The 240,112-nt window shown below is 38.5% G+C and overlaps 40 protein-coding genes, 2 long non-coding RNA genes, 1 other non-coding gene and 1 pseudogene across 103 annotated transcripts; 24 read left to right on the plus strand and 20 right to left on the minus strand.

The window, feature by feature from the left end:
- The first annotated feature begins 26,764 nt into the window (after window positions 1-26,764).
- TRNAL-AAG lies at window positions 26,765-26,846 on the plus strand. Its single transcript has one exon. It is a non-coding gene; the product is annotated as a tRNA-Leu (tRNA).
- A 1,088-nt stretch (window positions 26,847-27,934) lies between these two features.
- LOC100123429 (epoxide hydrolase 4) lies at window positions 27,935-31,923 on the plus strand. Its single transcript, XM_001607020.6, has 6 exons — window positions 27,935-29,121; window positions 29,928-30,052; window positions 30,136-30,411; window positions 30,497-30,654; window positions 30,843-31,097; window positions 31,290-31,923. The coding sequence occupies exons 1-6, from the start codon at window positions 28,915-28,917 to the stop codon at window positions 31,463-31,465; spliced, it is 1,197 nt and encodes a 398-aa protein (XP_001607070.2). The 5' UTR covers window positions 27,935-28,914; the 3' UTR covers window positions 31,466-31,923.
- Window positions 31,761-42,306, minus strand: LOC100123416 (WD repeat and HMG-box DNA-binding protein 1). Its single transcript, XM_008218993.4, has 21 exons — window positions 41,884-42,306; window positions 41,690-41,804; window positions 41,465-41,616; window positions 41,274-41,382; window positions 40,957-41,199; window positions 40,657-40,872; window positions 40,299-40,571; window positions 40,011-40,227; window positions 39,678-39,902; window positions 39,341-39,561; window positions 39,022-39,264; window positions 38,407-38,758; window positions 38,062-38,334; window positions 35,003-35,283; window positions 34,800-34,903; window positions 34,565-34,719; window positions 34,313-34,481; window positions 33,194-33,516; window positions 32,645-32,949; window positions 32,380-32,516; window positions 31,761-32,306 (listed from the first exon to the last, which is right to left on the minus strand). The coding sequence occupies exons 1-21, from the start codon at window positions 41,958-41,960 to the stop codon at window positions 32,279-32,281; spliced, it is 4,218 nt and encodes a 1,405-aa protein (XP_008217215.1). The 5' UTR covers window positions 41,961-42,306; the 3' UTR covers window positions 31,761-32,278.
- Window positions 42,307-42,594: 288 nt separating this feature from the next.
- LOC100123410 (cleavage and polyadenylation specificity factor subunit 1) lies at window positions 42,595-49,036 on the plus strand. The gene is made up of 21 exons (XM_016989248.3): window positions 42,595-43,073; window positions 43,184-43,398; window positions 43,477-43,784; window positions 43,872-44,122; window positions 44,271-44,452; window positions 44,543-44,827; window positions 44,918-45,091; window positions 45,165-45,302; window positions 45,384-45,536; window positions 45,628-45,789; window positions 45,897-46,129; window positions 46,214-46,424; window positions 46,506-46,672; window positions 46,760-47,003; window positions 47,074-47,259; window positions 47,339-47,587; window positions 47,667-47,819; window positions 47,911-48,087; window positions 48,168-48,441; window positions 48,523-48,652; window positions 48,732-49,036. Exons 1-21 carry the CDS (start codon window positions 42,905-42,907, stop codon window positions 48,916-48,918), a joined length of 4,248 nt encoding a protein of 1,415 aa, XP_016844737.1. The 5' UTR covers window positions 42,595-42,904; the 3' UTR covers window positions 48,919-49,036.
- A 75-nt stretch (window positions 49,037-49,111) lies between these two features.
- Window positions 49,112-51,048, plus strand: LOC103317999 (dynein regulatory complex protein 8-like). Of its 4 annotated transcripts, none has more exons than XM_008218990.3 (5): window positions 49,112-49,212; window positions 49,422-49,532; window positions 49,626-49,746; window positions 49,806-50,016; window positions 50,466-51,048. In XM_008218990.3, exons 1-5 carry the CDS (start codon window positions 49,194-49,196, stop codon window positions 50,472-50,474), a joined length of 471 nt encoding a protein of 156 aa, XP_008217212.1. In that variant the 5' UTR covers window positions 49,112-49,193; the 3' UTR covers window positions 50,475-51,048. The 4 variants fall into 4 exon arrangements, with proteins under 4 accessions (XP_008217212.1, XP_008217209.1, XP_008217213.1 ...); XM_008218987.3 differs by lacking the exon at window positions 50,466-51,048 and adding an exon at window positions 50,078-50,200; XM_008218991.2 differs by having other exon boundaries at window positions 49,128-49,351.
- LOC100123403 (delta(3,5)-Delta(2,4)-dienoyl-CoA isomerase, mitochondrial) lies at window positions 50,218-53,025 on the minus strand. 9 transcript variants are annotated; one of them, XM_032600273.1, is made up of 8 exons: window positions 52,633-52,754; window positions 52,242-52,337; window positions 51,539-51,695; window positions 51,354-51,442; window positions 51,133-51,260; window positions 50,723-51,003; window positions 50,510-50,636; window positions 50,218-50,426 (listed from the first exon to the last, which is right to left on the minus strand). In XM_032600273.1, exons 3-8 carry the CDS (start codon window positions 51,649-51,651, stop codon window positions 50,328-50,330), a joined length of 837 nt encoding a protein of 278 aa, XP_032456164.1. In that variant the 5' UTR covers window positions 51,652-51,695; window positions 52,242-52,337; window positions 52,633-52,754; the 3' UTR covers window positions 50,218-50,327. The 9 variants fall into 9 exon arrangements, with proteins under 9 accessions (XP_032456164.1, XP_032456165.1, XP_032456168.1 ...); XM_032600274.1 differs by having other exon boundaries at window positions 52,253-52,337; window positions 52,633-52,741; XM_032600277.1 differs by having other exon boundaries at window positions 52,209-52,337; window positions 52,633-52,713.
- LOC100123396 (retinol dehydrogenase 11) lies at window positions 52,695-54,778 on the plus strand. The gene is made up of 4 exons (XM_001606986.6): window positions 52,695-53,321; window positions 53,433-53,674; window positions 53,748-54,045; window positions 54,123-54,778. Exons 1-4 carry the CDS (start codon window positions 53,049-53,051, stop codon window positions 54,291-54,293), a joined length of 984 nt encoding a protein of 327 aa, XP_001607036.2. The 5' UTR covers window positions 52,695-53,048; the 3' UTR covers window positions 54,294-54,778.
- A 47-nt stretch (window positions 54,779-54,825) lies between these two features.
- LOC100123389 (UV radiation resistance-associated gene protein) lies at window positions 54,826-59,725 on the minus strand. 2 transcript variants are annotated; one of them, XM_031931765.2, is made up of 9 exons: window positions 58,672-59,724; window positions 58,268-58,472; window positions 57,613-58,200; window positions 57,357-57,529; window positions 57,061-57,287; window positions 56,821-56,988; window positions 55,845-56,738; window positions 55,595-55,697; window positions 54,826-55,519 (listed from the first exon to the last, which is right to left on the minus strand). In XM_031931765.2, the coding sequence occupies exons 1-9, from the start codon at window positions 58,774-58,776 to the stop codon at window positions 55,340-55,342; spliced, it is 2,643 nt and encodes an 880-aa protein (XP_031787625.1). In that variant the 5' UTR covers window positions 58,777-59,724; the 3' UTR covers window positions 54,826-55,339. The 2 variants fall into 2 exon arrangements, 1 of the variants encoding a protein (XP_031787625.1); XR_004227886.2 differs by having other exon boundaries at window positions 55,059-55,519; window positions 55,595-55,719; window positions 58,672-59,725.
- Window positions 59,726-60,274: 549 nt separating this feature from the next.
- On the plus strand, window positions 60,275-64,484 carry LOC100679365 (zinc finger protein 394). Of its 6 annotated transcripts, none has more exons than XM_008218983.4 (7): window positions 60,275-60,590; window positions 61,302-61,678; window positions 61,769-62,185; window positions 62,267-62,455; window positions 62,534-63,021; window positions 63,108-63,501; window positions 63,582-64,484. In XM_008218983.4, the coding sequence occupies exons 2-7, from the start codon at window positions 61,382-61,384 to the stop codon at window positions 63,846-63,848; spliced, it is 2,052 nt and encodes a 683-aa protein (XP_008217205.1). In that variant the 5' UTR covers window positions 60,275-60,590; window positions 61,302-61,381; the 3' UTR covers window positions 63,849-64,484. The 6 variants fall into 6 exon arrangements, with proteins under 6 accessions (XP_008217205.1, XP_003424524.1, XP_003424525.1 ...); XM_003424476.4 differs by having other exon boundaries at window positions 60,275-60,463; XM_003424477.5 differs by having other exon boundaries at window positions 60,544-60,852.
- LOC100123376 (bifunctional peptidase and (3S)-lysyl hydroxylase Jmjd7) lies at window positions 64,205-65,873 on the minus strand. The gene is made up of 4 exons (XM_008219073.4): window positions 65,520-65,873; window positions 64,941-65,429; window positions 64,595-64,877; window positions 64,205-64,519 (listed from the first exon to the last, which is right to left on the minus strand). The coding sequence occupies exons 1-4, from the start codon at window positions 65,581-65,583 to the stop codon at window positions 64,330-64,332; spliced, it is 1,026 nt and encodes a 341-aa protein (XP_008217295.2). The 5' UTR covers window positions 65,584-65,873; the 3' UTR covers window positions 64,205-64,329.
- LOC100680008 lies at window positions 65,275-67,270 on the plus strand. Of its 5 annotated transcripts, none has more exons than XM_032600279.1 (5): window positions 65,275-65,342; window positions 66,058-66,159; window positions 66,561-66,638; window positions 66,742-66,831; window positions 66,930-67,270. In XM_032600279.1, exons 3-5 carry the CDS (start codon window positions 66,591-66,593, stop codon window positions 67,158-67,160), a joined length of 369 nt encoding a protein of 122 aa, XP_032456170.1. In that variant the 5' UTR covers window positions 65,275-65,342; window positions 66,058-66,159; window positions 66,561-66,590; the 3' UTR covers window positions 67,161-67,270. The 5 variants fall into 5 exon arrangements, with proteins under 5 accessions (XP_032456170.1, XP_032456169.1, XP_016844736.1 ...); XM_032600278.1 differs by having other exon boundaries at window positions 65,283-65,342; window positions 66,245-66,638; XM_016989247.3 differs by lacking the exon at window positions 65,275-65,342 and adding an exon at window positions 65,773-65,864 and having other exon boundaries at window positions 66,245-66,638.
- Window positions 67,271-67,550: 280 nt separating this feature from the next.
- Window positions 67,551-74,658, plus strand: LOC100679335 (DNA topoisomerase 2-binding protein 1-A). The gene is made up of 24 exons (XM_016989237.3): window positions 67,551-68,007; window positions 68,076-68,215; window positions 68,342-68,474; window positions 68,553-68,660; window positions 68,744-68,950; window positions 69,031-69,247; window positions 69,338-69,567; window positions 69,663-69,832; window positions 69,914-70,052; window positions 70,133-70,262; window positions 70,342-70,551; window positions 70,621-70,805; window positions 70,882-71,048; window positions 71,130-71,335; window positions 71,415-71,509; window positions 71,588-71,824; window positions 71,902-71,964; window positions 72,300-72,460; window positions 72,536-72,657; window positions 72,736-72,809; window positions 72,887-73,000; window positions 73,077-73,277; window positions 73,385-73,614; window positions 73,695-74,658. The coding sequence occupies exons 1-24, from the start codon at window positions 67,897-67,899 to the stop codon at window positions 73,915-73,917; spliced, it is 3,873 nt and encodes a 1,290-aa protein (XP_016844726.1). The 5' UTR covers window positions 67,551-67,896; the 3' UTR covers window positions 73,918-74,658.
- Window positions 74,659-74,912: 254 nt separating this feature from the next.
- CYP6BD2 (cytochrome P450 6BD2) lies at window positions 74,913-77,916 on the minus strand. The gene is made up of 5 exons (NM_001172469.1): window positions 77,055-77,916; window positions 76,083-76,313; window positions 75,736-76,013; window positions 75,366-75,555; window positions 74,913-75,290 (listed from the first exon to the last, which is right to left on the minus strand). The coding sequence occupies exons 1-5, from the start codon at window positions 77,704-77,706 to the stop codon at window positions 75,124-75,126; spliced, it is 1,518 nt and encodes a 505-aa protein (NP_001165940.1). The 5' UTR covers window positions 77,707-77,916; the 3' UTR covers window positions 74,913-75,123.
- Window positions 77,917-78,341: 425 nt separating this feature from the next.
- LOC100123356 (mitochondrial amidoxime-reducing component 1) lies at window positions 78,342-84,654 on the minus strand. Of its 3 annotated transcripts, none has more exons than XM_032600271.1 (9): window positions 84,458-84,654; window positions 82,160-82,202; window positions 81,984-82,074; window positions 81,711-81,906; window positions 81,392-81,643; window positions 81,176-81,305; window positions 79,007-79,212; window positions 78,872-78,943; window positions 78,342-78,759 (listed from the first exon to the last, which is right to left on the minus strand). In XM_032600271.1, exons 2-9 carry the CDS (start codon window positions 82,178-82,180, stop codon window positions 78,615-78,617), a joined length of 1,113 nt encoding a protein of 370 aa, XP_032456162.1. In that variant the 5' UTR covers window positions 82,181-82,202; window positions 84,458-84,654; the 3' UTR covers window positions 78,342-78,614. The 3 variants fall into 3 exon arrangements, with proteins under 3 accessions (XP_032456162.1, XP_031787632.1, XP_031787631.1); XM_031931772.2 differs by lacking the exon at window positions 84,458-84,654 and adding an exon at window positions 82,805-83,155; XM_031931771.2 differs by lacking the exon at window positions 84,458-84,654 and adding an exon at window positions 82,393-82,592.
- On the plus strand, window positions 82,526-88,000 carry LOC100123351 (alpha-N-acetylglucosaminidase). 2 transcript variants are annotated; one of them, XM_016989239.3, is made up of 15 exons: window positions 82,526-82,657; window positions 83,480-83,876; window positions 83,963-84,123; window positions 84,200-84,378; window positions 84,494-84,712; window positions 84,950-85,177; window positions 85,263-85,326; window positions 85,408-85,553; window positions 85,629-85,713; window positions 85,790-85,939; window positions 86,006-86,148; window positions 86,235-86,394; window positions 86,477-86,667; window positions 86,861-87,252; window positions 87,349-88,000. In XM_016989239.3, the coding sequence occupies exons 2-15, from the start codon at window positions 83,789-83,791 to the stop codon at window positions 87,402-87,404; spliced, it is 2,262 nt and encodes a 753-aa protein (XP_016844728.1). In that variant the 5' UTR covers window positions 82,526-82,657; window positions 83,480-83,788; the 3' UTR covers window positions 87,405-88,000. The 2 variants fall into 2 exon arrangements, with proteins under 2 accessions (XP_016844728.1, XP_031787626.1); XM_031931766.1 differs by having other exon boundaries at window positions 82,549-82,657; window positions 83,480-83,882.
- Window positions 88,001-88,254: 254 nt separating this feature from the next.
- Window positions 88,255-93,259, plus strand: LOC100123344 (peroxisomal targeting signal 1 receptor). Of its 2 annotated transcripts, none has more exons than XM_008218979.3 (8): window positions 88,255-88,550; window positions 89,563-89,920; window positions 90,171-90,603; window positions 91,041-91,584; window positions 91,837-92,005; window positions 92,218-92,375; window positions 92,456-92,623; window positions 92,778-93,259. In XM_008218979.3, exons 2-8 carry the CDS (start codon window positions 89,573-89,575, stop codon window positions 92,815-92,817), a joined length of 1,860 nt encoding a protein of 619 aa, XP_008217201.2. In that variant the 5' UTR covers window positions 88,255-88,550; window positions 89,563-89,572; the 3' UTR covers window positions 92,818-93,259. The 2 variants fall into 2 exon arrangements, with proteins under 2 accessions (XP_008217201.2, XP_001606971.2); XM_001606921.6 differs by lacking the exon at window positions 88,255-88,550 and adding an exon at window positions 88,954-89,490.
- Ighmbp2 (immunoglobulin mu binding protein 2) lies at window positions 92,647-96,771 on the minus strand. Of its 2 annotated transcripts, none has more exon segments than NM_001161582.1 (8): window positions 92,647-93,471; window positions 93,550-93,816; window positions 93,887-94,517; window positions 94,585-94,766; window positions 94,859-95,279; window positions 95,355-95,669; window positions 95,749-96,058; window positions 96,141-96,766. In NM_001161582.1, coding segments are annotated over 8 exon segments (2,718 nt in total). In that variant the 5' UTR covers window positions 96,563-96,766; the 3' UTR covers window positions 92,647-93,301.
- A 123-nt stretch (window positions 96,772-96,894) lies between these two features.
- On the plus strand, window positions 96,895-101,928 carry LOC100123335 (DNA replication ATP-dependent helicase/nuclease DNA2). The gene is made up of 13 exons (XM_001606911.6): window positions 96,895-97,136; window positions 97,251-97,897; window positions 97,972-98,245; window positions 98,335-98,816; window positions 98,880-99,284; window positions 99,378-99,590; window positions 99,668-99,814; window positions 99,901-100,297; window positions 100,367-100,560; window positions 100,631-100,817; window positions 100,886-101,071; window positions 101,153-101,332; window positions 101,555-101,928. The coding sequence occupies exons 1-13, from the start codon at window positions 97,086-97,088 to the stop codon at window positions 101,765-101,767; spliced, it is 3,576 nt and encodes a 1,191-aa protein (XP_001606961.1). The 5' UTR covers window positions 96,895-97,085; the 3' UTR covers window positions 101,768-101,928.
- Window positions 101,929-101,930: 2 nt separating this feature from the next.
- On the minus strand, window positions 101,931-104,223 carry LOC100115066 (ubiquitin-conjugating enzyme E2 L5). Of its 2 annotated transcripts, XM_008218977.4 has the most exons (5): window positions 103,876-104,223; window positions 103,588-103,812; window positions 103,200-103,295; window positions 102,906-103,092; window positions 101,931-102,698 (listed from the first exon to the last, which is right to left on the minus strand). In XM_008218977.4, the coding sequence occupies exons 2-5, from the start codon at window positions 103,612-103,614 to the stop codon at window positions 102,532-102,534; spliced, it is 477 nt and encodes a 158-aa protein (XP_008217199.1). In that variant the 5' UTR covers window positions 103,615-103,812; window positions 103,876-104,223; the 3' UTR covers window positions 101,931-102,531. The 2 variants fall into 2 exon arrangements, with proteins under 2 accessions (XP_008217199.1, XP_031787639.1); XM_031931779.2 differs by having other exon boundaries at window positions 103,588-104,157.
- A 1,275-nt stretch (window positions 104,224-105,498) lies between these two features.
- On the plus strand, window positions 105,499-118,150 carry LOC100679115. 5 transcript variants are annotated; one of them, XM_003424473.4, is made up of 7 exons: window positions 105,499-105,773; window positions 109,000-109,303; window positions 109,413-109,553; window positions 113,669-113,866; window positions 113,951-114,160; window positions 114,414-114,903; window positions 115,045-118,150. In XM_003424473.4, exons 2-7 carry the CDS (start codon window positions 109,097-109,099, stop codon window positions 115,860-115,862), a joined length of 2,064 nt encoding a protein of 687 aa, XP_003424521.1. In that variant the 5' UTR covers window positions 105,499-105,773; window positions 109,000-109,096; the 3' UTR covers window positions 115,863-118,150. The 5 variants fall into 5 exon arrangements, with proteins under 5 accessions (XP_003424521.1, XP_003424520.1, XP_016844729.1 ...); XM_003424472.4 differs by lacking the exon at window positions 105,499-105,773 and adding an exon at window positions 107,979-108,186; XM_016989240.2 differs by lacking the exon at window positions 105,499-105,773 and adding an exon at window positions 108,193-108,471.
- A 590-nt stretch (window positions 118,151-118,740) lies between these two features.
- LOC100123322 (peptidyl-prolyl cis-trans isomerase sig-7) lies at window positions 118,741-120,981 on the plus strand. The gene is made up of 4 exons (XM_001606897.6): window positions 118,741-118,951; window positions 119,212-119,702; window positions 119,861-120,102; window positions 120,189-120,981. The coding sequence occupies exons 1-4, from the start codon at window positions 118,882-118,884 to the stop codon at window positions 120,889-120,891; spliced, it is 1,506 nt and encodes a 501-aa protein (XP_001606947.1). The 5' UTR covers window positions 118,741-118,881; the 3' UTR covers window positions 120,892-120,981.
- A 305-nt stretch (window positions 120,982-121,286) lies between these two features.
- Window positions 121,287-134,584, minus strand: LOC100679915 (prohormone-2). Of its 3 annotated transcripts, XM_031931768.2 has the most exons (9): window positions 134,391-134,584; window positions 132,071-132,215; window positions 131,774-131,881; window positions 131,035-131,209; window positions 129,645-129,866; window positions 125,229-125,336; window positions 125,038-125,123; window positions 124,579-124,880; window positions 122,767-124,353 (listed from the first exon to the last, which is right to left on the minus strand). In XM_031931768.2, exons 2-9 carry the CDS (start codon window positions 132,213-132,215, stop codon window positions 124,270-124,272), a joined length of 1,230 nt encoding a protein of 409 aa, XP_031787628.1. In that variant the 5' UTR covers window positions 134,391-134,584; the 3' UTR covers window positions 122,767-124,269. The 3 variants fall into 3 exon arrangements, with proteins under 3 accessions (XP_031787629.1, XP_031787628.1, XP_031787630.1); XM_031931769.1 differs by lacking the exon at window positions 131,774-131,881 and having other exon boundaries at window positions 121,287-124,353; XM_031931770.2 differs by lacking the exon at window positions 129,645-129,866 and having other exon boundaries at window positions 122,951-124,353.
- On the plus strand, window positions 132,207-132,529 carry LOC116417638. The gene is made up of 2 exons (XR_004227887.1): window positions 132,207-132,298; window positions 132,369-132,529. It is a non-coding gene; the product is annotated as an uncharacterized LOC116417638 (long non-coding RNA).
- A 13,297-nt stretch (window positions 134,585-147,881) lies between the features above and the next one.
- LOC103318018 (speckle-type POZ protein-like A) lies at window positions 147,882-148,949 on the minus strand. The gene has a single exon (XM_008219067.1). The coding sequence runs from the start codon at window positions 148,947-148,949 to the stop codon at window positions 147,882-147,884; it is 1,068 nt and encodes a 355-aa protein (XP_008217289.1).
- Window positions 148,950-152,663: 3,714 nt separating this feature from the next.
- LOC103318017 (venom acid phosphatase Acph-1) lies at window positions 152,664-155,011 on the minus strand. The gene is made up of 6 exons (XM_031931838.1): window positions 154,645-155,011; window positions 154,471-154,575; window positions 154,140-154,405; window positions 153,912-154,068; window positions 153,516-153,845; window positions 152,664-153,439 (listed from the first exon to the last, which is right to left on the minus strand). The coding sequence occupies exons 1-6, from the start codon at window positions 154,747-154,749 to the stop codon at window positions 153,239-153,241; spliced, it is 1,164 nt and encodes a 387-aa protein (XP_031787698.1). The 5' UTR covers window positions 154,750-155,011; the 3' UTR covers window positions 152,664-153,238.
- A 96-nt stretch (window positions 155,012-155,107) lies between these two features.
- On the minus strand, window positions 155,108-158,178 carry LOC100123287 (venom acid phosphatase Acph-1). Its single transcript, XM_008218970.3, has 6 exons — window positions 158,004-158,178; window positions 157,531-157,635; window positions 156,588-156,856; window positions 156,067-156,223; window positions 155,637-155,966; window positions 155,108-155,554 (listed from the first exon to the last, which is right to left on the minus strand). The coding sequence occupies exons 1-6, from the start codon at window positions 158,094-158,096 to the stop codon at window positions 155,348-155,350; spliced, it is 1,161 nt and encodes a 386-aa protein (XP_008217192.1). The 5' UTR covers window positions 158,097-158,178; the 3' UTR covers window positions 155,108-155,347.
- On the plus strand, window positions 157,629-159,483 carry LOC116417648. Its single transcript, XR_004227894.1, has 2 exons — window positions 157,629-158,308; window positions 158,384-159,483. It is a non-coding gene; the product is annotated as an uncharacterized LOC116417648 (long non-coding RNA).
- Window positions 159,484-163,318: 3,835 nt separating this feature from the next.
- LOC100123281 (arginyl-tRNA--protein transferase 1) lies at window positions 163,319-166,903 on the plus strand. Of its 3 annotated transcripts, XM_016989470.3 has the most exons (9): window positions 163,319-163,857; window positions 164,302-164,428; window positions 164,505-164,638; window positions 164,710-165,128; window positions 165,251-165,412; window positions 165,624-165,779; window positions 165,858-166,030; window positions 166,109-166,370; window positions 166,449-166,899. In XM_016989470.3, the coding sequence occupies exons 1-9, from the start codon at window positions 163,761-163,763 to the stop codon at window positions 166,593-166,595; spliced, it is 1,677 nt and encodes a 558-aa protein (XP_016844959.1). In that variant the 5' UTR covers window positions 163,319-163,760; the 3' UTR covers window positions 166,596-166,899. The 3 variants fall into 3 exon arrangements, with proteins under 3 accessions (XP_016844959.1, XP_008217188.1, XP_008217190.1); XM_008218966.4 differs by lacking the exon at window positions 165,624-165,779 and having other exon boundaries at window positions 166,449-166,903; XM_008218968.4 differs by lacking the exon at window positions 165,251-165,412.
- Window positions 166,710-175,320, minus strand: LOC100123270 (sialin). Of its 3 annotated transcripts, none has more exons than XM_016989469.3 (6): window positions 175,205-175,320; window positions 170,091-170,432; window positions 169,416-169,890; window positions 169,027-169,346; window positions 168,700-168,944; window positions 166,710-167,708 (listed from the first exon to the last, which is right to left on the minus strand). In XM_016989469.3, exons 1-6 carry the CDS (start codon window positions 175,266-175,268, stop codon window positions 167,553-167,555), a joined length of 1,602 nt encoding a protein of 533 aa, XP_016844958.1. In that variant the 5' UTR covers window positions 175,269-175,320; the 3' UTR covers window positions 166,710-167,552. The 3 variants fall into 3 exon arrangements, with proteins under 3 accessions (XP_016844958.1, XP_001606885.1, XP_008217191.1); XM_001606835.6 differs by lacking the exon at window positions 175,205-175,320 and adding an exon at window positions 171,571-171,782 and having other exon boundaries at window positions 166,717-167,708; XM_008218969.4 differs by lacking the exon at window positions 175,205-175,320 and adding an exon at window positions 170,876-171,522 and having other exon boundaries at window positions 166,717-167,708.
- On the plus strand, window positions 173,815-179,399 carry LOC100123260 (2-hydroxyacyl-CoA lyase 1). 2 transcript variants are annotated; one of them, XM_003424469.4, is made up of 12 exons: window positions 173,815-173,967; window positions 175,739-175,880; window positions 175,945-176,029; window positions 176,845-177,026; window positions 177,529-177,705; window positions 177,779-178,020; window positions 178,104-178,289; window positions 178,369-178,444; window positions 178,534-178,771; window positions 178,840-178,947; window positions 179,016-179,139; window positions 179,207-179,399. In XM_003424469.4, exons 2-12 carry the CDS (start codon window positions 175,763-175,765, stop codon window positions 179,300-179,302), a joined length of 1,632 nt encoding a protein of 543 aa, XP_003424517.1. In that variant the 5' UTR covers window positions 173,815-173,967; window positions 175,739-175,762; the 3' UTR covers window positions 179,303-179,399. The 2 variants fall into 2 exon arrangements, with proteins under 2 accessions (XP_003424517.1, XP_001606876.1); XM_001606826.6 differs by lacking the exon at window positions 173,815-173,967 and adding an exon at window positions 174,287-174,633.
- LOC100678866 lies at window positions 179,384-180,076 on the minus strand. The gene is made up of 2 exons (XM_003424468.5): window positions 179,834-180,076; window positions 179,384-179,762 (listed from the first exon to the last, which is right to left on the minus strand). Exons 1-2 carry the CDS (start codon window positions 179,914-179,916, stop codon window positions 179,468-179,470), a joined length of 378 nt encoding a protein of 125 aa, XP_003424516.1. The 5' UTR covers window positions 179,917-180,076; the 3' UTR covers window positions 179,384-179,467.
- Window positions 180,077-180,335: 259 nt separating this feature from the next.
- Window positions 180,336-182,429, minus strand: LOC100115033 (dolichyl-diphosphooligosaccharide--protein glycosyltransferase 48 kDa subunit). Its single transcript, XM_001608066.6, has 3 exons — window positions 182,136-182,429; window positions 181,185-181,811; window positions 180,336-181,100 (listed from the first exon to the last, which is right to left on the minus strand). The coding sequence occupies exons 1-3, from the start codon at window positions 182,269-182,271 to the stop codon at window positions 180,556-180,558; spliced, it is 1,308 nt and encodes a 435-aa protein (XP_001608116.1). The 5' UTR covers window positions 182,272-182,429; the 3' UTR covers window positions 180,336-180,555.
- A 384-nt stretch (window positions 182,430-182,813) lies between these two features.
- Window positions 182,814-185,615, plus strand: LOC100114996 (NECAP-like protein CG9132). The gene is made up of 3 exons (XM_031931983.1): window positions 182,814-183,336; window positions 183,562-183,958; window positions 184,487-185,615. The coding sequence occupies exons 1-3, from the start codon at window positions 183,239-183,241 to the stop codon at window positions 184,760-184,762; spliced, it is 771 nt and encodes a 256-aa protein (XP_031787843.1). The 5' UTR covers window positions 182,814-183,238; the 3' UTR covers window positions 184,763-185,615.
- Window positions 185,616-186,171: 556 nt separating this feature from the next.
- LOC100123246 lies at window positions 186,172-191,121 on the minus strand. The gene is made up of 5 exons (XM_001606806.5): window positions 190,515-191,121; window positions 188,197-188,584; window positions 187,337-187,597; window positions 186,923-187,075; window positions 186,172-186,633 (listed from the first exon to the last, which is right to left on the minus strand). Exons 1-5 carry the CDS (start codon window positions 190,829-190,831, stop codon window positions 186,475-186,477), a joined length of 1,278 nt encoding a protein of 425 aa, XP_001606856.1. The 5' UTR covers window positions 190,832-191,121; the 3' UTR covers window positions 186,172-186,474.
- Window positions 191,122-191,191: 70 nt separating this feature from the next.
- LOC100123238 (tRNA methyltransferase 10 homolog A) lies at window positions 191,192-193,467 on the plus strand. 2 transcript variants are annotated; one of them, XM_032600699.1, is made up of 6 exons: window positions 191,244-191,580; window positions 191,930-192,193; window positions 192,265-192,574; window positions 192,637-192,783; window positions 192,855-192,960; window positions 193,038-193,467. In XM_032600699.1, exons 2-6 carry the CDS (start codon window positions 192,018-192,020, stop codon window positions 193,214-193,216), a joined length of 918 nt encoding a protein of 305 aa, XP_032456590.1. In that variant the 5' UTR covers window positions 191,244-191,580; window positions 191,930-192,017; the 3' UTR covers window positions 193,217-193,467. The 2 variants fall into 2 exon arrangements, with proteins under 2 accessions (XP_031787842.1, XP_032456590.1); XM_031931982.2 differs by having other exon boundaries at window positions 191,192-192,193.
- LOC100123230 lies at window positions 193,261-207,737 on the minus strand. Of its 11 annotated transcripts, none has more exons than XM_008218954.4 (8): window positions 200,516-200,808; window positions 200,106-200,270; window positions 197,436-197,873; window positions 195,530-195,646; window positions 195,179-195,275; window positions 194,933-195,083; window positions 194,680-194,808; window positions 193,261-194,601 (listed from the first exon to the last, which is right to left on the minus strand). In XM_008218954.4, exons 3-8 carry the CDS (start codon window positions 197,690-197,692, stop codon window positions 194,306-194,308), a joined length of 1,047 nt encoding a protein of 348 aa, XP_008217176.1. In that variant the 5' UTR covers window positions 197,693-197,873; window positions 200,106-200,270; window positions 200,516-200,808; the 3' UTR covers window positions 193,261-194,305. The 11 variants fall into 11 exon arrangements, with proteins under 11 accessions (XP_008217176.1, XP_032456583.1, XP_032456584.1 ...); XM_032600692.1 differs by having other exon boundaries at window positions 200,106-200,198; window positions 200,647-200,755; XM_032600693.1 differs by having other exon boundaries at window positions 200,106-200,198; window positions 200,516-200,755.
- LOC100123221 (E3 ubiquitin-protein ligase HECW2) lies at window positions 206,268-214,207 on the plus strand. 5 transcript variants are annotated; one of them, XM_032600689.1, is made up of 12 exons: window positions 206,268-206,371; window positions 206,461-206,631; window positions 208,270-209,254; window positions 209,319-209,606; window positions 209,882-210,101; window positions 210,191-210,271; window positions 210,348-210,838; window positions 210,921-211,258; window positions 211,321-211,521; window positions 211,608-212,101; window positions 212,170-212,635; window positions 212,716-214,207. In XM_032600689.1, the coding sequence occupies exons 3-12, from the start codon at window positions 208,328-208,330 to the stop codon at window positions 212,825-212,827; spliced, it is 3,618 nt and encodes a 1,205-aa protein (XP_032456580.1). In that variant the 5' UTR covers window positions 206,268-206,371; window positions 206,461-206,631; window positions 208,270-208,327; the 3' UTR covers window positions 212,828-214,207. The 5 variants fall into 5 exon arrangements, with proteins under 5 accessions (XP_032456580.1, XP_016844874.1, XP_016844877.1 ...); XM_016989385.3 differs by lacking the exons at window positions 206,268-206,371; window positions 206,461-206,631 and adding an exon at window positions 207,416-207,662; XM_016989388.3 differs by lacking the exons at window positions 206,268-206,371; window positions 206,461-206,631 and adding an exon at window positions 207,462-207,662 and having other exon boundaries at window positions 209,322-209,606.
- A 168-nt stretch (window positions 214,208-214,375) lies between these two features.
- Window positions 214,376-218,245, plus strand: LOC100114960 (actin-related protein 2). Of its 6 annotated transcripts, none has more exons than XM_016989381.3 (10): window positions 214,420-214,687; window positions 214,768-215,006; window positions 215,407-215,517; window positions 215,703-215,720; window positions 216,125-216,142; window positions 216,364-216,443; window positions 216,514-216,649; window positions 216,720-217,079; window positions 217,164-217,442; window positions 217,674-218,245. In XM_016989381.3, the coding sequence occupies exons 2-10, from the start codon at window positions 214,959-214,961 to the stop codon at window positions 217,842-217,844; spliced, it is 1,221 nt and encodes a 406-aa protein (XP_016844870.1). In that variant the 5' UTR covers window positions 214,420-214,687; window positions 214,768-214,958; the 3' UTR covers window positions 217,845-218,245. The 6 variants fall into 6 exon arrangements, with proteins under 6 accessions (XP_001608102.1, XP_003424514.1, XP_016844870.1 ...); XM_016989382.2 differs by having other exon boundaries at window positions 214,430-214,687; window positions 214,774-215,006; XM_003424466.2 differs by lacking the exon at window positions 216,125-216,142 and having other exon boundaries at window positions 214,418-214,687.
- Window positions 218,246-218,543: 298 nt separating this feature from the next.
- Window positions 218,544-221,798, plus strand: LOC100123211 (solute carrier family 25 member 35). Of its 2 annotated transcripts, none has more exons than XM_001606773.6 (5): window positions 218,544-218,876; window positions 219,948-220,329; window positions 220,462-220,680; window positions 220,762-220,876; window positions 220,954-221,798. In XM_001606773.6, the coding sequence occupies exons 1-5, from the start codon at window positions 218,842-218,844 to the stop codon at window positions 221,142-221,144; spliced, it is 942 nt and encodes a 313-aa protein (XP_001606823.1). In that variant the 5' UTR covers window positions 218,544-218,841; the 3' UTR covers window positions 221,145-221,798. The 2 variants fall into 2 exon arrangements, with proteins under 2 accessions (XP_001606823.1, XP_016844873.1); XM_016989384.3 differs by having other exon boundaries at window positions 218,872-219,252.
- A 177-nt stretch (window positions 221,799-221,975) lies between these two features.
- On the plus strand, window positions 221,976-229,009 carry LOC100123195 (brain mitochondrial carrier protein 1-like). Its single transcript, XM_016989219.3, has 14 exons — window positions 221,976-222,072; window positions 222,168-222,549; window positions 222,780-222,983; window positions 223,079-223,193; window positions 223,262-223,462; window positions 224,100-224,154; window positions 224,937-225,318; window positions 225,403-225,621; window positions 225,709-225,823; window positions 225,901-226,898; window positions 227,219-227,619; window positions 227,689-227,907; window positions 227,977-228,091; window positions 228,175-229,009. The coding sequence occupies exons 1-10, from the start codon at window positions 222,038-222,040 to the stop codon at window positions 226,092-226,094; spliced, it is 1,902 nt and encodes a 633-aa protein (XP_016844708.1). The 5' UTR covers window positions 221,976-222,037; the 3' UTR covers window positions 226,095-226,898; window positions 227,219-227,619; window positions 227,689-227,907; window positions 227,977-228,091; window positions 228,175-229,009.
- Window positions 227,220-228,368, plus strand: LOC107982058 (solute carrier family 25 member 35). Its single transcript, XM_016989379.3, has 4 exons — window positions 227,220-227,594; window positions 227,689-227,907; window positions 227,977-228,091; window positions 228,175-228,368. Exons 1-4 carry the CDS (start codon window positions 227,220-227,222, stop codon window positions 228,366-228,368), a joined length of 903 nt encoding a protein of 300 aa, XP_016844868.1.
- On the minus strand, window positions 228,403-233,284 carry LOC100123178 (solute carrier family 2, facilitated glucose transporter member 3). 2 transcript variants are annotated; one of them, XM_008218945.4, is made up of 7 exons: window positions 233,086-233,273; window positions 231,506-231,570; window positions 230,529-230,660; window positions 229,884-230,448; window positions 229,411-229,817; window positions 229,061-229,332; window positions 228,408-228,981 (listed from the first exon to the last, which is right to left on the minus strand). In XM_008218945.4, exons 1-7 carry the CDS (start codon window positions 233,099-233,101, stop codon window positions 228,870-228,872), a joined length of 1,569 nt encoding a protein of 522 aa, XP_008217167.1. In that variant the 5' UTR covers window positions 233,102-233,273; the 3' UTR covers window positions 228,408-228,869. The 2 variants fall into 2 exon arrangements, with proteins under 2 accessions (XP_008217166.1, XP_008217167.1); XM_008218944.4 differs by having other exon boundaries at window positions 228,403-228,981; window positions 231,506-233,284.
- On the minus strand, window positions 233,759-235,797 carry Or174PSE (odorant receptor 174 pseudogene; annotated as a pseudogene).
- Window positions 236,195-237,967, minus strand: Or173 (odorant receptor 173). Its single transcript, NM_001190628.1, has 9 exons — window positions 237,824-237,967; window positions 237,631-237,753; window positions 237,436-237,553; window positions 237,101-237,368; window positions 236,914-237,030; window positions 236,742-236,832; window positions 236,535-236,671; window positions 236,317-236,449; window positions 236,195-236,245 (listed from the first exon to the last, which is right to left on the minus strand). The coding sequence occupies exons 1-9, from the start codon at window positions 237,965-237,967 to the stop codon at window positions 236,195-236,197; spliced, it is 1,182 nt and encodes a 393-aa protein (NP_001177557.1).
- Between the last annotated feature and the right edge of the window lie 2,145 nt (window positions 237,968-240,112).

Here is a 240,112-nt window from a genome sequence, read left to right on the forward strand (position 1 = left end):
AAGGCCGCACAAATCACATACTGGCCCGACGCCGCCATATCGAATCGAAGAGGGCCCACGTATATGCATTGGTAGCATCAGAGGCACAACCACCCTGTGCGACAGCCGTTGCCCGCATGATATCATTTGCGGCTATATAGTGTACTACAGAGGGGGGATGTTTCCATCACCGCGAGTGAGCAGCGTCGTAGCTGTGTCTGTGGCTCGCGTGATGGCTCACGAGTGTATAGACACTTGTGGATTAGAGCATTTAAGCACATAATGCTTTCACAGTTTTACATTCATTGAAGCTGATTTTAATACAGTAATAACAGTACTTCGCTCTTGGTATACGTTTTCCAGATCGAAAAGTACATGGTATCCGCAGAGCCGCCGCGTTGCTCTTATTTCGCCAGTAGGTAATATAAGAGGCCATTACGAGAATTTATTCGAGGGTATCAAAGTGAGAGAGAGAGAGAGAGAGAGAGAGAGAGAGAGAGCGGGAGCCTGATGCATGCTATCAAAAGCCGCAACGATATCAGCCGCGCGATCGCAGGCGCGATACGCGCACATTAATGCAGCGCCAGGAGGCGCCGAAAAATCGTTATCAAACCGCGCATTATATACCCGCGCGTTCATTCAGATTTATGCGCCTCCAAGTGTGAAAGGACGACTCTCTATCCCTCTTCCTCCCATATCACTGCGGATCCTCGACTATAATACTCTCCCTCTCTTATTCTCTCTTTCCACTGCGGGTCTCCGATAGGATCGGCCGCGTCGACGTTATTTACGATCAATAATTAGCGGTATCTACCGCTGCCGGCGCCAAAGTCCGGCCCTCCGCAGTTGTACATCACCGACTGCGACGTGTATGTATGTACATATATATATATATATATATATATATATATATATATGTGTGTGTGTGTGTGTGTGTGTGTATGCGTGGATTCGCGCGTCGCGAGGTCGCGTTTCGCGCCCGCGGCCGGCTTTTATTATAGGTGGCTGCAGAGCCATTAGGCCGGAGAATCGCATCGGTAGGCTGCAGATCGAGAGAAAGAGAGAGAGAGAGAGAGAGAGAGAGAGAGAGAGAGAGAGAGAAAGAGAGAGAGAGAGAGCGAGAGATGGAGATATGTATATGCATGAGGCTGAGCATTTGCATTTATCGTATCGATTACCGCACCGCTCTGTCGTTCAAAAGGATCGAGTGCAGTTTTTTTGTTTTTTTTTTCGATGATGTTTTCTTGGACACTACTGTGTCTTGAGTGCGAGTTGGAGGTAGATATAAACGGGAGTTCGATTTTGCGCATCGCAATGGATGGAGCTGAGTGAATTATTGTCGGGGTATATGTGCGGCTGGCAAATTATTCACCCGCACGCATTGCTCGATATGTTGCACTATACCGTGAGTGAGATTTTCTTGTGTATGTTCGATATCACTACTACGAGGAGTGATTCTTGCTACGGTATCTAACTTTCAAAAAATGCGTAGTTTTTTTTATTATGAGATAATTTCACGAACAATGCGAGTATTATGCCGAAACTCGTCAGGGAAGTATGATTTCCACTCTAATCTCACCATCTGAAACATCTGACAAATGGTCGTACATAATAGTAGAATTTTTAATTTTCAGGGAATGAAAATTAGCATTAAATTGACTCATGTAATACCAGTATTATAATTCGTCTCAGTCACGTCACAATATTGACAAGAAAAGTATAGCGAAGCACAGCAGTCGTCGCGCCATTTCTACATTTACAGAGTCCACCACTCACAGCTTGTCGGCGCAAATACATGCCCACACACATCATCGTCCAGAAACGAAACTACTCCCGCGGCATATACGCGCGCAAAGTCAAGAGAGCCAACGCTCGACGGAAACGGAAGTGCCTGTCATAGCTGGATACACAAACATGCTGCTTGCAGCTATTATATATACATATTCACATACAGTAGCGACGTAAACGCACACTTCTGAAACGTCTGTACATACGCGTATCAAGAGAAATAAAATAATAAGGAGTATACGCTCTGATAAGCAAAGTGCGTCGAAAAATTGTCAGATTCTTGGACTGCTGTGTGTGACAAATCGCGCAGGCGTTAATTCGATTAGCGGTGTGGGCGACGAGCGTGTATATTAGTGTGTAACGCGTCCCGGGAACTATTTTAACGGGACACTTAATGTCGTTCGTGACTTAACGAATTCTCTCTCGAGCTAAACGAACGAGCTGATGGAGATTCTTAGTCAGCACTTATATAATTTCATGATTTTCCAAAGGCGAGTGATGACATTAGTCACTGCATGTTTTGCTTATATCTACGAGGAATAAAAATATAGTGCTTTTTATTTCATAAATTGCTCAGAGAAGACAATTTTACGTTCACGGAACCGGAGAATTCCGAAACTGCGCGCGCGCAAGGCAGTTAAAAAATCAATTAGGCCGCCGCAACCGTTTCGAAGTAGTCGTACACGCGCACTATTTTAAAAGCGTTTTTCGAAGCGAACCTAAATGTCCATGTCAACTATGCATTTTTATTAGCATTACAGTTTTAATAACGTAATTGTTCGTAAATTGCCAGAGAGAGAGCGCGCGAACGAGGAACCTCATATAGTATAAGAATGAGAGAGAGAAAGAGAACCGAAGGCTCGTCTATATGCCATGTGGTCAGCAGGCTACTCGGCGCAAGGATTTTCTCTCAGCGCGATATTTATGCCCCGTAACTGTCCACCTCTCTCCGGGTGAAGGGGTTTCTAAACGCATCAATTTAACACATTGCCGCGAAAAAGGGCGTGAATATTTGAAACGGATATCTATCTTCTCCTCACTGTTATTTGTCCGAACGTACCGCGCGAACGCTTCCGTAGATACGATCGTTTTTTCTTTGCTCTCTATCTTTCGAGCTACATCCTCTATACCGTCCCTGTACAACCACTGCGACTTTTTGGCTTTCAGACTGCTTCGAAGGAATGTGTTTGCAAGTAATGTTTAAAAGTTAAGATTTTCAACCATCGTCCATCCATAAACGAGGAAACCGAAAAGGTTTAGGCTTTTAATATCCGAATTTGCGACGCACGAAAACACCGCATCAGCAAAGACATTTGCCTTCCGAGCAATTGGCCTTTTTTTTATTCACGATCAATTGGTCGACCCCCATCAGCGACTTGTCTATCTCCTCCTGACTGATGTACAGCACAATAAAGACTACTCTCCTGCTCCTGGACGGTATAATGGCGCATGTATTTGGATCACGTTCGACGATATGTCAATATAAAGGAGCGGTCCGCTAGCTCCTCGCGAGAGGGGGGAGGCTCTGCATACCAATGAGCGCAACCGCCTTGCCCATAGCTTGTTATCCTAAATACACGAAAATCCTTCGAGAGAGAGGGTATATGTAAGACTGCCGCCCACCGCGACGACGACTCCGCAGCTCTATTCCTTTCCTTATTCGTCGTTCCGGGATAATGCAGGACAAATTGACGATTCAGTCGGGGGAGTCCTGCCGGAGGATTGCTATATGCGAGAGCGAGAGAGGGAGTTGGGTTCGAAGATGAGCGGGTTTGTACGTACTGCGTAGTTATATCTTGCGAGGAATACATTAGGCTTGACGTGGCTTGAGGTGTAGAGACGGCTAGTTTTGCCTTTCCGCTCTGCGAAGGGTCTCTGCTATGTCAAAGGTGCATATATAATGTATATTATTTGGATATATCGACGCTTCTCTGATATTCCAGCTGAATCCATCCGTGACTATTACATTGACACGTCTTACCACGTCCGACCCGTTCTACTGCACACGCGATTGCGATACGGCAATTGACTCTCATCAAACTGTACATCAATTATTCCACAGCTTTATACAATTCAAGCGCAGAGTACTATCAAATCCGAAATCTCAAGCAGCACACGACTCCGCGCGAGACAAAGAAAAAAGCCCCGCGTCTGCTCGAAAGGTAAACGCTTGCGAGAAGGGCGCGAAAGGGGACACACTCCCTTTTATTCCGCGCGCGAAAGTCGCCGAGGGGAGAGAAAAAGATTGAAGAGAGAGAGAGAGAGAGAGAGAGAGAGAGAGAGAGAGAGAGAAAGACACAGAGGAAAAAGCGCAGGAGAACTGCTCGCTTTATGCTCCCTCCTTTTTACCGTCTTCCTCCTACTCGTCGGCAATTCCGCAGTTGACTATAAAATATTTGCTTTGGTAATGAGGCCATGGTTGAGCGCGGCGGACCCGCGCACTCACTCCCTCAGCTATATATACTCCGCAGAGCTGCATCTGCCTCTCGCGTTCCGGAGCTTTTCTGCAGCCGAGGCGCGAAGAATTCGGTGTGCAAATAAGGAAGGAAGCTGCAAAGGAGGCCGAGCGCGAATTATCGCAACACCTCACTCTCAGCTCTCTGCCGGAGGAAAAGCTGTGTATATACATAGGAGTCGAGAGATGGGATCGCGCAAAAAGCAATCGGCCAGTTCCCGATTGATATACACATATAGCTCTATCCTCTTGCTGCAGCAGAGCTTAAAGAAATTTTCATGTTTGAAGATTCTATCTCTGGCCTTCGTCCCTCGCTCCGATGAAAGCTGCGAATATATCTTCGAGATCCTCGACCGCGTGCGCGCGCGCCTCGAGATTTGAATAACTCCGGCGCGGATGTAGTATTCGCGCTCACGCGGCTGCTTACTCGTACATAAAATTCAGAAGCATATTTATATACAGCGCGCAGTGTTCTCCTCTCGCGATAACGCCGTGCTCGCAATTAAATTGTCACGGCTTATCTGCGCAAACGCGTTTACACAACGACGCGTCGAGGAAGGAAGGAAAAAAAGCTTCAGGAACACGATTCTCTTTCTCTCTCCGCCGACTCTCCTTGAGCCTCCATACAGTTGAATCGGCCGATCTGTAATTAAACGAACGGCGCGGCGATCGTTAAGTACAGCGCGGTCAAGATAAAGCCAATGACTGTCGAGTATATGATCGGCGGCGCTGCAGTGTGACGATTCGGTAAAAATAGCCGCCGAGAACAAGAAAGAAAGCGCATGAGAAAGGTCGCTCGCGGCGCTTGTGTCGGGCGTTTATCGATCCCCATCTTGCGCCCCCGGCATCTTTCTCTCTCTCTCTACTCGCCGATCCACGCGCGAGAAACAATGAGTGTCCTGTACATGTATACACGCTACAAGAGCGAGCCTCGTGTATACAAGTCTGGAAGGAATATCTTCACAAGCCTAATCACGATATCAAATTCTTGGCCTGTCAGCGAGATACTCCAGCTCGAAGATATCCGTCGCGCGCGCTCGCGTCGACCGCAGGGGGTCCGCGCAGCGCGTCGAAACAATCCGGATGAGCGATTATGATGAAGCGCTTGTGTTATACCTATATATATATATCCATATACTCGATTCCCAATGCACACATATACCCCGCGCTTGTGCTCGAATTTTTCTCGCTTTCTCTCCCGCGCGAGAGCCGAGTGCTCATTTTTTCGCTGCACGTGTGCGCGACTTATGCTGCGAACTGCTGCAATAATTGAAACACGCGATACCGTACTTACGACGTCGCTCCTTCCGGACGCCTCGAGCCTCGCCGGAAATTACACGCGCAAGGATAATGCGCACCGTCTCTACTTCGGGTATGTATGCGCGCGATGGTGGATCTGATTCACGCTTATAATATATATATATACTCCGAAACTTTTGTCACGTGTTTCTTTGTCTCCAGCTCGTCGGCGACTTTGTCGCGCGACTCGCCTTAATACGTATCGCAATAAAAACCGGCTCGTGCGCGAGATATAGAGATGGCGGTGTGTGGAGGTTAATCGTAAGAGAGCTTGGTAATTACAGTTTAATTGGGGAAAATGAGCAATGGCTCTGGGATATATAATAACAGGGATGAAATTCAGTCGTGAGTTTATTAACGAGTCGGAAGGGAGGGGCGTGTGTGCTAAATTTTTTTGGACGTAACAGCTGATATGACAATCACTGCGTGTATAAACTTTGAACGATTTCTCGAACCTATTTCTCCAGGAGATCGTTCCATCACATCAGTGTCCCATCAGGAAAGAATAACATCTCTCGTTCCGCTACAACTGCCACTTCACTTGTCATCTTCTCATCATCAGATGCACGATGAGCTGTACATGCCGGAATTGTTTCTGCGTATCGCCATTGATTGGGATTCGATGTTACATTCGTATTTCCGTGTGAATGAAGTGACGAATAGAAAGCATGACTGGTTTACATAGTGTACATACTTCGCAAGTCTGCGTATCAATCCGATATAATGTATAGTCATAGCGGTTATATAAATCACAGAGATTGATATAAGACCGTTAACTTTGCGATTATGAATATTTGCTAAATTTTTAATTTTTTTATTGTCATTCGTGCAGCTGACTTAACGAAAGCCTACACGCAAAATTAAGTCATTACTCACCTCGCATTTGTACCCGATGCGAACACAAATAATTCAATCTACATCGGCGAAAGGTAAGTAGTCAAGCTCCCTTAATTCAATCGTTATCCTCGCACAAAGCCATCAATGAGGGCCGAACAAAGGCGAACCTTATATTAACCACCATCCACACATGCATACAACCTCAGATCGCAGTGAAAAACCTCAGGAGGCAAAAGAAGCCCTACCGAGAACAGATTGAACCACATCAGCACAAAAACGTTCCGGTCCAGCGTCCTGATGTGTGCCTACCTATATATCGCAGCGGGGCATCCGTATAAAATATATATCCATACCCATACAAGAGCGGGAGAGAGAGAGAGAGAGAGAGAGAGAGAGAGAGAGAGAGAGCCACAAAACGGAACCTCGGCGCGCGTCGTGTATACACATGATCGATCTGACACGCGCAAACCTAGTGCGTCATATACACACACATACATAACGCGATACGTCTTCGTTCTTCTCGCTCGTTTTCCTGGCTCACTCGATGTGTATACTTACCTGGAAATCTGTTTCAAGCGTTGCGAACTCGAGCTTAAGTGCGTCATGCGGTATGTACCGCGTACCTTGTGTCTCTTTCTCTCGTTCGTTTTTGCGCTTTCGCGCGATGACGACTCCATTCGCCAAGGATCGTTTCGATGGACGCGAATTGGTCGGCTGCTTTTTTTATATTATGCGAGACGAGAGTGTAATGATAAAGAGCTTTATCGGCACACGTTCCTCTTATTACGCACTTTTTCCGTGAAGCTGATTTCAGTGGGAAGGTAATTTATTGCGTGCCTTGTCGATGCATAATCGATTGCGAATGTTTTTTTTCTTTTCTAGAAAAGACTTCTTCGAGAATAAAATAAATTAGACGTAGGTTTATCGCAGCTTTTATATAATTCAATCTGTCCTATTAGGAAATAATCGAAGCCTCGCGGTACTACTTACGCGTCTGACACTGCGATCACGCTGATAAATCTTCTTCCAATTTAACCAAAGACAGCCAAAGATCAATCAACTAATTTTTTCCTTACTCGCGCGTCAGTTACAGCGATAACCCTAATCAACTTATCATCGCGACCTCAGATCACACGGTCATCACTGCGCTACGTGCCACTACTCGTACACACAGATATAGGCATATGTGAATGCAAAACGTCTCTTGGCGGCTTTTCACGCACGAACCATCGAAAAAGTTCCTCCGCGCAGAATTTACGAGTCGTGTTCGTCTCCCTTCATGTCTCGCGGTCCCGGTGAAACGACATTCTTATTGGACACTTATTACCTCGTTCAGCAAGGAGAATATCGAGCCGTCGAATATATAATACAAGGAATAGATGGAACATTCGTACGCACAAGAGCGCATTACGCCGCTACAGTGGGCCTCACGCAACACGACTCCCCCGAAACTGTCTGCAGCACGTGCCAGAAATTACAGGGTAGCAGCTCGGATGTCTCGCCCTTATTTCCAAGTCCGCGTGACTATTATGTATCGAGGTCATTTGAATTCGGAGTCGAAGATTTTCCTAACTGTACAGCGCGCAGTGTGAGCGGCGGATGTCGTCAAGCCAAATTAGCCGAGATAGTTGCTCTTGAGGAGTGAGTATCTAGAGATGCATGAATTTGCGTGGATGATTACTGCTTTTGGCCCGTGCAATATCTCGTTGCGAGTATCACAATGATTAATCACGTATAATTAACATACTGCATTAGTATACATACACAATCAGCATACTCGCCGAATACTGAAAAATACCAACTCTGCCGCGAGAAGACACGAGATAAATCATCGAAAGTAACGCAGTAAAACGATAATTACTCAATAAAGGCGCGTTCGCATATAAGACACTTCTTGTACATCCAGGAACACAAGCCACTGTCGCCGCCGACGTCGCGTCGCTGGCTAAATTATGCAAATGAGATCCGCAAAGTTCGAGGTCTCCGCTGTCATATAAAGCCGACTGGCCGTGCGCCCGAGAGAACAATGCTCAGGACTGAAGCGGAAGAAGCAAAAGAAGAAGAGAAGAAGAAGAGAAGAAGAAGAGAAGAAGAAGAGAAGAAGAAGAGAAGAAGAAGAGAAGAAGAAGAGAAGAAGAAGAGAAGAAGAAGAAGAGAGGAGTCGGAGGAGGCCGAGAAAAAAATATCAGCCGGCAAATTGGCGACGCGTCGGCAGCCCCGATGTCAAATAAACATGCCAGGACGAGCAATTTAGAATATTAGGAAAGGAGGGGGAGGAGAGTCCGGTCGTCTGTCAGGGTCGCGTGAGCTACGGTGATGACGTCCGACCGCAGCTTTTTAAAAGCGCATGCAGCCTTTTGCAATTGCGACGGTGTCAACCGCAAAAGTCGACTGACGGCCGCAAGATTATTCCCGCGCGGCACCTCGATTATTGTATTGCTTCGGAAGATACTGCTTCGCGCTCGTGAGCGATTATTTTTCCTTTTTGCTATGCGCGTATGCGCTTGTAGAGACTTTGAGCTTTTTTAATGTTAACTTACATCGGCTATGCGGTTGACTGACAATCTTCTGTCGATGGGATTCTGCGTTGGAAAACGAAATGAGTTTCCACATATAATTAGCATATATTAATGAATGATAATACCCTGCGATCCATCAATTTTAATAAAGCAGAGACACGCACGCATATAGACAAATATTAATTGTTCGTGGTAAACTTCCGCGCCTGCAACAGCGGATTGGCTCGTTATTATAATATGTTGGTGTGCATTATTGAAAAGGCTATAATCATCTAATTAAATCTAGCGCTATTATCAGAGGTGAATCGTTCGTATCAAGTCTGAGTCTTTTGTCAAACGATATTGTGCAATACGTATACGAAGGGCATATAGCGGCTGCGTTGCGACTGAGATGAGGAGGCCGAGTAATGTCGCAGGAATCTAGTCTGCAATAAAACCCTCTTAATTAGCCGTTCATTGATACCCGAGTCTGCGAGGCACTAGCGCATACAGCATCAGCAGCATGTCCGATTCATCAAGTGTAATTTAACGCAGCGCGCAATGCCGCCATCAGTGTATACATTGCGCACGCTTATGGCAAATAATTTTAAAAAATGTGAAAATCGAAACATTATAGAGTGCATTTACTCCTGCGATCAAGACATCCTCTCACGATAAGCTTTTTCACCCTCTGCACATCCGCTCGTAAAGCCATCGCAATAATATGGTACACAAAAGCGCTTGCACGTCCCATCGACCTGCAACTCGCTCGCGACACCTATACAAGCATCCAGCACCATGCGCACACCTTACTCCTCCATATAATCGCGCGGAACAGACGTATAATCCCCTCGCGACTCCGCGGCGAAGAAACGCGCCGCGATTAAGTTAAACACAAGGCGCAGCGCACCAGCTATAGATGTACTGGAGACGCGCGTGCAGATCGTCAAAAAGAAGCGACTCGTGATTAATGGCGTGGGCCAACGACACCTACCATAATACGTTTTTAATTCCGATCTCAGCGCAAGAGAGACACTCGCGCTCGTGAGGGAGGTGTGCGTGTGGCAGCAGCGGCGGCGGCCTTAATGTCACTGACGGATCTGCGCGGGGGTATCGTTTAGGCGCATCTCGGTCATTAAGGCTCCGCCGAGGCTTTTTGCGGGATGACCGCGCGATCGCTATCTGCATACAAATGAATGTCATTTGCTACCGGTGCGCAGCATCGAATCGTCGCTTTGGGGGATTAGCGCGAGTGCAGAATGCGTTCGGCGTGGTTCTTTTTATTTCTTTTTTTTTCGCGAGAGAACGCGGTGTTGCGTTAACGACCGGTATCGATGCGCCGCGTTTAACATTAAGCGGCAGAGCAAAAAGAATCGACAGACCCACATTATTTGAAGAATTTTCAATTCGGCAGCGAAAATATTCAATAAACAGCGTCCCAAAATCATGAATTTACGATACATCCGTGTGTTAACACTGCATTTTACATTGTACATTGTATGGATTAAGCGTGAGCATTAACTATATGCATTGCTGCGTGCAGCAGTTTTAGTTGACGTATTCATTCTTTGTTACAAACGTCCATCACATTTCCCGTTAATAAATAAGCATGAGCTTAAAAGTCTGCTTAGTATGCTACGAATGTCTAACAGGCTGTTTTTATTATTCTTTCGCTTCAATTTTTAACCGTAATATGTCGCGCTGCATGAGCGAAACTGCATAAATAATAACAAACTTAAGAGGATTGCTTAAAGTAAATCCGTTACATTTTTAAAGGTCGCGTACTTTTCATTAAATTTTAGATGCGAAAAGTCAATATGCATGAATTGAGATCAATTCGGAGTAAAAGATTTCCGGTTAAACCGTTACGAAAGCTGACAGATCGCAAACTACAAATCTCCCCCATATTCCCAGAAAATAATCGATAAACTCCCTCAAGAAGAATCAATAAACCCGCCGAAGTTCCCGCAACAGTCGCGCCAATACACTCATTGAATTAGTCAATATACAACTGACGACTCTTTCTCTCTCGCATCCCCTTTCCTAACACTTGCTTATCGTCGAATTAGGCTCGTTCGCGTCGAGTAAGGAGAAATCAACTTTGGGAATCAGCCGTATATCTGCCTCCCTGGAAGTGCCGGCGCGCTGTGTGCCTCGGCAATTTGCGCTTATTAATTCGAATTATCGCTGGTGCAGCCAAGTGGACGTTGGCGCATTGCACATCAGCCGTGGATTGTGTAGTAGGATATTAAAACCTCTGACCTTTCTGCCGCGCGCGTGGATGAAATAATACTCTGGCACTGAAATACATATGGTTTGATATAGCCGATTGTTTGATATGGATTTCGGACACGGTGAATGGACCATCAGAAAAATGTTATCAAATTCAAAGTTGTTCTAGATAATGATGGTGGCTTGAAAAAGTAGTTACCTTTCCAAAAATAATTAAAACACTCGGTCGGTTGCATTTGATATCATCGAATATTGGTTTAGCATGCTTAAAAAAATAATGAAAGTAAAAACATGTTATTTTTTTATAATAAGTTCCAGCGTCACCGACGCCCGTCCTTTTGGAAGACAACGCTACCCCGTGATTGGTGGCGCCATCTCACCTCGACTGCCTGAAGTATCTGGCATCGATCATAGTGCAGGGCAGAAAACGTCCGCACCTGCCGTGCCTACGGCGGGCAATTTCAAACCCTCCGCTATTTCCGCCCAACCGGACCGCACAGCTTATCCGAAGCCGGACAGCTCGACACTCGCATTCCGTTTCTCCAATATCCTGTGCTGATTCTCAACCCTTCTTCCTATCCCACTAACGCACTAGGTACACCTGCAACAATGAAGAACAGATAAACGTTTAAACACAATTTAATTTAAAAACTCACTTAACCACGAAGAGAGCAGTAACGCGACGAGCGCCACCGAGAGCCAAGTATATCCTCGCGACCGATCGAATCAAAGTCCCAACGAACGCCAAGTCGATCGAGCGAGAGCAACTATAATATAACACACGTTACCTATACGTAGGTATACCTATACAACACAGAGAACGCGAGCTCGCGGCGGCACGAGGGGCGATAAAGCGAGCTCCGCCTACTTCTCGCGAGGAGAGAGAGCCGTCCACGCCCTCGAGCTTGGGCTATTGGCCGGATAGGGACTCGACGGCGATGGCCGCGAACGCGCCAATCCGAAAGTAGCCGCGAAACAAAGGGCGCCGCGAGCTAAAAAAGAGAGACTCGAGCTGCCTCGGCGGAGAACTGCACTTATAATAACACGCTACTATAGGTGTATACTGCGCGCGAGTGTGTGTAGGTAAGTATACTACTATGCATGCAACCGCGGTGAATAAAGTGTTGCGTGCAGTAGTGTATACTTGCAGATAGCCCGCTGCGCGACGTTGGCTCTGATGCGAACTGAACAGCCAACTGGGAAGATTGTGCGACGTGTCGCGAGGAGAGAGAATGTGGATGTGGATGCTTGCTGAAGTGGGGATTCTATAATATGGCAGGGGTGGTCACGACGGAGAAGGGTGTAAGCGAAGCGAAGGAGGGATGGAGAACACGCGTTTTTCGTATACACGATCCCGGAAGGAACAGAGCTGCGAAGGGGGATTTTCCAAGAGCTTTTGTTGATTTGAAAGGTAGAGAGAGACTTTTTACTCTTGCGCGGCGAGATTGCGTTGTTTCGCAGTGTTTTTCGCTATGGTTGTTTGAAAGTTGCGCGCTTTGCGTTTAACAAGGAAAACTCGAATCATCAGCTTATTATAGAGGGATGTACATGAACAAAGTGAATTGAGCTGTCCTATTAGACAGAAAAAAGAGACTAGAGGATACACAAGGAAAAAGAAATACGAGCTGCATATAAGAATGAGTATACGTCCGTCATATAGTTATATACAGAAAGGAGCAAATTGGACCATACGCGCGTGCAAGAGCAAGAGGAAACCTAGAGAGGATAAGAGCAGCAGCAGTTTTTGATGTATTAAAGTCCTGGTCCTACGTGACACCGAATACCAAGTAGACCTTGAAATACACATACATTTATAACTCAAGGATCATAGAGTTGATTTGCATCTATCCCCCGCTTTTTCTGGATTGTTTCATTATTGTCGAACTTTTGATTTGCATATAGAGCTTCTATATTAATAATCCTTCGACCAACAAGGAAAAATCAACGATTTTGTAAGGTTTCACCTGAAAAAGATTCTGGTACAATTATACGTGATTCCATCGGTCCTCGCACGTACATATGCGAGCGAGCATACCTGTACATACTATATTATACGCGTCGCGTCGGTCCAACTATGAGCGACTCGACAAAGGCCGACTATTATCGGCTGAATCAACGCTCGTGTATTATAATCGCGCGAGATCGGCGCACGTCGCCGACGTGTACGTGATGCGCCGCCCCGATGGACGGCCCCGATAACGCCTTTGCTCTCGCATACGCATATAATGGCTGCGCTCTTATCCTATATGTATAAGCTATCTCTACGCATCGTTCGCATGTACATACAGGAGAAGCTCCTTTTGCAGCCGACGGTATGTGCCTATGTCTATAATACGCGATGCTCTATCTTATACGCCGGAATACGACGGCAGCTGTGCAATAAGTGTAGCACTTCATTCCTTTCATATGCAGGTGATTCGCAAATCAATGTTTCTCATATAATGCACAAACACTTAAATTCCACTGAACCTCATTAAACGATCAAATTCGTAAAACCCCAAAATCATTCCCTGAAATTCCGGCAATCTATTTCTTATTGGAACCTCGCTCGTTCAAAAGCAAAAGCCCTCTCATAACAACAAAAGTAAACCTGCCGCGGCGCAGTTCTCTCTCTTTACTCCTCTCGTATCGCGAAATCCATCTGCTCGTCCGGAAACCCTTGAGCAGTTGGAAAACAGTCGAACTATACGCTGTACGTGTTTCCCCGGCACATGGCTCTATACTATCTCAGCCGCCATCTCTCTGCGCCCAAAAACTCTTATTCGAAATTGCCGTTAAATTACCATGAAGACGTTCTCCTCCTCCTCCTCAATTTCCCTCGTCTAAAGCCTACACTCGGAAAAAACCGTCGTCTGTGTTTGTTTTGCCTGGATAATCGACCGAGCGGACCTGTAATTTCGAAAGTCGATTGGCTGCCCGCCTACACCGGCTAAATTATAATACGACGAGGAAGACCGCAATGACCTGCGCTCTGCGGAGTGAAGTAGCGATCGAGAGAATATATATATATATATATATAGAGAGAGAGAGAGAGAGAGAGAGAGAGAGAGAGAGAGAGAGAGGGAATCGAGTGTGGTTAGAGCCGACGACGAGTCATCGCGCACTTTCGGGGCCTTTGGGCAGAAAAAATTTTTCGTGCAGTCACGTCCTGCGATGCCGATTCATCGTCGGAAACTCCTGGGTATGGCTTCTGGTTATTGGTGCTAGCTTTTATTTTTGGAATGACAGCTTTGTCTTTGTCGATATAGCGTATAGTGTAGGTAATTCAGTTATAGTCGAATAATAGAGGTATGTAAAATTAACGCGCAACTATACTTCGTTATGGCCTTCGAAAACGTCAAAATATATGATGCACCAGAAATCGATATAGAATGCTAGATATCGCGAAGACAACCTTCACTTTGAATTTAAAGCAAATAATCCGAGCTATTTCCAAACATTCTATCTCTCATATGCATTTAATCCGATTAAATATTTACTAATGTGTATACCGGCATCAATGTCGACGACGTCCACCGAAACAAACACATTGGCTTTATTTTCTAAATGACTAAATCCTCTCTATATCTATCCCCGAGTAATCGGATCCTCGCCCAAGAAGTCCAGAATACCATTAACAATGTCTCGAACCAAAATATTCAACTCCAGTTGCAAAAAACTCACTGCCTCTATGGTAAAAAGAACAACGAGATTTTTAGCGCATCGCGCGTACAAAAACATATATCCTGCGTCGAAAAAAAATCCACTGACAAACTCCACAACATTCCATCCAATCCAACCAACCAAAAAAACATACACTCACAGGAATATAGGTATATATACGAGTGGTCGATCGCGATAATCATCGCAGGCTGTATCGAAAGAGAGAGAGAGAGAGAGAGAGAGAGAGAGAGAGAGAGAGAGCCGCTCACGTAGCGTCGATTCGTTGGAAATGGGACACAACCGGTGCAATTAGCGGCTCACGCGCAGTCGAGTTTCGTTGATCACGCGCGCGCGAGCGAGCTGCACACATGTATGTATCTGCGCCTATATAACACACACTCATTTGCACCGGCAGCGAGATTATGGCTGACGGAGAGTGACGTGGAATTAATTCGACCTTAATCGCTCTCTCACTCGCTCGATCGTGTACAGCTTCGTGTTTTTTTTCTATCTGACACGCCGCGAGGAGAGATATATCGCTCGCTCGATTACTTTTTATGAGACTGTGTAGTGCTTCTCGTTATGAGGTGTTTGTGTGAGTGTCGAGGTAATATAAGTGTGTCGCGGATTGTGTATAGGAGAGATGTGGTGAAACGCATGTATCAAAATAATATCGATTGTGAAAGAATATAGGCTCACGGTGTTGCTGAGGTTGTTTTATTAGTCGGTCAGTGCGATGAAAGATTGTAACGTCACGAATTCAGGATGAGAACAAGTATTTGAATAATTAGACTAATGCATTCTGAACGGCCTAATTGACGATTTTATAGGCGAATCGCGTGACGATTACGACTTTCTTATAAAGTGCGTCTTTCGTCATATTATAACCAGAAAGAAAAATATATATAGCAACAGCAATCACGCGGCATAAAGCCCACAATACCCGCCGAAACCGTCGCTGAAAGATCAAGCCAACGTCATTTCTATTTATCGCAGCAGTGCGCAAATGAACGAAAACGGCAAAATCTCCTTTAAACGGTGAGAAAAGGCGTCAAGGATCGTTTCGAAAAATTTTAGAGTGCACGGGGCGAGTTACCCACATGCGACGCAAAAAATTACTTGGACGTAAAAGACTTTTAAATTCTCCGGCTGTCCGAGGACTATATCTCGACTTCAGGTGCAGCGCGGCCTCATCCGCGAACACGTAGACGGGAAAAATTTTTCGGCGTCTGAAAAGATTGAGTGCGCGCGCTATTCTCTCCATATCCGCACTTTTGTACGGGCGAGAATTTCTTTCTGGCTTTTTTCGCCGCGAGCCGAAAGAATTGAAATCGCTCGTTAGTCAACCAGAGCTGTATATAGCACATCTCGCGCCTACATATACATATATATGGTGCGTGCAGCACAGAGAGAGAGAGGGTCGAGTCGCGTATAAGGATACACGTCGAAGCGTCGGGCCGCGTGGAAATCAATTTGATAGAGGAGCGAGCGCGTGCCGAATTACCTCTACGTGACGTCCGCCTGTTTCGCCATTTTCCCATTATTAACGCGCAGCAGAAGCAGCAGCCAACGGTTGAACGCCGTCCCACTTGCACGTACTCATATATACATGTATAGAGAGAGAGAGGAGTACATAGCCCCGACGTAGATGTATTCTATGTGCCATTTGTGCCCTGCAGCAGACCCGCTTGCTCGCACACATGCAAAATGGAGAAACGGCTTCCCAGCATTATCCGGTACGCGCGGCAGCGGCTGCGGGCCGATGATATCGTTGCGATCCTAGGCACGTACCGATCGCAGAGCGAACAATTCGAAGAGGCTATTCGTCGCAATTAAACTCGACGAGACCACCGAGCGTTACTGATGGCTGGATATAGACGTATAGAGGGATGTGTGTATGTATGTGCGCGAGGATGGGCGGTGAGAGGAGGATAGTATGTATATATGTATGTGCGCGGACACGCTCGAGGTTGAAAGCGATTTCGCAACTGCCAGCGGGATTTTTACTTCTGAGACACGCCTACTCTTTCAATTTGTGCGCGAAAATGGGAGAAAATGCGCTAGAGGTTTTTTTTTATGTATTCGGTTATATTCGGAATTTTCAACATTTTATGTAACTGTGAACGGTAATTTTATTATAAATCATACCGAAATCAAAACAAAAAAAAATGAGACACGAAAGGTACATACTTTGAAAAAGTAAATTTAAAAAAAAGCCCAGTGAGAATAACAACATTTTCCACTACCCTTCCAGAACAACGACAGGACATAATATTTCCAGAAAACTTTTGGCGCACTGCGCTGCAGCACATGCATTCAACGCGTATACATCAACGATGCACAATGCGCACACACACGCCCACGCTGTATACACTGCAAACTCCGCAATACGCAGTCGTTATAACGCAGTCGCTTCCGGAGGATATTCCGTCGCTCCAAACGAGCGACTTCATTAAAAGTTTTCCGCTCGCTGCGTCGACTAAAACCCATCACACGCACACTGCACACACTGCAGTCCTCTGCGACAACGAGACAGAGTCAAACACACGCACACGTATACACGCATACATCTACGGCGATTAATCTTTCGCGCTCGATATAATCCTTGACGTAACAAGTCCCTAATCTCGACAGAAATCCTTCTGGCCCGGCGCGGGGATTACAACTCGTAGTACCAAATTAACCTTTATCTCTCCACGGTGTGGGGATACACCTCGCGTGACAAAATCGCGCGCTGGATGCGACACGAAAATTCACTCGGAACTAATGCGAAACTAACTCGCTTGACGTACAATATACAGTCTCTAAGTGACACAACAGGTGTCTCGAACCTATACCGATCTTCGATGGACGGAGGCCTATATATAGTACTATATATGTAGCCTCTGCGGCTTTTAGGATTTCCATCAGCTGCTACACCGTCGCTCATTCAAAGACGCAGATCAACGTGTCGAAGAGATGATACTTATTTTGGTCTTTATAGTCTCGGAGCTTTGTCTGCTATTGAAGATATTAGGCTGATGGCCTTCTCTCGAGGAGATGTATAACGGAACGCGCAGCGTCCGAGTGACACCAGTTTTCAAGCGAACGCAGGATTATAACGTATACGTAGAAAGCGATCGCTGGACATACTTGGAAGAAACAAAGAGCGACGACGCTTTGGAATCGATAAACTGGTTTCCCCTATAAATATGGTATTATCCGAGCGATTCAGAGAAATCGGGTTTGTCTTACCGTGTCGCTTGGTCATTCGATACAGCTGTTGCGCATCAGTTGTAAAAAAAAAGAAATGTTACAACTCCTGTCAAGTAACAAAAAGCAATCATATCACACCCCGTAAGTCGTCAGCCTCGCTGCATGAATAATAATATTTCCGAAAATCTTGATCTTCAACGCGGGGCACGGCACCGCGCGCAGCGCAAAATTTGCATAAAATCGTACGTCGTCACACCATACTATACAATCCATAAAAACTCCCTAACCACGAACCTAACCCGTCGCCATATCCATCTCGCTATATCCCATATAAGGATCTGGAAGAATATCACGCGAGTCTCCGTTCAAAATGGCGCCCCCTACTCCTGCGTTGCGCGCAAGGGGTGTGTGTATGTGCCAGCGTATCTACCCTCGCGCGCAACGTACAACCCCTACCACCAGCGTATACTCGAGGCGTTACGCAATCGCACACGCGTGTTACGCTCGTACAAGCCATATTCCAGGGGGTTCTCTCGCGCTTTGTCGCCCGGCCATGTGTCGCTAATGCGATGATCCCGTGGGGGGTCATTTCTATTCTATTTCTCTTTCGCTCGTCGCTTATGTAGCCTGTACTCGAAAGTAACGGCACCACCCCGTGCGTACAGATCCAAGCGCGAGGTCTCCCCTCCGCTTATCGCACGCGGCTCTCATGGTATAAACGCATCATGGAGACCCTGCAAGGCTCGCTCGCTCCTGCTCCGCGCGCAGATTGACGTAAAATCAATGGACAAAGTCAATGGGCGGCAAGAAAGAGAGCGAGAGAGAGAGAGAGACAACCCCTCTCTTGATGGTGTAGCCCATATACGCGCTGTATAATGTAGTTGCTGGTGCTGCTTTTCACGCAGCTCTCTTTACGCTCCTCTCGAGAGCCCGTTAAGTCCTTGACACGCGCGCGCTCGTTATTAAGTGCTCGCGCGTACGACTCTCGGATGATCCGTTGCTTTATATTTGCTTTACTCGTGCGCGCGATAAGCTCCTTTTTTCCCTTGAGGTATAGAAATCTTGCATAAATTATCATCTGAAATTGAGTTTCTACAATTTCTATATTCTCCATCGTGTAACGAAAAAAGCACGTTAATTTCGTGCTGATGACGAGGACATCCAAACGATCGAATCATAAGCTAATGATGACTGTCGCGTGTCCTTTCTTTTGCTTGTAACGGACACTTTGCTACTGTGGAGCGAGGCTTCAGAGAGAAAAAAACGCGCGAGTCATGCTCGCTAACAAGGTGCATTATTGAAATGCTTTGCAATTATCCATAAGGCCTGCACTTCAGTTCTCCACGACTCTCGGGGGCTCGGCTATATTTGTTTCTCGTCTTCCGGGGAATAGCCGCTGAAGTGCGCGTAGAAATTAAAATTCCATCGGCGTATCAAAATATTTATTCTCTCATCGGAGTAGTGGCGCCACGTCGCTCGCCGAGCGAGTGATTTCACCGATTCAAAAATTCTCCGTATTATAAACGTTTATTTCGAAAAGCGAAAAAGTTTTGCCAAGCTGAAAAGTCAAAACGCGCATGCACGTAAAATAAAGGAAAAGAGCAACCGCAACAGTGCGTCGCAGCGTTACTAAAGAGGAAGCGGAGAGTATTAAAAAGCGCGGAATTGAACGTCGCCGGTATTGTGTGCGCGGTCGAGAACGCGCCGCGCGCCAGAATGTTTCTCTCTTTCTCTCGCTCATTCCAGCGTGAGCCGAGAGAGAGAGAGAGAGAGAGAGAGAAAGAGAGAGAACCCGCGTCACTGTCTGCAAAGTCGAACGTCGATAGCTGCTGCAAGAGCCTCGTGTATCGCCATGGCGACGCCAAACACAGAGACCGAGAGAACAGAGAGCTCGCGAGAACAGAGAGAGAGAGACTCTCATTTGTTTGTCATTTCCTCGGCGATTCGCGGAAATAAAAGAATGGACGAAACAAAAAGCAATCGAGCGGAGGGTAGGAGATGCGCTTTGCTCTGATGGGATGACGGCGTTGTTGCTACTGTCGCCGCTACTTCTGTGTTTTGCACAGCAGCCGGAATAAAGAAAGAACAAAAATAAGGGAAATCCTTGAATTACCTGTTCGGGAGAGAGAGAGAGAGAGAGAGAGAGAGAGAGAGAGAAGGCGCCATTTTCCATGTCGTTTCCGTTCGCGAAACAACACTAGATCCTACGAGAGGGAGAGAATGAAAAAAAGAGTCCACAGGGCTGACAAGCGGAGGATGCAGTCACATGGACTTTGCCGTTGCCGGCGGATCAGACTGCTTAATCCTGCGATGATGGAACGAAGCTTGATGGTATTAGAAAGAGGCAAGGGATCAGGTGGCTTTTGCATTTCGAAGAACAAAAGCGTTATTGCTGCGACGCGTTGAGAAAAGACGTGCGGATAAAAGTGAGCACAAACGATTTTATTCTTATAATTTCACGACCAACTGATAAATGCTATAACTACCCGATACTTTGCTGCACGCAGCCGCTTAACAAAGTTAGTCGCGCGCGCACACGCACACACATCAAGCCGTTAGAGCGTTAGAAAGTGAAAATGGAAGTAGGAGAGCGGATAACGCAACAAGGGAGTCGAGCCCCTAAAGTACTCGCGCCCAATTGACTTCGCCATATTGAGTTTCGTTCTATGGGCTCTCGAATGAATCCATGCAGGGGCGCGCGAGCGAGCGTGTTACGTATGTATGTAAGGTCCGTTCGAGGCTCCTTTGCCGATAACGTCATTACGATGTTTCTACGTGACCGAAATTTACCGAGCAGCTTTCTGGATGCCCAAAGTATTGCACAGGGTATAGAGGGCGGAAGCGCCTACCGTGTACTCCTTATAGCCGCGCGCGTGAGAATTCTTCTATTGCTTCGAGATTCTACTGGCCGATACAGAGCGCGGATAGGTCGCCACTTTGACGCACGAAAAGGACGTCGTGAAAAGATTCCTGTTTTATTGTGATGCAATGATATTTAGACCGAGTTTTGGTCATTTAAAAACACAAAGAATTCACAAAACTATAAGAATTAAAAAAAAAACAATAACATCGATACCAATAGCGACGATTAACTTTTGATGGCGCGCGACACTCGTTATATTATATATATACACCCGCAATGCAAGCGAAACCTCGAACGCAAATTTAGCGTCTCAAGAGCCTCCCAACCGCGCAGCCGCAGAAGCAGCAGGCAGGGCCCACAAAAGCCCGTTCGCGATATGTATCAAATTATCCTCATAATGGAAAATGGCGGCAACGTAACACCTCTACCAGGTGTTAGCTGGCTATAGCACACGTACGCACAGACACCACGTACAGAACTACCAAAGTGGGAGCGAGAGGGAGAGAGTCTCGCGTTGCCAGAATGCGACACAATGGAATCATAATGCGTTCGCACCGCACAATAATGGAAGCACAATAGAGCCGACCTGCGCGAAAGGTGTTACTTTAATAGGAGTCCGCTTACACGCGCTGTGTATACACGACATTCCTCGGATTTTCCCTGATTTTACGCGCACTGAGCTCCAGCATCGCCCCGCAGAGACATGAGTCCTGCCTTTATACGCACACATACATACATTTGCTCAGTACGCGTTAATGTCATTACGTATATGTATATTCGCGTATTGTCCATACATGTGTAAGTGCAAGCATGAACGCTCGTAATGCGGATATTATGTGTACCAAGTATCCAAGCTTTGGATACCACATCGCGAGTTGGTGAGAACCTTATATAGATTTCGACTTGAGAGATCTAATCTTGAAGGTCTCCGTGTGAGCATCCGGCTCGTCTTCTATTACAATGAAATTGTGGCTTCATTCGTACACCAAATCTTTCATATATAGATATAACGCTGCGTGTTAGTGAGTATGTGAAGGGATTTTGTATGGTATATAATGATCATACTTTATTTTTTTTTTTTTTTTAATACTTCTTTGCAACGTATTCATCGGAACATCTAATTCATCTACTAACCGGTTGCTTCGGAAGCATTGAAAATTAAATAAATGTAGACAAGTGTAGGATAAAAATGCTAAATTTTCTTTATGATTTTCTTACTCGTTTATATCCACCTATAAAAGTCAGGCGTACATTTGTACTTTAAGGAAGCGTATTGAAGCGCACAAATCAAAATGCAGTCGTTTCCGTAAGAGCACTCCAAAGACTAAAGGGCTCTTCGTCGTTACACTGAAGGACTTCGTAGTGCTCGACGAATCAGTCACTAATTGCATTCGTGACATAGTCTATGACTAACAAATCCGCACCTTTTATCGGCTGCAAAGACTAACAATCCTGACTTTCTTCTTCTGAGAATTAATTTTATTATTTTAGATCATAAATCATGAAAATTTTAAAAATTACGTCAGAATATAATCACGATTCTTATATTTATTGCTCGATGAAGAAAAAACATGATTCTTAAAAAAAAGACGAAATTATAATAATTTGTATGACACACACTGCTTCGAGAATAATCAACTAACAGCACTTGATAACCAAATTAATTTTCAGTCTTTCTCTCTGTTGGTCGATTGTGCTAATGGAAGATAATAACGAGATTTATCTCGAGGATCTCATTACGGTCCGTCCGATAGTTATTGGCCATTTGGCAGGCGGCTACGTGAAAGATTGACAGCTCGGGAGTACAATAATATTCTCAGAGTCTCTTTTCCCAAGAGCCAAAAATTCATACAATTTTCTGGACGGACATCGCAGGAGTTTAATAGCTGTACTTGGCGACGGTTTTCTGTAAGTACAAAAATTAAATTTTTTCATTTTTAAAACTTTTTTACTTAATAATGATTTGTTCAGCAATAACCGATGTGCTGGAAATTATTCGTCGCAATAAAGTCGAAAAGCCGCTGAAACTACATCCCCAAACTCTCATCGCCGCTGTGGCATCACATCCTCGTTGCCGAGCGTCACGAGTCGACTACTGGCGTCGAGTCTCTCTTTCTCTCTTTCTCTCGCGCGCGCGGGTGCCAGCTAAAATATGACCAAGTTTTAATTAACTCGAAATCTCTCGGCCCTCGCTGGGAAAACGAGAGCCCCGCGACAATGGAGACGGCCTTTCGCACCATGTCTGGCATTACCCGCGCGCACAAAGCCATCCTCGCATATATACATAGACCAGCAGCGCAAGCTCTATACACACCTATATGCCGTCGGCGGCGGCGTCACACAGGGCCGTGTCACTCCTTGTACATTCCCCTTGCGGAAACGCGACGTCTCCATGGTTACAACATTGAAACTCTTCGAGGGGGATGACAAAATGGAGAGGCGTGATGCGCTACCCGCCGCGACTACGCTGTACAGCACACAAAAGAGCTGTTCCACCAGCATATAGAACGAAGAGTGTGTTGTACGTGCGCCTGGGATAAGCGTATACATATAAGCATCGCGTGGGGGTGGAGGCTCACAGCGGACCTTATTACCGAGCCCTGGCCGCGTTCGTACATCCGACACGGCGACGCCTGGACGGCACAGTAATGAATATCCTGCGCTGCTGCTGGGGCTGATGGCGCGCTACTATATATGACTATATAGTGTAGTCTATTTGCTTCCCGGATCGTCCCTGCGATGCAGCGCGCGAGTGAGGATGAGAGCCGTCGACGATATAATGGAGCGCCCGAGTGATTATTCTCTTTTTACGGGAGAGAGAGAGAGAGAGAGAGAGAGAACGGTTGCGCCGAGGACGACTGCTGCTGTTTGCAAATTACTTTTATGCGACGCCGGGAAATGATCCTATTGGGTCGGGTGGGCTGACTAATGAATTTAAGCTTTTCGGAGCTGTCTCTATCGTGTTTTAATGGAACTTTGATAGATTTTCGTATAATGAGTTTTTCAATGCGAAAACTCACTTTGCTATGAATAATTTTTTGATTTTTTAATCTTCTTTTATCGTAATGCCATATACAAAATTTAGACGCTGAAAAAGTGGTTGTTCGACTCTTTCGGTGTAATTAACGAATCGTAAGTAGTACGAGTAAATTAAGTAGTATAAACCAAGGAAAAAAAATTCATCATTCATGAAAGTCAAAAATTTGAAAAAAAGAACACTCCCATCTCCAATCGCTGCAAGCATAATGCTCGCAGCCCCGCAAGTTCCACTTTGCCCGATAGCGTGCGCGCAGCAGCCGCTATAAACAAAGGGCTCGCGCTTTCATAGTAAAATCCACTCTCTCATCCAACAGCAGCAGAAGCAACAGCAGCAAAATGGCGCCAGCTCCTGTCTTTCTGCCTGGGCCTCCCCGGCGCACTCTCCTCTCAGCAATCTAATCTCCCGGATGACGGCGACGCGCCGCGCGACAGAAAGACCGAATCGACCCGCCACTATAGGTATGGGTGGGAGCGAGATGAAAGACTGACTGAGTGAAAGAGCGAGCGAGCGAGTGAGTGAGTGAGTGAGTGAGTGAGAGGAAGAGAGAGATATAGAGAGACGCGCCCTCGAGCAGAGAGACACATCGCTCGGATTACGTCCTAACAAGCTTCACGACGTTCATTTGTCTTATCCGCTGTCGCTAATGCGACAGCCAGCTGCTGAAATGATTAATTCGGAGCGCGAGAGGGAAGGCGCAAGCGTCTGCGGTGTCGACGCTGCATGTGTTATATATACCAGAGTCTACACCAGCTTGCTCGCGTTATTTTGTACATCTGAGTTTTTTTTTGCTTTTTGGTGTCAGATTTTATTGGCCTGAAATATAGAAATGAAGATTACTTTTACTCCGAAGAACAGTAGATATAAATACGAGCTCGAGAGCTTAATCCAACTTCGTCTTATTTTATTCGCGCGAAGATGTCGGCATGTCAGCGGCATTTAAGCTTCTTCGATACGAACACTTTATTGCAATCAAGCCACTCTCCGTATCGAACGAGAGGCGATTAAAGAGGTCGTTTTAGATTCTACCGAGCCTTAACTCGTCGAACTTGGATAATTTGCAGAGTTTCTTGGCCGATACTTCTGTGAAAGAACAGAGGTCGCGGTACTTCGAAATCGAATCGACTGCAGCACGCCGAAACAACACCAAACCAATTCGTGACATCTAAATTGACACCATTATTTATCCTTGGGATTGCTAACAATGCGGTTTACAAAATTAGCTTACTTCGTGCATTTTTTACGAGGCCTCGTCGATATATCTTACAAGTTATTGAGCTTCAAACAAAAACGGTCCAGTTCAAAATTCCTCCTATATATAATTCATTCATAAATACTTCTTCGTTCTCCGCGACGCCTCCTTAACTGCACTTTCAAGAAACACTCAACGAGCCTCATCACTGTATAAATGTATATAAGGCGGGATGCATCTGCCGCCGCATTAGGCGTTACCCGCGTCGCCTTCGTCGTCATTCAGGCTCGCTAGACTCTAACGAACCTAAACCTATCTCATTATACACGGCTCTCCCTTGCGCGCATTCAACGAGGCGCAAACGACGATTCACACATGCACGTGTAATAAAAGCACAGCGACGAGATGAGCACATACATGTGTATAAGCCCACGCGCGTAATATACGATGCAGCCCCTTCATCGTATGGAGTTACAACCGCGCGAGTGAGGGCAACTGTAGGAGAAGGGAGGGAAGAGAAGAGGAAGGTTGGCTTTCTAGGCGGTAGGTACTACCTACCCATACACTCACGCGGATGTGCATGCGCGCATGCATCGCTTGTCGGGGGAACGAAATCAACGGGGAGAACACGTTTATAAGGCTGTCGGACAAAATGGCCGGCGAGTGTATTATTATATGAGAAGGAACTCTCGCGGCTTCAGGAGCGGATGCGTGATATGCTGGATACAGGAGTTGCAATGATAATGATGTATTTTATGGGAAAGTTATTTTTAAAATGTATATGAGTACGCTTACTTGACAGGCGAGCTTTTTCAACTTTTGAAATAATAGATATTTATTTACAAATATGATAAGCAATTTTGTTTAAATTTTGAGTTAAAATCGATACCATGATATTATCTTGACGTATTTCGCTTGTAGTAGTTAATACTCAGCAAAAAAACTTATCAGTGATATCAGTAAATTTTTAAAAAGGATTTTTCCCCATTATTCTAGCATGGTTTTTGCTAAAAGTCGATCTAGAAAATGTTCGTCAATAAATGAAAGCAATAAAGGGATACTTTTTACGATAACGCATGCGCAATTCGCGATCGAAGAGACTCCGCCCGCTCTCTTTGTTTGACTGTACGTGTAGACTGTGTACCGTGCCAGACACAACGCCCACGGCATATGCCTCACAATGCTAGAACAAGTGTTCGGCGTCTTTTGTGGACAGATGGACAATTTGAGGGCGTAAAGAAAATGGAGTGTGATTGTTCTTTAGAATTCTAGAAATTACAGTCGAACTTGTACAACATGATGCAAATGCATTTATTTTTACAAAAACTAATTTCGGAATAAAATAATTTACATATGTATGTGGTTGATGATGATCGTCATGAGTTCTTTATGCAGTATGAGTGAAACCAATTTTAGCAAAAAGATTTTCATTGTGCTACAACATTTGGTTACGTATGCGTATAAATAGGTATAACCCAGCTGTAAATATTTACTTTTTTAAAAAAGAGAACCCTAAAGCTTTACCAAGCTGAAAAAATACTACCTAATTTTTATTATTTATTGATTTTTGACTTAATTTTGTTCTTCTATAGAAGTTTTTTCAATCTTTCAAAAATATTATCTTAATTTTGACAGTAAATAATTAGAATTACTATTTGATTAAGTTTACTTGACAGTCGTATGATCCAAGAAGTCATTCTAGAAATATCTGGTACTCTACGAAATTTTAGGATTTCTCGAGCATGTGGGTAGCGTGGCCGAGCGGTCTAAGGCGCTGGTTTAAGGCACCAGTCTCTTCGGAGGCGTGGGTTCGAATCCCACCGCTGCCAATTCTTTTTGCTACCTTCCAACAAGAAATTGTTTGTAATATAATGGAAATTTTTTTGCAATTGACATTTCCTTCGTAAGTTATACAATAAAATAGTTAGTATCTATAAAATAAATAATAATAAGTATTTTTTAATGTATAAGTCGCTGCAAATATTACAGAAAGCCATATTATCCACATGAGGTAAGGCTTAGTAAGTGCAACCTATCATACCTACAAGTGACAATGACTCCACAGCCGGTAAGTAGAATATCTACCGTATTCGCTCATTCATATTCACTATATTTTAACAAACATAAAATATAAATTTTACTTAAAATTATTACATTGTTTATATATACATTTACAATTATTACTTTATAATTTATGTAAATCCGAAATAAAAATTTATATAGTGATTATTTTGAAAACCAAACTATTCATGTGTATTACTATAATTTAACACCACCTATCGGAATTTTTACACCATTTCACTCGCATTCAATAGATATTGTAATAATGTTTAACTTAAAGATATTACCAATCAGACTGATAAATGATAAAACGACGAGCTTGTTTCCATTTCATTGATCGATTAAGTGTACGACTAGAAAAAAAGATTGAATCCATACTCATATATCAGTACAACTGCATACACATGATCACGCGACTAGAGAGTGTACAATCCCCCTATGCAACGCTAGAAATTCAAAAGGGATCGCTACAAAATGCTACCGCTGTTCCATTGAATGCTTTCACTTAAATCGATATTTGGTCGTACTGAGCTGCACATTGTCCGTTTCTATATACTTGCAAAACTTTTCCATGCTCCAAGATATTTTTATATACCCTATAGCTGATTAAATAAAACTTATACAAATAGCACAAAAAATTACATTATAACTTGGCATTATCTGCTTTGAGTTTAAAATGTATGTACTCAATTACACGATAACAATTATAACAAAGTCCAGCTGCAATAAAACAAAGAAGTCGAAACGTGCGTCAACGTCGTTCAGAAATGAACAGCTGATACTCTCCTGGAGAGCCAAACTCCAGCTGTTCCAGAAAACGTAGGAGTCCCCCAAATGCAGAGACTCCATTCATTCAATCCACACTCGCATGACGTATACACCTCGGAAGAGAGAGAGAGAGAGAGAGAGAGAGAGAGAGAGAGGGAGGGAGAAGTATAGAGCAAGCGGTCGGTGTCTAGTCTGCTGCTCTCAGCCGTGCGTGAATCAAAGTTCATCGAAACCGCGAGGTGCGATTGCGTTATACCGATCATCTCAGCTCTCGTGCTGACTTGGCAAAATTGCCATCATATTACACGTTCTCAGCGTATTCCGAGTCAGACGATTCAACTTCAGTCTTCGTCGGCCTAATAATACTCACCAAATCTGCTCCGATAAGCATCCTGGTGCCTCAAACCACAGACATATCTCTCAGAATAGCTGATCAGTATCGGTTAAACGAGTGGGACCGTTCAAGCTCCTCCTATATATCGGAACGTCCTCGTTCAGTGTAAGTATATCAGCTCCACAGTAGAGAGCCGCCACGCTGCGACTCACAGTCGGGACCAAACCATCAGCCGAATCCCACGAGATAATATACAAAGAGAGAGAGAGAGAGAGAGAGAGAGAGAGAGAGAGAGAGAGACTACGTGAGCGAGTGCGTTTTCCCAAATGGCTGCAGCCAACTCCGATTTTGAATTTCGGCGCGCGACTTCTAAATTGTTTTGAACTTTGAGCTATTGATCGATTGATATGAGATTGTGATCTGCTGATAGTATACACATATTCGTATAATATTGAAGTGTACTGAAATTATTATGTAAGTGCCGCGAGTTTTCTCTCTCGCATCATGCACAGTGCATGCTCGTGAGTGTCGGGGAAAAATATCTCGGCTCCAGTGTCCTCAACAATGAAAGTTAATGCGCGTAGTTCTTGATAGCTATTGCTTCGGGCGCGAGCTATACATTAGATACACTTGCGAAATGTGACACCGGCATGAGCAGAAACTCTGTATAAGAATCGTTCCATTTCTGTGCCATATTCGGATCTGTCGTCGTTGGCATCTCATCGTTTCCAACGATGGAGATGAGGATCGTTCACGTGTCCATCTGCGAACGCGTCAAGCTCTACTTTTTAGCAGTCGTTTACGGCTGGTACATGGTGCTTAGGCGCCTTGTCAAATGGGCCTGGAATCCAAAGACTTTCTTCATGCTGCAACAGAGAGACAAACCGCCACCTTGCCTGGTTGACAATAGCTTTGGCAAACACTCTTACGTCAAGCTCAAGGTAATTTTTTAGAGTAATTCTACTTTTTCCAATGTTTTTGTGTTGGCCATTTGGAAACATTAATGTTTATAAACAGATTGATATACGATGTGTCGAACATAATGCTGACTAAGCAAATTTCCTCGTTGAACTATTTTCAACGCGTTTACAAATTCCAAACTATTGTAACATGCTTATATATGTTCATTTTCGATACTGTGATAAACTACGCGACAATATAATATATATTCCATTATTACTACTAAAGAGAATAACATTTAAAAAATCAATAAATGAAGCAAAAATAAAATCCTCTGACAAAACAGTCAGATAGGTACTTGAATTTGACCTCTGATAAACTCGTATACACAATTTTCGGACCCCTTATCGAGCATCGAACGATGATGACGCTTGCTTACACTTTCAATGCAATCATCTAACGCATTCGAAGGTACAAGCTGTGGTTATCCTTTGAAAAAAAAATTTTTCATTGACATTTGTCATTGCAAGCGATAATCTTTTAATACATTTTTCTATGTTGTCCATTTTAATTAGAGTTTAATTAAAACTGCGGTATGACCGGTGATCAGCAAAACAATTTTCATTATTTTTCATATCTCTACAATCTGTATAGACCGGAAAAGATTCGTTAGTGGGGCTTTAAAACAGGTCCCGTTTGATGCAATGAACTTGGAAAAATAAATATGAAGACAAAGAGGATGAACCGGTTCCTCAGTTTTCCAAACCAATATACCGGATGTACATATTATAACCAAGTTTTAGCCAAAAAATTGAAAACAATTTACAAATGCATGCTTTTGTTACAGGGCATAAAATTTCACTACGTGGAAGCAGGAGATAGAACAAAATCGCTATTACTACTTTTACATGGCTTTCCAGACTGTTGGTTATCGTGGAGAGAACAAATCCCTGTTCTCTCTGCACATTATAGGTACGAAATATTGTGAATTACGTTGAGCATTTACAAAATGCTATAATACTAACAACTACTTTAATTTGGGTATTATTTTACAGAGTCGTAGCATTAGACTTAAAAGGATTTGGCGATAGCGACAAGCCTTTGAATAAGAGCTCGTATAGAATTGAGATTTTAATTGATGAATTAAAACGATTTATTTTCGCACTAGGTGCAAAAAATTGTAGCATAATAGGGCATGATCTTGGTGGTCTTTTAGGTTGGTACATGGCTGCAATACACGATGACATAGTTTGTAAATTTATTGCTATTTCTAGTCCACATCCTAATATTTACTGGGATGGAATGTCTAATGAATCCTTTTTCAGTACCAGGTAAGATTTTGCTTATTTTTTGCATATATCAATATAGATGATACATCCATGTAAGTAATAACTATACAGATGATTACTCTTTCAGGTGGATGCATTTCAGTAGATTACCGTTTTTACCTGAAATCGACGTTTTAAAAGAAGATCTATCAGTTATCAATGACACATTTAAGCATATCCACATGAGTGAAGGGGAAAATAAAAATGATTATGTCGAGGCTTATAAATACACTTTCAGTAGAAAAGGTTCGTAATTTTATCATACTTACTTGAAAAAAACAAAACTTGTTAGAAAATTAAATAATAATCATCAGATACCTTTATCATATTTATATTTCGGCGTCGACCATATAATATAAATATATAATTTTATTTGATTTAAAAAAATCCATCGATACTTTTATCAAATAGTAATTGAGCTTGCACATTTTCAGAGGATTGGACTGGACCAATTAATTACTATAGAACTCTGCCCTATGTACGACTAATCACAGATGGTAATCAGCATATTACGACAAGTACTCTCTTAATAGTTGGAAATTCCGACCCATCTGTGTCATTAGAAAACATTGTACAAAGTACAGAATACTTGGAAAAATTCAATGTCAAAATTGTAACTGGAGCAGGACACTTTCCGCATCAAGAAAAGCCTGAATTCGTAAATGAATCGATTATTAAATTCCTTATTGGTAAGTTTTGATTAATTACGCAAAGAGCGTAAATTTTCTTTATAAACCTATTATTATATGAGATATAATTTTATCGCAATTCTATATGATCAAATTTATTTAAAAAATGTTCTTCTTAAGCGAACACAAAAATATTTGTGTTGATTATATATAAGAATTTGATATTTATTGAATTTTTTATCGCATTTTAAGGTAATCCAGTCGTGGAAAAAACATCAAACAAAAATCTTGTATCTTCATTGATTGGATCTATAAGTACCACTGTGAAGTATGGAAACCAAATGTTCGATGCAGTGCACAAAAGAACTAATGGAGTTGTGAATGGTTTGCCAAGTAAAGTGTTATATTTAGGACAAACGAGTACATAGAGATTTTGTAATTTTCCATGATAAGTTTTTTTTTAAATGCAGAACGATATTTTTTTACTTGTGATAACAATACTTGTGTTAATGTAACAAAAAAACTCAATGACCAATAAGTTTTATGATAAAGCTAAAGGTTTAATGAAAAAATTTTACAAATCACAAAGAATAAATCGAAGAGGAGCCGAATGAACGTTTGAAAAATATACGTTGACAGCGTGCAAGTGAAATCCAGTTTTATACACAAAACTTACGTAATATTATAGTTATGTGTGCAATGTATCTTTCTTTCGTGTTTTTATTTATTTAGAGAGTTAAATGTTGTATCGATAATTATTTGTGATTTTTTAAATTAATACATGTACAAAGACTGTCTGATAAATGCGTGTATTTTATATTCGATTATAATAGAACTTAATATAGTATAGTTGTGTATTCTTGTATATTTTTAAATAAAAATATATCAGAAGCGCATTATGGTATAAATAAGAAATTTTATATACTTATTTAAAGTAACTTCGCAAATTTAATTCTAAATACTATAAAAATATAAGATCATATTAAAAGTACAGAATGCAGTAATGCAAGCAATCCGCATTCCATATTTTTTTTTAGAAAATGTACAAAGTCACATGAATGTGTTTTTTTTTACAAAAAGCTCACTTAGATCAGTGTTGAGCATTAAAATCATTGTCAGTCTCCCCAATTAGATGCAATGAATGATATTTTTTGATGAGTATATAAAAAAGTCGACGACATTAAATTGTTCTGCGATAAAATATAGCTTGATATAAAAAAATTATCTGATAATGTAAGTCTTCAAACAGTGTTCTCCCTTGGTCTTTTCCTGCAAAATAAAATTTTACTTTGTAGTATTTCAAGAGTAACCAATTGTTGTACTGAAATTTAATTTCACTCACTTTCCAAAGTTTTCTCCGTCCTCTATCGTTTCTGGCAATTCGCAATTCATGGTTTCTGGCAAGAAAAAACAGAGAGCAACTCCAAAAAGTAGTCCTGAGCCGAACAAAAGCGGTGGTAACCACGGCCACGTCCCTCCCTGCGATAGAAAATTTATTTTTAATTTAACAAATATGCATAAATGAATGAAAAGTCTAGTATAAACGCTTATCTGACCGCTCAACAATTATATCTCTTATCTAAATCGATATATAAAAAAAATCATACCATCCTAACGACAAATGGCGCTATCATACTGCCGATTCTAGCGCAGGTGCTACCGGCACCGATGCCGACATTCCTGACCACTGTGGGGAAGACTTCACTGCTGTAGAGGTAGACAGTCGGAAAGGATAAGGACATACCCCCAATACCTATCGTCGCCAGAGTCACTCGGATCGTCGGGTTCTCAAAGAAGATTAACAGTAAGAGCATGACCCCTGAAACGGCACTGCCGCCTATGAGAATACGTAGCCTTGATACCCTCGATATCAAGTACAAAACTATGATAGTTCCTGGCAACTCCACAGCGGCTGTAAAATTCATTTGAAATATTTATGACGATGAAACGTGACATTATGTAACTTAAGCTAAAAGTTGTGCGAGATTCCAGAAGCAAATAAGTACATAAAATTTTTATTTTCGCTGTCTCTGAAAAATATTGATAGATGAACCGGCAAAGCATCGATACCGATAAACATTGTCCAAGTGAACAACAGCTAATCCATCAACTGAATCGCGAGAAGAAATACAATGTTTAGAATAATAATTTCTTACCCGAAAGGGCGGTGTTGACAAAAATATTTCCAGCTAATTTTCCCATGAACTGAACCAGCCCGAAGAAGCACAGTCCGCAAACGAACCAATTGACGCATATGCAAAGGGTCTTGATCCGAAGATTCGGTGTTCGGAAGAGATGCGTTATATTGTACTTGACCTCTTGCTTTTTTTGCGCTTTCGCCTGGACGTTATGAGCCTCGATGACGGCAGTAACTTTGCTCAAAGGGATTCTGTTCTTTTCCGCTGCCTTTGTCAGAATCGCTTCGGCTTCGCTCGTTCTGCCTACCGCCAGCAACCATCTCGGCGACTCCGGCACAATCCTGTACATACAAATACATCATTTAAATATGGTTCTGTAATACAATATATCGGTAAAAAGTTCGAAAGCGTATAAATGTAAGAAAACCACTCTAAATCGTCAAGTCGTAAATGCAGCAGATGTTGCACATTACGAAATAGAAGAGAGATACGAGAAGGAGAAGCATAGTAGCCTTGCTTGAATATTTGCGCGTACCCAATTGCGCAATCCGTTAATGACACAAATATACGCGTCTAGCGAGTGAATGGAGCCCCGTCGTGATGTGTTTGTAAAAGCAATGAGCCATCAACAGAGCTCTCGCACATCGAGGGAATGAATGCGAATCCCCGTATACAGAGCAAAAGCGAATGCTAAGCGTGAGTACAAGTTATAGCGGTAATTGCGCTCGACACAATTCGCGCGGCGCGGCGCACATGTGTGTCTCATGCCGATGAAAAAGTGCCGCGAGAACAAGAGTCAATGACTCGAGACGATGATCGTTGTCGAGAGCCGCGGTGTCTTTAATCCAATAATCGTTTCCTTCTAACTTAAATTTTTTTCATTCATCTGCGATGAGCAATTGCTTTTATACCCCCTATGTATGCGTCTAAGGAGCTCTATGTGTGTTACGCCTACTTCCTCTTGGACCAAGCTTCTAAGATGAACTGTAACGATTTTTTTTTTGTTCGCTGCACGATTCTGCCTTCTTAACAAGTGCGAAAATTCAAATGCCACTTTTTACGATTGTCGTTAAGAGCTTTTATTGCACATGAATCTTTCAATCATGGTAATTATATAAATAGCGCGTTTAGACTTACCAATAATACGATAACAGGAATATCGGCGGTATGGACACGGCCATTTGAAAGCCGGTCCACGTTCTCGTCAGATAAGCTATCAAGGGATTCATGAGAAAACCTAGCAGGAAAGGTAAATGGAACAAAACCGACAATGTCGAGCGCCATTTTGGTCCCACGATTTCCATGACTAAAAACAAGGATAAAATTGGTAAGTTGGAATTTAAAAGATTTAACGATATAATAGCTACGATATAAGAAACCAAAACTTACGCAAAACAAAACTAATAAGCATAGTTCCACCTGTAGCTACGGCAGAAATAAATTTGAATACTAAGAAAAATTCATACCAGGGCGAGTACGCGGTTACGAATCCAGTCACGGATTGTATAAATATCGCAATCATCAGAGGGATTTTACGTCCGATCCTAAAAATGCAATTTTTATAGTAGAAAACATTTTTTGCTTAAAGTTTACTATTAACCGCAGGATCAGTTTGAAAATTTACCTGTCGGACATTATGCCGAATATCATGTTACCGACCAAAATTCCAAACATCGTTAAAGACTGAACTAAATCAGCCAAATACTTTCTGTCGCACACCAAATCCCACTGAAATAAAGAAAAAAAAACTTCAAGTCAACCGTACTATATAACAAGCAGCAGAAATTAGCTGCGACTTATTTAAGTCCCGCATAAAATTGAGCCTACCTCCGTTATGATGGTCTCCCGAAAAATGCTCCTATCGTAGTGAAACTTGGTGCACTTCTCCACGGTGTCATTGCCGACATTAACACTACAATGCTTGTCCAAGGCCATCGAGCTGTTGAAAGGTTTCGGCGAAGCGCATGTAAAGTCGACGTCCGGGGCAAGGAAGACTATGGACAACTGATGCCAAGCCACAGGAAACTTGACGAGAGACACGGCCACGGCGATGACTATGTGCCAGGGCCCCAAGGTGCCCATGGCCTCCTGTACCAGATCCACTGGACCTTTGCCTTTGACAATTTTCAAAACATAATAGAGATACATATTGCTGGCGGACTGAGTTTTTATTTTATTAAAAAATATTTGGTTTATATAGCTATGCACTTAAATAGGGCATATTTCAAGTTGGAATGCAATCGTTGATTTTCAAGCAAATGCCTTTTCATTTTATATGCAGCATAAGTATTCGAAAGCTGAGAATATTGTTTTAAAATTCTTCTTCGAGTTAATACAACGATGTTTTATGCTCGATAAGACTTTGGTTGAAAATGAAAACTTGCTGAGAACGCGCGACTTTCTCCCGCGTAAAATGATCAGATTCACTCGCACAGTCGTAAATTATATAGGTAAAAACTTCCTGACTCGCATACATACACAAGCATCGGACGTAAATCTGTATACATCGACTGGAGTAGAGAGTATATACCCCATTTTTCAATATCGAGATACACGATTCCACAGCTTCCGCCAGACATGTAAAATCACTTAGCCGCGATGCGTCCGAAATCATTTTACACGCGAATTTATGTAGCTCAAAAGCGGAAGGTATTCTATCCACGCGTCTATGAATAATCGATCAAGAGCGGCAATGCATTTATCTGGATACAATTAGCGCAAGAGTGTATTATATATCTATATATGTATTAATAATACGTCGTCGGTGGCCGATTTTCCACGGTTCGCAAGCGGTCAAATGTCACTCGCATTGTACAAGTTCAGCAAGTTCATATCAGTAAACTTGATTTTCACTTTCGAAACAATTTTTGTGGAGCTCGGAAAAAAATTGTATTCTTAAGTGGAAGCAATCGGATTCTCTGTATTATCTGATGCGCGCGTGTTGTAAATGTTCACGCCAGTGCAACGATGATGAGTTCATATTCGAGTGGAAAAGATTCTTGTTTGAAATTCGACGATTGGAATGCGATATGCGATTGTTTTCTTAGTTAAACACAAATATTTATACGAACATGGATAATACCTGAAAACCAGAGCATATTAAAACTTTATATTTAAATTCATTGTGCGTTGAGCCCTTAGCTTGTAGCAGATATACAACAATGAGGCATTCGAAGCTGCAGGTTTTCATTCAACTGTTTAATTCTTTGACAAACGACTCTCCACTTCGTGGTACTGAATTTTTTACTTTGTCCTTTACCATAAATCTTTAGTGGATAGGTATTAGCGTTTTTTATTTCATATTTTATACTCTAACTTACGATTATTCCATCTTTTCAAAAACAACCACTAAATTTCAAAACTGATTTCAATGATATAAACGAAGAGAAACCTAGCAATTTTCGATTATTGCATTTCCATCGCTGCTAAGTGCTAACTCAATTTCCAATTATCGCGCTCAACAGACCAATGGAGTGAACCCTCGTCGTATAGAAACGTTCAACAACAACGCTCAATCATTCAAGTCAATAAACAAGAACAGCCAAGATCCAAAATACAAATTCAATCCCGCGAGTAGCAGCCGACGACGAATGATGCAATACGAGGCATGCAGTCGGCGTAAAATTAGACCTCCGCCAGATCTCTCTCTTTAGTGGCGCACGAGCCTCTCCTCGCTACCTTAAAAAGTACCTAAAATACCCGCAGTCGACTAAAAAGTCTTTTAAATCCAGCAGAAAATTCCAACCTTTGCTAGTAGGCTTGGCCTGCATCCTCGCCTCCTCGGGATGCTCCTCCTTGAACTCCTGCATGTCTTCGTCTTCGTCGTCGTTCTGTACGTGAAGAGATGTTGCCCGTCGAAGGTGTTGAAGTCGACTGAGCGCGCGCGAGTCAGCCTCTGCGCTCTATACGACAGTACAGCAAAACTGAGAAAAAGGAAGAGCGCCGCGCGATCCGTGGAGAAAGCACACGTGTATCTAAGGAGAGATTGTTGCCGCAGCCGCTGCTCTCTTCTCGTGCTTGTTTCTCGTTTTTTTGTTCTCTCGAGACAAAGCTTCTTTTTGGTAAACTCGACATAGTATATGAAAGCGCTACTCCGGCTTGATTTGTTTCAATGAATTTTCGGGTAATATACTTTGTGTCGGAACAAATATTAAATTCGGATTGCGCCCTTGTAATGCGCCTGATGACTGGATCGAACGAGTATAATTGAGCAACATTTATCAAAACATAAATATTTACGTTGTGGACTTATGTAGAGTGTTCGATTTCATTGATTTACGCGGAAAACTTTTTTGAAAATGATTTTCGCATTAATTCATTTAGCTCTATTACTTGACTTTTTCTACTATGCAATGGTTTACTGCAACCATATATTTGTCGTAATCGCGATACTGCTGTTATTTTTTACAGATTATGATTTTCAAGCGATGGCGGTATAAACAGATATTAAATAGTAATTATTTTCAGATTAGTTTCTTATATTATCTCGTGTACTAAACTCTAATGTGATGAAACATCATTCAAGAGGTAGCTTTTACGATGCAAGATGAGATTTTAAAATTACTATTTTATATTAATCAGTATTATGCTATTGAAAATTGTATTGGAGGACAAATTAAGTTAAGAAACTATTTAAGATAAATTGTTTATTCCGAAAATGCTTACTATAAATACGTATTTACACGAATAACATCTAGGTTATACCAGATAATTAAAAAATTGTCTAATACTAAATTAAATTAAATTAAAGTAGAAAATTTCGTTCAACTGCATAAAAATTATTACAAAAATAGATCATCAATATCTCTAGTTATCACGTGCGAATTCCGCTAGTTTACTGACTGCCGATCGCTTTGGCTGATTGTTTTCATTATTTTGTTCATCACTTAATTTTCTTTTTTTACTGGTTTCATCATCTGATACTTCGTTAGTGTTTGTTCTTGACTTAGTTTCTTCCTCGAATCGCGAGTAAGCGATTTTCATGCGTTGGTTAGGCTCCAGGTCCGCATATTCTTCTTCCACTTTTTTTTTATTTTTTGTTAACCAATTCACAAATGAATGAGTTGGAGGCTCCTTAGGCTTCTTGGATTTAGGCGCACTAATTGGTGCGGTAGATACTGGTTTTGGTTTTTCCGGAAGTTTATCCAATCCCATAAGACCTAAAAACAAAAGTTTTCAAAATAGTGAATTTTAATCAGTTTTAACACTGCATTATAATTTTAATGCTATACCTTTAGATATAGGCGTATTTCCTTTTTTTTTAAAAGGATTATTTCGTCGTGAGAATGTTTGACTAGGAGTAAGTGGTTTTATTTCCACATCTGGCGTTTTAACAGATGGTGTTACAAGAAGTTCATCTTCATCGGGAGTTTCAATGCGATCGTTAAAAATATCTTCTTGTGTTCCAACTTCTCTAATAATTTCATCAGGTTCTTTGGTATCTGCAATGGATTCCAATTTGTTGGCTAAAGCAATTTTATTAAGACGTCCTGCGTATTTGATTGCCAATTCTATAACTTTTTGAGAGGCAATTTGTTGACATAGCTCGACAGCGCGGAACTGAACATTATTGCGGCAAGCATTCTGACAAAAAACAAATCCATTTAATAAGTTTGCAGACAGTAGTAGGTTTCGAATGAAGTTAATGAACACTAATCTCAAGTTTTTTAAATTAAATGACGAAATATTAAAGAACCTTACATCATTCCGTTTGAAGGAATGTTCGGGTTGACGAAAGTAGTTATTAAATTCTAAGTATTTTCAAATATCGAATTAATCATTATTATATATCAATGTCGAAATATCGATCGATTATAGATCATTAAAATATAGATTAAATTACTTACAGCTACTAGAGCCAATACAGCTTCTCTTTCGTCAACCGGATTACTACCAAGTTGCCAAACTTTAGCTTCTTTTTCAGATTTTTCACTCTCGGGATCACAAAGTGGAATAATAAGTGGTATTTCTGTGACGATTGGACGGGGAGTTGTCGGAGGGTAATGACTTCCTTTACACAAGATGCATCGAGCGCTTCTCTCTGACTCACTTATGCCAATGATAAAATAGCTATCAAACTTGCCTTTATTCTAAAATCGTTGTTTATGTATATGTTCAAATATTAAAAATTTCATTGTATATCAACTATTTTTATCTATTAATTACCTGTCTATTTGTATTACTAGCAACTCTCCACAAGAATGCTTTCTTATCATAAATATTTATTATTCCCTCAGCATCCATGACTACAGGTGAACCAAGATCGGAAAAACCTAGCCACATTAAATTGGACGCCGGTGAAAGTGGCACTGGCAAAGTGTGACTTTTCAAATTCGGACCGCAGATGCGTACCCACAGTAAACTTAAAATTTGATCACCAAAGGCCCCTGCAAATTTTTATTTGGTCTCAATATGATTTTTTTCATTTCGTCGTTTAATTTATTTTAATTTTTAATTTATGAAAAACTATTTTTTTGTTTTACTTATTCTTTTAAAAAAGTACCTATACTAGAATGATAAGCTACTGCTAGATTATTTCCATAACCATTCATAGCAACTATTGATCCAGGCAAAGCTAAAACTTCTCTTTGAGATCCACCAGGCATAAATATCCTTAAAGTCCTAGCACTGGTTGCAACTGCTACAAAATTATTTCCCGCTGCAATCGCAAGTGCCTCTTCACCATCAGGAAGATCCATACTCCATTCTTTATTTCCAGAACCCCAGCCTGTTTACCGAAGTAAAAATAATTCGCAATATTTTTAATCAATCATCTAACCTGATTAGTTTAAAAGTAACTTGCTTCATCGTAAGTTCTAATACGCAATTTTTTTACCTTGTAGGGCTACTACAACAATTTTGCTTGGAGAACCATCATATGCTGGAGCTGCAAGCGCTAGAGCTTCATTAGATAATGCTGCCATTGTATGGCGAAGGTAATTATTAATATGCATAGAATGATGCACTGTAACATCATGAAAATTGACTTCTATATTGCTGTCTTCATCATCCTCGGATTTAAAACACATTACAATTCCTACGTCATTCCACATCTACATTAAAAAAGTGTAATAACTAGTTGGTCAAATAAATGAAATAGTAAAAATTCAGCATTTTTAATTACCATATAGCGTGATAATAAATGAACGGGAGACGATCCAGGTTGAAACGGCTCTTGTAAATTTATTTCAGGTAAAGTGCGTTTTTCTTCAATTTTTTCTGTGACAACACTGGACACACTTTTTTGATCTTCATCAATAACAGAAGCTTTAATTTTGCTTAATGATATTACATTATCATCTTCATCGTCGTTATCATTAAACATAAAGTCATCATCAGCTATATTTCCGTCCGTTATAGATTCTGCTTTTAAGTCATCAAAAGACTTTGATATGTTCTGCAACAATGAATATACAAAAGATATAATCCTACATTAATTTAAATATCTCTTGTTTATCAGTATTTCAAAAATAAATACTTACAACTTCAATACAACCAAGTTGTCCCAGGGCATCACAAAATGCAATTTCATCAGATTTATGTGGATTCCAGACAAGTGAAGTAATTTTTGCATTTTGCTGATGTTCTACATACCCAACAACTTCTTTACTATCAACATTCCAAACAACTATTTCTCCATAAGTAGAACTGGCTGCCAATAGAGTTCCACATTCAGAGAATTTACAGATACTTAACTCCTACAATTTATTTTGAAAATCATTGTTAAAATTTAATTTATGATTACAAAGCTAAAGTGTTGTTTATTTAAAAGTGAGTCATACATTTTTTATATCAGTTGATCTTAATCTGAATGTTTCCTTCCATGAAGATCTTTCTACAACTATTATCTCTTTTCCTTGAGGATATGCCAGATATTCTCCATTTTTACTTTGAAAAGAGGGAGTAGCATAAACTTTTGCTGTAAAAAAACCGTTACACTTTGGAACAACATTGTTCCATGTATGAACTGACTTTTTGTCTTTAATACTCCATATTCTAATTGTACCATCACCACTCGACGATGCCTTAAATTTGAAATATTGTTATATAGAAGTAGAAATTGAAATACTGTTAATTTTAAATCACTAAATGTATCTACCAAAAATTCTTCCTTTGGATCTAGTGATAATCCTAATATTGGAGCTTCGTGACCATTTAGTTCAAAACTGTCTGATGTACTTATATTTATAACTTGGATTCGCATATCACTAAAAATATATTTTACAGAAATAAAACAAAATCAACCATATACACAATTCTGTTGTAAATACATATATAAAACATTATTACCATGCACCAGATGCAATTAAGTCGCTATCCTTTGTGGTTGAAAGAGTAGATACAGCAGCAGAAAATCTTGCCAATATTCCTGCTTTTTCAAGATCTGGATGACTTAGAATCTGCACTGTATTATTGTCGTTTCCAACAAACAATTTTTCTTTCTAAAAAATACGTTAATATTTAATATTGAAAAGTACTTGTATAAGCCATATCTATTCGAAAATAAAAAAGTACTTTTGAAACCACAGCTATAGCTTGTTCAGAAATACAACTAGCTGATGGATCATCATCCATTAAATCTATCCAGGTTCGAACATCTCCATCAGTACCACATGTAACAAGTCCACCTCTGGAATTTCGTAATATATGGTAGTAAAAATATTTTAAAAAGTATAAAAAATCAGAATACAGAAAACTCCAGTAATTACTTTTCACCCATAAAATAACAAACGTCAGTATGACCTTCTGGATGCGCATAGCGCATTGGCTTTCTCACGAGTGGCATAATTTACTAGTATTATTTTTTGACAAACACACTAAACTAACAATTTCCCCTCGTGATTGAGTCGAGAGCATAAAACACAGTTTTGGCGCGAACTCGGCACAGTACGCATAACCAACAATGATCAACAATCGCACATGTCACTCAATTTTTTGTTCTCCAACTTGTTACAATCATCAATGATCGCGTAAATCAACGCATGAAAAGTACGATATTTTCTAAATTTGTATTGATAAGCTACACATTAAAAACAAATGAATAAATAGTACACAATAAAAAGAAAACTGTGGAGATTCACAATATTATTTCCCTTTTCCCGCGGTTTCGCACACGGTGTAAGGCATATAGAATTATAGAAAGGTGCGGTTCGTGTGCGGTTCGATCCGTTTCCCACCCGAGTGCGCTTACGAAATATCCACAGGGGACGCTAGTGCGGACCAAGTATGTTGTTATTTTTATGTCGAATATAATATTTGCCAAAAAGCACTTTAGTACTTTTCATTAAGAGAATTTCATTTATCAAAAGTTTAATCTTACCTGGGCTCAATAAAATAAAAATATTCCATTTAATATTTTGTTCCATTATAAGTAGTGCCCAGTCCGTGGCAGCGCCACCAGCGGCGGTTCTAGTCTAGGAGTAAATATTGTTCACCTCTCATCTTGCACTAACTTTAAACTTGTGATCTTCTGAATGTACCTATTTTCCCGTATCTCAGCATCTGTACGGCATATCGTATGATTTATGAAGCCTCCCAGCTCCCACTCCATGCCACTACAATGTTCCGATTGGACATGAGGGATATACAACATCGCCAATAAGTGCACAGCGCTTCGCTGGATGGCCAGAAGGTGAGGACGTGAGGCGAGTGTGTGCCGCTTTTTCTTTCGAGTGAGCACTAGGTTAGGACGTCGCACGACACCGACTCGTTGTTTACAACGAGGCAGAAATGTATTCGATTAGCAAAACTACCCACCCTGCAACTGGAGTGGAACACGCGATAACATGCAACTTCTTCAATCGAGCCGAAAAATGTCTTGTTGTTGCCGGAGCAAACATCATTCGTGTCTTTCGTTTAATCCCCGACGTCGATCCAGGGAAGAAAGAAAAGTTTACAGGTACTTTTTTTTCTTGAAATAGATTTGTCTATTTTCTGAATTTTCCACCATTTTATAAACAATCAATTTGTGTTTTCCATTTTCATGTATTTTCATTTTCTACTTTTTAGAGTCACGGCCTCCAAAAATGAGACTAGAGTGTCTTGCACAATACACTTTACATGGAAATGTCATGTCGATGCAAGCAGTACAACTAATTGGTTCACCCAGAGATTCGCTACTTCTGAGCTTCAGAGAAGCCAAATTATCAGTTGTAGAATATGATCCTGAAATTCATAGCCTTAGAACAGTTTCGTTACATTATTTTGAAGAAGAAGAAATCAAAGTTAGTCAAGTATTTCATATATTATTAAACCTATGGCGATTTATTTGAAAATGACTAATGTTTTAATGATTAAAACAGGATGGTTGGACAAATCATCACCATGTACCTATAGTCAGAGTAGATCCAGAAGGAAGGTGTGCTGTAATGTTAATTTATGGTAGAAAACTGGTTGTTTTACCATTTCGTAAGGATCCAATCTTGGATGAAGGAGATTTAATAGAAAATCCAAAATCATCCTCACATAAAACCCCTATTTTATCATCATACATGATTGTATTAAAATCGTTAGAAGAGAAAATGGACAATATTATTGACTTGCAATTCTTGCATGGATATTATGAACCAACTTTATTAATTCTTTATGAACCAGTAAGAACGTTTGCAGGGTAAGTGAAAATGGTTGAAAATAATAGTAAAAGCAATCGCATATTTCAATAAACTAATAATATAAACTGCTTATTAAAATATTACAGACGAATAGCTGTACGACAAGATACTTGTGCAATGGTAGCAATATCATTGAATATCCAACAAAAAGTGCATCCAATCATTTGGTCTGTATCAAATTTACCATTTGATTGTTATCAAGCGGTGGCAGTAAAGAAACCTCTTGGAGGCACACTAATAATGGCTGTGAATTCATTGATTTATTTAAATCAAAGTATTCCACCTTATGGTGTATCTTTAAACAGTTTAACTGATAACTGTACAAATTTTCCTCTAAGTACGTATACAAAATCCTTTTTTAATTAATGATTTCAATTATTTGATGCATAATACAATTTTTCTATAATATAATTTCAAAATTAATTGTGCTCGTATAGACCGATAGAGTCATTCTAACATCTTTTATACAATTTTTCTGTTTGTAGAACCTCAAGAAGGTGTAAAAATAAGCCTAGAAAGTTCTCAAGTTGCATTTATTTCACCTGATCGATTAGTAATATCTTTAAAAACTGGTGAATTGTATGTACTATCTCTATTTGCGGATAGCATGAGGTCTGTGAGAGGCTTTCACTTTGATAAGGCAGCTGCTAGTGTGTTAACGTCTTGTGTAAGTTTTCTCTTTTTAGATATGCATATAACTTGTAAATATTAATACATAATTTTGAAATGCTTTTAATTAATAATTAACTAACTTTAGGTTTGCTTGTGTGATGATAATTATTTATTTCTTGGATCACGACTTGGTAACTCCTTATTATTAAGATTTACTGAAAAAGAATCGGAAAAAATAAATGACATTTCAATGTTAGAAATGTCTTTGAATAGCTCTAATAGTCAAGAACAACCAACAAAAAAAATCAAGCTGGATTATTTGGAAGATTGGATGGCATCTGATGTATTAGATATTAAGGACCCTGAAGAATTAGAAGTGTATGGTAGCGAAACACAAACCTCTATCCAAATCACATCTTACATTTTTGAGGTATGAAATAGTTACCTTTTTTCCTTGCCGAAAACTATTTAAAAATATTTTATAATTTACTACAACCTAAACAAAATATTTTACAATCAGGTATGCGACAGTTTGTTAAATATCGGACCTTGTGGTAACATTTCCATGGGTGAGCCAGCATTTTTGTCAGAAGAATTTTCGAATAACTCAGAACCTGATGTAGAATTAGTTACAACTTCTGGCTATGGAAAAAATGGCGCTCTTTGTGTTCTTCAACGGTCCATTCGACCGCAGGTAAAATAATCAAAATATAAATAAAGTTAATTAACTCTTTCATCAAAAAAATTCATAAAATATTCTTCCGCAGGTTATAACGACATTTGATTTACCAGGATACGAAAATATTTGGACAGTCATTGATTCAACAGTTAGTGATAATCGAGCAAAAACGGAAACTGAAGGAACTCATGGATTTTTAATTTTAACACAAGATGACTCTACAATGGTAAGTAACTTATGAAGCTGGCTAATATCGATCTATTGGTTTTTATACAGTTGGATAATGAATAATTAATCATTGAAAAAGGTTCTTCAAACTGGACAAGAAATCAACGAAGTCGTTGATCAGAGTGGATTTAGTACGCAAGGTACAACAATATTTGCTGGAAATTTGGGTTCAAATAGATACATTATTCAAGTTACACAAATGGGTGTTCGATTGTTGCAGGGTTTAGAACAAGTGAGTACATGTCATATATTTAAAATTTTTTAATGCTTTTTTTTTGGCACAGCAATTTTATTTAACGTTTACTGTTTTAACGAAATTCAAGATTCAACACATGCCAATGGATTTGGGTTGTCCTATCGTACATGCTAGTTGTGCTGATCCATATGTTAGTTTACTTTCGGAAGATGGACAAGTTGTACTTTTAACGTTAAGAGAAGGAAGGGGTACGGCACGGCTACATGCTCAAGCTGTAAATTTAATGTTTGTAAGTATTCAAAATACTAAAAAAAAATGGAAATTAATAGTGGTAATAAAGCATATTTTAGTGTTATTAGTTAAGACCTTACTAATATTACATTCTGTTCCATTTAGCGTCCACAAATAGAAGCGGTATGCGCTTACAGAGATGTTAGTGGTTTATTCACAACTATTTTACCCGAGGACGTTGATGAAGAAGCATTTGACAATGACAGTTCAGATGAACCACAGATAATTGAAAATCCAGATAATGAAGACGACTTACTTTACGGTGATACACAGACATTTCAAATGCCAGCAATACCAGTGGTTAAACCTCAGGAAACCCCTACAAAAAAGCCTCCTTGGTAATTTTTTAATTATAATAATATTTGAAATGCGTTTTAGATCTAAAATCTCTTTATTTATTACATCTTTTGTTTAATAAATAGGTGGCAACAGTATTTACAAGAAATAAAACCAACTTATTGGTTGTTTGTATATAGAGATAATGGAACATTAGAAGTATATTCATTACCAGAACTACGTCTGTCATACCTAATAAAAAATTTTGGTTTTGGTCAGAATATATTACATGATAGCATGGAATTCACAACAATTCAAGGGTCACAACAAAACGAACCTGTAAATCCCGAAGTTCAGGTACAATCATGTGATTAATTGGAATAAAAAAAGCAGAATTTATTAATTGCAAAATACTAACAACTATTTAATTGCTTTAAGGTTCGTGAGATCGCCGTAGTAGCTTTAGGACATCACGGAAACAGACCAATGCTTTTAGTTAGGCTAGATAGTGAATTACAAATCTATCAAGTGTATAGATATCCTAAAGGTCACTTAAAATTACGTTTCAAAAAAATAGATCATAACTTTATTGTAGGATTTTCAAGGTAATGTAAATATTATTCAATTAAAACTAACGTATTATTGAATACAAAATATAACAAAGCCGCGAAAAATGTTGTAATTGTTTATAGAATAGGACCAAAGGAAGAAGATATGCCCTCGATGAACGATACGCGACTATGTATGATGCGTTACTTTAGCAACATCGCTGGTTACAATGGAGTATTTATTGGTGGAGATTATCCTCATTGGATATTTTTAACTGGAAGAGGAGAGTTGCGGGCACATCCAATGAATATCGATGGACCTGTGAAGTCATTCGCGCCATTTAACAACGTTAACTGTCCTCAAGGCTTTTTGTACTTCAATAGAAAGGTATAGTGCCGCGAATAAGATTATCAGATAAAAATATTAACAATAGTTTTTAAAAAAAATGTTTTTTTAGGACGAATTAAGAATCTGCGTTTTACCTACTCATTTGTCTTATGATGCACCTTGGCCAGTTCGAAAAGTACCACTACGCTGTACACCTCATTTTGTAACATACCATCTTGAAAGCAAAACTTATTGCGTAGTAACAAGTACAGCAGAACCATTAAAGAGTTATTATAGGTTTAATGGAGAAGATAAGGTAAATAATATTAATTAAACATGAAAATTTTTATAGAAATTGATAAACCAAACGTCGCTAAATATTTAATAATTCATAGGAGTTTACTGAAGAAGAAAGAAACGAAAGATTTTTATACCCAACTCAGGAACAATTCAGCATAGTATTATTTTCTCCCGTTTCATGGGATACCATTCCAAATACAAAAATTGATTTAGATCAATGGGAACACGTCACATGTTTGAAAAATGTTTCGTTAGCTTATGAAGGTACAAGATCCGGCCTGAAGGGCTACATTGTAATTGGGACAAACTATAATTATGGAGAAGATATCACTAGTAGGGGTCGGGTAAGATACTTTTTATTCTTCTTGAAGATTAATATTATTTATATTATTTCGACATTTAATAATTTTATTATGTACGTAGATATTTATATTCGACATTATTGAAGTCGTACCTGAACCTGGCCAACCACTTACCAAAAATAGATTTAAACAAATTTATGCAAAGGAACAAAAAGGACCTGTAACTGCCATAACTCAAGTTTCTGGCTTTTTAGTTTCCGCAATCGGACAAAAGGTTTTTATATTTTTATACTTATATATTTTGTTATACTTATATATTTTTAAATGATGTATTTATATATTTTATATTAACTCTTTCTTTGCAGATTTATATTTGGCAATTAAAAGATAATGATTTAGTAGGTGTTGCATTTATTGATACTCAAATTTACGTATGTCAAATGCTTAGTATTAAAAGTTTGATTCTGGTCGCCGATGTTTATAAGTCTGTAAGTTTGTTAAGGTTCCAACCAGAATACAAAACTCTTTCTCTTGTTAGTCGAGTAAGTTTTAAATATCTCTTTACAATAATTGCACCATATTGTTGAAAACTAATTGTAAATAATACTAATATACTTTTTAGGATTTTCGAACAACAGAAATTTATGCAATTGAATATTTTATACAAAATAATGAATTAGGATTCATTGTAGCTGATGGTGAAAGTAACATTTCAATATTTTCATACCAACCCGAATCCTCTCAAAGTCTTGGAGGGCAAAAATTAATTAGGAAAGCAGATATACATTTAGGTCAAAAAATAAATACATTTTTCCGAATAAAATGCAAAACAACTGATTCAGCTAATCCAACTAAACAATTTTCGGGTGCTGATAAAAGACACGTAACAATGTATGGTAAGTAATGTATACATAAGTTAAAAAATATTACAAATCTTATTATTAAATTCTGACTAACAGCAAACATTTTAAATATAGCAACATTGGATGGAAGTCTTGGTTATATACTTCCGGTACCTGAGAAAACGTACCGACGATTACTTATGTTACAAAACGTTTTAGTCAGTCATATTTATCATATAGCAGGATTGAATCCTAAAGCCTTTAGGTAAATAAATATTTCTACGTTATGCATGATATATAAAGTATATTCAATTTTACTAATTTAATTGATTGCTTGATTACAGAACATACAAAAGTTGTGTTAGAATGCAAGGTAATCCTGCAAGAGGAATCATTGATGGAGACCTAGTGAGAAAATATCTTGATTTGCCAGTAAATGAGAAAATTGAAATTGCCAAAAAAATTGGAACCGGTGCCCAAGAAATCATGGATGACATGCATGAAATTTATAAACAAACGTCGCATTTTTAACAACAATTTAGAAAAATAATTACGTTTAATTTTGTAAATATAATTTTGGATGTACATTGATGCATAAGTATAAGCATATCATGCGATTTTTAAATAAAAACAACATTTTTTATTCGTACAAAATTATCCAAAAACTTAATTACCTAAGCACCCAGAAGTGTATAAAAAATCATTCTTTTGTTTTATAATTTAATCTAAATGGTTATTCATTTAATTATTTTTTAAGTGTATGAAACTAAAAAACTATATAAAACAAAAACAAATATAAATATCTGATGTCATCAGCAGTGGAAGGTATGAAAATATCGCGAGTTGCCTTGCATAAAGAAATTACATTGTCATAGTGATATTGATTAAACAAGGAATGGCTTGAGAAATCTTATATTGTAATTCATACAATCGTATTTGCCTTCATTTTTAAAACACAGAATAAGTAATGTACAAAATAAAATTTATATCAAATTATTTTTTCACAATAATACATTTTTTTTATTTTTCACAAGTGGAACAATCTCAATTGCAAAAACGACTCATTGAGGCATTTGATGTATTTGATAATGCGAAAAGCCACCAAGTGGATGTTAGAGAATTAGGAACAATAATTAGATCTGTCGGTAAGAATTTGATTTTATAATAATTATTATTGAATACTCTATGATATATATATTCCAATTATTCAAGTTTTATTTTATTAAATTTACTCAAAGGATGTGTCATTACTGAAGCAGAGTTACAAGAAATACAAGTGGAAGTAGAAGATGTTGAAAATAATTGTGTGCCACAAGCTCGTTTTGTAGAATATATGTGCAAAGCAATTAGTGAACAAAAGTATGCATAAACTTTTTTATATTTTTCGTAAGATCATTAATTGCAAACTAATGTACAAGGTATAAACCGGCGGATCCTGAAGATCTGTTAAAAGCATTTCAAGTTTTGGATCCAGATAATCGTGGTTACATTTTGAAAGACGATTTGGAAAAAGCAGTAATGGAAATTGGAGAACCATTTACTAGCCAAGAAGTAAATGAAATGATGTCTGTTGCATGTGATCCACAAACAAATAAAATTAACTATGAACATTATATTAATTTATTGATTGTAAGTATTTTAATATTGTAGTAATAATTCGAAATTAAGCATAACATTTCACAAAATATAGATTCGAGGAGCTAGTAACGTCTATACAATTAATTCAGAAAACGAAGTAGAAGAAAACAAAGAAACAGATATTTCCAAAAATTCACGCTTACAAAAAACTAAAAAATAAAAATGATAAGTAGTTGAATCAAAAAAAGCTTATTGAAAATAACATATATTTTTTATTAACAAATTACAAAGTATTTTATAAAAAAATAACTTCTTTTACATAAAATATTTAGTATATAAAAAATGATATCCCATACTCCATGTTACAATTTTGAAAAAACTGGTGGGTCACTCTTAGTCACTGCTCCAGTTACTGCATTAATAAAGTCTTCACTTTGTAGCATCATTTGATTTCTCATCCCCTGAAAATAATATAATATTAACCCATTATATTTTTTTAGGTTGAATGATCTTTAGATAATGTGACATAAAAACAGATAAATACAATGTGGTTTAAACTTTCTTCAACAGTGTGATCTCTTGAATAATTTAAGTTAAGTTTTGAAGTTTGTACAGCTACTGGACTTTTGGTAGCAATTTGTTTTGCAACATCCAAAGCTTTATCCATCAAACTAAAAACAAATGATTTAATGCAATGGAATTATTATTTAATTAAACATAAATATTTTATTATTTAAACAATAAAATAACAATAAACCTTTTATGATCAGGTAAAACTTCGCTCACAAAGCCACATGTGAGTGCTTCTGGTGCAAACATTTTCCTAGCTGTATAAGCAAGATCTTTAACTAAACTTTGTGATCCAATAATTTTTGGCAGTCTTTGTAATGTACCAACATCAGCAGCTAATCCTAAATCTACTTCTTTAATTTGAAACCAAGCATCTGATGAACAATAGCGAATATCAGTAGAACATAACATATCCACTGCACCACCAACACATGCTCCATGAGCAGCAGCAATCACTGGTTTAACACACTAAAATTTGTTAATTTATAAAAGTATACGAATTCAACAATGCTATATTATTGTTTTAATTAATAATAATTATAATATTATTTAAATAAAATTTGTGAATTTCAAGAAAATTGTATATAATGAACATACTTTGTCTATAGCAGTTAATGAATCTTGATATTGCTTGATTGTTTTTGCTAATATTTTAGCTTTTCGTGCAACATCCATTGATTCATCGAATTCTTGAAATAATTTCATAGCATCCACATAATCTATGCCTTTAATTCCAGGAATGACATTTAAAGTACTTTATATTAATTTATGTTGTTATGCAAAAATTGAATTTTGTAATTCAAAAATATTAACTTTACCAGCACTAAATATCTTCCCAGCTGCTGACAAAATCACAACTCTGCATTCTGCTTTTTCAGATAATTCGTCAAAACATTCTTTAATTTCTCTAAGGAATAAATAACCATAGTAAAATATAAAAATAATAAATACAAAAATCATGACTATATAAACGTTGTATAAATGATATTAAAAAGGCACATACAACCACATGTCATGATTAATGGCATTTAATTTTTCTGGTCTATTGAGTTGCACTTGAAATACATATTCTGAAGGCTCAGAGACAGCCAAAGTATTGTAATTTTTAAGTCCCATTGATGACACACTCTTGCTAATAATATTCCTCGTATTTCTAAAACCTAAAATTGTTAAATTTCAGATAAGAATATATAGTATTCTGCAAATAATGTTTGTAGATTCGTTTTTATATCAAGTACTTATATATAACTTCACTAATTTAAATAAAAATAATTTTATCCCCGCGTGAAAATATTATATGAGATCTTATATGAGATCTCATGTAGATCTCTCATATGACTGAAATTCGTACTGAGATCCATATGAGATTTATATGAGATGTATATGAGATCTCATATGCGATCTCATATAGATCTCATATAGATCTCAGTACGAATTTCAGTACGAATTTCAGTCATATGAGATCTCATATAATATTTTTACGCGGGTCTGTACAATGCAGAAAATTTATTTAGAAATAGTTATGAGATTTGACTTACTGCCTTTATTCAAAACTAATAATTTTGAAAAAACGTTATTCATATTAACAAAAATGAAATTATTCAAATTGTACGGACAATTCTGATTTTAAAATAAGATGAATTTGCACTTTTAAGGAGTATACGTATGCGTACTTTATATGTGATATGCAACCTACTTGTACATACTTAAGTACTACCTTATGTGCCAGTGAGTACAGCTGAGCATCTGCCATTTATAAGTTTGTTTCATTATCGTGTCAAGACGTCATCAGACGGTTCGCACTTACGCAGTTAAAAATAAAAAATAAATACTCATGATGAATTTGCATTATTAAATTAAGCACTTATGAGTACATAAAATAATAAAATTCATTTATAATTGTTTGTATATGTATATGCAATATGTACAAATATGTACAATGCAATAGAAAAATACTATAAAACTTTTAATGTCTTTTATCTCAAGATTCTATTTCGTCGAAAATATAAAAAAAATGTAATTTTGTAATAATTTAATTTACATCATGTTCTATGAATTATCGAATTTATAGCCGATGAATATGCGTAAAAATTGCACCTTGCGGACCCTGGTCTCTGACAAAAAATCCACCGGTCACCGCCATTTTTCCTCTCCATTCGCTGCGCCTTATCAGTGAGCTGGCGCTGCGACGATGCGGTTGCATACTGATGTGCACAAGCAAAACAAAGCGTTTTTTTTAGTTTGGCTTTCAGAAACTTTCGTTTAGTCCGCTTTAAGCCTTTAACTAAAATAAGAAGATTCGAAGTTGTTTATATGGATGTGTGACGGCACAGTTTTATTCAGCTAAAGGAACAAATGCAAGTGCACAACTTGGACTCTAATTCTCTATGTAATAGATGTAAAAACACTGAATTTTCTAATGCACATATTGTTAACATAAATTTGACAGTGATATCACGTCACTCAGCAAATTTCTTTATCGGTGAACTCAAAGAACTTGCATAGAAGAAAGGATGGTTTCAACCCTGTGTTATATTATTTTGCCAGTAGTTATCATTGCTGGACTCTTGAGAAAATGTAGAGAATATTCGTGGGGAAGATGTAGAAGTAAAAGCAACCTGGAGGGTCGCGTTTTCATTGTGACTGGTGCTAATTCTGGAATTGGCAAGGAAGTTGTTAAAGAACTCGCCAAAAGAAATGCTACTGTTATTTTAGCTTGCAGAAACTTACAGGCAGCTAAAAGTACTGTTCAAGAGATTAAGGGCTATTCACCTAGAGCTGAATTGGTAAATAACTTTATTATTATCGGTTTATATACAAATAATATTACATGAGAAGCAAAATTCATAAACCATCATACTTAAAATAATTTTGATTCTTATATTAATATTATTTAGATTCCTATGGAGCTAGATCTTGCTTCATTAACATCAATAAAGCATTTTGCTATGGAAGTACTGAAAAATTTCTCGGAAATACATGTAATAATTAACAATGCAGGTGTTTATGTACCTTTACAAGATAAGGGCAAAGATGTTACTAAAGAAGGATTTGAAATACACTTTGGAGTCAATCACTTGGGTCACTTTTTATTGACTAATTTATTATTAGATAGATTGAAGCAATGTGCTCCAAGCAGGTAAATAATACCTGTTCTCGGATCAATAGATATGAATAATAAGTGATTATAAGTACTTTTTGATCTATTTTAGAGTTGTTGTTGTAACATCAAAATTACTGGAATCTGGTGTTATTGATTTCACGAATTTGAATGGTGAGAAAGGGCTGCCGGTAGAAGGTCGTATGAATCCTGGCTACTGCAACTCCAAATTAGCTAATGCTTATTTTGCAAATGAACTTGCAAGGAGGACTGAAAACAGTGGTGTTTGTATTTATATGGTTTGCCCTGGGTTTGCTTACACTGGACTTTTTAGACATGTAAAGAGAAGTTGGTTTCATTATATTCTTTTTTCTCCAGTGGCATTATTATTTTTGCGCACAGCCAATCAGGTAAAAATATCAAAGTATTTTCTACAAAGAAAAAAAAATTCAATTTTTGTACACACTCAAACATTATTAATTTTTAGGGTGCACAAAGCATATTACATTGTGCCACAGAACCTTCATTAACTAATGAAAGTGGTAATATGTATCGTGATTGTAAAATCTATAAATCAAAAAAGAAATTAGAGCCAGAAATAGCTCACCGCCTTTGGGAAGTAAGCGCTAAATTCACAGGTCTTGAAGAGTCTACATAAATCATCTTTCATCAAAACTTCCAGTCATTCTAGTAATGATTGAATGAAACAAAAAGCAATTGAACATAGGAGTCTATCAAAATGCATGATTAAACGGGATTTATTACAAATTGAAATCAAAAAATAATTTAGAAATAATAAGTAGCTCATCATGGTAGATTTGTAATAGTTGTATGGAAACTAATTCACAGAAAATCTATTTACACACACACACACACACACATGCACGCACACGCACACGCACACACACACACATATATATATATATATATATATATATATTGCAGGACTACAAACGGTACATGTTTTTTGTTTCAATTCGATATAAATAAAAAATGCGAATATTTTCATTTAAACCAGCATACTTTTCAAAAATCGCATATGCCAAAAAATTGTATTTCGTACGTGATGAAATTTGTTTGAATGTAAATGCCAAAAACAGTTGTTGAAAAGTCAGATGCTCAATATACATGTCCAAGAAAGAGTGCCATTGATTTTTTATTTTAAAAAATAACTTATATTAAACATAACATTTTTTTACTTATTTTTGAAGTTGAAAATTAATGTTATGGACTTCATCATAGTCTTTCATCTTTTTATGACTACGTATTTTGTAATTTTCATATAATATAGCCTTAGATTAAATTAAAAATTCAATTAAAAATTATGCACAAAAATAATAGATTAACTGATGTAAAAAGATGATAAAGTTGTTGCAAATTCAAATTAACAAAGACTTATATTATATAGTTATAGTAAAATAAATTAACATGTATTATTAACTTTTATTATAATTATTTTATACAAATACAACAGCAATTTTCCATTCATGTATAAGATATTATAATTTAATTAAAGGAGACTCAAGTATTACAAATATTTTTGTTTTTACACGATATGTACATTTGAATTGATTTTTAATAAATAATAAAAATTTGTAATTAAATTATTGATTGATGCGTAAATATAACTTAACTCCTGCTTCTTTTACAATGATAATTTTACAATTGGAATTATTATTTTGCTATATTTTATTGGATACATCTTTACAGGCGTGGCTTCATCACTTTAAAGCTGGTAGTCTTATTTGCTAAGGCTTCAGTTCGTGCATAAACGCTCTTTGAACTTCGTCTTATGGAATCCATGTATTCTGTTGATGATGTGAACTCATCAGATTTCATCTTATTTTGTACTTCACATACGTTTGTGGCTAATTCAGTTTTCAACTGAAAATTGAAAAAAAAATTTAATTGGGTTTGAAGATATTTCTGTTTAATCTTTATAGTATAAAAAATTATAACCATTGAATCACAGACTGGTTCCTCCAAACTGTCTTTGGCAATATTTGCAGATCTACTTGCATTCTGATTTTCAAGAATTTTTTGAGTTTGCATTTGATCTCGCCTGAAAAGATTCTGCTGTCAGACTGGAATAATGAGAAATAAAAAATAAAAGTTACAACAAAAAAGAATGATAAAAATGAAGGATGAAATTGAGTATAGTGAATTATGAAAAATAAATGCAAAATCATAAAAAAAGCACGAAAAATACCTTGTTTCTTCATCACTTTTAGTTAAATCTTCTTTGGGTAACACTAAACACTCTTCTAAATGTACCTTTAAATCTGTCTTTTGACTATCACAATCTGTTATTTTTTCCAAGGAATGACTTGAATCTGCCAAATTTTCAAAAAATGGCTCTTGAACACAAATTTCTGTCGCACCTTCTGACTTCGACTTTTCTGTATAACATATATTTTCAAAAGATTGATTAACAGGAGAATCCCTTGTAATAGTACAACTCTTAAGATTTTCTTGACTAATAAAAACCCCATCACAATGATCGTCATTTTTCAGTGAAGAATTTCCATTTGAGCTTTCTTCACCATCTACTAAACTACTGCTTAGAGCCATTTCACAACTACTGACTGAATTAGAACTCCTTTGTCTAGTGGCAGGATTCCCAATTTTGTCAGAATGAACCTTTGGCTTTGATACTGACATTGGCACCATTATTTCAATATCGCTTTCTACTAATGTAACATTATTTGTTGGATCATTATTATAATTGCTTTGAACTCTGTTCATTACATCTCTTGTCTTATCAAAAATAGCATCATTTAAAGTTTCATCGCTGCTTATGCTACAAACATTCCTAGGCAAGGAAAAGGCTGTATTATCAATCGCGCTTTCTTCAGACTTACATATCCTTTTTGACTGACTGTTCAAAAATCGCGTCTGCATCACAGGTTGATTCAGTCCTTGATCAAGTGATGAACCAAGTAATACTTTACTATCTTTAAAGTGACTCATAGATCTTGTGGTCCTATGACATTTTTCAAATAGAACTTTATGTGTTGGTGGAGTAAGGGGTATATTGCTTTTATTATTCCCTGAGTCTACATCCAATGATGAACCAGAAAACGTTCGTTTTGACCTGTCCAAACTGTAGTCAAATTTAAATGTATTGACACGAATATATCAGACTTTTAGATAAAAAAGAAATTAACATCTATGTAAGTACATACCTATGGTTTGGTTTTATATTTACTAATCCTGACAAGTTAGGTAATGTAGCACGCAGATCAGTTGTTCCAAGGCCATAATACCATCGCAATTGTGCTATATTTTTATTTAGTAGATAAACCGCATAGTGAAATTGTAATTTATCTTTGCTACGAGCAAATAAAGGAAATCTAAAAGATTAATTTCGTTAGTTAACGTTTTAATAATAATTTTAAAGAAATGATAAATTCATTGGTTCATACTGTCGATCTGAATCTGGAAGATTTTCACTTATATGGTCAACAATTTTACTACGAGATCCATAATGTATAATTGGATATCTTGTAGGTACATTTAAAAAATTAGCAATCATTTGTGTTGTGTGTGCTACAAATCCAAGGGCAACTGCAACTTGAGTATCATTTGTAGTATCAAGCTTCTCACTATCTGGTAAATGCACATAATTAATTACAAACTTGTCCTCTTGTTCCTATTTAAATAAAGAAAAAAAATACAGATTCTTCATATATCAAAAGCTTTTGTGATTTGGAATATTTACTTGAATAATTGGATAAATGAAATTCAGTTCAGAAATAATTTGCCTTCGACGGTGAGCTAGTTGAGCAGTTCTTTGAATATAAGTTTCTCTCAAGTCTATGTGAATTTGTCGCCATTCATGTAACCCTTCTATATCCTTATTTAATTCCCTGTATCTATCCATTAAATTAGAACCTATAACAAAGCTTAGTGAAAATTCAAGCACAAATATATTAAATAAATACATAATTCAAAATTTTTTTCAAAGTATACTATACCATGATCCTGATTTTTCTCCATTAAGTCAATGTGGCACTGATTTAGCGTTCGTATTTCTCCCATTTTTCTTACTCTTTCTTGTTCTAACAATTTTGTTCTAAATTTAGCCACTTCCAAATCTTTTCGTATCCTAAGAATTTCGGCTTTTTTCTCTCTATTCACTTTTCTAGGTTGTAACAATCTATTTAAAGATGATTGTGGATACTTTGGAACTGATAAACTTTCTCCTGATGCTATTTTCTCTCTTAAATTTTGTACAGAGTCTGTTTGCTGCTTTAAAGCTTGCATTTTACTTCTTAAACTACTGAGTTTACTAACTGTATAACTATCTCTTACTTCAGAGGCATTAACACCCATCACAAGAAACCTTTTAGAATCTGTATCAGTTATAAGACAGAAAGGTGGAGTAAAAAAACCACCATGAAGATGAAAAATTAATGAATTATCATGAAGTATTGTTTCTAAGTTGTTTGGTAGTTTTGGTCCAATATAAGCTAGTCCAGTAAATGATATTCCCCATGTAAAGATGGTCACATCTGACGATGGATCTGCTTTTACAGTTCTTTTCCATAGCCTTAGAATAATTTCTGAAAAATATTGGATTTTACAAACATATTTATTAATTAACAGAACACTATTTATTTGCAAACTTACCACTAGCATTTGAATGACCAGTGCTATGTAAGGTAGGCACTTCAAGACTTGCCCATCTTGGACTAGTATTGTCTATTGGTTCGCTTGTATACAAAGGAGATGACATACTTGTTCTATGAAGTGTATAATAAAACCAACAGTTCTCTTGTTTTTCATTGATTTTTAATCTATGTCCAATTATTTGAATCAAACTTCTAAGTCGAAGCTAAAAAAAGTAGAATGTAAATTTTAGTAAAAAGTTTTCTCCTAACATAGTAATTTTAGAAATTTCAATTATATTGAAATTCACACAAATGCAAGTAAATAAAAACTATGTACAATAGTGAAAATGCTCACTTCTTGACTGTACAGTGGAACTTTTGAGTTCTGTATCAGTGATTAAAGAAAACAAAAAGACCTCATACCTGTTGTGTAGCAAGAGGTAGCCAAGTCTTATACCTCGGCGCAATGCGAGGCTGCAACGTAAGGTCTAGCTCTTTAACGCAGCATCGCATCTCCGGCTGCTCCATGATTCTTGCATATTATTTTCCTCCGAAATACTTAGCACGAATTAGCCAGTTCTGTCAGTTATCACTCCATCAGCCATCTGTGCGAATAGGTTATGATCGCGCACCACACTCATACGCGGGGGGCGAGTGCCGCAGTACTTTAAACAGCGGAATTTTTTCAAGGTCTCTCCTTACGACAGTTTTTTCACATCGTAAGCGATCATTCGTATATCTATAGTTGTGCACTCAATTTTCCAGTGCAAAAAAGTAAAGTCAGCTGGTTCAATTTCACATCGCAGCAGCAGCAACGATGATTACGATGACGATACGATAAATAACGACTGCTATTTACAAGCTAGCCTGATGTGTATAGAAATCGTATAGGCAAGTTCAACCGAATTAATGCGTGACTCGACGAGTCCGATCATGAGACCCTTTAATTTATATGACTTATTATTATAAGGAGGCACAATGCGAAAAAGCACACGACGATCAAACTGTTGTAGCACTAGCTGAGTTGACAGGTTGACAATTTAATACTGCTGTAGAAGACACAATTTTTCTATAGCAGTTCTATTACAATAAAACTAGAAAGAAGAGGAGAGAGAGAAAATGTTTGTGATATCTGATATAATATAGTTATATGATGGCAGCCGGCGTCACAGTCCTTGCGTACAACTTGCTTGGTAGTGGTTATAAGTGTACGCACTTTATTATACTGGAGTAAGCAGAACAGGCCGATGTATTATAAGTATTGCTTCTCTGCTTCGAAACGCAAAAGTGGGTGGATACTGCAAAATCGCTCGGGACTGACGGCTGATAAGATTTAAATTTAGGATGTTACAAAATACTGATTAATCGACGCTAATCGAAACAAGGGCCTGGACTTGGATAATGCGCGATGATATATGCGATTATGCGAATCATCATCGAGAACAGAAACGAAGAGAGAAAGAGGGACGGAACATTACTGCCTGTATATATATATAGGTATCGCGAATCGCGAGATTTTAATCATATATATACAAGCAAAACAAACTATGTGATTGGCTCAGAGAGAATGAGTCTCGAATACAAAATGCGTTTCACGTTTTATACTCCAGAATGAAAATATGTAAAAATGTGTCGAAAATGACAGCAGGCTTATCATTTTTATAAAGTCAAACTCATTCACTTTTTTTGAGACAGATCATCTTCAATCTATTTTCTATTTTATTTAAATTATTATTATTATTATTATTTGCATTGTCTTGCCGTTGGATTACAAACATTGTTGATTATAAACAACTACTTTATTGTACTTGCAACAATGATTTCGAAAATCTATAAAAAAGCTAACAATACTTGTGGAGAAAGCCTCAATTGTTGATGAACATAAATATATAATAGATATTAGAATTTAGAAAATCCCGCGAGGTAGAATTTAACGTAAGATACTCGAGAGCTGTCCAACCAATGGGCGTCGCCTCAAAACGCACTGGATGACGTCAGTAGACTCTGGCGTCGCTTGGTCGGTGCAAGTAGTCCAGTAGAGTCCTAATAGTGACACGGAGAGAAAACTAGCTCTCCGACTCGACGCTGTATCGACCGAGTAGAAAATAAATAAAGTCTCGCCGTCATTGAATTTCCCAGCTCGGCGACTCCGCTATCATCATCACCAGGATATCCTCGCAGCCTTTGTGATCGTTTCACATCCAAGCCACGAAAGGTAAATCAAGCAGCTAGTGTATAGGAGCGAATCGGGAGATTTTCTCACCGGCATCAATCGTGTACTTACTTGTCCGACAGCGTCTCGGCTCGGCGGGCGAGCGTTCGACGACGACGTTGACGCCTGCGTGAGTATACCAGTCCTTCGCTTGCTTCCGCTGCCGCGCGCGCGCTCATCCCGACGTCGTGGCCATTTTGCTGTCCGTTGATAAGTCCGCGCGAGCGAGGTATTAGCATACCGACTGGTTTTCCCAAGCTGCGTTATTCGAAAAGTGCGAAAATTAAAAAAGAGTATTTACGAAATTGCAATTGTCGCTCGAGCGGTTACTTCGCGCGGATGTGCTCGCGGGGACAAGGAAGGAGACGAAACGCCTGGTGACCGTACCTGAGGTATGTGCATACACGCGATTAGAGGTTAACGTCGCAGCCTCCCGTTTTTTACGAGCCGCTCGTTCGTCCACGCCTATATAGAGAAGTCCTGCGATACGTTTTTCACGAGTTGGCTGGGATGCTACACGCGAATTTGTCTTTTGACTTATGGATTTATTTACCTTCGAGCTGCTGAGACTAATGAATTGATCCGATTGTGTGATGCACAGTATTTTCGCCAATTTCGAATGCTAATATATAGGGTACTATATGTATATGCAGCAAATTGTCAAAAAAATTTCGCACCAAATTAGTGTCTTACACATACTCTATTTGTAAGCCCTTAACTTGGTCATGGTAAAATATCAAGTTTGCATTGTTGTAATAGAAAAAAATTCATAAGCTCCATTCTTTCGCTACAATTCTGCATCTTTTCTTTTACCTGACTATTTAAATATTGTTTGTTACAGGACTCTCAATTACAAAGCATAACAGTGAACTGAGTTTAGGAATGAAACATAAAGTGTAAAATATATGAGTATAGGCAAAGATGGAAGTTGATACAAATGTATGCCAGATTTTGGAGCAGGCTGATGAAGGTGAAGAAATCATCTTAGAGCCTGAAGGAGGGTGCGAAGAGGGAGAAGAAATTGAAGAGATTGTAGAAATTATTGAAGAAATTGAGGAGGTTGAAGAAAATGAGGAGGTAGGGGATGTTGAAGAACTTGAAGAAGTTGAACAAATTGAGCAACTTGAAGAAGAGGAAGAAATTCAAGAAGCTCCTATTGTAAAGACTACTAATGGTACATATGTTCATAAAGAAAATTATATGAACAACAATCAAAAGGTAATTTTTATTGCTTTTTTCAATTATCATTACTTGCACAATTTTCAACTTGTAACATAAAATAATATTGTGAACCAAACGATTTTTCAGAACAAAGTAAATACTATTTTCCAACAGCCCAGTAGCAGCCAAGAAAAATCTAATATTCAAGTACACTATGATGCATCTGCTGATTGGGAAGATGACGAGTATGAACAAGAAGAACAAGACAATTCTGAAGAGCATATCGTACAAGAGTCAGCATCAAACAGCCAAGATTTTAATACATATGCAACCTATAGCAATGGTGGAGATGGTGAAATCGTGCACACTGATGAGGGGACACAAAACTCTCAAACACAAGATAGTTATGAACATAGTCTGAACCAAGAGAATAGCGTAGATAGTCAACAGCACAAAATTGTTCAAAATCCAGAAAATAATCTTATTTACACTGTGCTAGAACCTAAGAAACAAGCTAAACAAGCTTCACAAGACACTAGGTCGTCGGATCTTGAATTTGTAGAGGTATACAATAACTTGTACCCAATAATAATAAATATTATAACGTTATGTTAAGTCATCTTATTTGCAAATAAAATATTTTAGGTGCAAAGGTACAAAGATGAAAATTTACCAGAAGATGGAACCATTTATTATGCTGTGAATGACGATGGTACTTATGTTCAGGCTGTTGAAGGTAATCAGCAGTACCAGTTCGTCAACCAAGAACAAATGGAAACTGAGAACCAGGAATGGGAGGCAGCCAATCAAAATGCAGAGGAACAACCAGAACAGGTAAAATTTACTCCTCCTATATAGAAACTGTTACAATGAGATTAGTTAAAACAATTAAGCATTTAAATTGATATTTAGGCAGAACAAGATCAAATCTTTTTACATGAAGATGAAGATGGTCAACTTTATTTTAAAAATGAGCACGGGCAATTACAGCCTGTTTACCTCACGCCTGATGGAAGTTACGCTATAGTAGAAAATAGCAGTGACGAACAAGATAGTCAGGAAGGTCCAACTCGCATGGAAGAAGAGCCAGTAGACACAGATAATTACGTTCTTCCTGATTTAGATTTAAAACCATATACCAGTTCCAAAAAGCAACGTTTAAATGATCCATCACAAGACGATGACGATAGCACAGTAACAATATCATTGATAATTTCGGAAGATGAGAATGGACAAAAAAGAACTCAAGTGATAATACCAACAGCTGCTGACTCTAAATGTAATATATGCAACAAGACGTTTAAGACATCATTACAGTTACTCAAACATAATAGACTTAAACATGCAAGAGAAGAAGATATCACAACACGGAACTTTCCTTGTGATTTATGTCCTAAAAGGTGCGCGAGACGTATTAGCACATAAAATCATTTTAAATTATAGGATTGTTTTTAATTACAATAACGAACGACTTTTTTTCTTCTAGATTTACTGATCAAAATTCTTTGGCTCGTCATAGAAAAACGCATACAGAAGCTCGACCATTCCAATGCCTCGAATGTCATAAATCTTTCCCAACAGCCAATACTCTAAGAAAACATTTGGCAATGCATAATCCAGATTCACAGCCATTGCCATGTATTTATTGCGGACGTAGATTTTCAGATAAGATAAGTCTTCAAAAACATGAGCAATCGCATTTAGCCGGTGAAAAAAGGACGCACGTTTGTGATATTTGTCAAAAGTGCTTCTCAAATATTAATGACTTGAATATTCACAAGAAAAATCACGACCCGGACAGAAAATTCGACTGTGAAGTCTGCGGCCGAGAGTTTAATCGATTAAATAATTTGCAACGGCACATGATGGTTCATCAACAAGTAATTTTATTGATTTATATTGAAACCACCTATTAAAACTTTTTTTTAACTTTTTACATGTCAATTATTGTGCATTTCAGCAAGGAGCAAATGAAGAAATTTTATCATGTAACGTTTGCGGTATTACGTATAAATTTTCAAGTTCGTTGACTCGGCACATGGTGACAACCCATATGAATCCTGAAAAACTTCGACAGCAAGCCGAGGAGCAGAGAAGGAAACGCGAAAGCAATTATCGTCGTTACCTGGAAAATAGGAAAACCTATGAAACCCAGCAACCAAAGCGCCCTTATCGCCGTTCTACTGGTAGATTGATGGATGATCAAGATGACGATGAAGCAGATTGATTGATATGTTTGATATAGTGGCTGGTTATACTAGTCGAACATTAGTCCGAAAAGACAAAAACTAAATTCGATTCATAAATAATTTTTAATTGACTTCTTTTTTTCCGTTAAAGATGAACCAACTTTTTAAAAGATAGAAAATATATAAAAATTTAACTAACATGTAAGTTATGATGTGAAAAAGAAATACTACCCCACAGATTATAGAGATCTATCTATAAATAATTCAACAGAATACATTTGTGGAATATTTTAAACAATAGATATATGTTCTAAAATTACAAGTGTGTATATAAAAACTATCACACCGAATAAAATTTCGTTTTGTTTTGAAATTTGTAAAAAAAATTTGTGGATTAGTTTATTTTTTTTTATTTAAGTTATTACATAACTTTTGAAAATATACATGTTTTCCAATTGTATGAGTGCAAAAGTATGTACAAAAATATTCATTTTTAAGGCGAAGACTGTCTTATTTGTATTATTTACATAATGTTTCCAGAGTCTTATAATAAGCATATTTTATGTCGTACTCCATGTCATACCAATAATTTACAGCAATGCAAGCATGCGATTGTTTTACATGATGAAACCACAGTGAAGGTAAATAAAGAATGTCACCTTTACTCACTTTAACACTTATTCTATTGGCTTTTTTATACCTTGGGTACCTAAAAGAAGTTTTAATAAGAAACCTTTATTTAATGCGATTTGAGTAGTTAGCTATAAAAAACGTAAATATTTACTTTTTATAATCAGGACTTAATGGATCAACAGCAATCCAAGACAGTGTATCTGTATCATTTTCTGTTCTAGCATCACTTTGCGATTTTCCCGATTCATTCGTTTGTGTAAAAATGACTGAGGAATTAATTGGCTTAGTAATCCATTTTCCTGGTTCAACTTCTTTATAAATGGCGCAAGGATAATTTTTGTAAGGAATCCATGGTAGATCGGTCGGTGGATGTAAAATGAATTCTTTTTCTCCAGAAATCACGCAGTATATATTTTCATATGGGTCTTTGTGCACTAATAAAAAAATATATATTTTAAAAATATTTTAAATTTAGAAAAAATAAAAAAAAATCTAACTTGATGTGATAGCTCTTTCATCTCCCATCCAAAAATTGATAGCGTCTGGTTTTGTATTAAAAGCTTCCGTAGCCCATTTTATATTGCTGTCAACGTCTTTCCAAAGTTCAAAGAAATCTTCGAAATTCGAATTTTGTTTTTGTATATAAAATATGCTGTCATTGCGTGGATTTTCTAATTTTTCTAGAAAATCGTTCATGGTCATTTGCCTTTCCTCTGGCATAACAAAAACTTCTTTATCATTTGTACCATGCAGTGTTTTTTCTTTAGCAATAGCGTCGGCATAACCATTTGGTGTTACTGCCACAGTTACTAATTTATTTGCTAGTTTTTCCTTGAAATACGGTATGGACCATTTGTCTAAAGCTTTCCAATGTTTTATTCCGCCCCTGATGACTACGGGTATGTTTTTTGATACGTAATTTCTATAAAAATCTAATGGTGATATTGCCTCCTCGATTTCGATAATTTCGGTTGGTATATAAAGTTCTGTAAAATAAATGTATTATTTGTGTAAATTACGTTAGAAAAATAATGACGAATTACTTGGGCATATTAAAAATCATTAAGCTATCATACCTTTAGATTCCTGGGAAAGAGTCTGAAATGCATTTAAAATTTTGCTCTGCTCGAGTTCGCACATTTTTGTTTAAATATATTATAGTAACTGTATAAGTATAAACTGTGAATAAACCCCGTGGAACGGATCTACAGTACAAGAGCTGCAGCCAATTTTAAAAATCATTTAACGTGTGAATGAGTATATTATTTGAATTCAATTTCGTTTTTATATACAGCGAGTGAATTATAATGATAGTTTAATATCAAAATGCCGTCAATTTAACTTCGTTACTGCTAAACTTGGAAACGCGAATCTCTCATCAGCTGATTGTAAAAACATTACTAACATTGCCGCTTCTATAGGTATCAGAAACTATAGGGATTTTTAAATATATTCTAGAGTATATTGGTATCTCGTAATGCGAGCTGAGCGCAAAATCTGAAATGCGAGAAGTCAAAGAATTAACACAGCCAGTGCGCTGCTCATCAAAATAAATAATTTAATAGATATATATGCTTAATTTGCTAATAACCAGCGTCCCTATCATATTTTCAGTTCCTCGTACATCAGATGAGGCATAACTTTCGCACAGAAGTATATCCAGAAAATGAGTGGCACGTAACTATACACGTCGTTTCGTGAAGTGGGAAACTATAGGTAATTTTCGTGTATTCTATGAGTAATAAAATTCCAATAAGGAAATTATTTTTATACCTTTGACAATACTATAAAAATTATATAGTTGCGGAAAGATGCAGTATCTGTATTATGTGACACAAAATATAGAAGAATGTCGTGCAGTATTAAACTATTTGCCTGTTTGATCGAATAAGAGATAAATCACGCTTTTGTTATGGATGAATTCTTTTCAACAATAGCCCTTTTAGGAATTGTCTTTAGTATACGCTCTAATTATATATATGGGGCGATTTTTCCGACAAAAGAGGGGATTTATGCGTTCATCTTTTTCCTTATACTTATGAATTTATTGGCACATCGTAGAGTAAAGCTCTTTAAATACCGATTTTCTTCCCGGCTCATCAATTTCAATCAAGAAGTTGATTAGTTGAAGCATTTACACAAATGTAATGAAGGTCTACGCTCTCGCTGTCCTCTTAGTTTGCTGCATAGCTCAGGTATATATAATATATATATACACCAATACTATAACTACATTCTCATAAATTCAACTACTAAATTTCAATTCACTCCAAAATATCGATTTCCATGTATTTATAGAACGCATCAGCTGACTGGAGAAACGATGTCAAAATCAACCACTGGCAACACATCAACTCCATCGTCAACGATAATTTAGCTCGCATCAGGGTAAAACATCATATACCTTTTACTCAGCATATTCCGCATAAAAAATATCCCGATACTCATATATGCTTATTAAAACCTGATGAATGTATAATTCACAGAAAGATGTAAATGCCAAGGGTAACACCGCAGCGGCTCAGCAGTGCTATGAAAACGCTCGCCAGGAGCTAAGCACCGCTACATCAACCGGCTACAGCAATGTTAGCGCTTGTGTCAGACAAGCGAACACCGTCGGCGAAGCCAACGTCTGCTCCCAGAAGGTCGACTCCTGGGTATTTAACGTCTCTCTTGATGTTTCCAGTACCGCTAGAACTTGTCTCGCAAATATCTAGTACATTATTCTATAGCTGGATGATATAATATCAATAGAATTTTTTATGTTTGTGTAAATATTATGAATGTTATGATTTTAATTATATATCCTAAAAAATTTTAAAATTATAAAAAGTGTTTCATTTTGTATACACATCCTGTATATACCAGATTCAATTTGGCTATAATTATTTTTTAATGAATCAAAATGATTAGCTTTATTGGCTTCTAGGACATTTTTCTCCAATAAAAAATATCCGTCAAACTATCGGTAATCGCTGATACTTCAATATGATAGTATAATTGTGTGTGTACGCATGTGATGCATATATAGTGTACAGTATGTGCGCGTATATACAATATAGATATAGGTATCTATAAGATTTACCGTTCAAACACGTTTCTGACACTGGCCGGCGACTCATGCGCGGTTTGACTTCATGTAAAACGCGGGAAAAGAAACATATTATTTCGAGTCGCACGTAACCTGCGTCCTGCGACGGATTTGTATACTTTAACAACTATTTTATACTTATAAAAACATTTGATTTGATAACTGCACATTTATACTTATTCTCTTACGTCGTTGTGTTTCGAATCCGTGTATGCATAATGTGTTACTCCTTCAATGAGCGTGTTCGTACAATGTCGAGTATAGGTTAGACCTGTACTTATTTGTATGATACGCAAAGAGTTTTGTTACGACGTTTTGAAGTGATATTCTGAGTTGTTGTTTGAATCTTTGATTCTTGAACAATGGAAGGTGATACTAATCAGACAGCTTTCGACGTTAATGTCTACTTCGTTGTGCCCAGTCAATATGAGAGTGAAAAAGAGTGTAATGAGGATATGTGGGATGCATATAATGTAAGTTAAATAATTTTCAATTTAAAGTACATATATAAGCTACTGGTTTAATGCTGAACAATTTGCAGAAATGCCCAGACTGGGACATTAGTCCTGAGTGGATTAGTGAAAAGAGATGCCTTAAGATGAAGCCTGAAAAGAAAGATGTCTTTGTCATGGAAACATTTTCAGGAGAAACGTTTGAAAAGCTGCAAGAATTTAAGTGCACGTAAGTTGATGTGTGATCGGATTAATATTTATCCTATTTACTCGACACAAGTACTTTAGATGGATTCTATGAATAATCTTTCATTATTGATTTTGTAAACTCAAGTATTTTTATTTTAATATGCAGGATTATTGGTCCACGTTGCTTATTATCTTGCTTTTTAACTGGTGAACCAATTCCAGAAGGTTTAACTCCCATTTTTAATACTGCTATGAGGGGCATTGTTGTTAGTCCATCTGGATTCAATGCAGCCATAAAGGTCAGTGTTTAAAGATATTTATTACTTCATGCATTCTCATAAATTGCTAAAAAGTATTATTTTGACTATATTTTTTAGAGTAAAATACAAAAAAGAGTTGAGTACATGGGTGGTATATTTACACGTCAGTTGAGAGGAAGTGTAACTCATTTAGTTACAGACACTGTCATATCTGCAAAATATGAGGTAAATTGCTTTTGTATACTATATGATATGGTTAGTAATTTATTATATGCATGGATAATAATATAAATATTATCTTTTTAAAGCGTGCTGTTGAAATAGGCATAAAAATTGTTACAATTGATTGGGTTGAATCTGTATGGATTACAAATTTAAAAGACAATATACCTGCATCTGATAAAGTATATGATAAATATAAGTGCCCAGTATTTTTGAACCTTATTGTAACATCTACAAATCTTCCAAAACACAAAAAAGAAGAGGTTAAAAGATTAGTAAACAGTCATGGTGGAGTAAGTACAGGTCCTTTATAGATTTCAATTAAGATTTTTTTTAATAAACAAAATCTTTGAAATTTGTGCTTTTTTAATAGGAATTTATGGGTGTATTAGATGGCTCAAAAATAAAAATTGTAATTACACTAGAAACAAGTAAATTAAGTGATAAATTGAAATATGCCATGCAAAACAACATTCCTTGTTTAAAAGTAGAATGGATATATGAAAGTATAGAAGCTGGTTACTCATTACCCATCACTAATTATCAAATAAAATCTACTCAAGCATGCTCTACTCCAGAGAAATCTACCGGTAAAGTGCTTTTGTAATATGTATAATTTGCTAATAAAAATCATAGTATTATTTTGCAGTTTTTATTTACATTTTCAAATTGTGTTTTAGTCAATGAGCCATTGAACTTTTCTACAATAAGTTTAATACCTGGTGACAACCCCAACTTTGTGGATGAGACATTAGCTTCTGCTACAACAATGAGTTCTACCATTATGAGCTCAACATTATCAAGAGAAAGTGTACAGACTGCAGTGCCTAAAACCACTTACATTACAGTTCTAGATAGATTAGATATTGCAGAAGCAAAAAAAGCAGGACCTTTTTTAGATGGATGCAATGTAATTGATACTTTTATTAATGAATATGACTATTAAATATTTGATTAAAATGATTCATTATCATAACGTGCTATAATCCTCTGGAAATTTTGCAGATTTATTTAACTGGCTTCTCATCAAATTATAGAGATAAATTGAATAGAATATTAAATGTCGGGAGTGCGACGCGCCTTGACGAAATATCAGACGCTTTAACTCATGTGATTGTTGGCGACGCAATGAAAGCCACCCAAGATTTACGAGTTATCAAGTCCAAAGGATTATAGTAAGCTTTTTTAACAATATTATTAATTTCTCTAAGTTTATAGAATTCTAGATTATTGCTCAATATTTTCAATTATTACAGTCCTTATATTCTGAAAGTCGAATGGTTGGAAGAATGCATGAAAATTCAAGCCCCAGCACCCGAAGAAAATTTTCTTTTCAATAGTAAAGATACTACTCAACAAGCTGCTACCGAACCACCATCTCCATTGAGTAAAAAAGTATTTTATTTTACATCTTTTTTGTTGATGAATGCTAGTAGATTATATATTTTAAGATTTCATTTCATTTTATTGTATAGAATTTACAGTTATTACAAAGGCCAAAAATACCAGCTGCTCCACTATTCGACGATAGCAAATTTACGAGAAAACCCGAAAACGATGAAGCTTCGGAAATAGTTCAGCAGTATCTTCAAAATTCTAAGTCTGGTAAATAGAGTAAATCTTACATCGTTTAATCGCGGAGTGAACTAAAAAAGATTACTAAGTAATGAATTGTTTTATTCAGAACCAGATAACAGCCTACGGGAAATCTTAAAACTACCGAGTACTGAAAATTTTGATAATGATTATAATGCAACAAAAAATCAGTCGATCTCCGAGCGCTGGAATGACACAACCAAAAAAGACATTCGAATGACTATGAATGCTGAGTCTCGAGACGACAGTGCAATACCGATTAGTCAGGAATCGATTATTAGTCAAAAATTATTTCGAGGTATTTAGGGAACGAAATTTATTGATTTAACTCTTTAAAGAAATAATACGTTAACTTTCTTGCGTTTAGGGTTGGTATTTATTATTACTGGATTTGATGACGAAGAATTGATACAAATTGTGGGTCAAATTCAAGAATTGGGTGGCAGAATTGTTGATCGTAAATATTCTGGTATTCCTGATTACGGCATTGTACCCATACTTGGAGCCGAATTAAAACATACTGTTGGAGAAATCGTAACGAATTTATTTATTGTGAGTAAACTAGCATGGTACACTCAAAATGTGTTGAATTTATTATTACGATTCATTTGGAAATTTATGTTTGTAGGAAGATTGTATAGATAACGAGAAGTTGGTAAATATTGAGTACTATCATACACCTATAACGATTGCACAAAATGTAAAACCATTGGCCAATTGTGTAATAGGCATGAGCACGTATGCTGGAGTTGAAAGACGATATTTATCCGAACTATCAGAAGCTCTTGGAGCCAGGTAAAAACGTGACCACTCAAAAATAGACACGTTTTTATGTAAAACGATAAGTTATGCATAGTATAAATAATGTTTTTTCAGATATCAAGATACTTTTGCTCGCAAAACAAATCTTGTAAAAGATACTTACAGTAGTACACACTTAATATGCCCAATGCCTCAAGGGGAAAAGTACAACGCAGCAGTAAAATGGAAACTACCAGCGGTAACAGCCGAGTGGCTTCTTCAATGCGCTGCTAAAATGAAACTTGTGAACGAATCCGAGTACCTTGTAGGCGAAACTATGGGTAATTTTTGTAGATAAATTCATAACGCTGTATTGCAATTTTTAAACACCAGTAAACATATATTTTTTCTGGAAAACAGCGCCGGAAAGACCAGATGTTACCATTACAAATGACAATGCTACAAAGCTGATGGGACCACCAAATGGACCTACTCCAAAACGACATACTCTCTCAGTCAGTTATTGAAATAATATTTAATAATATTTACAAATTATAAGAATGCATTTTCAATTCTTTTTTTATAAATATTAGAAATCTGATACTGGTGAAGACGGAATGAAAACACCTGTAATCAACAAAAGGCTAAATAATCTTATAAGTGACAAAACTCCACAATCACCATTTCACATTTCCACACCAGAAACTCCTTATGGCCAATTATTTAAAGAAAATCCTTCGCCACGAACTCGAAAAGGCTGGGTTAAATGGATAGATCATTTTCCAGATATACCGATAGAAGAACCTCCGCCAAAAAGAAAACGTAGTACGGTAAGTTTAAACAATACTTTTGCTATATATTAATAAGTCAAACAATTACTTAAATTTTATGATTTGAATTTATTTAGCCTATGTCAGAAGTTTTCCGCGAGGCATGGGATTACGTTGCGGGGCGGTTTGATTCAGAAGAGGTACAGTAACAAAAAGAATATATATATATATATATATATATATATATATTATATATATATATATATATATATATATATATATATATATATATATAATATATATATATATATATATATATATATATATATATATATATATAATATATATATATATATATATATATATATATATATATATTATATATATATATATATATATATATATATATATATATATATATATATATATATATTATATATATATATATATTATATATATATATATATATATATATATATATATATGAAAATTAATTCTTATCTATTAAATACATTTTATTATTATTATGATGCAGGGTAATGAAGTTAAAAGTGCTTCTGAGAACGAAAACAATGCTGTCCAAAAAGCAAATGGGGCAGATGACCCTCAATCTAGTCACATGGTTACAAATCGAAAGTTATCATTTTCGGATGAAAACAGTCCGAATAAAACTCCGAATAATCAAGCTGTAAAATTGTATGCTTATTAATTGTACTTGTTAAAATAACTCATCTACTTTATTTCTACTGATTCTTTTAATTGTTTTTACAGGCAATTAGAACAATTAGATAATTTACTTAAAGAAGCATCTAATACGCCAGAAACTAGACAATCACTAAGTTCCGAACGCGCAAAACCATATCAGTTAGAATCAAATCATCAGGCAGTAAGATGTAAGAAGTTTAATATGTTACAATTTTGTTTTATACATTGATAAATCTCTTTTTTGTAATATTTAATTTAAATGGCAGGTTTGGCAAAAGAATCTCAACCAGACTCAGTAGGTTGGGAAGATCCTGTTAAAAGAGTTCCACCACAGAGGCGGGTAATAAGATTTAGCTTTAAAATATAATTTTATCGCTATGCCATAAAAAAGAAATTTAAAAAATGTTTGCTTTTCAGTCAACTTTAAATGAAGAATCAATTGATTTAGAAAATGAGGATGATCTAGAAGACGTACCATTAGCATCTAAACAGGAGAGTTCAAAGCCTAAATTTATGTTTTCTGGAATTAAAGTTTGTTATCAAAAAAATATTTTATTGCTAAAAGATAAGTTAGTATTTTATGTAAATGACGTATACGTTTTTGCAGGAAAAGGCGATAGCTGAAAAGCTAATAAAAGAACTGGGTGGAGAAGTTTCAACTGAATCATCGTTTGACATAACTGCTACTCATTTGCTGTGCCTAAAACCAGCTAGAAACGAAAAAGTACTCGGTAGCATAGCTTCCGGAAAATGGGTTCTGCATTACCTCTACATAGAAGCATGTCGCGATGAAAAAAAATTTGTAGATGTCAGTACTTACTATATCGATAGATTTTTAGCAATAGAAATATTTTGTATGCAATGATGATAAAAAATATCATTGATTTATTTGAAATAATATTACAAATTTTATAGGAAGAAGAATTCGAATTAGGGAATCCGAAAAGTGTAGGAAAGATACCTGATCCAAGTAGTGAAAATGAGAAGATGATTATGTCTGCTGCCCACAGGTGGCGAATGCGGTTACTTAAAAATCCTGGTGGAGCTTTTCGCGGTATGGTTGCTTTATTAATCGTTCAACAAGAAAAAAGAGAGCAATTTGAAAGACTAATTCATGCCGGCGGTGGAATTGTCGTTGAAGCAAAGTAAGTACTTTTAATAAATAACTGCAACCTGAAATCTTAAAATATTCATGTAGCATAACTTGTTTTTATTTAAATTACAGACCACCTTATGATAACAGTCCAAAAAGCAAAAAAATAACCCATTGCTTTGTGCAACTAAAACAGGTTGATCAAAAACTGGAATGGGCAACAATGGCAAACAAAGGTATTATGTGTTTTCCACCTCAGTATCTGAACGACGCTTTAATGTCGGAAAAACCGCTAAATCCTCGTGAATGCGTACTTCCGGATTTTCAAAAGTATCTAGCTCTATTACCAAAATAAAAGGAGGATAAGAGAATTTTATTGTGCCTAACGATGCGAATGGTAAATTTTTATTCTGTACAGTTGAATACTTGTTGAAATTTGTCTGACTGCGAAATTAAGTTATCATTGTGTTGTAAGTATATGACAGTAATTTAAAAAGTTCTTTTTTCCTGATAAAGGATAAGAAACAATAATTTTTAATCATGCGATTGGAGCTCTTTTTATGTACAAACGTATGCCGCTGGCGGAAGCCAAAAATATAGCTCGATTGCTTATCTCGTTTTTGTAAATTTTAGGGTTAATTTGACTTTTACTGGTTAATCAACATAATTAGGTCCACCATAACTTGTAACATGCCGATGTGCATACCTGGCTAACAGAACTACAGTTTAATTTCACTATTATGCATCAATATCTCGAATAATCATTACTAATACAAACACGTTGCCCACTGCCAAAAGGCCATGTCGCCAAAAACTTTTATATCCTCCTTTAGCTCTTGCTAAGCCTGTCTGGATCGTAGGTCATAGGGTCCGCATAGTAATCAGGACCATTGTACAATCTATTAAGAGCAACATAGATCACAGTTTCCCTTTCATCAGTGATATCGATTCCCGGAATCTGTGTATATATAGACAATAAATATAAAGTACTTTAAGTCTTTCCGATTTTTATATGCTGTTACTGCGCACGCGTCGAACTTTTTTTAACTATTATCCCTATATTTTTACAAATATTTTAATAAAAAAATAAAGTGCTTGTTAACAATAATCTGACTGATCGAGTATTGTTCATCTTAATTTCCACCTTTTAATCATCGCTGACTTCGCGGTCGATAAACCGCAGATGGAGACTCAGCACTATTACAAGATAACTTATTGAGGTATAAATTAATAGGTGAATGATTCTTTGCTCAGTTTCTACCAGATCTTCTCACGTATTTATCCTGTAGGCTGCGCTGATTTCTGGTTGTTTCGTTGATTGCATTAGAATAAATTTTATTACAACTGCACTTATCTTCATGAACCTTTATTGCCATCAGAGTACAAAGGATCAAATAAATTTGTATAAGCATAGAGTTGTAGAGAGTATATAAAAATTTAATTTTCCAAACATTAATTACTCGTTCAACACTAATAAAGAAACAAATTTATTAGTATATTATGCGAAATCGTATAATAGTAATTTATACAATATTATCAAAAGAGAAACAAATGGTTTCAATCACATGATTGGAGATCTTTTTATATATAAATGTATTCCGTTGGCAGGCGCTAAAAATATCGCTCTTTTGCTTATCTCGTTTTTGTACATTGGGTTCAGCTTAACTTCATATTGGCTTAGTAACGTGATCAGGCCCACCATAGTTTGTAACATGCCGGTTCGCATACCTGCATGGAAAAGCAACAGGTTAATTTCACTATATACACTAAGGCTAAGCATTCGAAAAATTTTGAATGACTTACCTATGCAAATGCGTGGACCATCGCCGAAAGGCATGTAGGTGCAGGGTTTCATATCTTTTTTTCGCATTTCACTAAACCTGTCTGGGTCATAGGTCAAGGGATCCGAGTGGTAATCAGGGTCTCGATGCACTCCATTAAGAGCAACATATACCACGCTTCCCTTCTCTAGAACAATATCGGTTCCAGGAATCTGTCGAAATGTTCAAAGGAATCATTCTAATTTTTATATACATACCATACTCATCATGAGTCGCGCGTCAAATTTTTCAATTATTATCTTATCTTTATTATTTATAGCTTTATTATTAATAATAATAGTGCTATTTATAAATCATAAGTTCAAACAAATGTTTCTCGACTCGATTTTTACCTTGTAATCATCAATAGCGACGCGATCGAGCAGTGGTGCCGGTGGGTAGAGGCGCAGGGTTTCCGAGACGACTTGATGTAGATAATTCATTTCGGAGATTCGCTCATAGGTGAGTGGCTTCCCGTTTAACTTATCGCGAATCTCCTCGCGTACCTTGCGTTGAATTTCTGGCTGTTTAGCTATCTCCAGTAAAGTAAAACTCATTGTTGTAGCGCTCGTCTCTAGTCCAGCAGCAAACAGAATCACTGACTGAGCCACCAGGCGGTCTCCCTCGAATCCTATTTAAAAAAAAGTAAACCTATAGCGATGAGCTTAATCTAATACATATATGGATAATAATAACTCACTGAATTCTTTGCTTTGTTTCAAATTTTTCAATTCCAACAATAAATCCATAGCATCGCCCCTGCTCACACCCGATTTTTCCCTCTGGTTCATCGACTCCCAAAATATTTTTCGGAAATAATCCTCTTCGGCTCCGAGAAAAGAGCTGCCAACGATGTCATTCAGTTTGGGGAAGAAGAAATTGTAGAACAACTTCAATGTATTGATGATGCTCTGTTCAAATAGTTTACGACCTAATTAAAAAATAAAAAGAATGGCTTAATAATTTCATAAAGAATTTGCGATAAGCAAACTTTAGGTCATCAGCTAGCACTGTTTATTTTCCGCGCTATCACAAGGATTTGACAATTATTTATTATTGTATTTCATCAAGCGTGATACGGGTAGCTTATGTAGCCTACGTAGATAAATATATCCAGTACTTTATTTTTGAAGCCGATCAATTATTTAAACGCTAACGTGTTCAATGTGTGTATATATTTACTTAGTAAATTAATAACTGCTGAACTTAATAATTCATAACCGAAAAAGAAAAAGTACTAGAGGTAGTTAGACATGATAAGATTATTAAAGTGGATGAGAAATCAGAAATGTAGTTGCATGATCTTATTTCCGTGACTTGCAAAGTATATGATCGTGATACTTCGTACAATAGCTAGTTATTAATATTAATATATACTAATATATACTATTATTTTTTCAACTATATTAATACGATTAATTTTTAATGCCTTTTGTAACAAATAATAACTAACTAATTTAAATCGATTCTTTTTCGGTTACATTAGGCATGTACCATCATTTATTAAAATTGATAATAATAGTATAATATTTTACGAAGCACATTTTGATAAAGACAACTCCAAGTATCTCTCAAAAACCGGTCCTACGATTCTTTGTTCATCTTGTGTAATATTAAATGCTATATAAAAATCAAAAGTCATGTTACGATCAGAATGCCAATCTAAACTTACTTCGCAGGTAGAACTCTGCTTCCGGCTCAGTAAACGAGTCGGTCTTGATTCCAAACGCCAGCGACGAAATGACATCAGTTGTGTACTTGCTAGACACCCTTCTCATCTCCATGTCTATTTCCGTTCCGTCCTTAGGCAGATTCGCCTCGAGATATTTACTCATGTTTTGCGAGCTTTCCAGCATAAGTTCGAAGAGTCTCTTTTGCTTGCCAGTAGTGAACGCCGGCGATAGTTTGACTCTCAAATACTTCCACATAGGATTGTCAACGCTGAACAAATTCTGACTGCCGATCACATCGCTCTTGCGTTTGGATGCGAAGTACCGATTAGGAAAGTACTGAGAATCCTTGACCAGTAGTTGTTTGATGAGTTCGGCATTGCGCAACAGCAGAAAAGGCTTTTGCATTATGTAAACTCCGAGGATCGGTTCGTCTGATGGGCAGGACTTGTGCAGCTCTCCCAGAAGTGTCGGAGGTGCTGATCGCATGAAGATCGCATCACGGAAGTGACCAAACAACCAGTGACTATTAGGCGCTGTAGGGATGCCTCGACGACTCCAGTAGCTTTGCTTGTAGCGGGCCCACAGGTAGAAAGTGGTCAGAAGCATTGCCAACACTGTGACCAGGTTCACCAAGAAGCTCGGGTCCAACATCTTGTCGCGTCTACTGCAGAAACTTTTAACAAAAATACAAACTCGAAAATTGATGATTATTGATTTCACGCTGTAGCCACAGATGTCTAGGAAGAGAGATCATTCAATAGCAGGATATATAAGGTGTTGTCACGTTGCGATCGTCCGAATGACTGTCGTAGAAAACGGTGGTCCGCTATCTGTTTATAAGTGAAGCTTTGCTCCGGAATCGTCGCAACCACGATGATCACATATTTATATGCCGCCACTTCTATATACTTACCAAATAGGTAATATTCGTATCCTTATATCTAGTATAGATTGAAGATACGTAACAAACTGCGCCAAAAGCGTTAGTTGCTTACATAAATAGATGTGTAAGAATTTATTCAATGAAAAAAGAAAAAAAAACAATTTTTTTGGATTTCGTGAACAGAGTGACTTTGCTGAATTTCGAACGTTCTATTGAGAGGAAAATATGCAAATTTATTTGAGATTAATACGCAAATCCTGATTGGATATGTTCAAAACATTGATGCTACAAGTACAAAAGCATTTATACTTACTGACTTGCAACTCACTGCTTGTTTATGATTATTTCAATAGGGAGTTATTGATTTTCAGTTATCCATTATAGATAAAGATGGATTATATTATACATTGTCATTATTTGTATCCATTTATTATTTCTATTGATAAAAAATACATACAACTTGATTATCCATTATAGATAAAGATAGATTATTTTATGCATTGTCATCATTTTTATTACTTTCATTCTTATTTTTATTACTCATTTATTATTATAACTTTTATATATTCAAAATATATCCATGTATAAAAAAAAAATAATATTCAGCTTATAAAAAAATGACCAATTGTACCTTAGGTATCAATGACTTCTCTTACTGTATCTTTTCTCATTAATATCATAAGTTTTGTTTGTCAGGTCGATAAACGCTGATTTCGTCACCAATCTTGACGACTCCAGATGCATACAGGCCGCAGTAGATACCGATCGCGGGAGCATGATTCTCCAACGCATCTAACTCTGGATTTTTAAGTTTGCGATAACTGTAACATTGTAGAACACAATATCATTTATTTTTATTCTATTGCATTTCATTATAACGATTAGAGTGCAGCGATTATTTTCCTCATTTGAAAGATAATATTGTAAACTTACGTTCTGAGAGTTTTCAATGGTTCCGAAGGATCAGGAATACCAGTGTCGGGATCGACTCTCACCATTGAGCATCTGCGAATCACAAAAATATTTTACATAGAAATTCATATTGTAGATTCCACGTTGAACATTTACCTGGTGCAAAGTTTGACATTCCGAATGATCGCATCCTTTCCGACCTTGATCCACTCCCACTCGTCCTCGGCATAGGGAGCACTACCTTCTACTACAATATTAGGTCTCAATTGAAGTGGTGAGATTGGATTTTTCAGACGCTCGTTGAGGTCCTTCACCGACGACTCGGATAGTACCATATAACTCGAAAGATCAGAGTACAGACCCTGTGATAAAGAAGTTAATGAAATTTCGAATATGTAAAAATATTTCTACTTTATCCTCTCTTTAAAAAATGATGGACTTGGTTGTGAAGCCTTTAATACGTGATTCTGATTGGTTGCTATGGTCGGTTGCCTAGGTAACAGATGAGAACCCGCACGCTTTAAATTCATAACCCTCATAACAGTCATAACCCTGGTAGAAATTTTTCAGGTGTTTAAAATAAAATGAAATTCCTCTCTTAAAAAAATGATGGACTTGGTTGTGAAGCCTTTAATACGTGATTCTGATTGGTTGCTATGGTCGGTTGCCTAGGTAACAGATGAGAACCCGCACGCTTTAAATTCATAACCCTCATAACAGTCATAACCCTGGTAGAAATTTTTCAGGTGTTTAAAATAAAATGAAATGAGGTTAAATAGTATGAAATCTGAATAGCGGATTCAGAAAAAAATATATGCAATATTACCAACAAGAAATCTTGATAAATTAATCATTACCAAAAGTGTAGTATTGAAACATGTGCATTGAAAAGTGTCACCCTAACCCTATTTGAAGTAGGTAATAATGTGTGTGTGTGTGTGTGTGTGTGTATTATTTAGTTTTTTTTTAAATATAAGTGAGAAGTGCAATTAAAAGAATAAAAAGTATAAAGATATATTGTGCCTCCGTGCCCAAAGTCGCCCATGGTGAGGTTTAAGAAGTGAATTTAAAGAAAAGTTCAGTATCCGAGTCAGTGAATTTGAGTTTATCACTACAATGCCCTTTAAATTTAAAAATATGTAATCTAGATAATTGAACTGTTTTCATTCATATTTTCACACCAACGGCAATGTGAATTTTTTAATTTAGCGGCTCACATTTTGCTTATAGACAGTCACGCAGTAACTACTATCTCTAGCACATTGTATTTCCGGTTTCCAGTGTATTTTTACCTGGAGAAAATGATAAATATTTTGGCTTTTTTGTTAAGGCATTAATGAGAATATTTACTTTTAATAGTTGTGAGAGATTTTGAGATTTTTCCATTGCATTGCATTTGCTCTCATTTAAAAACTAATTTCTAGAGAGCTCATTTTTTGCATATATATTTCTGTTTTGGTTGTGAAAATATTTAAAGTTGAATTGACCTTAACTGAAATACTTTTGATTTCGACTTCAACACCCATGATAATTATTTAGTCGTATAAGTTATTCACATCAGTGTCGGAATCGAAATAAAAAGTATTTCAGTTAAGGTTAATTGAACTTTGTATATTGTTTCATTGACACAAAATAAATCTATATGTAAAATATGTGCTCTCTAGACCCGTTAGTTTTCGAATGAGAGCAAATGCAAAAATAGAGAAATAGGCATCGATCTCAAAATCTCTCACGACTGTTAAGAGTTAAAATTCTTATTAATGTCTTGACAAGAAAGGCAAAATATTTATCACTTTCTTCATGTAAAAATACACTGAAAACCAAAAATACAATGTGCTAGAGATAGTATTTACTGCGTAATTGCCTATAAGCAAAATGTGACCCGCCAAATTAAAAAATTCACATGTGCCTCAATGTGAAAATATGAATGAAAACAGTTAAATTAAAATCATCTGGATTACATGTTTTTATAGGTAGCATATCAAGTATCTGTGTAAAATTTCAATTGCCTAGCTTTTTTACAATGCAAATGAATAGGGTTGTAATAATAGGCTTATACTCACTGAGTCTTCTACTGAACTTTTCTTCAAATTCACTTCTCAGACCTTAACGACAACGACTTTGGGCGTTGTTAATATATTTATATTAAAAGTATTACAGAATATGGTAACATATGGTAGGTAATATGGTAAAAATATTAGCAGAAATTAGTGTACCCAAAACTTATGTTGTTTTTTCTACCAGGGTTATTAGACATAGATAGAATAAGGAGCGCGCGAAGCGCGCCTTCATTCCTAGTAAGTACAGAAAATGAAGAAAACTGACCATGTCCTCGTCTCTGATGGTCTTGTACATTTTGGCATATGGCTCCCAGGAGGCGCCCTTGCTGATGAATCTCTCACATTTTGGAAACCAAGCTCCTAATTGCAAATCTGATCCCGATCCTTTCAAATATCTATAATAATTGTTTGCACGCGTGTATCGGTGACAATATAATGAAATAAATTTTAAATTTTCAACTTAGATTAGATTAATTCTCACTTAGATATCCATGCACTTGCCTCTGGACCACAGTCCAGACACTTGACAGGTTCACCGAACCATAAAGTACATTTGATGACTTTTGCATTTGGATCGGAGAGCATCGGAATGTTCAAGATCAGCGGTGGCATGTCGGCAGCTTCAAGCTTAACCCGACCCTCGCCTGCAGCCGATATGCTGACCAGCAGCAGTTTCGAATGTTGACGACCAGTTATGAATTTTCCTGTCTTCCCCTCGTAGACAAGAAACATTCTGCGAATAATAGATACTTTTATTCTTTAATCATTATTGGTAATCAGTAATCAGGTCCAATTATTACCTGTCCCTCATAGGAATAAATTCTTCGTTCGACACGCTAATCCCAACATTTTCAAAATTGCACTCTTTCACGGGTTTGCCTTTGCCCGATTTCAAGGGATAGTAATAAATTTCCTTGACGCTTCCCACCTTTTTCCATGATGAATCAGGACTGGCCAGAATCTCATCGCGAAGTTTCCGTTCTGCGACTAGTCTTGCTACAATTTTTATTATGCATATTATATGAAATCATATGAAATATTAAAATACGACGTGCAAAAAAAGAAGATTTTACCTGCCCTTTTTCTCTTTTTTTCACCCCAAACAAGGCCAAAGCTTAGCAGTGTCACTGCTCCAGCGCTTATCAAAAAAGTGGAAAGTCCGTTCTGAAAACATCAAATGTTCTGATTTGTATATAGGTAAAGCTGAAAATTATTGTAAAACTTATATAGAATCGTTTTGTATATTTACCGGCAATACGATTGTCGACATTGCTGTATATCGTTATCTATTTCTAAAATATTTGAAAAATAAAACCAAATTAATAAAATGAAAATATTATCATAAGAATTAGTTTACTATATTGACACAATATTTTTAACAACTGTCGTTTTGAGCTACAACGTGATAAGTTACACATAAAGTACGTATTTGAATACATAAAGTACGTTATTGAATTAAAACTAAAAAATAAAAATAATCACTTCAAGAATAACATATTTCACAGTGTAAACTTTTTTCCAATATAAATCAGCTGATTTTTCTGCACGTCTTAATTTTGTAAGTACTGCGAGCAAGACAAGTCTCGCATCTACACTGACTTAATGTTTTTCTTTCATTGTAAGCTGGAATCGCGAGCAGTCAGTTTGCCAACTACATACGCTTCGTCATTTAGGACGTAGCTAAACCACGATTAATCTTTCCATAAATAGCAATACTTTCAGACAATCTAAATTGGGAAGTGATAAGGTATGGCTGTAGTATGAATAAAACGTAAAAATACAATGACTGGAATCTTTTATTTCGTGTAATTCGACATTGCTATATATTATATAACTGTAACAACGAATATTTTACTCACAAATATAACGTATGAATTTATTTAAAATAGCATACCCAATATATGAAAAAATAGAATCGTTCACTTGATCGGTCGCTAGCTTGTACGCACTGATATAATATACAGCAATATATCCAAGCAAGCTTGGAAGCGGTCTATTTTTTGTCAGAGAAATACTGATATAAGTATAGTCGATGATAATTTCAGCTTGCTGATAGTATAGAAGGTGTAACTTTTGTTAGTATTTATACAAGAAATTCTTCCGCGTGTATACAAAGTATATCTGTACGGAGATGCGATCAAGTCTGACAATGTGTATGATGTGCCTGTACATAAATGCGCAGTGCATGAACATATCTATATAATAATAATAATATACCCATACAAGTATGCAAATATTAAAATATATATCACCATATGTGTTGAGAAAAATTTACGTTTATTTATCGCGAAAAATAATACTAAATCTTATGCAATCCAAGTTATATAATGCGATCATTATTCATAGAAGATTATTTATAAAAACAATTTAATCCACTCATCAGCGACGATCCGACGTTTTGATTAGAAAAAATTAATGCCATGCATTATGTCATGCAATCAGTGATCTCTTGCATGATTCTAGTTTTTACAGAATATCTCATAATATAATTTTAAATAAATAGTCACTTTATAAAATAATTTTTTACTATATGTTACACTATAATATAATTTTTTTCCTCTTTGCGTAGCGTCTCCCGCTTGTACGGCATATAAGCGACAATAAAATCATCGAGTACCTTCATTATACGTTTGTTGAATGGAGTACTCGTTATGCATGTATAGTATATACGTACATATGCTATAATGCTCGTTGAAAGAGAGGCTTGTCGCGGGAGACTTTATATTAGATATTCAAGATTGGAGTCGCAAAGAAAGCCTCCGAGACACTCGTCATCGCGTCGTATGTGATATATACATATTAAAAGTAGAGGTGGACACACCGCGCTCAGATAAGGGCCAGTGAGTCTCTGGCGGCTCTGCAGTGCAGTATAGACTTGATGTTGCCGCTAAACTCAAGGATGTGGACGTTAGGCGTTTGCATCGTTTTCACGACTGGCCTTTTACATATCGTTACTGGAAATGACGGCAAGAGTGCTGATAATTATTTATGTAGTACATTTTTTTTAAACTCCCAATATATTGAATAAATTGTTTTCGTACTTAAACAATAGGTTTCCAGAATACATTGGGTCACTTGCACCCCGAAAATTCAGCAGAAGTTCAGACCTCAGCTGTCGAGAATCTAGTAGTGAGGGTCTTGGGAAAAGATGCAGATTTGTTTAAAGTCACCCTTGATCCAGACCTTGGGCCCAAAGGCAAGGACACTTTTAACGTATGTATCGATTTATTTATTTATAATTTATGTTGCAATAAGACTTCGAAATAAAATTTTTTTTTAAACTCCCCAGTTAAAAAAATTGAAAGATAACAAGGTCATAATAACCGGTACCTCCGGTGTCGCTGTAGCCTGGGGTCTGCACTACTACCTGACGACCTACTGCAATTGTCACGTATCCTGGGAGGGTTCGCAGCTGAACCTTCCCAAAATTCTACCTGACGTCAACGAAACTGTTTCTTCCAATGACCGGTATTCGATCCATTACATTTATATATTTTTTTTTCTATGTGTACATACAATAGAAATTACATCGACTTCAGGTACACACCTAAACCTTATTCTTCTTTCGTTCAAAACGATGCAGATTTAGGTATTATCAGAATGTCTGTACAGCGGGGTACAGCTCGGCCTGGTGGAAGTGGCCTCAATGGGAGAAGAACATCGACTGGATGGCCCTAAACAGCATCAATCTGGCCCTCGCGTTTCACGGCCAAGAGGCCATCTGGCAGAAGGTCTATCTCAAGATGCAGCTGAAAAAGGAGGAGATCGATCAACACTTTTCTGGGCCTGCTTTCTTACCTTGGTAAGCTTGCACACCTATCATAATATATAATGCGCATATTATATATGTATTTTATAATACACATCACCATGCAGATCGCGATTGCGTCATAGTATCTATATATCAGAGATTAAGTCAATCGATTTTGAAGATAAAATTTTATCTTTTAAATGCGTTGCATGCAAATAAATAAGATAAATAATCGACCCCTTGAAATTAAAGAATTTCAAAAAGAAAATGTGAATCCTTTGAATCAAGGTCAAGAATGGGCAATTTCCGTGGCTGGGGTGGTCCGCTCTCGCAGGCCTGGCATAACCACACGATTCAACTACAGCATTCGATTGTTCGTCGAATGCGCGAGCTTGGAATTACTCCGGTTTTACCCGCGTTTGCAGGACACGTGCCTAGAGATTTCATCAGGGTCTTCCCCGAGGCGAACGTCACGAAAGTCGTGTCGTGGAACGGTTTCGAGGATCAGTACTGTTGGTGGGTATATTATTTTGTCGTTTGACCCTTATCGCATTTTTGCATTTTATAGAAAACTATAAATACATTATTATCTGCTCTTTAGTCCGTATTCTCTGGACCCAACTGATCCTCTCTTTAAAACTGTCGGACGCGAATTCCTGAAAGCGGTGAGTACTATGTGCGCATTATGTGTATACATAAATTATAATTGTTATTCAAGGATACTTAAGAAATTGGAATAATTTTAGTACACTGACGAATTCGGAACGAACCACATCTACAACTGTGACTCTTTCAACGAGAACGACCCTCACACAGGTGATCTCGACTACCTGAGTAACACCGGGAAGGCAATTTACTCAGGGATGACGGGCGCGGATCCAGATGCAATTTGGTACGTAAAACTTCAACAAAATTTGACTCATCGCTATCTTGCAACAAAATAATTAGAAAAAAAGAATAATTTCAGGCTGATGCAAGGCTGGCTTTTCGTTCATAGCGAATACTTCTGGACCTTTCCGCGCGTCAAGGCGTTTGTCACTTCAGTTCCGATTGTAAGCTGTCATTCATCTGCGTAGACATTGAAATAAAATGATCACGGTGTTTATTTTTAAATTTTCCACCCCATAGGGCAAGATGATTATTCTCGATCTACAGTCAGAGCAATTTCCTCAGTACAAACGCTTCCATTCCTACTTCGGTCAGCCATTCATCTGGTGTATGCTGCACAACTTCGGTGGTACTCTTGGAATGTTCGGATCCGCTGGAGTCATCAATAAAGTAAATATAAAATTTCAATCTAGTCAAAACGCATTATTTTTAACGTATATACTACTTCGATTTTAGGGAGTCTTTGAAGCCAGAACGACGAATGGCAGTACGATGATTGGTACGGGTCTGACTCCTGAAGGAATCAATCAGAACTACGTTATATACGAGTTCATGAACGAGATGTCTTACAGAAAGAAGCCTGTTGTTCTCGATAACTGGTAATGCTTAGAAAATTAACTTTCCTATTTATAGGAATACACATAGATGACAATTCGTGTCTGATTCGGTAAATTTTTTTATTTAGGTTTGAAAATTATGCGGTGAGGAGGTATGGCCAGGCCGACGAATCTATTAGAACCTCATGGCAGGAGTTGGGAAGAGAGCTTTACAATTACGATGGCAAGACCAAAATCAGGGGACATTACGTTATCACTAAACGACCAAGTCTTAATATTGAGCCATGGGTACACAATAATTTAATATTTTGATCGTGCGTTGAATATTTGTAAAATTAATGCAATACATTATGATATTAACTCGTTTCAGTACTGGTATGACTTGAAGACGTTTCTTGCAGTTTGGAATAGTTTCGTGCATGCTGGAAATGGAACAATGAAAAACGAGTTGTTTAAGCACGACCTGGTCGACATAACGAGACAAGCATTACAGATCACTGCCGACTTCATTTATGCCGACATCAAAGCAGCGTACACGCAGAAAAATCTTACGCAATTGCAGTGAGTATTACAGCTAAAAAGTAAGAAAATTCCTACGTAATCGAATTTTTTAACTTTCTCGTACAAATATTCTCATCGCTTGAAGGCTTCGATAATCAAACGTGAAACAAACATCTTAATGATAACAATCAGATGCAAACGAAGTAACGATTCCGATTTCTTATCCCGATTAATAATAACGAAATTTTTCTAGAATTGCATCATCACACCTTCTGGATCTGTTCGACGATTTAGAGAAGAATTTGGCATCGTCCAAGGATTTCCTTCTAGGCTCCTGGCTGGAAGATGCCAAGGCCATAGCCCCGGAAGGCGCGACACGCGACCGTGAGAACTACGAGTTCAACGCGCGCAACCAGATCACCCTATGGGGTCCGCGAGGCGAAATCGTTGATTACGCGAACAAGCAGTGGTCCGGTGTCGTCGCCGACTATTTCAAGCCCAGGTGGGAGATTTATCTCAAAGAGCTTCAGGAGAGTATCAGAAAGCAGACGGCTGTTCCTACGGCGAAGCTTAAAAGAATGATTTTTAACCAGGTCGAGCTGCCGTTCAGCTACTCCAAAAAGCTGTATCCGACGCAACCGAAAGGTGTGGCTTTTGTTTTTAATATTCAACAGTATTTAATTTAGTTTACTGATGAAATCGCAAAGATCTATATTAACCGTGATTATAATTTTTTTGCAGGTGATAGCATCTTGATTGCGAAAGAGCTTTACGCCAAGTGGCAGAGATTTTGGTAATCAATAGATTTTCGGCTATAACACATTTTGATATAACAATCAAAACACAAAAGAACTTTGTTTTTTAATAAATGTGTCGCCTCATTGAATAATCATCAGAAGCTTGGTTCCGGTAAAATCTGGACTGTACAGCAATGGAAACCAATGTGTAACATAGACTATTACGTATGACTATACAGTAACAATTATGCTATAAGAGCGTGATAGGTACCTATAGTATTGATAAACACTACTGAGAACAACAACAACAACAACAACAACAACAACAACAACAACAATAATAATAACCATCTCCATTATACAGAAATGATGAACCGAAATTATTTACGAAATTTCGTACGTATAAACGACACCGTTAATATTCAAACGAGACACGTGTAATACGTCTAGACATGCACCCAGACTGCAGCCGCACAATATGATATACAATAATAGCCAGCTTACGCGAGCGAACATTTAAATGCCCGTGACTCCACTCCAGCCTATAGCCACCCGACTATTGTAGGCCATAGGAGCTACACAGTAGTGACGTTTATGTAGGACTCAGAAAGGAAGAAAAGCAAAATACCCACTCACATACAGATTTATAATTACAACTATTATACGAATGATTTGACCCCCCCCCCCCTGCGCTACAGTATGTAGGCGAGTATAACCGCAATGTACAACTCTCGATTTTTAAAATCTACGCGGCTACGAGAGCAGCAGCCGCCTATGCTTACACCGATCGGTAAGATCGGGGCGTCGCATACCGACCTTGCCGCTGCATTCCGATCCCGGCCTGTCGTCGCGGCGCGTCGTCTCTCTCTCTCTCTCTCTCTCTCTCTCTCTCCTGTCTACTGCTTATATGTACATACCTATAGTATAGTGCACGCGTCGCCCGTCCCCCTCCTGTCCCCTCCCTCCCTTGAGTGCATGCGTGTCGGGCGCCGCAAGCAAGACAGAGACGTACAGTGTCCCGAGCTGCAAGCAGTACACGGCGTGCAGCAGCGGAGAGAAAACGCCGTCGCCGCCGACACTCGCCCCCCAGAGATCAGCTCACCGTCGAGGCCAGAGCTGTTCTGTGTGTAGTGCTGAGAGCTTCGTAGGACCGCCGCTTCCTACATTTTGTTGCTCTTTGTCTTCTTCGGCAACCTTCTTCACGGGGTACGTAAATTAGTTTAGCTCTATATCGTTGTGTTCTACTCTCTAAGAGTCTAGAGAGAGGGTATAGACTACACTGTAACACATGTGTGTGCAAGTGTGTGGGGGAGCTCACGTTCGTATACGTGTTTATAGATATAGAATATAGATAGTTGATGGCTGTGCCTCTACTCGAGCGCTCTCTCATGTATGTATATATGCACAACATCCGCACCGCTCTGGATATATTTCACAATACTCTCTCAGCCCAGCAGCTTAGATATATAGGCATCGGGCAGCAGCAGCGTCTAGAAAGACGCATCTATTGAAGCATACTCATGCACGAGAGAGAGAAAGAGAGAGAGAGAGAGAGAGGGAAAGAGGCGCAGCGTATATTTTGCATGTCTCCTCCTCGTGTGCGCGACACAGCGCAGCCATCGCTTCTTGTCGCTCTCGCTCTCTCTCTCTCTCTCTCTCTCTCTCTCTCTCTCTCTCTCTCTCTCTCTCTCTCTCTCTCTCTCTTCTCTGCGCCTGTCTACGCCTCTACAGTATAGCGTTTGTTCAATTCCTTACTCCCTCTCTTTCGCTCGCTCGCTTGCTCTGAAACTGAGAAAAGGAAAGAGAGTATCTTGACCCTGGGCAGCGCGAGCTTCCCCAGCCCTGTACTGTTGTCTTCCTTCCTCTCTCTCTCTCTCTCTCTCTCTCTCTCTGCGTATTCCTACACCTATATTCAATCCGGACGTGCTGTATACAAGCATTATATATACGCGCTGCTATAGTTTCGTACGCTCTCTCTATCCCTCTCTTGAACTTTGACAATGGTCAGCAGCAGCCGAGCCGCTTGTCAACATTCGCCGTGGCGACATGGAATTTCCCCAGCGCCGCACGTTTGCTGAGCTCTCCTGACACAAACTAGAAAACTTATTCTCTTTAAATATTTTTTAGACGTTTTGCCCAAGATTGTGTAAGAACGCGTGTGGCTCCTCCTTCTATTAAAGCATTCAGTACTAATCGACTATCTTTGTTTATGTTACAGTTGAGCCAAAATGGCTCTGCGAGACTTAGTGGAAGGCGATTGTGGAGGCCCCAGCCCCCTAATACGTCTGACTTCTCATTTTGTAAAGGACCATGGCCTCAAAGAAGAGGGTGTACGAGACCTATTTGGTAACGTGGGTCCCTTCGAGGCTGGTAATCCAGATCAACTGGTCAAACAGTTCCTCGAAGAAAGCTCTGGCCATCCACAGACCTTCAAAATGGAAAATCTTCTGCAGGAGATGAGAGATATTGACCAGAGTATATATCCACCTGTCACAGCACCTGGGGTTGTAGAAGAGTTGACCAACCAGGATACTGCTTGGGCTAATCAGTATCTCCAGTCTGGTGGACACTTTCAAGTAAAATTCTTTATATTTTATCATTCGGTGATCAATATAAGCGGGCATGATATATAAAACTGTTGTCTTGCTGTCCACCTACTTCTTTTTTCAAATAGTCAAGATTATTTAACTTTTTATTATTTTTAGAACAATATTTGTTAAGCATTGAGTTTTATTTGTTTGTTTTAACATTCTATGACATTTACTTATAATATAGATTGTGTCATGTATAGTTCTGTTATGTAACCAACTTTTACCATTCATACAGGAAACTCACACAGACGATATATGGAATAATCAACCTATAGTTTCCAATGCCAAAGTTGCCTTCCTAGGGGAAACTCACGAACTGGGACTTGGACCCAAGTGGGCTGAAGAATACCTAGAACATAGCATCGACCACCCGGATGCAGCTGCTGCTAACTCTGAAAACCCAGACTTTGCGTACTCAAAATTTATGAAGTTCATGCGACAAGAAGGGGATCTTCCAATAGAAACGACAGCGCCCGTTTCGAATATCGAAAAATTAGATAGTAAATGGACGTCAGAATTCACTGAAACGGAAAGCACAAAGCCATTGGAGACGGTTAGTGGTGAATCCAAGGAAGATGATGCGAAGATTTTAAGCGCTATTGACGAACAATCTGCCGTTGCCGGAAGTTGGATCAATGAATTTACGAAAAATAACCCCACAAACCAAGGTAAGATGCATAAACATTAGCATTAAAACATTTTCAATTGTTATATTTACAGAACGATTTTTAAAATACCATATCTTTTTCAAATAGAATTAACATCACGTTGCAACTATTCAAGCGGTTGCCAAAAAGATATGAATTAGATAATAAAAAGAAAAGTCGCAAAAAAACCTTAGTATTAAGAAAAATCATACAAGCAGATACCAAAAAGATACGCAAATTAGAGCATCAAAAGAAAAAAAAATTCACAAAAATCGTTCAATTTTTTCTAAACAAGTGTGTACCAAGTGGTTATCGGAAAAAACGATAAGCCTTGCTATGATCACAAAAAAAAACGGAAAAAGATTCAAAAAGCCAAAAAAAAGACAAACACTACCATTTAGTTTGGTTAGTTCGCTCAACCCACGGTGCGCTCAATGATTTCTCTGTATACACCCCAGATGCTGAAAATTTCGAATCATCGTTCTGGGAGCGCCTGCAGGGTGAGTGGGATAAGCTGTCATCGGCAGACAACGTGTCCTCGAGTCACCCCTGGATCAGCGAATACGAGAGTTTTTACGACCCGTACAAGGAGTACACGTTCAATGAGGAGAATCCTATGACAAATTTATCGAATCCGCTTGAGGAAGGTAAGCGACGACTAGAAAGCGGCGATCTACCTGGTGCTGTGCTCTGCTTCGAGGCGGCAGTAAAACAGGATGATCAGAACTCAGAGGCCTGGCTACATCTTGGCAAGACACAAGCCGAGAACGAGCAGGATCCACTGGCCATTTCTGCGCTCAAGCAGTGTCTTACTCTTGACCCGACGAACTTGACCGCCCTCATGGCACTCGCTGTCTCCTACACGAATGAGTCTTATCAGAGTCAGGCATGTCTTACGCTTAAGGACTGGTTGTTGAAGAACGAGAAATACAAACACCTGAAGTCTTCGAAACCGATTGTTGAACCGCCACCGCAGATAGGCGTCTCGACCATTTTATTCAAGTAAGTGCCAAAAACTATTCGTTATTATAAACACTGTCAGAAATATTAATCAAGTTGGATTTTTATTTTAGAAATTTAAAAAAAAAAAGAAAAAAAATTATAATACGATTATTGTATTATGAATTCAACAAGTTATGATAAATATTTAATATTTAATTTTAAAATGCTAATCTATATGCTTTAATGTATAAATATATGTTATATTAGTTATGTAATTTGAACAGTGATTAATCAGCACATTTTCTCGCGTAGCAATGTCCACGAAGAAGTTAAGGATTTATTTATCCAAGCTGCTCGAATGCAGCCACATGACACAATTGACGCTGACGTTCAATGCGGACTCGGCGTTTTATTCAATCTGTCCTGTGAATATGATAAAGCTGCAGATTGCTTTAGAGCCGCGTTACAAGTCAGGCCTAAGGTAAACGATAATTTAAAGAATATTCATATTTCTACCGATACTAATTTGTTTTTTTTTATCACTCCATAGTATTATTTACAAATATCTTGTTATAATTAGAATTCTATAAATGTTTTTCGTACTAATTAGTTTAGAAAAACATCATTTTCATATTCTTTTTTTATATCCACAAACTAGATTTTCAGATGTTTTATTTTATTTTTATTTTATAGGATCCAATGTTATGGAATAGATTAGGAGCAATTTTGGCAAACGGCCAGCGTTCAGAAGAGGCAATAGATGCCTATCATCAAGCGCTACAACTCTCGCCAGGTTTTATTCGCGCTAGGTACAACCTTGGCATCTCGTGCATCAATTTAAATGCCTACAAGTAAGTCACATTTTCGAGTGCCGTTGCTTTCAATTTATGTTTATGCGCTAGATCAAACTAATACTAATCTATTGTTACAGGGAAGCGGGAGAGCATCTATTGACTGCGTTAAACCAACAAGCTGCTGGAAGAGGTGCATCTGGAGAGAGAGCTCCGGTGAGAGTAATGTCAGATACGATTTGGTCGACGCTACGATTAGTTTTATCATTGATGCATAAATATCACTTAAACGAAGCTATCGAAAACAGGTAAATAATATTACATAACATTTGATATTTTGAACTCGTTTTATAGTAGTTAAGATATTTACAATTTTAAACATTATTTACAAATCATTATTAGTCGTACTATAAAATATTATTATACTTAAAACAAATTTTTTAATTTCTTTTTCCTTTTCAGGGATCTAGCGAGGTTGAACAAAGAATTCGATATGGATTAGGGCAAAAAAGCAATAAAAAAAATCACGACAGATACATTTTTAATTAATATGAATTTACGTAAATCGCATGACATGCACTGGTTTCGGGAAGTTCACTGTTTATCGTAAACCAATGCAGAACATGCTTTTTTATAACAAAATCTGAGTTATGTTTATTTTTTATTTTTTGTTATTACAAAAAACACATTCAACCACGCGTACACTTCGGGTAACATACCAGATTAGCTAAATTTGTTAATAAATCATCTTCCAAATATATTTTTTTCATTAAAAACGGAAATTAGCCATATTATTTTTAAATAAATTCGTTTTGGAAGGATTTACTACGTATAATTTAGGGAGATATGGTATCGAATCGTAATCGACATTGAACTTTGTAAATAAATATTTTTAATAAAAAAAAAAGCAAAAAAAATTGTCGTATACCGGCAAAACAAAAAAACCGAAACCACATGTTACTGTTTTCTTCAATTCTTTAAGCCTCTTATTTTTTTGTAACTTTTTTCTTAGGTTTCCTTGCCTCTTCTAATTCCTTTAGTTTACGAGCGAATCTATCCTTTTCACGCTTTGTGCTTGTTTCAGGTTTTCTATGCCTAAATGCATGTTGTTCTTTTCGACGTATAGCGTTTCCACAACCGTGAATTTCTTGCAAACCTTGAAACAATAATATCTTTTATTTGTATTTATTTTTAATACATAACATTGCTCAGAAAAAAAATTTACCATTCTTACCATGCTCTAGACAATACCACTTTTTACAAAATTCACAAATAAGTTTTATAAGTTTAGTAGATTTCTTACATCCATCAAATGAACACAGCGAATTCGATTTGTTGAATTCTTGAACTATTTTATCAAAATTGTCATTTTCTTTAGCAGCATTTTCATTTGACTTGTCTTCTCTCTCTTCTTTGTTTCTCATAAGTTGTTCTTTTTTACGTGAATGTGCAGAAATATCTATATCAGAATGTTCTAAATTTTGTTCCATCTTTGGCGTTTCTGTAAAACAAATAAATTCAATTCAGAGATGCAATCATGTTGTTTGCAAGCAATACCTTCAATATCTCACCTTTATTATCTACATTTTCTTCTTCCTTTTGTTCACTTGTTACTTCATCTTTATCTTCATTATCTGACAATGTGCCTGCGATGGTTTCATACACGTTATACTGCTTTAAATTAGCACAAGCACTTAACGCAGTTCCTTTAGATTTACGTTTAATTACAGATTTACTTGGTATAATTTGATTTGGTTTTAGTTGATCTTTAGATATCGGAACCTCGGGTTCATCGCCTTTTTCACGTTTTGAAGATTTCGTTTTTGTCTTAGGCTTCTTTTTAGATTTAAAATTAGTTTGCGGCGTTATCTCGATTCGTTCTATTTCTTTTTCTATCGTTTCAGACAAGTATTCCTCTGCTGTCTGTAACAAGCCATTATCTTCTATGTGTTTTAATAAGCTGACGATCAAATCGTCTTTTTCCATAGTTTCACTATCAGCTATCACTATTAAAGACCTTCTAGCTCTTGTAACAGCAACATTCAGTCTTCTAAAATCAGTGACGAATCCTAATTCTTTATCTTCATTACTTCTCACCAAAGATAGTATAATGACTTCCTTTTCTCTCCCTTGAAATCCGTCAACTGTGCTAACTTCTACATTCAATGATTTTGCTGCAAATGATCGACGAATAAAATCGACCTAATAAGGCAAAGAAGTATTTATCAAAATAAATACTGAAATGCATTATGCTACTAAAAATACTTACTTGCAAAGCATACGGAGTGATAACGCCAATATCTTTATGATATAATCCAACTTTAACTAAATTTGTAACTACTTTGTCTACAATGACTGCTTCTCCTAAATTTCCTTTTGATGCATTTTCAACTCCAGTATTAAATTCTTCACATTCACAACCACATGTATCAATATATACAACAGCCTCACCTGAAAATTTTATATTTATTTAATTTTATCAAAAGTATAATCTATAAAAAATATTGTATTTTAATATTCATGCAATATCATTAAAGATATACTTGTTAAATCATCTTCTTGCTTAACAGAAGGTAAATGTTTCAGTAAATGATTTTTAACTAAATCATCTGCTTCAAGAGTATCATCATAAAACTTTTTACTGGACCAAGTCATTATCTTTTCATTCATGCGGTATTGTCTCATTAACCTGACATAACAATCAGTATTCAATTTTTTAATTGCTCTTTCCATAAGACTTATGTTTAAACCACCTTTTGTTGCTTCTTGGCACATAACAACTGGTGGTAGTTGATTGATATCACCTGCAAGAATCAACTTTGGAGCATTTGGAATGGCAATCCATGTTGATGCTTCCATTGCTTGTGATGCTTCATCTACAATAAGAACATCAAAATGATCCCTTGGAATGTATTGAAGTTGACCATCGTTTGCTGATGCTGAGTTTAATGTACATAATATCACCTGGAATCAAGGGATAAAATATTTAGCAAAATATATATTGTATTCAAAAGACATGACATTTAAAATTGATCTCACCGAACATTTTTTCAAAGTATCGCAAGTGAGTCGGATTAACCTTTTTCTATATTCTTTTTTTAACTCTCTAACTTCTTTGTATGCATACTTAGTTCCACTATTTCCAATATTTGTTTCAAGATCTTTAATTGACTTCTTTATATCTTTTAAAATTATGAAACCATCATCCCTTTCTAAGTAACTATCTAATGAATATTTAAGAGCTTCCTTGGCAATTCTTGTTGGATGACCCAGTCTTAAAGGTTTTGCTTCTGTTTGACCAAGTCGAATGACTAAATTGTCTACTGCAACATTGGTCGGTGCACAGATCAAAACCTATGAATTATAATAAAGTGAGCTACATTTTAATAAAGAAATAATATTAAATGCACATTTTTTATGTATTTTCTTATACTTTTTTTCCAAATTTTTGTAACTGTACTATTATTTCTATTAATGTTGTTGTCTTTCCAGTTCCTGGTGGTCCTTGAATGATTGCAAAATACCTTCTTTTCAGGGCAAATTCCACAGCTGATTTTTGATCTTTAGCAAGATTAGGGTTATAAAAATTAATACTGCCTTGGTCATCCAAGGTATTCTTTGGAATTGGATCTTCAGATGTCAAAAGATTTTGAACAATCTCTTTATCTGTATCAAACAGAATTCTTACAATCTCTAGACAACTAGATGAATGCAGTTCTTTTTTTTCCAAAAAGCTTAAAGCTCTGGAAAAATAATAGAAATTTAATTAAAATAAAATTTATGTAGACATAAAAATAGCAATATTCTGCAAAGATTTTTAATCACCTAGTTTGACTTTTGTAAGTAAAATCTGAATCAGTTTTAACCACAGTAAAAATTTCTTCTTCTCGAATATTTTCGTAATCGTCATTTGTACTAATGCTTAATGTAGATTCTCCTATTTCATTCACAATGGCTCTAATAGTTTGTCCTTTTTCTTTGGACCTGATGCAAATAACTAAATCTCCGTTGCACAATCCATGTTCTAAAGGCAATCCATCTGCACGTTCTAAGTCAATCTGAAAACGTCCTGGGCCTTTGCTGGCTAAATTAGTTATGGACAGTTTTGTCAGAGCCTGGCCAGTACGCTCCAAACGATGAAGACTTGCAGGAGAAAGATCTTTAAAGAAATTTTGAAGATTTTCTTCTCGTTCCAGTAAAAGCAATTCTAAGTGCTTACGCACAAACTTTGAGATTTTTCCATCCATTCTGTGACTTTTTACATTTACTTTTAATTTTTAGTTTTAATGCTTGGCCATCTTCAAAACAGTTCTTTTATGTTAATATTAATTCTGCCATACATTAAAAATACTCATTTGAAACACTAGAACTATCGCATATTTATATGACATTGAAATACTGCACCTGCTACAAGTATGTATGTACAGCAGTGCGATGCAAAGGTTATGGATGAACTAAAATCATATGTTTTATATTTCATGAGCTATATATGTATACCTATACGCATATATTTTTCTTCCTTATATATGTATATCTATATTTATAGGTATACTTTATTGCACATAAACTCGTGCTGCCATTTGGCATCAGCACGCGAGCGACAGTATACTTGAAAATAACATGATGGCGCATTCAATTTTGGCGCGAATTGATGCAGCAATGATCTGACGCCTCATATGTAACATGGGTTTCCAAGTTAATTATCCAGTTTGAATACAAGTCAGCCTAATTTCAAAAACCAAAAAAAACTAAAAATCAGAATTGCACAAAATGAATTCGGAGGACAGGCAAAGCAAGCTCGAGGAGTCTCCCACAAAGCAGGTAATTATATTTCTTTGCGTTTTATACACGTGTGTCAAACATTAGTTCATTGTTTTGATGATACTAAGTATACTATAGACAATTCATTGCGATAATGCGTTTCATTTTTTTTAGCGAACACCACGACAATTACCATGTCAGAAAAAAGTTGGTATTTACTTTGCTCAGTCAAAAAACGCAATGGATACTTCATCAATTATAACTGGTTCATCGGAAAGTGATGAAGAGGATTTAGAAGATGATTTACCTGAAAAAGGCAAGAAACGTACTGCAGATCCTCTAGCAAAAAAATTAACAAAAATCAGAAAAACTTTTGATAATAATATCACAATTGCAAACGAAGAGAGTGAAGAAATTGATACAGAAACAAGTGGTTACTCTTCAGAAAAGCCATCCCCTAAAAAGATACTTCAAATTAGCTCATCATCCAATGTAGAGCTAACTACTAAAACAAAATCTACATCAAGTAATGATATTATTGTAGACAATAAAGAAAACGTTTCTGAAACACAAGGAACTCTTGATGGACTAGATGACCTCTTTGAAGAAGAATGGACATATACTAAGAAAGAGAAAGAATCAGTTGAAATGCTTGATGACTTTTTTGAAGACGACTGGAGTTATGAAAAGGAGAATACTATTGATTTCAGTAAAGCTAAAAGGTGCATAATTATTGATATCGTTTGGGAAAGAACTGAGATAACTTTAACGGTCAAAGATGTTCATGAAGTGGCTGCAACTGTCAAATGTTCTGGAACCTGGTATACTATTAATTCATTTGTTAGATTATATATTAAACAAATCTTAAAAACTGTTACTTAATTTTTATTTGCAGGCGTTATACAAAGATACAACCTGGAGAGGCTATAATCATAAAGGCCATTAAAGAAACACCAGAAGCAAAGCACTGGACTGTTAACAATAATTCAGGTTTTATTATAAGCCAACCAGATACACTTGTTTCTGGTACTTCAGTGGTTGGTGCACTGTTTTGTAATAGGCGTAGTACTTTACAAGAAAAGTTCAGGTTGATTGAGTCCCTACCTCATAATAATGTTGGAAATAACTACATGCTTACAGGAAGTCTAACTCACGAACTTTTTCAAACGGTAATCATTTATAGAAATTTTCATAACTATGTACTAAGGTATCAAAATTAAGAATTGAGAAAGTTTATTGATTTTTACTTCATATATAGGTTTTAGATGAAAAGATTACTGATGCTAAAAAAATCTCTGCATTGCTCGATGACATTTTAAAATCAAGAAATGCCATTCAAATGATGTACAGTGCAGGAATTTCAAGACAAGATTGTAGAAATTTGATGCTACCTGCTGTAGGTCAAATTCATAAGTTTATACAACGTTACATTGTAGGTATTGAGCCAGAAACTCCAGATCAGAATTACAATGGTAAAATAGAGAAAATCTGTGATATTGAAGAAAATGTCTGGCTACCAAGCCTTGGCTTAAAAGGAAAAATTGATTTAACTATCGAAATCAGTCAGAATAAATCAAAAAATAAAATGTTTCCTAATGTAGAACGCAAGGTAGTTCCCCTTGAATTGAAAACTGGTAGGTCATCGTTTTCAAGCGAACATCAAGGACAATTAATTCTATACACAATGATGATGAATGAAACTGGTCGCAAGGCAGATTCTGGATTACTGTTATACTTAAGGTAAGACTGCATCTCAACTTAGTTATGATTATTTGACTAAAAAAGCTTTTCTTTTCTAAACAGAGAAAATATTATGAGAGAAATTATAGGCAGTAATAATGCTCAACGAGATCTAATAACTTTAAGAAATACTGTAGCTTATTATTCGACACGTCAACCTACTATAGTGAAAACTAAAGAGGAAGAGTCTGTTTTACCAATGGAATTTCCAAAGCCTATTAATCACAGAGCATGTGCTCAATGTCCGTATAATACTTTGTGTACCACATATCTCACTGAAGAAGAAAAAAAAGAACTAAGTGTCAGTCATCCACTTAAAGCAATTGACGAAAAAGTTGCAGATTATTTAACTCAGGAACATATAGACTATGTAACGAAGTGGGTTTCACTTTTGCAAATTGAAGAAGATGCAGAAAATCAAGACCTTGTTTCGTGGAAAGATGTTTGGACTTTAGAGCCTTTAAAACGGTAATTCTATAATTAAAATTTTTTTAATTAAAATTATTTAAATTCTATTTTATATTTCCAATCCAAAATTAATTTTTATTATATCAAATGCAGAGAAAAAAGAGGATCATGTATCAGTAATTTAAATTTAGTTTCTGTCTCTGAAATAAATGGTAGATATTTACATAAATTTCAACGGCTTGATATAAATGCTACTGATTTCTGTGAAAATGAATATGTAATTATAAGCACAATGACTCGAATAAATGTATGTTCTGGCTTTATTGACAGTGTCAGTTCTGAGACTGTTACAGTACATTGTGATAAGTATGCTCAAATTTTTTAATTTTACTTTGAAAAACTTATGAACGATTGCCTAACATCCTTAACTTCGTGATTTTCAGAAATATAACTAAGGTTTATAAAGATACAGTATATCATATTGATAAGTCTTCATTTAATTCTTTCTTAGTACAAAATATGTCACATGTTGGAGGTCTCTTAGATGATCATGAAACATGTTCACAACTGCGTAAAATTATTATTGAGAGGTAATTATTTTCAAACTACCTAATTCTTTTAATCGCGCATCTCATTTGTAAGGACGCAAACAATAAAATTATTTAATTAATTTTAGGAAACCTGCAACTTTTCAGACCAAACTACCACCTTCTATTATGGAAGTTGGTGAAGATATTTTCAAAAAAATCAATGAACATCAAAAGCAAGCAATATTGCAGGCGCTCAGAGCAGATAATTATTTATTGATCAAAGGATTTCCTGGTACGGGAAAAACTCAAACTTTAGTAGCATTGATTGAGTTATTGTTAAAGTTGGATAAATCTGTGCTAATCACTGCACACACAAACACTGCTGTAGATAATATTTTACTAAAACTAATAGAGCGAAAAATTGATTTTATACGTTTTGGAAACAGTACAAAAACACATCCTAATATTGCTCCCATGCTGGAAGCCAACGTGACGGAGCACTGCGATTCCCCAGAATCGTTGCATACTGTTTATTGCAGCAAAGTAATATTTTGTTGGTATACCTAAAATAGTTGTTAAAAACAAATATATGAAAATTGTTAATAATTTTAGAAAGTTGTTGGTGTAACGTGTTATGGCGCAACACATGCACATCTCTCGAGGCGTAAATTTGATATTTGTATCGTTGATGAAAGTACACAAGTTTTGCAGCCCACACTTTTGCGGCCCCTTTATAGTGCTTCTAAGTTTATACTTGTGGGAGATCCCGAGCAACTACCTCCTATTGCCAAAAATAATACAGCAAGGTTTTTATGAATAATTATAATTTATTAAAATACGTAATCGATAATTAAAACTATAATTTATTGATTTTAGAAAACTTGGAATGAACGAATCTTTGTTTTCGCGATTAGATTCTAAAAACAACGCAGTAGTTTTAAAACTACAGTATAGAATGAATAGCTGCATTATGGATATAGCTAATAAATTGACATATCATGACCAATTACAAATAGGATGCGAAAAAGTTGGAAAAGCAACTATGCCAGTCACAAATATAGCTGTAAGAATTTTTCACTGATTTAGTGGGACATATAAGTTTCAGTGAGATTTTTATTATACTTTTTTTAGGAATTCGAATCATGTGAGAAATGGATCCGAAAAACGCTTTCACTCAGGCTAAAAAATTCAGCAATATTTTTAAATACATCTGCTACTTATCACCTCACTCTGGATGAAACACTTGAGGAACGAAAGGGATCGTCCAATTATTGGGAAGCAGCCATGATTTTAAGATTGATTGAAGTTCTTAAAAAGGTAATAATTTATGTTATTATGCATACTTATATTATACTTATATTAACTTTAAATAACTTATGTATCACTATCATTTCACAGCTTGGTATTGAAACTCAAACTATTGGAGTGATTGCACCATACAGAGTACAAGTGCATTTATTGCGCAAAGTAGTTCCAAATGACATTGAAGTTAATACTGTTGATCAATATCAAGGTCGTGATAAGAGTGTCATTATTTATAGCTGCTCAAAAAGTATATCAAAAGACACTAAAATACAGGTAACATTTTGTACTTTTGAATGTTCTCAACGTTGATTAAATAAAGCGGCGGCTTTAATAAATATAAGATTTTTATTGAAAACTCATGAGTCAAAGAGTGCAAATAAGTTTATATAATAAATATTAAATAGGATCTAGCAGATAATTAAAATAATTTATACAAAAATATCAACTTTTTTACCTATTAAAACAAAAATTAACATAATAAATTAATTTTTTTAGGAATTTGATATCCTAGAAGATCAACAACGTCTAACTGTGGCTGTGACTCGTGCTAAGCACAAATTAATAATTATAGGCGATGTAAATACTTTACAGCGATTTACTCCGTTTAATAAATTAATAACAGCGTTTCGAAGCCACGAACGAATTTACGATTTAAAAGATGGCGAAGATGACTTTTCTTTTACTGATCTTTTAAGATTATTGCTTTAAATCACTATACAGTTTAGTTAGATCTTTACTACTTGTACACATTATACATGAACCAAATATTTATTTATTGACAGAATTTTTCTAAAAGTGCTTCTATCAAATATCTTTTTATTTTGATTCAATGTTTGTTTTTGCTAAATAAAAATATTTTCAACACAAAATGTAATTTTTTCTGCAAAAACTTTATTTTAACGATTTTTAAAAGTACAATAATGTTATATATTTTCATGCTTAGATCAAATTCATTTAATGCTTCTTAACATTAAAAAAAAGTCTTCCAGCATTCGTTCCACAAAAAAAGTTTCAAGCTGGGTTTCTATGTTAATTTAATGCCAAGAAAATGCAGAAATTATTTTTCTCTAATTTTACGAACAAAAATTTCATCTATTAAACGTGAATAAACCTTTTTTCTGTTGGGCTACCTACCCGTAATTTTGAGAGCATAAATATTTAATGTAAATTATTTAAATAAATTGATAGTAATAAGAGTACACTTCTACAAAAGAAAGCATACTTTACTAATGGTGCCAGCGTCATACACCAGCTTATGATACACAATGATTTATTACAACATATGTTAATCCCTAAAAGATAGCTTTCTTCGTATAAATAGTACAATTTGCATGTATTCTTCTTCGGCATAAAAGTCAAATGATACTGTACAAAGTGTCCTCAGCCTGATTCCACTTCTGACAAAGAGGTTTATCGTTTACAAATCTGGAGAAAGGTGGCAGGCATCTTGGTGTAAATAAGACTAAGCACGGTTAATCCGCCGAAGACGTTTCTCGCCGCTTTTCGGCATGTTTCTTTGTGTATTCCTCTGCATTTTTTAGGAACTTCCTTCTGTCTCTTTGGAATTCCTCTGCCAGGTCAGCTCTTAATGGATGTTCTGGTTCTGGGTCATTGACTAATGCAATTAGAGATTGTATCACTGCAAAATTAGATATTATATTAGTAATAGTAAATCAAATTCTGCTAACTTTGTTTAACTTTTCATCATCCGTCAAAAAAATGTATAAATATTTATATGTATGAAGTTACTTGAAATCTTCGTTTAGATATATATTAATATTGTAAATCATGAATGCACGGCTTGGAATAATTCTTTGAATAAAAATACGTATAAAGTGATTACAACCTTGATCTGTTTTGGTGGCAGGCTTCCAATTTTCAGCAGTGATAATAGGTAAACACACTTGTCCCTTTTCATCCACATTGGGATGATATATCTTAGTCTTGAAGTTTATCCTAGGTGGCTTGAATGGATACTCAGCAGGAAAGTTGATTTCAATTCGAAAAGCACCTTTGTTGTAAGGTGGATTGTCCTAAAAAAATCATCAGATTCGATGAATCACGTGTACGTAAATAAGCACCAACGCAGAAACTCGATGAATCAGCATCTCGTCGTTGCTCCAGAAGACGAAGCACTTACCGGCAATATGAGACCTTGCCAGGTGAGGATGTTCGACTCGTCGACCTGTATGTTTGTGAAGTTCTTCATGGCTGAGGCCCTCAAGTCGCCGAGCTCCTAAAGCAGATAAGTAAAAACGCGAATGAGAGATCTCCTCTCGAGACTTTTTCTCACGGACGAGCCTCCAGATGAGCCAAAAAAGGATGCGAATTCCTCTCTCGAGGGCATCGCACCATCTCTCGCAGATAGTTTCCGACTCGTTTCAACTTGATCCCCTCGCTCTCCCCGTCCGTGCTGCGGGCTGAGAATAAAGAACAGCAGCCAGCCGGAGCGACGAGAGCAAGAGAATATTCGCGCGCTATATCATGTGGAGCTTCTCCAGCCGAGCTGGGAAATAATTCGCAATTACCTTCTGCAACCTCCTCGTAGCTGCCATTTTGAAATTACACTAAATTTTGCCGTACACACCACTGCAGCCCTGCGCGTATCGGCGTATAACTGCTCTTTCTTTCCTTGATGTAACTACTGTATCCTCGCAGAACTTGCGCCGAAAGCGCGACACGAGTCACGAAAGTGCACACGCAGCAGAGGGCTTATTCCGCGTATTCTCTGTATATGCGATATCTTCTAGAAGCTGGATGGATAGCGAATATGTATATGTATATGTTTATATATATATATATATATATATATGTACACGTAGGAAAACCGCACGCCGCCGGCGGTAGGTATTGTCGGGTGCGCGAAGTGAGAATGGGACACCCCGAGGAGCTGCTGTCGAGCTGAGCTGACTGCTCACTGTTCGCTATTTCGCTGCGTGTGGTGTGCTATACTCGCTCGTTCATTGCACGGCATGGGTTAGGAGGTGAACGTAGACCGCGGTCGCACAGTCACATATATAAAGTACACTATCTGCAGTTTATCGCGAAAAGCCGCGCAAGCGCACGCGGCTCACATCGCGAACGCGGAGTTTGCGTTTTACTTACTCGCGCTTTCAAAACGGTTATGCTCCTGTCCGGGGCTTTTTTGTTTATCCGATGTGTCCGTGGCAAGCATACAAGCTTTTATGCCTAAGTAACCGTGGATGTATCCCCGTATATATTAATTTACAATATGAAAAATAGTTTAGACTTTCATTATTTATTATACAGTGTGTGTTCTTGTATTTTTATTTGCATGTCTATGGTATTTATGCACTAGTAACGACATTGAGGTAAGTGATTTTTACTTAAAAACGGTAAGTTTCATAGTTAAATGCATTAGGCTATTTTTATACAAAAGCTCAAATCAACTGTTTTTGTTTACCATACATATCGAGACGTGAAATTTTTATTTTTAATTGACTTTGACTCCTTAGAAATGTATTCATGGCAAATGAGTTTGAAATTTCGGTATACCCTTTCCTTGGTATTTTCAAGTTTTCAAAAAAAAACTCAGTTTTTTATTGCAAAGTTTAATTTAAAAGTTATACGTAATAGAAAAACTATGTTTTAGCAACCATATCCCCTTAAGGGGTCTTCTCGAAGCAAACTTTACCTATAGGTTACCCCACCTTGAACTGTAATTCTCATTATTCATTTGCAATTCACATTATGCCATTAAAATATTAATAACATATAAAGATTTGTCATATGTGAGGAATCTTGAAGAATTGAATTTTTATTCATTTGGTAATTAATTTGGTAAGTATAATTTTATGTTATGATATATTGTTAAAGAACATGAGCAGCATAAATAATGGTCAAGTCACCATCTCTTCGTTTATCAATCGGCTCGTATGGTAGTTATAATTGTTTTTTTTGTCTGAATTTTACATTATTATACATATTTGAGCATTCGTGAACGTATAGATTTACATTTATATATTACGTATTTTGGAACGCCACACTTTCACAAAGAAAGAGGATACGGATATGTCTTTTGATGGATCAAAACGAGTTATACATTTTTGAGGTTAGGAGATTCTAACCAATTCCTGGGGTTTCAACAGCACCTAAATATTTTTATTTTATTCTTCTTTTTACAAAATAACACTCGGTTTTATTTTTAATAGACAATTTTTTTCTGAGATTTGATTTTCATATTCGATTACGTTATTGTTGCCTCAATCTTTGCTTAAGTTAAGTAATAACAGTTGAAATGTGATGTGTGCGCTGTATTTATGCGCTGAGAACAATGCAGAAAACAGTCAACAGTCGCACTCGTCGTCCAGCAACTCGCGCTTGACTCGCCTTCATCGCAATAAACTTACTTCAAACCCAGGCGCCCCCACACGGGTTTGTAAAATATCAGACATCACTACCAAACTAATACTATAAGTACTTTCCACTTCTACCGATTCGATGACGATTTTATCGTCGGACTTGTTTCATTGCAAGCATTTGAGGTAAAAGATTGCTTTATCCTCAAGTAGAAAGCGCGAGAACATTAGTTTTGCGTGGAATATACACCAGTAGGTTGGATCTACCGTATGGTAAGCCTTGTTACCAAGTGAGAGGTTAGTTTCATCAGCTCTATTCGTGCGCCATTTTGTCGTCGGATTTCTGTTTACTACCCACGCTTCTGCTTGTGCCCTGTCAAAAAGACTGAAAAAAGGTAATACCATGATATTTTTTAAATGTTTTGTTACTCATTTTGGATCTATTTTGTGAAATATGATAAATCGGGTGCATTGATCAGTGGTTTACGGTTAGTTTTGTTAAGTATTCGTTGTTTGAAAGCAGAAAAACGCTTTCTTTACTTGGAGTGAACTTTTTCACCTGCTTTCTTCGTAATATTTTAAGAATCGTACTTGTATTGTTTTCACATTAAGGCACGCAAACGTTCGTATATTCGTATTTTATGAAAAAGATTTTTTTGTTTATATACTCGAAGAACCTTAGTGTTTTATATTATGTATCTATACGGTTGAAAAACAAAAATTTTGTTTTATCGTCAGTATTAGCTCTTGAGCGCCCTCTACGTTTAAGCAGCGTCACCGCCCTAAGACCCCCTAAAATCAATAATATATTCACGCAATCATGCAAATCAATACAATTTTGCATGGATCACAATTATCTGTACTTGATGTATACGTTGATGTTGTTATTTTACTTTCATAGTTGCGTATTTTCTAGCACTGACTTTAAGGTTATAAATAGTAATAAGATCCCAATTTATGGTTAATGGTATATGAATCTTATAAGGGTTCCGAGTAGTAAGACCCCACAATCTAATATCGACTGGGTTTGTAGTAAGTGGGAGTGCGCAGTAGAGCGATATAGGTACGGACGCTTCGTTTTCACAAAGCGAAGTTTCTGCAAAAGCCGTGTACAGTCGAAGCGTCGAGAATAAACGCAGTATAGAGTATCGCATTAAAAATATATTCGGGGACAATGTACAGGAAATAATGTCGTAATTAAATTGTACATTTTTTACAATTATGTTTTTTTTTAAACAAACCATCAAAAATTTTGTACAAATAACCACAGATCATATTCATACTCTTTATTAACTAGCCATACGTATCCGAACATAAGTCCCATTCTAACCTCTATGTGTGTGAAATCTATTAAGTTATGAATGGTTTCTTAATACTTATTGTCCCGCAATCAATAAAAATTCTGAACCATAATTAAATTTATTGTTTCAGTATAAATGTTTCTCTTTAGCTGATTGACTTTATAACCATAATTATTAACCGGATCCCATCATTAAAAAAAAATATTTTTCTGCACTCTTATTTAAAATAACATAAGTCACCATTTTCTGATTAATAGTTATAACTACTTTTTCTTCCCTAAAAATTCTTTAGAAACTTTTTCCTGAACCTTGCTATCGATTGTTCGTCCATCTTAATCGCTGAAACTGGTATAACCGTCTACAAATAAACGAAAGACCATCAGCATGGAAATAGTAGTCTTTCGGCCATTTTGCTTACGTATGTACCTATGTACATACGTACTTGGCACGGCTGCTATCTCAAACAGAATATAGGTAGTTTGTAAATCGATACACCAACCAAACATTTGCGGATTAACTAATTAAACTATGTACTTGTCATTCTCAATATGGTTTAATCGAAGTATATAGAAAAATGTATGTATCTTTCAAGACTTAATCTGTTTAGATATCACCATTTTATAGATGATCAATTAACGCATATTTAACTAGAAAAAAATGCTCAAACTTAGGTTAGGATGGTTAGGTTATACCTAATCCTCGCTATTAATGTTTTTTTAAAGTTGACTTTGTAAGTTTGTATGAACAAGAAGAATCGTTAAATTTAACAATAGGTATGATAATATTCTTGTATAGACCAGTCTTAGTTTTATAATCTCTAACAACCTAAACCTAACCTATTGCAGATCAATTTAACCCTTCCAGATTATTAAAAACCTAATGATAATAAAGGTTGCGAAGCATTTTAAGCTTAATACATTTTTCGAAAGTTCTTAGATTGGCCGTCTAACGAGTAATCCGTTATAAAATATGTTGAAGCCTATGCAAGCAACAACTATTTGTTGGTGTTCTATGGAAATCTTAAAAAGATTCGAGATTGCTAACTAATAAACAAGTGAACAAACCAAGCCGTCAGGCCTATTCGACCCTGAACAAAAAAGGTTAAGGTTATGTGCATTGGGTCTAACAAAGACCTCCATCTTTGATGTGAAATCGGCCCACGCGCGCATATACACAAAAGCGGCGCGCGCACGCAGACAACGTAGCGTGTGGTAGACAGCGTATTATACGCTGCGTATAGGTCGCAAGCGGTGAGCTGAGCTCCCTCTGCGCGCGTAGTTACGAACGAGCGAGACTCCTGACTCACGCGCGCGAGTCAGTCGGCCAGAAGCCCTCTCTCGGACTTCTTGGAGCGCAGTTTTCTCTTCAGCTGGCAGTCAGCTTGGCCGTCAGAGCACATCAGCAGGCGTTGGGGAAAGGAGAATAGTATTTTATTTTTCTCTCTCCTGTCGCTGGCTTGCCAAGCCGGGCCTCGACGCAGTCGGGTACGCTGTCAGCCAGGCTACCTGTAAGTGTCGCTCGAGCCAGACCTTTATTTCAAAAATCCAACGAAATTTCGGAAAAAAGTACAGAAGTTCACTATTCGCGCTTTCTCTCCCTCCCTTTAAGTATCTCTCTTTATCTGCATGCGGAGTGCGTGTGTATAAGTGCATTGCGGTGCGCTCGCGTCGTCGATGTCGCCGCCGTCTACCAACCAACAAACGGCCTAAGAAAAATCATCGTAAGTTTCCCCCGAGTGTGCACAGTGATCGAGAGAGTAGCTCGTGTTTTACACATGCAGCACACGGTATAGGTATACTTTTAATTTCGTTCCCTCGCCGATCCTCCGCCATTTTAAGCTACGTAGTACGTGAACTGAGTCCCGAGTGAAAGAGAAGGAGAGTGTCTCACTGTGTCTCTCTGTGTTACTAAAAGAAGAGGGAACTGTCAATTTATCGTTCTTGAATTTTTTGAGCTTCTGTAGTGCGACGACGTGCAAACCGTCAGTCTGCACTGTTTTTTCATCTTTAATGTTACTGTTTTTCAAGTCAAATTTTTTAAATATTTTAAAATTTGCAAATTTTTTTTATCAGTTTAATTGCCAGAAATTTGTATTCCATTCTCGTGGTGAAAGTCAAATTTTAAATTGAAAAATGATCTCACAGTTCCCACTCGCAATGCTATGCTTAGCTTGTTTGAAAAAATTCAGAGACAGTCATTGTGCCCAACAAGTTTGTTTAGCTCATCAGAAAAATCATGTATTTATTTGAGATATAGTTATAATCAATAATCAGTATGGGCATTGATTTAATGGATTTATTATGATTTTTGTTTGTAACAGTGCACTATGGAGAGTAAATATTTATAAGATGCAAGAGTCATGCTAAGAGTGTGGAAGAAGGTGTCACAAAGTTCGAGATGCGGCAGTTGCTGAAAAAATGAGGTTCTCAGCTGTACAAGAGGACGGATATCGGGTAGGCTTGGGGCAGGAAACACCCCCCACCGATGTGGATGAAAGCATGATGGCTGCCACTGGGGATTTAGAACCAGGTGGCGGCAGTGCCGTAGAAGAAGGTTCTATGATATCTAACCTACCTCTGCTATTTGCTAGTGGATATCCCACATCATTAGAAAAAATTACACTGGTATGTGTCATGTTACTTAGTGAAATTGGACATACGCTTGCTGGACAATCTACCAAGCAAAAGCTTAAAAGAATGATGAATATTATGAAACCACTACTTTACATCACAGCCGGAGTTGGAGCGGTTCATTACATTCATGGTTCAGTGTTCTCTGGGACATGACACAGCGGAGGTGATCAGTGAACCACAATGGTGGCCCAAGGAAGTCAAGTTTTCTATTCCACTTGTAAGGCCCAAAAGGATCAATGATGTGAGTATATTTCAACACTGTTTATTCCTTTAATTACAAACTATAAAAGTAAAAAATAGCAACTAAGTGGCATGTGTAAGTACAAAGCAACTTTGACTATGTAGTAGTATAGCCAATTTTTAATCTTGTGCACATTGATCAACTTGTGGACTTACATCATCATTTTACAAAAAATCAAGAAACAAAAATTTTAACATAGATTTATGATCTAGATAATGCTAAACTGTGCAGTAGATATTGATTTTGTGTTATAGATCGATTATTATTCATATGAACTAATATTAAATCTACTAAATCATAAATTTAATATAAATTTCACAAAATAACAAAGAGAATCAGTGATAGATTGCTGAAAGTTTTCTTTCAGTAAAACATGGCAACGTCGCAAATTCCTTCTCCCACTCTTTAAACGCATGCGCCACCTACAACATTATTTTCAGATAGCTCAAAGCTTGCTACTATTATTTCTCAAAAGAATCAACTTATTTGCTGAAAAAATGTTGTTTCTAGCATTGATTCAAGATCTGTGCTTCTGGTCATAGTAGGCTTTTTGCAAAGGTGATTGATGTTCTTTCGTTTAGGGGTCTGTATTCCCCCATTTTGTCCAGCAACGCTTCCGTCGCTCGTAGATATAACCTTAACTCGCTACCCGAGGCGTTTGTGAGAACAGTATTGTCTGTAAGTGGGTACAAGTATACTATGTCAGAATAAGACACCAAATATCCCAAATTGTTGCATTTCGAAATCCCGTAAGCAAAAGTTGCCGTAACTGTGTACCCAAGTTTAGTTGTACCCAGGTGGCCGCTAGTCCTATCAGAGCAAACTCTACCAATGCATGTTCAAGCGTGATAGAGTGGGGAGGGGAAAGGACGCGGTAATCTGGTTAGAAAAGGACTAGTTTCAATCTTCTGCGCATCTAGTCCGCGTCTACCGCGCATGTTTTCTTCTACTCGAGTCGTCGATGAGTATAATTCGGTTCACGTGGTATTAAATATGGTTCAAAACGGATGTGTAAGGAACCCGTAACTCAATGGTCGCTTTGAGAACCCCACAACCCACGCCCATTTCGAAAACCTTGCAACCTTCCCCATAAATAAGCTAGACCAGACGCAATTATTTCTGAAAAAAGGCTCAATTTTTCGGCGTTTTTGAAAGTCTTGCCAGATTCGGGATTTTTATTTTTTCAAAAATTAAAAACTGCAAGTGTGATTAAATTACTTAATAATTCATCTGTAGGTGTTCAAATATTAGAAAATATCTTATTTAAATGTTTTAATAAAATGTTCAAGAGTACGCAATGCTCATTCTGTAATGTAACACTTAATATGAAAATTGAAGTTTGTTCGGTTCTCTCTCTCTCTCTCTCTCTCTCTCTCGCTTGCTCGCCCTTTTCCTCCCTCTGCTCCTTCCTGCTGATATATAGGATGAGTACCTCTGCTGAAGCTGAAAAGGACCAATCCGGTCTACGAGGCTAAAGCAGACGGTCTGCTCTTCTGGCTCGACACGTCCCCCCCCCCCCATGCTACAAATGCCAACGTGCAGCATAGCAGCGGAGCTCTGGTAGTACGGTAGATGGCGTTCGACCAATCCTAAGAGAAGAAAGAAAGCGAACGCGGTATATACTTAGGTAGGGAAGTTTCATACAGAAATGTTTTTAGAGGATATTCCTTTGCTTGTCTTGGCGAGCAAAATACTAATAAAGCGATTTGATTGGTAGAGAAACAAATATCTAATCTGAATATAGTTATGGTTTTAAACTTCTAACCTCAAGCGTTTTAATTAGGCGCGCGAAATCGCTAACGATGGTGAAACATTATATTATCAATACAGAAACAGTAGATTTATAAATAATACTTAAATTTATGAAATTAGATTTGGAGGTTACGACTTAAACGCGGTGCGCATGCGCCGTGCCAGTTTCCAACGCCATCTCGCGTATAAGATTCTACCAGTGTGATGTTCTCGGACAACGTTAGTCAGTTATTTATGGACTAGACGTTTAGTTGGTTTATATTTTACTATATAGTCCGCTTGCCCAACAATCTTTTAATCAGATGTCGGGGAATTGCATGATGTTTTTTATTTATTATACCATATAGAAACTTCGGGCGAGCTACGTTCTTATTATAAAGATGACATAGACTAAAGTCAAGTGAATGAAAATTTTAAGTACCTAATTAAATTACTGTTGTATTTTTTGAGATCGGGATATTAAATATAGCTCGCATTTAAAGTGAACATAAAAAGAAATATTTTTCAACTAAAAATCTGTGTCAATAAGAAGAGCTATAAGCAAAAGTTTAAATATTCACTGGCATTATTTATTTATTTATTTATTTATTCACTAGAAAATTTACAAGGTATGTAGATCATACCTGAAATCTTCCAGAGGTAAACGAAGTTATCGTTTAGCAGGACTGTAACTTTATCATTATAAATAATAATGTTATTTAAGAAATTAAGAAACAAGTAGACAGCTATTTATTTCAAAATATTGAAGATCGAAACAATATCTTTTGTCTGTTGTTCAAAGAAGTGATTCGTCATTGATTTCACGTGGAAATGCAGTTTAGCAATTTAATCTAACTGTTATAACGACCATAAGCAAGTCCATATTTCTGTCAGAATCATTGGTACTCTAAATATGTAACTAGTTGTATTGTCGGCGATGAAATGAAAGCCTATTCATTCCTTAGGTGTATCATCAAAGTATTATTTTTTCCATTTCACTTAACTCAGTTGCTAATCAATTTTGAAGTACGATAACATCGCTTTCGATATTATCATAATTGAGGTCTCCACAATTCACAAACATGCAACAAAATCATCCCAAGCCTCGCCCAGAATGCTAGTTACTCGTCTCAGTAAGAATACGCCCAACTTAAATTGACCTTTCTACCAATTGCATGCCATCGTTCAAATTAGCTAGAAAATTATCGATCGGCAAAAAATCTAAGCACTCGTTTCTCCCATATTCTTGAGGGTCCGATAATACTGCTCATGACATCGTGGCAGCCGCGCTTAACAAAATGGTCGCTGCACGAGCCACGTCGACAAAGCTTGAGCCATACACAACTCGCACACCTATACACACTAGCGCTCGCTTCCATATAGATTCGTTGGCCTGTCACTGGCGTACTGCTCCCCTCGCTACGCTCCGCAAAGAATAAACTCGTTCGCAAAGTTACTGTACACTCACTGTCAGTTCGCTGTTTCTCTGTAGCCTACGTTAGCAGGGACTGCAATTATATATGCAATCAACCAGATGTTCTTTTTACATTATTTTTTATACAATTAACAGGGATTTTGAAAAAGAATTTAATTCGTTATATGAGATGATAAAATGTTCAGGATATCAAATTCACTTCAAGTTAAGACGAATTGTTATTTTAAATTTTCTTGTTTAAGTTGTCATAATCTAAACTCCATAAATTTTCTAGTCATATCTATTAAAACAATAAATTAAAAAATTGAATATTTTAAACAAATAACTAGTTTCCTTTCATGATAAAATGCTTTTATTTGAATAAGAAATAAAATTTAAAAAATTTCGATTTTCTACAAGGATCAGTTATAAGATATTCTTATACGTATACTAACCGAAATGCTTTTGTTTAATGAACAATTAAAAGAAAGTATTGACTTCTTGTTCTATTGACGTCCCGTACAAATAGAAAACGAATTTGACAAATAATACATCAATTCAACTCAATTCGAAAACTTTTTTAACTGCGTAACTTATTTTTTAGGGAAAAAATTATGCATTGTAAAAGAATTTCGAATTGCTGATATAGATCGATTTAAATTTTATTTGCATCAAAATCAATATTTACGTGGATTTATTATGTACAAACATATTTTGGAGAAAAGCCCCGAAAGCTTTATTTTATTTTTTTTTCAAAAACATTAGATAGAATATAATAATTGCTCCTAGAATAATATCGAATTTTGGAAGAACGGTGATGAGTAGCGGGATACTTTGTGTATAAATAGCAGTAGTTTTAGAATTTTCAGAAATTATATGTCCCAATATTCAAATAATAATAATAATAACGTGATATGTTGTATATTTATTAAAAAACAAAATGCCAATAAATATTTTAATTGCGTTTCAGCTTTATAAGGATAATTTGAAAAAACTGGTTTTCCGATGCTACACATACCACAGAAGCGAATACCTACTTCGCTTCTGCTCCTACTTAGCACAGTATCCACACGACAAATTGGAATACGTTAACAACTGGGACTCCACCACGAGTCTCTATCTCAAAACCAATGGCAAACTATTGGTCACCTTCCGCAATGAGAACATGGTGAGTTAGTTGAGAAAAATCGATAGCCATCTCTTTTTCGAAGAAACGAGTCGAACTAATATTTATTATTAATCCTGTTTACAGAACTACGATCGGAAGATCGAGGGTCCTAGGCGAAAGCTTTTGCCATTGAACAGAACGAAATCGAATTACCCAAATGGCACAACAAAATCTTTACGCCGACGTTCAGCGCAAAAGCAAGCTCCGTCTCCGGCGATGGTCGAACCACCCACCGACGATATCTATCTCTGTGACAACTGCGATGCGGAGCTTGTTGGTTCACAGAAAATGAAGGTATACCAAATGCACAAAATTAATTCATTTCTAGATAGAATGCTTTCTAAATTTCGAGACTCGCTCAGATTTGTGAGCAGAATGTACACGATAACGCATAGAAACTTGGCGTATGTACATTGATGGATTGATGTAAGCTGCAAGACGTGTAATTCGAGAATTGTTAAAAGTAAAATGATGAATAAAAATTAAATGCATCTACGTCAATTGGTAGATTAACCATTTAAAACAAATGCTTTATAACCGTATTTAGGAGCATGAAAAGCTATGTTACCGAGTTGAACCTAGACCGCTAACTCCAGAAGTCGAGATAGCCCCGGTGAAGCAAGATCAGTTCATGGACTATTTTAAGCTCCAACCAACCAACCCAGTGATTCCAAACACCGAGGTTGACAGTACTCTGCCCTGCAACAAGGATAATAACGCACAGAACCGCAGCTCCTCGCGTATTCGGAATACGGTCAACTTGACCCGCTGTCCGACCATTCCGTTCTCCTCGCCAGCTGGTCTCTTGCTTGGCAAAAAGTCCAAAATGATGACCGAGGCTATACAACAAGAGCGACTCGATCGAATAGAGCGACACTTGACTGCGCCACCGCTCTCCATATCCTTCAAGCCCAAATGGTTCACTAAGACCTATGAGTTTGATCGATGGTCGGTCACCTTTAAGCCTAATCGGGACAAGACACCGAAAAGCGACGAGTACGTTCACAAGTACAACTTTGGTTACACTGGTAAACCTGGTGAGCATAGATTTTATTACGTTATATATAACAGAATTTCTTGTTCATGCTTTCACTGATAAGTTCTCAAATCTATTTCTTTTTATAATCATCTTGAATGTAAGCACCTTATAATAAATGGAATTCATTTTAATTTTCCAGTTTTGGATCTACGGTCTCAGTTGCTGTACGTAAGCTGCAAGCCCATCTATGTGGCGATGGAGCGTTTGTCGGAAGGAGAACTTGAGGCGTTGAAACGCGACCCTTCGAGGTATAAGAGTCCTGAACGCAAAGTACCACGCTACCGGCCGAGATCTCCCTCTGTAGAGACAGTTTTCGACCCTCTACCTGGTGACGAGTTCAATCCGATCATCATCGATCTCGATGACGACGAGCCTTCGCTGCCGCCGCCGACCCCGACACCTCCACCACCTGCCATCCCATCTTTTCGTCTAGTAATAACTAACGTGGCCAGTGTCAGCCCTACCGTCCGACCCTCGATCCAACAGAATGATAGTTCTGCCACACACAGCAAACCCGCGACCTACACTGTCAGAACAGGCGTGAAACGTTCGAAATCATTGTCGACGCCGATGACAACGACGAGGCAAAGTATCAACCAGCCCATACTGTATGTAGATCTATGCTCATCGGACGACGAGATGCCCGAAGAAGACCAGGTGGAAGAGATCGAGGTGGGTGAGCTCAGTTCCTCAAGTGCGTGCATATCAACCGACGAGAACCGTGACCCCATTCAGAAATTGCGCTCTCCTACGACGGCATCGACGAACGTGTCGTCTTATGTGCGAAGTTCGTTGCTCACGCCGACCAAGGTCATCGCAAAACCATGCATTTACCCAGCCGACTCAACGAGCAACTGGCTCGCGAATCTCAACACCGACACACAGCACCGAGAAAGTAGCGGCTCAAGTGGCTTTCTCAAGCTCGCGACACCTCCCACCCTGAAGAGTTCGCCCTGAAGAAAAACGGGAAGATGATACGAACACTGCTCTCTGACTTTGCCCGGGTTTGAGTTTGTCGTATGCTCGCGAATCAACGACTATTGCACAGCGCTAGAGTGCGATAGTTAATCCGAAAAGAGAGTCACTCATTTAATCCTTGCTCTTGGAGAAGGTGCGATTCTGTGCCGAATATGGAATTTTGTCTTTTTTTTAATCCTCGAATTGTGCGCGGTTAGTTTTCTTTTTTAATCTTGTAATAGTATAGAATACATATTCGCCTTTTAAATAGGTCTCAAATAATCAAGAGCAACATGAAAAAGCAAAGATTACCGTGCAGTCGCGATCGATTTGTATAATGAGCACCGACCATCAGCAGAAGATTCCTGAATGTAAAACCAATGGTCTGAGATCAAAGTGAATTGCTCCAAGAAGTTACGAGGCAATAGAATGTCTGTTATGGGACATCTCTACTCCGTTTAAAAAAAACCATTGTATTTATTAGCGGAAATCATTTTGGCCGTAAGTACGTGAGTCTACGAAGTTCAATGAAGTAAAAGTACGCTGTACAGAATTTTTCGATTACTTTTTTTTTGTTTACTCTCCTGTTGCCACTGAGTAGATCTCTCACGACTTTGTTCTTGTCGTTCATAATGAACTTTACATGTAATATATTTAAATGAGACTGCGAATGAGAAGATGTGAGATGATTCGTTTGTTTTGTTGTGTTAATTATGGTAAAAATCTGCAAGTCGAATCTATTCGTAAAAAACGCGCATTATTAAAACGGAAAGTATAGTGTAGCTAGTTTAGTGAGACATCCACAGCTGTTTTAAAAATTTGAAAGAAATTATTGATTTGTTAAATGCGATAAAACACATGGTATGTCTCCTAACACAATTTTTAATTCGACATCAAGTGGTGCGAGGCGTAAGCGATAAAATACAGAAAAGCCGCGAAAACTGAGTTTAAGATGATTTGAGCGAGAATTTAATAAGTTCGTTGTGTAAGCGTGCATGTGTGCCTATTTGTATGTATGTGAATATCAGTTATGCCGTCAAACGGAGCCGAGACAATGTAGATTTTTCACTCTCCATATTTTTATATAAATTTTACTTAAAGCCGAAACGCACACTACAAGCGTTTCTTCATAGAGCTAGAAATTTTTTTCTGATTATCGAAGTTATGCATCGCATTCTCGGCATTCGGCCTGTGGTTCATTTATTAGCACTTATGCATGAATATATTCATTCAATATATGCTAAGTAATAATCATCGCCGTCTCTTAATTTAAAATCCCCATATCATGCTTTTTTTATTACAAAAACCATATGTATTTTTTCACAAAAATGGCGCATTATTTTATTTGAAAAAATTAATAGATAAATAAAATCATCTTCAACTCATAACTATCAATTTAAGTAATCATCTATATATAGAAGATCTATGAAAAGCAAACAAAAATATATAAAGACTGCTCAAAATAACAAAATAAAATTTGTTTGGGGTTTAAGGTAATGTTAAACCCATGCGTAAATACGATTTGTGCTGATGAAAAAAAAATCTCAAGTAAGACGTTACTTTGAAATTTTGTTTTCATTTGACACGCGGGTGATACAATTTAAGTGATTTAGGAAAATAATTAAAATGAGTATTTGCACTTCAATATTACATAGCGAAGAACAAAAATACAGAAAACGAAATTTCACGCCAAAATTTTCAAGCGGCCACTGCTGGTTCGTTTACATTATAATGAAAAATCGGGAGCCGCCGTTGGCTTGCCGTGTACGACTGCTTTTGTTGAAGTGATGCGAATATATTTTGTATTTACGTTCACAAAAGCTTTCTTGTAATGTATAAAAAAAGAATAGAAACTTGTAAAATATATTCTCTCTTGTCGTCAGTTTCCGTCTTTGAGTTGTTATGATTGATAAAAGAAGGCGATAGAAATAAAAAAAATTAATATGCTTCCGTAACAAAGTTGAATTTGTGGGTCATACCGTTTTGATACTTTTATTATTCATTTTCATTTTAGTTATTCGGCAAGAAAAAATAATTTAAAAGATATGTCGGTAATGATAATGACTTATACTTCGGAAAAATTGACTATTGATCTGTATTAAAAAAATATTCATAACAGTGAATGAAAAATAAATATTCGTTGATACAGGCAAACTTTTTATTCATAGGTTGATAGTTTGAGACTTTTTTTATTTGAAATATAATATTTTTAGCTTGATACAAAATTTTAATTCTTTATATCTGTATTGATATTATTTAGAATGAATGCCAACATACGTCTTATAAAAGTTAATAGTGTTTTTATTTATTTTTCCCAATCACCTATTTACCTTTTTTTAAATTAGATATCTATAATTTTTACTTAACAGATTCACAGTCTCTTATTTGAATTATATATATATATATATATATATATATAAATGTGAAAGTCCCTGTAATTTTGCATTGAAAACCAATGCAATCTTCTGATCCTATTTATACGATTTTGCTTACTTAGGATCACTGTTAAGAATTAGAAGGTTTAAGCTCTTTTTTAAACTAAAAGAATATTTTTACACATTTTATTTATATCTAATAAAAGATATTCAAAGATCTTGCGTAGCGAGATTTGCATTCGTAAAAACATTATATTCTTTGAAGTATTTAGATCCATATTCGAGCATTTACTATTTAATATCATCCGTTATAAACAATGTTTGTATAATAATTGTATGTAAATATTGTTATGTGTTGCTTTGTTTGTAAATTTAGTTTCGGCTTCTGCTTGTCGTCTGCTTGACAGTTGACTATATATGTATTTTTGACTTATCCATATATAGGTAATAGGTATATATAATTATGTATATATATATATATATATATAGTCTATTTCCGTAGCTTTCGCTGTTCTCCGCTAGATGCGTCACAGGCGACTTCACAACACAACACAATATACCTGCGTTTATTTCAACCAGCTATGATTATAATTAAGTGATTTTTATCGTTGTTGTGTACAAAATATTAAATTATTTATCCTATAATGGCGGTGGTCATAGAGACCACTGTCGGTGACATTACAGTGGATTTATATACTAACGAACGCCCTTTAGGTGAGGAGAAAATGAGCGTTTTTAACTTAACCTCACTCGTACTTAAATATTTGTATACTTTATAAGTAATTTATTTCTTATTATTCATTTAAATAGAAAAGATAATGTTTTTTAAAATTTTTTTCTCTTATGATCTTTAAAAAGTATTTTGTTATTGAATTAATATATTTTAATAAAAGTTACTCACATTTGTACAAACATCGTTTATTTATAAAATTATATAAAAATCAATAAACGATTGATTATATTTTATATTTTAGCATGTCGGAACTTCTTGAAGCTATGCAAAATCAAATACTACAATTGGAATTTGTTCTTCACTGTTCAAAGCAACTTTATAGCTCAAACAGGAGATCCTACAGGTACCGGCAAAGGTGGAGAAAGTATTTATGGTATTGTATTAGGTGAAAAGGCACGCTATTTTGAAGCTGAACAAATGCCAAAAATTAAACACCACAAAGCAGGTTTACTATCAATGGTAAATTGTGGTAACAATATGTTGGGATCTCAGTTTTTTATCACACTTGCTTCCGATCTACAGTCTTTGGACGGAGAGCACTGTGTTTTTGGAGAAATAGCAGAAGGTCTTGACGTTATTTTGAAGTTTAATGAAGCTATTTGTGATGGAGATGCAAGACCATATCAAGATATTCGAATATCGCACACAGTTATCTTGGAAGATCCATATGAAGATCCAAAAGGGCTTGAAGTACCGGACAGAAGTCCAGAACCAACAAAAGAAGCTTTAATGGTAGGTTGACACTTTTAAAGAAATTCTTTAAAATAATGACAAAATAATTTTGGTAAACATTTATTATCTTGAATTATTCAAGTATTTGCAAAATAACTTCAATAGTTCCTGAATATCAAAATTTTGAACACATACTGATGTGTTTCTATATTTTCTAGAGTGATCGTATTGGTGCAGATGAGGCAATTGATGATACAGCAGGTATGACAGCAGAAGAAATTGCCGAAATGCAGAAAGAGAAAGAAGCAAAAGCTAGAGCAACGATTCTGGAAATTGTTGGAGACATTCCAGATGCTGAAATGGCACCACCCGAAAACGTTCTTTTTGTTTGTAAATTGAACCCTGTAACAAGCGACGATGATTTGGAAGTTATTTTCAGTAGATTTGGAAAAATCGTGGGGTACGTACTAGTTAATTTTAAAAAATAAAATAAAAATCTAAATGAATAAAGTAAGAGCGTTTGAAGAATTCGTTATAATATTTCAGTTGCGAAGTGATCAGGGATCGGCAGACCGGGGACTCTCTACAGTATGCCTTCATCGAGTTTGCTGAACGAAAGAGCTGCGAGGAAGCCTACTTTAAGATGGACAACGTGTTGATCGATGATCGTCGCATTCATGTCGACTTTTCGCAGTCGGTTGCAAAAATGCGCTGGCGAGGTAAGGGCAAGGGAATTAAATATTTCGACGAGGAGAACAAAGAGGAGAAGAAAGCCAACAATGCAGGAAACAACAGACCTCGAGACGACAAGAGAAATCGCGAGAGGAGACGAAGCCCATTCGCAAGTCCCAAAAGAGAGAGGAATAGGAGAAAAAGTCGGAGTCGAAGTAGAGAGAGGGTAAAGGAAAAGAAAGAGAAAAGCAGTGAGAGAAGTAGGGAAAGAGTCAAGGAAAGGAGAGAAAAAAGTAGAGAGAGAAGTAGAAGCAGGGAAAGGGTTAAGAGCAGAAGAGAAAGAAGTAGAAGCAAGGAACGGGTTAAAGAGAAGAGGGAAAGAAGCCGTGAGAGAAGCAGGGAAAGGAAAGCCAAAAGCAAGAGTAGAGACAGGGATAAAAGGGAGAGGAAAGAACGGAAGGAAGATCATCGTGACTCGAGGACAAAAGAGGATAGACGAAAGAAGAAGCACCACGATAAAAGAGATTCGTCAGAGGAGCGGAGCGAGAGGAAACGGCGTAAGCACAAGCATAGGTGATAATAGCATACGCCTAATGAAATTGTCTTGATAAGTTTATTATTTACAATAATTATAGAGTACAAAATAAAAAAGTTTACAATCTTACAATTTATAAGTTTTTATTTTATCTTCAAATTCATAAAAACTAAATTATTCAAAATATCTAATACTTTCTAACTAGTAGCGGTTTATCACTATATAAAACTATCGCCGAGTTAAATTTTACATGAACGTATATAAAATAAAAGTTAAGAAAAATAATTTGAATAATAATAATAATAGTGATCGAGTTATACACACGTGTGCAAGCGAAACAATAGCGACTCAAATTACTCTAACGAAGAAGCTTGTATAACTCGGTCCCCAAAAAGAAAACTTTGAAGCTTTTCGTAGTAGGAAAAAAGTCGGTCAAGTGCATGCGTAGAATACAATTGTTTATTTATCCTCTCTTATCCTTACAGTTAAAAGCTTTGGTTCTCTCTTTTCTCTCATCACCCCTTTCTATTCCACAGTCTGAGAATATAAGCACCATCGAGTTTGTATTATTTTTATCATCATTATTTTTTTTTAATATTTTGATAAAAATCTATTCTGCTTTTCGGATAAAGGATCCCTTACATATTCAGTCGACCTCTCATCTCTGAGAGGAGGATGTGAGTTCGCGCAGTATACGAGTATACACATAAGTACATAAATAAATCCCACTCTAGATCAGTCGCACGAGTTTTGATATTATATCCTTAAATTTTTGTCTACCCCAATTTCACGTATTTTTTGATTTTTTTCTTCATCTGTCTTCAAATTCTCTCAAACGTAAATGCGTGTCTTCAAGAGATTATTTTTTATGACTATTTAAAATATATAGATTATACTTATTTGACCGTGTGTTTCATCAGTTTGTCGCGCGTGCATAACGCGATTGTTGACATGTGTAATTATTCGAACTTGGATCGCGTTTGCGAGATAATATACTTGAATTTAAGAATCATTTACGACTTTGGCGGAAATAAAAAGATAATGCGATTGTCCGCTAATGGAAAAATTTTATTTGGCAAAGATAATAAGTAGTTGACAATGAAAAGTTAACGAAATAGATATAGACTTTTTCTCGATGGCCTTTAGAATTTGCGTCTGTATTATGATATAAAATTATAGATATATAAAAACTATTAAATTCATCACTCATTTATATACTCACGTCAATACAGATTATATATAGACACATGTGTATTAATATACCGAGTTATAAAAACATCGACTTATTACGTAGACTTATAAAGCGTTAATATAACCTGCACCAATGGATATACTTGCGAAATTAATGCATTTTTTAAATTTTATGTGTCCGAACCTAGAGTCGTGCTGATAGATTTTGTTATATAATAATCTCCGACAATTTTTCCATTAGGGATTTCACTGCATTACACAATATATAATATATACGTATTATATAGAATCGAAGGAGACGGCAAAAAGATCAATTCTTCGGTCGAGCAGCGTGAAAATACAATATATAATATAATCACCATCGTCGTCATCACCGCATCGTGCCGCCGTTGTAATACACAAAATATGTATATATAGCCGGAGAAAAATACAATCACGTCTATAGAAAGTCTTTCGGTGGAGGGGTTATTGGATAAATGCTTACACGATATACTTACAGACACACGTATATCTTATTTTCTTATACGGCATTAACTATAATGTTCGTCTCGTCTGCGTATGTGTTATCAGTGTGATCGTCGTTATATGTATAGAGCCTGTCGTCAACGCGTTCCACGATGAAAAAAGCTTTCGCGAAGCTACCATAATATGTGCATGATTCATAATTATTTTGTCGAACGGTCGTGTTGACCGCCTCGACGGACGTTAATTCGAGTTATTTTTTTTTTAATAACCATTTCACTTTTGATCTCGCTTGTATGTCAGAGAGGTTGCCATTATAGGACTGTAATTAATGGAGGACCTTTTTGTTAAAAGGGTTTGCAAAAAGATCGTCTGTTACTGGAACTGGAGCTAATCGAATAGACATTTTGAGGTGCGGAATTGAGATTGAAATGTGCTTCTCGAGACGTCTTGATTTTCAGTTTTTATTTCTTTTTGTTTTTTTATATATATATATATATATAAAATACAGATTCTCTCGCGCCGTGTGTGAATGTGTATATGTCGCACATACCGAATCCATGAAACGAGCCTCGAAATAATCGTAATAAAAAATCTAGCAACAGGAAATTTTCACACACCCTTGACTTTCATGCAAAACTCGGTAAATTTATCGTAAATCAAAGTGAGACAATCATGGTATAATAACATATCGTACACAAAATTATGTCTTCTGAGATCAACATTGAACGAAACCCGCGCATTATCTTTCTCACACAGCTTTCCATCAATACACCGGCTATAACAGACGTGAGGATCGGTCATTTGTAAAACGCTTATACAGAAGTCTATTGTGTATATGCACATCGAACGTACGAAGCGAAGCGATCGAAATGAATTGAAAAATACACAAGGCTATTTCATTTTGAATATATTACTCATTCCGAAAGTCAGCTTGCTTGTTTATGCTCGACAATTCGCGCCTTTTTCTGAAAAGACTAGTTGATGTGTACAAGAAAGATAAAAAAATCTTAGTTTATAGGTATAATACACAGTAAAATTGGAATACTTATGTCAAGTATAGATGCATATTACGCGTATGATACATAATGATACAGCATATCATCGAAGAATAGAGCGTCGCTTCGCTTAGTCCTCGCAACGTAAAGAAAGTGACTTTATTTTGCGTTACCCACACATCTAACGGTAATACAACTGCGCTTACATCTCGAGTTTTTGAAAATATTCCTCGTCGAGTTATGGACTCGATTTTCGGGCTTTTGGGAATCCCACGACTTTATGACCCGACGAGGTACTATGTATGTCTATTACACTAAGCCTCCTTTCTCTGTATATGTAGAATTAACTGCCTGTTTACCTGATATATATATATATATATATATATATATATATCTGGTAATCTGATTCGACTCGAAAGAAAAATTACGACCGAGTGTAGAAACTCGGCTCGAGATATGTATGTGAAAACGAAATCCCGTTCGTTTGCCTGAATAACGCAATAATTGTACGCGGTACAGGGACATGCCCCCCGGTCGGTTTTTGTATTATAACTTCGCAGACAACTTTTCTCCATCGTGTATATTTGTGTGTGTGTTTATGTTCGTGTTTGTGTGTATGTGTCATCGTCATGTCCCAAGTCGCCGTTCGCAGATCCTCCGGGCGTATCTCGTCGATCGGTGGCTTGGATCATGCGTCGTTGGATGTGGACAACGTCGCTCCTTGTCAGTATTTTAATTGGCTGCGACGATGGATGCGCAGTTCAACTGCTTAGTAGAGCAGACGATGCTGGTAGCTTGGGTAGCCTCTGGAGTTGAGGAGGAGACCACTTCGACCGCCGTATGAATCGTAGTTCTGTAATGCGGGGAGAGGCATTTTTCGATTTGTTTGCTTTTTATTCGTTTGATCTCTTCCAACAAATATTCGAATCAAACGAATTCATTGAAAAACGGGTATGAACGCGGCGATCTGGGAAATATTTCAGTGAATCCAAGAGAATTCGATGCAGAAAACGTGAAGCAATAAACACGACGCGTAATTCGCAGTGATAAGTGATATTTATAACCACGACATCCTCACCTGCGATCGCTTCCTGGCGACCATGAACCTCTTCTCGGGTGAGTAGTACGAAGCGTGCTGCTGGAGATACGGCAGTCCATACTGGGGTGTTCCATACTGGACCTGAGGCGCGGTCTCGTACTGCTGTCCCGCAGTGCCGTACTGTTGGCCAAGATACTGGTCATAGTATCCCGACGAAGCTGACGGTCTGTTTCGAGCCAACGCGGCTAATTCCGAGCTGAGCAGGGGCTCGCCGCTGAGGTAGTGATGCTGCTGGGCCTGTTGGGGCTGGCCGTATTGCTGGCTGTCCAGCCACGAGCTACCTGCTCGAAAGAAACGGTCTTGATTTACAAAGATGCTTCTGCTCGGCGAAGGATTTATACTTTATTGTGCGCAGTATAGACCGAATTTGAATTTGTAATCCCGCTGGCGTTATCAGGCGGAAAAGTTTGGAGCGTGAAAGGAAAAGTTTCTACGTACCTCTCGGGTCCTCGTCGTCGAGACCAATCATGTTGGAGTCGTCATCCGCCCCCTCGTACTCCTCGTTACCGTAGTTCCTCCAGTTTCTGAAATTAGAGACCGAGGAATGTTTTTCTGCTCTTCTGGGAACTGCACTAATTACGTTTGCAATTTCGCGGAAAAAGTTCGATTCTGTTTATATGTATACTCACTGACGATTCCTGCGCTCGTTGTCGTAGAGAGTGAGGAAAGTGATCAAGTCCTCGGGATCGAGATCCAATTCGCGCTTGTAGCGAGGCTCCTGATAGTAAGATGGAATGCTGCAACATTAGAGGTAATTGCGAACTTGAATATCCGTAGATGTGGAACGAAAAATAAGAGCTTCTGAGTTTTGAAACTGCGCGCGTAGCGATAAAAGCTGTTGTATTTTGAAACCATTTTTATACATCATCTATACGCCTCTCTCGTATAAATAAACAAAGAATAAGAGGGCAACAGTCAGCTCGTGAACTTTAGCCGACCTGTGCTTTCTCTAGAGCGTTATATAGATATGCACATACATCCCACGGCCTCTATACAGTATATAGCTATAGACACAAGAGGGCAAATAATCGCGGGGGCGAATGCCCGGAGGAGTGCATACAGTCTACTCGCGACCCCCTTTTCCCACTCTCTCTCTCTATTTCTCTTATATTGCGTCTTTTTCCGACGTCGGCACTAGTCGTTTAACGCCGCGAGACTGCTTTGCGCGGCCGGCTTTCCTTTGTTTCGCGCGCACTTTGAAGTAGTCTCTCCTTTTATATAATATGCGATGGCTTATTGTGGGCGTTCGAGCGGGCTTCTTTGACTCGGTATATTACGGCGATTTTTCACCATTTTCCCGAAGGCATTTCGCGTTGCGTAACAGCGGAAATATGCAATACAATGGCGCGACTGACTAGTGCACGACCGTTACCACTTGAATACTGTCTTTTAAGCTACTTAACCCGCCAGATAGAACAGAGAATTCATTCATTATTATGCAGAGATTAAAAGAGCCCACGCGCACGAGTCCTTTCAATATCCGTAAAATAAATGCAACGGCTGCGCTCCGTCCCGGCTAATCTGCATTTTATCTCTCGAGGCGCAACCCGTTCTCTCACGTATTATCCCTCGTTTTTCACTCGCTATACAGGCATATTCGAGGCGTAGGTGTATAGCTGTATAGCGCGTGTCCTCCCACCCGCTCGAGGCAGCGAGTCCTGCCGACTATGCGGATCGATAGCGCGGCGCAGTCAGCTGGTTGGCCAAGCGGCGTGACCCAGTTTCTCCATTCAGCTTTCCGCGAGACTGGGCCGCGCCAGGATCTGCCTCCTGCCATGTATCGTCGGTAGGTATATGTAATGCCTAGTTAGATACAGGACTCGCTCGAGGGGATAGGAGATCGGGATTGAAGCTCTGAGAGGAATTGGAAGATATCTCTTATTTTGATATTTAACGGCATTGGATTCGAATAAGAACAAAAAAAGCGAATACATGCAAAAATTGAATAAAACGAAAATCAAAGCATTACACCCACACATCAGAGCCCATAAATTTTTCGCGAATCGAGAATCGCGCGCGCGCAGCCAGCCACACGGCACCACTCGATCATACAGCCACTCAGACAGACTCTTGTTGTATCAGCTCTTTCCCACGCACACTTGAACCGCCCGCTTTAGGCGCGCACATCCCGCCCGGCGCTTATTTGTCATTCCTCTCCCAACGGCACTACCTTACGTCATTCTCGCTGTATATATCGAGCGCGTCCGCACATATGTGCGGCATCGCTATATAGTATATATGATTGAGACCGAGAGCGACGGGAGGATTTTGATGACGCAATTGCGAGAGCGGACGGCTATTTTCGGATCGAGGACCCGGGATCGTATATACAGAGACGTCCTTTTCGGAAAGAACTGTTGCTTTGAGCTTTGAGTGTATACGTGTTGTACAGCTGTTTTGCATTAAGGAATCGGAAAAATCGATCTATTTATATAATAATCTTTATACGGATGCTGCATATAATTATTCACGCGCGCGCAGAGGAAGCAATTTTTTTCTTGGCGAACGAAGAAAAATAATCTCCGCGCAATCAGTCATCCCCTCCAGCCGCACTCACTTAGTATACTTATATAATACGCGTATCACGCGTGTATATTCGAAGAATGTACGCCCAAGAGATAGATAGATAGATAGAGAGAGAGAGAGAGAGAGAGAGAGAGAGAGAGAGAGAGAGAGAGAGAGAGAGAAAGCGAAGAGAGCTCTCGTTCGTATTCTCTCCTCGTGCGTCATTAATTGCGCTGCTGATGGCCCCTTCTACAACGTATATATAGAAGTCGAGTTTATTAAAAACGAAGCGATATACGCGAGGGGAAGCTCAATTTGATTTTTAATCCTTCTCCCTCTCCCGTAAGGTGAAAACCGAGAAGATAAAGATTATTTTCTCAGTGAACTGCCTCTAGCTCGCGCATATCTTTTTTTTTTTTTTTCAAAAAACAAACAATTACCGAAGCTCAGCGAATTTCGAGGCGCAGTTATGTATGAGCGAACGCAATCAGCCAAATTAAACGTTCGCAACTTGGTCGCGCAGCGCGCGCTAATGAAAGTAGGATAACGACACGCCAAGGATACCCGATTAACTGCGACGCGGCTTGTATTATGTAACGAAAAATGCTCGAGCTCGCTCTGTGTGCGTATCGCGCTTCTATCTGTGTGCACACGGAGTATTATATAGCGAGCTTCTGCAAACTTTCCACGCAATTATCGAAGAGCCGCGGTATACCGCTCGTTTCCAAGGAAAAGGATTCTCCGAGCTTCGGATGAATAATAAATCAGCGGAAAACAAGTGCAGCTTTCGACTCTTGTGCGCTTCTTTAATTAACGAAAGTTTGCGTAACCCAATCGTTGGAAGTAGATAAAGCCCGAGTATGTTCAGACAACGTAGATAGAAAGTTTCGTTGCATAATTGTGCACTAATATACCGATACGTATACATACAGGACTATTACAACGTTTACACGAGAATAGACCAGTGGAGCTGCACTCGAGTTTACGATCGCGAGTTTACGAACCTATACACAGTCGCGTTCGGCCTGGAAATCGAGGCGATCGTTATTTTCCGGTGGCGGAGACCAACGCCCTCAGCTGGCCCCATTCGCGGAGGGGCCGCGCGACGCTTCTGTGTATAGATATATAGATGGGCGCGAGAAGAAAATCTGAGGGACTGCGCGGGAGAGATGCATCATCGATCTTCCCTCCCTCTTTCTAGTCGCGGCGATGATCCTACAGGTGGGCGATGGACGAGCCTACTGATATCAAGAGGTGTCAATTAGCTTGTAAAGGTCGGAAACTAATAATTTTTGTAGTTTAGTATCAAAAAGAATCGTTCGTTCGTATACCTACACTGGATAAGCACTAACTGGAAATTTTCTTCAAACTATTGCATCAACGTATTTCAAATTCGAACTGTATATACGTATATAGCTATTGAAAATCTGGGACAAATTCAAAGCACGCGGTGCAGCCCTTCCAGGAAACTCACGAGCGCACGTGCCTGCGACAGACAGTACATCCATATACGATACATTTATGAGCTTCGCATATTCAGTACGTCCATGTCTAACGTTACGCAATACAGTGCTTTGCAACCACGGATATTAAAGTCGGATTATATTAGAGTTTGACACGTCCGTTTGCACTGTAAAAGTGCGCTCGGCTTCTCTACATGCGGTAAATACGAATCAACTATACTGGAACTGCACTGTGTGTGCAAAAATGACAAAAGTACATATACATCTAATTAAAAAGCTGAATACGTGGAATTAATTTTCCACAAGAGAGCCGCTGGGGGAAGCGTAATCTCGTGTATCCCTTTGAGGAATGATGAGAGCCAGGCTAATGAAAATTTAACGAAGAGAGTTCGCTTGTTTAACATCCCACGCTTACACAGCACGGCAGTCAGTGCAGAGTCGTTGTCAAACATTTTCCGATACGGAAGAAATATGACGAATTCGTCAATACAAATTTTCCAAAAAAATTCGATAAAACGCAGCTTCTGCATTTCATCATTCAGATTCTCTGAGTGAAAACGATCGTCGCATGTGCGCGCGTATCAACTCTTTTCCATAGCGTAAAAGATTCAGGATATAATTCGACCCTGGCGTGGGCGTCGGCCATGAAATATGCAGTTTTTTTCTTTCAAATTTATACACATGGGAAAGCTCGGGACGTAATGCACGTTTTATGAGGACTTATGCTACCGGAACGTGCGTTGACGATTTACGAGACGTCGCCGGAGCAGGTGTGTGGAGTTTCTTAGCGAAGAATATTATAATGTCGGAGAGAAAATAATTACTTGAAGTATATCCGATGCGACTGCAGTATGAAATATATCTCAGCTCTAAAAGGTATTATACAAAACCTTTTTATATTCAATTCCATATCCTTCCTCCCTAATATCCAGCCGACGCGGTAATGTCCATAAACAACAATCTCGCGCCTGCATCTCATAACCGAAAACTCCTGTTTTTCCCAGCTTATAAAACCCGAAATAATCCCCTTATCAACCTCCAATAACCATAGCACACACGTCTCTCTCGCAATATTACCTCCTCTTTGGCTGAGTAGCCGACGACACGGAGGCGGTTTGCTGCTGGGAAGATACCAAAGCTGCTGCTGGTGAAGCGGTGCTGCTGCTGCTGGACGATTCCTCGCTGCGTTTGCGACGATCCTCCGCGCTAAGGCCATAGTAGCGTCCGTATGGCGGCACCAACTCCCACGCGCCGCGCGGCATGACGTCCCCGATTTCATTAACGAGGACCTTGCCGTATCTAAGTTAGAGAGAGAGATAGGGAAATTCAGACTCTCCGTGCGTGGGTGTGTTGTTGTGAAGGACGAGAGCCGTGTGCGCGTGAGCAGTGCATGACGCGCGCGGACAGATAGATGGTGATTGTGTATTCACGAGTCTTTTTCTCCCCCCTATTTTTTTCGACGGAACAAGCGCGCCAATCACGACCGGTATTGTAATGTTATATACCCATCAGGGAATTCTGACGCCAGGGAAATATATGCGCGCTTTTTACTATGCATCCCGCGCGCGAAGCTGAATTCAAAATTTAAAGGCGAAATTTGCCTTTGCCGAAGTATAAGCGAGTGAATTTTGCCGCCGTGTCGAAAATGCCAATTGAAATATCGTATATTCTAGGAGAGGTTCGACAATAATCAGCAGCTCGAATCGGTATTTTTATACCGCGGAGCAAGATCATCATAATGATCGCACGGCCGGTGTGTATTTGCGTCGTGTGTGACGAATGTGTATTAATTATTCGACTCCCCGGAATATACAATTACTCTATCTCTGATCGTGTCAGGAATTAATAAACACGGCGATCGACGGGCTAAAACTGCACCCACCGCAAAATATAGATCCTCTCGCTTTAGCTATATTTCGATCAGATCAGCGAGTGTATTTGCGTCAGCAGCGATCATCCATCTTCGGCTATATAAATCGTTAACACTTGCGATTCTCACCCCTTATGATCGCTGCGGATTATTCTCGCGCGTGTATATAATTACATATACGCGCTTATATGGATTTTCCAAGGGATTAACGAGCGTTATCTATGCATCATACGCACCCACGCGCGCATTGTTGGCCACCCTGGTGTATAACGATCGCCTTTTGTTTTCCGCCGCGAGAGACATGTCCGAGTCCTTTGTTCGCTTATGGAGTGTATTTTTAGTCGGGCGAATTCGAGCTATTCTCGGCTCTATTATACTTTCAAATGCAGCTTCCCATCTAAATTATAGCTTGGTGATGTGAAAAGCTCGCTATATATTCGGAGTTTTGAATGGCGTGCTATATCAGATCGAAAAGCGATTATCGAACTTTTCCCACGGAAAGTTTCGGTCGATGAAAGTTTTGCCTTTATAATATATACCAAGATAATGAACGCGAAAGATTTACGTTTTTCAAAATATCCGACTTTTCAAACTCACTCGTAGCTCTTCTCGTGCTGCGGCATAACCGGCTGATCCATCATGTATCCACTGGGCAGAGCCTTGGGATGATTGTTACTGTTGGCCATTATGGCCGCCTGTTGCTGCTGCTGTTGCTGCTCGACGTCGCTAAGGGCTGAGCTCACGTCGTCCAGGCCCGAGTTGCTAAGCGTTCCTGCGTCATTATACAATATTGCGTTGTCTTTAATTCGTGGATATCGACACTTTCGAGTATTGCAATACAATATGGACGTAATGACACGAGTGGGAAAAATGCGCATGGTTATAAACAGCGGTAAAATTCGCGATGATCGCGATAAAATGAAGTATTCAGCTTTATCGCGGCCGTAAACAATGTTGGTGAATAATTTAGTTATACACAAGCCGTCGATGCATTATATAACACCGTGCGAAGTGCGAAGTTGGTGTTTTTGTTTTGTATCTCCTCCGCTGTAAAATTTATTTACATCGACGTTCGATGCATAATGCAATGTGTACGGAAAATGAGAAGCGCTGCGTACTACTGGTATACACTATGCATTTTTATCAGTTCGATGACGCCGATTTAAATATACGAACTACGCCACTGAACCATTTTTCCAATCGTGTTTGACAACTACTCGCTGTTTACATACACGACACCGATTCGATCATCGACAGAGACAAACGTGTTCCACACATCAATTATTATGATTATTATTAAGTAGTAAATATTTACATTAAAAAAGTCGTGTCTTACTTTTCTCGGCCGGCGGCGAATAATTGTTCGCGGCATTGTTGCTTTCGGCCGTAGCTTGCTGGCGATTTTGTTGGTTGCCGAACATGAGCATCTCTTGCGCTCGTTTGACTGTTGTGTGTCGTGTGCAGAATAGAAAAAGTTTTTTTTTGCTCAATGAGAACGACATATCATGCGCATGAGTGATAAACGAATTGGCTGCGAAGGTGGGCACATATACAATGTACGTATAATAAAATAGACTTTTATGCCGAGCCTCGCGCGAGTGAGCGTAAAAGCGCTCGTGTAATAAAACTATACCTTTAGGCCTCATGGTCTGCTCGGTCTTCTTGGTCTCGTCGGCACTGCTGCTACTGCCGCTGGAAGTCGAGAGTCCGGCGGGCAAGGACTGAACGGCCACGAGCATCGCGCCGAACGCCAGGAGCCACAGCCAGTCTGACAACATCTGCGAAGAGAAGGAAAGAAAATTGGATTCTTCGTTAGTGTCGGGGGTACATAACCGTCGAGCTTGAATTATTGATTCAATCGGTAAGGGCGTTTTCGTGTTCTCTCTCTTTTTTTATGGAACAAACGTGAGGGTAACCTTTCGTTATTTCAGAGATCGGATCCAAGGTGCCTGACTACACGCCGATGTCGTTCACTTGCGCGGACCGGTTTGAAAATGAAATAAAAGGGATAGAAAAAAAAATTTTATTTAAAAGTAGCAACGGTGAAACTGATTGGCAGCAATGAAATAAAACGGAAACTTTTCTCGAGGTACGGCAGCTGCAGTATCATTACGTCGCGGGCGCCGTTAGAGTTGAACTGGAACTGGAAAATTTTATCGCTGGCTCGTCAGCTTGGCCTTTTCCGACAGTAAAAGATTACTCCTCAGATACTGGATTTCGTGAAATACGCTGGAGAATTGCTCTTACTCCACAGTGGGAAATTCCGGTGCTATATACCTGATCGCGCAAATAAAGCGACAAGTATATTTTCAGTCGGGAACTTAATTATTCTCAACGAAATCGATGCGTGTAAACGAATTGCCCGCGTCGAAGCAGCACTTCTCTCAAAACTAAGTTAAACTAGACCTTCTTCCCAAAACAATCAAGTGCATAGATACATATATAGAGTAGAGAGCTGAGTACACCGCGGAATTTGCGCGGCAGTAACGCAATTAGGTCGCGGGTATCGGCTGGTACGGCGCAGCCTAATTGAGTCCTCGACACGAGATGCACTTTGTCGGGGTCGGAGCTAATATACACCATGGATGGAAAATGCTTTTTATCGAGGGCTGATGTGATTGCTATGCAGGAGATTCGCAAGGTCGTCTCTCGCGCGGCTGTATTATATAGAGTAGAATCAGAGTGTGTACAGTGAGGATTTAAAAAAGAAAGAAATCCATGGAAATAGACAACCTCGGGTAGAGTGCGCGGCTATTGATTTCCCGATAGACGCGAACGATACGGTGAGGATATTAAAAATACATGCGCTTATCAGAGATAAAGCTTCAATTATCATCGGACACGATAAGCGAAAGCTGACACCCCCGCGCGTGGATTTTCCAATATTGTACTCTCGGCTGAATTGCGTGTAATGCACGAAAGCTCATGTTTGAGGAAACACAATAATAGTGTTCAATTTCGAAAAAGTCTCCGAGAGACTCAGCTGTTGCTATACCTACACGAGCTTTCTCTCCCCGCGGGTGATTCATCATTTCTTTCGTCCTTCAAGGGATGCGCGTTGCCTAGCTACAATTGCGAGATTAGATCAAATCGTAAGCAATGACTTTTTCATCTCTTGTCTCTCGAAGCGCCGGAAAATTGATAATCATCATCTGCTAGCTGGATTTCATTTTTAATTTGCCCTCGACAGAAGGAGGGGGCGAAGAAAGCTTGTTCTCGATTAATTATAACGAGCTTTTTATCGCCTGGATCAGTATACATATACTGGCGTATTAATAAAGCTCGCGACCTCGATACTTTTGTCCAAAAATAGGTTCGGAAATTAGTATATACCCAGTGAAACCGAAATAGAACGCAAGAGTTGGAAGAAAAAGAAATTCGGGTATGACGACCCATCACTCGAAAGAAAAGTTCAAGAGCGCTATTCCCGGAAGTCCGGAGGAGCTTTTAACGCGAGAAATTACAAAAAGAGCGCGAGCGAGCGATCGTGACGTCTAACCCGACGCCGCGACGCTTGACGTCAATGCCTCGCTCTATACACAGATATACTCCGCGGAAATATCCTCGTATAGGCGCGCTCGAACGTATATCTCTCTATTTTATCCTGCGAAGGGGTGGGGTTAGTAGGATCGCGACTGGCAAGTGCAGCAACTTGTTGCATCGGCCGACCGCAGGTGGCCGAGCCCCTACTGTGTTGGGCACAGCGATGTTTCTCACTTTTCGCTTCAACAGGTCAATCGCTACTCGAGCTTGCAACAGCGGCGAGTAATAATTTTACGCAGTTGAATAACAAAGCTCTCGCGGATAAGTCGGAAATCGATACGCTTGTTGCACCCTTGAAAGTGACGCGGATAAGCGGGCTTATATATTGTAAAAAAAGCTGATGCAAACAATCGATGAGCTTAGCGAGCGTCCGATGCAAAACGAATAGAAATTCGTTATCGAAGACTCACCTTGGCACAAAGCGCTGATATCAAGCTCGAAGTCTCTCTCTCTCTCTCTCTCTCTCTCTCTCTCTCTCCTCCTTCCCAAAGACGATTGCGTATCCTACGTAGAAGCGGCTTGATCCGTCCCGGTCGTACAGTACTTACGAGTGAAGCTCCGCACTCGCAGACTTTCTGCTTGCCAATGGCTCTGTGCCGAGGGCTGCAGCGCCGAGGCACCCCCGATTTTCATCCCCTCCGAGCTCGCGACTCCCACGCACCCGAGCTTGCGCGCTGGAGGGGCTCTCTCTCCCTCTTTCTCTGACGCCAGCCCATTCTTGCCCGCAGCCGCGTCACCGGGGAGGCTTCGCTATATGCGTGTGTGAACTTTGCGGAGGAGGGGGGGGGGGTGGAAAAATTGCGGAATTATTCGCGGTGGAGTGATGTGCGTGTGGTAGACGATATAAAGCGATGAACTATGTGATTCGAGGTGTCAAGTTCGGGTATTTGAGGTTTGGGTTGTGGAATAGTTTCGTTTCGAATGAAACTTCGTGGTCATTTTTTTTTTTTTTGTTTACAAAGACGAGCATATTCGCTTTGTAATGATATAGCTTTGAAGTATACGTACGCGTGAAATTCACACTGTTAATAATTTAATATTTTCTGTGCGTGTGTTCTCGGAAAATTAGACAAGAACGTGTAATTTTAAATTCCTGGGTATTTCCCCCGCAAGGTTATTATTTTAAAAGCTTTCAAGGCATGCCAATATTATGGCTTGCGAAAAACATTTTCCAAGAACATGAATACGAAAATGTATAGTGCGTTGTAATGTAATAAAAGAAAAGCAGAGAGCGAAAGAGAGAGAGAGAGAGAGAGAGAGAGAGAGAGAGAGAGAGAGAGAGAGAGAGAGAGAGAGAGGGAAGGACGACTAGCCGTAAGGACAAGACGATAAAAAAGAAAACACGCAGAGCCAGTTAGAGAAGGTATCGCGAAAGGTAAATAGTGAAAGAGCCTTCGAGTTGAGCGAGTATGAAGAAAAAAAGGTATACAACGTCGAGGGTGGTAAAAAATAAAGGAGAGGAAAAAAGCGCGAGAAAAAATGCGATGTGAAAATTATTTTAGAGCAAATAAATGGATGTGCAGAGATCGAGTCAGGTGCAGAAAATATCGAAAGAATTACGCTGCGAGATAATGAAAAAACGACAGTTCAGAAATTGGTACAAAGAGAGAGGAGGATTGACAGTTGCAAGAAATATTCATTGAATATACAGAGAAATTCTCGGTGTAACGTAAAAAAAGGGGGGAAAATAATCGAAACGTCGAACGGAGCTGCTTTTCCCGTTATATTCCATCAGCAAGCTCGGTGCCCCATCAAGCGCGTCAAAAAGCTCGTTCGCAATCGAGGGAGGCACTCTGGAGACGCTTGGAAGGTCAAAACACAGACGATAAGCATCCCTCCTGCACTGATCGATTGACTGGCGACGAATCGTCAATTCTTCGAGCCCAGTACACCGGGAGACAGAAATTATCAACTTTACAGCGCGCTATATCGCTTTATTTCTCTCACAGCGCTTATGCTCGTCTATATAAACTCGATCCCTGTGTGATACATTTTTTTTCCTATATAACTCCAGTAGAATAATAAATTGGCGAAATCCCTGCAGCCAGACATCAATCCGAATCAGCATAAATTGGAGGAAAAAGCCGCGCGACAGTTCCGTCGGGAGTTGAATTTCAACTCTCGAAAAATTCCGCTGTTTCTCTCTCTTCCTTGCGCGCTCGACACACATATCTGTATTCATAACAGGTATGAGAGCGTCTGACGCAAACCGAAGCTTCGCTACTTGTTCGGAGACACACTAGACGGATATTTCTGGAAGCCTCTGTCTTGAGTCTCTTGGTAAACAGAGAGCGAGAGAGACAACCTCGAGTTCTCAACTTTCGTCCTGATCGCATTTGCATCGTGTACACACGGACACTATGTATATGTATATACGCACACACGTGCGCTTGACTTTATACGCGAGTCTCGTTGAATCAATAGAGAGCCGCTGGCTTTTTACACGTCGAAAAACGGCTGGCCCCCAGGGCTCTACAGGTGTACGTATAGCGAGAGAATAAAGAAAGTCGATGACTAGCACCGGCGGGATGCAGAGAGAAAAAAGAAGAGGTTGTCGATTGAAATTCAGTTTCGCCGCGAGAGACCCACGCGAAAATAAGTCTCTTTTTCTTCTATATATATGTATATATAGATATATATATATATATATATATTTTTTTTTTCGGATAGAGTCGAGGACCTGCGCTGAAAGTTTTGATTTTCAAAGACCCGCTGCGGCAGCACACGTGCGCTATAGATCGATATTATCGACAAGCTCTCTTTTATTTTTTCTTTTTTTGTCTCCCAGGGATTTGCGCAGTTATTGGAATAGAGTCGCAATGAAATTTCAGCGCGAGCGTACGCGATAAAGGTAAAAGGCAGGAAAATCACCTTACGTTGTATCCGATATCAAAGTTCAAGCTATTATGTACCTATACGTGAAAGATCGATCGGGTATCTGTGTGTATAGGTCTAAAATATACAACGCAGTTTGGTTATCGGCGGGGTAAACGCGCAGCAGCGATATATACCGGGTTATATAACCGCGCGCGCACTTTGTGCTACGCAGTCGTCGAGTCTTGTGAATTCGCGCGTCCGTCGGCCGCTTTGACACGGGAGAGTTACCATAGATACCAGAGCAGTTTGTATGAACTTATGTAGGTCGCGAGTGCGTTTGATGCGAGAGCTTTTGGCCTTTCGGTTGGATATCTGCGCGGATTTTTTATTATTGGATGCGTATGTAGGTTTTTGGCGATCGGATGGAGTGATTTGTACACATTGTTATTATACGTTCGTTTCTGGGTCGATGTGGTATCTCGAAAATTATTAGAGTATAGGCGTTTGGGATATATATAGAGAAAATAGGTCAGTTGCTTACTAAGCTGATTTTCACGTGTGTTTGATAAACACTTCCCTTTCTATAGCCTATACTATATGTAATAAAAATTGATGACCGCACGACGATAGAACTAGAATAAAAGAATTCTTTCTCTTATACTTCGAATTAGTACCGAGTTCGAGTTACTCGTTCACGGATTAATTCAACAACAAATTACATTGACCCGCGTGTCGCACGAAAATTTGTTTCCCTCGCTATATAATACTGGAAGATATCCTGCAGACTCGTCGCCCTAATTACATCTCAAACCCACCCCAAAAAGCAATAACCCACAAACGCATCATCAAACCGACCTCGATTATCAATATCATCATAGCTGTCGCGCCCATGAAAGCCTCTCTCGGTTATCTGCATCGCATCGCATTATCGACTCGGTCAAATGCCTCTATCTCGAGCCGTAATCTCCCCGACACGCCATATTGCTCGCCAGAATACAACGCCATATACAACCTCTTGAAGGTAAAGTCGCGAGAGAGTATTAGGTATCCGCGTTCCGAAATTGCTGGACGATATATTCGCTCCGCCTGCATATAGGACTGCACAGGCCGTAATACTAGTTAGACAAGAAAATCGTCGTAATTATTTCGCGAAGGATGCGTGAGCTGACGTCAGGCTCGAGGAGTGTACATAAAATATCGCAGACTGACGAGCACAGAGTTCCGCAGATTCACGAGAGATAAGCTCAAGCGTTTCGATTTAAAAGCACCGCGCAACTTCGTTTATCAACAATGGCGACTTGTTCCACAGCTTTTAAAAGCGTTCGCTATTCTGACAAAAGGGAATTCGAGAGATTGCTTGCCTTCGCTCGTTTTTCTCTCGAGCGAAACTTTTCCGATCGCGCGACACACTTTGGACGTGTCACGCGCAGCTGGTGGAATAGGAAGCCTTAGAGGTGACGATTTCATATAAGGGAAGTGTTGTATAAAAAGAGGAATCGAATATACAGGTGAGGGAGGGGAGGGGGGCACGTGATTATTCCGAGGTATAGTAAATAGTTCGATCCTCTGTAAAAATACGGCAGAACTGCTGTGGACGTATCGTTATCGAGAAATTCCGCAAAGTCATCGTCGTGCAGTAGCGAACAACTTGTTTCATTTGGTCGATAATAGCGACGACCTCTGGCTCGGGAATGATTTATAAAGTTGAAATATAATGTATAGATGTTATTAGTGAGAAAATGAGTACAAAACGGGATCCAATGTTAAATTATTTCATATATGATCATGAGGCTATTTGTAGCACGAAGACATATACAATGCCTTTGAATAATTCTTTGAATCGGCTCTGGTAATCATCGGCAGGCGCAGAGTTCGTACACGTGTATAACTTATTATTTGTTCATATACAAATCTCCAGTATATGCCGGTTTTTGTTCTCTGGGATTTCATCAATTCGCTTGATTTGAGTTTATATTTCATGTGGATGATACGTGATATTGACTTTTTCTGTGAGTGTATTCGAACCCATTTCGATATTTTACGCTTTTTTCCACGTGTAATATATAATAAATATCGTGTCACATTATCATCATCCCACCACCAGCTTCGTCGTTTAACAAAAATTCAAATTATGGCTTCCCACTCATTTCATCTCCGATTTAAGTCCATACTTATCCGCAGTCAAGAATATTCATTTTAATCATTTTCCGACCTAAAAAAATAACAAAAAAGACTCGTAACTCACTCTTGTGCCAAAAAAAGCTCCTTGATATATAATAGCTGCAAATAAAAGCCGCGTTAAGATGCACGCGTATAACCGCCCCATAATTAAAGCCATCCCGCAAGATCTCGAACAAATATTTGCCATCTCCGCAGCCGATAATCTCGAGCTTTCATATATATATATATGAATATGAACGAGTCTTGTTCGTCGCGTTGCCATATCTCATCCGCTGCGTGGGCGGCTGCGCCGCTCGCTTCCTTTTCCAGAATTTTCTGCGACACGTGTGCGCCTGCGTTGGACACAATACAACATATAGTTATATACAGGGACTGCTCTATACTGTGTATTATCATGGGTATTGTTCGTGCGGACACGTGGAAAGTCCTCTTTTTTCGCGCGCGACGAGATGTATATACTTTCCTATCAGTATAGTGTTAATTAGCTGTGCTATTTTTGCGCGCATAGATAGGTATAGCTGCCAAACTCGTTTAAAATTTCCGCGCTTTTGATTCAGCTTCGAGAGCTGTGTACGGATATAACGAGGATAGCTCTCGCTCGTAATGTAAAGTTAATTAAAACTCGGCGTTTACTCATGCATAAAATACACATCGAGTTCCGCGGGGCTCCCGCAACTATCCGCAGGAATTAATCGTACCGAGCGAGAGTGAGTGAGAGAGAGAGAGAGAGAGAGAGAGAGAGAGAGAGAGAGAGAGAGAGAGAGAGAGAGCGACCTGTTGCTTCATTAAAACGCGAACATGTTCATCGCGTCATATAGCAGCGTCTAGGTATAATATGCATATGCCAAGCGCGAAATGTTCAAAAAGCGAATGCGCGCGGCTCTCTCTCTTTTTCTCTAACTTCTTCAATCTATATTCACGCGCGCGCGCCCTCGAAAATTACTCTCAATTATAACGCCGACCCTGAAATTTAAACAACGGCGGCGGCGGCGCAACGACATTAAATCAACTATTCAAAAGCAGCATCCGCGCGCACGACCTTATATTCCTCTCTCTCTCTCTCTCTCTCTCTCTCTCTCTCTCTCTCTCTCTCTCTCTAACAACGCAATATAACCTTCGCTCAATTTACCACGAGCAACGCGTCTGACGACAGATCGACTCGCTTCACTGGACTGAATCAACACGTGCGCGCAGTTTCTTCGCTATTTTTCTCAGTATATACGGAAGGACACGCACACATGAGAAAGCGAGAGAGATAGCTCGTACATGTATGCGTGTGTGTGTGTATATATATAGACGAGCAATAGAGGAAACGACGCCCCGAGGGTCCATCCTCTGATGTCTTCGCCGTCTTGGCAGAGCGAAAGGGAAAGAGCGATTAGATGTATACCTATATATAGTGTATTTATAGCATAGTGGAACGCGTATATGCGAGAGTTGCTCTTGCACTTTATTGGCTTGGATAAGGAAGATGCTCCTCATATTGCGCGCAGCAGAACTTCTATTGTGTAAAGTGCAGCAAGTCATATTTCGTGGGTGAAACTTTGAATAATAATATCGATACGGCCATCGAAGCCTTAAAATTATATCTAAAAATATCAGCGAACCCTCTAGAAGTCGAGAATCGACTTCTTCTCTCCGATTTCGAGACATGTCGGCTGCTCATAAAACAACTCGAGTCTCAAGAGTCTCGAGAAAAAACTCTGTACTGGAGCGAAGAGGAGGTTTAACAAGCTGAATGTAAGTCCGTCGAGACTCGGGCGACTCGTAACAAGATAGTTCTCCGTCGAAAGCGAACACCTCCTCGGCGTGAGCCATATGGAGATATCGATATTCACGATGTCGGACTCGTATCCCGATGGAGCTAAAGCTAAGAATTCTATTAATATATATATATATATAATATAATAGCGCGTATCCCACGGCTGAAGACGTTTGATGGGACGTGACAGAATCGTTTAGGTGTATGCAAAGATGTAGGTTAATCAACATCGACGGCTCGGCTTTGCGTCTATTTGATCTTTCAATTATTGACTGTCGTGGTTTCGAGTCGATATTCGCGTTTGGCGTCTTTGCCGTCGGACCGTCGTGGTTGCGGCAGAATCCTGTGACGTAGCTCGAAGAGTATAGGGTTTGCCGTTTTCCTGCCCTTCGCACGTCTGACGTGTTGTATAGGTTTGTAACGAGAGAATGAACTTGTACTGATGTCCTTAGAGCGATTCAATTTACTTATAATGTTGGCCATCGATGCGATGTGATTCTAATTTCAATTAAGCTTATTCTGCGCGGATGCCTTTTCGCACTGAAACCTATATACAAACGCTAAATCAATATTGGTGCATATATAATTTCAGGTGCTGAAATTCTTGCACCACAAGCACAATCTATTTACATGTACACAGCCAACGACCGAACGATAAATTCTCTTCATCGCATTATCAAGGATAATCCGCAATAATTGAGCTTTCATCAGCATATATAACCGATCATAAACGGCCCACGTGCACAGCGAGACTTTGACCTGAAAATTCATGCAACCTCCGCGCCAAACATATATAAAATCTGTAGTTCAACAACGCATGCGGTTATCGTGTATAATTTAATCATCACGACCTCGCAGCCGATGCGAAACTTCTCAAAATTCATTCACATCCCTCCGCATCGCAAGAACGAACGAAACCTGCGGTCAAAAGTGCCCTGAATTTCTCCGCACGTAGCTTCCGGGATTCGGACGATAAAGAATGAAAAAATCGCGCGAGGCAAATCTCTACGGAGCCGTCCGGTCCCCTCTATAACGACCCATTCGCTCGACGTTTTCATATTGTGTGTGTGTGTGTGTGTGTATGTCTGTACATATACACAGCCTGAAAGTACAGCGAAGAGAGGCAGTTCTTTATTCCCTCGTCTGTCGCGGCGAGCTCGTTATTTCCCGATTTGTCAGGCGTAGCGCAGGCAAATGAGTTTATAAGTCGTCGACCTTCTTTATGCCCGATAGCTGTACGTGCGTGACAGCGACGAGGTTGAGGACCTGATTTCCCTAAGTGCCGGCGACAGTGTTTTTATCTTTTGCTTCCTCCTAGAAAAAGCTTTGTAACAGTATAATTTTCAGTATCGTAAAAAATTCTAGAAAATACGTTTTGATAAGTGTTTCAGTAACAATTCACTGTTTAGCCTCCGGATCGAGCCGATGCTTCGGCCCTTAGCAGCAACTGGCGGTGATACAGACCTACCTAGGTTTGCGTGTTTTTTCGTTCTCTTCGAGCCTATTCATTATAGCCAAAGCTAAGTTCCAAGGACTTGGCAGTGTTTTTTTTCTTTTCCAGCTTGGATGTGCTGTTTTTAATATAATAGGTTTTTTTCAGTACAGAATGAAAGAAAGTTTTTTTTTTCGCCGATTATATTGAGAGTATTGATTCGTTTGTTACAATATATTACGGATGCCTTTTTCTAATTTAAGTAAAATGTGTTCGTTGTTAAAATACCTCGTTAGTGCTCTGCAGCTTTCAACTTCATTAGCAATGACCTTTGGGCTTCGTGACTTGTGTCAGTCAATCTATGCAGGTGTATGACAAAATATTCTGACCACTTTGAGTAATTGTTTTTCGTTTCAAGCTTGAGGTAAAATCGCCTCGCGCTATCAGCACACATCTCAGTATAAAAAGCCTTGGCCATCATAGTGCTTCAATGATGCGATTCGCCAATCTCTACAAAAGTGCAACGGTACTCTTTACTATGTACAATCTGGTATATTTGGCGATCAGCAAAAACAGCGACTGGTACGATCTGCTGCTGAAAAGGATCCACTCCGAGCCCCAAAGTTACCAAATAACTCTTTTCTCGGGCGAGAAATCACGAGCAGACGATAACGAGTTGAACTTCATCTTCAAGAAGATGATCCACCAAATTCCGACAGTCTCAATCGACCTGTCGAGAGTCAGAACCTTTAGAAATTATCGATTTCGTCTACCAATTTTTGACAACCCGAGACCTTCCACATTGTATATTATAGTCCATCGCGACGAAGGTTTGTCCTACTTTCGAAGTATCATAAAGTTTATTGCGAAATCATCACTGACGCCATCGAGACCCAAGTGTCTTGTCGTGTCTTTCCCGTCGAGTAATAAAATCAACTTGAAGAAGCTGCTGAGGTACGCCTGGTCACTCAAATTTCTTAATTTCATCCTGCTGAGGGTGACCGACAACGATCAGCCGATGTTTCTCGAGGAGTACAATCCTTTCTTCGGGACTTTTAGTCAAACTGATCTAAGCTTTGGTAAGTCCGTCTTTCTAGACAAGATGAAGGATATGAATGGTTTCGCAGTCAGTATTCCTTCGGCAAATTATCCATCACATTCTTATGTGAGATCTGATACGCGTATGAGGGTCGGATACGACCACGAGATCACAAAGTTGATAAGCAGGACTCTAAATTACAGAATGAAAATTATCTGTTACGGCGACTTGCCAGGCTATCAAATTTTAAAGAAACTAAAGTCCGGTGAACTCAACGCGACGGATTACCCTTTTCTCATAGGTGCTGCTTTACACAAGAGGTATGTGATGAGAAGTATATCGTACAGAAGCGATTACATCGTCGTAGTCGTACCAATTCGTTCCAGCAATTCGAGCGATTCAATGACCATCGACTTCCTTACCGTCTTCATTTACGTATCTTTCTCGTGTTTGATGTCGATCAGTATTGTTTACGTAGCGATGCTTTTCAAGTTCACTTCTGGACTCTGGACAACTTCCTACGTCATCCAGATTCTGATGGGAGTCGCCGTTAAACGCAAGCCTAAAGTCTGCATAGAAAGAATCATTTATCTAACCATAACGCTGATATCCTTTATTTACTTAATGGACTCAGTTGCCGACCTCACAGATAAGGTCGTGACTCAGAAAAACGTAGTATTGAACAGTCTGGAGGAACTCAATCGATCAAGTCTGCCGATCTACATGAACAAGCTTTACTACAGACCAGAGTTGTACGACGATAGTGACGAACTATACAAGATCATCAACGGAAACATAAAAGGGTTCAACCGGTCCTTGCACTGCGCTTTGGACAATGTTAACAGACGAGATCGAGTCTGCATCATGCCACTGAGCCTCGCCAGATACGTGATAGCGAAACACAGGGACGTCGACATGTCTCCTATTCTAAAAATCATGGAGCCACCTTTGTTCTACGATTTTGCGGCGTTTGCCTTCGAAAGAGGCTCGCCTTTCGTTGATAAGTTTGACGAGATTTTGTGCAGGATCATAGAGTCTGGAATACTTCTCAAATTCATAGATCAGGAGATACGTTCAATAAAGACGTCGGTTCAGAATGCTACGAATAGCACACCTAAAAACATTAATAATATCGCCAGCTTGGATCTCATTGTTCTTTTGATAATTGGATGTCTGGGTTCCGCCGTCGCATTCCTCGCTGAATTGATTGTCAAAGCTGTCAAAGGTCGAAATATCAAGTTTTCATGGTGCAATCTACCGAAGTGATTATATCGTATTATTTAGAGTTAAAATAAATGATTACGAAAGAAAGTTCAAATATAACTTATAATATATGATATCTGGCGTTAATGAAAGCATATTTATTCTGGAATGTTTGAAAGTTCATAAAACGAAAACGCATCAAAGTAAATCATACGTTTTTTGCAGCTTGAAGCATTTGCTGTGCATAGTATTAATATTCAACTGAAAACAAAGTTAAAAAGCACCGTGGATTCACATAAAAAAATGTATGTATTTTATACCGATGTGAATATCAGAATTTACGGCATATTGTAAAAGCTTTACTCTAAGAAAAGACGCTACAGATTAAAAATAAGCATTCGAAGCGCGTTTTATTATCACATTTACCGTCGCAAATGTAGTTCCGATTATCCACCAGTTTTTCCAAACTCATCATACCTACAACATAATATTTCCGTGATTATCCCAAAGTCCTCATATCTATATCAAAATCTACGCAACAAACACGAAAAGAAAAATAAAGCCCAAAGACCCGCCCTAAACTCGGTCGACATGATCCCGTCGCTGGCTGCGACTCTGATACACTTCCCATCTTCGGCTTATACCAGGACTATCGAAGGCTGCAGCCATCCGAGTCACGATATACATGCTCTCGCCCGGGCTCGATCGGCTCTCTCTCTCTCTCTCTCTCTCTCTCTCTCTCTCTCTACGTATAGCTGCAGAGACGCGCATCATATATACCTATATTCACCGCGTCGCACGCCTACGCCCACGCGAAATCCGCTGCTGCTGCGCATTGTGCACTAGGCAGAAGTACCTATACCTATATAGCTGCAAGCAGCAGCAGTCCTGGCGCGATTGACCTATTTTTCAAGCTGGAACGTAGGTGGCTGCAGCAGCAGGAGAGCTAGATGTGTGCCAGAGATAAATAGGGTGGGAGGGTTTCGCCCGACATGCGGCTTGGAGCTTTGCAAGTTCGAACTTATACGGAGCTACTCTGCAGCGGGGCTGGATTTTCTCAGCGCGAAGAAGGCGTTGCGGGATCGCGGATAAAGCGATGTTTCTGAATGGAAAGGTCGTAGAGCTTGCATACCGGCTCTATTTTTCTTTGCTGGTAATTTTATTTCTCTCATTATATTTTACACTCGTCGACGAAGCTAATATTTTGTGTTGGTGAAAATTTTAAAGCTCTCCTGCAACGTCAGATATAAGTGAATCCTCTTTTAAAAATCCGGCTTCGGTAATTTGATTTGCTTTGAGCGTATCTTTAATCAAAAATCGATAGTTTATACTATACGCTCTCGTCTCAAAGCTAATGGGCCGACGACGACGGCTATATCAAAGACCTATAGCAGTAGCTCTCTCTTTGATAGGATTTGCCTTCAAAGCTACATAAAGGCACTGCGCTGACGCCATAAACGAGATGAATTTAATTGGCCTCTTGGTCTTCAAAATTTAATGTTTTCTCCGGCATTATAATTAACTAAATCCCGCTTTGTAAAAGCCCCCCCCTCTCTCTCTCTCTCTCTCTCTCTCTCTCTCGTGCGTGCACCGTTATTTTAGCTCCGACAAGCACAAACCGTCGCGCGAGAAACGCACTTCTATCAATCACGTGAGAAAAGTCAATACGCTCGCGCACAAAAGCACCGCCTTTTTATAACATTGCGCAATCGGCCTCCTTTTCCACCTCCATCTCTCTGCAGACTCTCGGTGAGCGAAAAAGAAGGAAAACACATGCCTTCCATAGCTCGATCGAGTATTTGGTCGGCGCGCATCAGATGCTCAATGAATTTCGATGAATCAATGATTCCATGACTTTCGCGCTCCTATAAGTATACCTGTACATAAAGACCTATAAAGGCGAAGCGATTTGTTTCTGCGAAAGCTATACAAAGCTGTGCGTCGTTTTTAACCGAGTTTTTGTTGGAATGGCGCAAAAAACTATATTTGCAAAATCAGATTGACTACACACGAAATCCTTTTGGCTCATCGGAAACGCCATATGCCTCATCCACTTTATTTGATCTGAATAAACTGTGCCGTTGACATTCGCGGGATACGCTTTATCGTCAACATCGAAGCTTAATTTCAAAGCGACACGTTGCGGCAGTATCTCACTTAATGGCCGTCATTCGGAGAATCCAGCAAACACCTGCACGCGTGTTCACGAGGGCAAATATTTTGGTGTCATTGTAAACAGCGAACAAGGGACGTGTCTAGCAGCGTGATATGCTGTTGAAAGGCTATGCGGCTACGACGAGGTATGTATATAGGTATAACAGCTAAAAGTGATGTAAGCGGTCGCCGGCCTCTCACGCGGCGGGCCACGATCCTGTGCGCGCGGTTGTTACGATTTTCTTCGAATGTCGAAGGACTACATTGTAAGTATACTGCTGGATTTTCTTGCCATTTATCTGTGCCACCTCGAAGCTTACTGAGAGAACAATCCTTCGGAGCCGTTAGTCTGATACTTACTACCCGCGCTGCCCACGTGCTTATTTACTCTGAAAAATTCACGCCCTAGAGCCCCCACAGACGCACGCACAATGACTGCAATATGAGCGCGTAGGTATTACATGACGTAGCCTCGACCCTTTCAAAACATGTGTGCGCGTAAAGGCACACACGGTGGGAGAAGCGAGTGCGTTGACCGTCCCTGAATCGAGCAGGTAAACAAGCTTCTGTTTTGTATCAGCTGACGACCTTACACCTGTCTGCGCGATAGTGTCGTACTTAGGTGATTTGCAAAATTTATGCCTGGCAATAATGTGCTTTGCCCTCAGGCGCGACTTTGATTTGTCGGTAGTAGCTTTAAGTAATAAAGGCTTGCGACCTATGGAATGGAAAGCTTCGAAATAATTCGCAATGATTTTTCAAATGTTTAATGAATTTATTTATTATTCATTTCTTGACAGTTGACGGCGATACATATAAATACAAAAAACAGTGAAAACAAACGACAATGTATTTTTTTCGACTCATCGTTAACTTAATAAAATAAAATTTTATTTTGGAGAAGATAAAATTGTTTCTCAAGGTGTTGATCTCAATAAAGAATTATTTTAATTCTTTAAATAATTTGAACGTGTCTGAATCCAAACATTGGAGAAAAATTACATACAGTCACAATTTGTTTACCTAAGATTACAATCGAACCGACTAAACAGTGAAATACAAAAGCTACGAACGCATAATAGCAACTTAAAATAAGTAAAAAATCGTATTATCCAAAGAATACATGCAAGATTAAAGTCATTTTACAGAAAATTCATTTTTTACCTTTTACCATAGCGCAACAAACTATATAAAGTCTGTCTGCAGACATTTTATCGTTTCAAAAATCTTAAAAAATGCAGATTACCATACAATTATTCAGTAAAATAAAAAACTGTTTTGAATAAGCAGTAAAATTAAAGTAGTCTAATGCATTATTCTTCATTAGTATCACGTTTCACCATGCTATGCAGTATTTCACACAGTACATCCGGTACATCTTTTAATTCTTTGAAATCTGGGATAACAACAATATCCTTTGCATTGGAAATAACAAACTCCACAGCCGTCTTCTTCAAATTTAAAGCTTTATATGTGTGGACAAGTTTGAGTCTCTTCACCACATTGCTAACATCCAGGTCATTGGATAGCGTTGTCTCGCAGATTTGAAACAGGGTATCCAGTTTGTATTTTTCCGACAAAATCAGTAATTCTTTTGCGATCTCCTTGATGTCGTTGACTTTTCCACTGTATACATATCTCAGAAACTCCATGAACACCTCTGGCTCGACGTTCTCGATGTTCACGACGCTGTCCTTGATGTCCTCCTGAAACATTGTGGCGAGAACAGAACTTCTCTTGGCCAGGACACACTTGTGAGCTTTCCAGGTCTGTTTACCGATTTTTAAAGTCACGTAGCTGAACTTATCTTCCTCTGTGATTAGACGCTCGAACGTGTCGAATTCCAACAGTCGCAGACTGTTTTTATTTTCCTCTGTCTCGTCATCAGTCTCGGGTTCATCGTCTTCGTTTTCCTCTTCCATTTTCAAGGTATCTTTTCTTTTGATCGGGTTAAGCAATATCTCGCAGATGACTGTTAGTTCATCGTCAACCAAAATCTTGTTCTCCATGTTCGTGACATAATCGCGAGATACAAAGCAAGGATACCCCCACGAGACTTTGTCTAATGATTGTTTGCTGAAAATCTTATAGAACGCAACTTCATTTTTGGCGTTGAGTATGGCGAAGGAAACGTTTATCGTGATAGTTGCTTTGCTCAAATTATAGAGGAAGAGACTCAAGTAATCTTTAGAAGAATCGTTACTACCCTTTGGGTAGAGCTCCAGCAGCCACAGAGTTTTAACGCCAGCATTAAATATCGGGAATTCAGAGGATATTAAACGGTCGTCAACGCTTTTGCAACCGGTGCAGAAGTTTTTGATCACCCACTTGTACGTAGACGTAACAGAACTTACTTCTCCGACTAAGCTGCAGGATGGCATTTTGCTAATTCTTTTGTTTGAATTAAGATAGGAAGTAATAATGCCGGAGCACTTGCTTTGTATATTATCTATGCGTGTCTATTGTACCTATAGGTATTTATGTCCTTGCAGTATGAAGCGATCTGACGGTTTGAGCGTGTCGTGACTCGCGAGGCTTAAGTGACGGGAGCTCGAAGAATCAAACTGATACGTAAAAAAATCCGTACTGTGGCGCCACCGTATATAGGTTCGACGTAATATAACGTTATAGGCCCACGATTTGATGCTGGCTGCGATGCACCCCGCATATATCCGTACCATCAGGCTTTAGCATTTTCTGCTGCGACGGCGCCAAACTCCAGAGTGGAGGGGGATTGCTTATATTCCACGCGTCAAACAAAAGAGAGCTCGGACTCATTTCCTAGAATATAAGAATATAATATAGAACACTGCGGTTTGCTGTTTGATGCTGCTCTGTTTCCGAAGTTTTTCCATGTAAGTAGTAAGTAAATATACATACTTTTATAGAAATTTACGAGACTGAATCTTTACTTACTCATAGAATACACGTATTTTATAGCTTAATATTTCTAATTTTTCTATTACAAAGCTCTTGAATCAAATAAAGTACGTATGTCTTAATTGAAATATAACCTGGAAATTCTTAAAATTGACGCAGCATAGGGAAATAATGCACTGCGCATACAATACTTCCCGAAAATTGCAAGTATGCAGTTCTGATTAAACGCTGAATTTGCAAAATTTCAATTGTACCCGAGAAGCCCTATACAGCCTAGGCCTGTGTTGAATGTTTTCGTTTCGTGAATGCGAGAGAAAAATCGCTCGGGAAAACTCATTTATCGTGTGCGCGGGGCACTGCAGACTTTTCATTTCCACTTTTATTAGCCATTAGTGAGAGAAACTTGTTTTCGCCGAGGAACACACACACACGCCGAGAAAGAGATGCAAAAACCATCTTTCAACTATGTGTATACAGGTATACGTGCGGCACTGATGCACATGTTCTATATAAAACGTATCGCGACGTTTCAGTAATTGCCGGCGAGTTGCTGGCTGTTCCTACGGCGACGGTTTGAGTTAAAAAACGTGTTTCCCCTGTGATTTCCGACTCCCGCGCGTGTGCTGGCCTAATTAAACTGGCAGATCGTATATACGAGAGAGATTTTACTTCATTTATTTTTTCGTTCTCGGGTATGTATATTTACTTTAATTTTTTATTCTCCCAGAGTCATTTCAAATCATTGCGTGTATGAAGTTCAAAGTACAAGAATAAATTCGAATCAAATATTCCCACCATAAGATTCACGTTATGTCCTTTCATAAAATTTAAGAAAACAACATCCGCTCAGCACTATATAAATAACCGACGTCCATCTCATCCTCCCAATCGCCCCCATTAACAAGTCAGCATATAGACATCCAGGGCTATCCGTTTACTCGATCAAACTTTCACGAGCTTCGCTCATACAGCGACATAATAACAGCACATCCTCTTTCCGGATCGTCGGCAAACTCAACGCGGGAGCGAGTAATTCCGTGGCATTAATCAAAATCCAGTGGAAACATTTAACAACAGTCGGGAAGACAAATACGCGCATTTACGAATATGCATGTGGGCGCGAGCTCTGGCATAGGTAAATATAGGCTAGTATAAAGTTCGAGCTCTCGGGTTTATCGTAATTGGCTTTCCGGCTTCGTATTTCAGTGCTCGAAGAGTCTGTACAATTTCAGTGATAAAACTGGATAATGCTAAATTCGCGGTGCTTTTGAGTAATATATACGATTATCGAGAAGTTTTGTTGCCATGTGCGTACGTCTGTTTCAGAAAATTTTTTTTCACTTGAATTTCCGTTTGTACGAGGTACAAGAGTAAATAACGCGTATTTTTTCAAAAGAAACACGCTTTTCCGGTTTTGTTCGTCACTGATGGTTTTTGCCTTCGGAGAATTCGAAAACATTTATTTATGTTTTAACATCCCGTACATCGATTAATTTTTATATCTCCCGCACTTTTCGCGTATTTATTCACTGAAAATTATTGAGTCGAGTGAAATCGTAAATTTATCGAATCTATACAGACCAACCCTCGGCTGTTGCGTCAATCCAAAAGCTATTTCTTCAAACGATATTTTGCGCGCGTCCGCCAAGTTATAATACGAAGCGATAGTTTGATTGATCGATACTTTCATTAATGCTCGAATCAATCGACGTTTATAGGTGTAGTTCGATCAATGTCGGTATAAAATAATAGCGACACTTCATACACACGCAAAACCAATTGTCCGCGGAACGAGTCAATTGTTCTCTGCAGAATCCGCACTGTCTGATATGTTTAAAACCTTTTTTTCTCGATAAATTACCATTTACCATCAATTCAGCTTAAAAAACTGCGAACCCGATCTCCAATTAAAATCTCTATTATGCGACTCTCGACTGTAGCTTATGAGCAATCGAGCTAATGATCGCCGAAATTCTCAGAAGTAGCGGCATCAAATTTTAATGAGAGCAGACGATAAATAGATAGGAAGTTGAGAGAACGCGCTATGCACAAGCAGAAGAAAGATCGAGAGAAAGCTCGCGCACCCACGCCTGGAACGAGGGCGTGGGTGGGTAAGGGGTAGTGTGTATGTGTATGTGCGCGGCTCGTTCGACCGAAACTTGGACTAGTCGGATGCGTGGGTGGATTGCTATGCCGGCAGCTACCGTGCAGCATGTTCGGGAAGTGAATCCGAGGCTTTTTTTCTTCTTGACGGATACAGCTTATTGTATGAAAGTTAATTACTACTCTAATTACACGTGGCTACAGACTCAATAAACAATTTATATTCATATTTTATTTTACACGAAGCTTTCTAACGAGTTCACCTAAAATGGTATTAAATGTGGGAAGAAAATCAATTCAAAGAAACCGAGCGGGTATTGTATCGAAATAACAAAAGCGAATGATTTTTCCTCCTTTATCCTGATTATCGCTATACAAAAGATTCTGTCAGATCTTGTTTGTCAGTTTTAACAACACTGCGTGTCGATAAATCTCGTTAATTCCCGATGCATCATAAATCATCAAACATGTCGAACTCTTCTGATTCCACTGTAAAAATTTAAAACAGTCGGTACGCACTAAATCATCATTCAATAATCCACGTGTCACATCCCGTTAATGTTGGAAATTCGAAAACAAAGCTTCATATGCGCGTAATAAGCTTTCACCGTTAAAATAATCGCACCTTTCTTCCGATCGCCTGTATAAAACAAAAAGAAGAAAGCAGCTTCATCCTCTTTCATTCTTTACAGCCCCGGAGAAGCAGCTACATAACCCAATACACTTTGAAACAGGCCTTATTGTATTTACGACGCGACTCGCGTATTACCTACGTGTTTTACATCCCGCTCTCGCAATACCCTGCAAGCTCCGAGCGTATGAGTGTACGTGTACCGGCGCTGAAAGCCGTCGACACGGGGGATCTGAATTTTTCCTCTTTTTCTCGACTTTCTGCGCTCTTTCAGCCGGTGTGTGAGTGTGTGTGTGTTTATGCCGCTCCTGCTGCTTATGACGGCAGCCTTTTTGCGAGCATGGGTTTTTTTTGGATTTCGGTGATAAAATGTGAGAGAAATCGTTGTTCTTTTTTTTCATCCCAATGAAACAACCCTGTTTTCATTAAGTTATACCTTTCTATCGTTGTTGAAATAAAGGTATACTCTATTTTGCATGCATTCATATTATTGCAGTGTTTTATTTTATTGCAAAACTTTAACAGTGAAGCATTATCCACCTCGTAACTATATATAATGCTAACTAGCGTGAATTAAACAATCGGCATTCCAGAGCAATGCGACATCCTCACAAAGCCCGCCAACGACCAAAGCAGCCCCCTTTCACGAATTCTCAAAAGATCACGAGTTATACCTATATGGTATAGATACTCGTATTTGAAAAGCGAGTCAGAGAACTGGATAAACTCCCTGTGTCGCACGCAGTATAATACGAACCCAGCTCCCCGTTCTGCACGCGACGTCTTTTCCCGCGCGTCCTCGAAAGCAGCCGTTGTACATCGGATAAACTGCGTCGAACTTTCAGACGTCAAGCTGCTCACTTCTCGATATAAGGAGCTGTTCTTTGGGGGAGATAATCGTGATGCAAGTGTATAAAATCTTATCATATTTAAACTGTATAAAAGGCTTCCTGCAATCTAAGTTCGTGCGAACTTAGATTGCGGGAAGTTCGCTCGCGCGATGTACTACAAGAACTTGCTGACATTTACATAATGTTGCTAGGTGGTATAAGCGATTTACAAACTGGAAGGCTTGTTGTTCATCACGATCTGATGCAGGTCAGCGGGCGAGAGGTTGCTGTAGATGCAGCGTATCTCCTCGTCTGACGGCAGAACTGGTCTTACGAGCTTTTTGTATTCTTCAACTGGACATGACTTGTCACAGCCCGTAAGGTACAGCTGATTGAGTTCGTGCATTATTCCCGACCAGTAGAACAGCTATGAGATTTTTTTTAATTGAAACTGCAGCATTATATAAAAATTCAGTACAATTATAATCAAAGTCTTGGCCAACCTTGATGTAAGCGTTTCCCAACTCGTCCTTGTGTGTTTCGTGAATGAAAGCCGAGCCGAAAGGGGGACTCTTTTGAAGCGTGACGTTGTGGGCCTTGGTAACGGCGTCAACGGTATACTCGTGACCGCTGAACAAGTGGATCTTCCTCGCGTCCAAATTATCGATCTTGGCCTGTGAGTTCTCGAGCATAAATCTGACCAGAGGACCACCGGTTATCCGAGCCAAAGCTGGCGTATAAGATAGACTGTCCAGGTAGAGCTTGGCACCTTGTGCGATTCTGTGGTGGACGTTTACGTTGTACCAGTCCGGCAGTGACGAGTTCCGGGATATCTTAAAAATTCAGTCATTAATTTAGAAGATCAGAGATTTTTGTCGGTTGAGCTTTTACAATAATACTTGGATGTTGATGAAGGTGTCGAGCTCAAACAGATGCTGGAGCTCGAAACGTTCGTCAGGGTACCACGTCTTCAAGTAATCGAAGACATCTTGGAATTTTTGTAAGAAGCTTTTGAAGCCCCTTGTTTCCAGAAGTTGTGCGTATAATTGTTGGTAACTGAAAAATAAATCGTTTCGAAGAGAAATAGAAGAAAATTTAATGAAAATTTCAAGAATTTCGCATCTTACTTGGGACATGAATCTAAGTAGAACAACGGATCGAGTTTGGTCGGTACCGAGTGAATTGGAATCGGTATCCAGTTCAGTTCCTTTTTCCAGATAAGTTCCGACGTCGGCGGAAATAGCGACGCGAGAACTAACTGCAACGACATCTTCGTTCGATCAAAGTTCGAACTGTAGGCGTACACGTGATCGGGCTTGTAAGTGTCGCTCAGGAAATCGTTGTATCGCTTGCGCAACATTTCTCCTAGTTTGTACTCTTGCAATTTTCCGGTCTAAGAAGGAGTAGTTGCATTAACGTTGAAAATAAAAATTAAAAATAGAAATACGTAGTGCGTACATTAGTTAGTTGACCGAAACCCCATAGTTCTTCGATATTTTTGTAGTCCTTGGTCACCAGATAGGTCTCGTATTTGGATGGAGATCTCTCGCCATGTCTGAAGATCTATAAATATGGACGCAAGCGGATCAAAATCCAACGATTCGAGTATCTGCACTTAATTGGTACACTTACAACTTGTACAAGCTCCAAACGAAGTTTTCTGGGTGTCGAATCACAACTCATAATATCGAAGATCGAAATGGCAAAGAGCCACAGCAAACACTTTTCAGAAGCCATCGGGACCTTTCTACTCTATAGTATGCGAACTGAGACTGAATTATACAAGGAAAAAAATTAACTCTATTCGTTGTTCGTTTATCTGACAGGAAATGAATGAGACACGTGCAGATAATGCTTTGGTGTTATTTGCTCTTTTTTATGATGTCTGAAATTTCAGACTAGTTGTCAGTATAGATATCATAACAGTAGTCTGAGTAAAAGATATAAAATATTTAAGTTTGACCATGCTTTCTTCTTAATCATGTATATCTGTAATTATAGAACGAAGAGTAAGAGAAATAAAAAATCTGTGACCTACTTGAAGATCTCTCTTTCCTTGAGGAATATTCTTGATAGATGAAGTATAACCAAGTGCAACTTTTTCTTCATATATTTATTTGAATTTCATGTACAAGTCTGTCAGGTATAGATAAGCACTGTCTATGTTTTATTTTATGAATATATTATATTATGTATATTTTTCCTAGAGGAATACAAATACCGTGAAAGCCTCGTTTGCGTATCATTATGACAATTTCAAACTCCAAGCTAATTATTACACTTATCATCGCTGGATGAGAGAATGAGATCAGTGACATGTGTTTTTTTTCTTCATTCAGTCTGATATCGTTCCAAGCACGTCGGATGCCATGATTTTTTCCAAATCAGTAGGCTTCAAGTTTTTGTAGAGACATCGCATCTCGTCGTCCGACGGCAGAGATGTCTGGACGAGGTTCAAGTAGTCGTCTACTCGACAGTATTCGTCGCAGTTTGGCAACTTTATCGGCTGTAGCTCTTCGGACACTCCAGTCCACAAATACATCTGCAAAACGAATCATATAAGTACATCGATATTCTAACTTAAATTTCCATACAGTTAACATTTTTAAAGCATTATATCACACCTTGACAAAAATGTCACCATCGCAGTTCCTCAATTTCTCCAGAATAATAGCCGACCCATAAACCGGGGACTTGACAAGCGTGATATTGTGCGCCTTAGCAAAGGCATAGAGAGTAAACTCGTGTCCACTGTACAAGTAGATTTTTCGTGGGTTGACACGCTTGCTCTTAACATTCAAATTCTCAACGAATCGCCGCGTCAAGGGACCGCCGTTCAATCGGATAAGTCCGGGTGTGTAGGACAGAGTGTCCAGGTAGAGTTTAGAGCCCTTGGAGATCTGCTGGTGCAGCTCCGGTGTGTACCACTCGGGGTAGGGGGCGTCCAGGGACGACTGCGAAGAGAAGTGCGTTGTACACATATTATGAAATATAAGAAGCTTCAACAAGTTCCATCGTCAAAATAAAAATGCATCAGCTGTATAAGGGGCATACCTCTATTATCAGCAAATTATTCATGTAGAAGAGCTGTTCCAGATCGAAATAAGTTTCCGGGTAATACTGACTGAGATTCTTGAAGAGATCCTCGAATTGGGTAACCTGCTGCTTGATATCTGAGCTCTTCATCAATTTCTGCCAAGCTTTTTCGAACCTTACGCAAAATGCCTCGTAAATACGTAATTTGCAATGGTTTGTTATGTATTAAAATTGTTTATATCATTCTATCGAGCTCCACGTGAATGAATAATAAACAATAAAAACTACTTTGCATAAAGTCACTTCAGAACATTAAGGAAAACTGCTTTACGCCTCAATAAATGCGCTCTTAAAGCATTCTAAACTACAAGGTTTCATTCGGAGAATTCTCTCTGCGCACGTGAGCTACTTAGAAAACACGCTAAGTTGAATAGGGCAGGTCAAGTGTATCGAAAATACGCGAATGTGATTAACAAACGATATCGCTTGTTACACGCACGAATCAGAATTAAAATAAATGATAAAAAGCTAAATCTTACTTGGGACATTCGGTCCACATACTAAAAAGCGCATCTAGCTTCTTGGGCGCGTAGTGAGTGGGTATGGGCATCCAGTCCAGATCCTTGTTCCAGACAAGCTCGTCTGATGGTGCGTAAAGTGATGCCAGGACAAGCTGCAGCGACGCCTTCGTCCTATCGTAATCGGAGCTAACGGCATGAACGTATTCTGGTCGGAATAGCTCGCCAAGGAACTCCGAGTAGCGCTCTCGAAGCAACTGGCCAATTTTGTATTCTTGTCGCTTTCCATTCTGCGAGGGTTTTTTTTCAGAGTATTTACAAGTGTCTAATAATCATTCATCATTTTTGTGGGATTCGTTACTAAAAATTAAACAAAAATTTTGATGTCAAAATTTCCTCAAAGTTACTTATTGTCGAGTTATGTTACTCGTTACGGAAAGTAAAATACAATGGCTTCTATTTGCTCGACGCGCGTGTTTACGAAATGAAACAATAATTCAAGAAGAAATATTCTGTTTTGTACGTGTCGTTCAGTCGTAAAAGCTATCCAGAGATAAAAAGTTTTCTTTTACGTAACACGTACGCATCGTTGTGACGCTATAGATACTAAGTACTGTAGGAGAGAAACGTTTTCTTCCATAAATTCTTTTGAGAGAAAACCGACAGTTAAAGAGCAGTTTCAGGTAACGCGAGTCAAGTTTGTAAAGCAGACATTATTTTTCCTCATGTTTCTAAAAAAAAAAACGTCGAAGCGCATCCTTCAAACTTCTAGCGAGAAAAATAACGCAAGGCAAGGGATATTAATCCACGAAAATGGCATTGTCTACTGTGCCATATTAAATTGCAAAGGAAAGAGGTGTATACAAACGAAAAAAAAACAAGTTTCAGCCACGCGTCCTTCGAGCTGACGCACTACACTCAAAGTTTAACGCCTGACCGAGCTGCACTTATGTACACAACATACGTTTGTTAGCTGCGAGTATCCCCAAGGCTCTTGTAAAGCTCTGCTTGAGTTGCCTATCAGCTTGCTCTCGTTCGCCTGAGGAGTCCGCTCGCCGTGTCTAAAGAGCTAAGGAAAGAGAGAATAATTTTTCAGTGTTGGTTCAAGGATTTTTTTGAACATGCACGGAAGAATTTGTACAGTAAATCGTGATAAAATGGTGGAATTATCAGGTCGCGATAAGTATGTTTTCTTTGCGGTGAAAAAATTTCATGTGTATAATGCGTGGAAAAATAATACGAAAACCGCCGCGACTCAATCGTTTGAATCACTGATTTTTTTACTATTTACGTGACGTTCCTGCGTAAGATCGCACGCGCGCACTGCAAAGAAGAATAACTCGTTTGGTTACCTAAGAGTATATACAACGCAATCATAGAATCGCGACGATCAGGAGCAAAGACGGCTAAAAGAAAATTTAGCCAATATAAACTCACAACTTGCACAAGCTCCAGTTTCAAGTCCTCTCGGATCACCGGACTACAGCCAGCCACTACCAGCAGAGCGAAAAACACCGGTAATGCCGTCATCGCGCACTTCGCCTTTTACCAATCGCGAGAAGAATCGTGTGCTTGGCAAGCTCCCGCGCGACGTACTGCAGACCGAGACCAGAGCTCCTGTTGATTTTATAATATCACCGAGCCCGCAGGTTTCTCTCATTTTTTTCCTCAAGCTGGCTTTCCATCTCCCAAGATATCTCACGGGCGCGTCAGACTATAGCTCTGTTTGACGGTGATGATCGGTATGACAAACTGTATATAACTTTTTTCGTCGGGTACGATATTGTGTAATTATGTACGAATTGGTTTTTTTCTAGGAAGTCATCGGCGTTGCGTCAGCTTATTAGAAAGTTTATACTAGTATACATAGATACACGTGCAAGATTCTTCTTGGGATAGAGATCGGTAATCTTCTTTTCACGTGATGGTACATTTCGTTTGTTTTACGTATTGGTGAAAAGTCATCATTATTTGCCTAAAATCGACTTATCGAGGATTGTAATAAATTACAATTTTGAGTTCACAAGAAATGTCATGGACGCAGACAAAGCCAACGATCGATAACCGATTTTACAGTCGAACAGTTCGCTGTACATATTGTTTGCGTGATGTTTTCCTCGTGGTACTTGCTTCAGCGGCTATGCCGATCCTCCTCTATTGCAATATAGCCACAAGACTATTTGAATTCAGGTCGAAGAACCGATAATGTGTGCGCTTATACGCGCGCAGTATCCCGAAGAAAAACTGGTTTTCCAATTGCCGATACGTCTACTGTAATCGTCGGCATGCGACTCTCTTCACGCGCATGTCTAATGAATTCAAAGCCGACTGGAATTAATTGTTGGATTCGATGCGATAGTAAGATTTGATATAAATTAGCCTGTTAGGCGATTAAAATTGCACGTTTATCGCCATGCGAGTCGAATCTTTAATTATTTTTCACGATCCCACGAGTGATTACGAAAATTGCGGGAATGCTATGTAACTGCGTTATTTTAGAATGCGCGAAAGTTCATGGTCAGTCAGACCTTCGAGTACAGCGAGAGGAGCAATAGCGATTATAAGTCTAGTCGAAGCTCCGAGAATTAATTTTTTTTAGTAATGAATCGCTTCGAGTCGAAGCTATTAAAAATTGATGTTATTTGTCGATCTGAAAGAAAAAGCTAGAAGTAGGTCGATTTTTTAATTGAGCATTCTGAGCATACATTTTAGCCATACTGAAATAATTAAATACACTAACGAATAAAATCTTGTTCTACCATTGAAAATGTTAAATACAGTTAACCACTTCTTAGCACTTTCCGATGACTTCAAACCTACGTACAAGACCATAATTGTATATGGTTGCCAGAATACTTTGTAATTCGTGGTAATTCCCCACAAAAACAAGAAATAAACCGTAAGATCGAGAAACACACGTCATCGCTATAGTCCTCCAGCAAACCTTCAAAAGCCTATCATCATATTCCAATTCCTCATTCAGGCTGCATTCCCTTGATTCTTCCACGATGGGCGTCTAAATCTTACAAATAAAAACTCCCGCATCAGCTGTCCGGGGGATTCCCCCTTTTTTTCTACTCGGAATTCCGGATAGGTATTTCCTCTCGCGTGTGTATGACGGACGGATGATGACTGGCAAGGATACATCTGACCTTTGCTTCATCTCCCATCACTGTAGGGGCTGATATAGCGCAGATGAATGAATAAACGCTGATTTGGAAAAATCTTGTGGCTTCAATGCGGTTTTGGGGATGGACTCTATTTGCAAAACTGGAACTAACGAAGGGCACGCGTTAAATCACGTAAGAATATATCCTTGGAAATAAAAGTGGGGCGTTTTTATACTCACATTTTTATGCCCAGTGTGAATATTCTAGGTATGAGACATAAGAGGCAATCTCGGAGGTAATATTCGTTTCTTCAGGCATATCAGCCTTGGTTTCATATTTTCACTCTCCCTTATATTGAAATTATTTTAAAAACGCGGGACGAGACTCGTAAAAATATGCTTGAATTAAGTCTATTTGAGAAAACTGTTTAGAAAGTATTTTATTTATTCTATGCAAACAATAGATTGAATCAATCTTCGAAGAAACTACACGAGGAAATCACGTGTGAAGCTCAACCGAAATCTGACTTATTCCCAAGGTCGGAGCAGTTTTCATAAAACTCAACAATGAAAAAAAAAACTATACGACTTCCTGCCGACTGCAAAAAAAAAAATAGACACGTCCTCGAAAAAGAAAATCATCAATATTCCATCGCAGACCACGTGTGAGCATACGATTTCCTTCCCCTCGACGCTGTAACAACGCAAGTAAGCGCGAAGGGCAAACATTCCAACAGGTCGCGCTCTCTCTCTCTCTCTCTCTCTCTCTCTCTCTCTCTCTCGCTCTCTCGCAATATATATACAGCAAGCTCTGAAGTATTAATGACCCCGGCTTTTTGATCTCCTCTTGGCCCAGCTTTCCTCTGATTAAAGACATATATAGAGGACACCGGGAGTGATTCGGCAGAGCTTCCTTCGGCGAATCATCGCGAAAAGAACACAAGTTTCCAGTATAATACCAATGTCTTTGTCTACATATTATTATCATCGTCTTCCGCAGAGCCAAGAGGCAGAAGCTCGAGAGAGCCATTGACGTCATTCCCAGAGAAGCGTCGAACAAAAAGCATCGCAGTGCAAAAAGAAGACCTCTCCGAATTATACCGGGAGGGAGGCAATGTGCGCGCGCGCGCCCCAGAGCCGTATCAAGGACGACTCGGGGCGCACGCGAGGCAAGTGTTATGTATACTTGGTGCAAGCAACATCCTTTTACACTCGATTTGCTGTTTCTTGACTGATTAATAATACATGATAAGAGAGAACGCGAGAGCCGTTGCAGTTGGGCGACATTGAAAATACTGATGCGATTGTGTGGGGGAGAGAAAGGTATACGACTGTGAACATTCGAAGGGTAAGATATGAAGCTGGCTTTGCAGGTGTGATTTTTCGTGTTATACGTCAAAAAAAATGTCCTAGCTTGTGAACATCCGACCAAAGACGAAAAGATAATCGAGCAAACACACTCGCTCGCCCGACAAACGCAAATTCAATTCTCGCACATCCTCTTACCGCCAAGGGTTTCTCATCCGACGACTCCGCTCCTGAGAGTCCTCTCCTCGTCCTCTCGGCGGGGTATAGTCTCCACCCAACCCCCGAAAATCGATTGGCTCTCAGGCAGTCCTGCGTAGTGTATAGTCCTCTATGCGGACGCCTGTTGAGCAAAAGGAGGGGGTATACGCCGCAGCTTCATTCATGAAAACCGAAGCCTAGCTCTGTGCTGCGCCGTGTTTGTGCGGATCGATAAAGAAGCCGGGATGAATGAAGAATTGCGTAGGATGTATACTTTTGTTTCATTAGCCGAAGATTCGGCATGTGTTTTTTTGCGTGTATATATATATATATATATATGAAGCTTTAACGCCCGCGGTGAAGGTCGGCGATTCCGTGTGTGCCAATAAGGGATGAATTTGGATACAGGACTTATATTGCGCTTTGATGATATATAATGGCGGTACAGGCGTTTTATTTTCGGTTCTCGTTTTGGTCGTGTATTTCCAGCGTAGATTATATATAAGTACGTGCGATTTTATTCGAAAAGAACATAAAATATTATCTTGTCTGGCTACATTTGGAAGTTATCTACTTGTAAATGAATATGCGATCTTTGAAACCTGCACGAGAAATCGAAAACCGAATTTTTCCGTTTGGCAAAGCATTGCAACATTCATGCACGATATGCTACGATATAAAAAGTTTATCCGAAAGACGTTGCAACTTTTTGCTGCTCTACTTTTTATTTTGAAAGTTCGATCGTTGAACTAATGTTATATATATATATATATATATATATATATATATATATATATATATATATATATATATATATATATATATATATACAGTGCTTGTTTTCTAATCAGGAGAAAAAGCCGAAACTGACAAGTAATAATACATTACGATACGTGTGACTTAAATGGTTCTTTTTACACGGCGCAGTTAGCACCCGAGCGCAGCGAGGGCGCTCAGCGCCGTGTAAAACTGAACCATTTAAGTCAAGAGTATCGTATAAAATTTTATAGCACAGACTGCTAAAATCCGCAAGTCTCGCCTATTCGTGACTTATAACAGCGGATTTTAGCCATACTGTGCTATAAATATATATTAGCGTTCAAAAAAGAAAAATCGAAAATCACTGGCAAGAAATTACGACATCTGCATATGCGATACGAAATAATGATAAAAGGTTTATTCCAGAATACTGCATTTAAAAATTTCGTCGCAATTGCTCACTTTGATTTTATTCATTCATACGCCTGTTTTTCGACATATTTTTCACACAACTCTAATACGCGGTTCTTCTATAAAATTCAGATAATTATTCAGATAATTTTTGAATTACAAAATTATCTCGAAAATGTGGTAATAGGTGAGCTATTCTGCACGTATCCATATACTCGCGATCAAAAGAATTTCAACGAGAATTTTCTCCTTTTACGAGAGTATTAGCATAAACGGCGCTGTATACACTGGAAGACGCGCTGCGACAATAATAATAATAGCTTCGTATCTGCGGACAATGATGCCGACCCTAAATTTGCTTTGTGCATTGCTTTATCTTAATAAAGGGCATTCCGCGCGCAGGTAACTCGGAGATAACTTGTTATCTTGCGCTATTCTCATTGTTTAAAAAAAAAAACTTTTTTAATTTTTCGATATTAATATTATTAAAATTGTTTCAAACGCTGCATTTTTTAAAAAATTTGTATTAAAATAAAAGAATGCTTCCTAAAAATCTATAAATTAAAACAATCAGAGAAAATCGTTACTCCAATTAACTTTCCAATCCAATAGAGCTGTTGTATTCAATTAAATTCGATGTCATGCTTCGCACGCGCGGTCAAGCCGCGGAACGAATTGCGACCTTCTCTTTCTATTCTGCATTATACCATGCATATAATGGATCCCATAATGTGATGACGCGCGCCTGCAGTCTTAGAAGTAATTAAATTTTGTTTAAAAAGATCGGAGATTCGCCTTTAATTTCGAGTCGAACAACGTCATCCTTTCTCAGAACCTATAAATAGAAGAAATCGAACTTTTTTTATTCTCTACGAAATATTCGTCGCACAAATAACGTGTTTAAACGGGGTGTTTCTGTTTTGAGCGCTCTTTTTTTATCAATCAAAAAAATTTTTATTCGTAAGCTAATTGTTGTAGATATTTTGTGAGACCAGCAGCGACGCGTATCGGCTTCAAAAGTAACTTCAACATCGACAAAGTGCATATTCGCGAGCTCTGAGGATAATAGCCACCTATAGATGCGAAAATCAGCCATCTTGAAAGTTTTGCCAACAATGAAATTGGCTGGCCTGCCAAGAAAAATATCGTGCAGAAAAAAACTTGTCAGCAAACAAAAGAAAGTAAAAGAAAAATCGCGATCCCCATCAAGAGAGAAAGGATAGCCACATAACCTGCAGTACTCGACGCATCCACCCACGCGCGACAGAGCAAATCTCGATATAGCTTTTTGCTGCATTCTACACTATATAAGTACTTAACTTACTTGTGTAACAACACAGCACAGACGATTGTAAGCAGTCGTGCAGAGGTCGTCCACGTTCTCTCATGTCGTAGTGGGCAGCCGGACGATGTCCAGGAACCTGTACAGCATCGTCGAGTATCACTCGAAGCAGGAGAGGAACAGCTGCGGCTATTGTCGTAGTCCTAACACCAGCTACAGTCATGGTGAGTATTTTTGTTTTTCAGTGTAATTTTCGCTTTTCCATGGATTGTCATAATTTGATTTTTTGTCGATATGGGAGTCCATGCAAGGACTTTGGAAAAATTGTAAACATTGTTTGTAAGAAAGCACTTTGCGATTACTTGGAAGTAGGTCAAAAAGGATTAACTGCAACAGCCTTTAATAATTAATAAAGCACAAATTGGATTGTTGATATTGTGTATTTAATAGTTTGTGTTACTGTTATTGTCTTTTATACTCTTTTTAAAAATGCAATTGAATCACCTACTTTATCAAACTATTATGTCAGCTATTGTATCCGATTTTGTTTTTTTTCTTCATAATGTACTGTAATGTGGTGAAATTTCACACATCTTGTTTTGTCTTTCGGTATTTGCTGTATCTGCACATTCCATATTATGACCAAACATACTTGATTTTTATTTTAGGCATGACCACTCAACTTTTGACTGTACAACACTATCAGAGTTTGATAGACAGAGGATGGAGACGAAGTGGTTGTTACTGTTATAAACCTATGATGAAACGTACCTGCTGTCCTCATTATACAATAAAGTAAAGTTTTAAGATAGTAAAATGCATAACCACATATGCTTAACTAATGATATCATAATTTTCTTTAAAACTTTAGATGTGACGCTTTAGATTTTAAACTCTCCAAATCTCAGAAAAAAATTTTGAAGCGTATGGTAAAGTTCCTGAAGAATGAACTATCAAAAGAAGAAGAAAAAAAAGCTAGTCGAATTGGATGTGACGAAGATATAGGTATACTAATTTATTCTTTAAATACGATCATACAGTTTTGATAGAAATAATGATGAGATTTTTTTTATTAGTTAGGGGTATGGAGATTCCAGATTACTCTATGTTTACAGAGAGAGCAGATACAGATGCATCTAAAATGCAAGTGACTTCTGTATCAGAAGAGCTTAGTCATAGATTGAATTCTACTGTAGATAATACTAATTTAAATACTAGTACAAGCAAACCACCTGACAAAATTATTGCAAGTACTCCAACTCAGCCTATGGAAACTTCAAGTAATGAATTAAGACGCGCAAATTTCGATTCAACTCGAGCCCCGCAAAAGAAAGCGAAGCAATTACGTATTGAAAGAAAACAACAGAAACTATTAGCCCAGGGTAAAACAATGGAAGAAATTAATGCCATCATGAAGAAAAATAGGCCTCAAAATACTGGAAAAACTCTGGAAGATTTCTTTGACGAAATTGGCAAGTGCTCCAACAAGTTAGAGGTATTTATTTATTCTTTTTTTTATTTGAGTCTTAACTATTACACGTAAGAGATCGGCAGTCCTCTTTACTCCAACTTGAAGATTATACAAATTAAATAAGATTTTATGTTTTGACTTGTCAGTTGAGACTAGTTAGAACGTCGCCGCCAAGCGATGGTTACAAGAAAAACGCTAAAGAGTCTTTTCAAGTTTATAAAAAGTATCAAACCTCAATACATGGTGATAAGTTGTCAAAACTTTCAGAAGAAAGGTACGCAAGGTTTTTGGTCAGATCTCCTTTAAGGGTAAATCTATTTTTTTAATACCTACTAGAAAGCATTTCCTTGGGAATATGTAAAAGCCATGAAAAGTAGCGCTATCACATACTCTTACATGAAATGAAACGTAATTGGAGCAAAGTGGACCTGTCTTGATTGAAATGTAAAAGGAGAGAATAACTCTTCACTGTTCTATGTCTAATTTATTTCATATAAAGGTATTTGTCGCTTTTATCAGATGAAATTAGTAAGAGTCATGTCAGAAGAATTTCTTGAAACGCTTGACAAGAGTGCAAAACTTTATAAAAAGTATCAAATGACAATTCATAAAGATAAGCCTAAGAATTGTGACAAGAGAGCTTTTTTTGATTTCCTTGTCAGAAGTCCATTGCAGGTACACTTTGTTCTATTATACACATTTCCTGAAAGCAATCCTCAACTATGCTAAATTCTTATATTTCTATTTTTTAAGCAATGGATACCGGAAGATGGTCCCCCTGCTGGTTATGGATCATTTCATGAGCAATATTGGCTTAATGGTGTTCTAATAGCTGTGGCAGTTATTGACATTTTGCCATCGTGTGTATCTAGTGTTTACTTTTTTTATGACCCAGCATACTCTTACTTATCTTTAGGAACATTTAGGTACTATTTTAATAGCTAGCAAAAACTTAATTGATCACGTGTATAAGACAATTTTTTGATTAGATTTTATTTTTACAGTTCACTTAGAGAAGTATTTCTGACTCGACAATTAAATAAGTATTCTCCTGACCTAAAGTATTATTATATGGGATATTATATACACTCTTGCATGAAAATGCGTTACAAAGCAAAAATGAGACCGTCAAAACTTCTTTGTCCAGAAACATATGTTTGGTGTGATATTGACAAATGTTTGCCAAAGCTAGATGCTTCAAAGTACAGTAGATTGAATGAAGATTTGGAAGCTGTAGATGAAAATGGTGAAGTTGATACTAACCAGGTAATTAAGTTTTTCTTTTTTTGTGTAAATTCATGATTTAAATATTTTGTCTTCACACAATTTTACTTTGAAATGCAGGTTTTGATACTTTATCATAATAAAGCAATGATGTATGGAGTTTACAGAAGACACGTCCAAAATGAAGTCGTTGATAATGAAATAAAAGAGTATGCACCTTTAGTTGGTAAACAATGTGCTTTAAACATGCTATATTTTATTGATTGATAAACTAAACTGTAGATTAAATGTTTGATTTTGAACAGCCATGAAATGCATTGATAATTGACAAATTTTGAAAAATAATGAAGGAAGTAATGATCTTTTCAAACAACTTGTACATTCTAAATTCTTTTTTTTTTATTTATTGCGTTAACGTTTTTCAAAATGAAAAATATTCCAAGTAACACTGACAAAATTGATTTTCGACACATAATGAGTTCATTTCTGGCCCGTAAAATAAAAACTTTGGAATATTTAGTGCTGTGGTACAACGTTTGATTAAAATTTGTATTTTATATTCTAAGATTAATCGACGATGAAAAAACCACCGGTATTGTAAATAGGTTCTATCTCATAGAATAAGTTTCATTATGTTTCAATTATACAAGTTTGATGTTTGAATGACAGTCTTCTCTCTAAACCGTCAATGTAAAAACAAAAAGCTTGTATAGTAAAAGCATTGAAAATTCAAGCGTAAAACCATTAAAAATATTTTCATCTTTCAAGTTCTCCACTAACATTTTAATCGATTCTGATTAAATAAAAATGTACATACAGGCTGCAGCACGGTTATTTATGAAAATTATTTCAATGTTATTTATTATTAAAATTGTAAGACTCAGAAGTCATTGTTTAAAAATTATTCTTAGAAAGCTGCGATTTAAAACAGCTGCAAAGCAGTTATTGTAACAAATATTTTATAAGACAATTCGTGAAAATTAATAAAACTATCAGATCTTTTAAATTTTACAGTTCTTATTACACTTTACGTAGCACAACAAATAGGTCAATCACGTCAATCTTCATTTTAAAACGTTCGTTATACTAATTTAATTCGTATCACATTCCTTTGGTATGCAGTCAGTTATTTTTATACGTGTATAAAAACGCAGAAGGCGTGCTTTTATCTATCACAATGCAAAGTAATTTACACGCTCGTCAATGTCCGAAATGACTTGTTTACTATGCGTTGGCACTTGTAGCATTCTTCGCGTCTCTTTGTCTTGGCTCATTCCAGCTTTGTATTTTGGCGCTTCCACCAATAATGAAGACAATCATGCAGAAAATGCATACGGCAGCACCGATCCAAAACACGATTTGCCACTTATCGATGGGATTCTGCAAAGAGATGGCGTCAAATGATCATCACGTAGCAAGATATATGACAAAAACAATACATTCATGCGACATTTAAATGTCTTTAAAACGTATATGAACTCCGAGCGGTTACATAAAGTACCCAAATGCATGGGTTGAACATCAGTGGGCGGTTGAACAAGTGTTAGGAAAGCGTTGATGGTAGTATCGATATTCAGTCAGTACAAACCGTACTATAAATAATCAATAATATATAGTTTCGGTGCGTACCAACGAATTGCGAATACCGTTAGTTACCCAATCGAGTTGTGATAATTGTAAGAAAAAGTTTTTATGCATATCGGTAGCATTTTGCAAAGACAAACATCGATTGATCGCCGATGATGATATGCGTGCGTTTATATAACCCAAATGTATGGTTGAACATCAGTGTGCAGTGGAATTAGTGGAAAGCGTTGGTGGCAGTATCGTTATTCAGTCGGTACGAACCGTACTATAAGTAATTAATAATATATAGAAACGATGCGTACCAACGAATCGCGAATACTGTTAGTCACTAAAATATCGTTATAATAAGCAAAATGTTTATACATTAGTAGCGCAGTGATGTTAGTATCCTCCTCCGATGAATCGTCAAACAAAATTTCCTGGTACACCACCGTACTATGCGTCAAATACCAAAGTATCGGCCCGTGCCAGGATCTCATGTTTGCCTATAGAATATCCAAATGATTCGAAGCGAACGACAGAGACAAATGCACGAGTACGACCCGTACTATGCGTTTTATCTCCATAGTTCTAGGTCGTACCTTGCACTTGTCTCTATTATCTAGTGAATTAAAGCGTTAATCGAATACAGTCTCCCAAATGGCGATGAAATATAGAAGCGCACGGCAGAGACAACTACACATTTACATCTCATAGTGCCAGAGAGGCACTGTATACTTGTCTCCATCAAAAACAAGCACAAGCAGTAAGCAGAAAAATGTATGTCCACATTTATCGAACTCACTCCGTATTTGCCGGCTATGGCCTCGACCATCGGCGGTATGATCATGCCGGTGGTGGTTCCTATGGTGTTCATGATGCCGTAGAGGAAACCTGCGTAGTTTGGCGAGAGGTCCTGGTTGTTCGACAAGTTGGCGATACTCGCGGCGCCGTTGAAGCCCAGCGCCAGAAAGAGAAAGACGTTGGCCAGTGTGAACGAGCAGCCAACATAGCCGACGACGATCAGACAGATGCCCGGCAGAAAGTGAGCTGAGAACCAGTTGCAATATACAAAAACTGTACTTACCTGTTGCTCCGTACTGTACATCATTAACTCTATACAATTGCTTACAGAAAATAGTGGCGCATTTGCGGAAGGCCGTGAGCGAGATGATCTGACGCTTCTTGACGGTGTCACCAGCCCAGCTGAAGAAGAAGCCGAAGACCATGCGTCCGAGCCAGGGCAACGAGGCAAGAAATCCACCCTTGGTCAACTGGAAGCCCAGCGCCTTCGTCAGATATAGCATCATCGAGTTTTGGTAGAAGAACAGCAGGAAGAGGTTGCCAAAGTGGCAGACCACCAGCGAGAGGAACGGCACCGAGCTGAAGATTTGCCCGAGTGGGGTCTCCTTCAGTGATGGCTTCTCCGATCGCACAGTACCAGCTTGCGACCTTTAATCGACGCGTATTTAAGCTCTACTCGTGATGCCAAAGTACTAAATCACACGACGAACAACTCACGTTATGATAAAGTTCTTCTCCTCCTCGGTGATGGCTGGATGCTCTAGTGGCGAGTCGTACGCCAGAAGGTACCAGAAGAACACCCAGACGAGCATCAAGGCCGATGGGATGTACCAGCCGCACTCCCAGTTAACGTGATCAGCAATGCCGGCGATCATTGGATAAGTTAAGATTGTGCCGAAGGTTCCTCCCAATAGAGACCAAACGAATCGTGCTTTCTCATCGGGTGGCGACCATTTGGCCACCATCGTGTGACAGGCCGGGAAGATGACGCCGCCCGTGAGGCCTACCAGGACTCGCGTGCCCAGTAAAGCACCCCAGTGGATGTTCGCAAGAATGGGACTCAAGAGAGAAGCTATTGCGGCGACTAGGGACGTCCAGAGGATCGTCTGGCGAGGACCAAAGCGCATCGACATTATACCGCCGAGCAAGTTGCCAGGGACGTTGCCGTACGCGTAGGCGGCTAATAGTTGACCTGTGGAAAAGTCGTTGATTTAGTGCTCGTTTAATTTTTAAAACGAATACAAAAATAAGCTTTGACCTAACGGTAACTCGTACTTACAAAAAACAAAAATTGTATATCTGAGATATACTTTGTCACCGAGGTCGAAGCTATCCGCAATCGCGTACGCGCAAAAATGCGAAAATTCATCATAACAAAGAGACTCAACGAACCTCGAACTTGCGGCGACCAATCGAACGGCCTTCCACTCATGAGATCGCCAATCTCTCTTTGTCCAGGATTCAGCTTATCATCTGCTTGTCTCTTACTCCTGGAAATCTCTCCGGCCACGATGTCGTGCAAAACGTCGTCGGGATTGCGCCAGAGAGCAGCTAGTTTTGGAGTTACCACGTCGGCCGAATGTTCCTGGACACACGCTCCCGAGACCGATGAATTGTTAACTTCGGCAGCGATCATCGGCACCGCAAGAATCGGCATTTGCAAGCGACACATGTACGACGTCCAGCAGGCGGTGAACATCATCACACAGATTATCGCTCGCACCGGCAGCCATCCTACGGGGGAAATACTGCTATAGGATTACTGGAATACTTTGACGTGCGACGGGGGAGTTTGAAGTTTTTTTTAATTGCGAGGGTTAGTCTGAGCAAAACATGCGACGTTGTGTATGAGCAAAATACGTTCACGTAACGATTAGAGTGCAGATTGAACGTATAGGGAATAAGAGGTACGATCGGAGTTTACAATTAGCGCAGAGGAATCGTCATGCTTGCAAAATCGAGAAACGATGTTTTTGTTGTTATTTAGAAGCGCAGGCATACGTTGAATGATGAAACGATTTTCCAAGATATTTATTTTCGTGCTTGCGCAAGGAGCGTTTAAAAATGTACTACTTTGCAGTCGATGCATAATGTTAAAGGTTATTCAACATTTGTCTAATTTGACATTGTTAGCGAAATACTTGGATGGGATCTCGTCATGCGCCGACATAACTTACTTAATAATTTCCAAAAGTCCATATTGATAAAGAATTAATCGAAACTTCGTCAAACGTGCTGCGAAGCGCCTAGTTAAAACGTCAAATGAAACATGCAACGAACCTATTCCTATATCGTGCCATTGCTATGCCAACGTGCTTCATTGTAAATAAATGCTTTTATTTTTTAAATATGCAGGTGCATTCTTTTGATAATATAGTTTCGATGCAAACATGCGCGTCTAGTATTTAATAATTCCGAGCGTGATTCCGAGCTTAAAATTCACAAACAGACATGCATTTACGATAAAGAAAATTTTGCAAACGTGCCAATGCAGGATTAACAATGAAAATCGTCTTATCTCTGTTGATCAATGTGAATAAGCATACGATTAATAAAGCACAAATCCGTATTCTCACGTTTTCGTGCAAATGCGCAAGAGATTAGTACGGGAAAAAATTCTACAAATCCAACAGGAGCAAATTTAATTAAACTCAACAAACGTCTAAAAATATTATAATCGAAAAGTTAATAATCAACTAGCTATACAACTAAATGAATATTCTCATTGCCAATCGGTAAAAGACTATCAAGGTGTATGTACTGTCCAGACTAGCAAAGCAAACTTCGAGTAAGCGTTAAAATTTTCAAATTCGAAAACCTATTCGAGTTACATCTAACGACAATCAAGCAACAATAGTATAACAAAACTTACTCGTAGGGATGGCCCAACTGAAGAACCTCTTATCCCACATGTCTGTTTGTTATCCTCGTAAAAACCTCTCGAAAAATTGCTCCTCCAGCGACTCAGCTCGTCGCGCAAGTGGAATCGAAATGACGGCGAGTTCGCATGTTGAATTTCCTCACGAACGAGCGCACTACCGGACGACTTTTCCCAGCGAACTGATTGCTCAGCACCGAATGCGCGGCTCATTTATACCGGCTCTTTTCCGGGCCCTGGAACCATCCCCACCAGAGCTTTTCGGAGGGACCGAACCTTCGCGTAGGTACGGATACGCAGGGGGTAACTCTGTAGGGGAGGTAGGGCGTTATTGCTAGCTACGTTAATGAGAGGACTTATAGCCGAACGGAGCTAGAGCAATGAGTTGGAGAAGGTTTGAGGCGTCGTTGTTGCGAATAATACGGTAGAGAGGGAATTTCGGAGTGCGACGTTATTCGCCTAGCGAAATGTATTTGTTTTGAGAAATTTCGGCGATCGTATGTCGCATACGTATGTCAACAAATTTATATATTTAGCGTTTTTCGTATACATAGACGATACTAATTGAGCTCTTTGAAAACTCAGAAAATTTTTTTTACACTGCGTGTTTCGATTTTTATAAAAATTGACATCTCACATATGTCCCAAGCTATTTTACTTATTTTATTACGTCACTCGTGGAAAAACGAGTGCCAGAGCATTCCAGAATCCCGGGTTGTTGTACAATTAAAAAGTCATAAAACAAAATTGCCAATAATAAGGAAAGTTATGTATTCTATGAATGTTTGTAGCCGCAACAATGTCAACGACACCGGAGATATTGTACCTGAAAGCCAAACAGCTCGCGAATTAATGCAATAACGACGATCTCGAATTTCCTCCTATAAGTTCGCACAATAGATCGGCAGCTGCTCTGTGAAAAATGAGCCAAGCAAAAAAATACAGCCGATATCGTGCTCGTAAACTCCGCGCGCTGTAACACACCGTCGTTCCAGGATGATCGCGATCGTGAAATCGTCGCGGAAAACTGTGGAGGAAAAAAAACACAAACCCGCCGCCGCGAATTTTATGATCCCGACGTAATAAGCGCAATTTCGCGCGTCTCTCGTTGAAGTTTCTGCGATTGCGTGATTTTTTCGGTTCGTCCGACCGATATGTAATGTCACGTAAATTTCTCGAGGTTGATATATACATCTGTTAAAAGAAGGAATGACTATAGCGATTTGCTTAAGTCGATCATTTATTTCTACGCATTCAACTAATTCTGCAGCTTGTCTAAATTATTCGACGAGTGCAGTAGTTTCTATCCGATTTTCCGTACCATGTCAGCTTACATAAAGTAATTTTGAGAATCTGAATAGCTTTGGGTTTAGTGATTTGATATTAAGCGCTTTTTAAAAACTGCTCAAACAGCAATAATATAATCATCGAACAATTAAAATATAATATTCGTAGTGCAGCGGCGCATCGTTAGTAATCGAATACAATGACTCGCATATAAACACGCGCATCAAAATAGGAATTGGGACAGTGAAAGCTATATGCGTTTTGCAATTAAGGAAAATCGAAAGAATTTTTCGTGTACTGTACTTTTAGCTTCTACGAAAAAGCGCTCGAGTATAATCTTGAACTTAATCGATATACGTTCAAATTCACTAATTCGTTGCTCAACAAATGGATATAGACGTCAACACGAATGAGCGCGCATCCTTAATAACAGACACTCGTATCTTCCTCCTTCTGACAATCGTCAAGGCTATTGTTGTTCTATCCAAACGTTTCGTGCTCGGAGATATTTCGTAATGAAAACCGCGCGACATAACGATTTTTTTTCGTGAAATGCGACGATCTACTCGCACTAAGTCACAGAAAATCTTCTCAAAAAACAAAAGCAGTATATACCTAGTACAATACGCATATATATATATATATATATATAGGTATACCGTATACGAAACGAGCTTTACAATATGCACGACGGCAGATGTTCCGTCTACAGCTACGACGCGTACGTAGCGCTTTCTCCCCGGAAAAATCGCGCAGGTATAGGCCTATAAAAGTGTCCCCGCGGCAGACCGTGAGCAAAGACGAACCTCGGATTTAGAGCGTCGCGCGATTTTATAATCCTCCGAAGAAACAGTGGGACACGTAAATTATACCTTGTTTGTCTGCCGAGAGAGAGAGAGAGAGAGAGAGAGAGAGAGAGAGAGAGAGAGAGAGAGAGAGAGAGAAACGAGGATCTTCGGAGGGTATATACTTAAGAGAGAGGAGAACGAGGATTTTCGGGTATTAAGATGGAAATAACAGCGCAGTTCTGCGAGAGGACTTGAAATGGGGGTCATCTGGCGAAAAGGTCTGCGGGGGAGATTTTAGAGTGCTGACGCAGTTGGAGTACGTATTATATATATGTATACACACACACACACACATATATATAGTTATAATGGGTTGCAGTAGAGTTTGAAGTTTAAATTTTAAATATCCAAAGGCGTAGGATTTTGAAGGCCGCGTGTACGCGCGCTTTTAAATATAATATACATATATACATTTAAATATCTTTTAAATCGAAAAAATTATATAATTAAATAATTATCATGTATATACTCAATAATGTTTTTGCATTTATTTATATGAAATTTTTGTAGGCTTCCCGATAAATAAAAACGACACTCATGCTTATATATGCTAATCGCTTTGCCGTGACTAAGCAGAATATATGATATTACACGCATAAGCGCATGAGCGCCGCTAAATAAATTTACAATAATATATATCTCGTTCGTCGCTTATAACCCCTCGCTTGCATACTCCAGCAGATTTCAATCGGTTCGCAACCGGCACAGTCGCACTTCAGATATACGCTGAGCAATTATAAATATCGTATATCTATATAGTTGAAAAGTTTGCATAGTAGGGTGAGTCCGCGGAGTGCAGACGAAGAGTTGTTAGCTCCAGTTTATAAGTGTATTTTGAGGATTTTGCGACCGTTCGAATATCGAATCGACGATGACAGAGACTAATGGAGATCAGATTTTAGCGGAGGCTCTCAAGGAGCAGGTAATTGCCGTTTTTAATTGCTGACGTTTTTCGGCAGAAGTTTGATTTTGTTTTTGTAGGTTATATGCTTTCGCTTTGAGTTTAGTCGAGTATTTTGCTGTTAGTTTTATTGAAGATTTGGTGTATTTTTTCGGGTTGAGGATTATGTAATGGAAGAGCTGTTGGTTAGTTGAGGATGAAAGCTTGTCGATTTTTTCTTGTTATATCTAAACAAGTTATTATCTGTCATGCATTAGAAACAAGTGTCAATGATCGCGTGACCGTTTAGCGCGAAATTCAAACTAGCGATATACTTAGACACCTGTAGCATTCGATGATCGTTGTCGCGTGCATTATAATCAGGCTAATTGCTCATTAAAAATGGCATTCTATCGATGACATTTTTCTTTGGTTGATATTTTTAACGCGCAAGCCAGAGGATGATTCACAAGCCAAAAACTTTGATTATACCCAGACAGTCACATTTTAGCCATACGAATTATTCCGTATTATTTTAACGCTGAACTCGTACGAAGAAATTGATGAATATTCATAAATTACACGCCAGAGCGAGATGCGCTAATTTTTTTACCTCGTTTACTCGTCGGTATCAACGGCGTCTCCTCGCCCACTTCGGGAAGCATTGTCCAACTCATGATAAGAGCTGTTATTTTATATAATATTGATGATAATCGAATAAACCGACGAGGCTGAATATTGTACTGTCAACTCCGTCTAATAATTTCAGTGTACTGATGCTTCACTAAGAAAACTAATGTATAGCCCGATGCTACATTAACGGACTTTCTTATCGGGCTTATCGTCTGTTTTTTTTATTTCGTAAAGTGCACGGTTCGACTGGCATTATCTCTCCTCGACTCGTAGCTTCAAATTCTTGAGTGCCCTTTTGTTTACATCATACAGAGCGATATTTTTTATCTTCGATAATAATGTGTATGTGTACATATATAGCCGTAAATTAAATTGTGAAAATAAAAAAATGCATAGTAACAAATTGAATTCAAAATTCGTATTAACCGAAATTTTAGCTGAACAAAAAAGCGAAACTTGAGGTGTATATCCAATAATTAAAATTCACGAATTTCGCGTTTTTCTATCATTCCAGGGTCTCCGTTACGTGTTTGGCATAATGGGCCATCCGGTGATCGAGCTGGCGCTGTCGATGCAAGCAGCGGGTCTACGCTATCTCGGCTTCAGGAACGAACAGGCCGCTTGCTATGCTGCCCAGGCTTACGGATACTTGACCAGTGAGTATGACTTATTTTCATGTTATATAAATAAGCTTTTAACTAATTTTCATGCATTTTTTAGAAAAGCCGGCAGTGGTCCTATGCGTGTCCGGACCAGGACTGTTACACGTAATCGGCGGTATGGCCAATGCCCAAGTTAATTGTTGGTAAGTGTATAATGTAGTACACGATGATGGTGATGCAAAAATAATAAGCAAGAGATCCCAATAGTATATATGTATATGCCGAATAAATTCGACCGAAAACGCTCCTGATTCTTAACTTATCAGTGAAATCGTCGGAACGTGGATAACTGGGCTTTATTATATACAAAAATTATAAATTATGACATATCGCCTTATGTAACGTAATAATGACCGAGGAGCCTCGTTTATTTGCAAAAAGACAAACCATCGTACGAAATTAGATTCTAATCAATAATAAGAATCGTATAAATCTTTGTTTGGCAAAACTGCGAGTAACGCGCGACCCATTAGTTAATTCACGGTCAAAGATCTGTTGCGCACGATAACTGTACGTAATTGCCCGGTACCATAGAAATTTTATTTTTTTTTATTTGGGCCTTCCGCGGAAGACGCAGAGAAAATCAGTGACGGAAATCATTATAACGATGTTTTAAGTGAATTAGTTGAAATGCGTGGCGCAATGCATGATGGACGTAGTTTTTCCTGATGTAACGACTATAACTACACTTTGTTTCAAAATGTGCAACTGATGCTCTGCAAATGAAAATGAGCCTTTTTATTTTCTTTTGAATATACTTCAATAATATCTGCAGCTGGCACATTTTCTACTATAAAAACGCAGTTATTGCATTTCTAAATTATCCAAGCATAATGAAAATTAAAAAAAATGTTATACAACGCTCCATATAAAATAAAAATAAAAGAGAAAAACTTTCCGCGCTACGTATATCCTATAGCCATAAAAGTCAATAACCCCCCTAATACGATTCTCACAGGCCAGTATTAGTCCTTGGCGGCTCGTGTCCCCAGGATCACGAGGGTATCGGCGGCTTTCAAGAATGTTTCCAAGTCGAAGCATGTCGTCCCTACTGCAAGTACTCGGCTCGACCGCCGTCTGCCAACCTCATCCCTCAACACGTGGAGAAGGCCGTGAGACTTGCCACTTACGGACGGCCAGGTATTGTCTTTCGCTTCCAAGGGTTTATTGCTCTATTATGGGGACCGAAGGAAAAGTATATTTTGTGTCCGCACGCTTTTCGCACGTGACGCGCAGATGAGCTATTTTGCCTATTTGTGTGTGCGTGTGTCTGTTGGGAGTGACGCTGGCACTTGGTGAACCGTAACGTCGAGATCGGTATTGATGAGAGTCCTAGCGATTGTATAGATTCTTATACCTGGGCTTCTACGCTTTGTTATTGCTGTTTGAGAAGAGCTCGTACTCTCCTTTACATTTGGGGGCTGTGGAAGCTTCGAGGGATCATTTGCCGATATCCAGCTGTGAATACAGCAGATGCTATATTTATAGCTACGGAGACCGACCGACAAGGTCTTGTTTTTCGAGCATTTAATTTTGCCATTTAAATTTGTAGATGCGCTACACACTGTAGCTTTATTTATTGCTATTATAATATTTAGAAAAACGATTTTCTATATGAAAAAAAAAAAAAAAAAATTGGCAGGTGCGGCCTACTTGGACCTACCGGCAACGTTGCTAAAACAGCGAGTCGACGGCAGTCAAGTGGTAAAAGTACTGCCGGTTCCAGAGCCACCTCTGATTTTCCCCGATGTCAGACTGATCGAGGAAGCCGCAGACCTCATCGTTCGCGCTAAAAAGCCCCTTATAATTACCGGAAAAGGTACATCCATTAAATTTTCATTACTTAAATAAAGAAAAAAACATTTTCTCATCATTTCTATTTCTCGTTGCAGGTGCAGCGTACGCTCGCGCAGAATCGCAAGTGCGCGAACTGGTCCGCTCGACGGATCTACCATTCCTGCCGACACCGATGGGTAAGGGTGTGGTACCGGATACCGATGCACACTGCGTTTCCAGTGCCAGGTCAACCGCACTGCTTCAGAGCGACCTGGTACTCCTTCTTGGAGCTAGGCTTAACTGGATGCTCCACTTTGGCAAACCGCCTAGATACCAGGCTAACGTCAAAATCATTCAGGTATGCTGATTGTGATGTTTTATTTAAATCAAAAAGTTTAATTATATTTGAATATGTTTATGGAGGACGAGTAAAATTTTCAGGTGGATATTTGCGCAGAAGAACTGCACAATTCCGTGGCGGCCACTGTCGCGATTCAAGCGGACATCGCTCCGGTAGCCGAAATGTTGACAAAAGCACTGAATAATAGGAGGTACCGCTTGTCTAAAAACGATCCCTGGTGGAAGGAATTAGATAACAAAGGAAAGAAAAACAAGGAGATCGTTGATGTAATTAATATTAGTATAATCAAGGTGACAAACTATAATAAGTTTTTCAATGTTCATTTACCTTCTTGTTTATTTGCAGAAAATGAGCTTAGATATGAGAGAGCCTCTGAACTATTATGCAGTTTTCAAAGTAATCCAAAGCTTGTTACCAGAGAGTGAGGCTTCTAATTCTTTTTTCAATACCGTAAAAATGAGAATGTTTTAATTATAATGCAAAATGTTTAACAATCATGCATATTTTTAGACTGCATAATTTGCTCTGAAGGAGCCAACACCATGGATATTGGTAGAACGATGATCTTGAACAACCTGCCAAGACACAGACTCGATGCTGGTACATTTGGTACCATGGGTGTGGGATTAGGTTTTGCTGTTGCCGCTGCTCTCTACTGCAAGGACAGTCATCCAGAAAAAAGAGTTATCTGTATTGAGGGAGACAGTGCTTTTGGATTCTCTGGCATGGAATTGGAGACTATGTTTAGGTAAATTATTCATATATTTACTAAACTTTCCACCTAGGTGATTTAAAACATTGGTCTTTATGTTCTAGATATAAGCTACCAATAATTATTATAATTGTAAACAATAATGGAATTTACGGAGGATTTGACAGTGAAACTTATGATATCATTAGATCTTCTGGGGATGTATCAGATGTGTAAGATTTTACTTCAATGTATGTTTGATCTATGACCAGCATGCGATGAAAAAATTGTTGTTTTTCAGAACACCACCTAATACATTGACCCCAGAAGCTCATTACGAGAATATGATGACGCTTTTTGGAAAGAAGGGATACTTTTGTAAAAATATTTATGAAATTAGAGCAGCTTTAATGACTTCTTTAAAGGTAACTTTCTTACTTAGTATCAAATGCGTTAATGCACCTTGAAATTCCAAATTATATGTGTTTTTAGGTGCAAGATTCTCCTAGTCTCATAAACATTATGATCAACCCTCAAGCTGATCGAAAAGAACAAGCATTCAGTTGGTTGACTGAATCCAAACTGTGATAACCTGTCCACTTTTTTTGAATAATTGATATGTCAGTAATATGGAATAATTCTTTTATACGGTTGTTTTAATAAAGTTGATTTTCTTAAAAAAATATTAAATTTATTAAATAAACAAAGATAAGTTAATTTCTGTAACAAAAGTATAAAAATTATTTGGAACAATTAATTGAGAGCATGCTTGATTTGCTCTGTGATTTTATGTGCAGCTGCTGAAAAGTCACTGACATCAGATGTTTGTTTTGATGCATTATCATTTGACTGTACGGTGTCACTACCCCCTCGAGCTCCATCTTCATCTTCTTCTAAGTCTCGTAGACTTACAATCTCATCCAGATTTTCGATATCAATTCCAGCATCTTTCGCCGTTATTATCAATTTCTCATTCACCATTTTCATTGTCGTGGGTAAGGATGCATTTTCTTTTATCAGATTATTTATTGTATTCAACTCCGTTTTTCTGAAATGAATTTCACATCACCATACTATTTGTCTACATGACAAAATATACTTATGTCCATTTATACTCACAATTTAAGCATGTCATCATTAATCTGTCCCAAGAGTTTCTGAATTTCAATCTTTATTTCAACTTCTTTTGGAGATTCGGCCATAATTAATTGATATTTTGACTACAGATTTCAACGTAAACTATCACAATTGCTTCGAGTCTTTTCTTAAAAACGGTTTATATTTCAAAACCAATTCAAAACTGTCAACAAGGAATAAGTTCCGCGTTCCGTAACGGCGGGTAATATGATGAGGTGGAATTGAAACGATCACGTGACATAGGAATGTTTTTTCATTGATCGGTAAAATCGCTAATTAGGTAATCGATTGAAGGTATATGGAAAATAAATTTGAATATCTCAAAACTACACACGCACACTTAGATTATTGATTCAAAGAACAATGATAGGTATAAATAAATAATGAATATTTTTTAAAAGGATATATATATATATATATATATATATATATATATATATATATATATATATATATATATATATATATATATATAAATTAACAATAGAATTTCAAGTTTTATTTTTATTTTGTGTATGTACAAAAAAATAAAGCTCACTAATTGTGAAAAAATGATATTTTCAGACGCTTAGTATGACCGGCAATTCACACATTTTAAATGCACTTGTACAAAAAGTCTACTCTCACACCAGCTTACTAATCACAGTAAGACTGCATTTAAAAAAAAGTTCTATATCTCATTACTCTCAGTGCTTCTTGAGTTTTCATTCAGCCTTTGCTTTCGTGTCATCCTTGAAGTGCAAGAAGACAATGGAGAATAGGAAAACACCACCCATCATCGAGAAGGCACTGACGTAGTAAGGATAAGCACTTGGAATAAAGCGTTCGTACTGAGTATGCTCCAAGGGTCGGACCGACACCTGAGTCGTGCTGTAAAGGTGCGTGAGGCCGATGCGAGTATAATCAACCTTGAATTGGTAGACTCCGTACACGTCGGGAATCTTGAATCTTGCCTCGTAGCGGCCGTTCGATACATGTTTCATGGTAGTTCTGACAAAAGGATCGATTCTGACGAATTCCAACTGCAAATCGTCAGCAACGAACGGAACCCATTTGTCACCAGAGAGCTTTTCAACATTAATGGAGTAAACAACATTCTCCATGATTGTGTAAGCTGCAGGAGGCTGTGCTTCTCCCTCCTTGTGGTGATGGACAAAAGAAACTCGGATGACACCATTCTCTTTGAAGACCCAGCGAGCCATTGCTTCAGCAACAGCTTTATTTCCTGAAACTTCGTGTTTCTTTCCATCTAAAATGCAGTGCAAATGTCAGTATATTGATTAGAGTAAATTTGATAAATTATAAAGAGATCTTGATAAATATGAGTTACTACCTTGAGCTTTCCGCACAGGACTAGTGAAAGCTTCATCACTGAAGAAGTATAATGATCCAGAAAACAGTACCCTAGCATTGTTCCTTGCCTGCAAAGCAGCAATGAGCAAAGTGTTCTTTCCAACAGCATGTGGGTACTCCTTGACAGGCTGTTCAGTATTGTAAGTGTAAGCAGAGCTTGAAGCAGTCAGCAGCTTGAGTACCAATGGATTGTCTGAATCAGCGATCAATCCAGTTCCTTGATAGAGTAGAGGTGGTACATTTCTGCTTCCAACAATTACAGAAGCATCAATCAAGTTTGAAGGATCAGCAACAATCTTGGTATGGCGCCCGGTATCAGAAATGTCATAGTTCATATGATCAATGACCGTGGCACCCTCTTCGTCAATCTCAAATCCACACTCAGATGCCAAGTCCCTAAGAGCATCACCAGACTGAGAAGAACCAGCCACCAGAACATTGCCTCCTCCATCAATAAAGTCGGTGATGGCCTCCACACTCATAGAACCTCCAAACTCCTCTACAGTTGGTGCAAAGATGATCAAGTGCTTGTACAGGTACTCTCCATATTTGGAGAGCAGCAGATTTGCATCATCTGCAAGCTTGAATGACAGAGTGTATCCACTATCTGAAATCAACATGAGATTTATTATAATTATATAAAATACCTTAACAATCTTTAAATTGTTTACAGTTAGTTTTTCTCTTAAAAGAATCAATAAAAACAACAGAGAAACCATTAGAATAATCATTGCTCCAAAATAATACTGTGCATTGTATAAAAAGTAAATCTACTTATATACTTGAAATTTTATTTACAAAAATACACAGCAATGCATGTTTCCAACCAAAAAGCACATCAATGTCTGTTGCTCCAAAATCACAACCCCCAAATCCTTCCCGAATACTGTCAAAATCAGCTCTAAAATTCCATATAATTAAATATACCAACCTTGCAGTATCTTGAAGAATATCGAGTGTGTTTCCTTGATGGCCAGGTTGTCGAGGAGCACGAGGGTCGGCCCGCCGGCATTGACCCCGGCGACGAGGGCCGCCAAAAGGAGGCAGACACCGCTCGCAAGTTTCATGGTTATCCGGTAACTTTAAGTGACTCTACGCCGATTATTACACGGCGACGACGTAGTTAGAGGGCGACAATGACAAAGTACACGACGTCGTCGGTCTCTCGGCCACCACTTGCTTGCCACGAAGCCGCATCGACTGCCGCGCCCCAACTCGCGCGAGTTGCCATTTCGCGAGTTAACTTTGGCGGTAAATTCAAATTTCGAAAGACTCATAAGCTAAAGTTTCCTGATCATATATCATAGAAGTCAAGTTAATTAATAAGATACATTGAAATCGTGTGTTTATATATTCAATATCGCAATAAATTTTTCGCGATAAACCGTAAATTCATCGTAGCGTATAGCTTCAACAAAGAAAGTTGAACAAAACGGTAAATCATGCCAAACGAAAAGAAAAAAAAACAAATAAACAAAGCAGATAAGCTGTATACATAAATATAATGCCTACAAAGTCGAGACGACAATCCAGTCGACCAACCATATTACGAGCATCAGCTCGTGATTCACCGCAAGTATTCATTGGTAGGCGTGACAGAGAGATAATCCTTATCAAAGCGCGCACCGGGCCGAAAACATACGTGTACCGCGCGCGCGACGCGCACCCCCACATCCTTGCTATTCACGTGTGCGCTCGCGCACAGCACATCCACCGCGATTGCGAGTTGAAGAGAGGAGGGAGTGAAAGAGAGAGAGAGAGGACGAAGCCAGAGGTCAACACTACAGGAAGAGAAGAGAGAGCGTACGAGCCACCAGCGACTTGTCAAAACGTACTCGTGTCAAAGAGGAGGAGGCAGTGTGTGCCAGAGTAGCGCTGCGCCTTGACCGTTTCTCTCTCTCTCTCTCTTATACTTACTGTTGTGTGAGTGTGTGTGTGTGTGTGTATCATCATCGACTCCGTTTGTATCTCTTTTCTTCTTAGAAGGCTTTGGCCGTTGTTGTTTTTTCTGCTATAACGACGACAACGACGATAATGGAGCCGAGCGCGGAAACGTACGAGAGTGTGCTCCTGGTGAAATCGGAGGTGTTCGTCTTCAAAATACCCCCAAGGTCGACCAACAGGGGTTATAGGTAAGTGTGCCCATGGGGATTTTTCCTTTCTTATATATGCGCCCTCTCTCTCTCTCTCTCTCTCTCTCTCTCCCTCTTGCTCCCACTCGTGGGTTGGTTTTTTGCTATGCTAATGGCTATTGTTTTCTCTCTTGCGAAATCCGCGCTCTCTATTTCGAGGCTCCTTTATGTATGTCTGCTGTAACACAGCAGCACCTGTGAGTAATAAGAGTTTGTTGTTTTCAGGGCTGCCGATTGGAACCTGCAAGAACCCTCGTGGACAGGTCGCATGAGACTAGTGTCCCAAGGTGATGCTGTGGCAATAAAGCTGGAGGACAAGATGACAGGACAATTGTTCGCTAAGTGTCCTATAGAGCAGTATCCAGGCATCGCAGTTGAACCTGTAACGGATTCCTCTCGTTACTTTGTTCTGAGAATCCAGGATGACAATGGCAGGTCTGCTTTCATTGGCTTGGGATTTCTGGACAGATCAGACAGTTTTGATTTGAACGTGGCGCTGCAGGATCATTTCAAGTGGTTGAAAAATAGAGATCAGATTGAGAAAGAGAAGGAGAAGCCCAAGCAGGAGCTAGATCTTAGGTTCAAAGAGGGAGAGACTATCAAAATCAACATGAAGATTACTGTGAGTGAATTGCGGTTGTATACATGGTAAAATGGGTTGCACAGGATGTGGAGATATCTTGGATCGTATAACTGTAATTTGATTGGTGCTTTCACTTCTCATTTTCTACACTAGCTCTACTAACAGCAGTAGTGTTTTTAATGTCATGTATGCAGAGCAAGCCTTTTTTAAAAATGTAATCTATGTATCATAAGTTTAGATATGTTTTATCTAAATGTATGTACTATATACATATATACAATTATAAATTGTAATTCAAGGCATCAATTATTTATAAGTTTATTTCACTTGAAATAATAAAACAAAGAGTTCAAGTAGAAACAAATGATAATGAAATAATATTTCAAAAAGAAAACAAATCATTTTATTTTTGGTGCCTTTATCTTTGCTTTATGATAGCAGTAAACAGCGTAATTCATATTTATCTACATTGATATTTCTATTGTATTGAAGAGTTTCTTTCCATAAAAAAGTTGTGCTGAAATTCTGCGTAAAAATTACCGAATTAAGATATATATATTTTTGCAGAAAAAAGATGGCAGTGAAGTTTCATCCAAGGCAAAACAGCGCCCCAGCACAGGCATTGGACTTCCTCCTCCTCCAGGTGGTGTGAAAATCGCACCACCACCAGCAAGGACACCTACCATGTCACCAGCACACAAACCTACACAAAATCCACAAAATCACAGTGGAACGGGACCCGAATGGGGCGAATTTGCAAGCGCCTCTCAGCAGCAGCAACAGCAGCAGAACACAGCAGCAGCCCCTGCAGCCTCGACGAATGCCAGTTGGGTCCAATTCTAATAAATATATAAAATTCAGTGGAATTGCGCTTAGCTCCAGCATAGGTCTTTGATTTATGTATGTATAATTTATATATAAAATATATATATATATATATTTGGAATAGCGATGTTACGCACATAAAGTGCGCATACCTGCTTCTGTGCGTATGCAATTTAGGTATGGCGATTATGAGAGATGATGGAAAAATAATGGATGTGTGTTCTTGAGATTGTTCATATCTTAGCTTAAACATAATTCACTTTGAAACAACCTGTTTGAAAGACAGAAAGAAACAACAACAAATTCATTGTTTCGCATTTAAGACAAAGAAACTCGTTTTTTTCTTTGACGTTGTTCCACGTTTTCCTTTTTCATGGTAGATTATTAATTGCAGTATTAGTCCACAACTTTTTTTATGACGTATATACACCGTTCTCGGATTTTAAATTTGGGTCGCGTGAGGGGCCTCAATTGCGATTCCAGATCTTCAAGTTTGTACATATTGTTGTATCTTGAGAATGAAAATAATCTATTAGAAAATCACTAGGCCTATGTGGAAAAAATATATAAAGTGCGCGTTGAGATTGTTGAAAATGATCTAAATAAAGGAAAATGAGTGGAATGCAATCGTCTTCGTCCAGGAGACGACAACGTTTCGTGCTGGCTTAAAAAAAGCAGATATTTTATGCCGTGATCATTCTATCCAGTGTAACATAATGTATCAGCGTGTTGAAACAAAATAAAATGTCGTTGCGCCGATCATCACTGTTGTAACTAGTATGAAATAGATTAAGAATATTCCAAATGTGCAAACACTATGGATGCCCTCGATATATATTTTCTTCAAATATAGAATAGCTCTAAAATTAAATTGGTATTACTCAATTTCAACCTCGTCTTATCGATTTGTACATAATATATGTATGCTGGAAAGGTAACGAACAAAGAATGTGGGTCGACAGACTCGGATTAACCATTCATTAATTTATTTATTTAACAAAATTTGAGATTCTCGATTGTTATAAATTGTTCTTGATGCACGTGTCATAAATTTACAGAAACGACGGTAAAGTCAAATCAGCGGTTGACAGATAGCTTTGTCCATCGGTATACACATCAGTATAGACTAAAACGCTTCAAACTTTCAATTTCATTGAACCAAATTTAAACCCTCTTTCATTTGTGCTCTAGATAACAGTCCTTTCCTTGTCTTTTCCCTCCAATAGAAAGAGAAATAAACAATGCATATGTTTATTGCTTAGCAGTCAATCGAAATTTTCGTTCCTTCGCTCGCGTTGCGAATAATATAATCTCGTCGATAACTGTCAACTGTCTTAAGGATCTCAAACCTTTACGTATATTCATTTTCATTAATGTATATCACATATATATATATATATATATATATATATATATATATATATATATATATATAATATCCGTAAGTACAAAAAAAGAAAGTACAATAAGGAAAGAGGCGCACGCGCGCTACATTCTTTAAGATATCAATCACGCCTCCTTTATCGAGCTCCTTATAATACCTATTCCGCGTGTCGCATAACTGATCGCGCGAGCGTCGGTAACGGTCGTGTTGCATCGCTTTTTTTTTAAGAAAGAACGAAACCATATACAAATAGGTAGCTCGTCATCGAGATTCGCTCGAGTCTCGAATAGCGAGGCTCTATATATCACAAAGGACAATATGTAGTGCGAAGCAGCAGCTGCGGCGATCAACAGCGCTTACCGCGCGAAACGTTGAGTCGTAAACTTCGCATTGCCATGGCGCGGTTGAAGTGTCGCTGGGCCGGTCGCTGGGGCTGTTCCGAGCTCAAACTCGAGTCCTCCTCACACTCGACGCTGCTTAACACCACCAAGAGAACACCCAGCACCTGAAAAACAATACATTTTCAATTTGAATATTTCTATCTTGTTCGTAATACCGTCACGTGTGTTATTGATATTTTTTGTCAACGAATATTCAATTGAGTACATGCATTGATATGTAAAAAAAAGTGATAATTTAATTAGAGCTGGAAACGTCAATCAATGGAAACATGCCATATTGATTTACATAAATGAAATTTCCAGTAAAAATAATAAGTACTGTAGCTCCACTCGATTACATCTGCAATCGATCAAAGCACATCGACAGCTACTTCAATAACAACTGCAAATTACCAAGCACACTATGATGAGAAGCGTATAGACGTGTATGCTGGCTATCGGCAAGGACTCCACCTCTTTGAGAGCTTTTGCAGCGTCGACTAGATCTGGCTTCAACTCGAGCGCATGTCGCAGGTGAACGGCGGCCTCTTGAAAGTGTCCGTATGCCTGTTAAAGGAAAATTTAAACGAAAAATAATTTTTTTGCATGAATTTTTTTTACTCGTCATTTTTCAGAGGGACGTTAAAGATCCACCTACTCTTCTGTATACGCGAGCCCGCGATACTCAAGGGCTACACTCGACCTACTTTATTCATCGGAATAGACTCTAGCCGTGGTTTAATTGCTCGAGAATTTCTCGAACGAGGAAAAAACCGTGTATAGCGCTTATCGATAAAGACATGTGCATATAGTTGGTATAATGTGTACCTTGAATATTTGACCAAGTGTGAGGTACTGCTCCCAGGCATTACGATCGGGCGGCTGAAGCTCGAGTGAACGTCGCGCTAAGTAGGAGGCATCGTCGAGGTACTCGAGGACGAGAAGGACCCGTGCGAGATTTAGCAGAACTTCGGCGTTGTGCGGCGAGACGGCAAGCGCTCGACGGAAACACTCGATGGAGCGCTGCGCGTTGCCCTTGATGCGCCAGAAGTTGCCGATCTGGTTGTAAAGCTGCACCGACTTTGGTTTCTGATGAGGTCGAATAAATTATTTCTTAGTACAAGTAGTATATCAAAGATTTGAAAAAGTTTTTACTTTTTATCTATAGTGCATTTTGGAATAATACATATAATGTAATTTATGCGCGTTATTATAATGCATCCGTGAATTTCGTTTTTGCGGTATTATGATATGCAAATTTGTGCTCCCGTGATATGATGCATATATTGGACAATTTGGTTGAGAAGAACGATATTGCAATTGTTGAAAATTTATGTATGTATGTTCAATCGCGATTGAATGATTTAAATTATTGCAGCATGTATTATTGGTACACGATGGCGCCCGGCCATATCCGACTGTTACTACTGAACGACTGACCGGACAGGATCGACTTTATTTTATAAACATTCACGATGATTTATTAATTACTGATACCAGAATATTTTCGTATTTTTGTCCATTTGTTTTAATCTTTCAGCATAATATTACATCACACGATAAATGTTGTTCATCGAACTCTTCAGTATCGATAAAACCCAATTCTATTTTCGATTCAATTCTCAAACCCCCAAAATAGCCAGCCCCTATAAAAATGAACCCTCGAACATAAAAAAAACTTCACTCACCTCGCGTTTAGCCCTCTTTAGTCGTCGCTCAAGCAAGTCAATGTCGAAATCTGTCAGCTTCTCCTCGTTCTTCTTGAACATCAGTACGACCCCGGGCTCCGGTACCAGGGGATGTTTGTTTCTGTTGGCTACCCCCAGAAGATTATCATAGTACGTAAAGTTCACCGGTTTGCCACAGTCGAGGACGATGTCGTCGCACGATTGACCCGGCGAGCCACAACTAAGCTGTTGATTCTGTTGCTGTTGCTGCTGCTGCTGCTGCTGTTGACTCTGCTGCTGATCACTGGTAGCAGCGGCAGCTGTGCCCAGACCGAAACCAGCTTCGTTCGTCGAGTTGCTCGAGGAACCCGGACTCGAGTCCTTGTTCAGGGCGTACGCCGAGAAGCGTCTGCCGAGGGTAGCGTGGAGACATGTTTGCTTGGTTCATTGCTTTGGTACTTTCATGTGATTTTTGTATGGCGGTGCATTCGATAGAGAGCGGATATCAATTCGACGGGTCTAACACGTACAGGCCATCACACACAAAAACACTAACTACGGGCAAAAACAAAACGTTTAGGGAGGAGCTAAGGGAGATAACGGGAGCACATGCTTATATCATGCACGTTTGACGGCTGTTTCGATCTTTTGTTCAAATTTTTTTTATACATTGCGTTTAACAAATAATAACTGATATTGTTTGAGATTATTCATAGGTAAGTTCAAAGAAACGGTTATCAAAGCTTGAGTATACGTAAACACATGAATGGAAAATTAAAAGCTGGATTATTATAGCATCGAGATTCTTTTTTCCTTTAATATTTGATTACTCTTCGTGCATTTAAAAAAAGAAAGATCGAAACATACCGTCAGTATTATGATGATCGGACAAAAACAAAACAGTATATTATGGACTTACTTTTAAAAGCTAAAAGTATTTTCCGAGAATTAAAAATTCGTGCGCTTCAACGTGTCGATATCGGATCACAGATTAATTCTATTTTGCTCGAGATATTCTTGATGAATTTGAAATTTTATTAATAATCACCATATTTCGTGACAAGTGAATTATCTATTTTTAATTTAATTTTAATAAAATTTTGCAGCTGCACTGAATAATTATATTTGCAAAATCGATTCCGCGAATTGAATTCAACAGCTTTACTCTTTTGAATGTATGTAATATTTAAAGGTATTAGATCAATGCAGTAGCTCAAAATATCTGTTAATCAATAAAAAACCAATTTTAAGTAAATTTTCATTTGTACTCAGCTATGTGTAAATATAACAAACTCATTTATGTGCTCTCATTAATGAAATCAATAAATCAATATAGTTTAACATTTCTGTAGCACATTTTCTCATCACTTTGGATCAACTTGTATAATGCATACACGTTTTCTAATATAAAATCAATAAGTATTTTAAGTTCACATCAGAAAAAGTTGGTGAATAGAGGCACTATAATTGCTGAGCAATCATGAGATGCGTAATGATGAAACAAAATATGATTTAAGTGTAAATATAACATGTCCAAAATAAGAGGATGGTTCGTATATCATTTGGAAAATTACAAAAAGTGATGAAATATTCGTGGACCTCTATTTCCATGTACTAAACTTTTGGCATCTCTGTTTGCATTTACACATACATAGATTGGATTGGCAGTTATGAACGTAGGTCACTTTTTATGATTTACAATGACTCGCATCAAGTGTACAAAAAATTCTCATGTCTAATAATAAAGTTTATTTGCACTTTGTACAAGCCGATAAGCTTGATATAAAAATAATGCAGCTTATAAACTTGTCAAAGCACAAATGAAAACTTTGAAAGAGTGCAGAATTCTTTTCTTACTGCACTTATCACCTCTTCTGAACTTGTGCAAAGTTTTGCGCATGCATTAGAAACAAAGGCATGCTTTGCCTCATGTACAGACTAAGTATAGATGAACGTATTTTGCTGTTTTGGAGCAATAGCTATAGTCAACTTGGGACATAGTTTTTGTAATAATGCAAGCAATTTGGACAAATTATGATAAAAAATCAACAAGTCGAGTGTTTAGCATTCTTCAAGAAGAAATGCTCTATATAGATCTCTACAAGTTTATTAATACCCATCACCACGACAGGTTATTGCTCTATTCCAATAATACGTCGAAGAGAATTTAAGATAACAAGACAACAATGCTCAACAAATGAAAGTTCAAAAGTCAACTTCAAAACAGCATATATCCGATTCAACAATCTATCCTCAACAACAAAGAGCAGGCAAACAGAGTTGTCCGCCAGAGAAAGAAATCACACGCATGCACATCACTCAGTGATAACTCTGCTCACCGCTCTTGTGTTCCTCCAGCAGCAGCAGCAACGTAGCTTTTGCACTCGTTGCAGTAGACCTGGAGTTTGTCAGCAGTCGAGGTGGACGACGGCGGCGCAGCTGATCTGCTCCAGCCCTGGCCATTACCCAGACTTGTGCTGCCAGTGAGTATGTCGAGGATGAGATCGTCCTCGAGAGCTGCTGTCCCCGCTGGTGGAGGACTCGTCTTAACGACCTTGTCAGCGTTGAGTCGCCAGGAGGTTCGCGAGTTCGACAACTTCACCTGGATCACCAGGAAGCACAGCGCATAGCTGGCTACGCAGCCGCGCGCCCGCATCTTCGCGCTTTCACTCTTCTTTCACTCTTCTGCACTGATGCTCAATGCAAGGTCCAACTGTACTCCTCGAGAAAAGCGACGGACCAGAAGCTCGTGTTTTGTTGTAGCCGTATTATATATATTGTATGTAGCTGCCCCCCGCGTGCGCTAGAGCTCCGAAGAGAGCTTGCACTTTGCGTCTCGCGCGAGATCGGAGTGTGCGGGTGCAAGTTATATCTGAGATAGGTATATGTATCGGATCGTGTGTTGTGTATATCTATGGATATATGCTCGTTGTCTTGGTGGGTGATGTGCGCGTGCGTGCCGTGAGGTTTTTATATATATATATATATATATATATATATATATATATAACAGTGCCTCGCGGATCGCGGATCCCTCTATAGCTGCAGTCACTGCACCGACTGGCCGTCTTCTGCTCGCACTTCAAGCCACAGACGGTACTAACGGAGAACTTCAAACGTAGGGGGAAACGCTACCCTTGAAGTATCATATAGTTATGGCGAAGTTCGAAGTCAACCCCGTTCACGCTTTAAAGTCACTTCATTTTGATTCTTTATGAGACTAGAAATCAAAGCCATTGTTTTGGTTACCGAGAAATCAGCTGATCTGAGGATCAGGCGGTTTGCGATCTGCACCGCATGTTCGCGAGAAAAAGATGAAGAAGCTGAGAATCGTGTGTGAATTTCGGATGTTTAAATGTGGACGGATTCAATTATCGAACGCGGATAGTAAACACTGAGAAGGCAGTGAGTTTATATAAAAAATCGCCCATAATTATAAAATATTTTTTGTTCTCAATAGATTTGGGATTTTGCGAATGCGATTATATTTTAACGGTTACTTATTGAAATGCAATGTTTGCAATGTTGAAAAGTGCGTAGCTTTACCTTGTTTTGATATTGCATATAATTACTGATTTAATTTATTGACATTAATATGAGAATAAGTTGAATAAGTTGAATATACATTTTCTCAAATTCACCTTTTTTTAGAAATTTAAAAAAATTTTAAACCCGCCGATTTATACCTGCGCAGACGATTTGGAATCAGAAACGCGCGCGCACGTGGGTAAAAGTGACATTGTTATTGTTATAGGTTATGTAGTTTTGAAGAAGTAAGATGCACACGATTTGTACTTGTAAATATATGTTTTATATTTTGTAAATAAAATTTGTACAAAAAAATGGATAACAATAACGTCAAATCTGATTCGATTACCAAAGTCGAAGAAAGTATTGAGTCATGTAATTTAGATACTGATCAAAATAGACAATCAACTACAGAAACTACTTTGAGTAAACGACAGCTAAAGAAAATTAGAAAAAAAGAAAAATGGTTGAAATTAAAACCTGAAAAAAGGTATGGTAAATTTTAAAATATCATTCAAGTTTTAAATAAAAAAGATCATGTAAATATTTACTTATTTATAGGTTACGAGAGAGGGCTAAGGCAAAGGAGAAACGAGCCTTTGCAAGAGCCAACAATCTGGACCTTGGACCCTCTAGGAAATATTTAAAAAGTTGTACAATGGCTGATAGCCCATGTAAATTAAATGTGACAATTGATTTGTCATTTGACGAGCTTATGATTAGCAAGGACATTGCTAAGTTAATTAAACAGATTTTAAGATGCTATACCCTTAACAGGCGAGCTGTTGCACCATTGCAGTTTTCCTTGACAAGCTTTGAAGGCAAATCATTAGATGAAATGGGTAAACATAATGGATACGAGCATTGGGATGTAAGTGGTTTTAAACTACTAAGTACTTTGAAACTCTTTAATTGGATTATTTCTTTGAGCAGGTAAAGTTTTATTCAAAAAGTTACTTGGATATTTTTCCCAAAGATAAAATAGTGTACCTGACTAGTGAATCTGAAAACATTATAGAAGAATTAAATAATGACCATGTGTATGTGATTGGTGGACTTGTTGATCATAATTGTCAAAAGGTAATATTTAAATAATTGAATTCAATATACTTTTTGGTGCAAGCTGTATTAATTTTTTTTTTCATCTCAAGGGGCTATGCCATAGGTTGGCTGTGGAAAAAGGTATAAACCATGGAAGACTTCCATTAGATAAATTTTTACAAATGAAGGCAAGAAAAGTATTAACTGTTGATCATGGTAATTTCAAACATTTTTTTGTAACATAAAAGATTAATTTTATGTTTAGTTTAAATTAATAAAAAAACCCATTTTAGTATTTGAAATAATCCTAAGGGTAACAGAAGGAAAAACTTGGCAAGAGGCATTTTTGCAAGTTTTACCTGAACGCAAAAACGCTCAGCCAGTTTTAAAAGATACGGCAAGTAATTCGGACGACTCACAATCGAAAAATGAGACTGACGAAGTAGAGGCGGAAGGTGAAACAACCAGTTAGCAACGATGTAAACCATTGTAGTAAATCAACATTGATGAACAAGGCCTTTTGAAATTGATGTTCTTTATTTAAACGGATGTTGAGATTGTTTGTTTGTATTTGTTTCGTGACACACAAACACTCTTGTTACATAAACACGTTTAATTATTTTTTCCTTGCATTTGTACTCGATTATTCTAGAGAGAACTGTACATACTTCATTTTTGAATCTTAAAAATATTAAATACGTTTACGCTACTTATGTGACTAAATAGGTATGTATATTTATTTATACATAAATAAATAAATTTTATCTATCCGCATCCAGTACTACAGACTTGCTGCAGAAATAAGCAATATTTATTTGTCGCTCGTCATCACACGAGCGCGGTTTGAGAGGTCAAGTGTTTGAAAAAAAATCTCTGCAATAAATGGAAGATGCAAACAATTCCGTATAGTCAAGTAAAAAGTAAAAATAAATTTCTATGAGTAAAAATTAAAGTTAAAATAAAAATAAATGATTAAATAAGAACGAACTCGGCCCGCGAATAACCAATTGAACCGAATGAACCGAAGCTTCGCTTAGCAGTGAAGCGAGTCACCATTTTGAAGCGATGAGTAAAAACACCGGGCCATATCGTAAATAACAGGTAATATGGTAGATACAAGAGTCCAGGCGGGTGTGTTTGGTACTCAATAAAGTATACGCTTATTAGTGCTTGTCGAGGAAAAGAACAAGAGGATTGATGCGCATACACACATATCCACAGGCCATTGCAAAAGCAAAAACACCTACGAAGCGCGAACAAAGCCAGGTACGTTATACACAGAGTGGTCGGCTCGACAGACAAAACGTTCTTCTTATTTTATATAATTTTTTTGTGTTTTTCGTCCTTTAATTATCAGAGACAGACAGACAGTAAAAGATAGACTGACACGCAATCACAGCGGGCTTGAAATACATATGGGCGACTGGTCATCGAAAACTTGTATAGTGTCGCGCACACACAGAACACCGTTTATCCCCGCTACGCAATGCTTCTTATGTACTTTTTCCTTATTCTCGTCTCATGTAATTCATGATGTAGTCGCGCGGGTGCTCCACGGTGTTCAGACGTTTTTCAGGCCGGCGAGTTCTTGCGTATCGATGATCTCGAACTCGCTGTCGTCACTGTCATTGCTGTCGTCTCCATCATCGTCGATGAGCTGCTTGCGTGGCTGTTTGCTCAGGCCGATGTCCACCTCGTCATCGTCCGAAGACGAGGAGGAGCCGCGGCCAAACAGCTCGTTCTGCAGCATCGAATCGTCAATGATCATATCCAATTCGGGAATGAGTTCGAGACCGTCTGTGCTAATGTCCTCGTGTGACGGCATCCTCAGACCAACTAGGTCCTCGTCAAAGTTATCTGGAAAGAGATTGATTTTGTGAGTTTGATATGGGAATAATTTGAAGTAAGTTGTGGTTGAGTTAAATTTTTGCGTACCGGTTGAAGCGCCCATGTCCGGACTCGGTGGCGTCGGCGAGCGGTCGCCGTTTTCACCTGCCCGTTTTAATACTTGAAGATTGTCTTCTGTTACTGCCGGTAAAAACTCTTCTATTGCAAGATCCCATTCTGTAAGCAGTGAAGCAAGGTTTTGTTAATTTCACGAGGTAGATTTTCAATTCGAACGTAGACGTTTAAATATAAAATCGAGTGTCATCCGTTGATTCATCAACTTGAGCCCTTCAACCTATACCTTTAATCGACAGTTCTTGGGAAGGTAAGCGTAGAAGAAGCACAGGTCCCACCAAAATGCCCATACATATCGTATAAGCGAGTAGCACGCTGTCCAGGTATCTGCCGACCAGCCAGACGCCCAGAGAGACGACGCACAAGCCAGTGCAGAACTGCAAAGAAAATTGTTATCCACATTTAATTTAACTGTTTTTCTCGCAAGTACGACAGATCGAGATAAAAATCTCGTCCATAATATTATGCTTACCGCTCTCGGCTGGTCCTGTTGCAGATGCACGAGGCTCTCGAAGCTCGATCTGGCCTTATTCAGCAGTTTCTCCAGCTGTTCTGCTTTCGACTGCGAGCTGCGACACAGAGAAAAGGGGCCGTCAATTTAAATGCATAATACACTCGGCGCATACAATGGTGCGCGCTCTTTTTCTTCGAACGTTATTTATTTATAGAGAGTTAAAGCTAAGAGCGTCATTCGATTTTTACGTATTCGATTCAACTTTATAGCTGACCTGAGTACAGGGAAAGTCGTTTAAAGTATTTTAATGTTATTTAATCTGGATTTCTTTTCAATGAATCGGTTTTACAAAATTTGGTAAATACTTACACGGCAGAACTTGGTGCCCCTTCCTCTTGGGTCTCGAGTGTGCTGTAGCAAAGGACGACGACTAAAGCGGCACTGCTAGCCGCTGCGAAGCCACGTTCTTCGAGCACGACAAATTCCCTGCGAATTTAAAATACGGATCAATTAGACAATCGCACTGTATATAGTCACCTCGACTTCAATGATCACTTTGGTCGACGAATCGTGTATTTCAATTCAATCACGTTCCCGGAAAAAATCGAGCTTTATTAAGCTCTCGAGCGAATTCAATTATAAAATGCATTCAGTTGCGAGCTTTTTTCTCCGAGTGATAAATACGGCGCGCCTTTTTCGCGACATTCGCTCGGTCTGTTGTTATCTTCAAGGGGAAAAGTTCGTGGAAAAGCAAAGCTGTTTGTTTTGAGTGACGCGCGAAAAAATGCCTTCTAATTTCGGAACGCAAATTGCTATACTCACTAAGAGAAATAAATATAGAGAGCAAAGTCGTTTCGTACGAATGTCAATTGAATATGCCTCAGAAGTCACATGCGTGTATACTGCAGGCGTAGATTTTTGACAAGATATTTTCAAGGTGATTCTGGTAAACAATTTTACTCTTTACATTTTTCCATTTCGTGTAAAAGCACGGATCCACGCTGTTAGACAGTAAAAAATCGACGCAAAACAAATTGAAATTGATTGCATCTGCGTGTAGTACAACATTTCGCGTGTATTTTTTCACTCCCCGCTAAAATCGAGTTAGCCGTTATCACGATAGCTAAACAAAAACAAGCCGGAAGAATTCCAGAACCCATCAGTTCAGCCTAGGAAAATACAAAAATACAATTCCGCAAGAACCCGGAAATCCATATTCGCGCGCGCGCGTGCAGTTCACCCGCACGCAGACCATCAATCGCAAATCTCGCGTATCGATCTCCGGTATAGTGCGCGCGCACGTGCACGAGCTCTATATACACACACGCAGCTGTATAGGTCCAGGGCTCAGCGGTGATTATCTCTCTCCCGCTCTCCCGCGTAAATTTTTATCGCGGGGTTTCAAGGTCTCGAGCATGCGCCGACGCCCCCGCCTCCGATGGATCTAGCCGGGTATCTTTCAAGGGTTGCGTTCCTTTCTTGCGTTGTGAAACTTTTGCTGTGGTCGATGGAAACTTCGCGTTTTTGTACAATAAAACCGTAGTTGCTATGAGTAACGAGTTATATGCACTGAATATTATTTATCAGAAAATATATGGATTTTTACATTTGAAAAGAGTTTCCGTGCACGCGCATAAAGAGCATCGATGCGGCATTGCGATAAATTTACTGTATAGCGATATCGTTGGAGAGGAAAGTTGAGCTATTTGCCACGCAAAGTTTTCTTCGGCATCATCAGTCTCTCTTTTTAACATTTAAAAGTTTCAAGAAGCTCGTAACGGAGACTCTTCAATAAATAATGCAATCAGGCTGAGAGCTCATCTTTAATCAACGTAACTACACTTCAAACAACATCGCTCGGCAACAAGGTTCGAGAAGTTCTTGTAGCATCAGCAAGCAAGTATCATTATCGATAACCGCAAGGAAAGCCCAATCGATTTCCAAGCACTTCTTGCATATCGAATCCGACACTTCTCGTCGTCGCTCATGCTCACCTTGCTCCGAAAATGCACGCGGCGTGTACAAATAAATAAAAAAAGTCAACCAATCGCGTATGCGCGCGCGAACTCCGTCATTGGCTCGTGACTCGCTCTTGACCGGATGGATAAACAGTGATGTGTCGAAACGCCGCCCGCGAGAGAGTATTTTCGATCCGCCGCGCTATATAGATCGAGAGGAAGCGATTTAATTAGAAGCCGCGACGACGACCCGCGCTTTTGAGTACAACACAACTTATTATGGACACTCGCGGCTATCAGTTGAGATAGAAACGCACCAGAAGAGAATGTTGAAAGCAATTATGACGGAGACACTGTTACAGGTGTTCTCCCAGAGCAAGAGGCTCTCCATCATCGCGAGGAGTCTCTTGAACGCCCTCCTGAAATCACACTGGCACTGACTCCTTCTCCTTTCATCCTCGAGATGTTGCAGCCTTTCTCTCTCGGCCTCCTCTTCTCTGGCTCTAGCCGCAGCGACGGCAGCTCGGCTACCCGGCCAACCCCAGGAAAAGTACATGGATAGTCTCGACCTCATGCCGGCGGCGGTGACACGACGACGACGATGAGATGCTGCAGGCTACCGACGGCGAAGCTCTTGCGATGGCATTGATGACACGCTCTCACAGCCTCCTGACGATGCCCAACGCGGAGATGCTATACTCAGCGATTCGTGCGGGATATTTTTAGCGGCGATATGTGCGGCGGCTGCTTTTCTCCTGTGGAAACGGAAAGTTTGGATTAGTCACTCTGGCTGTTGCAGGCTGAGTTGACGGTTTTTCGTCTTTTCTTCGAGCTATATTTATTTTCATTTGTGTGTATGACCAATACCCTTTGTGAAAAATGAAATATTTAATGATTATTTTTTTTGCACGGTAATCGTTGCATAACAAATTAATCTCTGACGCGCTCAACCCGTTAATCGCTTCGTAACGTGTGTACGCTTGTTATTTACCCAGTACACGCATATAAATAGGCTTATCGAAAGAAAGCATCAGATCATTAATTTTTGCTTCGACTAGTCACTTTCATCCACTTAATTTAATGAAAAAGGTCGCGTTTAAGCATATGCAATTTAGTATCACAAACGAAAATTCACTCCGTATACCGAACAAAAAGCCACTGTAATTAACGAACTGTCCAACTAAAACGCGCCACTTATAGATCATCAACAAAGCCGGGCATTCCCTTCGACCTTGAACTTCCGCTACAACGAGCAAGCGGCCAATTAATGCAGACTAATTGCCCCTGCCGGTAAGCGATTTAAAATAATTTCAATTAAAACACCGTCTCTCTGGACGCTATCCAATACAATTCATAATAAATCCGATCATCCAATACCGATCTCCGCAACACCATGTGTGTGTATGCATCAGGGCATCCCTCTTCGAGGAGGTCTAACATCTGTACGCGTCACTCTGTAACACGAGAGCATTATGCGCCTACAGCGACTGATAAGCTCAACACGCGTCGTCGGCCTTCTCACCTTTTATATGCATAATTGTCGCGATCGGCAGTTCAATTGCACAACGCTACTACGATACTCTTCCGTAAAAACTTATGCAGATCGTTTATAGGAAGCGACAATGTTTCTAATACGACGCTACGAGATGAACGACTATACACGGCGAGTTTACGTAAGTGAGCGCGAGTAGCTTTGGAGAAGTAAGTGTATACTTAATTTTTAAATCGCGCGAGTTGCGAAAACAAGCGACGAGAGAGCGCTCGCGCGCGGGATTGCAGATTTTTATGCAATTTCGCAGTGACCGGCGAAATGCACTTTCGAGTCGCTCTGCTGCTGCTGCTGCTACTGCGTTATACGGCGGTGAATCATGAATTTGTACAAGGAGACGTTCGATGATGATTTGCAATTTACTTTGGTCTAGATTCGTTCTTGCGAGTAAAATTTTTCTCTTCGGAAGGTGCACTACTTTAATTAATTTTTACGACAAAAGATTGTGCATGCTCTGGAAAATATACTGGTGGTGATATCGCGCTGCCGCGGAACTGTTTCAATAAACTAGATTGAGAGAGAAAGAGACACGAGCTATAGTTAAGCGCGAGAAGTTGGAGCAAAGTAACTGTAATTTCTTATTCCGCGGCTAGCTCTAAGCTCTCTCATTGTAGTCTAAGCATCAGGATTGTCAAGGTGAAACCTTTTACAAAAGAGATCGCGTCCGATCCAAATAAAAGTTTGGCTAATTGTACGATGTTATCCAATCGGCGTTTAAGCTCTTTCAATACAAAAAAAGAAGGTGCGAGAGACGGACTTTAATAACATGACACACACGCGCGCTTGTTTTTACGTAATTATCGCTAAGCTGCTTCCAAGCGCACACACCAAAGACAAAATACCTACACCAGATAGATAAGATTGGAAAAAAATAGTCGAAAAACTACGCGGTTGTGTAATCCCACAGCGGACGCTATTGTATTCTAATAACCGCTGCGACTTATGCGTATACCTAATAAGAGTTAATATACCGCGTCGTCCCCACTTCTTTCCGCGAAAAAAGGAAATTAGTCGAGGAGAAACAATCGCTGTGTTTTGACTTCCAGTGTATATGCATACATGTATGTACGTAAACACAGTCCGACTGACCCACTGCAAACTCTTTCGCGCAAATGTATAATGTGTATATGTGTACGAGAGGCGCGCGATAAACAAGCTCAAGCTCGCTATCTAATCTTGCAGATGCACGTATAGGTAGTTTCCGGCTGCGGATGCGACGATCTTGTGCCAACTCGGATCCTTATCTTCATCTTCTCGCAAAATGGTATACTTTCCGCGCTGCACATGTCAAGGGAGAGAGGTGAGAGTAAGTGAATCCTGACTCTATTTTAAACTATTTTTCGACAATAAAAACGATCACTTGCATAATTATTCTCAGAAAGAGCGCGTGTGCGGTCCCTTTGAAAATTATATAATTCGCAGAAGACAGTATACGTACACCAGCAAGAGTTTTGTCAATCGCACGACGAGTCGCATTGATCAGCTTGCGACGCGGAGAAGAGCTCTCTATTCCTTTGTGATGCTCCACATTCTATATTTAAAAGCCCCGTGCGAATATTCACGCTATTCGTGCTCAAAAAGAAGCCGCACACTCGCGCGAATACTATGCACCACCCGAGCAACAAACTGAGGTTATGTCAATCGTGCAAAAAAGAGGTTTCACAGAAGCGAGAGAGAGAAAGAGAGAGAGAGAGAGAGAGAGAGAGAGAGAGAGAGAGAGAGAGAGAGAGAGAGAGAGAGAGAGAGAGAGAGAGACGGAGAGAAAGAGCGTAGGCAGCTGATGCACTGACGCAGGTGCGATGTGGGTGCACTCGTCCCTATCACGGCTATGCGCGTTATAATATGTACCTCCGCCGCGACGTCCTCTCTCTCTCTCTCTCTCTCTCTCTCTCTCTCTCTCTCTGCTGCTGCTGCGGCTGTCAGAGCAGAGTATCTCCAATAAAGTGCGAACGCCTTTGTTCTCCAGTGTGTGCGTGTACTTATAGCTCTCCCCCGTGTAAACGCGAAGGTCGCGGCGGCGGCTCCCGTTTTCGCGTGCAGCAGCGAGTCGAAGAAACGTCAGTCACGGAGAAGTCGCAGAAACGCACTGATGGATGCGCGCACAGCCAAAAAAAAGGGACGGCACACGTGACGCGCGCAGAACTGCGCAGAGTCTATAGAATATACTCTACGCCTACGCGGAATATGTATGGACATGTTTTAACATTGTATATATAGTGTGCGAGAGAGAGAGAGAGAGAGAGAGAGAGAGAGAGAGAGAGAGAGAGAGAGAGGATGCCAGTCCGCTTTATCCAATGCGGACAGCTGACGCTCCTCTCGATCCTTTCCGTGCGTATATACCTGCTATATCTATATACCTTGAGAGACGCTCACCAGAGGAGAGACAAAGGAGTGCAAGTAAGGTACTACGATCTTACGACGGTACACACTTTTGTTTACTATCTACCTACCGTGTGTGTGTCTTGAGGTAAGTATACGGGGTTTTGTGCGCAGCAACTCCGCTGCGTAAAAACACGTCCCTCACGTGCTCTCGGAACAAAGCGCACTTCTTTTAGTACGCCGCGATACACTAGGCGAAGACGTACTTACGGTATACTGTGACACACATGCACACACAAACACACATGCACACACCTTTGATGCGAAGAGAAAGAAGCAGTATAGCACGGATCCAGAGCACTGACGATGCAGATCTATTTAGCAGACGAGAGAGAGAGAGAGAGAGGACTACTGCGGAAGGGGACGAGCGACTGATGGCGCGTGCGTCCGACGACTGTTTTCCCGAGGACGGGAAGGTATAGAGGAGAGAGTGGAGTAGACTGTAGCGCTGTAGCTGTCTCACGCGCGCGTGTGTGCTGCCAGTTGGGAAGGGGCGACCATGTGGCTCGCGGCAACCCCCCACTCGTTTTTACAAGCGCTTACAATCGCTGCTGTGGATAAGTATATTTGAGTAGGCCTTTTTCGGAATTTTCGTGCCCTTCCACTCGAAACAATTGACGCATTCTCCAGTTTATCGTCGTGTTTTTATTATTTTTCTAAAGTTCACGAATAATTCGGGTGGATCGTGTACAAATGTAGTCGGTTCTCGGAAACAGAGCGAGGGTGACCAGCGAAAAATCAATTCCTTAACGCGTATACGTGCATAATGCGACTTTCTGCACGACGACGAATCGGTAAATATTTATTTCGCAGCGCTCTCGCGCGCGGCATAAATGTTTACCGGAAAAATCGTGTTTATTTATCAAAAGCGTGAAAAACCGAGATTCGTTCGTTCGCGCAAGGCTATCCTTTTGGGGGATTTCTTTTGTTCGAGCGGCGCGTTCTATTATCGGAGCGCTTGGCTGCTAAAAATATGTTGGATTCATTTTTTTTTGCTGAATGGTCGAATACCCACGAAATCGAGAGTGATGTATAAATTATCGCGTTTCCGCGTTCGGCTCGGAAAGATTAACTTTTATTTTGATTTAGAGCCATTCAACAGACTTCCTTGATTATTATTATTATGTGTGCAGGCTACACTATCAGAGTGTATAAACGATGCGTTTATCGTTGTTGAAATATTTTTATGAATAATTGCCGAAAGCTTTTTGATTGGGTCATTTTTCAGGCGCGTTGAGCATTCCATGCCTCTTATTGTGCGTGTATATTTCTTTTACCCTATTTCGAAACATTCTCGTGTATATTATCGTACTCGCAGTTCCACTTTATTGGGTTATTGGGTGAAGTTCGCCTGTTATCTTTCATTTCCTCCTATACCCTCTGTATCGCCTGCCTTTCCTGTATCTATTTTTTTCTCCGCAGCTACGCAACAATATACGATTACTCTCCCGCAAACTGCTACAAATTTCGTCGAATAATTTATTTAAATTTAACGCTGAACTAGGTAAATGTATACACCCGTAGCAGGTGATGTAGTGCTGTACCTAATTAACGAACTAATTAGTTAAGCGGATATGCTCGAAGTTCAAGCACTTGTATTGTCATCCATTGATTACACATTAAGTTTTTTCAATAATTCAGTAACGAGGAAACTCCGATGTGTATCTGGTTCGTAAAATCTCGATCCCAAGGAAACCTCTCTAAAAGTCCCTTCTCTAATTACATCATAAATAAAACATTTTCAAAAATTACCGAAAGCCCAACCATATAACACACACGCGCACACACACACACACACACACACACACTCACGAAGCAAAGAGCCTCATGCATAAAATATGCGGCGACCCATCTCATATATATCGTGTCGTATAGCGCGTAATTTTTTTCTCTCATAGTGAGCGCCTCGACCTTGACTAAAACTCTGACCCTTCGAGGCAGTGACGCAATGGTACGCCAGACTATCCGTATTCATATTTCCCAATAAAATCCACGGCAGCGTCTAGACAATGCCAGCGACACATAGACGATCGGAAGATCGCGACGCTAATACTTAATTTGCGTCGCTCGCGCGCGATCGACGTCGTGACTTCTGGCTTTTCATTAGCGAGTCGTTGAAAGCCGCCCGAGCATGTGTGGCTATATACGTATACTGTAAGCCTGTATCAGTTTTTTTTATTGTATTTTCTTCTAGTATACAGATCTTACCGATGTTTATCGCCGTTGTTATATTGAAAATCAAATCGCGCGGAAAGTTTCTACAGAATATATCGAGAGTGGGAGTGTTTTCGAAGGAATGTAGTTCGTAAACAAATTCGAGCATATGCGTGTGCGAGTGTATTGCGCGCACGTCACTTTATATACTTTATAATGTGTATACGTTTGCGCATGCACGAGTAGAAAATTTATCATGACATAGTCAAACGTGACCGATAAACGAATCCGAGAGTCAGCAAACTAGGCTATTATTTATGCGTGCGAACGATCTCGAAGAGAAAAAGGTCTCGTTTTTCTTTTCGATATAGAGTTATAGGTTTGGTTTGAAAAGCGATGAATCGTCACATATAGCCAACTGGTGAAAATGCAAACTTACATGTATAGTTTTCTCGATAAACGTATAGCGAAACTCGTTATCAAAATGACTCACGGCAAAGCTTAAACTCTTTCGTACGACTGTTTACACTTTAACGCGACAGCTTCGTGCAATTATAATCCGCAAACTTTTATCTGCGTCGCAGTAGGTGGTGTAATTCTTTGTTTCTCGTTTGTACTTTTTACATCATCTTCTTCGTCGCTTTTTTGCGTCAACAATAAGCATCAACGATGACTAAAACAAGTCGGTACACATCATCCATCGCGAAGAAGCAACGAAAATCTCCTTTGTAAAGCACTAAAAACCAACGGCTTATCACTAGACACACGCCGCCTCAGGCGTGTGTATTATCGGTCGAAGGCCGCATAACCGCGCAGTCGCGCGACGCTCCGTCATCGGCTCTCCGCAGACGTATTAATTAAATCGTCACGCATCGCAACAACATCGGATGTTTTCCCATCATCGCCACGCCACTCTCTCCACATTCGTTAACTATATAAGCATACCAAATCGTTAGCCCCCCTCCACACAGCGCAATAATGCAAAAAGCTACTCCATTATTCTATTTGGCGCTGCGGCGTCGCCCAAAAAGTCTCGCGTTGCACCAGGCGGTACGTCGGTTGCGTTATTTGAGCGAAAAACGAGAGATGGACTTATTTTCGCGCTTTTACGCTGTACCGCAGAGTGAATTTTTGAATTTTCCCGCGCGCGTGCGAGCGGAGGAACGAACGCGATTTATAAATAGTATAAAGCTGTATGTGTAGACAGGAGATGAGCTTGGTTTGTTTTTCTCGCGGATATATGCACTTCCTTTTCGCGGTTATTGTCAGCGGGTCACCTTACACGCGCGCCTGAAATACACGTGGGAGCATGTGTGTATACGTCGCGCACACACATACGTATACAATGAACGATAAATACGAGGGCTAATTAATGGAAGCCGGCGATTTTCTCGGATTTGGCACACAGGCCGCATCGCGGCGTTCTGTGTGCATCTATTTTAAATTAATTAACGAATTTCGCGCAAAATTCGTTAATTAATGGGTGGTAAATTTTTATTTTAAAAAGTCGATCCACGCATGCACATACACACACACAGCTGGACGCTAGTGCGCAAAAGCGAAAGTCGCGAAAGATAACACGATGATGGTCATGTGCGCGTTTGTTATAACAAACTACGCGCGTCTACTCTTTGTTTACGTTTGACACTATACGCGCTCTTTGCGATAATATCTGCCAAGTTTTTACGCGGTGATTCAATGTTTGTGTTTTGAATCGGGTTGAGAGCACATCAGCGCGCGAATCCTACGAATTCATGAATTAAATTAGCTTTTTACGCCTCTGCTTTTGAAGCTTGGTCAAAGAACTTTGCGCGCAGTTTTCTCTCGTGTACGCAACAGCTGTCGTATACATATATTAGTTATCTGTTTTTATCGATGACGGATGGATTTTTTTTTGTTTTTCACTGATAAGCGCGAGCGAAGCGTAGACTATGAATGTGAAAGTATGCGTTGCCCGACGTCAGTATATGCGTTTTGTCGCAAACAGATAAAATAATAGACGGTCTAGCGAGAAATTTCTATCGAATGTAGAGCATCGATTCGTAGATTGTTGTAGCATTATTCGAGAGATCCAACGGTGAAACTCTAATTAACGGCTGTACAGGAATTATCGATTATACACGTCGGTATAAAAACTGTAACTATATGTAATAGTCTCTCGATCATATCCATCAAATGCCGATCGCTCACATATCACCATCATTATACTTCTAACGATACATCATCGAATCAATTCATTAGCACTTTTTCCTCGTCAAACAATCGTCGACTTGGAAATTCGTTTCCTGCGCACTCGATTAAACAAAGAAAAAGAAACCGAGAATCGATAGATCGATCGCGAGACTCTCGGCGCTATTAAACGATCTCTTCGAAGCCGATCCCCTTGGATGGCTCGATACCACGCCACAAGCCCATATTGCACGGCGGGGCTGAACGCATATCCATATATCCTCCATCCGCGAGTCGACTTGTAAAAATCCCAAGGACTTTTCATCCTGCTTTCGGCTCTTGGCCTTTCACTCGTCGCTGCAGCAGCTACTCGGCTGACCTCCATTCCCCGCGCACAGCTTAGAAAATGCATGCGCAGCGCTCTATGCCTTTTAGAGCCGAGAGAGAGAGAGAGAGAGAGAGAGAGAGAGAGAGATCGGTATATATAGTAGCTGTATATTTACAGCGAGTTTGCATTCCGCAAGAGAGGAATAATACCGTGGGCTATGGTGAAGGTGCAGGTTGGGGAATGAAAATTGCCGAGTGATCGGTATATGCTTGTACCGATCGTTTATACGCACTGTCGATTTTGCACTTTCTGCTGTTAGTTGAAGGATAATAAATGACTATACACTATTATGATTGATTTTGAATGTTAATGGATTTTTAATCATCGAATTATTAGAAAAAAATCTGAATCGCAAATCAGTCAACTATTAGAAGTAATTGTTGTTATTCGAAAATTCGTAACGACCGTCTGTGCTGCTTGGGCTTTAGGGTCACTTTTTAAAGCAGGTTGTAAAAATCGCACATGATTTATGTTTCAAGTATATGTACTTTGAGTTTTTCAACAGCTGCACGACTTATGCAACGGCAAACGTACGATTGAAAATTCAACCAGACGTCCTTGAAAAGTAAAATTTCAAGTGTCAAAAACAGATATTTGCTTTGGCCATTTAACACGTATGTAAATCAGCTGAACTGCTGAACATCTGTATGTAAAGCAATAAACATCGCACGAACACGTGATCAATCAAAATATTCGTCTTCAGGTACGCACATTATCTAATAGTACACCCTCTATTACTTCTGAGGACACATACCAGATGCTCGAGAGACTAGCTCTCCTACAGTGTTGCGAGCAAAGTAGGCGAGAAAAAGATCCGAGAGAGAGAGAGTTGCCTCATCGGAACGAGGCGACGACTGATGACGACGTTGCGGAGGTGAGCCATGTGCTGTATTCTAGCAGCTGCAGCCGGTATGCAAGTGTCCGACCGGAATCGGGCATATTGAATTACCCGCCGCGGCGGCTCCGAAGAAACCCACGTTTTATACGGACGCTGCACTTGCTCTGAAAATATTGTTTTGCGTGAAACTCCGTGATATGACTCGGATATTTTGCTTGAAATTATTATTACCTCGAGTTTTAATTGCTCGGTATAACTAATTAAATAAGTCCTTTATTTTTAGACGCCCGAAATATTTATTTGCGAGGCTTGTTATGAAAGAAACAAAGTATATATACTTGTATCTCGTGAAACTAATATTATTCTGATACGCTATATTTCTGACCCATTGGTAGCGCCGCGCGAATTATTTATAACTCGAGAAAGTTAAAAAAAGGACGCGCGGCTAGTGACTTCTCTTATTTCAAAAGCGAGACGGCACATCCATCAGTTTTAGAGAAACGAAACCAAGTTTTCACGCGACGCAAGAATGAACATCGAAATGTTGATAAAATAAGTCGAATCATATTATCGGCAACGTTATCATCGAATTACTAGAGAAAAAATGAATCCGTCAATCTCAACAAAATTTGAATCTCCCGCCACGCAATGCCGCCATCGTCAAAGTCCCTAGAAAAATGCGTCTGCTACACATTCCGCGAAAAATTACGCATCCTCGATCCTAACCTCATCTCGTTGCAATAAATCGCACACCCTCCCTCTCTCCCTCTCTCTCGAATCCCCATTCACGATCTGTCCGCGCAACCGCCGTCTGCGCAGTCTATATGCTATGCTATATGCTCATATACTATACGCCTGTATCTTTTGCTCTCGGCGACGCAAAAATTAGTCTGTCCACGGCATAGTGCGGGGGAGGAGCGCCCGCCGATTAAAAATGAATGCTTAGCCGTGTCCATACATACCTACAGTCTGCACACGTATATATAATTCATATATGGACACAAGGGGCCCCTACTGACAGGTCAGCTTGTTCCGACTAAAGCCACGATGTGACGTGCAAGTTATAGGTAAAGATCCGCTGCTGCTGCTACTTCCTTCCGTCCTGCCTTTTTGCGCGCCGCCGCGTTTGCCGAAAACACGCATATACACATCGCTTCGTCTCTCTCCCGATGCTTGTGTACGTGTTTTCGTAGCCGTTTCCTGTTTCCATCAGTGTTGATTCTTGAGACGGTGTGAGTGTCAGTTCATATACAGTGTCGACGTCGATGCTTTTGCTGCTGGATAATTGTGAGGATCATTATTATTTTTACGAGATTCGGTGCATATTGATTGAGCTTCGTTGGGGTTGTTTTTTTTTTGGCTGACTAGCAAGGGTGTTTTTATATGCTTGTTTTCGGGGGAGTGATTGGACGGGGTGCGCGACTGACTTGCGTTCCAGTGGTTATTATAAGTATGCATTGCGTTTGGCTTTGGATGATGTAGCTGTGGGTTTATCGCGGTTAACGATTTTTTCCCTGCATACTGAAGATTTACACTGTGCAATAGTTTGGTTATCAAGTGATTCATTATTTGCACTAGATTATCTATTAATTGCTTTTCAAATGAATAGAGTGATTTTCACTTGAAAAAACTACTTATTGTTTATATTGAAACATTAATTTTTTCATTTCACAGGTGGGGAACCTCATAAGGAGGGCTAAGGTATCACTTCTGTTATGTACCACCAAAAGAAATGCCGTCAGAAGTAGGCACTGAAGACATGGTGTCTAAACAGGATGACGGAACTGCTGGAGAATCTCAAGCGGAGACAGAGATCACATTGCTGGATAACACCAGGCAGGAGGAAAGCAACGGTTGTTCCCAGGATGCAGAGAACGAGGAGACAACTACCAGGAATGACAACTATGCCTACAACAATGCTGCTGAGGCAAGAAATCTGGACAACGCACTGCTGTCCGTGACTCGAGAAGCTGTCATTATGGAGAACGGTTCAAGTAGCTGTGAGAGTGGAGTGGACAGAATAAGAATAATGGAGAACGATGCTGAGAACAATCTCACAGAGCAAGTGAGTTGTGAAGCCGAAACTCAACATAATGGTTCGAATGACATAGAAGTGTTGGGTGCAGTCAGCTCTATAGGCACTATCGACAACACAACTCAGACCTCGCTGCAAGATACTCAACCCAATAATGTTCCACAAGTACCTAAAAATGATCCGCCTAGGAAAAACTTTACTAGATGCTTGGAGAGCAACATCAACAATTCCGACAGTTCCCAGTCCACCTCTGGTTGTTGCTCCCTGTACAGTACAAACAGGTCGAACGACAGCGAATCGAGTCGTGCCGACGATAATTGTGATTCAATCGATGGTGCAGCCTCTTTGCCATTGCAAATTCCTGTGATAGACTCCTCTTCGGGCGAGGCATCATCGGCTTGTGATAACGACGTTGTCATGATAAACCGGAACAAAGCCTTCAAGCTGCCGAGCTTGAGCAACCTCTATGAAGCTGTGGAGGCCCAGAGAGCTGAGATGGAAGACCGAGACATGCTCACTGCCATGTCCTCCATGGACATTGATTCCGGTATGTTCATGGGCAGCGAAAGTAGCAACTCGGATCCCGAGAACCAGCAGCCTTCCGATTCTCGCAGGAATAAGAAGGTAAGCTTGAGAGTTAAGATTTATCTATTCGAATCGATCTAGAATAACAATTTTCTTTTTCTAGAAGACAGCGCCGGAAACGAACGGTCACTCGTCCTGTGAAGGTGCTGAATACTACCAACTATGGAGGAGTACAGCCGGTGGCACGTCCTCTGCCTATGACAGTCTCTATCAGAATCCTCCGCCTTTGCCTCCCCGGGCGGTACACAAGCCTCTTCACAGGACTAACGCTTTGTCGTCGGTTCCGCTGAAGCTGCCAAGAAGACACGCGCAAAAGCTCTCGGCGCCGTTACGACCCGAGGACTGCTTCGGCTTCGAGATCGTTGACGTTGACGAAGCATCGAATCTCAAGGTGAAATTTTATTTTTTTATATGTAGCCTATTTAATAGAGCTGTGTTTATTCAGAAGCGGATCTTTCATGACTCAGAGATTCACTGAAGTCGATTCATGAATACACATTAGAGACGGATATGCGCGAATTTCTTAATGCCAAACTCTCGCAAAAGAGTGATGACTCATTTATTACATACGACTGCGCTACCTGAGAGCTGAGAGTGATTCAATAGTGTATCATCCGGTAAATCTCATCTTGTTCATCACACTGATAAAATTATTTCTCTTTTCAGACAAGAACAGCGGTGACGAAAAGTATCGCTCTGCTGAGTTCGCCGCGGCCACATCGTCCGCTGTCGAGACCCGCCGATACCGCGGGAACGAGTGCAAGTAGTAGCGGTCAATCCGAATGTCCTCCGACACCGACTCATCGGCCAAAACCCTTGCGACCGCTACCCATGTGTCCTGCCAGCAACTCTGCGCTTGCCTCGAACGAGGAACCGTTACCTTCTTGTAAGTAAAGCATTAGATCGTTGTTCTACTTACAGTATACTGTACGTTGATTCAAACGGTTTAATTAAAATTCGTTTGTGTATCATTAGCATGGGAGGCACGAATAGACAGCCACGGCCGCGTCTTCTATATCGATCATATTAATCGCACAACTACGTGGCAGCGCCCAGGTGAGTTACTTTAACCGATCAACGGAATTGATTTATTGTTGTAATAATTATTGACCTTATTGTGTAATGCGGCTAGGCTCGTCAACGCGAAATGCAGGCCGCGATCTAAGCCTGCAGCAGTTGGACCGCCGCTACCAGAGCGTGCGTCGGACGATCTCGCGGCCAGATAACATTGATCGCGACCCGGCTGTATCCTCTAGCTCTAGTTCCTCGCGCTCTGATTCCCAGCAACAACCTCAATCGTCCGAACAGTCGTCTTCACAGGCCCAACCGCAGCAGCCAACGAGAAGCGGCGCTCCAGAGCCTTTCGATGTGACGACGACACCTGCGGTGCAGTTTCTCACAAGGCCCGACTTCTTCAGCGTGCTACATACCAATGTTGAAGCTATGGAACATTATAATAGAAACACTGGTTTGAAGTATATGATCAGCAAAATCAGGAGAGAACCGAGAGTTTTTCCGAGATACGAGCATAATAGGGATCTCGTTGCTCTGATAAATTTATTTGCAGAACAGTCAAAGGATCTGCCTACGGGTTACGAGTCGAAGCTCGATAGAACTGGAAAGGTGAGTGATTTTTATCATTGCAATAATAATAAAGCATTTTTTTTTAATTACATTGAATAATAAAATATAAATATCCTTGCAGAGATTCTTCATAAATCACGCACGGAAAGCCACTTCCTTCATCGATCCTCGATTACCTACGGAAGCAGCTCATCCACGCACATTACTCGATGAAGCACCTATTCCGCCACCTCGACCTCAACCTTTCATGACGACGAGCGCACCAGATATTCCCGTGGCCTACAATGACAAGGTCGTTGCCTTCCTGCGCCAGCCCAATATCATGGATATCTTAAAAGAGCGACATTCGGGTCTTGGTCAAAACGTAGCGCTTAGAGAGAAGGTGAACGCCGTACGTGTTGAAGGTAGTGCTGCATTACAGCGACTTGGACACGATGTACCACTCGCTCTTCTGCTCAGGTAAGAATCGAATAGTGATTTGTTGTAAGTACAGCTGATCTGACGCTGTATTTTTTTCGCAGCTTGTTCGAGCAAGAGATCATGTCGTATATTCCTGGCAATGTCGGTCGATCACCGCTTAATAGCCCACATGCATCACCGGGCTTGGCAAGAGCTTCTGCGAGAGCGCCAGCTCCGTACAGAAGAGACTTTGAAGCAAAATTGAGGACATTTTACAGAAAGTTAGAAAGCAAAGGCTATGGTCAAGGTCCCGGTAAGCTAAAGTACGTCAGAAATCTTTTTCTTATATCCACCTAGCTATTTTCTTTTTTTTTATTTACAAAGCATAACAAGTTGAAATTTTTTTTAGATTGCACATTCGACGAGAGCACTTGTTAGAAGATGCCTTCACTCATATAATGGCCGTCTCGAAAAAAGACTTGCAAAAAGGCAAGCTCGTTGTGATCTTCGACCGCGAAGAGGGTCTCGACTATGGTGGTCCCTCACGAGAGTTTTTCTTTCATCTATCACGCGAGCTATTCAATCCCTATTACGGTCTTTTTGAGTATTCTGCAAACGACACATATACCGTCCAAGTCTCGCCCATGTCCGCATTCGTCGACAACTATCACGACTGGTTCAGATTTTCAGGACGGGTCTTGGGTCTGGCTCTCGTGCACCAATACCTCCTTGACGTTTTCTTTACGCGGCCCTTTTATAAAGCGCTTTTGCGCATACCCGCTAGCCTCAGTGACCTGGAGAGCCTAGACCAAGAGTTCCATCAAAGCCTTATGTGGATCAAGGAAAAGGACATCACTATCGAGCCACTGGAACTCACTTTTTCCGTCACCGAGGAGCTGCTAGGTAATAATGACAAAAATCTAAGATGGAAATTTCTAATTCATATTTACAAACCATTTTTTGCGATTCAGGTCGAGTTGCTGAGCGTGAACTCAAACCTGGTGGCAGAAATATCCCGGTAACGGAGAAAAATAAGAAAGAATATCTTGAGCGGATCTTGCGTTGGCGGCTCGAGCGTGGGGTTGCCGAACAAACCGAGTCCTTGGTCCGCGGTTTCTACGAGGTTGTCGATCCACGGCTGGTTTCGGTTTTCGATGCACGTGAGCTGGAGCTAGTGATTGCTGGTGCTGCGGAAATCGACCTAAACGACTGGCGTGCGCACACCGAGTATCGCAGCGGTTACCACGACGCCCATCCCGTGATAGAGTGGTTCTGGAGCAGCATTAGTAGGTTCAGTAACGAACAGAGGCTTAGGCTTCTGCAATTCGTCACGGGAACCTCGAGCATACCCTATGAGGGATTCGCGGCGTTGAGAGGCTCGACAGGACCGCGGAAGTTCTGTATCGAGAAGTGGGGAAGGCCAAACAGCTTACCTAGGTACGATTTTTCCTCAAGATAATGAAAACTATAGGTCATAATAGTAGCTAGATGTTATTAATTTAAAAAATTCTTTGCAGAGCACACACGTGTTTCAATCGACTGGATCTCCCACCGTACCCCACACCAGAGATACTTTACGAAAAACTGCTCTTGGCTGTCGAAGAGACAAACACATTCGGCATTGAGTAAGCTGCAGTAGATTTTGGAGAATTTTACAGAGAACTATGGGTTTTAAAAATAATCAAAATTCACGTATACAATAAGAAGTTCAAAGTTCTTCTCTCGTATATTGTGTGATAGGTCGAACTGTGGCATTGGCATTTAACTGCTTTTGTTTGCTTGTTTGCTAATTAGTGTACAATTTCGATTGCCTGATAAAAAACAAACGCGAATGGAAGGTCGTTTAAATGTGTACGTGCAGAAGATAAAAGAAAATCAAAACATTTTTGTCCATAGTGCGAATACAATTGATGTAAAATCACGGGGATCGGCGCAATTTATACATTCATTTTATCGTAATACTATAAATTCCAAAATGCCTTGACAAAATCTCTAAAAAAAAACATGTTCTGACTGTTACACTGCCTTTGTTCACCAGAGAAGGATACTATAATCAACAACGACGAAGAAACGCAAAAAATGTAGAAAATTTATACAAAAAAAAAAAAAAAATGGACTTGCAGGGATACTTGAGAGAAATGCGCTATCGAACTATTTCGATTAGAAGTTGGAAATTGTTGCTCGGATTATTAAGAATAGGCTCAGGGGGAAATTGCAAATTATACTAATTTCGGCGCACTTAATTATGTACGTAAACTTAAACATTCAGTCCTCAAAACTAGTCATCTAGCAAATAACGAATCTCTATTATCTAATATATTATTGTACATATGAGTGATTGAACAAAATGAGCAAATTTTCATGAGTACAATGTTTACGACATTTAATTACTACTTTTAATTAATTATTTTTAATGTTAATTTTAAATATCAAAGAGAATGTGTTACTTTTTAATATTAAACTTATTGTTTTTATGAATTTAGAAGTGGAGTCACATAAGACTGATTTGTGTTGTGTAATTTATTTTACTTTAAATGTGTACAATTAAAAGAGAATAAATAAAACCACTTAATGTTCCATTTGAATAATAAAATATAAGTTATGGAAAAAAATAACTTAGAAGCCAAAATACTACTTTAAAAGTATATTTTACAAGCAATTTAACATGCATAAAAATTTTCATTGACGAAGATTATATGAAAAAACTAAAGCTATAAAGCGAATATGTAAAATACGGTTATTTTAATAAATGCTGGAACGATATGATTCAATGAACAATGAAAATAAGTACAATGTATGATGTATGCAAATTTGATAATGCATCTCAAGAGGAGATTATAAGAAAATTGCCATTTTTGTACAATCATTCATATAATCTCTATTGTGCGTGATGAAGCGCCTGTTATTTATAATAGTTAAAATTAATACATTATTCCAGTTAATGTATAACGATGTTAGAAGCCGCCTCTTTTTTCTTGTTATTAAGGAAATAAATGATGCCTTTTGTTACATGAACAGTCCTTTTTTATTCTATTAATGACTTGCCGCATTTAAACTCAATAATAATTTACTTCTAAAATTCCAGAAAAGATGGAATTATCATTCATGATCCAAAATTAAATTTTTTGCTACATTCACTAACACGAAAAAAGTCCCTAGAAAAAAGTCAAGAGAATAGCAAGCATCGTATGTGTATGTATACCAATCGATAATTGCAGTTATAGAACTACGATAGGAGGCTGCTAATCCAAGCCAAGTGATAGGACGCTGCAGCTATTCTGTGTGTCCTACCAATCGTGAATCAAGCGCCTCTTTCTTTTTTTCAGAGCTGCACAGTGTCTTCTGTGCTGCGCGTATAGGTACCTAGTGTGTTTGACAGGTCATCAGTGAGCGCGCATACGGCATTGGCATATCTGATTCATTCCCCCGCACGGTTTCGCATCCGTCGTTCGCCAGGATATCAACATACGTTTAGTTTTTCAGCTAGCCGTCAGTGTTATATGCAGTTTTTTTGCATAAGAACGCAGAGTTGCAATTTTCGAAGAAGAGTAACCTGAGGTGTTTTTTAGGAGTAGAGCAGTCCAGTCCAGACCCCCTCGAAGAGAGGCTATGCCGGCGACGCCCATCCAACATCATCGTCGTCGTCGTCCCAGCGCGCAGTAAAATATAAAATAATCCAGGTCAGATAGTGGAGTTGAGAGACAAGGGAAAGGAACGACGGAAGGAGCTTTCGAGGAGCCAGAAGTCGAGCGGCTGAGTCATGGATAGCCAGGGTAGAAAAGTCATCGTCTGCGACAATGGAACAGGGGTGAGGTTATGTTTGCTCACTTGAAGAGAGATTGTATATGTAGTGTGACTCATGTGTGGCAAAATCTGGGACTCGCGATTTTATTTTGAGGATTTGGAGCATTTTAACATTCTTGCAGCCATGGCTTCAGATTTAGAGTGTATTTGTTATAGTTTTAGATTTTCATCGATTGCAGTTATGAGTAATGCAGAGCTTCTATTTACTCATTTATTAAATTCACTGCATACTAAATACTTTTAAAGCTTCGCAGGCCCAAACATAGACTACTATTAGTCTTTATTTCAAACTGTTATCTCTCAAAGTTTATAGAACTTCTCATTCTGTTGTGCTTTGACAGTATAATAATTTAATTGCAAGCCTAAAGCTCAAAAGCTAATGTACAAATACTGCTGGTTTTTAGTTCGTCAAATGCGGGTATGCAGGTGCCAACTTTCCAGCTCACATCTTTCCATCCATAGTGGGACGGCCCATCATCCGAGCAGCCAACAAGATTGGAGACATCGACGTCAATGTGAGTTGAACATTCAAAAATTCAAAGTAGACCGATGAATGAAAGGAAGTCAAATCTCCTTCTCATGACTCGTTTTGTTAAAAGACAATGCCTAAAAAAGCAATATGTATCTCGGCGCGCTCCGGGATATATCCGGCTTATGCGCCGAAAGCGTATTCTAATTACGGTTTTATATATATTTTCAGCAAGAACTTTGTGTCCGTGTAAGTCGATTTCTGGAGTCACACGCGGCGTCAAGCACTGATCAGAACTCGGTTATTCAAAAAACTAGCGATGCACCCTAGCACGCTTGCAAGTTAGAAAAAAAGAGAGTGAGATAATAACGATCTGTCAAAAGTTTTCCCCGATTTCCTCGTGGCGTTACGCAATTTTCAAATAAGCTATCATAGTCCTTACTCTCGTGCGTTAATGCATTTGAAAGATTAAAAAAAAAAGAATAGTAAATAAAAAGTAACAAAGCCAATAATGCCTCGATTCGCGAGGAGAACTAACACAACCCTTACAAGCGAATAATACCGCCAGAAATTCCCTGTAAGTTTTCTTTTTGAGCGTGCCTAATAGTAATAATGATTTTTGTATGTTGCGTGCTTGCCTTTGCCTCTGCTAGGATGTGCTTGAGATGCCTGTAAGTCTAAAACGCACTTCTTGTCATTGATAGTAGATTTTTTTTTAAATATTTTTTTGTTACATTTCATTTCGTTTGGTGATCATTTAATATTAGGATTAATTAGACTTAATATAGATTGTTGTTGTCAGTGTTTGTATTATGATATTAAGTATATAGTAGAGTCGTTGTACTCTCGACTAAGCCGTGAGCGAGATAATCGTCCCGAAATTTTTCTGCAGGACCTTATGATCGGCGAAGAAGCCAGCAAATTGCGATCCATGTTGGAAATCAGTTATCCTATGCAAAATGGTATTGTTAGGTGAGAATTGCTTTCGTGAGACGTGTTAACAGTTGACCGTAAATAGAAGCTACAATAACTTTTATTGCAGGAACTGGGAAGACATGTGCCATGTGTGGGATTACACCTTTGGTCCAGAGAAAATGAACATCGACCCACGAGAGTGCAAGATTTTATTGACGGAGCCGCCGATGAATCCAATTACTAACCGAGAAAAAATGATCGAAGTACTTTATTTAAGAATCACCCAGCTTCCCAACATGTTGAACCCATCATTTACGTGAACTTTCATTGCAGGTAATGTTCGAAAAGTATCAATTCGCTGGGACATACATTGCAATCCAAGCCGTACTGACACTGTATGCTCAGGGCTTGATAAGCGGAGTCGTGGTAGACTCTGGTGATGGTGTGACACATATATGTCCGGTGTATGAAGTTTACCCACTGCCGCATTTAACGCGAAGGCTAGATATTGCCGGTCGCGACATAACCATGTACCTAATTAAGCTACTGTTGCAACGTGGCTATGCTTTTAATCATTCCGCGGATTTCGAGACTGTAAGGATGATCAAGGAGAAGCTGTGTTATATCGGTTACGATATCGAGACAGAGGAGAAGCTCGCACTCGAAACGACTATTCTTGTGGAATCGTACACGGTGAATGATCTGTTATTTTGTAGTAATTCAAGAAAGCTCGCGTTTTTGAATAAGCAAATGATTGAATTTTTTTATTGTTTTCAGTTACCTGACGGGCGAGTGATAAAAGTTGGAGGCGAAAGGTTCGCAGCGCCAGAGGCTCTCTTCCAGCCTCATCTGATCAACGTAGAAGCGCAAGGTATTGCCGAGTTGGTTTTTAACACCATTCAGTCGGCTGACATTGACATGCGCAACGAGCTTTACAAGCACATCGTACTTAGCGGCGGTAGCACCATGTATCCTGGCTTACCCTCAAGGTTGGAGCGAGAGATTAAACAGCTCTATCTTCAGCACGTGTTGAAGAACGACATTACGAAACTGAACGTAAGTTGATTTTGGCTGCGGTTTGCTCGTAGGTGTATGCTTTTTTGTGTTGTATGCTGAAGGTGTTGTGGTTTGGAAGATATTGCATGAATCGTTTATGTGTCCAAGACTTTTAAACCAAATGCTGTTTTCGGCTTGGATATTCAAATTTACAATTGATTCATAAGGATTTGTATAACATCCAGCAAGTTACTAACTTTTAATCAATGTTTATATTTTAACAATCTACAGAAATTCAAGATTAAAATCGAAGATTCGCCCAGGAGAAAAGACATGGTGTTCATTGGCGGCGCAGTGCTAGCGGAGATCTGCAAAGACCGGGACAGCATGTGGATTACGCGCGAGGATTATGAGGAAAAGGGACTGAATGTTATGAAGAAACTGGGCTCGCCTTACGCCTGAGATTGAGCTTCGTAACTTTCGTTGAAGAAACGCATTTACTAGTATCTAGGAGCATGAAAAAATGAAGGAAAGCTCGTCTTCGCAATAACTCCGTGGTTGGCGAAGAGAACAAAATATAGGTGCAAACATGATGAGTGTGGCGCCAAGTAAAATATAAACGCGCTGGTGTGTTGAACTACGGGAGAGTAAACAGTATATATAATTAATATTTGGAAGCGCTCAGAGTACAGTTATTAAGAGAATTACTTTTTTGTTATTCCAACACCTGTGCGGCCGAACACCGGATATAATATTTACGTCTGTCGAAGTCTGTAAAGAGATGCTCTCACATCTCTAGTGCATTTTCTTGACGTACACTTTTGTAAATATTAACTTTTATTAAAAAACAAAAAAGAACTGAACTTGCACAGTATTGCTCATTATACAGATGATTCGATGCTTATCCTTATCCGATATTTATCGTAATTATTTTGTTCATTATATTATTTTTATTTGAAATTTTATTTTCTTTTTTCAGGTAAAGTATTACACTATAATATACATATTATAGAAATATGATAGTCTTAACAACAAAGTATTTAAACTCCGGCTACTCTTCTCGCATTAGAAACGTTTTTGGAGCCCGCTTCTGACGTCATGCAAACATTTTACGCAGTCGCAAATACATCCAGTCAGCCTAGCCTAAACTACCTATCCGACAGAGCGAAGCAGCTTCCATCTTAGAAAAAAGATAGACAGTGAAAAGGAGCTTCATCGTCAGCGACGGCGGTACGCGCGGCTGCTCTCGAATCACCAAAATTTTCGCGCTACAGACACGCGCGCGGAATGACGCAATTATCGGTGGTTTTTTTGTGGAGCGAGGCACGTGCGCTATCGCTGCGGTAGTTGCTGTCTGTGATCGATCGGCTCTACCGTGTCCATAGACAACGACAACAACAGTCGACCGTGTGCGTCGCCTGCTCTGCTCTCGCCGTTTTTCGTATACTAATCCCTAAGGATGCCGGCGATACGCGACTCCCGGTCCGATAGACCGTAAGCAGTGCTTTTTAATTACTCTTGTTCTGATTGCATTAAATTTCAAAGTGGGTCGAAATAGAGTGTGCGTAGGAGTATGATTTGTAAGAGAGGATCGTTCGAATGTTAGCGCGCGGCGTGCTTGAATGCGCGGTTACGTAAATATACCTACTGTGATTCATTGCACTTTTATTGCCAGTTGTCACTTTGCGTATTTTTACCTTCAGTCTCGTTGTTATAACGGATAAATATAGCGCATAGCGATTGTTTATTAGTGCTATATACTGAAATAGAAGTAGTTTCAGTTTTCGGTCAGTCGATCGGCTTCCCTCATTACGTTTTGGAGCAGTCAGCTGATCGATGTGGAATGCTACTGAGTCGATTGCTCAGAAATGTAAATAATCACGTGTACTACCGAATCGGGACGATTATACGTGTGTATATTAATGCTCGTAAGGCTGAATGAAAGTTGTTGAATGAAAAGATGTGAAGTTGTGTTTTCGAAATAGGAACTTGATATTATTTTTGCGACTTGCGTTGACGTATGTTAATTAATGTTGTGATGAAGTTTTCGAGGTCACTAAGCAAAGAATATGTAGGTCTTCGCAAGACGTCTGATTGAAATTGCCATAATACTAGGAAAGGTGACGCGTTTATTTTAGATCTGATGAAAAAGATTTATGAAATTTGTTCAATTATACACTCGATTGAAATTATGGTGTGAATTAGTCATTTATTTAAAAAATATAATAATAATTGTTTAAAACCCGGATATGAAAATAAGATGATTTTGCAATTTCGTGCAATGCGGAAAGATATTCAATGAATTATCACTACATCTACACACGTATGTCTTATCGCGCGAGCATTGTGCAAATAATATGAAATGATAAGGCGGTGATTTTTTAAAGTTTTCCATTCAGTATATTTTGCAACTTAAATTAATTATTTTAAGAGGTAAAAGCTTGTATAAAGATTGGCATAAATTTATTTAATAATTTGACAAATTAAAAATTTGCACAAACCAAAATTAACCATCTTGCCCAAATTATAAATCTAATCCCTTTTAATCTTGTATCTTTTTTACAGAGTAGGGGTTGAATTTGCATTTGCCTCGCTGTCCGGAATCGGCGCGGCCTGCATCACCAACCCCATTGACGTGGTTAAGATCCGGATGCAGTTGCAGGGCGAACTTCTGACTCGAGGCTCATACAAGAGGATCTACCGGAACACGTTTCACGCGGCGTACATAATTGCTCGACACGAGGGTATATTAGCGCTACAATCAGGCCTAGCGCCGGCGCTGGGCTACCAATTGTGCCTTAACGGGCTTAGGCTGGGCTCGTACCATTTTGCCAAAAGATTTCATATCACGCTCAACGAGAAAGGCGAGACCAGCATAGTTAAGACCGCGTTGGCCTCGGGTATAGCCGGAACCATGGGTGCTATCATTGGCAGTCCGTTTTATATGGTGAATTATTTAGATTATTATTTCATAATCATATTAAGAAAAAATTCACTTTAGTTGGCACATTAAACGTAGTATGACACGTATCCACTTGCATTAATGACTATTACTATGCTAATTCATGGAAATTTGCAGGTGAAAACGCAGCTGCAGTCGCAGGCGGCGAAGAGCATAGCGGTAGGATACCAGCACCATTATCATAGTGCATTTGACGCGTTCCGGCATCTCTGGCGAGAGGCTGGCTTTTTCGGTCTCTACCGTGGCTGGTATGCCAATACGCCGAAAGTCTTCATTGGGTCAGCAACGCAACTTACGATTTTCGGCCTCGTCACAGACTTTCTGAAACCTTTCGAGGTATAACTTATCTCGTTTCTGAATGCATAATTTTTTAATACTGTTGAAATGAAAATCTAAATATTTTTTTTACTTTGTCAGACCTTCAAAGATAAGCCCTTACTAATGACGTTCGTAGCAGCGCTTATCAGCGGATGTTGTCTATCCGTAGTGATGCAGCCGTTTGATGTTTTGGCAGTCAGACTCTATAACCAGGGTAAGAAATCAAAAGTATAAAAATAATATAAAAATAGTAAACGTATAGCTTTTTGAGCATTGTTATAAATCGTTCAGGTACTGACCGCACGGGTAAGGGTATGTATTACAACGGACTATTCGATGGCCTATATAAAATCTTCAGAGTCGAGGGAGTCCTCGGCTTGTACAAAGGAATATTTCCTACCTTAATGAGGAGTACACCACACGTAATTTTGTGCCAAGTTTTTTATGAGAAGCTCTCTCAGACGTATGACGCATTAAGATGAAAAATCTGAATTTTGTGGAAATACATATCACATCGTCAATCTCGTCAAATCAGTTGTGTGATTGTGTTTCTTGCTAAATGACCAAAAAAGTGCAAATAGGCTGTCAAAATAATCTTGCAGTTCCTGAGAATTAAACTCGATTAGTCACGAGGATAGGCATTTTATATCCTGTTGAACTATATGTTTTATAGCGTGATCTTTCTCTAGGTTTAACTAGAGATTGACATCTGCATGTCTGTTATGGACAACTGACGTATTCAAAGAGATAATAATTAACGTTTATAATATTGCACTGCAATGATTGTTGGCAGATAAAACAATAAATGTTAATGTAGATATAAATAATCATTTTATAAACGAATTATAGTGATTATACAAATTTTATGAAATAGTTAAGCATACATAATTTACTTCGCGTTGAATAATAACAAGAACTTAATTCAATTATTTATTATAAATAAAGAAAAAATGCAACTCTCTATCAGTATATAATTAAAATAATTTTTCATGCAACAAAATACATCTTTATACAGATTTTCTTACACATATAATCACATAAGAATAATTCACGAATATTTGTTATCTGATTTGAATTTTGTTATTGATATACATATCGATTTCGAATTATTATGTAATAATAAAGACTAACAAAGAAGAAAATCGTGTTTTTATTAATAGGAGTGATCCTATTTTTAGTTAAGACCTTTTAATATTCATGTATAATTTAGCAGCATAGCAATAGATTAGAATATTACGTAATTGCGATTTTTCATTTTGATTCTTTGATTCGAGTATAGATAAGTAACATAGATGATTTATTGGCAGCAGTTCATACGTAAGATAAGCGTAAGTAAAGCCACAATTGAAAAGCTGTCAGTGTATCTTGAATAAAAATGACTACGAACAAAGTTACGACTAATGAAAAACCGTGAGATTCTTTTCAGATTGCATTTTATAACATCACTCTCGTACTCGACTCAATGCCTTCTATTAATTTTAATTCAAATTTCATTGCGTTTTCAGTCTTGGTGTGGAATTTATAATCGCTGGTCTAGCGGGCATCGGCACAGGTCTACTGACAAATCCGGCAGATGTATTAAAAACACGTCTTCAGCTGCAAGGTGAACTCGAGGCACCAAGTAACTATCGCAAGACCTATAATGGGACTATCCATGCCGTCCGTACCATTGTTCGAAACGAAGGTCTCATGGCTCTTCAGGCTGGACTGGCACCAGTTTTGGGTCTGCAAATCATCATCAATGGAGTCAGATTAGGCTCGTATCACTTTGCCAAGCGCTGTGGACTGACTGTTAATGAAGCTGGAGATACGAATGTGTTGAGAACTGCAGCATTATCAGGTGTTGCTGGGTCTACCGCCGTTATCATAGGCAGTCCACTTTATTTGGTGATTAAAAAACATGACGTTTTTATTCTACTCTACTCATTAAAGTGTATCACTATTGCAATTTCGTATCACTTAAATCTCCAATTGAATAATGTTATAACTGTTTTCGATAATAAAAAGTAACATTGATTTCAATAATGAATCATAAGAAATTGAAGTTTGTATGAGTAAAAAAAGTATCGAGTACAGTCAGACGAAGTAGCCTAATATCTAATAATCGATTGATCCAGGCCAAAGTGAGACTGCAAGCTCACGTACACGAAAAAAGCTTGCAAGCTTTCAATGCCCGAACGATCATAAAGTCGCTGTGGCAGGAGGGTGGCTTCCAAAGCTTATACACAGGATGGAACGCCAATGTGCCAAGGCTCTTCGTCGGCTCCGCCGTACAATTAACGACTTTTGGCTTGATTACTGATTGGCTCAAAACAATCGAGGCACGTCTATTAACTTTCTATTTTTAAATGAAAAGATTGTGATTGAAAAAACAAGTGTCATCATTGTAATTAATTGTTTTTTTTTTTTTGTATAGGACTTCTCAAGACGACCAATACTCGCGACTTTTGTAGCTTCGGTTATCAGCGGCATTTTTCTCGTCGCAACCATCCACCCCTTCGATGTCATGGCTACTAGAATTTATAATCAGAGTAAGGATTTTATTTTGCGACAAACGGAAACAAAACATATAAATTTATATTACTTTTTGTTTCTTTAGAGACTAATAGTCGAGGACAAGGTGCTCTATACAATGGAATGTTAGATGCACTATCTAAGATCTTTCGGACCGAAGGTTTTTCAGGACTATACAAGGGGGTGATTCCGAATTATTTGAGATTAGCGCCTTACGTCGTCATCACTCAAGTCATCTATGAGAAGATCGCACTGGTCTACACGAGTTTCGATAATGAGGATAGAAAATGAAAATTCGATCGCGTGTTAAATTTAACGCAATTTATGTTTATTTGCTTTTTTCATAAATATATTCATCAATAAATAAATGCTGTATAAAGGTTTCAGTTGATGCAAGATCATGATGAAAATTTCAAATATTCATGTCATATCAGTAATAGCTGAAAATTATCAATGACCAAACTAGAACATGGTGCAATAAGGTTTCTTAATTCATTATAAGGCTGATGAAACTGCTTATAACTTGAGAAAATAGTGATAAAACGGAAGATTCAAAGATATTAATACGATCCTTTAAAAAGTGATCACAAAATACTAATCTTGAAATTAACAAAAACTTATAACTGAGAAAAGTTACTTTCTCTAGCATCATCATCATCGACACGCGCTTGTATATATTAAAATCGTCTCAAGGGGAAAAACAAAGTCCCGCCTTCATGCCTTCATGACGTCACGCTAGCGCGAACGAGTGGGGAGCAATGAATATACATATATCTTGAGTTACCGGCCTTTCGTCAGCTGTGAAGCTCACGAGTTAGACTAGTACACTTTCTGGATTGATACAAGAAGGAGGACAATAGCAGACGGCTGTTATGCCTTACGACTGTCGAATTGGCCTTGCTGATAATTGTACTGCCGATTAGTTGGTGAAGAGATGGCCAACAGTAAACCAAATGCTGTACCAACCAGTGAAAAACCGTGAGTGATCTTTTTGTTTTTGGTTATAAAAGGTACCTGTAGATTGCCCGTATATAGAAACCTTTACTGAGAAATCGTCGTTGAAATCTGTATATAAAATGACGAGTTACGCAATAACGTATCGGAAGGTATAGAGTAAAAGTCACATGTCGATTGACGCGCAGGAGTTTGTCCGAGAACTACCGGCTGTTTCGGAGTTCAAGGCCCGCTCCATAAATATAATAATATTTTTTTTATTTTGAGAAGATGATCACGCTACTATTTTACAGGTGGTTTTTACAAACTTCAAAAGCAGATTTATAACTTTTGATTTGATTGATAAGTTGAATAAGACAATATTGAAAATCCATAAATCTACGTGAACTATCCACAGTGTCAATAAAGATACTTAATCATTTTAAAACACAATATAAAAAATTGATAACTTGCCAAGCGTATACCTAATTATAACCACTAAAAGTGTAAACATTTTCTACGAATCACGTTTCTTTGAATCGTAAAGAAATAGATCTAACGTTTATTTAAGAAAAAAATACTAACAAAGAAGACGTAAACACAAGATATGAATTCATTCACAAGAGAAGCAAACACGATTTATCACACGTTAAACAATATATAGTCTTGTCAGCTGATAATGCTTACGCTCCTCGTTATAACGCTGCATTGCAATCAAATTAATACAAGCACATCACTTGGAATTCTTACACATGACCAGAAATTAATATATTTATAAAAAAGGTTCATTTGTCAAATCTGTTATCTAAGAAAGATTGTAATTCTAGGCCAGGTGTCGAGTTTGCAATAGGTGCCTTAGCGGCTGTCGGAGCAGGATTTTTCACAAATCCAATCGACGTCGTCAAAATTCGCCTACAACTACAAGGTGAACTGGAGGCCCGAGGTTCTTATCAAAAAATCTACCGCAACACTTTCCACGCAGCATATCAGATAGCCCGTCACGAGGGTATTTTTGCTCTTCAGTCAGGAATTGTTACGGCTCTAGGTTTCCAGGTAGTATTGAATGGTACACGATTGGGTTCTTACAACCTGGCCAAGAGGTACGGATTAACTCTCAATGCGAATGGCGAGACGAATGTCGTGAAGACGGTTCTGGTATCTGGAATTGCCGGATCTGTTGGTGCTATTATTGGGAGTCCGTTGTACTTGGTAGGTAATTTTTGTAAAGTAATAATAAATTCCTTGAGGCATACCGCGATTACATTTTGAATGAATTTTTAAAAAATATCGCAGGTGAAGACGCAGCTGCAATCGCAATCAGCGCGAAGCATAGCCGTGGGTCACCAGCACAACCATACCGGCACCTGGTCAGCTTTCAAATCACTCTGGAATGAGGATGGAGTTCGAGGTTTATATCGTGGTTGGTACGCCAACATCCCTCGAGTCTTTGTAGGCTCGGCTACTCAGCTTACCGCCTTCGGACTTTTTGCCGACTGGCTTAGGCCTATGGAGGTAAGCAAGAGCTATTGTATTGGAATACAATATAATACAAAATAATTGTAAAAAGAATTTCTTATAACTATATCTTTTTGCATCAAGGTGTTCAAAGACAAGCCGATATTCATGACTTTCGTGGCATCTCTTCTTGGCGGCAGCTGCGTTGCTTTCACCATGCAGCCTTTCGACGTCGTTGCCACCCGTTTGTACAATCAAGGTATGATTTTAATGTGAATCTCTATCACCTTATTTTCAAATGTTTCCTTATTATAAGCTATGATGTAATATTTTTAGGTATAGATGCTAAAGGCAAAGGAGTTCTCTACAACGGGCTATTCGACGCTCTTTACAAGATATTCAGAACCGAGGGTGTCTTCGGATTGTACAAAGGCGTCTTCCCAACTTGGCTAAGAATAGCACCGCACACAGTGCTATGTTTGGTATTTTACGAGAAGATCGCAAGGTTCTATGGGGAGTTGGAAAAATGAAAACTTTTCTTTTAGATCACAGGTGCCTAACATAATCTCAGATGATTCTAGACGCAATTAATTTTAATTTATTTGCGACGATGCATTGTGCAGAAACAGTGTAAAACATCAATAACTCGATTGATCTTGTGCAATACGGCCTGCGGCAGTCCGCAAATAATGCTAATGGCCCAAAGCTCGAGTGTCAATGACCAGACAAGACCATATCCCAATGCATGATTGCAAATGTGAAAACATTCGGCATCGAAATTTTCTCTGTGAGAAAGCCAAGTCTAGATAAATATAGAGTTGTAGTGTATTCGTTGGTATGAATGCGTTCAATATGTTGCCTTGAGAAATAGAAAAACAGGACGTACCATTCCTCACGTTTGTATGTATGTTTTTTGAGCGTGTAAAGATAAATTGTTGCTTTTATTTAATGTTGACTTTTAAAAGAATTTTTGAATAAACGATTAACGAAAAGTAGAAATTTAGAAAGAAATCATTTAGGCAGAGTTGTTGCCTCTTCAATTGATTACCGGGCTCATAATTTTAACGAAAAGTTTGTATTTTCCGCGCTCAAGCACTCTCTTGCAAAGACCTTTATACCGCAGTTCACCTTACGTAACCTACGTCAAAAGCTGTAAGCAGACCAAGTGATCAGCTGTTCGACAGTGCAGCTTGCAGCAGATGTAAATGTCGAAGTCCGGAGAAGTAATCAAAATAAAGTCGACAAAATGACATAACGATAAATCATGACAGAGTCAGAACGAGGCGCACTACTTTTTGCAAGCTCAAATTCAAAATATAAGATACTTTTCGAAGGTCAGTCAGTTTATTATACTGCGAAATATACAATCAGCAATTAGAATACTCAGTATCAGAATTAATTTGCGTTTGTCTGAAACGAATTATTATTTCAATATTTGTTGTGAGAATCCAATAATTAGTTTTCAAAGTGATTCGATAAAATAATTTATTTATATCTTTTAAATATCAAAAACTTGTGTTCTATTTATAGAGCAGATGTCAGAATAACAAAAAAATTATCTACACTTGTAGCTAAACGAATCGACGAATATGCATTTTTTGCATTATCATAAAATAGAGTACTAAACTTTTAACGTCGCATTACAACAATCCAGAATGGAGTTCGCAATTGGCGCGGGTGCCGCGGTATGCGCGGGCTTTTTCACCAACCCGATCGACGTAATCAAGATCCGCCTACAACTACAGGGCGAACTTGAGGCTCGAGGTTCCTACAAAAGGATCTACCGCAACACCTTTCACGCTGCCTACATAATCGCTCGTCACGAAGGTATCTTCGCCTTGCAATCGGGTCTAGTGCCGGCACTTGGCTTTCAAATGGTACTCAACGGTATCAGGCTTGGCTGTTACAACCTCGCTAAAAGGTATGAGTTCACGGTGAATGATGCCGGCCAGGTCGACATTCTGAGAAGCCTGCTTGTGTCCGGAGGCGCTGGTTGTGTGGGCTCCGCTCTAGCCAGTCCTCTTTACTTGGTAATTCTACTGTAATGCGACACAAGTATGTGTGTGTTCCAAAATTGACAAATGATAAATTTGTCATTGTCCATTGTAATATTTTTCTTTTCAGGTGAAAACGCAACTGCAATCACAGGCATCGGGCAGTATAGCGGTCGGTACGCAACATCATCATAGTGGCACGTGGTCAGCTTTACGCTCTCTGTGGCGGGAAGGACGTTTTCGAGGATTGTACAGAGGTTGGCATGTTGGTGTGCCCAGGATCAGCATCGGTTCGTCGACTCAGTTGACGACTTACAGTGTCGTTGCTGATTGGCTTAAACCGATACAGGTATTTTTATCGTTGAATATATACATTCAATTCAAGTTAATATTTAAAAAAGAAATTCAACTTTTTCAGATATTCGATAACAGGCCACTGTGGCTGACTTTTGTAGCATCGCTAGCCGGTGGTACTTGCGTAGCTGTGACAATGCAACCGTTTGACGTCGTCGCTACGAGAGTGTACAATCAAAGTATGTTTAATACGGTGTTAAGAAAAAAACTTATCGTCTTGGTAAGTGAAAAACTTGGTAACAAACGCAAACGTATTTTACAGAAACCGATGCATCCGGCAGAGGTGTTCTTTATGGAGGATTGTTCGACGCCTTTTTCAAGATTCTAAAGACCGAGGGCATCACAGGCTTGTATAAAGGAGTGTTTCCAACCTGGCTAAGAATAGCTCCGCACACGGTCCTTTGTCTCGTTTTCTACGAGAAGTTCGACCAGTATTACGGTGAAAATTTTAGGTAGAACAATGAATTAATTAAAGAGATAACAAATATGAGACACTTTATCGTACAAACACCATACTTTTAATTAAGCGCGTAGAATATACGACACTTTTTCCTTTAATAAATATACATATAAAAGTCACAATATACTCGCGATGTTCTTATTTCTCAAAATAATTCAAACATCATTGAAGCGAGGCTTTACAAGATTCTTTTTTATCACGACATGCTACGATTTGTAAAAATGGCAAAGAACATGTAATCCTTTGCGCGCGGAACTTCTTTTTATACAGTTTAAGGCATTCAAATCTTTTATAACAAAGATAATATACAAATTACAAAAAAAGAAAGGTACAATGACACGTCCTTTCAAGTCTGTACGGCTGACGGAAGTATTACAAGGTAAATTTGAATACTTATATCATTATACTGTTCATCGAATAGTTTTTACATCGTGCACAAATTCTTGTCATGGCTTACCAGGAATTTTATCTAGGAATAAATTGTTCGTTCGTGTTGTTTAAGTGACGTTTATGCCGGAAGTAATTTCGTTAGGCCGAGAACGTAATCCTTGAGTTATCGATGCCGCTACTTCAATTGTTGTTTTACCCCGTGTTTCTGGCAAATATTTTCTGAAATAAAGATATTCATTGTCAACAACTCCAAAACTAAATTTAATTATCCTTTCTGCAAAAAAATTTACGTAAATACCTGCAGAAAAGTACAAGAAACAGCATACATGCGGCAAAGACTAGAAAGGAATACGAATCAAAAACTTTTTGCATTTGCGTGAAAGTCATTCCAACGATGAAATTGCCACCCCAGTTACAAACGCTACCCATTGACATAGCCGCGGATCTTGGACCGACATCAAACAACTCTGATCCAATAAAGTACGGTATGGGCCCCAGGCCAATACCGTAAAAAAGTACAAAAGCGAGAACTGCAGCTATACATACCCACTTCATATAGCCATAACTGTCCTGAAAAAATAAAATGAGTTTAAAATTAGATTAATAATTAATTGAATTTAAAGATATATCAAGATAATGACTACTTACTCTAAGTGCAAGTGAAACACACAACAAAAGTTGACAAGCTATTGTTGAATAAACGCTAGCATTAAGAAGCGTTTTCCTCCCAAAACACGACATCACAGGAACTGAAATTAGAGCCATTCCTACATTGATTACCCCAGTGCCTATAGTGGCGTACTGAGACGTTTCTGCATCTAATTGTGCATTTTTAAAAATTTCATTTGAATAGTAGAACACAGCATTTATTCCACTAAGTTGTTGGCCAAATTGTAGCAGGCAAACTAACATAAGTGGCAGTCTTAAAGTTGGCTCTCTGAAAACGCGAGCAATTGTCCAAGAACTATCAGTAGATTTACTGGTGTATTCCTCTTCCAAATCTGTTATTTCTTTTTGCAAAAGAACCCTGTCCATGTTTCTAAAGCGACTAAGGGCTGAAATAAAAAGTTTAATAAGAAAACAAATTTTATAAAAAAAATTTAATTATAATGTAAACCAACCTTGTAATGCACTCTCCCGTTCTTCTTTAACAACAAACAGGTACTTTGGGCTCTCTGGCAAGATGTATAAAAGTACAATAGAAATCATACACAGGGGAGAAAAGGCGGCTAACATGTAGTGCCAATGATCCTTGGTTCCTAAAACGGAAGCAAGTCCACCAATCTGTCCCAATAGTACACCACAGGTAATTCCTAATTGACAAAGAACACCAACAGCACCACGTAATTTAATAGGAGCAGCTTCTGTCATGTAAGTAGGCAAAAGACTTGTGGCAAGACCACCAGAAAGTCCAACAAACAGTCTACCAAGTAGGAAAAATTCAATAGAATTTAATGTAGGTGTCAATAAGAATGCAATTGCTCCAATGATTCCACAAACATTTCCTATACTCAAAGCACATCTTCTACCCAATTTATCAGCCAATAAACTGGCTGTTAGAGATCCAGTTACTCCTCCAATGAGGAAGATTGAAACAATGGTTGACCATAAAAGATATAAACCATCGTCACTAATTTGGACTCCATAGCGTTCTTCAACACTTTGGTTGCAGAAATCTTTCATGATCTAAAACATACAAATTTTCAGTTATTAAATAATAATTTGCATTTGATTTATTGGTTTTTCAGTCTAAAATATATACTTACATCTGCAGAATTTCCCATGACACCAATGTTGTACCCAGCCGGTAGAGCAGAGCCCAAACAACATGTTGCTCCAGCAAGAAGAAGCATGGGAGTCCATCCTCCTGAATCTTCACTTTTCTCATCAGAACTTATCTGAAGCAATAAATGTTCTCACTTATTCTGACGCAAGACACTCAAATGATAGCAATTGGTCATACAAATCTGGGTTATGGGGTAGCAAGCAAATTAAGAAAGTCAGCATAAGGCAGTGATAAAGATAAGTATGCATAATAAGCAAATTGATTAAAACCACTTAATGTTAAGTCATAGCAGGGATTGAGTCACTTCATTAGTAGTCATATATTTGACTGCTAGTGTATGTACCAAACGACACGATAATAAATCAAGTGCCAAGATTCATTCACTTTTTCAATAATAGTAAAAGTTGTGTCAACAACCAATTGTATTTCTGGTGATGCAATATAATCTAATATATACTTTAAAAGCATGAACCATAAAGTTAAAATAACTAAAAACTAATAGTACGTACAAATAAATAAAACATGCAGTTTCTATTTCTTTGTCATTTGCTTATGAGTGTTCAAAAGGCATGAATTATGCAATGATGATTAGCACAGCAATTTCAATCTCTATAAGTTTACACCGGCATGAAAAATAAAGAAAATCATATTTATCTAATTCAAAAATATGCATTAGGTGAGGAATAAGCATAGTATATAGAACAAACAAATCCGAAGTAAACATCTCGCAACGATATACGTCGATTCGAAAATAAATCTTCAGTATTAACAAACAAAGACTTTAAACATCACGCCACAGGTATATAGAATTTTACGATAATTTAACGTCTGTGAAGAAAATTTTAAATCAGCTAATTCTTCTCTCAAAATCTTAATGCACGATTCCCCAACACACTTGGTGTAGAAAAGTACTAAGTATCTTAAACAAAAGAGAATCAGGTAAATAAAAGTACTCACTCTTCGACCGAAATCGCTGAGTAACTTGGCGCCGTTGCTCTTGTACAGGACGGAGATGTCGGAATCTGGAAGAACAGGCGACTGATTATTATCAAGAGGCTCGACTTCTTCACGGCTCGCACCAGCCTCAGGCTCCTTGTCCAGAGCCATGTTCCCGTGGATGCTTTGTATATACTTTTCCAACTCGCGACCCGCGCGAGTGAAAGTGAGGTTAGGCCTTCGTCACTCGACGACGCGCTCGCGTGTTCTAACTGGTTTCGCGTGTGATGTACTGTTTACATTATATCGAGTAGGTATACCCCACTCGTCGCGAATAGGTTTAGAACGTGTACTTATGTCAGCCGGATGATGTGTGCTGAATATATGGCGCGGAAATGTTAAGTGACCGAGTTTTGTGTGTTAAAAGATATAATTGTGCCGCGGAATACGCTTCCTTTTTCGCGGAAGTTGGTGTTGCTTTCTCGCTCTTACGCCGGAGTTCGACGACCTGTTCATACCTGCCCGTTGGATTGTTTTTGTGGAATGGATGTCGGCAATTACATTTTTTCAACCCCCAGGTAAGTGGCTATACTTAATGCTTGATTGTATTCATATTCAATGTATTCACCCGATCGGAAGTAATAGGAAGTTGCGTAAGAAGAAAATTCAACCGCCTAAAAGGTTTATTGCTCTCATAATTTTTCTCTTTATCGTTACATTTTTCGCGATGTGATGTAAAAATAAGCCAAATCCATAAATTCATCAAGACGCAAGCATGGTTATTCTCCTATCGCTTCGTACACTTCGCACGAGTATGAGATATTATGAATTTTTAATAGAAATTGCTCGTATAAGCATAAATTCCCATGCGATGATAAGATTGTGTGTAACTACAGCTGTCTGTTGTATATAAGGATATATAAGTAAATTGACTCTCGTCATCGAAAGCACGTGCAGCAAAGTCTCGTGTGCGTTCCGTTGGCCCGGTTTCGCCAAGGAGACGACGAACCCATAATAAAGATGTTACATGTCATACCCTCGTAATTATTCTTATAATCAATCAATCGGTCAATTTCGAGCGTACAGTCCCAAAAAAAAGAAATCATTGTTTTTTTTTCGTTCGTATAGAGATTTTTTCTACGAAAACGCGTTCTTCTATCAATCAACGCGATTATAACATTTTGTCGAAAAAGATGAATTTTTCACTCGTCCGGTTATCATAGTTTCCTCTTATGCACGATAGCGCACAGCTGTCACGTGCATGATGTGTATTTTTACTCTGCGTTGGGAAATGGTAAACAGAGCTGTAGACGCGGGTATTCGCCTTGCGAAAAATATTGCACAATTAGCATCTGTGACGCAAGAGTTTGTCACGCACCACTGCATACATCAACGTAACATGGACTTCGGTGGAAACTTTGAGATTTTGTTGATAAATTTATAGAAAATGTTCAATGGTTTACTTAAAGATATATGAAGTATCGTAATAGATTTCGTAAAATGTTACATCTGCTGACTATATGAGACTTTTGAATCAGTAGTGCACTTGACATAGCTCGATGAAGATCAGATCGATTTATCAACTTTAAATTAAAACTTACCTTTCTTTTTCTCCATAACTTTATTAGTCTAAAAATTCAAAAGTCCATGCAGCTATGCACCACCTTGTACTTGATCTTTATGAACTTTCTTTGCATTGAAATTTCCAAAGCTCAAACGATTGCACTATACCGAGCACTGGCAGTCCACTACTGAGACTAGAGACGAGTTTGGAAAACACTCCATCTGTATCCCGCAAAACAGCAAGTGTTTATTAAAATATTATCAAAGAGGAGTCCCCCACCGAAAAAACTTCTCGCCTCAGCACTGCCTCTCAGTGTGTAAGCTGGAATGTTATATATCGTATGGATTATGAAATTTTTGTCTCTTATCAGCCTGCACGTATGCTATACACATTTACATGTAGGTATATGAACAGTAATTCCTTTGACAAAATTCCATTGAGAGAACGCACATGCTTCTTTCTTCTTTTTTGCAATTATCTCGACTTTCATGAATCGTCGATGATTTCGGGGCTTATCTTATATTTTAGGAATGCGAATGCGGGTCTTTAATCGTAAAAAAAAATAGACAGGTTTTCTTTATTTTCGTTGAATCTATTACTTGAAGACAAGTAACTTACTGTCTATACTCGTTATAAGATACAATGATTCTAAAATCTGTTCATACAAGGACGTTATTTATTTATTTTAATAAATTGTATAAATAAAGCGCTCATTCTAAAGATAACAGTACAGTAAAGTACGACATAGACGTTTTCATGAGCTGTAAAACCATACAAATTATATTAAAAACAACTTCGTGCACATCATGTAGATAAAATAAGTATAAAATAATAGTGATATTAAGTCTTACGCTTCCAAAAGTCTCCATTGATAGCGACGTAATTTTCCCAGCTGTCAGATGACACGGGTACAAAGACCGGATCATGATCACTTTCGTCAATTTCCTGGCATTCGTAGAAATGAGATACCATTCGCTAGAGTATCTGTTTTACAATAATTAATTGATACTTTTATTACAATCATTACTTTTTTCTTAGTTTTTGCGAGCACACTATTTCATGGGCGCAGTATTATAATTAGAACCTATCAATGTTATGATATCGATTTATAGTTATGATGCGAGGGCATAATTTTCCCATTATACCGCGCCTCGTAGCAAACATTAAGATGCTCCCCATGTGCAGTGAGAGTTAATGAATAGATAATGAATTTGTTTCAATACAGCCACCATCTGCGCAGTTGCGGTATAAAAACGTGACATATATGGAGAGGACTGTTTTTGAAGAAAAAGTGGCATTCGTTTAATAGTTATTTAGAAAAAACATACGCAGAGTTGAATATTTTTTCGCTGCTGTCGATGATCTGTTGGCCAACATAGTGTAGATATAACAAGTGAAGAACTGTTCCCGTATAAAAAGCGACGACTCGCAATAATTTGTAGGCATCGTTGTAAATGCATAACATCTGAAACAAGTCTCACAATAGTTTATGTTAATTGAAAGACACGTGCGTTAGAATTTTGCACGCACATAAAAACCTCCCAAAGCGATTGTAACGACACACAGAGATTGTATGAGAAGAAAACATAAGCTGAATGACTCTTCCAATAACCGGCAAGATCTAAAAGCCAAACAACTTTTATTAAGTAGTTTTGAAAATTATTCTGCTTTAGGTGCCGTAATGACAATGATAATGATCAACCTTATCGTGTCGTTGTGCATGATAATAGTATTCTTCAGATCGTGGTGAACAACTTTATCAGACCTGAACTCAATGGACGCTTTGTTTTCATCGGTTTTCGCCAAAGTTTCTAATCTATAACTTTAATTTAAAAAATTCAATTACAATAATTTCTATTTTGAGACCTAGTGATCATGTGTTACCATATAATGGCGAATAATCCACAGGTATGCTTAACAGTAGAAACGTAGATCGTGTCGATACCGGCGAACAGTGAGGTGGCAAAAAAGTAAACGAAAAAAGCGTGAAGAGCAGTTTCGTAGTGATAGTCGAGCTGTTCAAAGAATATGTAATTCGCGTAGAATGGTAGCAACAAAGGATGCGAGCCATTCGGCAAGGGAAGTACAATATCTAGAATTGGCGGAAGGAACGGCATCATGTTGTACGTTGCCCAAGCCCAAAATACGTAAACTGTGTAGAAAGTTAAAGAATACAGAATCGATTTAAATTTGGTGCGATCATTTCTTTTTGAATTTGTACATACATGTGTAAAACAAGCTAGCAAATCGACCATCGTTACCATATTTTGAAAGAATTTCGCGCTCAGATTTATCTGTTATATTCTGCCAGTCTGCTGCTATTTGTGTAAAAAGAAGCTTGAACTAAAATTAAAAGAAAAACGATTTCAATGAATTGTTCACTCTTTTGACTCGTATACTGTCAACGTACATTTGGTCCGCTTGTATATGACACTGCGTATTTTGCAATGCAAACGAATAAAAACAGTATCGAAATCGTGTTTTCGACAATGATGTTGAAATCTTTTGTCTGTAAAAGACGTATGACCTAAGGAATGGTACGTGTGATTGTATAGAAGTTTGTCAATTATTGCGTTTGGTTTGGTAAATGGATATCCTTATTTACCTGTGGTAATAAAAGGGAACCATGGAGTGAGTAAAATATTATGTAAGTTAGTCGCTTCCTTTTTAGGGCTTGATAAGGCCACAGTCCTAACATTTCCATCAGTACTTTGCAACTTTTGTAATATCGGCTATCGAAAATTTCCATTATTGTTCAATTAGCTGTTAAGAAATGAATGTCGTTAATATAGTTTAGATATTTCAAAATATGTTCAAACATTCAATTACTTAAAAATGTATTGCTAGTTGTAAATTGTTTACATCTGTTTATGGCAATGAATCATCAATTAATCTGTACCAAACTTTGTTACTATTACCCCCCCCCCCTTATTTTTGACGGATAAAAACATACTTTTTTATGATTATCGAAAATTGAAATATCTGCGTGTCTATTATTTCTGTGTGTATGGTATATATGACAGGTTAAATTATGAAATGAGGTTAAAAATGAAATGTCATAACATTCCAAAATAAGAAATGTATTTTCGATTATTAAAAATTCCTAAATTATAAAAATCAGTTGGTCTATTACATATACAGAAAAATTAGGATACAGATAGCAAAACTGTACAATATGACATCGATGTCTTCATAAGCTGAAACGAATTATGTGGAATAATAAAGAGAAGTTAACAATACTTTTTTTTGGGATATTAATTCAACTCACTGCTCCGAATGTTTCCATGGATAATACTGATATTTTGCCAGCAGTTAGTTGGCACGGATACAGTGATCTAGCCAGTATTATCTTTGTCAACTGTCTTTCATTCCTCGATATTAAATACCAATCACTGTAATACCTAAAAAATGCAGTTAACGTTTTTTTATCAAATGCAAGTTTCATTTGATTAAATCTTAGACCATAAAATGTTTGGAAGTACATACGTGGAGTAGAATACTTTATCACTGCTATCTATTATTTTTTGTCCAACCCAGTGAAGATACAACAAATGAATAACTAGGCCTACTGTAAACGTTGAAAACTGACACATGTTAAAAGTTTTATCGTAAATACGCATCATCTAGAATAATACTCATATAAGTATGTATAATGTTATTTACTTTTAGCAAGATTGATGCAAAACTATTTACATAAAAGCAAAGGGTAGCTAATCCAGCGACTATCATACACTGCACCATTAGAAAACATAAACTAAACGAATCTTCTAACAGTTCGACGAATCTAAAAATAATGCACGTAATAATATTTGCGATCAATCGAAAAAATATTTTTAACAGATTAATTAATTTTATTATTTTGAACCTTATAGTTTCGTTGTGCATAACGATAGCTTCAACCATATCATGATGAACCACTGAATTTGGTTTGATGCTATAGTTTGATCTATTACTTTTACCTGTCCTTGCCATTGTTTCTAACCTACGACTATAAATATTTCAATTTACTAATTCATAAAATAATTGAAAAAATTAACGATACTACAACATACCACGTAATAGCGAATAATCCACAACTATGTTTCACAGTAGCAACGTAAATTGTATCCATACCAGCAAATAGACTCGTAGTACCGAAATATACGAAAAAGACATGCAAACATGATTCGTAGTGGTAATCAGTTTGCTTAAAAAAAACGTAATCAGCGTAGAAAGGATAAACTAAATCATGTGTACCATTTTCCAATGGAAGAAGTATGTCCAATAAAGGTGGTATAAATGGTACAAAGTTGCATGTTACCCACGCCAAAAAAACATATACTGTGCAAGGTATATACCATTATTGATATTTATTTAACTAAGTTATACAGCCCATGCATAATTTTACCTGTGTAAAATAATACTAAATATCTTCCCTCTTCGCCGTATTGCGATAAAATGTCGATCTCTGCTTTATCTGTCAGCCTTTGCCAATCCGACGCTATTTGCGTAAGCAGTGTTTGAAGCTGCTTAAAGAAATATAAATTTTGATAAATAGAATAAAAGTCGTTTTTTTAAGCAACATGCAATAGAGGTCACACACCCGTGAACGACTTGCAAAAGTAACGCCGTATTTTAAAAGACAGGCAAATCCAAATATGATTGATAGCGAATTTTCAATCAAAATATTGAAATTGCTGGTTTTTAGTTCAATCAATAGAAGAACCTATTTTTTAAGCAATGAAGTTCAACTTTTTTAATTATTGAGGAAATGTATTGAATTTAAATCATAATACCTGTGGAAATACTACGGTGGCGGTCATAAAAACGAATATAAAGCACGTCACGTATCTTCTTCGATTGCTTTGGAATGGCCATAATCCCAAAAATTCCAAAAACCACTTACTTGTTTTATAATATCGACCATCAAAAATATCCATTACTCTAATAATATGTCGAGTACGCTTTTAAAATTATGCTTATTATAATGCTAGACAATGACAATACAAATGTTAGAAAATTTTAATTGAAATCTTAGCTATGATAATTATTTTGACTAACCTGAGTATTAGAGTAATTTATTTTAGAATGTTCCTTCTAAATTATAGTAAGCTTATGAAAAATATTTATTAAAATTTTGTTGTACTCTCAATCGTATATAAAATACGTTTGTAAAATAAGAGTACACTGAAGACAAGTACAATTATAATGAAATATATACGTTCTTGTTAAAATAAATTGTATTGAACACAATAATTAATTGATAATTCATTATTCAGAAACGGTTAGTGATATGTTATAATATGGATTTAAAATTCTCATTATTCAGACATAGACATTAACATATAACAGTATTATTCAACAATATGTGCTTACAATATTTACTGAAGATGTTTTAATGAAATTTATCTCTTTTGGTGATTAAATACTACTATTTCCAAAATGTATACTCGTTATTTTATAATAATCTTGTAAATATTAACAAAAGATATAAATCTTCTAAAATTATGTGTGCGATTGTCATCCTACATTTGCAAAGTTTGAAAACTGACTGAAAACATACGTGTGTTTGCTATAGTTTAAAAAATTATCTCATAGTTTATGCAAGTAATGATTCTAATGTCATCATTATAATAATCGTTCTCTTTGCATTACAGATGCAAATTATCTAAAGAAGACATTTTTAGAAAGAAAGGACGATCGTTTTTGCACAAAGGAATAATTATTTTATTACTGTCATAGATAAAAAGGGGCATAATTATTTCCCGTTTGCGCATATTTGAATAGGTTTGAAAATAGATTATACAAAGAGGGACAGTTTTATATCTATTTTAGAGTCCCCCTTCATAATTTCTTAGTTTCTATATTTATAAAATAGTGTGACGTTTGATGGACAGGTGCTCGTAGATTTTCATAGAAAAATTTAATTATCTTTGTGTAATTATTAAGCAAAATGGAAATAAAAAGAGGACGTCTTTTCTTTGTTACTGTAAGATAATCCTCGTCGTGGAGTTGCGCAGATTTAACGCTGACGTGTTTTTTGTTCAGTTCTTTGTGAGCGTTTGGTGGATAATGTTCTCTGTAGTAAATTTTTGCAAGTGCTACTGCACGATATATGAATTCATTTTTTATAAATTAAAATTTTACTCATTGCATGGATATGATTTTGATGCTACTATTTAAAATTTTTTGTGAACATAAATTACTTTTGTATTTTAGTTATTTATTAAGTTATTGTCAATTAAAATCAGACAATAAAATTTTACCAATTATTTTAAAAAGTGAGTAAGATACTTTTTTCATATTCAAAAATGTTTATATATTAATACCACTTTTCAGCAAAAATGTCTTATAAGTACTTTTTTATAAGACAGAAGAGACCATGCATTCACTTGATCGATAAAATTAACAATAACAACTAAGAGATTCCGTGATTTCTCAGGAACTGCGTCTCTATAAATGAGTATTAATGCATGTATACGAATAATTATTTTGCATATTATACTTAAGTCAATAATTTTACAAATTATAAAGATAGATGCATTAACCGCGCCACACATTAACAAAATTATTATATTTCCAGGGGTGAATATAATAAATAAAAATCTTTAGCCTCTTCTGTTTTTCATATTTTAAAACATCGTTGAAAGGTAAAATTAGAGGCTCTTATGGAGATATTAACACACATAAAATCCAGCATTACAAACGTTACTTCTCTCATTTTATCTGATAAGCTGGTTTATAATTCTATTATTTACAGAAAAGTCATTATATTTGAGAACTGTTATCACAATAATTAAGAAACTATTATTTTTTAGTTATTTCATATGCAAATTACTTCATAAAATATTTTTGCAAGTATCTTTGAATAGAAAAGATCGAGGTTCTCAGAAGGTAAGCGCATATAAGAAAAGCGAGTAGAAAAAATAGATAGTGGATAATTGCTGCTGATACACATTTAAGGTAATATAAATGGTTAATGACGTTTCATCGCAAATAAAATATGATTTGAATCAATACCTTACAAAACCTTCTTATAGAAGTAGTTGTATTATACGAGAATATCTGTAGGTTCTACTGCGAAT

Source organism: Nasonia vitripennis, chromosome 5 (assembly GCF_009193385.2).
Source record: "Nasonia vitripennis strain AsymCx chromosome 5, Nvit_psr_1.1, whole genome shotgun sequence".
NCBI classification, from domain to species: Eukaryota; Metazoa; Arthropoda; class Insecta; order Hymenoptera; family Pteromalidae; genus Nasonia; species Nasonia vitripennis.

Coding starts and splice junctions, on each gene's coding strand:
- LOC100123429 (XM_001607020.6), top strand. CDS start 28,915: ATGGAGATGAGGATCGTTCACGTGTCCATCTGCGAACGCGTCAAGCTC. Junction 29,122..29,927: donor ACTCTTACGTCAAGCTCAAG/GTAATTTTTTAG, acceptor CTTTTGTTACAG/GGCATAAAATTTCACTACGT. Junction 30,412..30,496: donor GAATCCTTTTTCAGTACCAG/GTAAGATTTTGC, acceptor TTACTCTTTCAG/GTGGATGCATTTCAGTAGAT.
- LOC100123416 (XM_008218993.4), bottom strand. CDS start 41,960: ATGCCACTCGTGAGAAAGCCAATGCGCTATGCGCATCCAGAAGGTCAT. Junction 41,383..41,464: donor TTAATTGCATCTGGTGCATG/GTAATAATGTTT, acceptor ATATATTTTTAG/TGATATGCGAATCCAAGTTA. Junction 32,307..32,379: donor GACGGAGAAAACTTTGGAAA/GTGAGTGAAATT, acceptor TTTATTTTGCAG/GAAAAGACCAAGGGAGAACA.
- LOC100123410 (XM_016989248.3), top strand. CDS start 42,905: ATGTATTCGATTAGCAAAACTACCCACCCTGCAACTGGAGTGGAACAC. Junction 43,785..43,871: donor CCAGTAAGAACGTTTGCAGG/GTAAGTGAAAAT, acceptor AAAATATTACAG/ACGAATAGCTGTACGACAAG. Junction 45,092..45,164: donor AACGGTCCATTCGACCGCAG/GTAAAATAATCA, acceptor ATTCTTCCGCAG/GTTATAACGACATTTGATTT.
- LOC103317999 (XM_008218987.3), top strand. Junction 49,533..49,625: donor AACAATAATTAGATCTGTCG/GTAAGAATTTGA, acceptor ATTTACTCAAAG/GATGTGTCATTACTGAAGCA. Junction 49,747..49,805: donor AAAGCAATTAGTGAACAAAA/GTATGCATAAAC, acceptor CTAATGTACAAG/GTATAAACCGGCGGATCCTG.
- LOC100123403 (XM_031931773.2), bottom strand. CDS start 52,738: ATGCAACCGCATCGTCGCAGCGCCAGCTCACTGATAAGGCGCAGCGAA. Junction 51,696..52,632: donor CAGAGACCAGGGTCCGCAAG/GTGCAATTTTTA, acceptor TAACAATTTTAG/GTTTTAGAAATACGAGGAAT. Junction 50,427..50,509: donor AAGAAAGTTTAAACCACATT/GTATTTATCTGT, acceptor TATTATTTTCAG/GGGATGAGAAATCAAATGAT.
- LOC100123396 (XM_001606986.6), top strand. CDS start 53,049: ATGGTTTCAACCCTGTGTTATATTATTTTGCCAGTAGTTATCATTGCT. Junction 53,322..53,432: donor ATTCACCTAGAGCTGAATTG/GTAAATAACTTT, acceptor AATATTATTTAG/ATTCCTATGGAGCTAGATCT. Junction 54,046..54,122: donor TTTTGCGCACAGCCAATCAG/GTAAAAATATCA, acceptor ATTAATTTTTAG/GGTGCACAAAGCATATTACA.
- LOC100123389 (XM_031931765.2), bottom strand. CDS start 58,776: ATGGAGCAGCCGGAGATGCGATGCTGCGTTAAAGAGCTAGACCTTACG. Junction 57,288..57,356: donor TCATTTATCCAATTATTCAA/GTAAATATTCCA, acceptor TTATTTAAATAG/GAACAAGAGGACAAGTTTGT. Junction 56,739..56,820: donor AATATAAAACCAAACCATAG/GTATGTACTTAC, acceptor ATTTGACTACAG/TTTGGACAGGTCAAAACGAA.
- LOC100679365 (XM_008218983.4), top strand. CDS start 61,382: ATGGAAGTTGATACAAATGTATGCCAGATTTTGGAGCAGGCTGATGAA. Junction 63,022..63,107: donor TGTGATTTATGTCCTAAAAG/GTGCGCGAGACG, acceptor TTTTTCTTCTAG/ATTTACTGATCAAAATTCTT. Junction 63,502..63,581: donor ACATGATGGTTCATCAACAA/GTAATTTTATTG, acceptor TGTGCATTTCAG/CAAGGAGCAAATGAAGAAAT.
- LOC100123376 (XM_008219073.4), bottom strand. CDS start 65,583: ATGTGCGAACTCGAGCAGAGCAAAATTTTAAATGCATTTCAGACTCTT. Junction 64,878..64,940: donor TGAAAGAGCTATCACATCAA/GTTAGATTTTTT, acceptor TTTTTTTATTAG/TGCACAAAGACCCATATGAA. Junction 64,520..64,594: donor TTAAGTCCTGATTATAAAAA/GTAAATATTTAC, acceptor AACTTCTTTTAG/GTACCCAAGGTATAAAAAAG.
- LOC100680008 (XM_032600279.1), top strand. CDS start 66,591: ATGAAGGTCTACGCTCTCGCTGTCCTCTTAGTTTGCTGCATAGCTCAG. Junction 66,639..66,741: donor TAGTTTGCTGCATAGCTCAG/GTATATATAATA, acceptor ATGTATTTATAG/AACGCATCAGCTGACTGGAG. Junction 66,832..66,929: donor ATAATTTAGCTCGCATCAGG/GTAAAACATCAT, acceptor TATAATTCACAG/AAAGATGTAAATGCCAAGGG.
- LOC100679335 (XM_016989237.3), top strand. CDS start 67,897: ATGGAAGGTGATACTAATCAGACAGCTTTCGACGTTAATGTCTACTTC. Junction 71,049..71,129: donor TCAGAAGCTCTTGGAGCCAG/GTAAAAACGTGA, acceptor ATGTTTTTTCAG/ATATCAAGATACTTTTGCTC. Junction 71,825..71,901: donor CAAAAAGAAAACGTAGTACG/GTAAGTTTAAAC, acceptor GAATTTATTTAG/CCTATGTCAGAAGTTTTCCG.
- CYP6BD2 (NM_001172469.1), bottom strand. CDS start 77,706: ATGTTGGACCCGAGCTTCTTGGTGAACCTGGTCACAGTGTTGGCAATG. Junction 76,314..77,054: donor AGCAGAGTTCTACCTGCGAA/GTAAGTTTAGAT, acceptor TTTTTTAATTAG/GTCGTAAACTATTTGAACAG. Junction 75,556..75,735: donor TCGCTATTGATGATTACAAG/GTAAAAATCGAG, acceptor ACATTTCGACAG/ATTCCTGGAACCGATATTGT.
- LOC100123356 (XM_032600271.1), bottom strand. CDS start 82,180: ATGTCGACAATCGTATTGCCG. Junction 81,644..81,710: donor TTTATTCCTATGAGGGACAG/GTAATAATTGGA, acceptor TATTATTCGCAG/AATGTTTCTTGTCTACGAGG. Junction 78,760..78,871: donor CCATTGAAAACTCTCAGAAC/GTAAGTTTACAA, acceptor ACAATGTTACAG/TTATCGCAAACTTAAAAATC.
- LOC100123351 (XM_031931766.1), top strand. CDS start 83,789: ATGTTGCCGCTAAACTCAAGGATGTGGACGTTAGGCGTTTGCATCGTT. Junction 84,713..84,949: donor GGGCCTGCTTTCTTACCTTG/GTAAGCTTGCAC, acceptor CTTTGAATCAAG/GTCAAGAATGGGCAATTTCC. Junction 85,940..86,005: donor CCGCTGGAGTCATCAATAAA/GTAAATATAAAA, acceptor CTTCGATTTTAG/GGAGTCTTTGAAGCCAGAAC.
- LOC100123344 (XM_008218979.3), top strand. CDS start 89,573: ATGGCTCTGCGAGACTTAGTGGAAGGCGATTGTGGAGGCCCCAGCCCC. Junction 90,604..91,040: donor AAATAACCCCACAAACCAAG/GTAAGATGCATA, acceptor TATACACCCCAG/ATGCTGAAAATTTCGAATCA. Junction 92,006..92,217: donor CGTTACAAGTCAGGCCTAAG/GTAAACGATAAT, acceptor TTTATTTTATAG/GATCCAATGTTATGGAATAG.
- Ighmbp2 (XM_031931625.2), bottom strand. CDS start 96,562: ATGGATGGAAAAATCTCAAAGTTTGTGCGTAAGCACTTAGAATTGCTT. Junction 95,280..95,354: donor ATACTTTGAAAAAATGTTCG/GTGAGATCAATT, acceptor CCTTGATTCCAG/GTGATATTATGTACATTAAA. Junction 94,767..94,858: donor GCAAGAAGATGATTTAACAA/GTATATCTTTAA, acceptor TAAAATTTTCAG/GTGAGGCTGTTGTATATATT.
- LOC100123335 (XM_001606911.6), top strand. CDS start 97,086: ATGAATTCGGAGGACAGGCAAAGCAAGCTCGAGGAGTCTCCCACAAAG. Junction 98,817..98,879: donor GGATTACTGTTATACTTAAG/GTAAGACTGCAT, acceptor TTTTCTAAACAG/AGAAAATATTATGAGAGAAA. Junction 100,298..100,366: donor ATACTGTTTATTGCAGCAAA/GTAATATTTTGT, acceptor TAATAATTTTAG/AAAGTTGTTGGTGTAACGTG.
- LOC100115066 (XM_008218977.4), bottom strand. CDS start 103,614: ATGGCAGCTACGAGGAGGTTGCAGAAG. Junction 103,093..103,199: donor GGCAAGGTCTCATATTGCCG/GTAAGTGCTTCG, acceptor TGATTTTTTTAG/GACAATCCACCTTACAACAA. Junction 102,699..102,905: donor TGCCACCAAAACAGATCAAG/GTTGTAATCACT, acceptor CTAATTTTGCAG/TGATACAATCTCTAATTGCA.
- LOC100679115 (XM_003424473.4), top strand. CDS start 109,097: ATGAGGTTCTCAGCTGTACAAGAGGACGGATATCGGGTAGGCTTGGGG. Junction 109,304..109,412: donor CATTAGAAAAAATTACACTG/GTATGTGTCATG, acceptor TTTACATCACAG/CCGGAGTTGGAGCGGTTCAT. Junction 109,554..113,668: donor GGCCCAAAAGGATCAATGAT/GTGAGTATATTT, acceptor ATTGCGTTTCAG/CTTTATAAGGATAATTTGAA.
- LOC100123322 (XM_001606897.6), top strand. CDS start 118,882: ATGGCGGTGGTCATAGAGACCACTGTCGGTGACATTACAGTGGATTTA. Junction 118,952..119,211: donor TACTAACGAACGCCCTTTAG/GTGAGGAGAAAA, acceptor TTTATATTTTAG/CATGTCGGAACTTCTTGAAG. Junction 119,703..119,860: donor CAACAAAAGAAGCTTTAATG/GTAGGTTGACAC, acceptor TATATTTTCTAG/AGTGATCGTATTGGTGCAGA.
- LOC100679915 (XM_031931768.2), bottom strand. CDS start 132,215: ATGTTGTCAGACTGGCTGTGGCTCCTGGCGTTCGGCGCGATGCTCGTG. Junction 131,882..132,070: donor GCAGACCATGAGGCCTAAAG/GTATAGTTTTAT, acceptor GACACACAACAG/TCAAACGAGCGCAAGAGATG. Junction 124,354..124,578: donor TCGCCAGGAAGCGATCGCAG/GTGAGGATGTCG, acceptor CCCGCATTACAG/AACTACGATTCATACGGCGG.
- LOC103318018 (XM_008219067.1), bottom strand. CDS start 148,949: ATGCCATCCTGCAGCTTAGTCGGAGAAGTAAGTTCTGTTACGTCTACG.
- LOC103318017 (XM_031931838.1), bottom strand. CDS start 154,749: ATGGCTTCTGAAAAGTGTTTGCTGTGGCTCTTTGCCATTTCGATCTTC. Junction 154,406..154,470: donor GTTTCGGTCAACTAACTAAT/GTACGCACTACG, acceptor ACTCCTTCTTAG/ACCGGAAAATTGCAAGAGTA. Junction 154,069..154,139: donor TACTTAGATTCATGTCCCAA/GTAAGATGCGAA, acceptor TTTATTTTTCAG/TTACCAACAATTATACGCAC.
- LOC100123287 (XM_008218970.3), bottom strand. CDS start 158,096: ATGACGGCATTACCGGTGTTTTTCGCTCTGCTGGTAGTGGCTGGCTGT. Junction 157,636..158,003: donor AACTGGAGCTTGTGCAAGTT/GTGAGTTTATAT, acceptor CTCTTTCCTTAG/CTCTTTAGACACGGCGAGCG. Junction 156,857..157,530: donor GATACTCGCAGCTAACAAAC/GTATGTTGTGTA, acceptor AAACCCTCGCAG/AATGGAAAGCGACAAGAATA.
- LOC100123281 (XM_016989470.3), top strand. CDS start 163,761: ATGTCCAGGAACCTGTACAGCATCGTCGAGTATCACTCGAAGCAGGAG. Junction 164,639..164,709: donor TGGATGTGACGAAGATATAG/GTATACTAATTT, acceptor TTTTTTTATTAG/TTAGGGGTATGGAGATTCCA. Junction 166,371..166,448: donor GTGAAGTTGATACTAACCAG/GTAATTAAGTTT, acceptor TTTGAAATGCAG/GTTTTGATACTTTATCATAA.
- LOC100123260 (XM_001606826.6), top strand. CDS start 174,583: ATGACAGAGACTAATGGAGATCAGATTTTAGCGGAGGCTCTCAAGGAG. Junction 175,881..175,944: donor GGCTTACGGATACTTGACCA/GTGAGTATGACT, acceptor TGCATTTTTTAG/AAAAGCCGGCAGTGGTCCTA. Junction 178,021..178,103: donor CTAACGTCAAAATCATTCAG/GTATGCTGATTG, acceptor TAAAATTTTCAG/GTGGATATTTGCGCAGAAGA.
- LOC100123270 (XM_016989469.3), bottom strand. CDS start 175,268: ATGAGTTGGACAATGCTTCCCGAAGTGGGCGAGGAGACGCCGTTGATA. Junction 170,433..175,204: donor GATACCGACGAGTAAACGAG/GTAAAAAAATTA, acceptor TTTCCCCCGTAG/GATGGCTGCCGGTGCGAGCG. Junction 167,709..168,699: donor CCATAGCCGGCAAATACGGA/GTGAGTTCGATA, acceptor ATCTCTTTGCAG/AATCCCATCGATAAGTGGCA.
- LOC100678866 (XM_003424468.5), bottom strand. CDS start 179,916: ATGGCCGAATCTCCAAAAGAAGTTGAAATAAAGATTGAAATTCAGAAA. Junction 179,763..179,833: donor AATGATGACATGCTTAAATT/GTGAGTATAAAT, acceptor AATTCATTTCAG/AAAAACGGAGTTGAATACAA.
- LOC100115033 (XM_001608066.6), bottom strand. CDS start 182,271: ATGAAACTTGCGAGCGGTGTCTGCCTCCTTTTGGCGGCCCTCGTCGCC. Junction 181,812..182,135: donor ATTCTTCAAGATACTGCAAG/GTTGGTATATTT, acceptor TGTTGATTTCAG/ATAGTGGATACACTCTGTCA. Junction 181,101..181,184: donor TCCTGTGCGGAAAGCTCAAG/GTAGTAACTCAT, acceptor ACTGCATTTTAG/ATGGAAAGAAACACGAAGTT.
- LOC100114996 (XM_031931983.1), top strand. CDS start 183,239: ATGGAGCCGAGCGCGGAAACGTACGAGAGTGTGCTCCTGGTGAAATCG. Junction 183,337..183,561: donor TCGACCAACAGGGGTTATAG/GTAAGTGTGCCC, acceptor TGTTGTTTTCAG/GGCTGCCGATTGGAACCTGC. Junction 183,959..184,486: donor AAATCAACATGAAGATTACT/GTGAGTGAATTG, acceptor ATATTTTTGCAG/AAAAAAGATGGCAGTGAAGT.
- LOC100123246 (XM_001606806.5), bottom strand. CDS start 190,831: ATGCGGGCGCGCGGCTGCGTAGCCAGCTATGCGCTGTGCTTCCTGGTG. Junction 187,076..187,336: donor CACTTGGTCAAATATTCAAG/GTACACATTATA, acceptor TTCCTTTAACAG/GCATACGGACACTTTCAAGA. Junction 186,634..186,922: donor TTCTCATCATAGTGTGCTTG/GTAATTTGCAGT, acceptor ATTGTTTTTCAG/GTGCTGGGTGTTCTCTTGGT.
- LOC100123238 (XM_031931982.2), top strand. CDS start 192,018: ATGGATAACAATAACGTCAAATCTGATTCGATTACCAAAGTCGAAGAA. Junction 192,194..192,264: donor AAATTAAAACCTGAAAAAAG/GTATGGTAAATT, acceptor ACTTATTTATAG/GTTACGAGAGAGGGCTAAGG. Junction 192,784..192,854: donor TTGATCATAATTGTCAAAAG/GTAATATTTAAA, acceptor TTTCATCTCAAG/GGGCTATGCCATAGGTTGGC.
- LOC100123230 (XM_032600698.1), bottom strand. CDS start 197,692: ATGAGGTCGAGACTATCCATGTACTTTTCCTGGGGTTGGCCGGGTAGC. Junction 195,084..195,178: donor AACAGGACCAGCCGAGAGCG/GTAAGCATAATA, acceptor TTTTCTTTGCAG/TTCTGCACTGGCTTGTGCGT. Junction 194,809..194,932: donor CCAAGAACTGTCGATTAAAG/GTATAGGTTGAA, acceptor CACTGCTTACAG/AATGGGATCTTGCAATAGAA.
- LOC100123221 (XM_032600689.1), top strand. CDS start 208,328: ATGCCGTCAGAAGTAGGCACTGAAGACATGGTGTCTAAACAGGATGAC. Junction 209,607..209,881: donor ACGAAGCATCGAATCTCAAG/GTGAAATTTTAT, acceptor TTCTCTTTTCAG/ACAAGAACAGCGGTGACGAA. Junction 212,102..212,169: donor CGTCACCGAGGAGCTGCTAG/GTAATAATGACA, acceptor TTTGCGATTCAG/GTCGAGTTGCTGAGCGTGAA.
- LOC100114960 (XM_016989381.3), top strand. CDS start 214,959: ATGGATAGCCAGGGTAGAAAAGTCATCGTCTGCGACAATGGAACAGGG. Junction 216,444..216,513: donor ATGCAAAATGGTATTGTTAG/GTGAGAATTGCT, acceptor CTTTTATTGCAG/GAACTGGGAAGACATGTGCC. Junction 217,080..217,163: donor TTCTTGTGGAATCGTACACG/GTGAATGATCTG, acceptor TATTGTTTTCAG/TTACCTGACGGGCGAGTGAT.
- LOC100123211 (XM_001606773.6), top strand. CDS start 218,842: ATGCCGGCGATACGCGACTCCCGGTCCGATAGACC. Junction 220,330..220,461: donor TTGGCAGTCCGTTTTATATG/GTGAATTATTTA, acceptor GGAAATTTGCAG/GTGAAAACGCAGCTGCAGTC. Junction 220,681..220,761: donor ACTTTCTGAAACCTTTCGAG/GTATAACTTATC, acceptor TTACTTTGTCAG/ACCTTCAAAGATAAGCCCTT.
- LOC100123195 (XM_016989219.3), top strand. CDS start 222,038: ATGACTACGAACAAAGTTACGACTAATGAAAAACC. Junction 222,550..222,779: donor TAGGCAGTCCACTTTATTTG/GTGATTAAAAAA, acceptor CGATTGATCCAG/GCCAAAGTGAGACTGCAAGC. Junction 223,463..224,099: donor TTTCGATAATGAGGATAGAA/AATGAAAATTCG, acceptor ACTGCCGATTAG/TTGGTGAAGAGATGGCCAAC.
- LOC107982058 (XM_016989379.3), top strand. CDS start 227,220: ATGGAGTTCGCAATTGGCGCGGGTGCCGCGGTATGCGCGGGCTTTTTC. Junction 227,908..227,976: donor ATTGGCTTAAACCGATACAG/GTATTTTTATCG, acceptor CAACTTTTTCAG/ATATTCGATAACAGGCCACT. Junction 228,092..228,174: donor TACGAGAGTGTACAATCAAA/GTATGTTTAATA, acceptor CGTATTTTACAG/AAACCGATGCATCCGGCAGA.
- LOC100123178 (XM_008218944.4), bottom strand. CDS start 231,655: ATGGCTCTGGACAAGGAGCCTGAGGCTGGTGCGAGCCGTGAAGAAGTC. Junction 229,333..229,410: donor GTGTTTCACTTGCACTTAGA/GTAAGTAGTCAT, acceptor TTATTTTTTCAG/GACAGTTATGGCTATATGAA. Junction 228,982..229,060: donor TTTCTTGTACTTTTCTGCAG/GTATTTACGTAA, acceptor TCTTTATTTCAG/AAAATATTTGCCAGAAACAC.
- Or173 (NM_001190628.1), bottom strand. CDS start 237,967: ATGGATATTTTTGATGGTCGATATTATAAAACAAGTAAGTGGTTTTTG. Junction 236,672..236,741: donor TAGCTACCCTTTGCTTTTAT/GTAAATAGTTTT, acceptor GTATTATTCTAG/ATGATGCGTATTTACGATAA. Junction 236,450..236,534: donor GATAAAGTATTCTACTCCAC/GTATGTACTTCC, acceptor TGCATTTTTTAG/GTATTACAGTGATTGGTATT.